Raw genomic sequence first — 278,070 nt, forward strand, 5'->3', positions numbered from 1 at the left:
GCCTGAGGACATTTATGCTAGGTGAAACAATCCTGTCATGAAAAGACAGATGCTGTATGATTCCACCTACACAAGGTACCTCGAGTAGTCAAATTCATAGGGAATTTCCCAGACAGTGGAACGTGCTTCCCAGGGGTTGGGAAGAGAAGGGAGTGGTAGTTGCTTAATTGGAACAAAGTTTCAATTCTACAAGAGGAAAGAGTGGAAATGAGTAGGGGTGATGATTGCACAACAATGCAACTGTACACTTAAAATTGGCTAAGTCCTGGGGAGGTGACTCATGCCTGTAATCTCAGCTACTCTGGAGGCTGAGGCAGGAGAATTGCTTGAATCTGGGAAGCGGAGGTTGCAGTGAGCCAAGATCACACCAGTGCACTCCAGCCTGGCATCACAGTGAGACTCCGTCGCAAAAAAAAAAAAAAAAAAAAAAAATTTGGCTAAGATGGTAAAGTTTGTGTTATGTGTATTTTGCAACAATGTACAAGAATTTAAATGAACCAATTTTAGGTGCAAAGAATTTTGACAAATGCATTCAATTGTGTGATCACTTCCATCATCCGGAAATATTCCCTGTGTCCACTAGTAATCAATCTCTCCATAACCACTGCCACTGCCTCTAGTCAACCACTAATCCACTTTCTGCCCTTACATATTAGCCCCTTCCCTTCCCCTTCCCCTTCCCCTTCCCCTCCCCTCCCCCCTTTTCTTTTCTTTCCTTTTTTTCTTTTTTTTTCTTTTGCTTTGTCACCCAGGCTGGAGTTCAGTGGCATGATGTCAGCTCACTGCAACCTCCGCCTCCCAGGTTCAAGCTATTCTCCTGCCTCAGCCTCCAGAGTAGCTGGGATTACAAGCGCTCGCTAACACAACCGGCTAATGTTTGTATTTTTAGTAGAGATGGGGTTTCACCATGTTGGAGGCTGGTCTTGAACTCCTGACCTCATGATCCACCTGCCTCAGCCTCCCAAAGTGCTGGGATTACAGGCATGAACCACCATGCCTGGCCTCTTTCTTTCTCTTTCTTTCTTTTTGAGACGGAGTCTCACTCTGTTGCCCAGGATGGAGTGCAGTGGTGTGATCTCGGCTCACTGAAACCTCCGTCTCCTGGGTTCAAGCGATTCTCCTACCTCAGCCTTCCAAGTGGCTGGGATTACAGATGCCAGGCTGGTTTTGAACTCCTGATCTCAAGTAATCCGCCTGCCTCAACCTCCCAAAGTGCTAGGATTACAGGCATGAGCCACGATGCCCGGCCCATATTAGTGTTTTCTTTCTACAATTTCACGTAACTGGAATCCTACAGTATGTACCCTTGTGTCTGGCTTATATCACGTGACATCATGTTTTTGAGATTTATCCATGGTGCTATGCCTGTTGGCAGGTGGTTTGTGTTATGGCCGAGTCGTATTCCATCCTGTGGGCATACCACAGTTTGATCATCCACCCTCCCACTGAGGAACAGTCATGTCATTTCTGCTTTTCCAGATCGGGACTATTATGAATAAAACCGTTGTGAATACTTGTGTGAACATGTTTTTATTTCTCACGGGTAAATACTTAGGAACAGGATTGCTGAGTCATATGGTAAGTTTGTATTAATTTTATAAGAAACTGATCAACTGTTTTTCAAGGCGGTTACAGTGGGTTGAAAGGTGGCGCCCAAAAGATATACCCATGTCCCGTGCCCTGGAACCTGTGAGTGTGACCTTATTTAGAGGAAAGGTCTCTGGGATGTAATTAAGGATCTCCAAATGGCATCATCCTGGATTTGGAGTGGTTTCTTACATCCAGTGACAGGTGTCCTTATAGGGGAAAGGCAGAGGGAGATTTGAGACACAGAGACACACAGGGGAAGAGGCAATGCAAAGACAGAAGCAGAGACTGGAGCGATGCCTCCATGAACCAAGGAAGGCCAAGGATCGCCAGCAGCCACCAGGAGGTAGGTGGGAGGTGGGAAACAGATTCTCCATCAGAGCCTCAGAAGGAAGCAACCTCACCAATGCCTCTGCCCAGGCCACAGTGCAGGCCTACTGGCTTCCAGGAGATGAATTCATCGCTCCAGCAAAAAGGGATGAGGTCCTGAAGGGCTTTGGACCAATCCCCGGCAAGATGGTCAGGGGAGGAGGAGGAGGAGTCAGCAAACGCAGGAGGCGGGCCCAAGAGTCTGCCCAAACCGGACCCAATGATTGGCCCGGGGTGTCTCCAAGGTCTGAGCTGGACCAATCAGAATCCTGTTCCTGAATGACACAGCAGCTGAGAGACAGCTGATTCTCACATTGTTTCCTCTGAAGTGATCTGCTCTGAAGGCAATTACAACAAGTCTTGTTAATTTCTTGCAATGGCAGCAGATCCTGTTAATTTCCTACCCAACTATAGTTCCCCTCCCCATACTTCCTCTAGGCAAAGTCCGCACCCCACCATGGGGACTGGAAATGACAGATGTTCACTAGCCAGACCGCTCTGCAACTCGGGGTAGCCACACAGCCGGGTTCTGGCAAGAGAGAAATAAGGAGAATTATTCTGTGGAGGAAAAAAGGGGAACACAGAAGGGGAGGCCCGTGTCTACACTGCCTGCTTTAGATGCCAGTGTATGAGAACACCATGCTGCTATAGACAGTTTGTACTCAGGAGAGGAATGAACACCAATCTCAGAGATGCCAACCAGAGCCTAATGTTGTTGAGCAGCCGAACCAACCCTGGGACTGTCTTTGAAAAATCTGATTTGCAAACATGGAAAAAAATCTTTTCACTTAAGCTCTTTCGGTGGAGAAGTTTTTGTTTGTTTGTTTGTTTGTTTTGCAGCCAAAGGTATCATAACAGATACAGCATTATACACCTAGAGCTCCAAGTGGCCATCTCATTGCCACTGCAAACACCTACCTGAGAGAGAAGTCAACAGCCAGGTGCGGTGGCTCACACCTGTAATCCCAGCACTTTGGCAGGCCAAGGCGGGCAGATCACAGGAGGTCAGGAGTTTGAGTCCAGCCTGGCCAATGGGGTGAAACCCCGTCTCTACTAAAAATACAAAAACTTAGCCAGGTATGGTAGCAAACGGCTGTAATCCCCGCTACTCAGGAGGCTGAGACAAGAGAATCGCTTGAAACCAGGAGGTTGCAGTGAGCCCAGATCACACCACTGCACTCCAGCCTGGGGAACAAGAGTGAAACTCCAAAAAGAAACGAGGAAAGCAGAAGTGAAAAAGTCCCTTGAACACCTGGATCTAACCATGCCTGAAGTCCCTCTGTGTTCATAGGCTTTCCATGGACAGAGGTCTTTCAATTCTGTTTATGGTTTTGGGTTGAATTTTGTGTTCTATACTCACAATGATCCTGGCTAACACCATTTTTATAAACTGAGGCTCAGCGAGATCATTAAGTTGCCCAGTCATAGAGAGAAACACAAATTTGTCTGTTGCAGGGCCAGCATGTTCCAATCCAGCTTCCTAGTCTCAGAGAGGACAGGAGGCCCAGGTGGAGTGAGACCCACGGAGTGTGTTTATTCTGGCGTTGATAGCAGCAGCAGTGGGGGGACCGGCCAGACGCGGGGTGTGGCGAACAGAAGGGGTGGACACAGGTGTGTGTGTGTCTGAAAGGACAGAGAGGATCGGCTCATTGACATTCACAGCAAGAACAAGGGTCGGGACACCAAGTCTTGGACGAACAGCAAAGTGACAGAGACAGACAGAGGGTTTTGGGGGGCAGGGGTCCCCCAGACATGCATGGCCCCTCGCCTCAAGGGGGAGCCCCAGGGAAGAAAAGACAGACACAGTGGAGGCTGAATGCCCCCCACCCTGAAAGAAGGAGCTGGGCTGGCCTCCTCCCATCCTTTCGCTTCCAGGGGTAGGAAGCCTAGGGCCAGGGCTGCCCTGCACCAGCAGCTCAGACGTTATGGCTTCAAGGAGATGAATTCACGGTCCGGGCAGGAAAGGATGGGGTCCTGAGGGAGCCTGGTCCGATCCCGGGCCTAGGCCAGACCTGCACGATGGAGCAGGAGAGGAAGGGTCAGCAATGGCAGAGAACTGCGTCACGACCTCCTGCAGCTCCATCACCACCCAGAGACCCAGGAGTCCCAGGCCCAGCCTCTCCTCCCTCTGTCCCAGGAGTCCAGGCCCCCAGCCCCTCCTCCCTCTGACCCAAGAGTCCAGGCCCCCAGCCCCTCCTCCCTCAGACCCAGGAGTCCAGGCCCCCAGCCCCTCCTCCCTCAGACCCAGGAGTCCAGGCCCCCAGACCCTCCTCCCTCAGACTCAGGAGTCCAGGCCCCCAGCCCTTCCTCCCTCAGACTCAGGCATCTCCACCCCCAGCCCTTTCCTCCCTCAGACCCAGGATTCCAGGCCCCCAGACCCTCCTCCCTCAGACTCAGAAGTCCAGGCCCCCAGCCCTTCCTCCCTCAGACTCAGGCATCTCCACCCCCAGCCCATTCCCTGTGGCCAGGCTCCTTACCCCTCACTCAGAGTTCTCTTTCTCTGATAGTCCTTTGCTGCCTTTTGTGAAGCTGGTCAAAGTCTTTTCCTAAAGGAGAAAGTCCAGAGGTTCAGGAGTGAGGGACAGAGATTTGAAACAGATGCTAATCATCAACAGGAGAAGACGTCAATCCTGTTTCATTATTTAGGATGCGCTTTCTCACTTGGCCCTGAAATGATGGACAGATGGTATTACGATTCCATTCTACAGATGGAGAAATGGAGGCACAAAAAAGAGGAGTCTCTGCAAATGCGAGGAGAGATGAGTCTGTAGGGATGAGTGCGGCAGGTCCTGCATGGCATCAGAGGGGCTGAGGCTCTGTCCTGGGGCCACTGGGGAGCCACGGGAGGGCTGTGAGCAAGGAAGGGGAGGAGAAGCTCTGGGTGTAGAAGGATCTTCTGAGGCCATAGAGAGCACGAGGGGCTGAAATTCATGGGCAGCGTCAGGACTGGGCCCAGACTCTGTGCCGCCAGCGTTGCCCAACATGGGCGGTGGCTCACCAGAAACTCCTCAGAAGGTTTGTGGGATGAATTAATGAATGGATGAATGAGTGAATGACAGAAGGAGGGAGTAGTCGCCATCCTATCCACCTTAGTAGAGTCCTCGTCTTTTCCAATCTCAAATCTGAGCTCTGTGCCCAGCTGCTCGGTCCCTCATCATCACCGGAAAAAACCCCACAGCAGAGCCGGACTCAATCTGGTGATGTGGTGAAAGTTTCACCCGGTACTAAATGTAAATGTGTGCCCCAAATGCAGCAATCAAGATAAATAATATTTAATGCAATATTGGCCAGGTGCAGTGGTTCACGCCTATAATCCCAGCACTTTGGGGGTCCGAGTTGGGTGGATCACTTGGAAGTTTGAGACCAGCCTGGCCAACATGGTGAAACCCTGTCTCTACAAAATAAATAAATAAATAAATAAAATAAAATAAAATAAAATAAAATAAAATAAAATAAAATAAAAATTTAGCAGGGTGAGGTGGCACACGCCTGTAATCCCAGCTACTTGGTAGACTGAGGCAGAAGAATCACTTGAACTCAGGGAGGGGAAGGTTGCAGTGAGCCAAGATTGCAGCACTGCACTCCAGGCTGGGTGACAGAGTGAGACTCTGTCTCAATAATAATAATAATAATAATAATAATAATAATAATAATAATGCAATCTTTTTTAAAAATCAAAATTAATGTAAAACAAATCCATGATGAACAAAATATCAAATTTTTAAAAAGGGCCAGTCTCATGCCACATTAGACTGCTATTCCAGAGGAAATGTATGTGCCCCTATATACTTGTTTTTTTTGTTTAAGGAGAGGGGTTCTTGCTCCATTGCCCAGGCTGGAGTGTGGTGGTGAGATCATAGCTCACTGCAGTAACGAACTCCTGGGCTCAAGGGATCCTCCTGCCTCAGCCTCCTGAGTAGCTGGGACTACAAGTACGCACCACCATGCCTAGCTAATTCCTAAATTATTTTTGTAGAGACAGGCTCTCTCATGTTGCCCAGGTTAGTCTCAAACTCCCAGGCTCAAGTGATCCACCCGCCTTGGCCTCCCAAGGCCTGTGCTGGGATTACAGGTATGAGCCACTATGCTCTGCCCAAGTTTTTATATATTTTTTCTAAATTTATTTTTCCCGGAATGCTAAACTAGCTGAAAAATACTGAAAAATGAAGAGTAAATGTGTTGAAATTCACAACGTTATTTTACATTTAAATCTTTCATATATACCCTAGACGAAATTTGAATAATTTGACTTTCTTGGCTTTTAATGGAGGCAAATCTATCAATAACACTTTTCTAAATCTACTTGTTTGCTCTTCTTGTTTTCTACTGAGAGAATGGCCATGTTTGATTATTTCTCCTGATCAAGTGATGATCTTAAATGACTTTTTTTTTTTTTTTTTTTTTTTGACCGAGTCTTGCTCTGTCGCCCAGGCTGGAGTGCAATGGCACGATCTTGGCTCACTGCAACCTCCACTTCCTGGGTTCAAGCGATTCTCCTGCCTCAGCCTCCCAAGTAGCTGGGATTACGGGCGCCCGCCACCACACCCAGCTGCTTTTTGTATTTTTAGTAGAGACAGGGTTTCGCCATGTTGGCCAGGCTGGCCTCGAACTCCTGGAGTCAAGTGATCCTCCCACTTCAGCCTCCCAAAGTGCTGGGATTACAGGTGTGAGTCACCTCACCTGGCCCCATTAAAAAAAAAAATGTCCACTCAGTATGCTATGACCAAGTAATTTTCACAGCCTGCTCTTAACACAACACAAACCCAAAACATAAAAACCCACCAAAAACGAGAAAAAACAGGTTCAGATCGGGTGGTAGTGGATGGATGAGGGCGGGGAGAGTGGGGGAGGGATTCGTCGCGGTGCTTGTCTTGGTAGGGAGTGATGATGGGTAGGGAGTGATTATGGAGGTTTGAGGAAGGGTAGAGGTTGGCGGTAAAAGAAGAAGGGAAGCGAAGGGGAAGGAAGGAAGATTAATGAAGGAAGGAATGAAGGAGAAAGAAGAAAGAAAGAAGAAGAAAGAACTGACCGGAAGAAAGAAATTAACCAAAGAACACTCCTCAATTTCCTCATCTTTCACTTCCTTCCCTCCCGCCCCCCCCTTCCTTCCCTCCTTCCTTCCTTCCTTCCTTCCTTCCTTCCTTCCTTCCTTCCTTCCTTCCTTCCTTCCCTCCTTCCTTCTTTTTCTCTCTTTCTTTTGTCGTCGTCTTCTTCTTCTTTTTTTTTTTGTTGTTATTGTTGAGATAGAGTTTCACTCTTGTTGCCCAGGCTGGAGTGCAATGGTGCCATCTCGGCTCACCACAACCTCCACCTACCTCCCAGGTTCAAGTGATTTTCCTGCCTTAGCCTCCCAAGTAGCTGGGATTACAGGCACGTGCCACCACACCCAGCTAATTTTGTATTTTTAGTAGAGACAGGGGTTTCTCCATGTTGGTCAGGCTGGTCTCGAACTCCTGACCTCAGGGGATCCGCCCGCCTCGGCCTCCCAAAGTGCTGGGATTACAGGCGTGAGCCACTGCACCCGGTCCCCTCTATTTTCAACTTAGCCTCATGGGTAACAACAGCAGCGACCACTTACAGAACGTTTAACTCAGCACATCTCACCTCTATCCTAACCGAAGATGCTATCAACAGTCCCATTTCCTAGTGGGTAAACTGAGGTACGGAGCGCTTGGGTAACTGGCTCTAAGCCACACGGCTGAAGTTGGCACAGCAGGGATTGAAACAGAGGATGCCTGGTATGCGGCTTATAAACATGCAGGGCGTTCATTGCATGGATGAAGGGGCCGAGGGCGCACGGGTGCTTGTCAGGGGTCGGTGTGGGACCCCACTCACCTCCACTAGCTGATGCCAGTGCTCCACGGGCTTGCGGGGGTTGGCCAGCATCTCCGCCCAGTGCTCGCGGCCGTGTGGGTCGGCAGCGTCGGGGCCCACGCGGCAGACGCCGATCACCTCGTTGTGCCCGATGCTGGGGGGTGGGTTCGGTAAAGACCAGAGGAGGGCGGTAGGAGGGCCTGTCCCCACCCCAGCCCTCCTGCCTGACCCCGCCCGGGCCGCGCCCCTCACCAGTCGTAGTCCACCACGGCGATGCTGAGCCCCACGTTCTCCACGCTCTCGGGGGCCACGTCGAACACCAGCGCCTCATTATAGGTGGGGTTCAGCGTGTTCTTCTTGATGGAGGTTTTCCGCTTCTTCAGACGCCGCCCCTCGCTGATCAGAGAGGCCTTCACGTAGGGGTCTGGGAACAGCAATGAAGCAAGGAGCAGAGATTCCCTCCCTCAGACCTAGGGGTCCAAGACCCCAGACCCCCAGCCCCTCCTCCCTCAGGCCCAGGAGTCCAGACGCCAGGTCCTCCTCCCTCAGACCCAGGAATCCAGGCCCCCGGCCCCTCCTCCCTCAGACCCAGGATCCTCACCTGAGAAGCCAGTGAGGTCCATCGCTTTGAGGTTAGAGGCTTTGATGATGGTCACGGTGAGGCGCCCGGCCGTGGGGAGGTAGCAGAGTGAGAAGTTGAGCTCCCCAAGATCTGCCTTTTCCTGCAGTTGGGGAAAAAGGTCAGTGATATCTTGCCTCAGTCCCTCTTCAACTCTCCCTGATTTTCTCTCCCTTTGGAGCCTCCGCTCTCCACCCTGACATCCAGGCTCAGGCTTCCCATCCACTTAACAATCTGACTCTGGGCCAAGACCCAGTAACTCCCTGGCCACAGCTGCCCATGACCGTCAAAGCCTATTTGTTCTGTAGGGAAGACTGGAAGAAGCATGAGTGAGGGGAGAGAGAGAGGTGAGAGAGAGAGAAAACACAGAGAGAAATAGACTGAGACAGAAGCCAAAACACTGAGGGATGCAGCTGGAAAGATAGACCCACAGGCAAAGTTCTAAAGTCAGAAGGGGCCGGGCGCGGTGGCTCAAGCCTGTAATCCCAGCACTTTGGGAGGCCGAGACGGGCAGATCACGAGGTCAGGAGATCGAGACCATCCTGGCTAACACGGTGAAACCCCGTCTCTACTAAAAAATACAAAAACACTAGCCGGGCGAGGTGGCGGGCGCCTGTAGTCCCAGCTACTCGGGAGGCTGAGGCAGGAGAATGGCGTGAACCTGGGAGGCGGAGTTTGCAGTGAGCTGAGATCCGGCCACTGCACTCCAGCCTGGGCAACACAGCCAGACTCCGTCTCAAAAAAAAAAAATTAATAAATAAAGTCAGAGGGACAGAGGCCCAGAGGCAGACAGACAGAGACCCAGAGAGAGGGGGACAGAGACCCAGAGACAGAGAGATAGAGACCTAGAGAGAGGGAGTACAGAGACCTAGAGAGAGAAAGAGAGACATATATATAGAGAGAAAGACCCAGAGAGAGACAGAGGTCCAGAGAGAGAGGGACAGAGACAGTGGGTTGGGGTGTATAAAGACCCAGAGACAGTGATAGGTACCTAGAATTAAAGTGGAGGGACAGAGACCAGAGTGAGAGAGAAACCTAGACTTAGACACCCTCGTCCCTGCACTGAAAGAGAAAGAGAAAGAGAGAGACTGACTCAGACAGAGTGGGACAAAGACCAAGCAGAGACACACATACAAACCAGCCTGAGAGAGGGCAGATTCATCAACCTCCACCGAAGTTTCCAGGACCACCCCCAACCCTGACACACAGGCTGGAGCCATGCTGGAGCTAGCTGGGAGCTTTGACCAACCCGGCCCAGCCCTGCAGCCTCCCAACTGCGCCAGCCCAGGGCCCTGGACTCCCCACTCACTCCCATCAGGGCCTCTGTCCAGGCTGCCCCTCTGCCAGAACATTCTTCCCTCTATCTCCTCCTTGGCCTTTGAGCCTCCCCTCGTTCCACAAGCTCCCAGCTCCCCTGCAGCCCTGCAGAGCTCCTCCTGTGCCTCCCCATAACCCTAGTCCCTGACACAAGGCCCAGCCACCTAGACCTGGAGCTGCCGAGGGCTGTCTGGGGTCCCCAGGCCCTGCTCCTGAAAAAACAGTGGTTGAAGAAATGAATGAAGGCTGGGTGCGGTGGCTGATGCCTGTAATCCCAGCACTTTGGGAGGCTGAGGTGGGCGGATAATGAGCTCAGGAGTTGGAGACCAGGCTGGCCAACATGGCAAAACCCTGTTTCTACTAAAAATACAAAAATTAGCTGGGTGTGGTGGTGCATGCCTGTAATCCCAGCTACTTGGGAGGCTGATGCAGGAGAATCACTTGAACCCAGGAGGTGGAGGTTGCAGTGAGCTAAGATTGCACCACTGTACTCCAGCCTGGGTGACAGAGGGAGACTCTGTCTTGAGAGAGAGAGAGAGAGAGAGAGAGAGAGAGAGAGAGAGAGAAAATATACGAATCAGTGGAATGAGTGAGGAAAACTTCAAGTGATGATGATGGAGAGAGAAAATGAGAAGGGTGAGCACAAGAATGAGGCCACCATGGATACAGAGAGAAGGCCCTGGCATGGGGCTGTCACGGCTGATGACTGGGAGTAGGAGCTGCTGGAACCCACGGGGCCCTGGGAACAGGGACCTTGGAACTGGGCACTTCAATCCCAAAGGCTGGGCTTGGGGGGCCAAGCAGGAAGACTGGGGGGAGCACCATGAAGAAGCCTACAGGAAGAGCTATAGGCACCCAGCTCAACTGGACATCTGTCATTGGACAGATGGGGAAACTGAGGCTCAGAGAAGGAAAGGACCTTGAGGAGATCTAGTCGTCTCCTGATATGAAGGCCACGCTCCCCATAACACACACACAGTTACCCCAGATTGGCAGAGAACTGGAATGTTGTAGAATCCACAGGTCAGATTGGAGTGGGGGCGGTGTAGAGTTGAGGAGCTGAGATTCGTTGAGGCAGAAGAGCTCAGGACACACACACAACAAGAAACTAAGAGTGGGGCTGGGGAGGGATTGGAGGTACAGGGACAACGAGGTGTCAGAGGGCAGGGGTCATAAGGAATAAGGAAGAGGCCATTGGGCCCTGTCATCTGGATGCTGGGAGAATTGGGGCGTGTCTGGATATTGGGGATCCCAGGATGGTGGAGGCCTGGGGGATCAGGCTATCAGGATTTGGGCAGGGACCATGAAAAAACAGAGGGTCAGAATATGAAAGAGTTCCCATGTCAGGGGTTGGGAAAATTCAGAAGTTCAGAGATTAGAGAGGGACTGGGGCTTCTAGAAGTCCAGAACTTGCAAAGTCAGGAAGTTGGAAGGTCAGAAGTCTGGGGTGAGAGGGGAGAAGTCATGGGGTTGAGGCAGGAAGGCATCCGATGGCGAAGGGGGTGGGAGGCTGGAAAATGGGATCCAGGCCTGATGCTAATATTCGGCGACGTCGAGGAGAGGAAGGGTGTCTATCGTATCATTCTCTGTTGTTTTTTGTTTTGTTTTGTTTTTGAGACAGAGTTTCACTCTTGTTGCCCAGGCTAGAGTGCAATGGCATGATCTCTGCTCACAGCAACCTCCACTTCCTGGGTTCAAGCGATTCTCCCTCCCGAGTGTCTGGGATTACAGGCATGTGCCAACACGCCTGGCTAATTTTTGTATTTTTAGTAGAGATGGGGCTCTCCATGTTGGCCAGGCTGCTCTTGAACTCCCAACCTCAAGTGATCTGCCCGCCTCAGCCTCCCAAAGTGCTGGGATTATAGGCACGAGCCATGACGCCCAGCCCATTCTCTATTCTTGCCTGTAAGTTTGCAATCTTCCCCAGTGTGATACATTTTAACAGAAAAATGCAGGGACAAGAAGTGAGGAAGTTATGAAGTCTGAAGGCAGGGGACTTGCAACCTGGGGGCGCTCAGGGCCCTGGAAAGGGGAAGGTCAGGGGAGGGGGCCACTGACCGAGCCGCCCTCCACGATGTCCCTCCAGAGCGGGCGGTCAGGGGGCTGCTCGGCCAGCTCCAGGAGGTTGTCCAGCACCACCTGGCCGATGAGGTCGTGCCGCGAGAAGCGGTCAAAGTCATAGACGCTGAAGTGCAGTTTGCGTTGGGCCAGCTCGGCCAGGGGCACCGAGAATTGAAACGTCTCATTGAAGACGGGGTTCAGGGTCTTCCTGTGCACCTGGTGGTGGTGGGTGACAGGAGACAGACACCGTGCCCATGAGCCCCTCCTCCACAGGATCCAGGAGTCCAGGACCCCAGCCCCTCCTCCCTCAGACCCAGGAGTCCAGGCCCAGCCCCTCCTCCCTCAGACCCAGGAGTCCAGGCCCAGCCCCTCCTCCCTCAGACCCAGGAGTCCAGGCCCAGCACCTCCTCCCTCAGACCCAGGAGTCCAGGCCCAGCCCCTCCTCCCTCAGACCCAGGAGTCCAGGCCCAGTACCTCCTCCCTCAGACCCAGGAGTCCAGGCCCAGCCCCTCCTCCCTCAGACCCAGGAGTCCAGGCCCCCAGCTGCTGCTTCCTCAGACCCAGGAGTCCAGGACCCCAGCCCCTCCTCCCTCAGACCCAGTAGTCCAGACCCCAGCCCCTCCTCCCTCAGACCCAGGAGTCCAGACCCCAGCCCCTCCTCCCTCAGACCCAGGAGTCCAGACTCCTAGCTCCCTCTCTGTGGGACCCCAGTGTCCAGCCTGCTGCTCCGGACCTTGGTCTGAAATTTTTTCTTGCGGTCAGGCAGCAGGTAGATCTTGACGTAGGGATCTGAGAAGCCGTTGGAGTCCTTGGCAGGGAGGTCCAGGGCCTGCAGGATCCTCACCACCAGCTGGTCTGAGCCATAGAGGTACCGCAGGGCGAAGCTGATGCGGCCACAGGGTGCCCCTGTGCCTGCTTCTCCGGAGCCTGGGGCGCCCCCGCCCCGCCGGCCACCAGGGCCAGTCCCCTGGTACAGCTCGGGCTTAATCTGCCCAATGAGTTTGGCTTTTTCCTCGCCGCCAGGCAGGGGTAAGGGCAGGGCGGGTGGCCGCTCCTCACTGTTGGGGTCCGGCTGGGAGGTCAGAGTCTGCTGGGTGAGGGGTCGGGGCAGGGCTGGGTACCTGTAGGGGGTGGGGGAGACCAAGGTGAGGTCAGTGACTCTGATCTTTGCATGCAGAGACCTGAGAGATTCCTTCCTGCCTTTCCCTCTGTCCCCCAGCCAGGTGGCCACAAGTCCCCTCCTTTGATCACTGTGTGAGCTTGAGGGAGCCACTGGGCTCTCTGAGCCTCAGTTTCCCCATTGATATCTGGGGGCATTCCCTCCCTCCCTCCCTTTCTTCTTTCTTTCCTTCTTTCCTTCTTTTTTGAGACAGAGTTTTGCTCTTCTCGCCCAGGCTGGAGTGCAAAGGCATGATCTCAGCTCACTGCAATCTCTGCCTCCCAGGTTCAAGCAGTTCTCCTGCCTCAGCCTCCAGAGTAACTGGGAGTACAGGTGTGTGCCACCATACCTGGCTAATTTTTATATTTTTAGCAGAGACGGAGTTCCACCATGTTGGTCAGGCTGGTCTCAAACTCCTGACCTCAGATGATCCGCCTGCCTCGGCCTCCCAAAGTGCTGGGATTACAGGCATGAGCCACCGCACCCAGTCTCATTCTCCCCATTTCAAAGCTAGCTCCAGCCCATACCTGTGAATGCACCAGCTTTCAGTAACCTCCTTTGGACCTCAAGCTGGTGACCAAGGATGCTTCTCCATGGACCCCCGACGCCCCACATAACACAGACCTTCCTTGAACCCTCTTCTGCCCTTCTCTTAATCTCCCCAGCCGTCTCTCCTCTCTATGCCCACTGTCCTGGTCACAGTCAGGCCTTGTGCTCTCCTGAACTCTCAGCCTCCAGTGTCCCCCTCCAGCCCACCCCATGTGGCCCCACAGGGTTCCTTCTACACCCAGAGCTGACTCTGCCCCTCCCCTGCTCACAGCCCTCCCATGGCTCTTCAGTGCCCTCAGGACAAAGTCCCAGAGCCTCAGCCTGGCACTCAAAGCCCCGTGTGGTCTGGTGTGCGTAGCCACATCTCTCAAGTTTTCTTTTTTTCTTTTCTTTTCTTTTTTTTTTTTTTTTTGAGATGGAGTCTCGCTCTGCCGCCCAGGCTGGAGTAGAGTGTGCAATCTTGGCTCCCGGGTTCAAGAGATTCTCCTGTCTCAGCCTCCTGAGTAGCTGGGATTCCAGACACATACCACCACGCCCAGCTATTATTATTTTTTGTATTTTTAGTAGAGACGGGGTTTCACCATATTGGCCAGGCTGGTGTCAAACTCCTGACCTCAAGTGATCTAGCCACCTTGGCCTCCCCAAGTGCTGGGATTACAGGCATGAGCCACCGTGCCCGGCCTGAAGTTTTCTTTTTTTCAAACTTATTCTCATGCCTTGGTGACTAAGGCATGGTGCCCTGGCTGTCCCCTTGGTGTGGGCTGTCCCCACAATGCACTATGATCTCGTTCTCCTCTTGTCTTTGCCTGGGCCGCTCCCTTCACCTGGAATGCCCAGGTCACAGCCCTGCCTCTTTGCCTGACTAACTCTCCCTCAGCCTGCTGGTCTCAGCTGAGACACCTCCACCTCCAGGAAGCTTCCAGCCTTCTCCCAGCTGTGGTCCCCTGAGCCGCTTTCCTGCCTCACCAGCCCAGCTACACCAGGACAGCCAGTCTGGGGGCCGCCTCCCCTGCACTGTGAGGAACAGGAGGGCAGAGTCCGGTGTTTTCCTAACACCCCGCTCAGGCCTAGTTTATGTTAGTGCTCAATATACATTGACAGGTATATTGAGGAATAATGAATGACGGAACTCCAGGTCCCACTACCAGTCCTGGCTTAGAGTGAAAGGGAGTGAATTGCCTTGTGCCACAGGGACTTGGGGATCCAACCTCATTCTCCTCTACTTTCCTGTCCTGAAGTCCTGTCCCCAGTCTCTTCCCTCTGGACCGAAGAATTCAGGCCCCCAGTCCCCTACTCCTTCGGGTCCAAGGGGTCTAGACCCCATAGCTCCAACCTCCCTCAGACCCAGGAGTCTAGGGCCCCACCCTCCTCTTTCCCTAAGATCCAAGAGTCAATACCCCGATTCCCCTCCAAATCCCGAACTCATAAGAACCATAGATGGGAAAGAGACACAGAGGAGGAGCAGAAGTTCAGAGTGGACCCCCAGCCCAGTATCCTCTCTCACCTGGTGGTGGGTGCCAGGCTTGTGACCTGCTGATGTGACTGGGCACTGGGCAAGCCCCCACCACTGGGGGGCAGCAGGAGCAACCCAGAGCCTGCTCCCCCCTCGGAGGGCAGCTCAGGGGATGTTTGGCTCGGTTTGACACCAGCGGCCACTGCAGCTGCTGCAGCCTCTGGATACGAGTCCATGTCCAAGTAGGAGGGCTCAGGGGTGTCAGAACCCCCCAGGCTGCCTGGCTCCAGCAGCTCAGCAAAGGGTGGATGGTGGGTGGTGTGGGCATGGTGGTGTGGGCCGCCCAGCAGAGGATGGCCACCCAGGCCAGCACCCAGGTGGTGCCCGCCGCCGCCTACCAGGCCTGCCAGCCCGACACCAGGGCCCAGGTCTTTGCGCAGGGGGCCACCACCTACTGCCGAGCCTCCCTTGTCTCGCCAGGGCACCCAGCACAACTTCCAGGACACGAAGAGAGAGACACCCAGAAGGACAATGCCACAGAAAGTCACGATGACCGACAGCAGGCTCACGGAGATGTCTGGAGAGAATGAGGACAGAGGTAGGGGTCAGGATGGGGTCACAGTACCTCCTCCCTCTGCTGTCCCCGAAGAGTTAACCCTTCATATTTGCCATGCAATCGTCCATGCAATCGCAAGTGCCAGGCACTTTGCACGTATTACTTAATATATGTTCTACAACTCTACAAGGTAAGTATTGTATTTTTTTTTTTTTTTTTAAGAGATGGAATCTCTGTTACTCAGGCTGGAGTGCAGTGGCATGATCATAGCTCACTGCAGCCTCGAACTCCTGGGCTCAAGCAATCCTCTCACCTCAGCCTCCCAAGAGGCTGGGACTACAGGTACTTGCTATCACACCTGGCTAACTTTTAAATTTTTTTTGTAGAGATGAGGTCTTGCTATGTTGCCCAGGCTGGTCTCGAACTCCTGGCCTCAAGCAATCTTCCCACCTCGGCCTCCCAAAGTGCTGTGATTACAGATGTGGCCACTGTACCCAGCCCAGTATTTCTACATAATCATTTTAAAGATGAGGAAACTGAGACACAGAGAGATTCAGTGATTTGTTTAAAGTTTTACAAGTAACAAATGACAGATCTGAGATTTGAATCCAGCAGTCTGTCTCCAGATTTTATTCTCTTAATCACTAGACTTTGCTGCCTCTCTATAAGAGAACACAACATGTGAGGTAGCACCAAGGTCCTGCACTGATTTGCTAGAATCATTGACTCACAGAACTCAGGAAACTGTTTTTGTTTGTCTGTTTGTTTGTTTTTGAGATAGAGTTTCATGACACAGTTAGGCAGGTCAGGGTTTAAATCACGCTTGCTGTGTGGCCTTGGGAACGTATCTTAACCACTCTGAACCTTACACTTCCCATTTCCCAAGTAGGAAAAATCAGTTCTTCTCTCTTATAGTAGTCTGAAGGAATGCAGAAGGTAAATCACATGTGGAAGATAATAACAAACATATCTTGAGGGATGATTACATACCAGATATCTCAGTACTTTATAGGGGTCAGGTTATTTAAGCCTGCCAGGCACTACATGAGGTTAGCAACATATTTATCCCTGTTTTCCACAAAAGAAAACTGAGATTAGTGTAACTGTAATCATCTGCTCAAAGTTCATAGCTGGTAGGTGGTAGAGTCAGGATTTAAGCCTCGGAAGCCTGGCTTCAAAGCCCATGGTCTTCACCATGATGCTGTCACACCTCAATGCTTCCCAATAAATGGTAGTTCAAATGTGAATTTTTATTAGAATAATAAATCCTATTGCTGCCACCATGTGTGTCCAACACCATCAACACCATAGCTAACACAATCTGAATGCCACATATGTGCTGATATGCCTTGCAGAGAAATCCAAGTACAGAATTGTTCTTACAACCAAAGCTTTTGGGCTTCCTCAGTAATTGGTACAAGAAGTGGGGTTTTTCAGAAATGACCTTCAAGGAATGGGAATTCGTTTTGAAATGGACTTCTGGGTGTTGGCAAAGTGAAAGGGAAAATCCCTACTCCAAACAGACAGTGGGTTATGGTGGGGAAGCAGGTAGGAAGGCCATTGCCAGCAAGGACAGCTGAGTGGAACGGCTGTGTCCAGTTACATTAGAGGACACACAGCAGGAAGGGGATGCCTTCTTGTCCTGTACTGCTCAGTGAATCTATAGTGGTGTGTGACATTAAACCTTATGACATTATATAACTTTGAAATGACGTATCCCATTTTACATATAAGAAAACAGGCTCTGAGAGAGAGGAAGTGGCCCTGCAGGGACATATACCAGCCACTGGCAGAACTCTGGGTTTCCTTCTCCCCTCCCTCTTAGGGTGCTTTATTTATGTATGTATTTATTTTATTTTTTTGGAGGCAGAGTCTTGCTCTGTCGTCCAGGCTGGAGTGCGGTGGTGTGATCTCGGTTCACTGCAGCCTCCACTTCCGAGGTTCAAGCACTTCTTGTGCCTCAGCCTCCTGAGTAGCTGGGACAACAGGTGGGCACCACCATGCCTGGCTAATTTTTGTATTTTTGGAATAGACGGGGTTTTGTTATGTTGGCCAGGCTGGTCTCGAACTCCTGGCCTCAGATCCATCCACCTCAGCTTCCCAAAGTACTGGGATTACAGGCATGCACCACCATGCCTGGCCAGACTGCTCCTTTTTTTTTTTTTTTTTGAGACAGAGTCTCGCTGTGTCACCCAGGCTGGAGTGCAGTGGTGCGATCTCGGCTCACTGCAAGCTCCACCCCCTGGGTTCCTGCCATTCTCCTCCCTCAGCCTCCCGAGTAGCTGGGACTAAGGTGCCCGCCACCATGCCCGGCTAATTTTTTGTTTTTGTGTTTTTAGTAGAGATGGGGTTTCACCCGTGTTAGCCAGGATGGTCTCAATCTCCTGACCTTGTGATCCACCCACCTCAGCCCCCCAAAGTGCTGAGATTACAGGTGTGAGCCACCGCACCCGGCCCAGAGTGCTCCTTTTTAAGTGACCAACACTCACTGAGCATTCTGGGAGGCCTGTTAGAAACCAGAGGCAAGGACTTTACCAGCCTCCTGAACACAGGGTGAGTTGAGAAAACAGGGTCACTATGGAGAAAAATTAAACAGATGCTTTCCCCTATTGCCAGCCTGATTCAGACCCTGTTCAACTGAGAACATGGATCCCACACACCCTGACAGGTTCGCCATTCCTGTCTGCACAGACTGGGGAGCTATTTGGGCGTGGAGAGGTGGTGTAGTTGTGCAGCAGAAGATTCACCTTGTCCAAAGAAAGGTTTGGCCCTTGATCAGCTCCTGGGAGGGAACCTCTAAGTCCAGGGAATGTCCTGCCTGATTAGAGTGTCTTTGTTTACCTGGAGCCTTGGATCATGCGGCATAGTCTATGCTAACACTGTGATGTATGCTGGAGGCCTCCGGCTCAACCTCTGGAGGAGCTGGAGACTGAAGTCAGCCACACCAGCAATCAGCCATGTATATGGGACTGGCCCCCAATAAAAACCTTGCACATCAAGGCCCAGGTGAGTTTCCCTGGTTCGTAATAGACTGTGCATGCTGTCACACGTCATTGCAGGGAAAATTAAGCACTGTCCATGTCACTCCACTGGGAGAGGATGACTGGAAGCTCACACCTGCTCTGTCCTGGATTCTGCCCTGGGTGCCTCTTCCCTTACTGACTTCAGTCTGTATCGTTTCACTGTAATAAATCATAACCATGAGTATAACAGTTTCTGGCCAGGCACAGTGGCTTATGCCTGTAATCCCAGCACTTTGGGAGGCTGAGGCAGGTGGATTACTTGAGGTCAGGAGTTCGAGACCAGCCTGGCCAACATGATGAAACCCTGTCTCTACCAAAAATACAAAAAAAAAAATTAGATGGGTGTGGTGGCAGGCACCTGTAATCCCAGCTACTCGGGAGGCTGAGGCAGAAGAATCAGTTGAATCTGGGAGGCGGAGGATGCAGTGAGCCGAGATCCCACCATTACACTCCAGCCTGGGCAACAAGAGTGAAACTCTATCTCAAAAACAGACAAACAAAAACAGCTTCCTGAGTTCTGTGAGTCAATGATTCTAGCAAATCATTGAAGCTGACGGTGGTCATGAGGACCCCCAAACTACAGTGCTGTACTAGACGACGCAGGATTCAATTCTGCCTCTGCTACCATCGAGCCTCTGGGCAAGTGACTGCTGCTCTCTCGGCCTTATCCCTCATGACTGTCACCTGGACATCCTGCACGTGAGGAGCCAGGCCCTGCCCTGGGGCTCAGCAGGTGCAACCGTGGTTGTAATCACTCAGCACATGCCCCCTCTCGTCAGCGTTTCCTCATCCAGGCAACGGCACTCATAATGTTCCCTCGTTCCCAGAACCCTGCTGCTTTCTAGCTGTGTGACCTTGGACAGGTCACTTCACCCTTCTCAGCCTCAGTTTCCTCTGTTGAAAATGGGGATTATATGTTCCACAAAGGGTCACTGTGAGTAATCATTGAGATGTGCAAAGGGCCTCAAGTGCTGCCTAGACCACAATGGGTGCCCAGTAAGCGAATCCCAGCATTGAGTGAATGACCACTGCGTGCCCAGCATTGTTCTAAGTGCTTCCTGGGTGTTGCATCATTTAAGCCTTTCATCTGTTCGATGAAGCATCCCTTTTATTATCCCCATTTTCCAGATGAGGAGACTGAGGTCCAGAAGTAGAGTCACTTACCTACAGCCATGCAGTTATTAAGAAAGTAAGGGAGGGCCGGGCGCGGTGGCTCAAGCCTGTAATCCCAGCACTTTGGGAGGCCGAGACGGGCGGATCATGAGGTCAGGAGATCGAGACCATCCTGGCTAATACGGTGAAACCCCGTCTCTACTAAAAAATACAAAAAACTAGCCAGGCGACGAGGCGGGTGCCTGTAGTCCCAGCTACTCGGGAGGCTGAGACAGGAGAATGGCATGAACCCGGGAGGCGGAGCTTGCAGTGAGCTGAGATCCGGCCACTGCACTCCAGCCTGGGCGGCAGAGCAAGACTCCGTCTCAAAAAAAAAAAAAAAAAAAAAAAAAAAGAAAGTAAGGGAGATGGAACTTGAACCCAAACAAGTCAGTCTGACTCAAGAGCCTGAGATTTACACAAGATGCACAGAGATATCTGAAGGGGGCATTTGGTGGTGGTAGTCAGAGGGAGGCCCACAGGGTAAAACTCAAAAAGTGGACCATACAGCTCCTTCTCCTTGGATCAGAGATTTGGGAGAGGGGCAGCAGCAGGCAGGATGGGGGCAAGACTCTGCGAGGGACTGACCCCGCAAGTGATGGAAAGCTGAGCATTTCTGCTCCGAGTCGCCTGGTCATAGTGCAGGCAGGGGGTTGGGCAAGACAGGCAGGGATGCTGACCTGCATCTGGACCCCGGGGATAGCCTCGGATTCGGTCACTGAACTCCTGGCACCTGTTGTTGGTGTCAGCATCTCGGACCAGCTCACAGAGGTCTGAGACCAGGACGAGTGCCCGCCGGCAGAGGTCATCCTCGTAGTCTCCTGACATGGTGGCCGTCTGGTCCTATGTGTGGGAGGGATGGGGCAAGGGTGCAGATGGGAAACAGAATGGGAGAGCAGGGTGGGCAGGTGTGGAGATAAGGGTGGAAGGAGACACCGAGCAAAGGAAGGATGGGCAAAGGGGACAGAGATTAGGGGCAGATGGATTAGGGATGGAGATTTGAGGAAGAAGGACAAGGTGACAGGTATTAGAGAGGGATGGACAAGGAAAAGGAATTAGGAGTGGACAGACAAGAGGGCAGAAATTAGGGATGGAGATAGTAACAGGGACTGGGTAAGTCAAGGGGACAGAGATGGGCGTGAATGGAGTAGAGGACAGAGAACAGGGACAAATGAACAAGGAGGAAGAGATGGAGAAGGGCAGTGAAGGGACTAAGAATGAGAATGCACAAATAAAGGGATGGACAGATGAGGAAACAAAGATTAGGGCTGCACAGATGAAGGAACAGGAGTTAGGGATGAGCAGACAAGGTGCCAGCCATTCATCATTCATTCATTCAACAAACATCCCTCCAGCACCAACTGCACCCTACGTGCTGTGCTGGTTGCTACGAATCCAGCAGAGAACAAGGTCCTGGAGTTCCCTGACCTCCTGGTGTCACAATCCAACGAGAGGAGACATAGAGTAAACAAGCAAACAAAAACACATACACAAACCTGTCATTCTCAGACTGACTGTGATAAGCACTCCACAGGACACAGCCGGAGGATGTGTCACAAGGGAACTCGGAGGGGGACGCTCAGGGAGGGCTCTCCCAGACTTGAAGGATGACATGGAGCCCGCCACAGGCGGGGGACAGTGGCGCCGGGGTGGGGAAAAGCTTTCAGAGAAAGGCATTTTAGACGGCAGGAACAGGATGAGCAGGGACTTAGGGTAGGAAAGCACTTGGAGGGTCCAGGGACCAAGGAGGCCAGAGTGGGATAGACGCAGGGAGGGCCGGGAGAGAAGGATGGATGCCGGTAGAGAGATGGGAGGTGAATAGGTACGGTGGGAGCTAGGGGTGGAAAGGTGGAGATGCAGAGATGGGGACCAAGTTGAGGGAGGGAGAGATACAGGGAGGGGAGACAGAGATAATGTGAAGGGCCGACTGAGGCTCCGAAGAGATGAAGAGGTGAACAGGCAGGCAGAAGGAAAGTCAAGGATTGAGACTTGGGATGGACAGTGACAAGGAATGAACTGAGGTGTGATTAATTCACAGGGGCTCGAGAGACAAGGGGACAAGAGACGGTGAAGAGGGGCAGGCAGGAGTGTGGGCAGAAATATCTTTGAAAGAGAAACGGTCGAATGGGAGCATGGATGGGTGCGGAAATAAAGGACAGTAGATGAAGGCTAGAGATCACAGACAGACAAAAGCAGAGAGGCGGGCTGGGCAGGCAGACATGGGTTCATAAGGGAAGGTTCAGTGAGCACATAAATGAGAGGAGGCTAGGAAGGAGAGGTGGATGTGAGGAGAGGGGGAATTAGTGACACATGGCTCGGAGCCAGGCATCAAGATGGGTTGAAGGGGATGCAGGGGAATTAGGAACAGACAGACCAGGGCTCACAGATGGACAGGTGTCGTGGGGGTGCTGCAGAAGGCCAGGACTCTAAGACAGGCATGGTCACACTCACCTGCGCTTATCTCTGCCGTGTCCTGGGTGGCAGCCGAGGCGGCGGCGGGCGGCAGCCCATGGGGGTTGTAGGGCGGACAAGGGACTGTGGACTCGTTCCCACGCGCCAAGTAATGACAGGGGAAGTCTGATCTGGGGGCTGAGGCCAAGAGAAAAAGCCCAGCTTAAGAGTCACATCTTGTCCTGCTCGAGCCAGCTGCCCTACCCCAGGCGACCCACTGGGAGCCGGGCCACCCCCTCCCACCTCAGGGCCCCCAGCTCCCGTTAAGGGCTTAGAGACTACAATTCCCGGCACGCCTCGCGCTCGCGCTGCTGCGGCTTCATAGACCCGGCGCTGCAGGAGCTGCTGGGAGTTGAAGTCCTTAATGCCTCTCCCGGCTGCAGAGAGGATGGGATTTTTTTTTTTTTTTTTTTTTTTTTTTTTAAGGTTGTGGGGGGGTTAAGATGCTGGGGTCCCAAGACGCTCAGGGGAGGGGAACAATGTCCAGGACGTCGAAAAGCCACGGAGCCCTAAGTCCTTAGGGGCCACGGAATGGGGAAACGATTTCCCCGAGCTGGAGATCGGTGGGCGACGGGTGGGGTACACCCAGGTGTTCGGGACCCCCTTCCAGGGCCACGTGCCCCTCCCCCGGGGTGGCCAGAGAGGGCTGCAGCGCTCCCACTCCCCGGCCCAAGATCCACGCGCCTCTGCATCTACCCCGCCCCCATGCGCCGGGGCCGACCCCCGGGATCTGGCTGGGGCTGAGGCTTTGGCAGGGGGAGGGGGAGGAGCGGACTCACCCGGAGCCGCCGCTGCCGCCGCCGCCGCCGCCGCCGCAGCCCCGCGCGCCCGCCGCGGTGCTGGCTCGGCTCCTCCCCTCGCCACTGTCGCAGGTCCGCGGCTCCTCCCCCTGCACTCCCTCCTTTCCCCACTCCGAACCCGCGGCAAGAAAGCCGAAATCACTTGGCCTCAGCAAGGAAGCAGGGAGATTTCCCGGGACCAAGGCAGCAGAGACCCAGTGGGTTTCCACACTGGGGACCCACAGATCTGGGATCGTGACGTGCTGCTTCTCCAGGGTCTCCGTCCCGCTATCTCACAGAGATGGAAGTCCAGGGACCCCAGGGCTCTCTTCCCAGGAACCCAGGACTTCAGGCCCTCCCACCTGAGCCGCTCTGAAGGCCGGTGGTGGGAGCGGAAGCTGAGACTCAAAGGTACAGTGCCAGAGCCAGGATAGAGGTATTAGCAGGAACCTGGGTTTGAATCCCACCTGGGCCAACTCCTGCCTGTGTGCGCCTCTTGCTCTGAGGCCCCGTTTCCTCGTCAGCAAAATACACACCATAAACTTATTTCCTAAGGGATCCACAGTTTGAAAAACCAGTCAGTGTAGACAAAACATTGCTACCGACTAGGTACTTAAAGCAGCGAGTAACAGTTTCTGATATATTAATAGCAGTTAATGGCAATTGTCACTTCCTATAAGTGGTGAAGTGCTACGTGCTTTGAAAGCATTTTCTCATTTAATTTTCACTTGGGTGCAATTATGACATTCCCATTTCACAGAGGAGACAACTGAGGCCATGGAGGTTAAATCCCTTGGGTAAGGTCTAGATCAGGGGTGTCCAATCTTTTGGCTTCCCTAGGCTGCATTGTTGTCTTGGCCTACACATAAAATACACTAACACTAACAATAGCTGATAAGAAAAAAAATTACAAAAAAAATCATAATGTTTTAAGAAAGTTTACAAATTTGTGTTGTGCCGCATTCAGAGTCTCCTGGGCTGTATGCGGGCCTCAGGCCCTTGGTTTGACAAGCTCGATCTAGATCTACATAGCCTGGAGAGGTGGCTCGGAGGCCCCCTCAGTGCTCTCAATCAGTGACATCCAAATAAATACAATCTCTAAGTAAAAATCAAAGGCTGGGCTGACACCTGTAAATCCCAACACTTTGGGAGGCCGAAGTGGGAGGATCGCTTGAAACCAGGAGTTTGAGAGGTCTTGGACAACACAGCGAGACTCCATCTCTACAAAACAAAAAACCAAAACAAAACCAAACTGGTGGGTGTGGTGGTGTGTGCCTACGCAGGAGGCGGAGGTGGGGGGACTGCTGGAGCCCAGGATTTTGAGACTGCAGTGACCTGTGATTGCACCACTGCACTCCATCCAGCCTGGGCAACAAAGCATGATCCTGTCTCAAGAATAAACAGGCCAGGTGCGGTGGCTCATTCTTGTAACTGTAGCACTTTGGGAGGCCAAGGGAGGTGGATCACTTGAGCTCAGGAGTTCAAGACCAGCCTGGGCAACATGACAAAACCCTGTCTCTACAAAGAATACAAAAATTAGCTGGGTGTGGTGATGCACGCCTGTAGTCCTAGCTACTTGGGGGGCTGAGGCAGGAGGATCACTTGAACCCAGAAGGTGGAGGTTGCAGTGAGCCAAGATTGCACCACTGGGCTCCAGCCTGGGTGACAAAGCGAGACCCTGTCTCAAAAATAAAAATAAATATGAATAATTAAATAAATATTTAGAGCAAGAAATAAAAATGTCAAAATAAATAAGTAACTAAAAGTAAAAATTGCTTGCTGCTTCTGCAAATACAACTTCAAGCAAGCATCCTGGGCCCTCCCTCTAATTAGGTTACACCCTACCCCTACTGCTGCCTATGTGTGCATTTTGCAGTCATTATCCTACCACAGCACCCCCAGAAATGCCTCCCAGGTTTGCCCAGAGTCCCTTCCTCATGGATTCTTGCATCCCCCCCGATGGATGTGCGTTTATATCCAGGGAAGCATGCGTTGAGTGTAAACCTACAGACCACTAGTGCAGGTCTGGATGCCAACTCTCACGGCCCGACTCTTGAACCCTACTGGGCCTGCCCAGGGTCCACAGGTAGCCCTGTTCCACAAGGAGAGACATGCTGTGATGCACGCACTCAGAGATGGGCACACAGATGGGCTTGCCAGGCTGCCATGACACGTTTCCAAAGAGATGCTCAGATTCCAAGGCTGCCCAGGCATTGAGAGGGAGCCGTAGTGCACTGGTTGTGTGACTTTGGGGGCAGAGCGCTGGGATTCAAATCCCAGCGCTGCCCCCATCTCCATGCAACCTTGGAGGGGTTACTTATATTCTCCATGCCTCAGTTTCCCTCTCTGTAAGTGCAGATAACACTACTTTTAAAAATCATATTCTGGCTGGCTGCGGTGGCTTATGCCTGTAATCCCAGCACTTTGGGAGGCCGAGGCTGGCAGATCACCTGAGGTCGGTCGGGAGTTTGAGACCAGCCTGACCAACATGGAGAAACCCCGTCTCTATTAAAAATACAAAAATTAGCCAGGCATGGTGGCACATGCCTGTAACCTCAGCTACTTGGGGTGCTGAGGCAGGAGAATCACTTGAACCCAGGAGGTGGAGGTTGCAGTGAGCTGAGATCACACCATTGCACTCCAGCCTGGGCAACAAGAGCAAAAGTCTGTCTAAAAAAAAAAAAAAAAGAAAGAAAGAAAGAAAGAGAGAAAGAAAGAATCATATTCTATCTCATTGAGTTATTTTGAGGGTTAAATTAAATTCATGGAAGGTGCTTAGGAAAAATGGCTAGTGTTCAGTGTTGTCATAACTAAAAATGAAATGCATTTGCTCATTTCAACTTTAGCTGGACTTGACAAGTGAGGAAATTGAGGCTCAGCAAGAGAAGTGCCCTGCCCAAGATCACACATCTGGAAAGTGTGAGTGGAAATTAAAAACTATATGGGTCTGGACCAGGTGCAGTGACTCACACCTGTAGTCCCAGCACTTTGGGAGGCTGAAGGTGGGAGGATCCTGTGAGCTCAGGAGTCGAGACTTGCCTGGACAACATAGTGAGGCCTCATCTCTACGAAAATTACAAAATTTAGCCGGGCGTGGTGGCACACACCTGTAGTCCCACCTGCTTGGGGGGAAGGCTGAGGTGGGAGGATTGCTTGAGCCCCAGAAGTTGAGGCTGTGGGGAAATGGAGGCTGCCCAGAGTCCCATCCTTGTGCTTTCTTGCATCCCCCCAGATGGATGTGCCTTTACATCCAGGCTGGAGTGCAGTGAGACATGATTGTGCCATTGCACTCCAGTCAGAGTGAGACCTTGTCTCAAAAAACAAAAAGAAAAAACAAAAAACGGAGTGGATCTGAATCCAGAGCCCTTGCCTTTAGCCACCATGCTGTTTGCATCTAGGACCCATTTGAGGACTTGTTTGCTACTGCTGCTAGGAGTATAGAACAGTATAAAGAGCACCGGACACGGAGCCAGGAGACAGAGATAGAATCTTCCATATTCATTCAACTCAATTCATGCAGTCATTTGAGAAATACTTTCTGAGTACCTAATGTGTGCCAGGCATTTTTTTTTTTTTTTTTTTGGCACCAGGGATTCAGCTGGGAACAAAACAGACTAAAATTCCAGGGTTGGAAGAGCTCATGGTCTAGTGGAAGAGACAGAAAATAATCAAAATAACTACACATACTAGGATCCTCATACTAGGATCAATGCTAGGAAGGAACATCCATTGAGTTGTGTGTTTGAGAGAGGTCAGGGAAGCTCCTGAGCAAGTGACTTTTCAGCTAAGCTCAGAAGGATGAGTGGGCATACGCCAGGTGGTGAAGATGAGGGAGGGAAGGGGAAATGCTCCAGGGAGAAGGAACAGCCCATGTAAGACCTGGAGGCAGGAGGGAGTTTGGCACCTTGAGGACTGCCGAGCACACAAGCTCTGTAGGAGTAGCACTTTGTTTTGTTCATAGCTGTCTTCCAGCTGCCTGGCACAGTAGCTGGCACATGGTAGGCACTCAATACATATTGGTTGGTTGAATGAATCAATGAACATGTGGATGGGTAAGTGGAGGAATGTATGAATCTATGATGTATTGATAGATGGGTGCATGACTGGATAGATGCTAGAAGGATAGATGAAGGGATGGATGGATAGGTGGATGAGTGAATGGCTGGATGGATAAGACGGATGTTGGAGGAATAGATGAAGGAATGGATAGATGAAAGAGTGGATGGTTGGGTGGACACATGGATGATTGGATGGATAGATGAAGAGTTAGAGTGGGAGTGGATAGATGGATGCTGCAGAAATAGATGAAGGGATAGATTAGTGAATGGCTGGATGGATAGAGGATAGATAGACTGGTGGATAGATGGATGGATATTGGAGAAATAGATGAAGGGATGGATGAGTGGATGAGTGGATGGTTGGATGGGATGGATGGAAGCTGCAGAAATGGATGAAGGGGTGAATGAGTAAGTGGCTGAACGGATAGAAGATGGATGGATTGCTGGATGGATGGATGGATGGATGTTGGAGAAATAGATGAAGGAATGGATGGATGAGTAGATGATAGGATGATGGATGGATGCTGCAAGAATAGATAAAGGGATGGATGAATGGAGAGTTGGGTGGATGGATGGATGATTGTATGCACAGATGGAGAATTAGATAAAGGATGGATGGATTTTGAAGAAATAGATGAAGGGAGGGATGAGTGGATGGTTAGGCAGATGGAGGGATGATTGAATGGATGATTGGATAGATGAAGAGTTAGACAGAGGATGGATGGGTGGATGATGGAGAAATAGATGAAGGGATGGATGGATGGATGACTGATTGAGTGAGTTTTCACAAATATCTACAGATTCACACCCAAATGTGCCTGGAGATAGATGCAGATACACTCAGAGGCATGCACACGTGTGTAAACACAGACTCACTTGTTCTTCTGGTGCTCCCCCTGGAGAGGGCAAACACAGAGAATGGGGAGGTGGGAGACAAACCCTTTGGCCAGGGCTACTGCCATCTGCTGCCACTGCGGTACTGACAGTATTTCTGGAATTGGAGGAAAATGCTGATTCAGGGATGTGTGTCTTAGACTGGGCACCAGGCCAGGAAGTGGGACAGGGATGGTCCAGAGAGATGGAGTGAGTGGCAGAGAGAAGTCAGTCGAGGTAAGGCAGAAAGACAGGCAAGGAGATAGAGAGGTGGAGACACAGAGAAGCAGAGAGATAGGGAAACAGGCAAAGTGATGGAGGCAGAGACAGAGATATAGAGAGAAAGGGAAGGAAAGAGAGATGCAGACAGAGAAACAGAGATGGGGAAATAGAGTGATGGAGACAGAGGCAGATGTACAGAGAGAAAGACAGGGAGAGAAAGATGGAGATACAGAGACATACAGAAATCTATAAAGATGCAGACAGTGAGAGACAGAGATACAGGAATACAGAAACATGTGATACAGGAATTCAAATTCAGACACACTGTAGTCTCAGCACTTTGGGAGGCTGAGGCAGGTAGGTAGCTTGAGCTCAAGAGTTCAAGACCAACCTGGACAACATGGTGAAATTTCAGCTTTACCAAAAAAATACAAAAATTAGCCAGGTGTGGTGTGTGCGCCTGTAGTCCCGCCTACTTGGAAGGCTAAGGCGGAAGATCGCTTGAGCCTAGGAGGTTGAGGCTGCAGTGAGCTATGATTGCACCATTGCACTCCAGCCTGGGCCCTTGTCTCAACACCCCCCACCCCCACAAAACCCAAACCCCCTCAAAATTCAAATTCACACACACACAGAGATGAGGTAGGGTTCCAGAGACAGGCAGAGAGAAGGGAAGAAAGATAAAGACACGGAGAGCAATGGAGGCACAGAGAGATGGAGACACAGAGTCCCAAGCCCCAGAGGGAAGAAGAGAGACACACAGAGGAGCAGAGAGAGATGCAGAGGAGGAGAGACAAAGACATTCAGCCAAAGCTGGATGCAGACTCAGAGGACTCGAAAGGAAATGACCTCCTTTTGGGTGCCTCCTTGGTGCCTGGCTCAGATTTGGGGGTGCTGCTGTACCTTGCTTCATTTCAGCACCAACAGCCCTTGAAGGTAGCATTGGTAGAATGATGGAGGAAGGCAAGATATAAGGAAGACGAGGCTCAGAGAGGGGAAGACATTTGCCTGACATTGCACAGCCTGGGAGCAGCATTTGATGCTGGTCTGTTTGATGCCAGAGCCCATGTTCTCTTCTTCACCTTATGTTGGCTCGTGAAGACCAGGAAGGACAGGGCAGATGGGGTTAAGGGGCTACTGAGTGTGGGTCCCAGAAATAGAGGGAAATAATCATGTATTCATTCAACTCATGTGTCCTGGACTTCCCAGAAGCCTGGCCCTGTGTGGGGTGATGCTGGAGAGCCAGAGATGAGTCAGGAAACAAATTTCTGAGCAAGATGCATGGGGTGGGGGGGCAGTGTTCAGAGGTCTGGAGAAGGAGCAGATAAAAAACAGGCAGAGGGAGGAGACAGAAAACACAACTGGTAGGAGGATGAGTCAGAGAGGGCTTCCTGGAGGAGGGGGCACTTGAGCTTCTTATTAAAAGATGAGGGCATTTGGGGACATGGGGAAAGATTGGAAGAGCATTCCAGGCAGAAGACACAGCGTATGGAAAGAGTGGAGACAGAATAAGGTGGGATGTGCAGGAGGGATTATTTATGTAAAATAATTAATAAAGGGTAGCTGGAGGATGTTTGGAGGGGTGAGGTCGGGAGAGGGAGGTGAGGCTAGATTATGCAGCTCTTTCAGTCCAGGTGAGGGGCTGAAAGTTTGTCCAAGGCACTGGGGAGCCCTGGGAGGGCTGTGAGCAGGGCAGGGGCAGGTCAGTGCCGGGCACAGAAAGACCCCTCTGGAGCCTTACCTGTGGGAAGAGGAGTGAGGACGAGAGAATGGAGGATGGGGTGGCAAGGAGGCTGGGCCAGGCATGGTGGCTCACACCTGTAATCCCAGGACTTTGGGAGGCTGAGGTGGGAGGATTTCTTGAGCCCCAGAGTTTGAGACCAGCTGGGGCAACATGGTGAGACTCCATCTTAAAAATAAATAGCTGGGTGAAGTGGTGTGGGCCTGTGGTCCCCGTTACTCAGGAGACAGGCCAAAGGATTGCTTGACCCTGGGAGGTCAAGGCTGTTATCATACCGCTGCACTCCAGACTGGGAGACACAGTGAGACCCTGTCTCAAAAACAAGCGAACAAAAAAGGAGGCTGGGGCAAGAGTCCCAGCAGGAGAGGATGAGGTCTGAATGGCTGCTAGAGCTATGGTAGTAGAGGGGAGAGGAAGCAGCAGAGAGAGGTGAGAGGCAAAAGGAATGGAACTTGGAGACAGATAGGCTGTGAGGGTCAGATGTGCCTGTGGCCAAGACAATCAAAAATGTCCTCCATCCCGCTGAGATAAAATTGCTGGCTGGAAATGGAAGACAGGTTGATGGCACAGAAAGAGATGTGAAGATGCCAGGAGGGGGTCTTCTAGCAGTTCAGGGGCCCCAGAACTGAGTAAGACTATTCAGTCTGGACTGTTTTGATCACCAATAACAGAATCTCAAATCAAATTTATCTAAGCGTAAAAGGAAGTTTATTGGGTGGATGAGGGCTTCAGGCATTGCTGGATCCAGGTGTTCCAATCATCTCCAGGAATCCAACTGTCTGTATCTTTGGGCTATGCTTCCCTTGTGTTGTCTTTGCTCTCAGGCAAGTTATCTCCCTGCATGGTGATGTAGTGGCGCTGGGAGCTCCAACCCCGGTTCTGACCAGCCCCAAAACCACAGTGGAAAAAGCCTGTTTTCTAACAGGTCCAGCAAAAGTCCAAAGGTTGACTTTGTAGCCTAGATTGGTTCTTTTTTTTGAGATGGAGTTTCGCTCTGTTGCCCAGGCTGCAGTGCAGTGGTGCAATCTTGGCTCACTGCAAGCTCCACCTCCTGGGTTTACGCCATTCTCCTGCCTCAGCCTACCGAGTAGCTGGGACTACAGGCGCCCGCCACCTCGCCCGGCTAGTGTTTTTGTATTTTTTAGTAGAGACGGGGTTTCACGGTGTTAGCCAGGATGGTCTTGATCTCCTGACCTCGTGATCTGCCCGTCTCGGCCTCCCAAAGTGCTGGGATTACAGGCTTGAGCCACCACGCCTGGCCTAGATTGGTTCTTTTTTTTTTTTTTTTTTTTTTTGAGACGGAGTCTCGCTCTGTCGCCCGGGCTGGAGTGCAGTGGCCGGATCTCAGCTCACTGCAAGCTCCGCCTCCTGGGTTTACGCCATTCTCCTGCCTCAGCCTCCCGAGCAGCTGGGACTACAGGCGCCAGCCACCTCGCCCGGCTAGCTTTTTGTATTTTTTAGTAGAGACGGGGTTTCACCATATTAGCCAGGATGGTCTCGATCTCCTGACCTCGTGATCCACCCGTCTCGGCCTCCCAAAGTGCTGGGATTACAGGCTTGAGCCACCGCGCCCGGCCTAGATTGGTTCTTAAGCTCGCCACTGAACAAATCACTGAGGAAATCAAGGTGCCACTACCTAGAACGAATACTTAGTAAGCATGAACAACAAATAGTCCAGAGACCATCTAGATATGGAGAGGGAGAGAAACAGAGATACAAGTAACAGAGACAGAGACTGCAAGGACAGACAAAATAAATAAGGGAAGGTCCAGCTTCTTTCCCACAATTCCTGCTGAGAGCTCTGCAAACCCAGAGAAAGGGATGCTGAACGGGCACCTACATGGCTAGACCCCTTCTGTCTAGCATGAGAGGTCCCAGGAGCCCTCAGACCCAGAAGTCCAGGCCCCCATCCTCTCCTCCCTCAGACCCAGGTGTCCAGATCCCAGGCCGTCCTCCATCAGACCCAGGAGTCCAGGCCCCCAGCCCCTCCTCCTTCAGACCCAGGAGTCCAGAACTCCAGTCCCTCCTCCCTCAGACCCAGGAGTCCAGGCACCAGGCCCTCCTCCCTCAGACCCAGGAGTCCAGAACTCCTGCCCCCTCCTCCTCAGACACAGGAGTCCAGATCCCAGGCCCTCCTCCCCCAGCCCCAGGTGTCCAGGCCCCAGACCCTCCTCCCTCAGACCCAGGAGTCCAGGCCCCAGGCCCTCCTCCCTCAGACCCAGGTGTCCAGGCCCCAGGCTCTCCTCCTTCAGACCCAGGAGTCCAGGCCCCAGGTCCTCCTCCCTCAGACGTAGGTGTCCAGGTCCCAGGCCCTCCTCCCTCAGACCCAGCAGTCCAGGCCCCCGCCCCTCCCCCTCTGGAGGCACCATGGCAACCAGGCCCCCTGCCCACCATCCCCTCCCCCCTAGAGAACCCAGTTTCTGTTGGAATCTCGTCTGTTTCTAACCAGTTCCTGGCTTGGGCAGGGATGAGCAGAGGGCAAGTGGGAACAGAAAGGGGATGACAGAGGGGAGGGGGGCTCAAGGGGGCAGTGGAGGCAGCTAGGAGAGGAGAGATATGGGGCAAGGGGACTGGGGAGAGGTGGGAAGACAGAGAGAGGGTGACGGGGTTAGGGAGAGGCAGAAAACCATGAAGACGAGGAGGGACAGGGGCCTGGGGAGATGCCAGGGAAACTGATGGAGGAGACTGAAGAGATGGAGCCCAGGAGAGGAGGAAGGAGGAGGGCAGAGAAATCAAGCAAAAGGGTGGTGGAGACGTGGGGACAGAGGGGAGGAGGCACGGGGGCAGAGAGATGGAGAGAGAATGAGGAAGGGAGGAGGAGAGAAAGGGGTGGGGAAAGGGACTCTAGGAGACAGACAGAGATAGGAGGGAAAACAGGGAAATGGGAAAGAAGGGATTGGGGCACACAGGGAGTCCCTGAGGTCAGGGGAACCCAGCTCTCCGGATGGTCTCAGCCTTCCAGTTCCTCTGTAATTCTGCCCCTGGGCTTCAAAGAGGAGGTAGAGGAGGCAGCGGTGGGGAGAAGGAGCTGGGGCGGGTGGCCCAGTCAGAGCTTCTCTTGCCACCTTCCTGAGACATCCCTCACCCACCTTCCCAGGATGCAGCCAGAGGTGGAGCCCATGTGCTCCTCCACCATGGGCAGCCTCACCATGCACAGGGAGGCAGGTACTGAGCTGTGTCTTTGGGGAAGGGGTGGACTTCCTCCATCCAGGCAGTGTATAGTAGCCCTGGCTCACAGTGTGGCCTTAGGTGAGTCACTGGCACTCCAAAGTGAAAGCCACCCCTAACATTCACCAGATTCCTGGAGAGCGGCCCCCTTGGACCTCAAACGATATTTCCCACGAGCCTCTGCAGTTCCTTGGCCAATGCCCTGGACTCAGAACTACATTTCCCATGAGCCTCTGCTGGGACCTAAGCAACACCTCTGAGGGCATTCTTCTCCTAGGTACCCTCACTGTCATGTCTCCCACCCTGAGCTCAGCATCTTCCCCCAAAGCTGCTCTCCTCCTTCCTGGTTTCCATTTTCAAATGGCCCCACCGCCAACCCAGTCACTGGTCCCATCCTTCCACCTCCCATAATTCCCTCCCACAGCCCATCAGGCCCCATCTTCCTGCCCTCTGAGTCTCCCTTCCCCATTCCTTCCTCTCTGTCCCCGCAGCCATGTACCAGGTCTCATCCTCTTCCATGTGAACCGTCTCCTCACTTCCTCCCTGGTCTCCAGTTTCTCTCCTCCTGCCTATCCTTCCATGGCTCCAGAGAGATCTCTCTGACTTCCAGCAGCGACCCTGGCTGTCCCCTGCTCATAACACTTCCTAGCTTCCTGTCACCTCTAGGACAGAGTCCCAAAGCTCCAGCCTGGCTTTTGAGGCCCTGTGTAGTCTGACCCCTGCTGACAACTTCAGGCTCCTAGGCCAGCACTTCCTGCTAGCATTCTGTGCTGTAACACAGCTCATGCATTTACACTCATTCAACATTTATGGAGTAGTATCTCAGTGAGGATGCATGTAACTGCAGGTAATAGAAAACCAAACTCAGGACTGGGTGTGGTGGCTCACGTCTATAATTCCAGCACTTTGGCCGGGTGCGGTGGCTCAAGCCTGTAATCCCAGCACTTTGGGAGGCCGAGACGGGCAGATCACGGGGTCAGGAGATCGAGACCATCCTGGCTAACACGGTGAAACCCCGTCTCTACTAAAAAATACAAAAAACTAGCCGGGCGAGGTGGCAGGCGCCTGTAGTCCCAGCTACTCAGGAGGCTGAGGCAGGAGAATGGCGTGAACCCGGGAGGCGGACCTTGCAGTGAGCTGAGATCTGGCCACTGCACTCCAGCCTGGGCGACAGAGCGAGACTCCGTCTCAAAAAATAAAATAAAATAAAATAAAATAATAATAATTCCAGCACTTTGGAGGCCAAGGTGAGTGGATCACCTGAGGTCAGGAGTTCGAGGCCAGCCTGGCCAACATGGTGAAACCCCATCTCTAAAAATACAAAAATTAGCTAGGCGTGGGGGTGGGTGCCTGTAATCCCAGCTACTAGAGAGGCTGAGGCAGGAGAATCGCTTGAACCCAGGAGGCAGAGGCTGCAGCGAGCCAAGATTGTGCCACTGCACTCCAGCCTGGGTGATGGAGGGATATTCTGTCTCCAAACAATCAAACAGACAAACACACCCAAAAACAAAACTCACCGCAGCCTTGAGCTCCTGGGCTCAAGTGATCCTTCCACCTCAGCCTTCGAGGCAGAACAAATGCCCTGATGGCAATACAGACGTTGTTTCTCTGCCTTTAGGTCTCTTTTAGTGCTTTTGAAGGCATCTTTCTTTTTTAGGCCCCACGCTGCACCATCTCTAGACTAGACTGAGGCCCCCACGTGACAAGTAATTTATATGTAGCTCCAGAAAAGTCAAGTGGAGTTGAGTCGACCAGTTGGCTAGTTTTGTTGATCAACGTTTGTTTATTTCGATTTTGCTGTTTTGTTTGCAGCGTTGTGGAACCAATAACATATTTTAGTTGATCGGGTTGCAAGCTTCAGCATAGGCCATTAGAAAGCCCCTGGGCCCCAAGCATTTTGCCTGTAGTGCCTAATGGATGAAATGGCCTGGCTTGTTCTCATGCTGGGAGAGGAGACGTGAACCACGCCATCTCACAGATCATACATAGCCTCCAATGGCAATAAGCACTCTTTAGTCTTGGGGCTCAAGGGAATTCTGGGACGTTCTTGCAGGTGACTGTCTTCTCTTTTGCTCAAAAACCTTGACCCACGCTAGGGCCTTCATGTGAAACATCCTTCTCTCTGTCATCTCTTTATTTGGTAAATGCCTTCTTATTCTTTGGGTCTCACTGTGGACAACACCTCCTCTAGGGAGCCTTCCCTGACTGCCCCCAGACTGGGCTTTCCCTCCACCTCGTAACACTTTCATTGAAACACACATTGCCCTTTACCTGAGAGTTCTGAAAGGGCAGAGGTGTGTCTCATTCATCTCTTGGTCCCCAGCATCCTCCAAGGCATGCAGGGGCCCTCTGAGATGCCTGTTTAAAAAATTCAACCAGCTACTTGGGAGGCTGAGACAGGAAGATCCCTTAAGCCCAGGAGTACCCTGGCTGCAGTGAGCTATGATTGCACCATGGTACCCCAGCCTGGGCAACAGAGCGAGACTCTGTCACCAAAGGGGGAAAAAAAAAGCTTGAAATTGTTGCATTTACTGAATTATTCAATAAGTACTTATTTTTAAGTTTGTGCTTTTGTTAATTTAATTACACATATACATTTAAATGCATATATTAAAATCACTGTTATAACTAGAAATAGTTCTTATTTCTAATGTCATATTTCATGAGAAACTCTTGTATTCAGATTTTTTCACATGCATCTTTGATGTTGCTGGAGTTACTTTTTGACTCATTTAACACTTTTACAGGACTTTTTTTTGTTTTTTTTCCTGAGACGGCGTCTCACTCTGTCACCCAGGCTGGAGTGCAGTGGCGTAATCTCAGCTCACTGCAAGCTCCGCCTCCTGGGTTCCCGCCATTCTCCTGTCTCAGCCTCCCGTGTAGCTGGGATTACAGGCGCCGCCACCTCGCTCGGCTAGTTTTTTGTATTTTTTAGTAGAGACGGGGTTTCACTGTGTTAGCCAGGATGGTCTCGATCTCCTGACCTCGTGATCCGCCCATCTCGGCCACCCAAAGTGCTGGGATTACAGGCTTGAGCCACTGCGCCCGGCCTACAGGACTTTTTAAAAATTAATTTATTTTTTTGAGACAGGGACTCACTTGGTAACCCAGGCTGGCATGAATTGACACCATCATAGCTCACTGCAGCCTCGAAATCCTGGGCTCAAGCGATCCTCCTGCCTCAGCCTCCCAAAGTGCCGGGATTATATTATAATTATTTTTGAATATCATCTCATACCTAGTACATATTTAAATTTCCCTCATTATCTCAAAATTGTACTTTTTATAGTTGGCTTGTTTAAATTAGGGCCCAAACAAAGTGCACACATTTCAGGCTTTATTCAATAAATACTAAGGACAAATATAAGTCTGGCACTTTGCTAGATGCTGGGGGCACAAAGACAAGTCCCTGCCCTCACATTGCTCAGAAGACGTAGGTAAGACAGAGTGTAATTAGGGAATCATAGAAATAAAGGTAAAATTGCAACCACTGTGAATGCAAACGTACTGTGCTATGAGGAAGGGTGTCAGCGGTCCCTCAGGGTAGACTTGATTAGTCAGATGAGGGGGAAGAGAGGTCCATGCAGAGTTACAGTATTAGTCAAGATCCTGCAGCAGGAGGCGTCAGAGAGTGTCCAAGTCGCAGAAAAACAGCATTTCTGGACTGCAGCAGGTGAAAAGGACGATTGTGCTTGATCAGGCTTAAGACATTCGCAGGGTCTGATCATGTGTGGTCTTATGGTCACTGGAAGGACTTTGGACTTTATTCATCCCAAAGACAATGCAAGGTTCTGGGAGAATTTTGAGGAAGGGGGCCATAGGGTCAGATATACATTTCAAAATTCTACTTTGCTGGGGTAACTGGAGAGGGAGAGGAGTTTGGAGACTAGATGAGAGTGAGGTGAGAGGAAGCCACCTGGAGAGACTGAGATCTGGATCCAGATGCTTACATTTTTATCCTTATTCTGTCATTTTGTGCTGTGTGACCTTAGGCAAGTCACTTAACCTCTCTGTGCTTCTGTTTCATCATGTGTTAAACGACACTACCTCAGAAGGTTGTTGTGAGGCTGCAATGGAAAGTATTTTATTCTATTCCATTCTATTTTATTTTATTTTGGCAGCAGAGTCTTGCTTTGTCACCCAGGATGCAGTGCAGTGGCATGATCCCGGCTCACTCACTACAACCTCTGCCTCCTGGGTTCAAATAATTCTCCTGCCTCAGCCTCCGGAGTAGCTGGGACTACAGGTGAGCGCTACCATGCCCGCCTAATTTTTTGTATTTTTAGTAGAGACGGGATCTCACCATGTTGGCCAGGCTGGTCTCGAACTCCTGAGTTCAGGCAATCTGCCCACTTTGGCCTCCCAAAGTGCTGGGATTACAGGCATGAGCCACCACGCCCAGCCACAGTGGAAAATATTTTTAAAAGTGTTTGGCATATAAAAGGGACAGTAAGCACATAGTTATATTGTTATGTGGACAGACTTGAGGAGGAGATGGCTGCGTTTGAGGGATGGAGGGAGGCCGGTATGACTGGAAGAAAAGAATGAGGGTAGGTGTTTCTGGAATGGGATCCTGTGAAAATGTAGATTTGAATCCAGTAGGTCTGGGGGTGGGCCCTGGAGTAAGTGTCTACCGTATGTGTGTGTGACAGTGTGCGAGACAGCCTGTTGTGAAACATGTACCAACACACCACTGACTATAGTTAAACCCAGTTGAATGTGTTGACTTATTGTAATGAGAGAGCACACACACACACACGGGTTGTCTCAGTAGAAGGGTGTTAGCAAGGACTTATTGCAAGAGCCGGGCTGTGTCAGGTGACTTTGGGGAGGGTTCATGGGAGTGATGCTTTGCTCTGGATGGGAGGCTGATGGAAAGCACGGGCAAGCTCATGACTGGGAATCTTCATCTCACCGGGAACCAGGAGGGGTACATGGAGCTAATGCTGGGGTTAATGAAAAAGCAGCTGTCAGCTCTGAGCTGGGACGGGGGGATTTTGGTCATTTTTGTGGTTTGGACAATGTTCATGCTTTGTTGTGTTGAGACATGATTCAGGAGCGGTCTTGTTTTGTCTTAGTCCATCACAGTCACAGAGTGGCCTTGCTTGATGTTGGGAAATGTTTGATGTTCGGCAGGAGAGCACCAGAGCCTGGCTGTCGGGGTCTGCTTTCCTCTCTTTCAGCAGCTATAACAAAGATACCCCAAAACACAACATCATAAAGAAGACAGAAGTGTATTCCTTTTCTTTTCTCCCTTCCTCCCTTCCTCTCTTTCTCCTTCTTCCCTCACTCCCTCTCTCTCTTTTCTCTCTCTCTCTCTCTGTTTTTGAGACGGAGTCTCGCTCTGTTGCCCAGGCTGGAGTGCAGTGGTGCAATCTCGGCTCACTGCAACCTCTGCCTCCTGGGTTCAAGCGATTCTTCTGCCTCAGCCTCCCGAGTAGCTGGGACTACAGGCACACACCAACACACCTGGCTAATTTTGGTATTTTTAGTATAGATGGGGTTTCACCATATTGGCCAAGTTGGTCTCGAACTCCTGACCTCATGATCTGCCCACCTCGGCTTCCCAAAGTGCTGGGATTACAGGCGTGAGCCATCACACCTGACTCCCTCCCTCCCTCCCTCCCTCCCTTCCTTCCTTCTCTCTTTCTGTCTCTCTTTCTCTCTTTATCTGTCACCCAGGCTGAAGTGCAGTGGTACAACCACGGCTCACTGCAACCTCTAACTCCTGACTTCAAGCAATCCTCCCACCCTAGCCTCCTTAGTAGCTGGGACTACAGGCACACAACATCATGCCCAGATAATTAAAAAATTTTTTTTTTGTGGAGCTAGGGTGTTGCTATGTCACCTGCCTCAGCTGGTCAAGAACCAGAAGTATATTTCTCTCTTGTGTAATGGAAGGCAGGATTGGTGGGACATCTTGGCTTGGTGAGAAGATTTAGAGATAAGAGTTCCTCCCATATTGTTGCTTGCCATATCCAAACATGGTGGAAGAAGGGTTATTGCTAATCCACATTCCAGTCCAAGAGAAAGGGCAAAGAGTCCAAGAAAAGCAGTAATCTTTAAAGCAAATGACTCCAAAGTTACACCTCTCACTCCAGCTAACACTTCATTGGTGAGAGCTTGGTCACATGGCCACAGTTAGCTGCAAGGGAGTCTGGGAAGTGTTGTCTCCAGCTGGGAAGCCATGTGCTGGGTAAAACTCTAGGACTGTAGGGGAAGGGGAAAATGGAGTGCATGGAACAACCAGCACTTGGCCATAAGAGAGAGACCAGTTAACTGATGGTGGGGTGGTCAAAAAGGGTCTATATTTGAGAACTGTTATCAGTCAAGTTCCAATCAGGAGACTGATTCTGAGAGTGTTGGAAAAACTGAAAGCGGGGCCGGACACGGTGGCTCACACCTGGAATCCCAGCACTTTGGGAGGCCAAGGCAGGCGGATCACAAGGTCAGGAGATCGAGACCATCCTGGCTAACACAGTGAAACCCCGTCTCTACTAAAAATACAAAAATTAGCCAGGTGGCCAGGTGTGGTGGTGGGCACCTGTAGTCCCAGCTACTCGGGAGGCTGAGGCAGAAGAATGGCGTGAACCTGGGAGGAGGAGCTTGCAGCGAGCCAAGATCGCACCACTGCACTCCAGCCTGGGCAACAGAACAAGACTCCGTTTCAAAAACAAAAACAAAAACAAAAAACAAAAAAAACCCTGAAAACTGGATTCAAGTGTTGTTACTGAAGTGATGCTGCCACAGTGAAGAAGGAAGGCTGGGGTGACCAGAAGAGGAAGCAAAAAGGAGCAAGTTCCTCCTGCTTCCTCCTGCCTTGCAGCCTCCCTCTGGCGCCCCCTTTAGGCAGAGCCTAATAGGAACCCAGATGTTGAAGGAGAAATGTGGTTAGTAGAGTCTCAACCCAGGTATCACAGAGCCAGTGTGGAGCTAAGAGAGTTTGGAGCTAAGAGACAGTAGCTCAATATCTGGCATACAAGCTATTCTGGGTGTGGCATGGGCAGGCAATTGGTGATGGCCATTTAAGCAGAATCATGGCTGAGGAGGGCTCAGGGCAGCTGATAGTGGGTTCTCTGTCCTCAGGAGCCCTCCTTATGGACCTGGAGACCCCAGAGGAGATGCAGGCTCGGAGCCTGGGCAGGCCCATCAAATCCTCGTGAGTTGTCCCTGGCCCCCATAACCTCTGTCTTCCACTTCCCCAAATGCGATGGCAGCAAATCCTGACCTCAGAGGTCCCTGCCTGCTCGCTGTCTCCCTAGGAAGCAGTACCTGCGGCAGGTCATTGCAGAGTACGAGGCACTGGACCGAGAACTCCCGTGCATCCGGAAGTTCCCCACACCACCAGCTGCCCAGCCCCTCTGCCTCTGCATGGAGACCTTGGTGAGTGGATCTGGGCCCTTATTTTCTGCACAGTTTTGGTGGGGTGGTGGGAAGGGCACAGGCTGAGAAGCAGTGTAGCCAGAGTTTAAATTCAGGCTCTGTGGCTTAAGAGCTGTGGGCTTGGCACCAGGACAGTTTGCTGAAAATTGATTGTGAATTTGTCAAAGCATCAGTCACGAAATCTATGGCTCATGTCAGAGGGAAGACCAAGGGGCAAAGAAAGGGGAGGCTGAGGGGAGCAGGGAGGGAGAACAAAAGTAATCCTCCTAATCCACGTACTATAAAATTCTGTAAAGTTTACAAATATAACAAAAACTCAAGAAAAAGCCAATGTGTGTCAGGCGCGGTGGCTCACGCCTGTAATCCCAACACTTTGGGAGGCCGAAGTGGGTGGATCACCTGAGGTCAGGAGTTTGAGACTAGCCTGGCCAACATGGTGAAACCCCATCTCTACAAACATGAGGCAGGTGTGGGGGCAGGTGCCTGTAATCCCAGCTACTGGGGAGGCTGAGGCAGGAGAATTGCTTGAACCCGGGAGGTGGAGGTTGCAGTGAGCTGAGGTCGTGCCACTGCACTCCAGCCTGGGCGACAGAGTGAGACTCTGTCAAAAAAAGAAAGAGGCCGGGCGCGGTGGCTCAAGCCTGTAATCCCAGCACTTTGGGAGGCCGAGACGGGCAGATCACAAGGTCAGGAGATTGAGACCATCCTGGCTAACATGGTGAAACCCCGTCTCTACTAAAAAAAATACAAAAAACTAGCCAGGCGAGGTGGCGGGCGCCTGTAGTCCCAGCTACTCAGGAGGCAGAGGCAGGAGAATGGTGTAAACCCGGGAGGCAGAGCTTGCAGTGAGCTGAGATCTGGCCACTGCACTCCAGCCTGGGCGACAGAGCAAGACTCCGTCTCAAAAAAAAAAAAAAAAAAGAGAGAGAGGGAGGGAGGGAGGGAGGGAGGGAGGAAGGAAGGAAGGGGCTCATGTTTTTGACAGATTCAGCAAACTGGTCATCCCTGCCTTCAATCAGAAGAGGTATATATTAGGGTCCCAGGAACTCAATAATTGAATGAGAAGAACTAATGTCAATGGGTGCTTACTGTGTGCCAGGCACAGGCCTCCAAGGTACCTTCTCAGCTAATCCATGTGACTCTCTACCCTGCATACAGGGATTGCGGTCCTTCTCTTAGGGATCAGTCTCCACCCTATCACTCCACTTCTTTGTGGCTTTGAGCAAGGGACCCTCCAGCCTCCCCTCTCACCCCAGTCAAGGAATGCCTTTCTGGATGTGACATTATTTTTCAGTGAAATCATGAAAATTTTCATTTCATTTTAGTTCCTCAGCAATTTTATGTGCTATGACAACTGTTATCACCCTTGAAATGCTAATCACGTGTTGTAAATGTGTTTAGTGATCAGTACATGTTTCTGAATGTTAAATAGATTGACAAGACATCAAAACCCCCTATGACTGTTATCTTTTGACTACTGAACATTCTTAAAATGCTAATACGAATATAAAAGGAAAGGTGTGCAATTTAAATCCTGGCAGAAATCTTCAAGAGCTTTCAGTCGCATCCATTGCAAATTGCTAGGAAAGTTTTTGGTAGATTCGTAAAGTTGGCTAAGTTGGTGAATCATTCAGCCAACTGTTCATTGACTTTTGGGCAAATCGGCTTGGTGAGAACTGATTTTTTTGGAGAATGACCTAGAGTGACAGTAGATGCTTTCCCATCTGAGAGATAATCTGTCGTCTCCTTTGACAATAGCGACAGTACCCTGGGATCAAGAGCGATCCTTGCCCCTCAAATGCCACCTGGAACTCTGTGGCAGGTTCTGCAGGTGGGGTCTAGGGTGATGACTTCTGAACCCAAAATGAACCAGGAGGTCACGGGCTGAGGTTCTCTCTCCGACACCCGCAGCCCGAGGAGGATTTTACCCACCTGGAGGTGCTGCAAGCGCTGGAGGCCCAGTTACCGGGGGCCATGGAGAGCGGGCGCGTGAGCAGCATCCGCTTCGAGAACATGAATGTCATCTGTGGGACTGCTGGCCGCCGGAACCGGTGTGTAAGCGGAGGGGGCGGGGCCTGGAGCGCGCAGGGGGGCGGGGCCAGGAGCGACTGGGTAAGAGCGTGGTTGGTTTTAGGGCGCTGAGGGGCGTGGCCAAGAATGAAAGCGTGAGGGGGCGGGGCCCGGAGCCACTAGATAAGAGCGTGGTTGGTGTAAGGGCGCTGAAGGGCAGGCCCCGGAGCCACTAGATAGGAGCGTAGTTGGTGTAAAGCCGTTGTAAGGCGGGGCGACAGTGGAGTGAAAGCGTGGTAGGGCAGGGCTTGGAGCGACTAGATAAGAGCAAGATTGGCGCAGTCACTGAGGGGTGGGGTCAAGAGTGAGCGCGGTTGGAGGCAGGGTCGGGTGAGATCAGAGAGAAGGAGGGATCTGGAGTGAGTAGGGGCCCGAGTTTGAGTGACCCAGTAGTGACCGGGATAGGAGTCTGAGCCTGGAAAGGCAGCTGTGAGGGGGTGGAAGGGACTGAGCACATGGTAGAGGTGGGGCCAGGGGTGATAGGGTGGGGACAGGCCTGGAGTGCCTAGGGTAGAGCGGAGCCTGCAGTCGCCAGTTGAGGGTCGGGTCTTGGAGCGGTTTGAGATGGAGTCTCGAGAGACAGTGATTAGGACGCAGAACCAGGCTAAGAGAGCGTAAGGAGCCTAGAGCGACCCAGGCGAGAGGGCAGGGCTGGAGGGGAGTTTAGGGACGGAGCGACTGTCTGCTGGACCAGGGGTTGTGAAAGACTCCAGGGACCAGGCAGGCACTCTTCGACGATCAAAGCCGGGGCTGAAACCACCTGCGAGTTCCTTTTCCGTTCCCACCCCCTTGCAGGTGGCTCATCGCGGTCACGGACTTCCAGACGCGCTCGCGCTTGCTGCGTTCTGGGCTCAGTCCCCGCGGGCTCGCGCACCAGCTCGTGCGCCACGACGATCTCCTGCTGGGTGACTACCGCCTGCACCTGCGCCGCTCCCTGGTCCGGCGGCGCATGCTCGAGGCCCTGGGGGCGGAGCCGAACGAGGAGGCCTGACGCCCGGGCCGGCCCGGGCTGCGCTTGCGCACCGCCCAGCGGGCTGGGGCCACCCACCCGGAGCCCAGGAGGATAGGGGTCGTGGCCTTCCCAGGAAGGAGGCGGGGCCGGCTCGAGGGGGTGGATACTGTGAGTTTAATTATAAAGAATGACCTGGTACAAAAGCCATTTCTCTCTGCAAAATCTTGGTGGGGAGTCAGGGGAAGGGAGGTGATGGGGGGTAGGAATGAACCCCTTTGTTATAATCCCGCCTCCCTAATCTTCCTCCAGTCCCTGTACGTGGACGCCTGGGTCCCAATCCCTTGAGAGATGAACTGAGGCCCGCGGAAGGGAAGACCTGGGCACCGGGGCTTTCAACGCGTGCCGAGCCCTGTCTCAGCGAGAATCAGACGTCCTCATCCGCCCCCCTCCTCTTCCCCTCCCACCCCCCTTGGAAGACAATTCTCGGGCTTTTATTTCAGGTTTTTTTTCTGGATTTTTTTGTGTGTTCTAGGGGTTTTGTGGGTTTTTTTTTTTGTTTTTTATATTTTCTTCTTTTGTTATTGTTCCTCTTTTTGCTTTTTCTCTCCTCTCCATCCCGCGCTGTCCCCACATTCGGTCCCTCCCCACTTCCCACCCCGACCTCTCCTCCCCCCTCCCCACCCCGACCTCTCCTCCCCCCTCCCCACCCCCTACACCCTCCCCAACCCCGCGGCACCCATCCAGAATGAACAAGCCCTTGATAGACGGGCGCCGCGCAGGCCCCCTGCGGACTGGGGGCATCCGACAAGGGGGAGGGGGCGGGTAGGGGTCCAGCGCGGCCTCTGCCCCTCTCCTCAACACCCCTCCCCCCTCCCACGACCCTCCCACGAGGTTCCCCGCAGATCCCTGACATGGTGAGGGGAGGGGGCTGCAAGCCCCCTCCCCTCATGGACGGAGCGCCCCCCCTCTCGGGGGTAGGGGGCAGCAGAGAGGGAATGGGCTTGGGGAAGGAGGGGGAGCTCCCTTCTTTGGCAGCTGAACATGGGGGGGGTCCTGAGGGCAATGCCCTCCCCCCTTTACCCACAGCAGGGGAGGGGGCTTCTCAGGGGGAGGGGTGGCTTAAAATTCCCAAGCCCCGGGAAAAAAGGGGAGAGAGGAAGCGTGCGGGAAGGAACAGCCATGCTGGAGGGAGAGGGAGCTTCTTGGAGTGGGCAGGTTAGGAGAGAGGAATCTTCGTGCAAAAGGGATGGACAGATGGCCCAGGAAGGCCAGGAAAGACAGAAGAGGGAGGAAGTGAGGGAGGGTGAGGCCTGGAGGCAGGGACAGGCTTGAGTGTGGAAGCATGGTGAGCTGGAAGCCAGTGTGCATAGCGTCTTCTCTCACCAGGAAGAGAAAGAGCTTAAGGAGGTAAGAGAATCCGAATGAGAATGGACGCAAGACCTGCTTGTCAACAGGCAAAAAAAATAAGGGTGTCAGGAAAAGAAATGTTACAGCCCAAGAGCGCATGGAATGAGATGAGTTTGCAAAAGGAAAGAAGTGGTAGAGCTCTCATTCAGGTAGAAAAGACAAGATGCAGTGTGCAGCCACGTCACGGTGTGCAAGAACATTATTAAAAGGGGAGAAACAAGGCTTCCAGAGAGCATTGAAAATGCTGGGGGGAGGGGCGGAGGCGCATGTGCAAAAGCAAGTGTGCGAGAGGGTTCACAAAAGAATAAAAAATGCAGAGGGGCAAAGATTTCAAACAGAAAGGGGCAAGGGAGTGGGAGCCTGGCAAAGAAGAAGAGAATGAGCATTAGTGAGAGAAACACAGTTCCTGGGAGGCAAGTGTGCAAAAGGTGTGACCAAAAGTGACGGTGCAAAAGGAGCAAGGGGAGGGGGAGGAGTGGAGGGCTAGGAGTGTCATGGTGAGAGGGAAGAGGTGGGGAGTAGAAGAATCTGGGGTTTTTAAGAATAAGAAGGGAAAGTGCTTCAACGTAAGAAAATGGAGGTAAGAGTGTGTCAGGAGGGGTGCATAAGATAGCAAGTGTGCAAGGGCTGAGCAAAGAGCAGGGCACTCCAGAGAATGAATGATGTGCATGGAGTCTGTGAGTAGGGGAGGGAAAATGTGTCCCAAGTGTGTCTGCAACAAGGGTCCAGAGTGAGCGGGGAGGAGGAGATGTGAAATGGAGTGTGTAAAGGAGGGCCCTGGTAGGGGAAAAGTGTGTAAGCAGCGAGAATCAGAGCAGGAGGCATGGAGCATGAGAAAGGAAATGCAGCGGTGCGAGGAGAACAGAGTGTGTTTGAGCGGGCCTCGCCAGCCGGAAGCAAAGGCAGAATGTGCAAGACAGCGAGAGGGCAAATTTGTGCAAAATTGCAGCCCAGGGAGGGGAGGGGAGAGAGGTGAGCAGGCGTGCAACGGAGCGTGCAAGAGGCTGAGGGGGGCAGCTGTGTGTGCTGGGGAGAGGGGAAGGGGGAAGAGCTGAGGGGCCTGGAGAGAGTGGGAAGGGTTGTTAGAGAGGTGGCAGGTGGTGGAATCTGAGGGCACCCCCTTCCCCTGCAGCCTGGGGGACAGTCCCCATCCAATCAGGCTCAGTCAGGGCTGACCCTCTATGGCTCTGTCTGTCCCCTCCCCCCAGAACAGGCCCTTCCCTCCTTCTCAATCCCCCTCCGTAATTTCTCCTATCCCCCCTCCGCTCCCCGCTTCACACACACACAGTCTTGTGTCAGCTGCCCCCCTTCAGTGAGGTGCAAATGTCCGGCCTGGATTGGGCCACCTAGTGACCTCTGGCCTTGGGAGACGAGGGCAGGGCGCAGTTTGAACAGAGTCCCTGGCCCGGGGGAGAGAATGACAGTCAGGGGTCAGAGGTCAAGAGGCCAGCAGGCTCAAGAGTTCTGTGGACGGGGCTGGTCCGTCCAGGCCAGCCATCACCTCTCCAGGAAGAATTTGAGAGCCCGGTCGATGTTCATGCGGTGGCCCACCCTGGTCACACCTAGATCGACATAGTCCTCCTTGGTCAAGGCGGGCAGGTGGGAGCCATCGATCTCATGGTCCAGGAACTGGGCTCGGTGCTCCGCCAAACCCAGCCACTCTAGCCAATCAGCCACGTCGAACTTGGTCCAGAACCCCAGAGGTTTAGCGCCAAACGGCTTGTCCGGGGGCAGCGAGAGCAGGCGGGTCGGTGAGAGGGAGCGCGAGGCCCCTGACAAGGCTCCCCCGAGCCCCCCGGATATACCCGGGTGTGGCGGCACAAAGACTGGGGCGAAGGGGTCAGCGGAGCCTCCTGCCCCTCCAGTTGGGGAGCCACGGATGTCAAAGAGGCCTGGGTAGAGGGGTCCAGAAGGCAGGATGGGCAGGGACGAGGGCCTGGGCGCAGGGCTGACCTTGTGCTCCGAGGCGGGCAGCAGCGAGGGGCTGGGGGCCCGGCGGAGCAGAGGGGGCCGCATCTCGAACTCCACGCCCTGGAGGTGGCGGGTGGACGTGGAGGAGGAGGAGGCCGAGGGTGAGGTGGCCCCTGGGGCCGCAGCGGCTGTAGGGGAGACCCCTGTTCCGGTGGGGAGCGGTGGCAGAGGTGGTTTGGGCCAGTTCTGAAACAGGCTGCTGACAGGCTTGGAGAGGAGTGAGGACTGGGAGTCGTCGGAGAGTCTGGAATGTGACAAGGGGGCAGTGGGGGAGGACAGGGATTTAGGGGGCAAGGGCAGGGGTGAGAAAGGCAGAGGTCCAGATATAGGGAGAGAGGAGGAGAGACATAAGGGTAGGGGGAGAAATGGAGGAGAGAGACGGGAAGAAATGGAGGGAGCAAAGGGTAAGATGGCCGTGGAGGAAAGAAATGAAGGGAGAGAAAGATGAGAGGACAGGGAGAGGGCGACAGTTAAGAGAGATGAAAGAAAAAGAGACATTAAGTGATAATAATAATAATCGTCACCGCTCACTGATGCTCACGTGTGCCAGGCATGTTCTAAGTGCTTTACATGATTGCATCTCAGTTTAATCCCCACGACAGCCCTGATGCAGGTTACTATTATTATCAGCACAGAGAGGTTAAATAACTTGCCTAAGGACACACAGGAAGTGGCAGAGCCCGGTTATATGGCACCAAAGTCTGAGCTCTTCACCACTATTCTATACTGCCTTTCAGGTTATGGCCAGTCATAGCAGAGTGAAAGATGGGGAGACAGTGAGAGAGAGACAAAAAGAGGGTGAGTATCCAGGGGAGAGAGATGGAAGGGGCGGGGGACACAGAGAGAGAGAGATGAAGAGAGGGAGATGAAAGAGAGAAGAAACAAGGGGAGAAAAAGGTTCCCCTCATCCCTTTCGTTCCCTCTCCTCCAGCACTGTCCCACCTCAGGGCCTTTGAACTGGCTGCTCCCCCTGCCTGGCTCACTCTTGCCCCGGGCAGCTGCTTCCTCTCCACTTCCATTACTCTGCCCATCTTGCCTGTTACATGAGAGACCTTCTCCAACCATCCCATTGTGGTAGCTTTTTTTTTTTTTTTTGGATGGTTGCAATTATTTTGTTTACTGCCCCACCCCCACTCCTATGTCCCTAGACATATGGGGAACCGCACAGTCTTTGCCTGTTCTGTCCAGCAGGGGATCCCATCACCCAGAAGGGCACTCTGCACACACAGGTCATGAATCAATAATTAATGCATTTGTTGACTGAATTAAGCATCCTTTCTATTGCTGCTACAAGCAGTGGGAAAACAAACAAACAAACAAACAAAAAAACAAGAAAAAAAAATTCTCTACCCAGAATACTTAAGAATACTCAATGAACTTCATTCAGATCTTAAAGGCCCACCCACATTTGTTTGTTTGTTTGTTTATTTTTACAACCTAGGAGCATTGATTCAAGTTGCTCTGATAATATACACTTCCTTTTTTTCTTTTCTTTTTTTTTTTTTTTTGAGACAGGGTCTCATTTGTTCCCCAGGCTGTAGTGCCTTGGTGTGATATCAGCTCACTGCAGCCTCAACCTTCTAGGCTCAAGTGATCCACCCACCTCAGCCTCCTGAGTAGCTGGGACTACAGATGCAGGTCACTGTGCCCAGCCTCCTTTTTCTTTTCTTTTGCCCCAAATATACCCTCCCTGAACCCACATTTGAAGGTCACATTTGGATAGCAGACCTTCAAACAGAATTCGAGTGAACTCTGTAGATGAACTAGGATATTTAAAAACTGCTCCCAATCCTCTGTGTATCTGAACCAGAAATGTAACTCTACTTTCTCTAGGACTAGAAGGTCTTGAATGGGCTCGAATTCTGTGGCGATGCGGCTAACTGGCTGCTCTGGGAAACATCTGCATCATCCTGTATTTCCCCATGTAGAAGTTGTTGGGCTCTTTTTCAAGGCCCCCCTCTTCCCCCATCTCATGTTACAACAATGACCCATATTAAATCCTCTCAAAAACTCTTTGGGCTGGCACTAGGCCATCCCCGTTCTACAGAGAGGTGGATTCATTTGCCTAAGATCACCCAGGTGGAAAGTGGAGGGCTGGGACTGGAAGCCGAGAAAGTGGGCTCTAGAACCACACCTATAACTGCATCCTGTCTTGAACCACACTGGCTTCAAGGGACTTACAGATTTCAGGGACTGTCAGAAAGAAGTGACAGCTCACCAAGGAAACAAATATAAGCAGGTCTCACTCCAGTCTCCTTTGTTAATAACTTTTTCTTTTTTGAGACGGAGCTCACTCTGTCACCCAGGCTGGAACACAGTGGCGCGATCTCGGCTCACTGCTACCTCTGCCTCCCAGGTTCAAGTTATTCTCCTGCCTCAGCCTCCTGAGGAGCTAGGACTACAGGTACCCACCACCACATCCGACTAATTTTTTGTATTTTTTTAAGTAGAGATGGGGTTTCACCGTGTTAGCCAGGATGGTCTCTCTTCTGACCTCATGATCCGCCCACCTCAGCCTCCCAAAGTGCTGGGATTACAGGCATAAGCCACCATGCCCAGCCTGTTAATAACTTTTTGTTCATCATGGGATGTAGGTTGTGATGGTGATAGGAGGAGACAACAGAAGCTACTGAAATAAATGAAAATGTAAAGGCTGGACTAGGTGGCTTACACCTGTAATCACACTTTGGGAGGTCAAAGCAGGAGGATCACTTGAGCCCAGGAGTTTGAAACTAGCCTGGGCAACATAGCTGGTCTCTACAAAAAGCTTAAGAAAAACTGGCCAGGGCCAGGCATGGTGGCTCATGCCTGTAATCCCAGCACTTTGGGAGACCGAGGTGGGATGAATCACCTTAGGTCAGGAGTTCAAGACCAGCCTGGCCGACATGGCAAAACCCCTGGTCTCTACTAAAAATACAAAAATTTGCCAGGCGTGGTGGTGGGCACCTGTAATCCCAGCTACTCAGGAAGCTGAGGCTCGAGAATTGTTTGAACCTGGGAGGTGGAAGTTGCAGTGAGCCGAGATTGCACCACTGCACTCCAGCCTGGGCAATAGAGCGAGACTCCGTCTCAAAAAAAAGAACAGAAAAGAAGAAAAATTGGCCAGGCATAGTGGCATGCACCTATAGTCCCAGAGGACTGCTTGAGCCCAAGAGTTTGAGGCTTCAAGTGAGCTATGATTATACCACTGCACTCCAGCCAGGTGACAGAGTGAGACCCTGTTTCTAAAAAAAAAGAAAAAGAAAAAGAGCCAGGCATGTTGGCTCATGCCTGTAATCCCAGCACTTTGGGAGGCCAAGGTGGATGGATCACCTGAGGTCGGGAGTTCGAGACCAGCCTGACCAACATGGAGAAACCCCGTCTCTACTAAAAATACAAAATTAGCTGGGTGTGGTGGTGTAAGAGGCTGAGGCAAGAGAATCGCTTGAACCCAGGAGGCAGAGGCTGTGGTGAGCTGAGATCGTGCCATTGCACTCCAGCCTGGGCAACAAGAGTGAAACTCCATCTCAAGGAAAAAAAAAAAAGGAGAAAAAAAAGAAAAAAGAAAGTATCTGTGAAAGCATGCTTCTGTGAGAGCAAACTCCTGCCAACCTGGTTTCTGTTTCCTTTCTGCCACCCTGAGACCCTAAAGGGACACAGCTATGCCATCAACCCCTCTGGCCTCCCTTGTTGGCCACCAGCCCCCCCGCTTACCTCTGCCGCTGCAGGGAGGAGGTCCTCTCCGGGACGTAGCTGGCTCCCCCATGGTGGCTGTCTCCACTTCCCCCGCTGCCTCCTCGGGCCCAGGGCAGAGCGCCACCAGCTGCCGAGGAGCCCCCAAACTGCTGAAGCTTGGAGCTGAGTTCACTGATGATGCTGGCTTTTACTGTGGCCAAGGCTGAGGCCTGAGGCTGGGCCAGGGGACCGGGCAGAGGTGGTGGCGGTGGGCCTGGGCCCTCTTCCCAGGGCAGCAGCTTCCGAGGCAGAGAGGAGGCCGTCGGCAAGGGCACCGGTGGGACTTCTGGCTCTACAGCCACTGGACCCCCAGCCACGCCTGCCGTGGGGGGTCCTGAACAAGCACGCAAGGCCAGCAGCCCATCGGTTCCAGCCCCTGTCACCGAGACGGTGGGGCTGGTGGGGGTGACAGGGTCTCGGAGTCCCCCACTGGGGCCAGGCCTCAGGCCTCCGCTGGCTCCTAGTGCCCGACCCCGGAGCTTAGAGGGAGTCATGAGCTGAGGAGGGTATGGCGGGCCGGGAGTGCCGCTGCCCCCAAAGGCCTGGCCGTCCAGGTAGGCCACATAGGTGTCCAGAAGCTCCGGCCCACTGGCCACACCGGCCCCACCCCCTGCGCTGCCACCACCTTCAGCAGATAGACTGCTCAGCGTGGAGGCACTGCTGATGGTCTCCAGCGGGTGGTCACTGCTGCTCCGACTGTCCACCTCCTCAATGCCAGAATCCGTGCCAGGCGGAGGGTCCGGGCCGGGCTGTGGGGCAGGGGGAGCCGGTGCTGCTGGGGCAGGCGGGCCTGGTGGAGGGGGGTCCCCAGGGGCGGCGGAGGCCCCCTGGGTCAGGGTGGCCACCTCGCTGTCATAGGATGTCAGGCTGGATGCGGTGGAGTCCAGGGTGGGAGGGGCTGCGGCCACAGCCGGGGGTGGCACAGGGGGTAACGGGGTGGCCGGGGCAGGTGGGTCGGGCAACGGGTGGGGAGGCCCAGGCGTGAGGGGCGACTCCGGCTTTTCGAAGCTGTTGGAGAATTCCAGGGGCGGAGGCAGCGGTTCCACGAAAAGGAATTCGCCATCTTCCACATCCACCGAGGGGGCGGGCGGCGGCAGAACCAGCAGTGGCAGCCCGTTCTCTTCGCTGGCCCTCGGGGAGGTCGGGGAGGGGGGCACGGACCGGCGTGGGCTGGGCGGCGGGACCCCGGGTCCGTCCTCCGAGGGGGGGCCCCTTCCGCTCGTCGCAGGGGCCCGGGGCTGGCAGTTTTCAAGGAACCGCACGTGCAGCGGCAGCCGCTCGGGCTCTTCGGGGGCTGCGGACCTCCAGGGCTTGCTCACTCCAGGATGCGGGGCCGGGGGCTCCGTCCCCAGCTGCAGCAGGAGGGGCCCCACCCCGGGAGCGGTGGGCGGCAGGCGGTGTAGCAGGGAACGCCGGGCGGCGGGCGGGCTGGCGGGAAGGGACTTCTCCTGGCTGCCCAGCCCGGCCCTGTACCCCAGCTCCCGGCGCGCGGGATCCGGCGGGGAGGCCCCCCAGAGACGCAGCACTGGCTCGTGGTGGGCGTGGGGCGAGTGGTGGTGCGGAGGGGGCGGCGGGGCCTCGTAGCGGGGCGATGGGGGCCTAGGAGGGGGCTGGGGGGGCCCACCGCCCTCCGAGGACTCCTTCAGCGCTCGCTCGCGGGCGGCCAAGGCCAGCCCCAGCGGGGAGGCGGGATCCAGGGCCTTGCCGGTCAGCGGGTGCACCAGGGGTCGCGGGGGCAGGAAGCTGGTGAAGGCGCTGCTGCCCCCGCCACCCCCGTAGGCTCGGCTCCCGGCCCCGTAGCCGCCGTAGCCCGCGCCGCTGCCCGCAGACTCCAGTCGGAGGTAGGGCTCGGCGGAGAACATGCCCTCGTCGATGGATTTGGAGTGGCGCAGCCGCGGGCCCGGGGCCGCCCCTGTGCCCAGCCCGCCGTCTCCGCCGTCCTCGTCCCCCGCGTCGGTGGAAAGGAACAGCGTGGAGCGCCGGCGCGCCTCATTCTGCCAGCCCCCCTCCCTCCGGGCCGCCCCCACCAGGGCGGCCCCGAACTGGCTGGTGAAGTCCAGCGTGGCCGGGCCGCTGGGCGAGGCGGGGGTGGGCACGGGCGAGGGGGACGGCGGCACGGGCGACATGGCCGGGGCGGGGCTGGGAGAGGAGCCGCCGCCGCCGCCGCCGCCGCCTCCCGCAGGCTCGGGCTGGGTGGGGGGCTCCGCCTCGGTGCTGCTGCCCTGGCTGCTGCGGCCGCTGCTACTGGTGGACGGGGCCTTGATGATGATGGTGGGGATGGGGATGGAGTTCTTCTCCGAGGGCGCGGCCACTGCGGGCGGCGGCTGCGGGGAGGCCGGGGACGTGGGCGACGGCGCAGGCGGGAGGCCGCCGCCCTTCTGGGGCTCGCCTTCCACCTTGGTCTGCTTGACCAGCGGGCCCTTGCGGCCGCGGCCCGAGCGGGCGGGCACGTACATGGCTGCGCTGGCCGCCCGCGGGGGCAGCTGGAAATAGCGCAGAGCCGGGCCCTGGGAGGAGCCGCCGCCCCCGCCTGCGCTGCCGTGATGGGACGGGGACGGAGCCCCCGGGGTCGGGCTGGGCCCGCCGCCCCTCCAGCCTCGCAGGCTGGGCTGGGGCCCCAGAGCTAGGCGGGGTGGAGGGTCGTCGGGAGAGCCACCTGTCTCCATCTCCGGAGGATGAGGAGGGTGGGCGTGGTGGTGGTGGGGCTGGGGGGGCGGGGCGTGGTGGTGGTGGTGGTGGGGCGGGTGGTGGTGGGCAGGGGGCAGGGGCCCGCTGTGGTACAGGCTCTTCTCGCGGCTCCCCACGCGGGTGTCGGGAAGGGAGGGCCCGTCAAAGGATGCAGGGGAGGAGGCGGGGAGGGGGCCACCAGAGCCGGGGTTGAAGGGCCCTCCCCGAGGGGAGGGGGTGAGGCGCCCTGAGGAGGAGGGGGCTGGAGGTGTGCTATAGGGGGGCTCCGGTGGGGACGTGGTGGGTGGCGGGGGAATGTCCTCCGAACCAGGCACAGACAGGCTGCGGCTGAATTTCATGGCTGGGGGTGCTAGGTAAGGTCTCTCATCTTCTGCCGCCCCTGGGGAGATACAGAGGATCAGGGAGGGGGACCCTGGTGGAGAGGGTCTCCCTGCTCCACTATCCCATAGAACTGCAACAATACTAATAACAAGAATGGCACCCCGTATATGCCAGGAACTTCACGTGGACTCGCCCAGCTCTTCCCTATTTGGGGTAAACCCAAATCTGCTTCATACAGAGGTACAGGTTGTGCACTGCACAACTGCAAACCGCAAGGTGAGGAAACTGAAATTCGGCGGAACTTCCTCCCCATGCCAGGAGGGGGCGCCGTTTTCTAACTCTTCAAAGGCTCGGTGAATGGTTTGGGGCCAGCAAAAGCGGCTGGAGCTGGGAAGGGATAGTCCCTCGTGTTTATGCATAGATGCGTGTTTCTTTTCACTTATATGCAGGAAAAAAGTGCAACCAGCACGTCAAAGCTGTGATTCTACAGAGAGAACCACTTATGATGAGGCTAAAGTTTAAAAGGGAGCGGATCTATAGAAAAAACAATCAGGTAAACGATGAGAGCCAGGTGGACCCCACACTCAGTGGGAGTGCAAGACTCACACTGGTGGACTTTGAACGCCAGGAGTTGGGGAAAAGCTGGATCCAATCAGGGAAAAACAACTCCAGGAGGCGTGCAGGAGTTAAGTCTTTGCTTACTTCACTGCCAAGGCTCCGTCTTTGACCCTCTTCTCGCCTCTGACTACTCCCTCTCAACCAGTGACCAGCTTCATTCACTGCCTCTCTGCTGTGGACGCCCACGTTTATGCTTGGGGCCCCATCCTCAGCCCCGAGCTCCAGGCTCCTATATTCAAATACTCACACCCAACTGGCTGTCTCACAGGCATCTCAGACTCGAAACTCTCCAACCCAATCTCCTGGTCTCCTCCCCAACAGACTCCGCCCAGCCCACCGTCTCCCCCTACCACCGCAGCAAACAGCAGCTCTGCCCTTTCAGGCGCTAAGACTGAAAACCTTGCAGCCACCCTTAGTAGCTTTCTTCTTCACGTCCCCCACATCCAATCCACCAGCAAATCCTGTTGTTTCCAAACATATCCGGAATCCAGTCCCTTCTCACCCCTCCAGAGTCACCACCCTGGGCCAGCCACTATCATTTCCTATCTGGATAGCAATAGCTGTCACCTCTCCTCTTTGGTCCCCGGGCTTCCCAGCTCATCCCCTTCAATCTAGTCCCTTCACAGCAGCCAGAGGGTTTCTGTTAAAACTGAAGTCTGCTCATGTCCTTCCTCTGCTCAGAGTCTTGGCCATGCACCCACTTCACTCAGGGCAAAGGTTCAAGTCCTCACCATGACTCCCCAGACCCTGCAGGATGGGGACCCTGTCCCCCTCTGCCCTCAATGTCCAGTGCTCACTCGGCCCCTGCTACACGGACCTCCTCCCTGTTCTGTAAACGCACCAGACTCAGCCCGACCTCAGGACCTTTGCAGAAGTGGTTCGCTCTGCCTGGGAATGCCTTACCCCCAGACAGCCTCATGATACCCCAATTCATCTCTAGATGTTGTTTGGTTTGGTTTGGTTTGGTTTGGTTTTTGAGACGGAATCTCGCTGTGTCGCCCAGTCTGGAGTGCAATGGCGCGATCTCTTTCCTTACTCTACTATTTTTTTCACTTTTTTTTTTTTTTTTTTTTGAGACGGAGTCTCCCACTGTCACCCAGGCTGGAGTGCAGTGGCACGTGCTCAGCTCACTGCAAGCTCCGCCTCCTGGGTTCACACCATTCTCCTGCCTCAGCCTCCCGAGTAGCTGGGACTACAGGCGCCCGCCACCACGCCCGGCTAATTTTTTGTAGTTTTAGTAGAGACAGGATTTCACTGTGTTAGCCAGGATGGTCTCGATCTCCTGACCTTGTGATCCGCCCGCGTCGGCCTCCCAAAGTGCTGGGATTACAGGTGTGAGCCACCACACCTGGCCTACTCTTTTTTTTTCCATAGCACATACAACTGCTAACATACTAGATAATTTTCTTGCTTATCATCCTTATAATCCATTATCTGTCTTCCCTGCTATAAGGCAAGCCCCATGAGGGAAGGAACCTTTAGTCTGTTTTATTTGCTGACATATCCCTATTCTAGAACAATTCCTGGCATGTGGGGAGCGCTCAGTAAACACTTGTAAAATGAATGGATGGATGGAATCTGGTATAAGAGAAAGAACCAGAAAGCTGTAGCAGGCGCTTTAGCTCACTGCATCCCCATTCTCTAGATGTAGAGCCAGAGGCCCAGAGAAGTGAAGCCACCTGCCCCGTCACACAGCTGGGAAGGAGGGGAGCCAGGATCATGGTCAAGTTCACCCATCTCCAAAGCCTGAACTCTTAACCCAATTTGATGAAACTATGGTCTCTCTGGAAGCAGAAAACATTTCCAAGTCCGCTTGCTTTTCCTAAACTGTCACATTCCTGGCCTCCCCCAGCCCCCACATCTCTTCTTTTGGGTGGCATACCGATAGATTTTTGCCGGAGCATCAGCCCAGGTCCTGGAGGCAGGAAAGAAGGACGCTCGTAACTTGGCTGGGCACGGTGGTGGGGATCGAAGCTCGACTTTGGGGTGGCAGTCAGAGGGGGGGAGAGAGAAAAGATAGAGAGAGATCAGTGAGCACAGAAAGGCTTGTGGCTTCACCACACAGCTGCCCACTATTCCTTCCCTAAGCCCCTGCAGGAAGGGAGAGCAGTGTGAAGATGGTGGAAGGAGGCTGGGCGACGTGGCTCACCCCTGTAATCCCAGCACTTTGGGAGGCTGAGGCAGGACCATCACCTGAGGTCAGGGGTTCAAGACCCAGCCTGGCCAACATGGCAAAACCTCGTCTCTACTAAAAATACAAAAATTAGCCAGGCATTTGTCGGGCACCTGTAATCCCAGCTACTTGGGAGTCTGAGGCTTGAGAATCGCTTGAACCCGGGAGGTGGAGGCTACAGTGAGCCAAGATCGCACCACTGCACTCTAGCCTGGGTGACAAAGCGAGACTTTGTCTCAAAATAAAATAAAATAAAATAAAATAAAATAAAATAAAAATGAAGAAGAAGAAGAAGGCAAAAAGGAATTCTGGGGGAATGAAAAGCCTTGAGTCTGGGCAGGAGGGAGAAAGAAAGGAGAAGAAAGCAGATTTTCCATCGACTCTTGCTCTGCTTCCTTCCTCCAGCCACTGCCCATGTCCAGGTCCCCACCAGTGTTCTCCAGGACGGAGCAGCCTCTTCCCTCATCTCCCTGCTGCCATCCTCGACCCCCCACCCTGTTCCGGTCTGTTTTCCACACAAGAGGAAGAGGCATCTTTCAAAAAGCATGCTATTGCCCCTGCTTGAAATCCCATGTCAGTTAGGAGATCGGAGGGAACCAAACTCCCAGCTCTGGTCTACAAGACCCTCCATGGCAGGCACTGCTGGTACCCCTGCAGCTGCCCTCCCCCTCCCCCTGGATGCAGCATCCCATCCCTCTCCCACTGCTGGGAGTGTCACCTGCCTGTGGCCCTTACGAATCACCCTCCTTCAGAGTCCTGGACTCGCCCAGTCCATTATGTGTCCCTGCTTCCCGGAGCAGCCCACAGCCCATGATTGACTGATATGGAGGTCCCAGGCAGCACTAAAGCTGGGGTGCCCAGCCTGACCCCACGGGTTCCCACTCCAGCGAGAACCACGTCTGCCTGACCTCCTTCCACAGCCCCAGCCAGTCTCCTGCACTCCCTGAAGGTTCCCCCTTAGCAAACACTTAGTACAGGAATCCCCACCTCAGGCTCCCATTCTAGGGAAGCCCACACAAAGAAACCTTGCAGGACCCAGCCTCTGCCCACGTTTCCCACTTGTTCCCTTGGTCCCTTTCCACTCCCACCTCTTCCTTCTCCTCTGTCAGCCCCAGGTCTACCCTCATTTGAGAACACCTGCAAGCCCTGGTTCTCTCGGCAACCGCTTTCCCTCTTATTGTCACAGTTCCTTTTCAGTGCTAAGTTCTCCTGGTGAGACCTTCCCCAGCCCCCTGCCCAGACTGCACTTCCCTCTGTCCATTTCTTCACAGCATCTCTCTTCCCTAGAAACCGTCTTGTTTACTTGCTGTCTGTTTCCTCCACTAGCCTAGAAACTCCCTGAAGGCAGGGCCGATGTATCCCAGGCATCCCACCTACAGTGTCTAGGGCCCATGATGCTTTTAGGGGAAATGTTTTAATTTCTTTTCAAAGTAGAAGTGAAAGAAAAAAAAAGAAAAAATTCTACCCTGGATAATATTGGTCTTTGCAGCAACAAAATAATAAAATTTAAACTTTTTTTTTTTCTTTTTAGACGGGGCTGGAATGCAGTGGCGTTAACACGGCTCACTGCAGCCTTGACCTCCCGGGTCCAAGCGCTGCCAACCTCAACCTTCTGAGTAGCTGGGACTATAGGCAGGCACCATCACATCTAGTTAATTTTTTTTTTTTTTTTTTTTTTTTTTTGAGACGGAGTCTCGCTCTATCGCCCAGGCTGGAGTGCAGTGGCCGGATCTCAGCTCACTGCAAGCTCCGCCTCCCGGGTTTACGCCATTCTCCTGCCTCAGCCTCCCGAGTAGCTGGGACTACAGGCGCCCGCCACCTCGCCCGGCTAGTTTTTTGTATTTTTTAGTAGAGACGGGGTTTCACGGTGTTAGCCAGGATGGTCTCGATCTCCTGACCTCGTGATCCACCCGTCTCGGCCTCCCAAAGTGCTGGGATTACAGGCTTGAGCCACCGCGCCCGGCCATCTAGTTAATTTTTAAATTTTTTTTTGCAGAGGCGAGGTCTTGCTATGTTGCCCAGGCTCATCTCAAATTCGTGGGCTCAAGCTGTCCTCCCACTTTGGCCTCCCCAAAAGTGCTCAGATTACAGGCATGAGAGACCTTGCTGGCCAATGTTTTTGTTTTTGTTTTTGTTTTTAATGCAGAAGAGCAAAAGTGCCTAAGGTTCACGGAAGTCATTATGAAACCTGTTGAGGGTAGGGTATAGTAGTGACTTTATCAGTCTCGTTTCCCACTGAGTTCCCAGTCCCCGCATAGGGCCTGCTGTTCTACAAGCGTCAGATAAGTAACAGGGAGAATCAGCCAAGGTCAGGCACTTAGGGGCCCGGAGTCCCTAGCTTCTGCCAGGTCTCCCATGTGTCTCCCTTCTCCATCTTTGAGACCAGAAGTGCAGAGAAAGGAAACCCTCTCGGAATGAAGTTCCCACCTTTGGGATGAACCCTCACTTCCTGTACTTCCCACCGTACCCCCTCCTGCCTCTTTCCTCCAGCCATTCACAACCATGCCCAGTTCCCTCAAGTCTCACCTCCGAAACTCTGCTTGGAACATCCTTTCACTGGGCTCTGTGCTCTGCTTGGAAAAGCTCTGTCATCTTAGCCCTGTACCCTGGCCCAGCTACCCCCTTCCTTTAGGCCTGCAGTGCCCCTTAGAGTAGCCACTAGCCATTCAACTGTGCATTTCCGGCCAATATGGTGGCTCATGCCTGAAATCTCAACATTAGGGAGCATTGCTTGACCCCAGGAGTTTGAGACCAGCCTGGGCAGCATAGGGAGACTCTGTCTCTAAAAAAATAAAAATTACAAAAATTGTTGGGTGCGGTGGCTCACGCCTGTAATCCCAGCACTTTGGGAGGCCAGGGTGGGCAGATCACCTGAGGTCAGGAGTTCGAGACCAGCCTGGCCAACATGGTGAAATTCCATCTCTACTAAAAATTCAAAAATTAGCTGGGAATGGCTGTGTGTACCTGTAATCCCAGCTATACAGGAGGCTGAGGCAGGAGAATCACTTGAACCCGGGAGATGGAGGTTGCAGTGAGCCGAGATCACACCTATGCACTTCAGCCTGGGTGACAGAGTGACATTCAGTCTCAAAAAAAAAAAAAAAAATTAGCTAGGTGTAGTGACACACGCCTGTCATCTTAGTTATTTGGGAGGCTGAGGTGGGAGGATCACCTGAGTTCAAGGCTTCACTGTGCTATGATCGTACCACTGCACTCCAGCCTGGATGACAGAGTGAGACTGTGTCTCTAAAGAAACAGACAAACCAGGCCGGGCGCGGTGGCTCAAGCCTGTAATCCCAGCACTTTGGGAGGCCAAGATGGGCGGATCACGAGGTCAGGAGATCGAGACCATCCTGGCGAACACGGTGAAACCCCGTCTCTACTAAAAAAATACAAAAAACTAGCCGGGTGAGGTGGCGGGCGCCTGTAGTCCCAGCTACTCGGGAGGCTGAGGCAGGAGAATGGCGTAAACCCGGGAGGCGGAGCTTGCAGTGAGCTGAGATCCGGCCACTGCACTCCAGCCTGGGCGACAGAGCGAGACTCCGTCTCAAAAAAAGAAAAAAAAAAGAAAAGAAACAGACAAACCAAAAAGGCAATTAATTAAAATTAATTTGTAAAATTCAATTTCTCTGTTGTGCTGGCCATATTTAAATATTCAACAGTTACCTGTGGCTGGTGGCTACCAAATTGGACAGTATAGATGTGTAACATTTCATCATCACAGAGAGTTCTATTGGTTCTAGTCCAGACTTTCCTGGGGTCTGTAATACACGCCTCTCACTATAATTCCCTCCCTGGATTGGGACTGTCTGTTGCTATGTTTGTCTCATTGATTCATTCATTCCAGAAATATTTATTGAGGACTTCCTTTATGCCAGGGACTGTGACAGATACTGAAGATACAACAAATTAGACAAATGTCCCGGCCCACAGGAAGGCCAAGCAGGCCATAAACAACATAAATTCATAAAATATAACACGGGTCAGATGGAGGTAAGGGGGATGAGAGAGGGAGAATGTAATTTAAAATACAGGCTGGTGCCAGGCGCAGTGGCTCACGTCTTTAATCCCAACATTTTGGGAGTGCAAGGTGGGTGGATCATTTGAGGTCAGGAGTTTGAGACCAGCCTGACCAACATGGTGAAACCCATCTCTACTAAAAATACAAAAAATTAGCTAGGCGTGGTGGCGCATGCCTGTAGTCCCAGGGAGGCTGAGGTAGGAGAATCGCTCGAATCTGAAGGCAGAGGTTGTGGTTAGCCAAGATCGTGCCACTGCACTCCAGTCTGGGTAATAGAGCAAGACTCTAAAAAAATAAAATAAAATAAAATAAAATAAAATTAAATTAAATTAAATTAAATTAAATTAAAAGGCTGGCCAGGCACAGTGGCTCCTCTCTGTAATCTCAGCACTCCAGGAGGCAGGAGGATTGCTTGAGCCCAGGAGTTCGAGACTAGCCTGGGCAACATAGCAAGACCCTGTCTCTAACCCCCAATTTTTTTTTTTAAATTAGTGGTGCATGGTGGCATGTGCCTGTTATCCCAGCTACTTGGGAGGCTGAGATGGGAGGATTCCTTGAGCCCATGAGTTTGAGGCTGCAGTGAGCTATGATCGTGCCACTGCACTCCTGCCTGGGTAACAGAACAAGACCCTGTCTCAAAGTAAATAAAATAAGGTGGTCAAGGAAGGCCTCACTGAGAAGGTATTATTTGAGCAAACTCCTGGAGGAGGTGAAGGAGGGGGCATAATGATGTGTAGAGGAAGAGTGTTCCAGGCAGGTGGAACAGCAGGTGCAAAGGCCCTGAGGTGAGGGTGAGCCAGGCAGGCTCAGGTGGACTAGGAAGGAGGCCAGAAGCTAAAGGGCAGGAGTTGAGGTCAGACAGGTGATAGAAGGGTGGGATTGGGTAGGACCTGCAAATTTCCTTCAGGTTTCCTTCAGATTTTGGCTTCAAGGTCTCCTCTCTGGAGAGGCTTCCTCCTATTACTCTGTTCATAACTCCCTTAACTTATGCCAGTTTGGAGTCATCATAATCACTTGCTTGCTTGTTTACTGTCTGTCTCCCTGGGCATGCAGCCCACCCCAATACTCTTTCTACTCTATTTGCTTGGTAAGAAAATGCCAATCTTATTTGGCACCTTTGGAGAGACTACACTTCCCAGACTCCTTTGCAGCTAGGTGTGGACATATGACAAAGGAAGGCCAACCCGGATGCACAAGTGGGAGTGTTGTGTGTTACATCTTGGATGTCTTGGAGGTAACTCAAGAGGCAGCAAGATGCCCTCTTTTGCCCTTCTGCCTTTCTGCCCTTCCTTGTTCTTGCTACCTGGAATGCTGGTGCAATAGCTGGAGCTCCAGCAGCCATTTTGGATTATGAGGCCAGTCTGCAGTTGGAAACATGGCGAGGATGGTGGAGCAGAAATTGAGAAGGATTCTGGGTCTTTAAGACCATGGAGGCTGCTAACCTGCCTGAGACTCCCTATCTCATACTTTTTTTTTTTTTTTTTTTTTTTTTGAGATGGGAGTCTCACTCTGTCACCCAGGCTGAAGTGCAATGGCATGATCTTGGCTCACTGCAACCTCCACCTCCTGGGTTCAAGTGATTCTCCTGCCTCAGCCTCTTGAGTAGCTGGGACTATAGGTGCCCACCACCACACCCAGCTAATTTTTGTATTTTTACTAGAGACAGGGGTTCACCATGTTGCCCACTCACCTTGGCCTCCCAAAGTGCTGGGATTACAGGTATGAGCCACCATGCCTGGCCCCCATACTTGTTTAACAAGAGAGAGATAAAAGCATTTTTCTTGGTCAAGTCACTATTATTTGCTTTTTCCCCCTCAGGTACAGCAGAACCTAATTCTGCTAGTTTCCTCTTTCAAATGTAAATTCTGTAAAGGAAGTTACTTTGTTTGACTGAAAAAAGAGAGAGACCTTGAGAGCCCAGCAGCGGGTCCAGGATATAGTAGGTGCTCAATAAATATTTGCAGAAGGAAGAATTCATTGGAAACAATACAAGAAGCCCTGACAAGATGTGGGGAGCAACTCCAGGACAAAATCCCAGCCTGTTCCTCTGAACATTCCCATCAAACAGCACAGAGCCAGTTCCAAGCAGGTGTCAGGAGCTGTCGCCTGAAGGCATCCCTGCTTTGACGGATTTCCTGCCATGCTGCTCTTCTCTAAGCGCGTCTCAGCCTGCTCAATCCTTCTCTGCTTTGCTGAATATTTTTCTGACCCCCTCCCCCATCTCCTTCAGCCACAGCCCAGTACTCTGCTTGGCTTTCTGTCCTGTCCTGCAGCTGTGTGGTATCAGACAGCAGGACCTTCCAGAAGATAAAAGCAGTAGAGAAGTGGCAAGTGGAGAGAGACACTCTTGTGTGAGCCATTTTGCCTGCTGTTTTTCTTATGTGCCCTCATTGGATCCTCACACCTGTGAGTTAGGGTGGATTATACCCATTCGGGTGATAATGAAAGAGGCTGTGGATCAGAGAGAAAAGGGCCTTATCCTAGAGCAGCCAGCGAGTAAGGAGGAGATTAAAGACACATCGGAGAAAAGATATCAGAGTGGCTCAAAAACCCTAAGATAAAATGGGAGGGGTGGGAAGAGCCAGGAGAAGGGGATGTGACCAGTCAGGAAGCACATGGGGACTGCTGAAGGGCAGAGCTGGAGAGGACACCAAGAACAGAGTCCAGGCAGGAGAGGACAGCTGGGAGGAGGGAAGGCGAGGGAAACACCTGCACAGGGTATGGGTGCAGGTGATGGGGGCCAGAGGGACAGGCGAGGATAAGGTGACAGGTGAGGGTGAAGGTGATGAGGCAGGGATCAGAGTGACAGTGGAGGGGTCGATGTGACAGGGGAAGGGTCAGAGTGACAGAAGGGACCAGGGTGATGGGGGAGAGGTCAGGATGACAGGGAAGGGTTGGGGGACAGTGGAGGGGTCAATGTGACAGAGAATGGGTCAGGTGACAAAGGAGGAGTCAGAGTGATGGGGAAGGGTGAGGGTGATAGGGTGGGGGTCAGGGTGAGAGAAGAGGTAAATGAGAGACAGTGGAGGAGTCAAAGGGACAACAGAGGAGTCAGGTGATGGGGAAAGGTCAGGGTGATGGGGAGGGGTCAGAATGATGGGGAGGGGTCAGGGTGATGAGGAGGAGTTAGGATAATGGGGAGGAGTTAGGGTGATGGGGAGGGGTCAGGATGATGGGGAGAGGTCAGCGTGATAGGGAGGGGTCAGGATTACAAGCATTACAGGTAAGGGGTCAGGGTGATGGGGGGTATCAGTGTGATGGGTCAGAGTTACAGGCAAGAGGTCAGGGTGACGGAAGAGGGCTTAGAGTGGCAAGGAACTGGTTAGAGTGAGGGGGGAGCCGTGTCCCCGACAGAGGAGGGTGCAGAGTGACAGAGGAGGCGTCAGATTTGCAAGCTGACAGACACTTCCGTGCCATGTGGAAGAAGGGACAAAAATGGGTTAGCTTGACATAAGAAGGGTCAGTGTGACAGGAGAGATGTCAGACTGACGGAAGAACCATAACAGTCTGATGGGGCATCGCACTGATCCCCGAGGGAGCACCTGAACTCCACCAACCAACGGGAGCATTCGCTCCCGCGCAGAAGGGGCAGCCAATCAGAGTGCGCAGCCTTGCATGACGTCACCGGCCGCCGGGCAGATTCCCCCTCAGTGAGTCGCCCAAAGGCCCAGTTCTCCGTCACCTCGTGGCCTGGTGCCTCAATGGCAGCGCATGTCCTGCGGCTGACCAGTGGCTGGGGAACTCCTGCTAGGAAGGCAGCCCTGAGACGGGATAGGGGAGAGACAACTGAAGAGACAGAGATGGGGGGACAGAGAGAGAGACAGAGACAGAGAGAGGGAGACAAGGAAATACAGAGACAGAGGTAGAGAGACAGAGATAGAGAGACAGACAGAGAGACAAAGGCAGAGATGGGGATAGAGAGAGACAGAGATGGAGAGACAGAGACTAAGGCAGAGATGGAGAGACAGAGATAGAGAGACAAAGTCAGAGATGGGGAGACAGAGATAGACAGAGGCAAAGGCAGAGATGAGGAGACAGAGAGACAGAGAGACAACTAGGGAGACAAAGAGACACAGAGACAGAGATGGAGAGAAAGAGACAAAGAGACGAAGACAGAGATGCAGGAGAGAGGGAGGTGGGCAAACAGGGAGGGATGGGAAGATGGGGAGAGTGAGAGAGGAGAGGAGGGACAGACAGAGATGGGGCCTAGAAGGGGGAGAGACACGGACTGAGAGATGAGAGGGGAAATGAGAGGGCGATGGGAAGCAGGAAGAGCCTAGAGAGGCAGGAGGGAGGGCAGCTTTGACTCGGAGAGGGCCTGTGCAGCCCCAGGAGGGAACCCCAGAAGCGAGGAGTGCAACTGAGAGGGAACAATGACGTCTCAGACTGAGAGACGAGGGGGCACGAGGGAGCCCTCAGTCATCAGTGGTGGATGACAAAGACAGTAGCCGAGAAAGCCAAAGCCATACCAAGGGGCAGAGGGACAGCAGAGCCCTAGGAGGAGACAGCCCAAGAGGCGCCCTGACCTAGGGTGGATCTGCCAGGCTCTGCGCCCCCACTCTCCCCACCTCCTCTAGGTTGTATGCAAAAGTGCATCTTTGGAGAGGGTTGAAATCTCCCAGTTTCCAAGTCCTTAGACAGTGGTATCTTTTTTTTTTTTTCCAAGAGGGAATCTCACCCTGTCACCCAGGCTGGAGAGCAGCGGCACAATCTCGGCTCACTGCAACCTCTGCCTCCCAGGTTCAAGCGATTCCCCTGTCTCATCCTCCCTAGTAGCTGGAATTACAGGCGTGTGCCACCACACCCAGCTAATTTCTGTAGGCTTAGTAGCGATGAGGTTTCGTCATGTTGGCCAGGCTGGTCTCAAATTCCTGACCTCAGGTGATCCACCTGCCTTGGCCTCCCAAAGTGCGGGGATTACAGACGTGAGCCACCATGCCTGGCTGATAGTGGCATCTTATGCAATGCTTTGCTCTTGCTCACTTTTGTGCAGACCTGACCCACGAAGCCTCGGGGGGATAGTGCACCCCCCCCCCCACTGCATCTAAACCGGAGGGAAGATGCAGAGTGAAGAGGGGAGAGGAGCTGAAATGAATGGGAAATCGAGACACTGAGAACAAGACCAGACATCAAGAGAGGCCACCAAGACGCAGAAACCTCATGAAGGGGCATCTGCATTGACTCAGAGAGTGGGAAAGATAAAAATGGCAGGTGGGAAGGAGCAGAGAAGGTGGCAGAAAGAGCCTCCAACATGAGAGGGGGGCCTGGGGAAGGCCTAGGGACAGATCCAAGAGGTGAGAGAAGAAAAGGCAAGGGGGATGCACAGGACAAATGACTATGGGTCCTCTGGACACAGAGGGAAAGGAGGTCTCGCAGAACTCAGGTGAGTGCCTGTGAGTTTCATTTCTAGGAGGCAGGGGCAGGTGGGCAGCTGGTTTTATTACTGGTTGGTGTCTGGGCTCCTTTGGGGCTGGGGGTCTTTGGAGCTCAGAGAGTGAGTTCCCTGAGGGTTAGGCTCTTGACTGTCCTGTACCTGGGTTCATGCAGGGCAGACCTAGCACTGTGACTGCCTGGCACTTCACAGGAGCTCTGTGCATGTGTTGAATTAATGAAAACAGGACTTGCTCTAATTAGTTTATCAGAGATTTACACTCAGTCTGATATGCTATTGTGGGGTCTCTGATGTTGCAGGGTCTCTGGAGGCATACACAGAGATCACTGGTGAGTCATGGTGGACTTTCTAGTTTACTTTATTTCAATTAATTAATTTATGTATTTGTTGAGACAGGGTCTCAGTCTGTTGCCCAGGCTGGAGCGCAGTGGCGCAATCATGGCTCACTGCAGCCTTGACCTCCCTTGCTCAAGTGATCCTCCCACCTCAGCACACACCATGACTGGCTAATTTTTAAATATTTTGTAGAGACAGGGTCTCACTGTGTTGCCCAGGCTGGTCTCGAACCCCTGGCCTCAAGGGATATTCCTGCCTTGGCCTCCCAAAGTGTTGGGATTACAGGTGAGAGCCACTGTACCTGACCTATTTTCTTTTTTTTTTTGAGATGGAGTCTTGCTCTGTCACCCAGGCTGGAGTGCAGTGGCATGATCTTGGCTCACTGCAAGCTCCGCCTCCCAGGTTTGCGCCATTCTCCTGCCTCAGCCTCCTGAGTAGCTGGGACTACAGGCGCCCGCCACCACGCCCAATTAATTTTTTTTTTTTTTTTGTATTTTTAGTACAGATGGGGTTTCACCATGTTTGCCAGGATGGTCTCGATCTCTTGACCTTGTGATCTGCCTGCCTTGGCCTCCCAAAGTGCTGGGATTGTAGGTGTGAGCCACCGTGCCCCGCCCAGCCTGGCCTATTTTCTATCCTGAGGGGTTCACCATCTGTTGGGAGTTTGCTGTGTTACAGTTAATCTCATGGAATCGTCATAAGAACTAGGCAAGGCTGGCTTTAGCCCCATTTTACAGAACAGAAAACTGAGATGCAGAGAAATTAAGTAATGTGGTCCAAGGTGGCAAATTAAGTTAAAGGAAGTCAGAATTTGAATCCCCATTTGTCTGTTAATATAGAGTTTCTGGGGGATCAGGAACAAACAGAAACACCTGGGGTGTGTTTAGAGCCCCAGAGAGGGAAATTCAGAAGGAGGAGAGTGTAAAATACAGACTGGGGGAGGCATGAAGTAATGGGATTAGTGGGAGTACCTCCCAGGCTTCCAATAAATACTGAATAATTTAATGAGTGAATATGGATGGTAGTATCCTGAATCTAAGTCCCCATAGGATAATCCTGGGGCTGAAAATCTTTTAATCTTTTTTGTTTGTTTTTTAGAGACAGGGTGGTCTCTCTCTGTTGCCTAGGCAGGAGTGCAGTGGCACAATCATGGCTTACTGCAGCCTCAACCCCAGAGGCTCAGGTCATCCTCCCTCTTCAGCCCCCCAAGTAGCTAGGACTACAGGGGTGTGCCACCACATCTGCCCAACTAATTTTTGTATGTTTAGTAGCGATGGGTTTTCTGCCATGTTGCCCATGCTGGTCTGGAACTACTGAGCTCCAGGGATCAGCGAGCCTCAGCCTTCCAAAGTGCTGGGATTATAGGTGTGAGCCGCTGTGCCCGGCCCTGAAAATCTTTTAACCTTAGAATGATATAGGGCAGTGGTTCTCAATTAGAGGTGGTTTTGCTCCCCAGAGGACATTGGGCAGTATTTGCTGCTGGCATCCAGACGGTAGAGGCCAGGGATGCTGCTAAAATCCTACAATGCACAGGACAGGCTTCCACAACAAAGAATTACGCAGCCCCAAATACAGGCAATTGTGGCTACTTGCGGTAGTTACGTTAATATGGGGTTGCCACACATTTCCCTCAACCAATCAATACATAATCTTGTTTTATGCATGTTTCTGTTGAAGGATGCCTTATTTAATATACATTGTTGATTCATTCACATCCAACTCCTGGCTAACAGTGCTCTAACTCATGCCTGAATGAAGCTTCTCTAACATACGTATTTTCTCCATAAGGCACATCACGGCCTTCTCGCACTTAGGAACACTAGACAGCTCTTCAGCACCATGCTTGGGGGACCTTTGAAACACTGATATCACCACTAAAAGGCCCAAAGATGCAAAGCACGTGGCACTAAATAGACCGAGAAAAGACACTTGTTCACAGTATAAGAGCTGAAATGAGAAGGCAGCCTCGTTCAGCCTCGTCTGGGAGCCCGCATGTACTCAAGATTTTCTCTGCTTTGCGCCTTTCCAAGAATAACCACAAAAACCCTTCGCATATTGATCCTGGGGTTCTAATAAATTTCAGAGAGTAGGTGAATTTGGACTTTGGTTCTGTCTGATTAGATACACACTCGATGGGAGGTCTCCGGCAAGTGAATGCAAATCTCTAAAACCGTTTCATCTTTTTTTTTTTTTTGAGACGGAGTCTGGCTCTGTCGCCCAGGCTGGAGCGCAGTGACCGGATCTCAGCTCACTGCAAGCTCCGCCTCCCCAGGTTCACGCCATTCTCCTGCCTCAGCCTCCCAAGTAGCTGGGACTACAGGCGCCCGCCACCTCGCCCGGCTAGTTTTTTGTATTTTTTAGTAGAGACGGGGTTTCTCCGTGTTAGCCAGGATGGTCTCGATCTCCTGACCTCGTGATCCGCCTGTCTCGGCCTCCCAAAGTGCTGGGATTACAGGCTTGAGCAACCGCGCCCGGCCTACTCTTGATTTTTTGAAAGTACGAAACCCTCCAGAGCACGAGGGACTGTGGATAGACTTCAGGGGCCTGTGCACTTGTACAGGAAAAGAAGTCCTATGTTTTCATTTTCATCATCCTCCAACAAAAACTCAACCTTTTCTCAATTAAATATGTAAGCAGCAAACCATGCTAGTTTCAGCAAGACCCATGCCTGTATCCCCAGTAGGAATCACAGATATTTCCATATCCCATCACAGTGGTGCAGATTTCCCAAAATAGTGTTTATGCTCCTCGTGATTTTGAAATTAGAGTTGTTAAGATCCACCGCCAGTGTCTAACATGTTGACAAAAAAAGATGATATTATGATATCACAAATTTTGCTTTTGAAAAATATTTTGAGAACTATATTTTAGTGTAACCGGCCTCTTTTGTTATCTTATTTTATGTTATGCATTTATGAGCATTATTTTGAGGACTATGGCAGCCTGCCAAAGAGATCCATGACCCCCTAAAGCCAAAGAACCCAGTTTTAGAGTGAATGGACTCCTGACCACTAGGTGGTGGATGTGGCCAGAGGATGGGGACTGGGCAGAGAAGAAGGAAGCGGGAAGGGAAGAGTAAGGCAGAGCGTGGCCTCTGGAGGAGACAGGTGGAGGGCAAGGGGTGGCACTGGTAGGCCTAGTGGGGGATGTGTTGGAGGGAAGGCACACAGTCCAGTGGAGTAGGGGCAACATCCAGGAAGGGACCAGCAGGACCCCACCAGGATAGCCAGAGCTGTGGCAGGACCATGGGTTCAGAGGGCTGCCCCTGGGTTAAAATCCCTCTTCCTTCCTTGAGCCTCAGTTTCCCCTTCTGTAAATGGGCTAACAACCTCGTGTACCTCCCAGGATGAATCTAAGGAATGAATGAGATAATCCATATAAAATTTGGTGTCTGGCCAGGCAAGATGGCTTACGCCTGTAATCCCAGCACTTTGGGGAGCTGAGGTGGGCGGATCACTTGAGGCCAGGAGTTCGAGACCAGCCTGGCCATCATGGCAAAACCCTATCTCTATTAAAAATACAAAAATTAGCCAGGCAAGGTGGCACACACCTGTAATCCCAGCTACTCAGGAGGCTGAGGAAGGAAAACCGCTTGAACCCCTGGGGCAGAGGTTGCAGTGAGCTGAGGTTGCCCCACTGCACTCCAGCCTGGGCGGCAGAGTGAGACTCAGTCTCAAAATAAATAAATAAATAAAAATTAAAAAATAAAATGCAGTGTCCCCCAAATTATCAACACTCCCCACAGATTGGCCTCTGGTTGTGGGGAGAGGCAGACAGAGTGGCGACAGACGTGACCATTCATATTTTAATAAGTACTACGTGTTGGGTATCTATTATTATGTCGGGGAATCTCCATCCATGACATCATTTTGCCTTCCCGGAAACCCTTAAGATGGGACGCAGAGGGACAGAAAGAGGTGGGGCAAGAGCGCAAGTATAAGAGCAGGGGTGGAAAGTGGAGAGAGAAAAGGACAGAGATGGGATTTGGGGGAAAGGGGATAAGGAGGAAAGGAGGTCCCCAAAGTTGGGAGAAAGGAGGAAACTCCAGGATGCGTGTCGCCCCTCCAGGACCAGCCTAAAGCACACAGGGGCATCAGGAGGGTTTTGGAAAGAGAAAGGCTCCAGGTTGGTGTGTGAACCGCCTTCCCCCTGCCAGTTCCTCCCCACACCAGGCCGCCTACCTCAGTGGCAAAGAAGCCTTTGGGTCGGTGTTTGCCCAGGGACGCGAGGCCACCGGGCCCAGGGCTCTCGCTTGCACTGATGGTCTGTTGAGCCGCGGCCAGGATTTCGTCCAGTTTGTCTAGGGGGAGATGAACAGATGGGAAGACAATGAAATGAAGTTTGCTTTGACCCAGGCCGCAGAGACCAGAGCTGCCGCCCGCAGCTCATCCAGCACCTGGATCAACCAGGAAAGGGCAGCCCTGCCTGGGTCCAGGGGGACGGGCAGTCCCGCTTGGAGACACAATCACCAAGCCCGGTGGGCAGCACCCAGGGTGGGAAGGGGTGCGGGCAGGGAACGGGGCAGCCGTTGGGAGAGGGCGGGCGGAGGGAGGGAAGGTGGGATCGCGGCCTCTCTGGGGCAGGAAGGTGAGGGGCGCCGTGGGGCTCATGGTGGGACGGGGATGCAGCGGATGCCGGGGCTGGGGCCCGGCAGCCCGAGGAGCAGGGCTGGGCCGTCTTACTGAGAGCCATCTGATACACGGTCCGCTTTTTCTCCATGCTGGGCACCGGCGCCGGCTGCTGCTCGTACTCTGTGGGCAAAGAACACGGATGAAGCCCAGGGAGTCCCCGGGGGCGGGGTGCAGCGGGCTCGGCCCGTGGGCGTGGCCAGCAGGTGCGGGCCGGTGGGCGTGGCCAGCGGGCGCGCGCATGCGCGAGAGGGGCAGTGAGGGGCCGGGGTCGGGGAGGGGCGAGTCCGCCGGCGGGGTCGGGAGACGGGGACCCTCCCGCCAGTCCTGTGCCCACTCACCACTCTTCTTCTTCCAAGGGGAGACTAGCCCGGGGGAGAGGCAGTAGAGGAGCCAAGAGTTAGGACGTCAAGGGAAGGAGAGGGGCCCCCTCTCTGGAAGCCCACCTCCCTCGGGGCCCCGGGGCGGTCAGCTGTCCGACCAGCCCCCTGTCAGGGGAAATGGGACCCCCAGGTCCACTCGGCCTCGTCTGGAGGGAGGGGCTTGCTTTTCTCTGTTATTGGGGGTTGGGGGGAGCTGGTGGAGGGAGAGATGTTGAATGGGGCTTGAGGGTGAGGTGGGACAGAAGGAAGGAGACAGCGAGACCCGCAGAGAGGGTACATACAGACCCTGAGAGAGACCCCAACAGAGAAACAGATACAAGAGCACAGAGGAGAGTTGTCTCTCAGACACCCCTTCCCAGAGACACACACACAGGCCAGAGTCCGACCCATGGACTGGGGACAGGATGAGGACAAGGACCCCTGGTCACTAACAACACTAACGAACTCGAGGGATCGTCCAGCCCTCCTTCCCCTCTCCCCACCCCCCGGCCCCCTGGCCTCAGCATCCCCGCAGGCTCACCCATCTCCTCCAGCTCTGAGGTCATAGATTTGGAACGCAGGGAGATGGTTGGGGGTGGCAGCCGCTTGGCCTGCTGGGGTGCTGGAAATGTGATGAGGGGAGGCATCAGTATCATGGGGGAGACGCCCCCACCACCCTCTGCCACCACAGGGCTCCCAGGGCTCAGAGAATAGCCGATGCCAGCGTGCTGAGCCCTCCCTGCCTCAGTTTCTCCCCACAAGGGTCATGGAGAAGTAATGCTAGGGAACAGAAGGCCTTGGGCAGGAGCAACCAGCCCTGGGGCTCCCGGCGGGGCTGAGCCTGGTGGCAGTGGGGTGGCTGCGAGAGCGGCCGCAGGAGCACCTTTCTTGTGCACTGCCTCATCCATGTCCGGGTGCCTGGTGACCATCACCACCTTCACCATCAGCGTGTTGCCCCCTTGGCGGATCATGTTCACCACCTGTCGGTGGCCGACCTTCACCACATTCTGCCCGTTCACCTGTGGCACAGACACCCCCAGATCACACAGAGTAGACGAGGGGAGGGGTGCTTGCAGCTTCAGAGACCCCAACAAGGATGGCTCCTGCGCTGCCCTGTCCATGGCCCTCTGGGCCACGTTCCCCTCCCTCTGACCCTTCATACTACCGCCTCCCTGGGCAAGCCCCCTTTCCCACCCTCCCTGGCCCCAGGGTTGGGGATGAGGCTCAGCCTACCCTATTCACTTCCCTCTCCCTCCTTGTCCCCAGTATTTATTTATTTATTTATTTATTTATTTATTTATTTTTAAAAGATAAGGTCTCTCTCTGTCACCCAGGTTGGGGTGCAGTGGCACAATCATGGCTCACTGCAGCCTCGACTTCCTAGGTTCAAGCAATCCTCCCACCTCAGCCTCCTGAGTCAGGAAGCCGAGGCCTCAGGTACACAGCACCAGCTAATTTTTTTTTTTTTTAAGAGCCAGGGTCTTGCTATGTTGCCCAGGCAGGTCTCAAACCCCTGAGTACAAGCAATCCACCTGCTTCAGCCTCCCAAAGCACTGGGATTATAGGCGTGAGCCACTGTGCCTGGCCATCCCCTGGTACTGTGTATGTGTTGGGGACAGCTCTGTGTCACTCTTTTGAGATGCCTCAGAGGCCTTTGGATGGAATCACTGGGGAAAGTGGAGGCTGGCTGGAGGGTGGGCAGGGGGCTGGGAATCCTGGTGCTAAAGGAGAATAAAACTGGGCAGCCAGATCCTGGTGTGGATCATGAGGGGGTCTGGAAACTTGTCACAGGGTCCCAGGGAAGAGAGGGGGCCTGGACTGACCTCGATGAGGAAATCTCCCATTCGTAGTCCAGCTCGCCATGCCACGCCACCCTCGTCCACCGACTCCAGATACTGCAGCGCCGGGAAGGCCGGGGTGGGGGTGAACTCCTCGATGGGGGTCTGCGCTGCAGACAGGGAGGAGCCGGCGGGGTCGGAGGGGAGGGGGTGGAGAGGCCGAGCAGGGGATGGGGCTCAGACCCAAGTCACGGAGGCCTCACCGCAGCTGAGGGACCAGCACCCCGGGGTGGGGTGGTGGGCGGGCTGGGGTCCCTTTCCCTTTCCAGCCCCCCTTTCCAGCCCTGCTTCTGGGGTCACAGAGCCCTTCTCCCATCCCCTCCCCGGCTGGCACTCACCCTTGGCCCCCCGGAGCACGAACCCAAACCCCTCACTGTCCTTCTTCTGCAGCAAGACTGTCTTTTCCTTAATGATGTAATCGCTGGCAGGGAGGCAGGAGAAATGGGGGGGTTGTGGTGGGGAATAGAGAAGAGATCATGAGACACAGAGCCTGTCCCCCACCCGGCAACCCAGAGACCTGAACCCCTGCTCCAGGGCTATTAATTTGCACCTCCTAGGATCTCTGTCACCCACTCTGTGTGCGTATGCTAGCAGCGGCCCTGACGGGCTTCCCCCTTGGAGCCGGCATGCTCTCTCTCCCACTCCCTCCTCATTCATCCATCCATGTATCCATCCACCCATCCATTCAGCGCCAGGCACCGTGGGGAGGATGGGGAGAAAAGCTTCCAGATTACCAGACAGCCCGGCTTGGGCCCCTGCTAGTCACTTCCTGCCTATGAACTTGAGCCCACAACTTTAACCTTTTGTGCCTCAGTTCCCCCATCTATAATGGAGGGCGATCACAGACCCTACCTGATGGGGTTGCAGTGGGAGTCCAGTGGGGGTAATACACATTTAGTATTTTGCACAGTGCCTGGCACACAGTAGGTGCTCAATACGATCTGCTTGATGTCCTTAGGTCAGGGTGTTAAGTCAAGAGGATTCATGTATTTTGATGATACCCCTCAAAATTCCTTTATACATACGTCACCTCCCAAGGACCCTACACAGGGTAAAATTGCTAATTCTGCACTGCCCAATATGGTGACCACTAGGGTCATGTGGCTGTTTTTATGAAAGCTAATCAAAATCAAATGGAAAAATTCAATTCCTCAGTCACAGTGGCCATATTTCCAAGTGTGCAGAAGCTGCACGTGGCTGGTGGCCACCACATTGGACAGTACAGATATAAAACATTTCCACTGCTGCAAAGCTCGCTGTGGACAGCACTGTCTTCTGTATTCCCTGGTGCACCTCAAATGGAGCTCCTGCATGCAGTCAGCATATTCTATTATAGTAAAATGCAAAGCACCCATGAATATGGGTGGTAGTTTCCAGTAAAGCCACCAAATGTACCCAGGAAATGTCAATGAAACTCAGATACAGTTCATGGATCTCAACGCTCACTTAAACAGCCCCAAACCCCTGATATGACCACTGTACACCTCAGGAATACACATCCATTCCACTCCTAGAGGATCCAACACCCCCAGTCTACAGCAGGAATACTCAGACACCCTGGCTGCATCCCCACTGCCTTCAGAATACCCAAGAACACCCAGGAGTCACCGGAACATGCACTCTGCTGTGCCCTGCTTCCTTCAGCACTGTCTAAAGCCCATCCCACCTCCCACCCTCACAATCCCAGTGTATTCCAATAATACCCAGATCCCAGTAACATCCATGTGGCCCTAATACACTCCAATCATAGCCAAGCATGCTCCCAATTACCTGCCCCCACAAATTCAGCAAAACAGCCCTCCTCGAATACTCCAGTATGTTTCGGCAACCCCCACACATCCCAGTATGTTCCAATAATAACTCCCCCTCACTCGGATCTCAGTGTATTCCCAAAACACGCCCTCTGAACACATACATCCCAGCAAACGCCAATAATACTTACTGTGCTCCACTGTATTTGGGTGCCACCCCCACAAGCACCCCTGTATGCTCCCAGGACCCCCATGGCTCCCCTTATAAAAATCCATGCATTTGCACCATGGCAACAGGGTTCTGGACGTGCACGTGTCCTCCCTTCCTGCCACCACCCTCCTTGTGGCGCCTCAGTGCACCTAACACCACACATGTTCACATGTACATACTCCAGCAACAGTCCTTGCTCAAAGTTCATCACAGTCCAGTAAACTCATCCAACCATACCCGCCATGTCTTCCTCCCCTGGATGGAGAGGTGTTGACAGAGAAGGAGGGAAGGGGCTCAAAGGGGTGAATGAAGGGAGGAAAAGGGAGAGGGGAAGGTAGGAAAGGGGCCGAGAAGGCTGGAACAGCGAGTGGACAAGGAAACTGGACCCGGAAATTGGCTCAGAGATCAGAGCTGCCTGTTTCTATGCATGCATTCTGTAATGTCCTCATTCTCACCTTCCTGCTCCTCCTCTTGTATCTCTTCCAGGTCTCCAGGCTCCCCTAGCAGCCAGCAGCACCCTTCCTCACTGGAGGTAACCTCACTTTTCTTTCACTCATACCACAAACCCCTCCCTTCCTCCATCTTTCTCCCTGCCCTCTGGAATCTCTCTCTTGCCCCCTCATCAGCCTCATACCCCATACATAAGCCTTCCCCAAATGTCAGCCAATATAGTCAATAAAACTCCCATGTCAATATGCCAAGAAGGAGTACTTGCCATGGGCTGGGCAGTATCTGAAGCCCTCCACAGATAGATCATTAAATTGTCTTTTCATAACCAGCCTCTGGGGTAGGGATAAGTGCCAATTCCACATTATCTATGTATTTATTTATATTTTTTGAGACAGAGTCTCACTCTCTTGCCCAGGCTGGAGTGCAGTGGCACAATCATAGCTCACTGCAGCCTCAAACTCCTGAGCTCAAAGGATCCTCCAACTTCAGTCTCCCAAGTACCTGGGACTATAGGTGCTTACCACCATGCCCAGCTAATTAAAAAAAAATTTTTTTTTTTTAATAGAGATGGGATCTCACTATCTTTCCCATGCTGGTCTTGAACTCCTAGACTCAAACAGTCCTCCCACCTCAGTCTCCCAAAGTGTTGGGATTACAGGCATGAGTCACCACATCCAGCCCTAGTTTCACTTTATAGGTGAGGAAACAGAGGCACAGAAAGGTTAAGTAACTTGTCCAAGGTCACACAGTGAGTATCATTCTTCAACAATACCCAAGAGAATACTCAGGTAACTGCAGTGGTAATACCCTCCACTCCACAGCACCGAAATACCTTGAGCACATATATCCGTCTGCTCAGAATCCACCCTGAGCTCGGCCCTGCAGCACCTGGAGTTTATCCCAGGGTGTGGCAGTAACACCGTGGCGAGGAACGCTTATTGAATTATTGCTGAATGCCAGCCATGATTCCAAGCACTTTGCATTTATATATTTCCATTTATGTATTCAGTTAGTCTTCACAACAATCCAGGGAAGGTTTGACTGTTATTCTTCCCATTTTATAGATGGGGAAACTGAGGCACAGAGAAATAACTTGCTCAAGATGACATTAGTTAAAAAAACGTCAAAGCCAAGATCTGAATTCACCAGAGGTAACCTGTATATATGCCAGTGGTGATCTAGGGCGGGGAGGGGGTCCAACAACATCCAGACCCACCCTGTTCCTGCTTCTCATCCAACCCCTATCCTACACATGCTCCATTCCCCTCTCTGCCCCATGACTCCCTCACCCAATCCCCAGCTAGGACATAGGTGGTGTTGCCCTCATCCCACCACAGTCTCCTTGGACTTTCCAACTGCTCTTTTGCTCCCACAGCTCCATGTACCTCTAAACTCCCTCTCCCCAACTCCTGTGTACCCCTCCTCTCTGCACCTCACTCCCTACTCCTGCATGCCATCTTGAGGTTCCACATCGCCCTAACCCACCCTCCTCATCCCTGACTCCCACAAGCCCTCCTCACACCCCATGGAACCATCCCCCCATTTCCCATATCACCTGACACACCCTACCCCCCTTTCCCCCAAAGCATCCTCCTCAGACCTCTGTGACCTCCTCACCCTCGTCCTGCGACCTCTCCCTCATCCTTTATCCTCATCCTTCCTGCACCCTCTGGCACCTCCGTAAGTAACCTCACTGGCTCCCCTAAAGCATCTCCGGTCCCTTTCATGCTTCCCAGGTACCCACTTTTGCATCAGTGGAAACCTAAACCTATTTCTGCCCCCTCGACTCACTTCACCACAGCCCTCCCGCCTGCGTTTACTGGCAGCTGCGTTTCATTTACATTCCCTGCGTCCTCTTGGTATTCTCACCCTACTGTCCAAATCCCCACTCCCAAATCCTCCCCACATTCCCCGAATTCCCTCCCCACTCCATTTCTCTGCTCCGAACCCTCCGTGCTCCAGCCTCCACCCCTCCCCCACTTCAGCATCTCCACTCTCCCCTGTTCCGTTCTCAACCCTGCACCTCCTACCCAGACCCCTCTAGCCCCTCCCCCTCGCCCCCCATCTTGGCTGCCCCCGCAGCACCCCATTCAGGCTCCCTCTGGCTGACTACCTGCCCTGCAGGAGCTCACACAATGCTTTTCCCCAGGCCATCCCTCAGCAACCCTGAGCGGCCTCCGGAGCTCAGCAGCCAGCTCTTGTTCACTGGATCCCACACACAGGGGCACTGCAGCGGCCAGCACTCCCCTCCCCACCCCACGTCCTTCTCACACACCCAGGGTCCGCCAGCCCAGAGCCTGCTGCTGTGCACGGCGCACCCCCAACCCCGCACTCAAGCCCTTCCCCATGTACCCGTGTCCACGGCCTGCCCAGAGGCCCCACACAGGGACGCCAGCCCCCGTCCCCATGCTCAGAAGTGGCACACACAAGCGGATGCGACTCCCCATGCAGCTCAGACGGGGCTCAGCACACGTGCCCCACATGGGCAGAGGGCAGAGCCAGTGACTCAAGTGCCCCTGACATGCACAGACCCCCGGGGACAAAGGGGCAAGGGGGAGGAGCACATGGGGAGGAGACACAGGATGGACCCTTGAAGTAGGGACCTGTGGGGGAGGGGCAGGCCAGGCCCAGGAAGGTGGGTGTTGGGAAGCACAGCCGCAGTCCCTGGGACAGACCCACTCCAGCACACACCACACCACACACACACACACACACACAGTCCCAGACAGCCTCGCTGTCGCTCCAAGTCATACAGAGACAGACGCTGTCACACAGGGACACACAGATGGACACAGTTGGGGGGTGGGCTGGGAGCCCACCATCTCTCCATCTCTCTCTCACTCTCACACACACGCACACACACGCACGCGGCTGCAGGCAGTCACACACGCACATCGACACAGCCACACTGACACACGAACCGTCGCACAGTGACACGCAGCGGAAAAAGAGGAGGGGAGGGGAAGCCGGGGGCGGGATGCGTGTGTGATGGAGGGGGGATGACTGTGAATGGGAGAGAGGGGTATGAATGGGGGGACTTGCCAACAACGTGAAGAGGTGTGGGGATGTGGGGATCAGAGGGACAGGGGCCTGGGATGTAGGCGGATGCGGGTAAGCCACCGTGGCTCCACACAGGGAGGGCTCCGGGGAGTGGGGGCGCTAAGGGCGGCAGAAAGGCGAGTGGGCTCCAAATCCTGGAGGGGGATCAGTTTGGGGGGCCTGCTGGGAGGAAGGTCTTGGGGGAAGAGCAGAGGGGGGCCTGGAAGGGCCTGTGAGGGGGTGGAGGAAAAGATTCCCAGGGCTGACGAGTGCGTATTAGGGGGGAGGGTCAGGGAGAGGGGTCGAGGGAGGGAGATGGAGCGGGGCTGAAAGGGATTTGGGACTGAGAGAAGGTTAAGGGAAGAGGAGCGGAGGGTAAGGGGCGGGTTGGGGGAAGGAGAAGGGCCCTGGGGCTGGGGGTACGCGGCGGGGGAGGGTCCCCACCGCGGGCCGGGGCCTGCCGGCCGGGCGGCAAAACAGGGGGCGGCGCGCTCCGTTACCTGTAGATGTACCAGACGCTGCGCCGCCGGGGCCCCAGGGCTGGCCAGCTGGAGGACAGCGCGGGGGGCGGCTGCGGCAGGGAGCTCCCACCGGGGCCGCCCCCGAGACCCCCGCCGCCGACCGCAGACAAAGCCATCGCCGCCGCGGCCCCAGCCCCGGCCCGGGTCCCGGTACCGGCCGCCCCCGCCGCCGCCGCCGCCGCCGCGTCCCCGTCCCCGCTCGGCCGAACCCCCGTGTCCGGGCCCCCAGGCCCCGCCTCATGCTGACCCGCGCCGGGAGGGGGGAGGGGGAGGGGGCGCGCACCCCCCCCCGCGGGAGGGAGGGCAGGGCCGGGGGCTCACATGCCGGGGGGCGCGGGGGCGCGGGGCGCGGGGTCGGGCCGCGGCGGTAGCGCGAGGACCGCGGACGGCGCCGGCTTCAGCACCGCGGACAGCTCCGGAGGCGGGCGGCGGGCGCGAGGCTTAACCCCTTGGCGTCCTGCGCCGGGCGGCGGAGGGGGCCGGGCAGGGGGGAGGGGGCCGGGAGGGGAACGCGGGGGCCCCTTTGGCGGGAGAAGGGGGAGGGGCGAGGCTTGGAGGGGGGAGGAGAAGGGGAGGCACTTCCGGTCTGAGCCCCCCCTTAACCCCCCTCCCCCCTCCAGAGCCCTCCCGCGCAGGTGCAGAGCGAGAGAGCGCGGGGAGAGGGAGGCACAACATCACACAAGATGCCTCGCAGCCGCGTGCACGGACGCGCGGACGGAGCCCCGCTTCCCCGGCAGGGACACCACGGGTGAGAGAGGCCCCAGGCGGGGACACGCAGCCCACCACTACAGACCAACACGCAACGCACCTCGACACGGTCGGCAAGAAAGGCCAGGACATTCAGACTGGGCCCCAAGGCCATGAGCAACACCCCTCCCCCACCAGAGAAGCCCAGGCGGGGGGGCGAACACACCACCATAGCTCCCCGAGAGAGCGTGGACCCCGAGCCAGCGCGAGGAGGGGGCGGCACACGCCAGGAGGGGAGACACACGAAGGACCGCCCAGCTCCGGGAGGGAGGCCGGGGTTGGGCCCTGGCTGCAGGGCCAGGCCAGCGCAGACAGGGCCGGGAACAGCGGGGAGGCAGGAGGAGGGGAAGCTCCGACGCACCACACACAGAGAGCACGTGGGAGCCAGCGAGAGGCAGGGAGGAGTAGGGGAGGAAGCCCATTGACAAGACAGAGTAGAAGGAGGAAGGAAGCTGAGGGTGATGGGGACCACCCCCATTCAGCTGGTAGGGCAAGTGACCCCCACGGACGGAGGCCAAGGAGAGACCCAGAGAGACGCTGGTAGACAAGAAGCAGAGGTTGACATAGAAGCTCGGGGTGGGGGGGTGTACCCCAATACTCACCCGGTGCCCAGAGCCGGAGACGTGCCAGGCAAACACGCACAACGGTCAAGCGCCTCAGACACTAGGGGCGCAGGGTGGCACCCCAGCCCCACCCTCTATCCCCATGTTGCCATTTCTCTGTCCCCCCCATCCCCGACCCATCCCCACTGGCCAGAACACAGACACGTAGGTTTGGACACATTTAATGGAAGGATGCTACGCACAAGGGGACCCTTCCCTGGATTGGGGGGAGCAGTGGAGGAGAGTGTCATATTTTAGACACCAAATTATGACCCTCCCTCCCCCACAACCCTGTCCTTCTGGAGGCCCAAGCCCTGGAATCCTCCCCTCCTCTGCCCTTCCCTCCCCCAACATCCCAGGTCCTGAATCTCAGATCAATCAGACAGACGCACATGCATGCACACACGTTAATGTGCGAGCGCACACGCACAGTGACATGCACAGAGAGGGACAGATGTGTGCAGAGACCCACCTGTCCATGTGTGTGAGCAGACTCACTGACATGCCCTGCAGTGCTTGCCCACAGATTCAGAGAAGCACAGATGTGCAGAGCCAGCCCCACATAATCATAGCCACAAAGGCACCAGTATATACAGAGCAGGGCAGACCCTCCAGCCCTGGGCATAGGTACAGGTACATCCAGGCCACACATGCACACAGATGCGTGTCATGCACACCTACAGAGACACACGTTCACACACCAGGAAACCTCAGCTCTGGTCGTGCACACACACGTTCATACACCCCCCAGGCAGCCCGTCCTTCCCCTCCTGACCCCATCCCCTCCCTGCCCCTCCCCTCTCACCTCCCTGGGCCAATCCCATCCATTAAGCTTCCGAAGCAAGTCAGCCAGCAGCCAGGGAGGGGAAAGGTGTCAGTGCACCTCTCTCCTCACCCCCATCCCACCCGGCCCTGACAGTACCCTCCCCACACTGGTGCATGGGACACACACATTCCCACTGCACGTGACTGCACAGAGATGGGGCACATGAAGGAGACAAGGGCCTCCAGCCAGCCAGACATAAGAGCACCCCGGCCCCCCTAGACATCCCCGCCCTGCCCTGACCACTCCGTTGTCTCTGGCTGCCCCAGAGCTGGGCAGTCTTAGTGGCTGCCGAAGATGGTTTGGGGTTGGGCTGTGCTGTCTGAAGCTAATTCTGGCTTCTCCCACCCCTGGATCAAACTTTAGAAGGAATAGATTAGAAAGGGGGCTTAGAGGTGATGGAAATATTTAAAGGCATACATTGTGAAGGGAACTTGGGGTGAGGGGGTTGCCCGAGGGTGTAAGGACATTTACCTTGGGGCATCAAAGCTGTCGTAGGAGCCCACGGTATAATGCCGGAAGAGTCTCTTTGCCTTGTCACTGCGGCTTTCTGCAGGGGGACAACAGACAACCTTGGACTCTTGTTTTGGAAACCACAAGCCCAACCCTAGAGCTCCTGGCCCAAGTCTTCCCATCTACCTCCCAGTACCCCACCCCCATTAGGAAGGGAAAGGAATGGACATGGGAATCCTAGGGCCCACTGAACACGGCTGGGGGTTCCACATTACCTTGCTTACTCTCCTGAGAGCGATTGGCCACCTCTTCCAGGCAGTCAGACGGGAACCAGCCAACACGACCTTTGACCTGGCCTTCCCAGAAGCCTCCTTCCCCGATGCTAAGTACTGGATGGGGAACGGGGACATAGAGACATTTTGGTGTCTCTATACCTCTCAACTGCCAACACACTCAACTTACAGCCTTCCCACAGTTAACAGTTCCCGGCCCAACGGCATCCTTAATAAACGTCTGAGGAAGGAGCAAGGAGCTTGGGGGAGACCCAAATCATATCACTCTTGCATTCTAGCTTCTGGATCCCATGAGGACCAGAGGCACTGGGGAAGAGGACTGTGTTCCATAACATGGTCTTCCTAGGTTAGGGGCAGGTCCACAATTGGTCCTTGTCTCCCCTGGTAACTGCTCAGTTGTGTAATTCCTTCTCATCCTCCTAGGCTCTGTGGACTTAGATCACAGATGGGGGGACAAGCTCTACTTCACCCTCCCATCACTGTCCCTGCCACCTCCCAAAGTCTCCTTGCTACTTAATCTTTAGTCCTGTGTAGTCCTGTGTCCCCAGACCCCTCTTTCTGTCTCTCTTTGCCTCTCCTGGCTCTAGAATGGAGAAGAGATTAGAATCACTTCTTTCCTTCTCTCCCTCTCCCCTAACGGAAGCCACTTCCCCCTGCCCACCCTCCCAGGCCCCACCGCTTCCCCATTTAGCGAACATCACAGACTGCCTGTTACATGCCTGCTGCTGAAAAACAGAGATGCATGACAAGAACAGCTAATGTTTATCCAACTCTCACCTGGGCCAGAACCCTAAGAGGGGCCACTTCCTTTATCCCCCTTTTACTGATGGGAACTCTGAGGCTTGGAGAGCCAAGATCATTTGCTGAAGGTTACAAGGCTAGTAATTGACAGATGTGGATTTGAACCAGCTCAGTCTGCTTCCAGAGGGCATGCTTTCAGTCACTCATGTGCTGCTACCTCTCCATGCAAGGGCTTCAGGGCATGACAAGGGCACCAGTGGCAAACACATGGTCTTCAATTTCTCTGGCAATTTTCATGACTCTGCCCCTATTTAGCCCTTCACATAGTTTCCTTCCTCGTTCAACCCTTATGCCTACCCAGCTAGGTAACAACTGTTTTTCCATTTTATAGACAAAGAAGCTGAAGTGAATGTGGACAATACCCTTGCGTGGAGATGACTCTAGCTATGCTAGGGGTTGAGTTGGGGCCATCAGATGTATTCCTCTCCATAAACTGACTCCCTTGAGAGCATCTGGGGAGACTAAATGAGGGGAAGCTGAAAGTCATGGAAGAGAGCAGGAGATGGGTTGTCAAGGGGACTGGGTTCTTGGCTGGTGCTGCCATGCCTGGCTTGGTGGTCTCGTAATCAATCATTTGTTCACTTAAAAAATACTTATTTAGTGCCAGTCATGAGTCAGGTACCAGGGTAGACAGTTGAATATAATCAATGTTTTTCCTTCCTTTGAGGAGCTTCCAGAACAGCCGCCAATAGAGGCATAACTGTACAAGTGACTACAAGATTGGAAGTTGGGGTCAGAGCTCAAGGGACAATAAGAGAATGTTTGGAGAGAAGCCAGATGGGAGTATATAACTTATAGATGGCAAAGGGGTCCAAGGAGGTATCCCTGAGGTGTGACATATAGACTGAGACCTGAAGGATCCTAGGAGCTGGGGAGGCAAAGAGAGCATGGAAGAGTTTTCCAGGCAGAAGGAACACCATGTTTGAAGAGTTTGGCATATAAGAAGGCTTGGGACATTGGAGGAATGGAGGAGTTGGTAGATTGGAGGATTGGAGGGCTTGGAGCATTTGGATGACTTGGGGGCTCGGGGCATTGGAGGATTGGAAGGCTTGGGGCATTGGAGGAATGGAGGGGTTGGGGCACTGGGGAATTGGAGGGCTCGGGTACTGGAGGATTGGATGGCTCAGGCACTGGAGGATTGGATGACTCAGGCACTGGAGGATGGGATGGCTTGGGCCGTTGAGGGAATGGAGGGCTTGGGGCTTTGGGATATTGGAGGGATTGGGGCATTAGAAGATTAGAGGGTTTGGGGCATTGGAGAATTGGAGGGTTCAGGGCACTGGGGGATTGGAGGGCTCGGGGCATTGGGGGATGGGAGGGCTCGGGGCATTGGGGAATGGGAGGGCTCGGGGCATTGGGGGATGGGAGGGCTCAGGGCAATGGGGGATGGGAGGGCTCGGGGTATTGGGGGATGGGAGGGTTCGGGGCATTGGGGGATGGGAGGGCTCGGGGCATTGGGGGATGGGAGGGCTTGGGGCACTGGAAGATTGGAGAGAAGGATGAGGTCCCTGGAACCTTGTGGGTGAAGGGAAGAGTCGCATGAGATGAGGTTGGCAAGGGGGGCAGACAGGCAGCTTGGAGGCCAGGTTAAGACTTTGGGCTTTGATTCTGAGAGTAGCAGGAGTCGGCTACCTCATCGGGTTGTGTGAAGCTCAGTGACATAGTGGATGTGGGCGTGCTTTGAGGCAATTAAGTCCGTCTTAATGGAAGATGAGGATATAAAAACAGAAGGCAGTGTATTCTCTTCCTGCATAGAAGCATTGAGCTTGTAGCTCAGCAAGATACTGCCCATGGTCCTTGCCTGCCCAGAAGGTCCTTTACTTCTGGCCTCAGCTCACCCTTCTTTTCTCCCATCTCCTCCCACCCCACGTGCCTATGTCCCAGGCAGCTTGCCCTGAAGGAGCTGCACCTGGCCTCCACAGTACCTCCTGAATTTGATTATTCATTCACTCACTCATTCATTCAACATATGTGCATTAAAGCCTCCTGTGTGCTGGGTCATTAAACTGAGCCCTAGAGACCCAGAGACCAATGACTTATGACCTCACCTACAGGAACTCAGGCTATGGGAAGAGAGACTTTGTAACACATGCAGTTACACAGCCCACCTGACGCTCTGACCCCTGAATACCCTTCAAGGCCTCACTCAAGTTGACCTTCTGTGGTAGGATCTTCCCTACTTATCCAGGGGCCCAGGTCTCTCTCCTCTAAGTGCCTAAAGTAGGGGCCACTTAAGAAAATGGGCCGGGCGCGGTGGCTCAAGCCTGTAATCCCAGCACTTTGGGAGGCCGAGGCGGGCGGATCACGAGGTCAGGAGATCGAGACCATCCTGGCTAACACGGTGAAACCCCGTCTCTACTAAAAAATACAAAAAACTAGCCGGGCGAGGTGGCGGGCGCCTGTAGTCCCAGCTACTCGGGAGGCTGAGGCAGGAGAATGGCGGGAACCCGGGAGGCGGAGCTTGCAGTGAGCTGAGATCCGGCCACTGTACTCCAGCCCGGGCCACAGAGCGAGACTCCGTCTCAAAAAAAAAAAAAAAAAAAAAAACAAGAAAATGACGGCTTTTTTTTTTTCTTTTTTTTTTTGAGATGGAGTTTCACTCTTGTCAGTCAGGCAGGAGTGCAGTGGCGTGATCTCGGCTCACTGCAGCCTCCACCTCCTGGGGTCAAGCAATTCTGCCTTGGCCTCCCAAGTAGCTGGGATTACAGGTGTGCGCCACCACACCCAGCTAATTTTTTATTTTTTGTGTTTTTAGTAGAGATGGGGATTCACCATGTTGGCCAGGCTGGTCTAGAACTCCTGATCTCAGGTGATCCATCTGCCTCGGCCTCCCAAAGTGCTGGGATTACAGGCGTGAGCCACCGTGCCTGGCCAAGTGATGGGTCTTAAGTGGCACTTGTTATGTAGGAAACATTGGTCTAAGTGCTTTACATGCTCTGACTCCTCTAATCCTCATGAGGGTCTCATTTTACAGATGAAGAAACTGAGGCCCAGAGAAGTCACTTGGCTGAGGTCACCCTGCTAGGAAGTGGTGGGGCCAGGATTTGAACCCAGGCCGCCAGGCTCTCAACCGCTATGCCACTCGGCTCCTGAGCAGCCTAGAGTCTGGCAAAGAATTTTTCCAATGCCTCATATTAACGGCCACACCTGCGGCAAATGGTCGTCTCTAAAGCATCCTTCTATCCAAGAACACGTCAGCAGCCCTGCAAAGCCTACAAGCAGGGGAGACTGGCTCCACTTTCCAAACGAAGGTGGAGAAACCAAAGGGAGGTGAACCCTGATAACGGCAACCACTGTTTTGGGAGCCCTCCCCATGACCAAGCATCTTACATGTGCCAACTCATCGGGGCCCTAGAAGTAGGATCCTGCCCGTCTCTCAGTTGAGGACCCCTGGGCAGATGCAGGAGGCAAAGTTAAGGCTGCTCGGCCTCACGCTCTGCACCAGGTGGCAGGAAGGACTGTGGGCTTGGACTGGGGACCTTGGGCAAGTTGCTTCACCTGTGTGAGGCTCTGTTCCTTCAACCATGCAATGGGGCCCATGACCTCCCTCCCCAGAAAGGGCCATGAGGAGTCTAAAGAGACGATTTGGTGAGATGTTCCAACCATGCCCTGCACACGGCATCAGTGTCCCACAATGGGACACGGCTCACTTCACTGCTTTTGCCTCAGCACTGCCTCCTGACAGGGTCAACTCAGCTACACTCTATGCTCCTTCAAGGCTCAAGGGGCGCCGCAGGGCTCTCTGAGGTCTGAGATACTCCAGGTGTCTGAGAATGGTCTGCTCTCTGCTCCACGTTTTCCCTGATTGCCCCCACAGCCCAGCCCAGCCCAGGCCCTGCTTCCACCCTGGGTACCTTTGATCTTCTCGCCCTTGCTCAGGGAGATCTCCCCCTCGGCTTGGGCCTGGTACGACTTCACAGCCATGAAGGAGCGCCCGGGTACTGCTGAGTAGAGCTTCCTCCGCCTCCCGCGGCTGCCCAGGGAGCCCCCGGGGCCCCCTGAGCCCCCCGTGCCCCCGGCTGGCCCTTCCCGGGGTGTCCCGCTGGAGCTGTGTACACAGAGAGCATGAGAGGCAGGGGAGGGTGGAGGGAGGGAACACCTCTGGGAGGACAGGGGTCCTTGGGTGGGGGAAGAGGACGGAGCATCAGGGTGGGGGAGGGGGGAGGGACTTTCCCAGCACTGGTGTCCTCCAGGAAAGAGGGCATTTGGGGGCTCCTCTGCCTCCCCGCAGCTGCCCCCCAGCCCCCTCTCCTGCCTCCTGGCTTCCGGCTCTGCCCCCTCCCACGGTCCTGTGCGCACCGCCTGATTCAGCTTCCTGAGGCTGAGCTGGGACTGTGTCATCCCTCCGCTCACGAGCCTTCCGCGACTCCCAGCTTCCTCCTGGGTCAGGTCCAACTCCTCTGCCCGCCGTTGCCAGCCTCTCCCCCACTTCCTCGGGACACGCCTGGCTGGCCTCCACCTCCTTCTCACCCTCCTCTAGCCACGTGGGCCTCCTGACCCCGGAATGCCCCCGCCCACTCCTCATCCTCCCTCCAGAATGACCTCTCTGTCCCCCACCCAAGTCCCTGCCACCACCCCCATCCTCTTCCTGCTCGGCTTCCCTCCACCTCACCCTGTCATTCTCTGTCCTCAGGGGTTGGGACACATGTTTCTTTGGGGTATCCTCTGCCTGGGGCCCCTGTCGTAGAGCAGATGTCCAGCTAACATGTGGTGCACTGGGGGTGGAGTCGGGACAGTAGCTCCCAAGGCCCTTACTTTACCCCATGGTGACACTAGGGACTTGGATGGATGAGGGCCTACAGAGGAAGGCAGCTGAGCTGGCCTCGGGGGAAGCCACCTCTCTGGGGAGGGGATTTGACGGGGCTGGGGACTATGGAGCCAGGGCTGCCTCCCCTACCTGGGCCGGCCTCGGGGCTGCCTCTTGGCGTCCTCAGGGTGCCTCCCTCGGGATGGAGAGCGGGCCCTGGCACCCCGGGGGCTGCTGGCACTTCGGAGGGTCCCGCTGCTGAGCTTGGCGGTGGGGGCCGAGGGCTGCGACTGGCCCTGGGACCCTGAGGTAGGGCCAGGGGCCCCAGAGGACGAGGCCCCCGGGGCGGAGAACACCATCCAGTCGGGCAGCGCCATGCTGGTGTCACTGTTGGCCCGCAGCAGCGCTGGGGGCACTGTCAGCCCTGTGCCCGGGGGCCCCCGTCGCCGGGCCGCATACTTGGGGGACTCCTGGAAGGGCACTGAGAGGGCACAGTGGCGGCGGGGGGCAGATGTTAGGGGAGAAAAGGCAAGCAGGGGGCCATGCGGGGGCAAGAGATGGTGGGAGAGAGGCATGAGGGAGAAAGACAGAGATGAGAAAGGGCGGGGGGCCTGGAATTGCTCCCCCAACCACCACCCAGACATTTTTGGTCCTCTAGGGTTTTCTCCATCCTATCCTGGCCCTCAAGTCAGGTACCCCGACTCTCCCATCCCACCATGAAACCCCAGCCGCCCCAGGTTCTCTGTGCAGCCCCAGCTCCCTGTCACTCACCCACATCCTGTTCTCGATGGTTTCGGATCAGCTCCCCCAGCTCAAAATTCCCAGCAATCACTGCCACCTGGAGGGAGTGGGTAGAGGTGGGTTGGCGGGGGGCGGGGTGGCCCAGGGAGCAGAGAGAGGGCAGGAAACACACTGAGGTCCCCAGCCCGACCCAAACCTTCCACCCTGACAATGCCACCCTCCCTCTTCTTCCCGCTCCCCCTCCACGGCCTGTCTCCTTGCTTTCCTCATTGTCCCCTTCCTTATCCACTGGGTGTCACTGTCACCCTTTCCTTAGCCCCGGAGACTTCAGTACATCCACTGCAGCCCCAGACCTGGAACGGCGTCTGTCCGTTGTTATTCTTCACATCCTTGTCGGCACCTCGATACAGGAGGATCCTGGCACAGGTCTCCTGTGGGTGATGGCCAGTGGCGCAGGACAAAGAGAGAGAAAAACATTAAGGGCACCATGAGTGGATACAGGTACTGTGCTAAGAGCCTCAGGAATAAATACTCCACCCTAAACCTGCACCACTCAGGACAGCAGCCACCTGCCAGGTACAGACCAGGAGCACTTGAGTTTAAACGTGGACGGCCCAAATGGAGATGCACCATGCATGTGAAATACACACTGGATTTCAAGGATGCCATATGAAAACAAGAGAGAATTTAAATGTCTATAGCCAGGTGTGGTGGCTCAAGCCTGTAATCCTAAGACTTTGGGAGGCCAAGGCAGAAGTTCCAGACCAGCTTGGGCGACATAGTGAGCCACTCCCCATTTCTATAAAAAAATAAACAGAAGTTAGCCAGGCATGGTGGTGGGTGCCTGGAGTCCCAAATACTTGGGAGGCTGAGGTGGGAGGATCTCTTGAGCTCAGGAGTTTGAGGCTGCAGTGAGCTGAGATCAAGCCTGGGTGACAGAGCACGGACCTGTCTCCCCTCCGCCCTGAAAAAAAAAAAAAATGCCAGGCGTGGTGACACACACCTGTAATCCCAGCACTTTGGGAGGTCAAGGCGAGCGGATCACTTGAGGTCAGGTATTTGAGACCAGCCTGGACAACATGGTGAAACCCCGTCACTACCAAAAACTACAAAAATTAGCCAGGTGTGGTGGTGAGCGCTTGTAATCCCAGCTACTCAGGAGGCTGAGGTGGGAGAATCACTTGAACCCAGGAGGTGCAGGTTGCAGTGAGCCGAGATCCCGCCACTGCACTCCAGCCTGGGTGACAGAGGGAGACTCTGTCTCAAAACAACAACAACAACAACAACAACAACAAAAAACCTAATAATTTCTGTATTGATTCTATGTTGAAATGATAACATTTTGGATACACTGTTATAAGTAAAGTATGTTGTTACAATAAATGTCACCTAATTATTTTCCCCTTCTCCTTAACATGGCCACTAGGATATTTGAGGGCATTTAGGATACGTGCTCATGCTATGTTCCACTGAACGTTGGGGCCAGATAATTCTTTGGTGATTCATTGGTTTGTGGGGGGTGTTCTGAGCGCCGTGGGATGTTGAGTAGCATCCCCCGTCTCTACCACTAGATGCCAGTAGCACTCCCCTCCCCAGTCATGACAACCAAAAATGTCTTTAGACGTTGACAAGTGTGCCCTGGGGGACAGAAGCTCCCCGGTTGAGAACCACGGGTCTAGACCTTACTGAGGCTTACCATTACATGCCAGGCACTTGGCACTTTAGAGGCAGAAGATCCTTCAATTACCCAACAATTCCAGGACATGGAAATTGTCTCTATTTTACAGAAGAGGAAACTAAGGCTTTCAAAAGAGCGCAAGGTGGGCCAGGCACCATGGCTCACTCCTGTGATCCCAGCACTTTGGGAGGCCGAGGCGGGGGCTGGGGGGGATCGCTTGAGCCCAGGAGTTTGACACTAGCCTGGGCAACATGGCGAAATCCCGTCTCTACAAAAAATTTTTTAAAAATTGGCCTGGTGTGGCTGGCTACAGGTGGCTCACGCCTGTAATCCCAGCACTTTGGGAGGCCGAGGGGGGGCAGATAATCTGAGGTCGGGAGTTCAAGACCAGCCTGACCAACATGGAGAAACTCCATCTCTACTAAAAATACAAAAATTAGCCAGGCGTGGTGGTGCGTGTCTGTGATTCTAGCTACTCGTGAGGCTGAGGTAGGAGAATTGCTTGAATGCGGGACGTGGAGGTGGCCGGGAGCCGAAATCGCGCCATTGCGCTCCAACCTGGGCAACGAGAACGAAACTCTGTCTCAAAAAATAAAATAAAATAAAAATAAAAATTAGCCTGGCGTGGTGGCACGCGCCTGTAGTCCCAGCTACTTGTGGGACTGAGGTGAGAGGATCACTTGAGCGCAAGAGGTCGAGGCAGCAGAGAGCCTTGTTCATGCCACTGCACTCCAGTCTGGGTGACAAAGAGACACCCTGTCTCAAAAAAAAAAAAAGGGGGGGGAGCTCAAGATCACACAGCTGGTGATTATCAGCCTTGGATTCGAACCCAGGTCTCTGTGACTCCAAAGCCTTCTATCTTAATCACACTTTCTGCCAGACCCAGAAGGAAGGGGACACACATTGTTGGGGAAAGGGTGGGGACAGGACTGGGCCAGCGGGGACAGGGACACCTTCTACATTCAGATCAATTTCTCACCAATGTCAATCATACGGCACCCCTCATCACTGTTTGGGCTAAGCACAAAGTCCATGCCACAGCCTAGGAGGGTTAGGGTTAGCTGAGCTAACCTGAGCTGCCTGCCCTGCCACTCCCCACCCTGACCCTCACCAACTTCATCTTCTACCACCCGCCCTTGCTCCCAGGCTCCAGTTACACTGGCCTCCTCCTTCCTCTGACAGCACACTCATGCCCCAGGACCCTTGCACGGCTGCTCCCTCTGCTTAGAAACCTCTCCTGCTAGATCTCAGCATAGCTTGCTTCCTCACTTCATTCAGGCTTTTGCACAAATGCCACCTCTTCAGAGAGGTCTTCTCTGGCCATCCTGTCTGAAAAAAAAACCTTCTCCTCTTGCTTGCTTCATTTATTTTTATTTATTTATTTATTTATTTAATTTTTTTGAGATGGAGTTTTGCTCTCGTCACCCAGGAGGTTGGGAGTTCAAGACCAGCCTGACCAACATGGAGAAACCCCATCTCTACTAAAAATACAAAAATTAGCCAGGCGTGGTGGTGTGTCCAGGTTGGAGTGCAGTAACATGATCTCAGCTCACTACAACCTCCACCTCCTGGGTTCAAGCGATTCTCCTGCCTCAGCCTCCCAAGTAGCTGAGACTACAGGCACCCGCCCATCACATCTGGCTAATTTTTGTAGTTTTAGTAGAAATGGGATTTCCCCAAGTTGGCCAGGCTGGTTTTGAACTCCCAACCTCAGGTGATCAGCCCGCCTTGGCCCCCCAAAGTGCTGGGATAACAGGCATGAGCCACTGTGCCTGGCCCCTTGCTTTGTTTTTTAATATGAGACTGGTGTATGTGCCAGGTGCTCTAAGCCAATGTTAACTCATTTTCTTCATAACCCCATCTCCCTGGAATTCCATTTCCTGTTATTTGTCTGATTAGTGTCTCTTCTCCTCTACGTCATAAGTTGTACAGGGGCATGATTTTGCCTATGGCACCTGCCACCTGGATTAATGCTGGAACCACAGGAACTGTTCGGTAGGAGGAGTGTCCTCTCCCTTTTTTCTTGGCCTGGCTAAACCCAACTTGGCCCCCAGCTTAACTCTACCCCAGAGTCCTCTGATGCTAATTTAACCATCATTCTCCAAGCACCTCCTTGATCTTACCCCTTCCACATGACAAGCATACACCAAGGGGTTTGTATGAGCCCATGTTACAGGACAGGTTCAGAGAGGGCAGATGCTATACCCAAGGCCACACAACCAGTTAGTGGAGCAGTGAGGATTCCAACCTGGCCTCCCTCTTTTTTTTTTTTTTTTTTTTTTTTTTTTTTTTTTTTTTTTTGAGATGGAGTCTCGCTCTGTTGCCAGGCTGGAGTGCAGTGGCGCAATATCAGCTCACTGTAACCTCCACTTTCTGGAGTGCAGTGGCACGATCTCAGTTCACTGCAGCCTCCACCTCTTAGGCTCAAGCGATCCTCCTGTGCACGTGGCTTTCTGATCCTATGGTTCACCTGTCTCCTATGAATGGACGACTCTGACTGCCAAAGACACATCAGGCAGCAGAGTTAGCCCAGTGTGTGTTCTGGGTATGTTTGTGAGTGTGTGTGTGTATGTGAGTCTGTGTATGCCAGTGCTGCTGGCCAACTAGACTGTTAACACCTGCCATGTGTACTTTTGCATGTTTTTCTTTTTCTTTTTTTTTTTTTTTTTTTTGAGATGGAGTCTTGCTCTGTTACCCAGGCTGGTGTGCAGTGGTGCGATCTCAGCTCACTGCAACCTCTGCCTCTTGGGTTCAAGCAATTCTCTACTTCAGCCTCCCAAGTAGCTGGGTTACAGGTGCCAGCCACCATGCCTGGCTAATTTTTGTCTTTTTAGTAGCAACAGGGTTTCACCATCTTGGCCAGGTTTGTCTTGAACTCCTGACCTCATGATCCACCCGCCCCGGCCTCCTAAAGTGCTGGGATTGCAGGCATGAGGCACCGCTCCTGACCTTTTGCGTGTTTTCACACCCCCTACCCCCACACTGGGGGCACAGAGCCAGAGCACAGCCCCTAAGCTCACCTGCTCCTCATCCTACTCTTACAAAGCTGAGAAGGTATGCAAGTCAGAGTTGATGGCACCAAGAGAAACTCGCATTTAATGGCATCCTAGCACTTATTTCATGCCATTGCCGTGATGTGTTTACACGTCTGCCTCCTCACCAGACTGTGAACTCCCACCCCGCCCCCCATCACACCCTCACCCTCCCCAGGCCAGATGTTGCATCTGATTCATCTCACATCCCCAAGGCCTGGTGCTGTGCACATAGTAGGTGCTCAAGGAACTTGCATGGAAAGGATGAGGATGGAGGATATGAAGTTAAGTCAGTCAAAATTCATTTGTTCAAATCATTCATTCGTTTGTTGAGTCACTCAGTCTGTTGAAACAAGCAAACACCTGTTGAATGCTCTGAGCCAGGCACTGTGCAGAGTCTTGGTGGAAATCCAAGAGGGCTGACCTATCATTCATTCACTCATTTTCATTCATTCATTTACTCACTCAACAAAGATGCAGTTAGGCCTGCTGTGTGCTGGGGTCCTGGAACAGAGCAAGTAATCAGACTCAACCCCCACCCTTGAGGTGCTCACAGCCTAGACACGGATCTGACCTTCACCACCAAAGGCTAGACGGGCATGTCAGGAGGCCAAGGTGGCAGGTGCTGGGGAAGAACTGTCAGACTTAGCCCTGGCTCTTGGAAAGCTTAAAGCCTGGGAGGAAGACAAGGGCGGAAATGGAGGAATCAAGTTCGTATGTGTTATGCATCGATTTGTTAAGCCCATGGCAAAGGCAAGCAAAACTACTAACCCACCTGATCCTTTTGCATGGTGGATATTAACTATTGACCCATCACAGCTGAGAAAGGAGAAGATCAAGGAGGGGAAATGACTTGTTCATCTGTGCCACTAAGAAAACTCTGCCTGCTGTCTAATTCTCTCTCTTTTTTTTTTTTGAGACGGAGTCTCACTGTGTCGCCCAGGCTGGAATGCAGTGGCGCGATCTCGGCTCACTGCAAGCTCTGCCTCCCGGGTTCCCGCCATTCTCCTGCCTCAGCCTCCCGAGTAGCTGGGACTACAGGCGCCCGCCACCTCGCCCGGCTAGTTTTTTGTATTTTTTTAGTAGAGACGGGGTTTCACCGTCTTAGCCAGGATGGTCTCGATCTCCTGACCTCGTGATCCGCCCGCCTCGGCCTCCCAAAGTGCTGGGATTACAGGCTTGAGCCACCGCGCCCGGCCTTTTTTTTTTTTTTTTAAGGCAGGGTCTCACTCTGTCACCCAGGCTGGAGTGCAGTGGCATGATCATAGCTCAGTGCAGCCTCCACCTCCCAGGCTCAAGCGATCCTTCTGCCTCAGCCTCCTGAGTTGCTGGGACTTCAGGTGCATGCCACTGTGCCCAGTTGATTTTTGCATTTTTCATAGAGACTAAGTTTTCCCATGTTGCCCAGGTTGGTCTCGAACTCCTGGGCTCAAGCCATCCTCCCGCCTTGGCCTCCCAAAGTGTTGGGATTACAGGCATAAGCCACCGTGCCTGGTCCAGTTCTCTATACTGAAATTTATCTGTTTATCTGAATGGTACAGTTTCTGTCTCCCGACTGGACCCTGACTGACACTGGTGATGGTAACAATGACAATTATTATTCTGATGGCTGCCTTCCAGGGATGAGTACTTAATATACACGATGGCTCATCCTCTTCAATAAAAGCTGGTGTTATTCCCGTTTCAGGAAGAAGGATGGCGCCTCAAAGAGTCAGGGGGACTCTTTTGCTCCCCCACCCCCATCTGCCCGTGGGGCCGGGGCTTCTTCCCCATCAGCTGCACAAGGGCCTCGGAGTCAGAGGATTGGTTGCGAGGCCTGTGTGTCGCAGAGCAGGAGGCAGAAGCACACAGGGAGAGAAGTGCCGGCACCATGTTGGTTCGGTTTGAAAAGCACTGAGTCTTCCCCAGGCTCCAGGCATACTGCTGGCTGCCACCAGGCAGCATGTGGCCACCCGCCAAATCCCCAGCACTGTAAGTTCTGCTGAGGCAGAGGGGGCTGAGGGCTGTTTTGGAAGACTTCCTGGAGGAAGGGGGCTGATAGACTAGCTCTGTCATGCTAGCGTCTGTCCCTCTAAGTACCCCCACAGCTGCCCTTCAAGGGCAGGGAGCATCAAGAAACAGGTGGGGAGATTGAGGCTTTCCATAGGGCTGACCTGCCCAGGATCATCTGCAGCGCAGGTGGCTAAAGTACCAGAGGTCATGATACTGAAAGCTCTGGCTCTTGCCAACCAGCTGCCATGAGACCCCCTGCCTGCTCTGTCCCTCTCCTCTCCTAGGAACTCTGGAAGTGGGGATGTCCTTCCGGTCTTCCTTCAGCACTCCCTTCCTGCTCAGGGACCCAGGCTGTCAGGACCCCCAAGGTCCTGAATTGCTAAAACTCCCATATCACTCATTCCCTTCAGGGGCCACAGTGGCTGCACGTTGAACTTTCCCCTGTGCCCTGCCGTGCCACCACGTGGCACCTGAACACACCACTGGCTGAATGGAGACACAGGAGCACTGAGGACCCATAGCCCCCTTTCCTCTGGTTTTCTGCACAGGCTGTGCCCCCACCCTGGAGCACCCCTTTCTCGCCTTTTCTACTCCTGCTCATCTCAATACTGGGGGCACCTCCTCCGGGAAGCCACCTCCACCCCCAGCCACTCCATCTCAAGCCCAGTCCCAGATGTGGGCCCCCACAGGGATCTGGATTCCCTGTGACTTTGCTCTGAGTACTCTGGATTGTAGCAGCAAACTATGTTGCCTGCCCTCTGCCATGAGCTCAACACTTTGTCCCCAGCACCCAGCTCCGGGCCTGATACAGAGAAGGAGCTCAGTAAATATCTGTTGGATGGATGGATGGATGGATGGATGGATGGATGGATGGATAGATGGATGGATGAATGGATGACTGGATGAGAGGGTGAAAGAGTGAAGAAGTGAAGCGTGCAGAGATGCAGTCAAGAGGAGTATCCGAGCTTGGCCCTGGGGGAGGCAGCTATGAGGGATGCGAGGGGCCTGGGGCGGCCGCTGCTAGGCAGACCTTGTTGTAGAGGGCGCAGATGTGCAGAGCTGTATTCCCTGAGGCGTTCTGGGCTCCAGGCTCAGCCCCATAGAAGAGCAGATGCTCCAGGTGCTGAGAGTGACCCCGCTGGCAGGCCTGGGCAGGACAGGGAGCATGGATCAGACCCAGGCTGTTCTCCCTCTGGGCCAAGAGTCTGCACACAACCTGTGCACTGGCCTTCTCATCCTATCGTTCACCACATCCACCTCCCCATCACCTTTTTGTCCCTCTTCCTGCTCTGGGACCCAGGCTGTCAGCCTCACAATCCAAATGTTCAGTCATTCCAAACCAGGCGTCTGGTCTGCCTCCTTAAGAGGGCCAAGAGGCCAGCCCATCCCTCTCAGGGATCAAGGCATCTGGTTCCCCTGCCTATGCCCCCTTAGGGTCTTTGTGTCTTCACCCCCATCATTTCCTCTTTGGGGACCATGTTATTCTTACCCCCATGCTCTGTGAGGACCCTGGCATCTGGTTCCCAGCCCCAGTCCCTTGGATGCCTCAGAGACTAGGTCCCCCACCCCAGCCCTTCATGGCCTGAATCAGGAGCACCTGGTGGATTTCCTGCCAGCCGTTCTCATCAGCTATGCCCAGCTGGGCCCTGTTGTACAGGAGCAGCTCACAGCATCGGGGGTCACCACCCACCATAGCCGTATGGAACAGAGGGGTCAGCCCCCGACGGTCCTTGTAGTTGGGGGAACCCCCAAGGTCCAGGAGCGCCTAGGAACGGAGAGAGAACCCAGTAGAGAAACACAGATGACAGTCACACATTAACCAGCTCATTCTGAAGGGCCAGGGGGACTGGACCATCCTGGGTGACCCACAGTGGCCAATGACAGTGACAGTCTTAGTTCTGCCATAATGTCCTTGTGTGACCTTGAGCCCGGCCCTTTTCCTCCCTGGGCCACTCTGATCCCCTGTGAACAATGTGGCACTTGGGTAGATGCCTCCAGAGGACGCTGGCACTCTTGACATCCCACCCAGCCTTTCCCCTGGGGGTGACCTTGGATGAGCCATTGAAGGACATTCGGGGCCACAGTACCCACCCATTCCACCTCCTACAGGTAGGTTGTTGGGGACAAATGAGAGGCCAGAGTCTGGATGCTGGAGGGTCTCTGGCCAAGCGGGAGGCGTTATTAGGTCCAGGATCTCAAAGAAGGGGCATAGCAGGAAGCCAGGGGATAGACAAGTAAGCTTGGATAAGGGCAAGGATCGGGCCGGCCTCACTGGGGCTGCAGGCCACTTCCTGCTCCCACTTGAAAGACAACTCTGGGTGTGGAAGGCTGGCAATAATGAGCATTAATAGGAGAAAGTGTTGGCAGCAACCTTGTATGAGGACAGCCTGTAGCAGTGCCATCCAACAGGACGTTCCACCACCGTGGGGATGGTCTGCAACTGCACCACCCTATATGGCAGGCACGTGTGGTCCCCTGAGCACTTGAACGTGGCTAGTGAGCCTGAGGAACTGAAATTTTAATTTTACTTCATTCTAATTAATTTAAATTTAAACAGCCCCAGGTGGCCACTGGCTACTGGCTTGCATAGCACAGGTCTGGAGGCTGGGAGGGGCATGCATGAGCAGGATGTGGGTTTGGGGGTGAGTGTGCATGGGAGATACATGAACAGGGTCTGTTAACTCCAGGGGTATACTGCAGATCTTTGTGGCTGGTGTCTGACTGCATTAGGGGCTCTTCAAGAAAGAATCTGAGGGAGAGAAGGGAGGGGCCATTTAGCTGGAGCATCTATGCATTGGGGTGCTTCTCAATGGCTGTCTTTGAGGGCAGCCCATCTTGACCCGCATATGAAGAGGAATCAAGTGTCCTGGCGGGGGCAGGGGGAGAAGAGTATTTTAAAATTAGACTGTGCAGCTGATGCCGTGTATGTATTTTGTGGGTGTATGGGTTTGTCTATTTGAGAAAGTGCATTTGAGGCTGTGTACGTGGGGAAGGGGCTGTATTTGCATGTGAGAGAGGAGGGAGTGGAGCTGGTGCAGTGCTGGGTTTGGAAGGGTAGCTGGGGGACTGTTTTCAGGGTGTGTGAGGAGGGGCTCTGTCTGGGGGCATAGCAGGGAACTCACTTTGCATTTTAAGGAATGAGAAGGGTTGACACCTTGGGGAGACAGAGGCAGGTTTGGTATTGAGCTGGGTCACAGGGGATGGAGATGTTCCGGGTGTTTAGGGCAGGAGGCTGCACCCGAATCTGCATGATGTCAGCTGTAGCCCAGGTGGGTGCACCTGGAGGGCCTGACAAGGGTGACAACAGGGGCTGTGTGTCAGTCTATGGAAAGGGGCTTTGAACTGGGGACATGAGAGGGCCTATTTTTACAGAAACCAAAGAACTGAGGTTTGAGAAAGAACAAAGGGAAAAGGAGAGAGGGCCCCACGGTGGGGGTAGGGGGTCCCCGCAGCCTCACCGTGAGTGCCAGGCAGTGTCGGGCGCATGCGGCCTTATGCAGTGCTGTCATGCCATCCCGGGCCCGGAAGTCGATGTGGGCCCCGCCCAGGCACAGGGTTCGAATCACCTCTACAGAGCCTTCAGTCTGGGCCGCCAGTGTCAAGGGGGTCTCTGAAAGGCAGGAAAAGCTGGTCACCTGAAACCCCTTCTCCTCTCCTCCATCCCTTCCCATTTTCCAGGCTCTGTAGCTCTCCACCCCACAGCCTCTGGCCCCACGGCCTCCCTCTTGGACAGCGACGTGTTTGAGAGACACCAGTCAGGAATGGATCTGAATGCAGATGGCACCCCTGCTCCCCAGCCCTGTCCTGGCCCCGAGGTCCTCCTGATGTTCACCCCTCCCTACCTCCCGAATCCGAGTCATGGTAATTGGGGTCCAGCCCCTTGTCCAGCAGTCGCGCCACCTTGTCAGATGTCCCGAGCTGCACATACTCCAGGAACTTCTTCAACCCCGTCTGAGTCATGGGCAAAGACACAGAAGACAGGACAGTCAGGAGCAAGGCAGAGAAGCGGGGTCCTCAAGCAGCGCCGTCCAGTGAAAATATACATAGAGTCACATATGCCATTGAAAAGTTTCTAGCGGCCTCCTTTACAGAGAAAGTACCCAGCCCTTTGGGAGGCCGAGGTGGGAGGATCACTTGGGCCCAGGGGTTCGAGACCAGTCTGAGCAACAGTGAAACTCTTATCTCTACAAAAAATGCAAAAAACCAGCCAGGCGTGGTGGCCACATGCCTGTAGTCCCAGTTACTCAGGAGGCTGAGCTGGAAGGATCCTTTGAACCCTGAAAGGTCGAGGCTGCAGTGAGCCATGATTGCACCACTGCAGCCTGGGTGACAGAGCAAGACCCTGTCTCAAAAAAAAAAAAAAAAAAAAAAAGGCCGGGCGTGGTAGCTCATGCCTGTGATCCCAGCACTTTGGGAGGCTGAGGCAGGTGGATCACGAGGTCAGGAGATCAAGACCATCCTGGCTAACACAGTGAAACCCCATCTCTACTAAAAATACAAAAAATTAGCCGGGCGAGGTGGTGGGCGCCTGTAGTCCCAGCTACTCGGGAGGCTGAGGCAGGAGAATGAGGTGAACCCAGGAGGCGGAGCTTGCAGTGAGCCAAGATTGCGCCACTGCACTCCAGCCTGGGTGACAGAGCAAGACTCTGTCTCAAAAAAAAAAAAAAAAAAAAAAAGCAGGGTCAGGGGTGAAGTGTTAGTTGTGTTGAAATTCATTTTAATGATATATGTTCTTTAACTGACATAGCCACAATGTTACTGTTTCAACAGGTACTCGAGATGAAACTTATTAATGAGGTTATTTAACTTTTTTTGGTACTAAGTCTTTGAAGCTCAGTGTGTATTTCACATCCACAGCGAGTCTTAGTTGGGAGTAACCATATTGCAAGTACTCAGGAGCCACACTTGGCCAGTGGTTCCCAAAGTGGACCGTGAAGGCCTGGAGGGATGGAACATTTAGGGCAGGAAAGAGTTCAATGCATGCTGTGGTCGGGAGAGGGTAGACAAGGAGGGGTTGGGAGTTTTTCCCTCTCAAGGATCAAGAATCCTTCATTTCTGACCAAAGCAGTTCCCCAATTTCCTCCCAGCTCTCACCATTAGAGACACAGCAGAGACGGGGCTGAGGATTGGTCGGCAAGATACCAGGAGTACAGATATGGCTGGAAAGGGGGGTGTAATGGTCGAATTTTTGCAGGGATTCAGGCTATGAGGTTGGGAGAAATGCAGCCTGTCTTTGAAATAGTCTCCAGGCAGAAGGACTTTCAATGTCAGGGTCCTAGGCCAAGGTGGGGAAGTAAAGAGGCCTTGGGTGGATATGCGGGGAGGCAGGGGAAGAGAGGGGAGACTCAAAGGAGGCCAGGTGGGAATGATGGGGGCTCAGGCAGAAGGATGAGGGGCAAAAGAGGAAAGTAAGAAGGGGTTGTGATGGAGATAATGGGGGTATTTGTGGTCGTCTCAAATGTGGTACAGCACCCTGAGTTAAGGGGTGGAAGTGGCCAGAGGGATTGTGGGCTTGGGGAATGTGCAGATCTGTTGGGAAGAGGTGGGGAGAGAAAGTGGTTGGGCAGGGGGCTCTGGTGGTAGTGGGCTATAGGGGACAGATGCCAGCAGGATTCTCTCACCTTAGTGTGCAACTTGGCCAGCTGCTTCTCATCCAGGTTGGTCTGTTTGTAAACTCGGGTCTTGTATCGGAACTGAGGTCAGGGGTAGGGCAGTGAGAGAGACACAGAGACTTGGAATCAGGGGCCTGGGGAGAAGGCTTGGGGTAGGGGGAAGGTCTGATCCCCTTCTAATTCTCAAGGGTAGCTCAGGGTAGGAGTGGAAACAGCCCTGGAACCTTGGTCTATGGGGTAGAGGGGTGGCAGTGGCTTTTCTGAGTGCTGGATATCATGGTATATGCGCACTGCAACCCCTGCTTTGAAGGAGGAGGAGTCTGGACCCCACAGGAAATGTTCTAGAGTACCTACTGTAATTGGGAATCCTCCCCCGTTTTGATGGGCGAGGAGAAGCTTGGGACAGGAAAGTGACTTGGCCAAGGTCACTTAGCTGGTCAGAAGCAGAACAGACAGCCGTTTGAACTCAGGACTCTCTGACTTCCCTGTGATGCTTAGATCAGGACTAGTATAATGGGTACCCCCTCATTAAGGCTTTGAGTGTGTTAAAAAGTGGGTGAGGGACAGATATGTTTAGGGCATGCCTTCTCTTGTCAGTGAATGGGTTGGGGAAGCTTCACCTCCAGGTAGGGCACCCCCTTCTCGAAGGACTGGGGGTACTCCCGCAGCAACCTCTCCTCCTCCAGGAAGTTGGCGTCACGGCCCGAGGTGGCCGGCTGGAACAGGCCATAGTTGAGCACATCCTGCAGGCTCTCGCTCAGGGCACAGAGCACCTGCTGCTTGGCCGTCCAGATGGTGGCATCTGGGTTGAAGCGCAGGCATTTCTGGTGGGGGAGGAGATAGGGGCTAGGGTGGGCCAGGGGCCGGAGAGGAGCCTGAGGTGGGTTGGGAAGTGAGCCAGGAGCTGGGTGTGGGGGTGATCCCTGGAAGGATCCCCAGCACCAGTGGAACTCCCCATGTCAGTTGGAGCCCTGTCCCCCCAGCTTCCCCTGTCCCTCTCCTGCCGCTGGCCAGTGGGCAGGTACTCACTGTCTGGTGCAGGTCCGGGATGCCAATCCTGAAGACCATCATGCTGAAGTGGGCGTCGTCTGGGACGGACATTGAGCGGCCCTGGAGGCCTCTAACAGAGGCCAGGCTACCAGGTGCCCCACTGCCCCGGCCCCGGGTCCCCCGGGGGCCTCGACCTGGCCCGTCTGGGGAGCTGTCGGACTCTGAGCCCCCCTCGGGACACTCGCTGGCACTGTGGCGTTCCTCGTCCTCGCTTGTCGCGGGGCTGTGGGTCATTGTGGGGCCACGGGGCGACGGGGGACGGCAGCATCACAGGCGGCTATGGGGGTCAAGGGCGGCCATCAGACTAGGGGCCCGGGGCCCCTCAGAGGCCGCTAGTGCTACTTGGTGGTCAAGCGGTCAAGGGCAGCCTACTCCCACTGCCCAAGATAGGCAGGAAGGAGGCTGGGCACACCCTCGGCCTGCATGGCCTCCCCTGCTGTCTCCTCCCATGCTGGCACGCACACACCCCTGTCCCTGACATGCTTCTGGCATGTGTCTCCTTCCCTGCCCTTGGCCCCGCTTGCAGCCCGCCCCCTGCGCCCCACTTTGCCGGTGACCCAGCGTGGCCGTGTCCCAGAAACCGCAGAATCACCGCGGGAGCTACTGGCCCACTTTGCCAGGCCACAGAAAATGCAGCTAAAATTAGCTAAGGACAGACAGATGGACAAACTGACAGGCATCCTGCCCTCCTGGCCCCAGCCTGGCCTGTCACCCCAGGGCCGGGGGGTGGGGTTGGGGAGAAGCTGAGGCTGAGACTGAGATGTAGTAAGGGGGAGAGGGAGGCGTGGTGAGCCTGGAGCGGGTGGAACTGGTGACTTCACTCAAGTGTGGCTGACAACGCGTGGCATGCAGAGTAGTGCTGGGGAATCGGCCGTCCCAGGGGAGCAAGGGGCACTGAGATGGCGGTGTCATGGGCAGAGCATTTGGCCTAGGGTGTCCCCAAGGGAACCACAAGAAGTGGCTTTTAGAGACTGGGGCATCTTGAGAGGGTGTGTGGGTGGGTGGGGAGGTTGGCCCGGGGAGTGCTGTACTGGTGATAGTGGTGTGGTGGCCCGGGTAGATGTGGGTGGCTGCAGATGACCTGTAGCTCTTTTCTAGGACTGCAGGGTGGGTGGGCTGGCTTTGCTGGGTACTAGGGGCTCCACTCTGAGGACTGGGGGTGTTAGGAGGGAGGCTAAGAAGTGAGAGGAAGGTCTGGGGAACTGAGGTAGGGGATCATCTCTGGATCCTCCCTGCTCTCCCTTGAGGTGGACTTATGAGGGTGGAGCCCCTTCCAAAAGGGGTCCGCCTCCCTTCTGTTCTCCCCCAACTCCCACCCCAGCACCGGAAACCAGAATGTCTGGTCTGGTCCCTCCCCCCCACACCAGGCCCGGTTCCTGCACCGTTGCCATGGAGATGGGAAGCAGTGGAGGGTACTGCTGACTTTGGGGGAGTGGGGATGGGCTGGGGGGTTGGGAAAGGGAAGACTAAATGTGTGTGGTGGGAGGAGAGTTCCAGGAGCTGTGGGCGAGCGAGCCTCTAACCCAGGGCCAGCAGACCCCTCCCCCACGCGCGACAGCGCTGCGAAGCCCCCTCCCCCTCCAGGTACCCAGCCACGCCGCCCCACCTCGTCTCTGCGGAGACCCCGGCCTCCTCCTCCCCGCCCCGCCTCACAGCCCACCTAGCGATTTGGGGCCTGCAGCCAGCCACTCCCCCTCGGCTGACCCTGGCTGACCCCTAGCCTTAACCCCGCTCGGAGGGGGTGGCCGGTGGAATGAAAGAAAAACTGGTCAGGGCCCCCAGCGTGTACGGCTGCCCCAGCCCCCCGGGCCGGCTCCGGCCCCTCCCCCTCAGGGCTCGCGGGAGGGAGCGGGCACGCTCCGCCGGGGCGGCATGAATCAAACGCTCCGCGGCTAAGAATAGCTGGCACGCAGCTGGTACCGAGACGGGCTGAGGAATCGGCGGGGGGGGGGGGGGGGTGGAGGACGCGCGAGAGGGGGTGCCCTGAGAGGCTGCGGGGGACAGGGGGCGGCTGGCGTGGCCGAGAGCGGGGCCTGGGAGAATGAATGGAGGCGGAGGGAGGCGGGGAGGGGCGGGGAGAGAGAGCCGGGGCTGAGGCTGGGAAACTGGTGGGGGAGAGCCCGACCGGGGAGAGGGGCGGGGGGCACCGGGGAGCAGGAGTCGAGGGCGGGAGCCGAGAGGGCGCGCCGGCCGGCGGTGTAGGGACTGGAGACCTGGTGGGGACGCGGGGAGCTTGGGCAGGGGGTGGGAAGGGGCTGGAGGAACCTGGAAGGAGAAGCGGGAGCTGGAGGGGTCGAAGGGGGCGGAGGAAGCCCGGGCCTAGACCCTCGCTGGAGGGGAGTGGGGACCAGGGTGACCTGGCGGAGGGGCCCAGGTGCGCCAGGGTGGGCGAGGCGGGGGAGTGGCCGGGCTGGGCGGGGAGGCGGGTACCGGGACCGAGCCCTGGGCCCCAGAGAGCCGGGAGGCGGGTTCGGGATAGGGGCTCTGCTGGCGGGGGATGGGGGGCGCGCCCTCCCATCAAGGATGCGATCTGGGACGGGGCACCGGGGACCGGGGCGTAACCCAATTTGGCGTCGCCCAGGGCAACGCTCCCCACCTTACCCGGGCAACGCTCCCCACCTTACCCGCACCCCCAGCCGCACACCCAGGCCAGGAGCCCGGCGCCGGGCCAAGGACATCCGGGGCGCCCTCGCCCCCTCCCACAGCCCGGGCCCCGCAGCTTCCCCAAACCCCCAGGTTCTCGACCCCCTTACCTGCCTGGCGGGGCTGCTGAGTCCCGGTCGGCGGCGCCCGCGGCCCCTCCCCCCTCCCCCCACCCCCCACCCCCCCGGAGACGGGGGACCCTCAGGCCATGCCCCACCGCCCCGGAGGGCGAGCGGGCCCGGGGAGGGGGCGGGCGGGGGCCGGGGGGGAGGGCGGGAGGGCCGAGGACCTCACCCCCCCCGCGGGCCAGGCCTGGCCATCCGCAGAGCGCCCCCCCCTTCCGCCGCGGCCGCCGCGCCCCTCCTCGCCCGCCCCCGGCTGGGTCCGGCCGGCTCCGGGCGCCGCGTCTCCGCCTGCTCTTCCTCCTCCTCTTCCTCGGGCCGCCGCCGCCGCCGCCCGCTCCGCGCCTCCTCTGCCACCCTTCTCGCTCTCTCGCTCTCGCTGTCTCTCCCTCACCCTGTCTCTCTCCCTCCCTCTCTCCCTCCCTCCCCTCCCTCCGCCCTCTCCCCTCCCTCCGGGAGCCGGCGGAGGAGACATCGCCCCTCCCCGCGCCCCCAAACCTCGCCCATCCCCCACCACCGCCGGCTCCGCCCCCTACCCTTGCCCTCCCCCACCACTCCTCGCCACCTCCGAGTCCCCAAATCCTGACTCCGCCCCTGCTTGCTCCCATACCCCGACGAAGGGGTCCTGCCCCCGTAAGGGTGCCCCCCCACACGCCTCAGGACCACCCCCTCCCAGAGAGCTCCCCTTCCCCCTACACACAGTGGGGCAGAATAAATATTTGTTGCCAGACTCTACACCCCCAAATTGAAGTGTGAAGGCTATAGATTCCCACCCTGTCCCCCCCCACACACACACACACCCTTTCCATCTCAGTACTGGGTCAGGGCACACGTGGACATACCTGGGCCAGGCCACATTCCCCCAAGGCACAGGTGCACAGTCACCAGCTGTAACGGCACCTGCAGAGTCCCCATATACACACACTCTCCAGCGCATGCATGCCCAGACACAATGCACCTGGGGTACACAGCTACAAACACACCCAGCTACATGCAGTTGTCACACCCCTGTGCCCGGGCACACACGCAGCACATGCACACAACTGCCCACCACACACGCGCGTGCGCGGGTGCACACACACACACACACACACACACACAGGCGTTCACCCCGGTATGCATGCCCAGATCTCAACACCAAAACGGAGTTACAGCACTGTAGAGACGTGTGCACGCCTTCCCATCACGCCCACCCACCGTGCTGTCCATTGCACTGGTTCGCACTCACCCGTTTACATGCCCAACACCGTGCCATCCTTCCCCTCCAGGATAGTTACTGCTGATATTCCTACAGCACTTTCTGTGTGCCAGGCTCAGGGACTTTCACCATCCCCATTTTCTAGAGGGGGAAACTGAGGCACAGAAAGGCTAAGTAACTTGCCCAAGGTCATCCAGCTATAAGGAGGTGGTAACAAGAATCAAGAACAGGTAGGCTGGCTCCAAAGTCCTCACTTGACCACTGTTGTGCACTACCAGGCATATCCCCTCATAGTTGCAGATCCTTGTTCATCACACACAGACACACCCAACCATCTCCTCAGAGCTTGCACATGTGTGTGTAGGCACGCATATGCAGCCAGCTGCAGGCAGACAGCTCATTCATGCCTGGGATGCACCCACAGAGAGGGCAGATCCCACAGAGCAGCAGTGAGTGGTGAGTGTCCCCTTAGCCCAGGCTTCCTCATTCTCCCAGCTCCAACAGCAGCTCCCGGGCCTGCAGGTGGCAGTTCTAGGCAACCTCTGGGTTCCCCTCCAGCTGCAGGCTCTCCCTGGTACCCGAGTATGAGCTGGAGGAGGTGCCTGCTCAGCCTGGGGAGGCTCTATCTTGATGCATATCCACTAGCCCAGGTGGTGAGCAGCTGGGCCCGGGGAAAGAACAGCTGCCCATGTTGGCTTCAGCAGCCAGAGAGGCTGTGCACCCCTGCACAGTTTACAAGGCCTTTCCCCATATATGCATTATTTCTTGAGGTCTGTAGCTCCTGGTGAGGGGTCCCAGGTCCCTGACCCGTACCTGAGAGGCCCAGGCTCTGAGGCAGGGAGCAGTCTGCCCAAGGTCACAGTGCCCTCGATGTACCAGGCTTTCTTGGAAAACGGAAGGCTGGAGGCATTGATTTCCAAGGCCCCTCCTGGGGCTCCCGGCAGCCGAGGGCAGATGCCCTGCTCTTGGAGCCAGAAACCTTGGCTAGCTGCCGCCACACTGGTGACCTCCAGCAGGCCATGCTGTTTCAGAGCCTCGGTCTCCTCTTTTGAAGAGCAGGCCCAGTGATCCCCGGCTGGTGTGCCCCATGCTTGTTGGCACCACCAGCCAGGCCTGGGCTGGAAAAGCCCTGCATGACTCATGGGCCTGACATAGAGGAGCATGGCATGGCATCGTGCTTCCTCGCCTCCAAGCTTCTCTCCCACTGCTCTCACCGCCTCCACCCACGCTGCCACCACCACCCTGGGAACTTGGGTGCCAGCAAACCAAAAAGGTGAAGCCTCCAGGCCTTTGACCCCACCAGGAACGGCTACCCTCTCGCCCACTCAACAGGTTGATTGAGCACCTACTATGCGCTAGGTAGGCCTTGTGCTAGGAGATGCAGCAGTGCATAGAAATCCCTGCTTTCATTGGCAGGGAACAGACATAAACAAACAAGATCATGCCAGTCTTGATTATACCAAAAAGATGAAATGGGGCATTTTAATAAAGTAACTTGTGGAACAGATAAGGTGGTCGGGGAAGGCCTCTTGGAGCTGAGACCTCAATGATGAGAAGGCGCTGGGGAAAGAACCTTCTCGAAGGAGGAAAGGGCTAGTGCAAATGCTCTGAGGTTGTAATCAGCTTAGTATTTGGGGGCAAGCCAAGAGGCCAGGGAAGGTGGAGCCTGGGGGCGGGTGAGGGGAGTGGGGGTGATGAGGCTGCAGAGGTGTAAAGGGTTCTTCCTTCCCAGCCCTCAGCATGGTAGGCTGTGCTAAGGACTGAGGCCCAGGCTTGGCTTCCCTCCTGCTTATGATGGGAAGGTGGGGGAGCAGGGGAGTGGGGAGTGATGTGATCTGATTTATGGTTTGGAAGGATTGCTTTGGCTGCGGCAAGCAGCCGGGATTGGAGGGGCTCAGGAGGAAGGAGGGGGAGGGCAGGGAGACTGCAGTGGTCCAGGCTGAAATGAGGTGGCTCACTGAATGCGCAGAGCTCCTTGAGCACACAGCCTAGCGTCTGTTGATTTCACCTCCTGGAGAAACCTTCCCTGACTGCTCCTCCAGACTCCTCACCCTCTCCCATCTCCAGCCTCCTCATCCCAGGAACTATCTGGCTGCTGGTCTGCAAGCAGCTGGAGTCCTCAGCATCACCCAGCCCAGGGCCTGGCCTGCAGGAGGCTTCTAGTAAAGTGGTCAATTAATCCCCGAGCCCCATCTTCCAGGGCTGTGCACACAGTCACACGCGTGCTCTTTGCATGTGTCGCCCCGCCCCCACACCCACTCACTTGGATCTCCAGAAAAGGGCTTGGAGGGGGGGATGGGCAATCTAGGGGGCAGGAGAGGCCCTGGAGTCTCCTCTACTGAGCATGTGGGCGATGGTGGCCACAGGGTAATAACAGCCTCAGCGAGACCCTGAGGTCTGCCCCCTCCTCAGGAATGGCCAGGCAGGGAAGAAGGGAGCAGTGCTCAGTCCCAGCATCCCACCACTGCCCCCATGATTCTGAGCGGGTTCCTGGGCTGAAGCCGGGGCCTGTGTTTTCCAAGACTCCTTGGAGAGCCAGCTCCATCCTCTTCCTGATTATCTAAGCTTTGGGCCACGGCAGAAGGAAGGAGCAGGGCGGAAGCGAGCTCTGGAAAGTGGAAAGAGGAGGGTGTGCGAGGAGACCCAAGGCAGGATCCAGGCTTTGGAACGTTGGAGGTTTCCGGCCACAGAGGCAGGGCCTCGGGGGAGCCAAGAGGGGCGGGGAGAGACACACACAGAGGAGCAGAGGAGACCAACGGACCGGACAGAGACGAGGAGAGAAACAGGAAGAGAGAAGCTGGGAGAGTCGGGAACCTGGGGGCTAGTGACCTGCACACAGGGCAGGGGCACTCAGCAGTTCCCAGAGGCCACCCCTCCCATCCCAGACATCCAGACATCTGGAACTTTGGGTGCCAAGAGTCCAGCTTAATGCAGGCAGCCTGGCTTTTGGGGGCTTTGGTGGTCCCCCAGCTCTTGGGCTTTGGCCATGGGGCTCGGGGAGCCGAGAGGGAGTGGGAGGGAGGCTGGGGAGGTGCCCAGGAGGAGGAGCGGGAGAGGGAGGCCCTGATGCTGAAGGTGAGCTCTGGAGTGTCAGGGAGCTATGGGTGGTGAACTGTGAGCCTGGGAGGGGGTATTGCAAGGTTAGGGAAATGGACAAAAAACAGCAGTTAGGATAGTCTGGAGGGGGGGTTTGGTAATGGGCTCAGAGACAGGACTCAGGCGGCAGAGAATGAGTTAAGAGTTGGAAAGTGGCGCGTGGGGCATCTTGGTGGCAGGCTGGGGCTCACCGCCCCTCCCCTGCCCCAGCATCTGCAGGAAGCCCTGGGACTGCCTGCTGGGAGGGGGGATGAGAATCCTGCCAGAACTGTTGAGGGCAAAGAGGACTGGGAGATGGAGGAGGACCAGGGGGAGGAAGAGGAGGAGGAAGCAACGCCAACCCCATCCTCCGGCCCCAGCCCCTCGCCCACCCCCGAGGACATCGTCACTTACATCCGTAAGTAACCAGAAGCCCTCACCCCCGAAAGCCCCGGGCCGCCGCGGTCACTTTCACAAAAATGAAGGGTCGGTTCCCTGCCAGGTGGTCTTTCAGTTGTCCATTGCCTAGCCCAGAGCCCCCACACCCCTAGGAGCCCCAGGTCCACGACCATGCCTTCTAAGAGCCTGGCGCCACTCGACCCTACCTTCCAGGAGTCCGGGGTCCTCCCCACCGCCACCCCGCCCTCAGGACCCCTAGGTTCCAGTTCTCCAGGTCCTCAGTCCCCCCGCTGCATCTCCAGGCTCCCCCTCCAGCACGATCCCTGTCTGTCCGCAGTGGGACGCCTGGCCGGCCTGGACGCAGGCCTGCACCAGTTGCACGTCCGTTTGCATGCGTTGGACACCCGCGTGGTCGAGCTGACCCAGGGGCTGCGGCAGCTGCGGGACGCGGCGGGCGACACCCGCGATGCCGTGCAAGCCCTGCAGGTGGCGCAGGGTCGCGCCGAGCGCGAGCACGGCCGCTTGGAGGGTGAGTCCGCGGTACGCGGGGTGGAAAAAAATGAGACTCTTTGGCCAGGTATGGGACTGGTTGAGAAAGTGACCCTAGGTGTCCGAGGCGGGAGAGCTGCTGTGTGCTAGCGTACGGGGTTAGAGAGCTGGGAGGCAGAATGCAGGGAGCAGGGCGGGCACTCCAGAGCCGCGCTGACCCGACTGGGGCAGCACCACGCCCCCTATAGTCCCGCCCCCACCGCCTGGCCCCGCCCCTGGCGGACCCGACTCTCTACCTTCTGGCTCCCGCGGTTCTGACCACGCCTCCTCCCAGCCCGCCCTACGAGGTCCTGACCCCGCCTCCCTCCACTCCCGGATGATTTGTTCCCGCCCCCTTCCAGTCTCCGAATGCATAACCCTGCCTCCTTCTCTACCCGGCCCTGCCCACAGGCTGCCTGAAGGGGCTGCGCCTGGGTCACAAGTGCTTCCTGCTCTCGCGCGACTTCGAAACTCAGGCGGCGGCGCAGGCGCGGTGCACGGCGCGGGGCGGGAGCCTGGCGCAGCCGGCTGATCGCCAGCAGATGGAGGCGCTTACACGCTACCTGCGCGCGGCGCTCGCCCCCTACAACTGGCCGGTGTGGCTGGGCGTACACGATCGGCGCGCTGAGGGTCTCTACCTCTTCGAAAACGGCCAGCGCGTGTCCTTCTTCGCTTGGCATCGCGCACCCCGCCCCGAGCTCGGCGCCCAGCCCAGCGCCGCGCCGCACCCGCTCAGCCCGGACCAGCCCAACGGCGGCACGCTGGAGAACTGCGTGGCGCAGGCCTCTGACGACGGCTCCTGGTGGGACCACGACTGCCAGCGGCGCCTCTACTACGTCTGCGAGTTCCCCTTCTAGCGGGGCCGGTTCCCCGCCTCCCTGCCCATCCCACCAGCCGGCCTTTCCCTGCGCCGTGCCCACCCTCCTGCGAGATCGCCCTTCCCTTCCTGTCCACGGATGGCAGCATCTCCCCCACCCCCCTCCAGGCTGGGCGCTCCTGGGAGGGCTCTTGCGGTGCCGGGACCCCTCCTTGTTAGTGTCCTTCCTTGAAGGGGCGGACACCAGGCTAGGTCCGGTGCCAATAAATCCTTGTGGAATCTGACTTGAGGGGCATTGAAGGCACTCTTGGATTTTAACTTCTGCAGGGAAAGCCGGGAAGGGCCAGACCCTGGTCTTTGGGCGCGTGTTCTGGCCTTCGGACGCCTGTTCTGCTTTTTAAAGATGTAATTTGAGCCCCAGATAGAGTGATGGAGAAACACTGGTGCATATGTACGTACACACGTTCATCTGTTCTGTGCACAGATGCCCGGAGTACACGCGTGCAAATGCTGTAGACACCTTCACCTCCATCGTGCCCTCTCTCGGCCTTTGGAACCCAGGGACTGCCAATACGTCCCAGGCCTTGGTCTTGGTCCTGGTCAAAGAGATTTGGGAAACATGAAGGAGCTAAAGGCTCTGACAAGTCCTGCAGGAAAGCCTGTTTCATTGGTTTAAGTGGTGTGTCTCCGGTTGGTTTCCCCAGATGATACGGTTTTATGGACTTGTTGAGCTGATATATTGAGACATGGACTTAAGGACCCACCCAACCCTGAAGCTTAGACTTCCAGTTTTCCCTCCTCTGCTTCCTGCCACTGAGGCCAGGAGCCAGGCCCTTCCCCTCTGCGAGCCTCGGGTTTTTCATCTGAACATGGGCACAATCCCTCCTACTTTGTGCAGCTCTTGGGATGTTCAGGTGAGACCAGGACAGTGTGCATTTAGTAATGGCTGAACCTGAGCCACACGCTACCTTCCTTCCTCACCCTTTTTTTTTTTTTCTTTTTTTGAGACCGGGTCTTGCTCTGTCGCCCAGGCGGAGTGCAGTGGTACAATCATGGCTTACTGCAGCCTCAATCTTCTGGGCTCAAGCAGTCCTCCCACCTTAGCCCCCCCAAGTAGCTGGGACTACAGGTGCACCCCACCACACCTGGCTAATTTTTGTATTTTTTTATAGAGGTTGGGTTTTGCCATGTTGCACAGGCTGGTCTTGAACTCCTGAGCTCAATCAATCTGCCTGCCTGGGCCTCCCAAAGTGCTGGGGATACAGGCGTGAGCCACAGCGCCTGGCTCTCCCTCACCGTTTTCATATCTTTACTCCCTGGGGGCAGTGAAGACACCCAGGAGTCAGCCAGCCTGGGCCTCAGCATAGTGGACAGCTGTTTGGAGGACAGGCACTTTGGAAATCACCCTAGTACCTCCCCCAAGGTTGGCATCATGGGCATGACCCTGACATCAGGGAGCCCAGGAATGGGAATGTGACCCTGTCTGTCCTTACCACTCTACCCCTTCCCTTCCTTCAGCCATGGCACCACTGCCTAAAGGGTCACCATTGGATCCACAAGGGAGGAGCAAGCCATCAGGGTCAGCTTGGATAGAGGGCAGATCACCCACCCTTCTCTCTTCAGGAGTCGTTTCTCAGCCCCACAGCCCCAGAGGAATGCAGAATAGGAGAGATAGGAGAGTGGGGGTGTGGCCTGGAGTCAGCCTTCAATCAGAAATTCTTCCCATGCTGAGCTTCAGTTTCCCCAGGGAGGAATAGGCAGCTCTAGATCTTTTTTTTTTTTTTTTTTTTTTTTTTTTTGAGACAGAGTCTCGCTCTGCCGCCCAGGCTGGAGTGCAGTGGCCGGGTCTCAGCTCACTGCAAGCTCCGCCTCCTGGGTTTATGCCATTCTCCTGCCTCAGCCTCCCAAGCAGCTGGGACTACAGGCGCCCGCCACCTCGCCCGGCTGGTTTTTTGTATTTTTTAGTAGAGACGGGGTTTCACCATGTTAGCCAGGATGGTCTCGATCTCCTGACCTCGTGATCCGCCTGTCTCGGCCTCCCAAAGTGCTGGGATTACAGGCTTGAGCCACCGCGCCCGGCCAGGCAGCTCTAGATCTTATAGGCAGCCAGAGATCAGATTAGGCAGACAATGATGAGTACCTGTTATTTCCCACAAGGGTCTCTACCCTAGCAGAGCTTCCATTCTGGAAAGTATTTGGGCATGGTACACCATGGCTGCCCGCCTGGATTCTGGAGCCAGATGACCCAGGTTCTAGTCCTGTCTCCTATCAGCCACTTATCTCCTGGGAAAACCTGAGTGAGACATTACCTTGCTGCTTCTCAATGTCTCCATCTGTACTGTGGGGATAATAACAGTATTGATCTAGAATAATACCAGACACAGAGGGGTCTTTGCAATTCCCAGATCTGATCTTCACCTCTGTGTGCTCTCTCCTGACACTGTGCATTTGTATATGCAAAGATCTCCATCCTCCCTCCTCTGTAGGGTAAACACCCACTTCCAAGAATTGGTTAACACATCATCCCAAACATCCAGCCTTTCCCCCGAGTCCCGTGCGGGGTTAGGGATCCCCTTTGGTATCCACAAATCCCTTGTTCCTCTCTTGACCCAGCCCTGATCAGACAGGCTGAGGGACACTCCAGGTGCGTAGGGGGAGGGCAGGACAAGGTATGACTATCTCTGTCCCCAGCATTGCCTGGCACATGGGAGCCCTTTGAATGAAGATTCTTGTGTGGCATCATGCAGGGGACCCTGAGATGAGTTGGATCTCTGCTGCTTTTCTTCCCTGGCCTCTCCAAGGCTGGGTGAGGCACCTCCTCTAGTTTCCCACAGGGTCTAGGGCTTTCCACATCACTTTGGGTGCCACAGTCTGGTCTGACAATGTCTGTCTCCCTGGCAGGGCCTGGAGCTACCATACCAAGCACAGGGCCAGCTGCGGGCATGCGGAGAGAGAGGTCTGAAGGGAGTGGCGTGCCTGCAAGGACTGTTTATGCATCAGAACAGCACGCCTATATGTGGCATTTGGTGCTGATTCCTGACTCTGGTCTGTGTGGGAAACCTACTCTCTCCTCCAGGAAGCCCCACCAGACTTCCCACGGGCCAGTTTGCCAGTGTCCTCTCCCTGGCTCTCTGCGGAGCGCTGGTAGTTTGCAAGGCCAGAGCCATGGACCAGGGGGCGCCTCGGCAGCTGATTAGAAGAGATGCATTAAGGGATCCCAGGGAAGTAGAACAAGGGCAGGAGGCCTGGGATGATTCAGCAGAGGAGGAGGAACCAGAGAAGAAAGAAGAACCAGCGGCCGCACGGGCTTGCAGGGCGATAAAGCCCAAGAGGCCGAGCAGCAGGCCTATTACCGCCTTCCCAAAACCACGTTTTTCCGCAGTAACCGGGTGACTCCAACGGGTCACCTCTCAAGCCCCGCCCCTCCTCCCACGTGAGGTTCACCTCCATTTCCCAGCAAGCCTGAGGGCCACGCCTTGGCGGTGAGGTCGGAGCTCAGACCCCTCTCCACCCAGGCCTCGCCCCGAGGTACTCTGGGAAATGTAGTCCGGTCACGCGCCCACGGGTAGGAAAACCCCAATTCGCGAAGCCTTAACGTTCAACTCGCGTTTGGATCTCTCGGATGAGAGTTTTTCAGAACAGGTGCATTTCCTTGGGTAGATCATAACCATTTTTTAAAAAGTGAAATAAATTCATATGAAATATTAGTGTCATAGAAAATGATAAGAAGCTTTTCAAAATTTAAACGTCGATGTGCTGAATTAACAATATAAAATTCAATATAAAATTTCTTTCTTTGTGGCTAAACACTGGTCCAAACCAACTTAGTTTCTTTCTTTTCTACTTATTTTCGGGTTCTGGTTTTTTTGTTTGTTTGTTTTGTTTTTGTTTTTGTTTTTTTGAGACAGAGTCTCACTCTGTCACCCAGGCTGGAGTGCAGTAGTGGCGCAATCATAGCTCACAGCAGCCTCGACCTCCTAAGCTAAAGCAATCCTCCCACCTCAGTTTCCTGAGTAGCCGGGACTACAGGCGTGCACCTTAAAACAAAACAAAACAAAAAAAACAGACAAAATTTTAATTTGGAAATAAGTTTAAACTTATAGATAACCTACACAAATATAAACACTGTAGGACAAATAAATACTCTACTCTGATTTGTTTATTAACAGTTTACCCCATTGCTTTGGCTTCATCATTACATTTATCCATCCATCCACCCACCCACCCATCCATCCATCCTAGCCCAATCATCAGAGACAAGCAAGACAGTCAAGTTTGTTGACCCACTGAAATAAGAGCGATCACCCCTCAGAGGAGAAGCTGCAATCGAGTTATAGGATTTGGAGGAAGAGAGAAATTCGGATGAAATTTAAGTGAAACAATGTTTAGATAGGTTTAGAACAAGGTAGGAATGTGTATAAGTGAGTTAGCATCAGGCCTGGGCCGCGTGCAGTAAGCTCATGTCTGTAATTCCAACACTTTGGGAGACCAAGACAAGAGGATTGCTTGAGCCCAGGGGTTCAAGACCAGCCTGGGTGACATAGTGAAATCCCACCTCTATGGAAGGAAGGGAGGGAAAGGAGGAAGGGGAGAAAAGGAGAGGGGAGGAGAGGGGGAGGAAGGGGGAGGAAAGGAGAGTGGAAGGGGAAGGGGAGGGGAGGGGAGGGGAGGAGAAAATTATCTGGTGTGGTGGCACATGCCTGTAGTCCCAGCCACTTGGGAGGGTGAGGTGGGAGGATTGCTTGAATCCAGGAGTTTGAAGTTGCAGTGAGCTATGATTGTATCACTGTATTCCAGTCTGGGTGACAGAACGAGATCCTGTCTCAAAAAAAAAAAAAAAGGAAAAATCAGATTTGGACTGCAAAGTGGACCTAAGGTCTTGTTTCCCTGGAAACTACAATGTTAATATAAATGTGGCATGCTGTGCCCAGAAACTTTTTATTTAAAACTCTGCACCAGGGCTGGAAATGGAGGCTTCTTATCTTGGTCAAAGTGACAGATCTTCCAGGAAGGAAAGATTAGGCTGTTTCATTCTTACCGATAGACTTTCATACTGCAAAGTTTCCAACAGTCTATGATTTTAGAGAACAAAGTTTCTCAGTGAGTAAGATAACAGTAGTCACTCATAAAGGGGGCTGTTAGAACACTTTTACTGCTGCAGCTCCCCCCTGGGTGAAATGTATCCTGTTAACTTTGCAGTTTTATCTGGGTCTATAGATGAAGGGCAGGCCAGATTTTTACAGTATTAGCTAGCTTTAGCTCATATATATATATTATTTTTCTTTTCTTTTCCTGCCTTTCTTTTTCTTTCTTTCTCTCCCCTGTCTTTCTTTCTTTCCTTTTTATTTTGTCTTTTTTTTTGGGGGGATGGAGTTTCACCCTGTTGTTCAGGCTGGAGTACCATGGTACAATCTTGGCTCACTGCAATCTCCACTTCCTGAGTTCAAACAATTCTCCTGCCTCAGCCTCCTGAATAGCTGGGACTACAGGGACCCATCACCATGCCAGGCTAATTTTTGTATTTTTAGTAGAGATGGGGTTTCACCATGTTGGCCAGGCTGGTCTTGAACTCCTGACTTCAAGTCATCCACCCGCCTCAGTCTTCCAAAGTTCTGAGATTATAGGCATGAGCCACTGAGCCCAGGCCATTTTTCTTCCTCCTCCTCCTCCTCCTCCTCCTCCTCCTCCTCCTTCTTCTTCTTCTTCTTCCTTTTTGGTTTGAGACAGAGTCTCGCTCCTTTGCTTTGGAGTGCAATGGTGCAATCACAGCTCACTGCAGCTTAACTGCCTGGGCTTCAGCAGTGCCCCCCAAGTGCAGCCTCCCAAGTAGCTGGGACCATAGACATGCACCGCCACACCTGGCCAATTTTATTATTATTATTTTTTGGTAGACAAGATCTCTCCCAGGCTGGTCTGAAACTCGTGGGCTCAAGCGATCCTCCTGCCTTGGCCTCCTGAAGTGCTGGGATTATAGGCATGAATCACCGTGCTGGGCCTTACATATATGTTTTCAAAAGCATTTAAGGGTTAGTTACACACATCATGGCCCTTTACCCCTAAATTCTTCAGTGTATATTTCCTCAGAATAGAAATATTATCCTCCATAACCAAAATACTCAACTTCTATAAATGTAACATTTATGCATACTTTTATCTAATCCACTGGTGATATTCAAAATTATGTCAGTTTACCTAATGATGTCCTTCATTGCACTTCCCCCTCCAGTTCAGGATCCCATCTGGGGTCAGGCATTGCATTTAGTTGTCATGTCTTTTTTTTTTTTCCTTTGAAACAGAGTCTCGCTCTTTGGCCTAGGCTGGAGTGCAGTGGTGCCATCTCGGCTCAGTGCAACCTCCGCCTCCCAGGTTCAAGCAATTCTTCTGCCTCAGTGTCGCAAGTAGCCGGAATTACAGGCGTGCACCACCATGCCCGGCTAATTTTTATATTTTTAGTAGAGATGAGGTTTCGCCGTGTTGGCCAGGCTGATCTTGAACTCCTGACCTCAGGTGATCCACCAGCCTCAGCCTCCCAAAATGCTGGGATTGCAGTCGTGAGCCACTGTACCCAGCCAGTTGTCATGTCTCTTTAGCCTCCTTGAATCTGGAACATTTCCATATTTATAATATTGACATTTTGGGGGCCGGGCGCGGTGGCTCATGCCTGTAATCCCAGCACTTTGGGAGGCCGAGACAGGCGATCACGAGGTCAGGAGATTGAGACCATCCTGGCTAACACAGTGAAACCCCGTCTCTACTAAAAATAGAAAAAATTAGCCAGGAGTGGTTGCAGGCGCCTGTAGTCCCAGCTACTTGGGAGGCTGAGGCAGGAGAATGGCGGGAACCCGGGAGGTGGAGCTTACAGTGAGCCAAGATTACACTACTGCACTCCAGCCTGGGCAACAGAGCAAGACTCTGTCTTAAAAAAAAAAAAAAAGCATATATATATATATATATATATATATATATATATATATATATATGAGAGAAAGAGAGAGACATTTTGGAAGAACAGCTCCTTGCCCTTCTAAAAATAGAAGTTCCACATTTTTAGTTGGTCTAATGTTTCCTCATGAAGATTAGATTCAAATTATACATTCTCCACCAGAATAATGAGGTGAGGTGTGTACTTCTTTGAAGGTATCTCATCTGGACATAGTCAGTATCCTACGGTCCCTCATTAGTGAAGTGAGTTTTGATCACCCAGCGAGCTGATGTCCAGTTTCTCAGCTATATAATACTCCTTTGCAGCTAATAAGCAGTCCAGGGGCAGATACTTTAAGACAGGTAGGTATCTGCCTTTCATCAAAATTTCCCGCTTGATTTTGCACCCATTGATGATTCAGCAGATGTGAGCTTATTATGAGTAACAAAAGATGCTCCTGGCCTGGGACGGTGGTTCACGTCTGTCATCTTTGTACTTTGGGAAGCTGAGGAGGGAAGATCATTTGAATTCAGGAGTTTGAGACCAGCCTGGGCAATATAGAGGGATCTTGTCTCTAAAGAAAATACAAAAATTAGCCTGGTGTGGTCGCAAGAGCCTGAAGTCCCAGCTACTTGTAAGGCTGAGGTGGGAGGATTGCTTGAGCCCAGGAGGTCGAGGCTGCAGTGAGCAGTGATCATGCCACTGCATCCAACCTGGGCAACAGAGGGAGGGCCTGTCTCAAAAAAAAAAAAAAAAAAAAAAAGAGAGAGAAGAAAAAGAATAGGAAGTTACTGTTAAACACCTTCTCCCATCTCCCTCACCAGTACCTACCATTCTGAATTGTGTTTCGCCGTTGCTTGATTTTCATTATTATTTTAGCATGTGTGTGTGTTTCCTGAAACGACATCTTATTTAATTATGCTTGTTTTGGGGGCTTTGGAGTAATAATACATGTATTCGTTGGCTCTAACTGCCCTTATAAAGTACCACAGGCTGAGGGACTGAAACAGCAGAATTGATTGTCTCCCAGTTCTGGAGGCTGGAAGTCTGAGATCAAGATGTTGGCATGGTTGGTTTCTTCTGAGGCCTCCTTCTTTGGCTTGCAGACAGCCGCCTTCTTGCTGTGCCCTCACGTGGTCCTCTCTGTGTGCACATCCCTGGTGAGTCTCTGTGTGGCCATATATCCTCTTCCCATAAGGATAAAGTCCAGTTGGATTAGGGCCCACCCTAATGGCCCCATTTAACCTTCCCTACCTCTTTAGAGATCCTATGTCCAAATACAGTCATGTTCTGACGTACTGGGGGTTAGGGCTCCAAAATATGAATTTTGGGGGCTGCATTTCAGCCTACAACTGTATCTTACTGTATGCAGCTTGCTTTTTTTTTTTTTTTTTTTTTTTTTTGAAACAGAGTCTTACTCTGTTTTCCTGGCTGGAGTGAAGTGGTGCAATCTCGGCTCACTACAACCTGCCTCCTAGGTTCAAGCCATTCTTCTTGCCTCAGATTCCCAAGTAGTTGGGACTACAGGCACATGCCACCATGCCTGGCTAATTTTCGTATTTGTACAGATGAGGTTTCACCATGTTGACCAGGCTGGTCTCGAACTCCTGACCTCAAGTGATCCACCTGCCTCGGCCTTCCAGTGTGTTGGGATTACAAGTGTGATCCACTGCGCCTGGCCAATGCAACTTGCTTTTTAAAGACAAACTTCTATTACTAAGATGCGTTCGTGATGGTGCCTGCAGCCATTGTTCACACATTTTTCAGGGGTATGGTATGAAAATGATTAAAAATAATATGGGGAGAAATCGATGAAATGCATGGGGGAAGAAAAGATTAACAAAACCAAAATCTATTTTAAGTTTTGAAAAAGCAAGTAAGACAGACTTACTTTTGGCAAACCAATTAAGAACAAAGAGACAGGCTGCAAATAAAATACAAATTGTAAAATGGTGAATAATTATAGCCAGGACAGAGATATAAAAAGTAATGAAAATATATTATGGCTATGTGCTAACATTAAAAACCTGAATGAACTGGTTCAATTACTAGAAAAATATACAATGCTAAAATGACACAAAATCAGAGAACTTGAATAAACCAGTGACTATTAAAGAATTTGAAATTATATTCAGAGATCTCCCCTCTCCCCCCAAAACCCCCCGGCACAGATGGGTTTCTAAGCAAGTGATACCAAACATTCAAAGAATGTTTAATTCCTATCTTGTATGAATTATTCCAGAAAATCGCTGGAAAATTATGTAATAACTGCCTGATTCATTTTTAGAGGCTAATGCAATGTTGAATCCAAAATCGGATAAGGACCAGATGCAAGAAAATTATAGATTCATTTCACTTGTGAATGAAGATGTAAAAATTCCAAATCAAATAATTGCCTCTTAAATCCAGCGTACCATAATTCTTCATGATCAAATAAGATTTCTCCTCCTAATGCAAAGATGATTCAAAAATTTAAAAAAAAAAATTCTTTCAATATAATTCACCATATCAATAGGCCAAGGAAGAAAATATAATGATTTCAACTGATGTGCGAAAATAATTTCATAAGGCTGTACATGTATTATGGTTAAAAATTAAAACACTTAATGACGAGTTGATGGGTGCAGCACACCAACATGGCACAAGTATACATATGTGACAAACCTGCACATTATGCACATGTACCCTAGAACTTAAAGTATAATAATAGTAAAAAAAAAATTAAAACACTTCACTTTGGGAGGCTAAGGCGGAAGGATCACTTGAGCCCAGGAGTTTGAGACCAGCCTGGGCAGCACGGTGAGACCATGACATGGTGGTGTGCACTGGTGGTCCCAGCTACTTGGGAGGCAGAGGTGGGAGGATCACTTGGGCCTGGGAGGCTGCATGGTTTTGAATTGCATTTCTGTGATAATTAATAGTGTTAATATTTTCCTGGACATCTAGCCCATTTATATTTATATATCTTCTCTGGGAAATGTCTATTCAGATCATTCACTCTTTTTTTTGTTTGTTTGTTTTATTTTTTGAGACGGAGTCTCGCTCTGTTGCCCAGGCTGGAGTGCAGTGGTGGAATCTCAGCTCACTGCAAGCTCCGCCCCTGGGTTCCAGCAATTCTCCTGCCTTAGCCTCTCAAGTAGCTGGGATTACAGGCACCCACCATCACACCCAGATAATTTTTGTATTTTTCTAGTAGATATAGGGTTTCGCTGTGTTGGCCAGGTTGGTCTCAAACTGCTGACCTCAAGTGATCTTCCCGCCTTGGCCTCCCAAAGTGTTGGGATTACAGCTGTGAGCTACCATGCCTGACCTTGCCCATTTTAAAACTGGGTTACTTGAGTTCTTTGTACATTTTATTTTTTGTTTTTGTTTTTTGGAGGGTTACCATATACATCTTAGTTTATCAGAATCTGTTTCAGATTTATGCTAGCTTTATTACAGTGAGATATAAAAGGTTATTCCTAGATAGTTCTATTCCATTTCCCCTTGTTGTGGTATCATTGTTAGAAACTTTTTTTTTTTTTTTTTTTTTTTTTGAGACAGAGCCTTGCTCTGTTGCCCAGGCTGGAGTGCAGTGGTGCAGTCTTGGCTCACTGCAACCTCCACCTCCTGGGTTCAAGCTATTCTCCTGCCTCAGCCTCCTGAGTAGCTGGGATTACAGGCACCTGCCACCACGCCCAGGTAATTTTTGTATTTTTAGTACAGATGGGGTTTGGCCATGTTGGCCTGGCTGGTCTCTAACTCCTGACCTCAGGTGATCTGCCTGCCTCAGCCTCCTGAAGTGCTGGGATTACGGGCATGAGCCACTGCGCCAGACTGTAATGCATTAAGCTTTGAATACCTAAGCTCAAGAGTTGACATCAACCTTTCCCTACAGATAATTCTGGTGCTTGTGAACTTGTGGTCCCCGAAGACTTTTGCCACCAAGAAGGTCCTGGGGACTCGCAAAAGCAGTCTGTGGGAGATGGATATGTAAGTCTGCTTCTAAGAAGCTCTTTGACTGCCTCTGGCACACGGGGCCATCTCTCTTCTGCTTGCCCTCTGCCCTCTTCTTCTCCCTCCACTTTCCATAATTTCATCAAAATCAGTTAATGTTTACAAAGCACTGAGAACAGCGCTGGGGACTCAGTAAGTGCTAAAAAAATGGTCAGCTGCCTTTTTTTTTTTTTTTTTTTTTTTTTTTTTTTTTGACGGAGTCTTACTCTGTTGCCCAGGCTGGAGTGCAGTGATAGGATCTCAGCTCACTGCAAACTCTGCCTCCTGGGTTCAAGCAATTTTCCTGCCTTGGCCTCCCGAGTCGCTGGGATTACAGGTGCCTGCCACCACATGAGCTAATTTTTGTATTTTTAGTAGAAACGGCATTTCACCATGTTGGCCAGGCTGGTCTCAATCTCCTGACCTCAGGTAATCTACCTGCCTTGGCCTCCCTAAGTGCTGGGATTACAGGCGTGAACCACTGTGCCTGGCCCATCAGCTGCTATTATTAGCATTATTCCTTCTGGAGAATGTTTTAGCTACTGCATTCATGGACTCTAAGATACTCCACTTTTATGGTTGATATAAAGAAAGAAAAGTGTGTACTGCCTATAAGATGCAACAATGCTTCCTTACCATTTGGAATGTTTATTTCTTATTTACTGAAAGAGCTTTTATGGGTGTATTTATTGCAAACAATAATATAAAGGAAAATACAAGTAACATAAAGGATTCCTAAAATTGTTTCACAATTGAGATTTTTTTTGTTTATTATGGAAAAGTTATACAAAAATTAGCTGGACATGGTGGTGCGTACCTGTGGTCTCAGCTACTCGGGAGGCTGAAGCGAGAGAATCACCTGAGCCGGGAAGGTCGAAGCTTCAGTGAGTCATGATAGCGCCATTGCACTCCAGCCTGGATGACAGAGTGGGGGAAGGGAGACCCTGTCTCAAAGAAAAAAAAAAAGATTGCATGTAAAAACTAAAAATCATTACTGCTGGGGCTCTTGATCCAGCTTTGCAATTAGAGGAAACAGTTTATTGCTGACTTCTGTTTTCAGAGCAAACACCAAACACAACTTATTCCTCACCAATTCCCCCTGACCCACCCAGGCCCACCCCGTTGGTTCCCAGGGGCTGAGAGTGCTCCACTCTCGTCTGCTGGATTTTCTTCTTGGCTGTGGACGCCCCTCTGCAGGTTTTCATGCCTTTCAAACAGCAGTCTTACGGTGCCGTTGGAAGATGCCTCCCGGTTTCAGAGGCGTCAAGATGTGGGAAAAGTGACTTCTTAGAATTGAGCAATTACAGTGTGTTTTTCAAAGGTGGTGTCTCCTTTATTGAAGCCAGTTCCTTCTCGAAGGGCAACACCGGGGAGAGCTGGTGAGATAATGGTTGTTCTCCCCAGGCTCTACTCAGCCTGGATTTGGGCACTGCTTCTTGTCAAGCTGATATCCCAAGTAATATTTTCAAGTGGGCAGCCTGGTTTTAGATACTTAATTTCTAGAAGCATTTCCCCTGCTGCCATGCCATCTTCAGTCTTTTAAAATCATAGTACCCTGGGAAGAGCTGATGGTGTTCTTACCCAATTCCGTCTTGGTGCAAATTTAAGGGTTTTTTTTCTCCCCTTCCCTAAGTGTTTTGCTACTGCAATGTCAAACTAAATAAGAAACAGAGAGAGGCTTCCAAAAGAAAATATGCTATTTGGGAATAGATCATTGCAGTGGGAAATGCATGTCATAGTAAACTATGTGCATATGCAGGGAGGTAAAGGAAGAAGAAGATTTTTTTTTAAAGGGAAAGAAGAGGAGGATTACATAATTGTTTGGAAATAATTATCCTTGGCTGCAAAGATCGATAATAAAGGTGACACCAGTCTGAGGGTGAACAGGCAATTGCGGGGGAGATGTCCTTGCAGTATTTTTGGTGGCAGGTTGTGATGGCTTTTGTGCCAGGTTGTGGTTTTTATAGAGTCTTTTGTAATAGGTGTTGTTAGTTTTGTTTTGTTTTGTTTTGTTTTTTGTTATTTTTTGGGGTTTTTTTTTGTTGGTCTGTTTTTTGAGATGGGGTCTCGCTCTGTCACCCAGACTGGAGTGCAGTGGTGTGATCTTGGCTCACTGCAGTGCAGCCTCCAACTCCTGGGCTCAAGTGATCCTCCCACCTCAGCCTCCGGAGTAACTGTGACTACAGGGACATACCACCATGCCCGGCTAATACTTGATATTTTTCGTTGAGATGGGGATTCGCCATGTTGCCCAGGCTGGTCTCCAACTCCTGGGTTCAAAGTGAGCCTCCCTCCTCGGCTTCCCAAAGTACTGGGATTACAGGCATGAGCCATCGTACCCCACATGTGATAGTTTTTGTTATCAGGCATACAAGCATGATAACCCTGTCTTCATGGCTCTGTTTGTCAACGTTTTAAAAATATCAGTACCTAGGGACGGGCGCGGTGGCTCACACATGTAATGCCAGCACTTTGGAAGGCTGAGGCGGGCAGATCACGAGGTCAGGAGATCGAGACCATCCTGTCTAAGACGGTGAAACCCCGTCTCTACTAAAAATGCAAAAAATTAGCCGGGCATGGCGGCGGGCGCCTGTAGTCCCGGCTACTTGGGAGGCTGAGGCAGGAGAATGGTGTGAACCCAGGAGGCAGAGCTTGCAGTGAGCCGAGATCACGCCACTGCACTCCAGCCTGGGTGACAGAGCGAGACTCCGTCTCAAAAAAAAAAAAAAAAAAAATATATATATATATATATATATATATATATATATATATATATATCAGTAGCTAGGGACGGGCGCGGGGGCTCACGCCTGTAATGCCAGCACTTTAGGAGGCCAAGGCGGGCGGATCACGAGGTCAGGAGTTTGAGACCAGCCTAGACAACATGGCGAAACCCCATCTCTAATGGAAACACAAAAATTAGCTGAACATGGTGTTGTGCGCCTGTAATCCCAGCTACTTGGGAGGCTGACGCGGGAGAATCGCTTGAACCTGGGAGGTGGAGGTTGCAGTGCGCCAAGATCATACCACTGCACTCCAGCCTGGGCAGTAAGAGTGAGACTCCATCTCAAAATAAATTAAATAAATAAATAAAAGAAAGACCAAAATATTAGTACCGCTATTTTGCTTTTGGTGATTTTTACAATAAATAGTGCTGCAAATAACACCTTTGGGGATGAAAATTTTGTCTGTGTTTAGGATTATTTCTTTGGTCTCAATTCCCACAAGTGAACCCCAAGAAAGAAAAGATCTTCTCTCTGTCACCCACAAGGTCCTGACAACCCTATAACCCAGCAGGAGAGATGTGCCCCGGCCTCCCGTCCCGCCCCGGGGATTCCCATGAGATTGTTTCCTGGTTGTTGACGGACAGGGTTGGATTTTGATTTCTTGTGTGCGGGAACGTCTTCCCGCGATGACAGTTGGCCACTCCCCCTCTTTCCGATTTGCAAACGTCTTTCCGTGTCTTTTGCCCACTTGCCTACTGGAATCCAACTTTGTTCCTTCTCTGTGTGGTTTACATGATAAGATTATTGATGTTATTTCTATCACAGGGGCTATAAGTTTTTTTTCCAAGTCTATTTCTTGACTTATAATTTTAGTGTGAGTTTTGTTTTATACACAGAGATTTTAATTTAAAGGCTGTCAAATCTGTCTCCTTAATATGAGAAAAAAGAAAAAAATTAGCATTTTTAAAATACAGGCATCATTTGCATACAGCACAATTCACCCTCTTTAAGGGCAGTTCTGAGGTTTTGGCAAATGCACACATCACGTGACCACCCCGCAACCAAAACACAGAACAATTCCATCACCGCAAACCCCCTCACACCCCGTTACGGCTCAAGTGTTTAAAACATAAGAAAGCTAAAAGAATAGACGTGAATAGGCAATTCTTTTCTCCGGGTTGCTCTACGTTTTAAAAGATTGACCCCCAAGTCTTTTGTCTTTTTTTCTTGAATAAAATTGAAAATGCCAAATTGGGGGGGGGGGGGGCTGCAGATCAAACTAAAATTGGTGGTTAAAAAGTCCTCTGCCATCCTCGTTCTTCCCGCAGATAATGAGAATTGTTAACAAGTTTCTTCCTTTTCTTCCCTTTCTTCCCTTTCTTCCCTTTTTCTTCTTTCTTTCTCTCTCTTTCTTTCTCCTTCCTTCCTTCCTCTCTCTCTCTCTCTCCTTCCCTTCCCTTCCTTCCTTCCTTCCTTCCTTCCTTCCTTCCTTCCTTCCTTCCTCTCTCTCTCTCTCTCCTTCCCTTCCCTTCCCTCCCTCCCTCCCTCCCTCCCTCCCTCCCTCCCTCCCTTCCTTCCTTCCTTCCTTCCTTCCTTCCTTCCTTCCTTCCTTCCTTCCTTCCTTCCTTTCGTTCTTTCATTCTTTCTTTCTTTCATCCTGGTCTCACCATGTTGCCCAGGCTAATCTCCAACTCCTGCGCTCAAGTGATCCTCTCTCCGCCTCCCAAAGTGCTGGGATTACAGGCGTCAGCCACCACGCCCAGCCAAGTCTTTCTTTTGAGGGCTTTCTCTCTGCCTTTTATTTCTCTTCACGTATTCATTCACGTATCAGGCTCAGGTGGAGCCCTGCCGTGCATGCCTGCACCTGTGCGTGTTCCGCAGTGTGCACCATTCCTGGGTTCCCTCGTGCATTGCATCTAACAGCATTATTGTCACATTCTCCTCCACCATAGCACAGCGCATCTAAAGGGGCCACCCTCTCCCATAACTAGAGACGCATGAATGACAGCAGCAAGGAGCTGTCCCATCTGCCAGTTGTCGACACAGAAGAGCCAGACTGAGAGAGCTGGGTGCCAATCACACCACGCAGGGACGGGCTGTCTGCCCAGAGGAGGCCGGTGGTGTCCACACCTGCCTCCCTGGGGTTGTTTCAACACACATCTTCCAGCAGTTCTTAAATGACTGTCTGACCTACCGACTACACTTTTGGGAGTTTATCCTTTGGTGATATTTTCTCAGTGGGCCAATAATCATAACGGCTCCCAGAAAAGAGTACTCTGTGTTTGCCGGATATCCTGCTGAGAATTTTTCACTTTCCTCTCATTTAAACCCTGCAACAGCTTTGAGGTGGGTGCTGTTGTTATCTGCATGTTAGAGACGAAGAAAAGGAGCTCAGAGAGATGACTTTACTTATCCAAGGCCACCCAGCCAGGCGGCAGGGCTGGGAACCCAAGCATGAAGTGAAATAGCCTCGCCCTGGACTGCCTGGATGGTAGCCACAGGCCACATGTGAGTAAGACACTGAATTTAAGAAGAGAAATCACTTGGCCGGTCGCGGTGGCTCACACCTGTAATCCCAGCACTTTGGGAGGCCGAGGCAGGAGGATCACGAGGTCAGGAGATCGAGATCATCCTGGCTAACACGGTGAAACCCCGTCTCTACTAAAAATAGCAAAAAATTAGCTGGGCATGGTGGAGGGCGCCTGTCCTCCCAGCTACTCGGGAGGCTGAGGCAGGAGAATGGCGTGAACCCGGGAGGAGGAGCTTGCAGTGAACCGAGATTGCGCCACTGCACTCCAGCCTGGGTGACAGAGCGAGACTCAGTCTCAATAAAAAAAAAAAAAGAAAAAAAGAAATCACTTTATTAAGATATAATTTACATACCACGCAATTCACCCATGTAAAGAGTAAAATTCAACGGTTGTTGGTATATTGCGTTATTCATTTTTAACATTATGTTAATGTGTGACAAAATTTCACTGAACCATTTTTAAATGTATAATTCAGTGGCATTAATTACATTCATAACGTTGTATAACCATCACCACAATCTATTTAAAAATTTTTCATCCCCCCCCCCCAAACAGCAACTCTGCAACCATTAAGCGGTAAATCCCCTATCTCCCTCCCTCAATGCCTGATGAAGTAGGAGGTGGGACTAGACTCTGGAGGTGGGGCTTGGACTCAGCATCATGTTGAAGACCAGCTGAAACAGGGAAGAGGGGAAAGCACTTCTCCATAAGACACGCCCATCAGTGTCATGTCAGTTTACCGTTGCCATGACAACACCCGGAAGTTACCACCCCTCTCCATGGCAGTGACTTGATGACCTGGAAGTTACCACCCTTTTTCTAGTCATTACTAGATAATCTGTACCTTAATTTGCATATAATTAAAAGTGGGTATAAGTATTGCTGCAGACCGCCCCTGAGCTGCTGCTCTGGGCACACTGCCTATGTGGTAGCTTTCCAGGCAAGGAGCAGTACCCCCGTTGCTGCTATACACTGAGACTTCGATAAAAGTTAATGTTGGCTGGGCGTGGTGGCTCACGCCTGTAATGCCAACTGGGAGGCTGAGGCAGGAGGATCGCTTGACATCAGGAGTTCGAGACCAGCCTGGCCAACATGGTGAAACTCTGTCTCTACTGAAAATACAAAAATTAGCCAGGCATCGTGGCGGGCATCCATAATCCTAGCTACTCAGGAGGCTGAGGCAGGAAAATTGTTTGAACCCGGGAGGCGGAGGTTGCAGTGAGCCAAGATTGCAGCACTGCACTCCAGCCTGGGCAACAGAGCAAGACTCTGCCTCAAAAAAAAAAAAAAAAAAAAAAATTGCTGTCTATACTTTTTGATGACAGGTCAGAAGAAGAAGTTGCTGACTAACACCACCAGCTCACCCTTGAATTCTTTCCTGTCCAAAGCCACGAGCCCTCCCAGGCCAAGCCCCAACTTGGGGTCTCACCTGTCTAGCATCACTGGGACAACAGCAGGAGCCCCTTGAGCTTATGGCTTCTCCTCAGCAAATATGGGAAACAGAGAAAGATCTGGAAGCAGACAGAGGCTGGTGTCACTTCAGCCTGTTGTAACCTGTCACCTCGGGCAGGTCCCTCTCCTGCTGGGGCTCTCAGTCAGGTTCTGTGCAAGGTTCTCACCCTCCTCACTGAGGGAGGCTGCCAGGAGGAGCCCGCAAAGCTATTCAACTTACAGGGGCTCCAGAATAGCCTCTCCTGTGGCCTCTGTCCACTCCCTGCCCCTGCACCTTCAGCAATCCCCACCGCCTGGTGACCAGAAGATGCCCAGACACAGAGCACTATTTCTGCTCTTTCACTGCCTACCCAGTGTTAGTCCAAACTGCTAAGAAGGCTTTTGGAAGCCTTCTGCCATTTCACAGACCTTGGTCAAAGTGAAATATTCCATGAGGGTTCAGGCGGTGAGAAACATCCCTATCATACCCTGCCATGCAAAGGCCCTACTGAAGGAAAAATCCCTGTCATATCCTCCTGGGCAAAGTTCCAAGGAATATCTTATCACATCCCACTGGAAAAAGGGCCAAACTGCCTGATCGCACATCTTATCAATATCCTGCCAGGCAGCAAGCCATACCGCTCAGACCTTCCCACCCATACCTTTAAGTACCCCAGCCCATAAGCGACTGTGGGCTCGGGCCCTAAGCTGGTCCCCCATATTCACAGGTTTTTGCAATATACCTGTGTTGCTGTTGAGCCTCCGTCTCTCTCTCTCTCTCTCCCCCTCTCTCTGTTTTGTTTGTTTGTTTGTTTTTGTTTGTTTGTTTTTTTGAGACAGAGTTTTGCTCTGTCACCCAGGCTGGAGTGCAATGGCACCATCTCAGCTCACTGAAACCTCCGCCTCCCTGGTTCAAGCAATTCCCCTGCCTCAGCCTCCCGAGTAGCTGGGATTACAGGTGCGCGTCACCACGCCTGGCTGATTGATTTTTGTATTTTTAGTAGAGTTGGAGTTTCACCATGTTGGTCAGGCTGGTGTCAAACTCCTGACCTCAGGTGATCCACCCATCTAGGCCTCCCAAAGTGCTGGGATTACAGGTGTGAGCCACCGTGCCCGGCCTGTGGTGTCATTCTTTAACCCTCGCCTTCCCTTCAAAACCTAACACCCCGAGGACTGGAGTGCCCTGTCATCCTGCTCCAAATACTCAGCCATGTGGGCAGGTCTGAGCTCTGGCCTGGGCTCCCTGTGGGGAGGCTGGTTGGGAGAGGAGACAGGATGGGATTCCAGCCCTGGGACTCTCTGCCTTGTCGCTGGAGCAGGTTTCCTCAGCTCTCTAGGTCTCACTTTGTTCATTGTGCAGTGAACATTCCCTGAGTCCCTGCTGTGAGGCTCACACAGCTGTATCCAACCAGGAGCTCCATCCTAAAGGGACCCTGAGAGGTTCTTCCCCCAGTTCCCCAGTTCTCCAACACCAACCGGATGCCCAAATATTCAATTCAGTTCCAGCATCGACTGCCCAGAGTTAGTGTCAGACGCTGCAGGTTATGGACTCAGGCCACAAAACTGCCACCATCTCAGGCCGGGCGTGGTGGCTCACACCTGTAATCCCAGCAGATTGGGGAGCCGAGGCGGGCGGATCACGAGGTCAGGAGTTCAAGACCAGCCTGGTCAATAGGGTGAAACCCCATCTCTGCTAAAAATACAAAAATTAGCTGTGCGTGTGGTGTGCGCCTGTAGTCCCAGCTACTTGGGAGACTGAGGCAGAAGAATTGCTTGAACCCGGGAGGTGGAGGTAGCAGTGAGCCGAGATAGCACCTCTGCACTCCAGCCTGGGCAACAGAGTGAGACTCTGTCTCAAAACAAAACAAAAATAAAACGAAAAAACAAACAAACAGAAAAACCTGCCCCCACCTCAGATGCCAGCTACAGTAGGGTGTCCACGCGACCTGAATTTCCGCTCGGCCAATCACCAGTTCAGGGGTTCCCAAAACTCCCACTGATAGGGTGTAGATGTTTGCCTCCTCCACAAATCTCATGTTGAAATTCGACCTCCAGTGTTGGAGGTGGGGCCTGAGGGGAGGTGTTTGGGTCATGAGGGCAGATCCCTCATGAATAGCTTGGTGCTGTCCTTGCAGTAATGAGAGTTCCCAGTCTGTGAGCTTATATGAGATCTGACTGTTTAAAAGAGTCTGGATCAGGCGTGGTGGCTCACGCCTGTAATCCAGCACTTTGGGAGGCCGAGGCAGGTGGATCACCTGAGATCAGGAACTCGAGACCTGCCTGGCCAAGATGGTGAAACCCCATATCTACTAAAATGCAAAAATTAGTCTCGTGTGGTGGCACGTGCCTATAATCCCAGCTACTCAGGAGGCTGAGGCAGGAGAATTGCTTGAGCCCAGGAGGTGGAGGTTGCAGTGAACTGAGATTGTGCCACTGCACTCCAGCTGGGGCGACAGAGTGAGAATCTGTCTCCCGCCTCACACCAACCAAAAAAAAAAAAAAAAAAAAAAAAAAAAAAACTGACACCTCTTCCCTCTCTCTCTTGTTCCATCTCTCATTGTGTCAATGTGCTGGCTTCTCCTTTTGCTTCCACCATGATTGGAAGCTCCCTGAAGTCCTCACTGGAAGCTGAACAGATGCAGGTGCCATGCTTGTACAACCTGCAGAACCGTGAGCCAAAGACATCTCTTTTCTTTATGAATGATGCAGCCTCAGATATTCCTTTATAGTAATGCAAATGGAATAAAACACCTACTCAAATATACTAATTCGCTACAGGTTGGGCACAGTGGCTCACGTTTGTAATCTCAGCACTTTGAGAGGCCAAGGAGGGAGGATCACTTGAGCCCAGGAGTTGGAGACCAGCTTGGGCAACATAGCATGACCCCATCTCTACCAAAATTAAAAACAAATTAGCCAAGTGTGGGGGCATGTACCTGTAGTCCCAGCTACCCAGGAGGCTGAGGCAGGAGGGTCACTTGAGCCCAGAAGATTGAGGTAGCAGTGAGCTATGATCAGGCAACCATTCTCTAGCCTGGGTGACAGAGTGAGACGGTGTCTCAAAAAAAAAAAAAAAAAAAAATTCACTGGAACAACTCACAGAATTCAGGCAAGCATTTTACTTATTATTACTGGTTTATTATAAAGGATAGAATTCAGGAATGAAAGAGATGCATGCGGTGAGTTACGGGGAAGGGCATGGAGCTGCCAGGTCCTCTCCAGGCACCACCGTCCCAGCACCTCAATGTGCTCACCACACTCCATGGTTCAGGGTGCGTGCGTGCATGTGTGTGTGTTTGTGTGTGTGTGTGTTTGAGATGGAGCCTCCCTCTGTCGCCCAGGCTGGAGTGCAGTGGTGCGATCTTGGCTCACTGCAACCTCTGCCTCTCTGGTTCAAGTGAGGTGAAGGAGGCTGCAGTAAGCTGAGATCGCACCACTGCACTCCAGCCTGGGCGACAGAGTGAGACTCTGTCTCAAAACAAGACAAAGCAAAACAAAAACAAAACAGCCTCAGCCTTCCAAGTAGCTGGGATTAGAGGCGCACGCCACCATGCCTGGCTAATTTTTATGTATTTTTGGCAGAGATGGGGTTTTGCCACGTTGGCCAGGCTAGTCTGTAACTCCCGACCTCAGGTGATCTGCCGTCCTTGGCCTCCCAAAGTACTGGGATTACAGGTGTGAGCCACTGTGCCCAGCCTCTTTGTACTGTTGCTGTAACTTTTCTGTAACTGTGAAGTGATCTCCAGGTTAAAAAAAAAAAAGTACGCTGCACAATCTCACTTACATGTGGAATCTAAAAGAGTTGAACTCGGCTAGGCACGGTGGCTCACGCCTGTAATCCCAGCATATTGGGAGGCCAAGGCTGGAGGATCACTTGAGCCCAGAAGTTTGAGACCAGCCTGGGCAACATGGCAAGATCCCATCTCTATAAAAAGAAAAGAAAAGAAAGATATGAACTTGTTAACCATTCTCATTATCTGAGGGAAGAACGAGGATGGCAGGGGACTCTTTAACTACAAATTTTAGTTTGATCTGCAATTTCCCCCTCATTTAGCATTTTTGGTTTTATTCAAGAAAATAAAAGACAAAAATTAGGGGTCAATATCATAAAACATAGAGCAACCCGGAGAAAAGAATTGCCTATTCACATCTATTCTGTTAGCTTTCTTATGTTTTAAACACTTGAGCCATAACGGGGTGTGAGGGGGTTTGCGGTGATGGAATTGTTCTGTGTTTTGGTTGCGGGGTGGTCACTTGATGTGTGCATTTGCCAAAACCTCAGAACTGCACCTAAAAAGGGTGAATTGTGCTGTATGCAAATGATGCCTTAGTTTAAAACTGCTAACTAAGTTTTTCTCTTTTGTTCTCGTATTAAGGAGACAGATTTGACAGCCTTTAAATTAAAATCTCTGTGTATAAAACAAAACTCACACTAAAATTACAAGTCAAGAAATAGACCTGGGCCGGGCGCGGTGGCTCAAGCCTGTAATCCCAGCACTTTGGGAGGCCGAGACGGGTGGATCACGAGGTCAGGAGATCGAGACTATCCTGGCTAACACGGTGAAACCCCGTCTCTACTAAAAACTACAAAAAACTCGCCGGGCGAGGTGGCGGGTGCCTGTAGTCCGAGCTACTCGGGAGGCTGAGGCAGGAGAATGGCGTAAACCCGGGAGGCGGAGCTTGCAGTGAGCTGAGATCCGGCCACTGCACTCCAGCCCGGGCGGCAGAGCGAGACTCCATCTCAAAAAAAAAAAAAAAAAAAAGAAATAGACAAACCACACAGAGAAGGAACAAAGTTGGATTCCAGTAGGCAAGTGGGCAAAAGACACAGAGAGGCGTTTGCAAATCGGAAAGAGAGGGAGTGGCCAACTGTCATCGCGGGAAGACGTTCCCGCACACAAGAAATCAAAATCCAACCCCGTCCGTCAACAACCAGGAAACAATCTCATGGGAATCCCCGGGGCGGGACGGGAGGCCGGGGCACATCTCTCCTGCTGGGTTATAGGGTTGTCAGGACCTTGTGGGTGACAGAGAGAAGATCTTTTCTTTCTTGGGGTTCACTTGTGGGAATTGAGACCAAAGAAATAATCCTAAACACAGACAAAATTTTCATCCCCAAAGGTGTTATTTGCAGCACCATTTATAATGCAAAACAGGGAGGAAATAAACACTTAAATTTGCCATGAACTGATTGGGTAATAATGCCATGAACCGTCATGGGGTACTATGATTTAAAAAAAGGTTCAGAGCCAGCAGCGCAGCGGTGGTGAGTGGTAGGAGATGAATATAAAGCTGGAGGTTGGGCGCAGTGGCTCATGCCTGTGATCCCAGCACTTTGGGAGGCTGAGGTGGGTGGATTACTGGAGGTCAGGAGTTCGAGACCAGCCTGGCCAACATGGCGAAACCCCATCTCTTCTATAAATACAAAATGATTTGGGCATGGTTGTGCATGCCTGTAATCCCAGCTACGTGCGAGGCTGAGGCAGGAGACTCTCTTGAACCCGGGAGGCGGAGGTTGCAGTGAGCCGAGATCATGCCATTGCACTCCAGCCTGGGCAACAAAAGAGAAATGCCATCTCAAAAAAAAAAAAAAAAAAAAAAAAAAAGGATGAAATCTTGCCCTTTGCAGCAACATGCATGCGGCTGGAGGCCATTATCCTCATGGAATTAACGCAGGAACAGAAAACCAAATACCACATGTTCTCACTTATAAGTGAGAGCTTAACACTGAGTACTCATGATGTAAAGATGGAAGCAAAGGGCACTGGAGACTGCTGGAGAAGGGAAAGGGGCAGGCAGCGAGGGTTGAAAACCAACTATCGGGGACTATGCTCAGTACCTGGGTGATGGGGTCATTCATAACCCAAACTTCAGCACCATGTAATATACCCAAGTCGGCCGGGCATGGTGGCTCACTCCTGTAATCCCAACACTTTGGGAGGCCAAGGTGGGTGGATCACCTGAGGTCAGAAGTTCGAGACTAGCCTGGTCTACATGGTGAAACCCCCGTCTCTACTAAAAATACAAATATTAGCTGGGCGAGTTGTTATACACCTGTGGTCCCAGCTACTTGGAAGGCTGAGGCAGGATAATCACTTGAACCCGGGAGGTGGAGGTTGTAGTGAGCCGAGATTGCACCATTGCATTCTAGCCTGGGTGATGCCCACACAAATATATATAATATATATAAAATATATATAATACATATAAATTATAAAATATATAATGTATATGTAAATACGTGTCATATATCATATGTAAAGATATATGTGTACGTAAATACGTGTCATATATCATATGTAAAGATATATGTGTACGTAAATACGTGTCATATATCGTATGTAAAGATATATGTGTACGTAAATACGTGTCATATATCGTATGTAAAGATATATGTGTACGTAAATACGTGTCATATATCGTATGTAAAGATATATGTGTACGTAAATACGTGTCATATATCGTATGTAAAGATATATGTGTACGTAAATACGTGTCATATATCGTATGTAAAGATATATGTGTACGTAAATACGTGTCATATATCGTATGTAAAGATATATGTGTACGTAAATACGTGTCATATATCGTATGTAAAGATATATGTGTACGTAAATACGTGTCATATATCGTATGTAAAGATATATGTGTACGTAAATACGTGTCATATATCGTATGTAAAGATATATGTGTACGTAAATACGTGTCATATATCGTATGTAAAGATATATGTGTACGTAAATACGTGTCATATATCGTATGTAAAGATATATGTGTACGTAAATACGTGTCATATATCGTATGTAAAGATATATGTGTACGTAAATACGTGTCATATATCGTATGTAAAGATATATGTGTACGTAAATACGTGTCATATATCGTATGTAAAGATATATGTGTACGTAAATACGTGTCATATATCATATGTAAAGATATATGTGTACGTAAATATGTGTCATATATCATATGTAAAGATATATGTGTATGTAATATAAAAATATATTTATATATATTAAAAAAGTGTGTGTGTGTGTGTGTGTGTGTGTGTGTGTGTGTATATATAAATATCCCCAGGTCCACGTTCCCCCTGCATCTAAAATGAAAGGAGAAAAAAAATACCAGAACGGCCACCAAAACAAAGCAAAAAAGGCTGAACATTGTGGTGCAGCAGGAGAAATACATTTAGAATTTCACCATGGGGAGAGGTAATCCCCGAATCCAGGCAGAGCACAGCCTGGGAAGAACAACCATCATCTTACCAGCTCTCCCCGGTGTTGCCCTTAGAAAAGGAACTGGTTTCAGTTTTTTAATAATTATTGTTTTTGAGATGGAGTCTCACTCTGTCACCCGGGCTGGAGTGCAGAGCCACAATCTCGGCTCACTGCAACGTCCACCTCCTGGGTTCAAGTGATTTTCCTGCGTCAGCCTCTCAGGTAGCTGGGACTACAGGCATCTGCCACCACACCTGGCTAATTTTTTGTATTTTTAGTAGAGATGGGGTTCACCATGTTGGCCAGGGTAGTCTCTAACTCCTGACCTCAAGTGATCCACTGGCCTCAGCCTCCCAAAGTGCTGGGATTACAGGCATGAGTCATTGTGCCCAGCCTTCACAGGCAGTCTTTAAAGCAACACCAGGTTGACGTCTACTTGGGTTTCACAAACTATGACTCACTGCCCAGGCCAAATCTGGCTCACTGCCTGTTTTAGGGCAGTCAGTGAGCTAACTAGGCAAAATCAAAAGAAGGATAATAACATTCACGACACACGAAAATGATACGAAATTCAAAATTCAATGTCCATAAATAAAGTTTTATTGGCACACGGCCCTGCCCACTCCTTTACCTGTTTTTTGTGGATCTTCCTTCATCCCACAACAGCAGAGCTGACTGCTTGACACAGGCTCTGGGGCACGAAAAGCCCAAAATATTTCCTCTGTGTCACTTTACAGAAAGTTTGCCAATCCCCTTGATCTGATGCCACAGAGGATGGCAGTGTATAGAAATATAAAGACATTGATGCTTCTGAGTCCACAAGTGATCTGGAAGAATTAAGACACCCCCTTCCCAAAAATCTTTATAATTGTTATGGGACAATTGGGAATGTAAACATTGAGGGACTCATGTGTTTGTGTGTGTGTGTGCTAAGGAATTGGAATTATTGCTATTTTGGGGATGTGGTAATAAAATTATATTTCTTTTCATTTCTTTCTTTCCTTTTTTTTTTTCTTGAAGGAGTCTTGCTCTGTCACCCATGCTACACTGCAGTGGCATGATCTCCGCTCACTGCAACCTCCACCTCCCAGGTTCAAGCAATTCTCCTACCTCAGCCTCCCAAGTAACTGGGATTACAGGCATCCACCACCACACCTGGCTAATTTTTTTTTTTTTTTTTTTTTTTGTATTTTTAGTAGAGACAGGGTTTCACCATGTTGTCCAGGCTGGTTTTGAACTCCTGACCTCAAATGATCTGCCTGCCTTGGCCTCACAAAGTGCTAAAATCACAGGAATGCCCCACCATGCCTGGTAACTGTATTTCTTTTAAAGGAGTCCTTTCTTTTGGAAATTGATGCTGAAATATTTATTTATTTATTGAGACAGAGTTACACTTTGTTGCCCAGGCTGGAGTGCAGTGGTGCGATCTCAACTCACTGCAAACCTCTACCTCCCAGGTTCAAGCGATTCTCCTGCCTCCCCAGTAGCTGGGACTACAGGTGTGTGCCACTATGCCTGGCTAATTTTTGTAGTTTTAGTAAAGATAGGGTTTCACCATGTTGGCCAGGCTGGCCTCGAACTCCTGACCTCAAGCGATCCGCCTGCCTTGGCCTCAGGTTTAGACCATAGTACAAAAGAGAATCTAGCCCCTTCTTCAGGGCTGAGAGAATTTTAAGTGCTAGCTGTGTCTTGGTCGCCGGCTAATAAAGGACTCTATAATTTGTCTCAAAGTGTGACGTTTCTCTATAACTCGCTAACTCGCTTGGTTACAACATCTTGTCTTTTTTTTTTTTTTTTTTTTTTTTTTTGAGACGGAGTCTCGCTCTGTCACCCAAGCTGGAGTGCTGTGGCCGGATCTCAGCTCACTGCAAGCTCCGCCTCCCGGGTTCACGCCATTCTCCTGCCTCAGCCTCCCGGGTAGCTGGGACTACAGGGGCCGCCACCTCGCCCGGCTAGTTTTTTGTAGTTTTTAGTAGAGATGGGGTTTCACCGTGTTAGTTAGGATGGTCTCGATCTCCTGACCTCGTGATCCGCCCGTCTCGGCCTCCCAAAGTGCTGGGATTACAGGCTTGAGCCACCGCGCCCGGCCCATCTTGTCTTTCTGGTGACACCTGTTGACGTGATGTGTCTTAGAGTCAGTGAAATGTTACTGCTGAGGCCACAGCATTCTCCTGAGGAAATAAAGCCATGCGCAGCGTAACGAGGTTTCTGTCAATGACAGACTGCACGTCCGACAGCGCCCCACCCATTATAACGGAGCTGAAAGACCGCAATCACCTGGTGATGTTGTAGCTGTCATAATGGAGTAGCTCAAGGCGTTACTCTAATGTTTGTGCTGATGCTGGTGTACACAGACCTACTTGACCGCCAGTCATATAAAAGCATAACACATACAACTGTGTACCGTATGTCATACTCGTCCATGGCAACAGGCAGGACATGGTGGCTCGCACCTGTAATCCCAGCACTTTGGGAGGCTGAAGTAGGGCAATCGTTTGAGGCCAGAAGTTCGAGACCAGCCCAGGCAACATAGTGAGACCCTGTCTCTGCAAAAAAGAAAAAAAGTCAATAAACAACTATGTTACTGGTGTATGTATTTACTATATATAGGTTGGTTTGTTTGTTTGTTTTTTGAGATGGACTCTTGTCCTGTCACACAGGCTGGAGGGCAGCAGTGCGATCTTTGCTCACTGCAACCTCTGCCTCTCCAGTTCAAGTGATTCTTCTGCCTCAGCCTCCTGAGTAGCTGGGATTATAGGCATGCACCACCATGCCAGAATAATTTTTGTATATTTAGTAGAGATGGGGTTTCACATGTTGACCAGGCTGGTCTCGAACTCCTGACTTCAAGTGATCTGCCCACTTTGGCCTCTCAAAGTTCTGGGAAACAGGTGTGAGCCACTGTGGCCGGCCTTTATTCACTGTACTATAGTTTTTGTTGTTATTTTAGAGTATACTCCTTTTACTTATAAAGAAAAGTTAACTGCTTGAGTCTAGGAGTTCGAGACCGGCCTGGGTAATATAGTGAGACCTAGTCTCTGCAAAAAAGAGAAAAATTTAAAAATTAGCCGAGTGTGGTGGTGTGTGCCTTAGTTCCCGCTACTCAGGAGGCTGAGGTGGGAGGATCGTTTGAGCCTGACAGGCATAGGCTGCAGTGAGCTGAGACTGTGCCACTGCACTCCAGCCTGGGTGACAGAGTGAGACCTTGCCTCAACAGGGGGGAAAAAAGTAGAAAAGGAAAAAATAACTGTCAAACAGCCTCAGGCAGCTCCTTCAAGAGGTGTCCAGAAGGAAGCATTGTTATACTGGGAGATGACAGCTGCGGCGTTGTTACTGCCCCTGAAGATCTTTCAGTGGGATAAGACTTGGAGGTAGAAGACAGTCACACTGATGATCCTGACCCTGCGTAGGCCTAGGCTGATGTGTGTGTTTGTGTCTTACGTTTTTTCTTTTTCTGAGATGGAGTCTTGCTCTGTCACTCAGGCAGGAGTGTAATGGTGTGATCTCGGCTCACTGCAACCTCTGCCTCCCGGGTTCAAGAGATTCTTCTGCCTCAGCCTTCCCAGTAGCTGGGATCACAACACTTTGGGAGAACGAGGTGGGTGGATCACTGGAGGTCAGGTGTTTGAGATCAGCCTGGCCAGCATGGTGAAAAGGCATCTCTACTAAAGATACAAAAATTATCCAAGTGTGGTGGTGCATGCCTGTAGTCCCATCTACTTGGGAGGCTGAGGCAGGAGAATTGCTTGCACCTGGGAGGCAGAGGTTTCAGTGAGCTGAGACTGGACCATTGCACATCAGCATGGGTGACAGAGCGGGACTCCGTCTCAAAAAAAATAAAAATAAATAAAATAAATAGATGGTCCTATTTGGACTATGGCCTAGACCCCTGGGCTAGATAATCCGGCACAGGTGTGTGGCAGGCTCTCCCACCTAGGTTTGTGGAAGCACACTCTTTGATGTTTGCACAATGATGAAATCGCCTAAGGACGTGTCTCTCAGAATTTATTCCTGATGTTAATTGAAGCAGGACTATAGCAGTATTAATAATAGAGAGTTAACAATGCTTGAGCACCTACGATGTGCCAAGAAGTTTGTTTTTGTTTTGTTCTGTTTTTGTTTTTGATGAATCTCACTCTGTCGCCCCGGATGGAGTGCGGTAGCTCAATCTTGACTCGCTGCAACCTCTGCCTCTGAGGTTCAAGCAATTCTCCTGCCTCGGCCTCCCAAGTAGCTGGGATTACAGGCACCCACCCTGATGTCTGGCTAACTTTTGTATTTCTAGTAGAGACAGGGTTTCGCCATGTTGACCAGGCTGGTCTTGAACTCCTGACCTCGGGTAATCCATTCTACCTTGGCCTCCCAAAGTGTTGGGATCACGGGTGTGAGCCACCGACCCTGGCCGAAAGAAGTTTTAAGTATTTTGTATCTCTTAACAAATTTCATTAGCACAAGGAGGGCAGAGGAGAATTGGAATGGCCTTTCAGAAAATCTCCCTGGCACCAGCCTCCTTCTTATCCCCCAAGCCTGCAGCCCCCGGGGCCTATTAGGGCTGACATTAGGTGACAGTTCCCGGACTGATAGTGATCTCTGAGGCTCTTGCTCAAGATTCTTTCCTGGACATTTATCTGTTTCAAAACTCACAGCTAGCTTCCTGCCATTAGCCCCCTCCGCTTAACGTGGGCTCGAGGCTGGCGACCTCCTGGGACTGACAACGGAGAAGGAAGGAGTTCCCTCACCCTTGGACACAGCACAAGGTGACAGGGGACTGGGATTTGTTGGGGGGGAGAGGTCTCATGGAGCCAGGAAATAGGAGCTTGGGAACTAGGAGAGTTGAAGGGCACTCTCCAGGGTATACAAAAAGGAGGTGGTGGGCTGGACGCAGTGGCTCCCCCCTGTAATCCTAGCACTTAGGGAGGCAGAGGAGGGCGGATCACCTGAGGTCAAGAGTTCGAGACCAGGTTGGCCAAGATGGTGAATCCCCATCTCTACTAAAAATACAAAAATCAGCCGGGTGTGGTGGTGGCTGCCTGCCATCCCAGCTGCTCAGGAGGCTGAGGCAGGAGATTGCTTGAACCCGGGAGGCGGACATTGCAGTGAGCCGAGATCACACCACTACACTCCAGCCTAGGTGATAGAGTGAGACTCCGTCTCAAAAAAAAAAAAAAAAAAAAAAAAAAAGAAGTGGCAAAGAGGGGCTGAAAGTTCTGGGCCCCCTCCTCTGGGTGAGGAATGTTCTCATGCCATAGGCGTGAACGGTGCCTGGTCAGAGGTATTTGACTGTCTTCATCACTGCGGTATCCCCAGCGCTTAGTAGTGTCTGGCGTACAATTTGGGCTCAATGCATAATTTTACACTAAATGAATGAATCCATCCTCAGATGACAAAGAGGAGATTGTCCTCCTTAATGATCACTCATCAATTATTTATCAAGTGACTGCTATGTTCGCGAGGCCAGCAAGCAATCCACACACCATCCTCGCCTCTAGGGAACTCAGAGAGTGGAGCAGATGGGTGACCACCAAATGATCCAACAAACACGGTCTAATTGCTGCTGCCTGTAACCAGCTCTTTTTTTTTTTTTTTTTTTTGCAGAGGGCATGGGGGGACCAGAGGAGATCAGAGTCTTGCTCTGTCACTGAGGCTGGAGTGCAGTGGCATGATCATAGTTCACTCTAAACTCCGTCTCCCGGGTTCAAGGGATTATCTTGCCTCAGCCTGCCAAGTAGCTGGGATCACAGGCATGCGCCACCACACCCAGCTAATTTTTGTATTTTTAGTAGAGGTGGGGTTTCACCATGTTGGCCAGGCTGGTCTCAAACTCCCTACCTCATGTGATCCTCCCACCTTAGCCTCCCAAAGTGCTGGTATTACAGGCATGAGTCACCGTGCCCAGCCTGTAACCATCTCTTCATGGGAGAGAAGCTCCTGTAGGAGGGTCTGATTGAAAAGGGCCAGGAAAAGCTTCGGCGAGAAAGTGAAATTTGTTCTGAGATCTCAGGAATAAGTTAAAAAAAGAAAAAAGAAAAAAAAAGCAGAGGACAGAGAGGGTATTCCAGGCAGAGGGGTAACACAGGCAAAGGCCCTGGGGTGGGAGGGAAACGAGAATCTTGGCAATAGAGACAAAGGTAGGGAAGCCGGGATGTGGTACGCAAAGAGGGGGAAGGTGCAAGAGAAGTCTAGAGAGGCTGGCAGGTGCCCCGGCCCTCACCAGCAGTGTTGGGGAAACTCATATTTATCCCACAAGCAATGAAGAGCCACAACGTAGTTGTCCGGTTTGAACTGTATTTTTCTGAGACAGAGTCTCACTCTGTTGCCCAGGCTGGAGTGCAGTGGCACAATCATGGCTTGCTGCAGCCTCGACCTCCTGGGATCAAGTGATCCTCATGCCTCAGCCTCCCCAGTAGCTGGAACTACAATGTAAGCCACCCTGTTTGACTAATGTATTTTTATTTTGTAGAGACAGGGTTTCACCTTGCCGCCTAGACTGGTCTTGAAGCTCTAGCCTCAAGTGATTCTCCTGCCTGGGTCTCCTACAGCGCTGCGGTTACACGGTTTGGGCTTTCAAAGGATCACTCTGGCTGTAGGGTGGTGAGTGGCTGGTAGGAGATGAATATAAAGCTGGGGGCCGGGCGCGGTGGCTCACGCCTGTACTCCCCACACTTTGGGAGGCTGAGGTGCATGAATCACCTGAGGTTGGGAGTTCAAGATCAGCCTGGCCAACATGGTGAAACCCCGTCTCTACTAAAAATATAAAAATTGTGGCCGGGCGTGGTGGCTCAAGCCTGTAATCCCAGCACTTTGGGAGGCCAAGACGGGTGGATCACAGGATCAGGAGATCGAGACCATCCTGGCTAACACGGTGAAACCCCGTCTCTACTAAAAAATACAAAAAACTAGCTGGGCGTGGTGGCGGGCGCCTGTAGTCCCAGCTACTCAGGAGGCTGAGGCAGGAGAATGGCGTGAACCCGGGAGGCAGAGCTTGCAGTGAGCTGAGATCCGACCACTGCACTCCAGCCTGGGCGACAGAGCGAGACTCTGTCTCAAAAAATAAAAATAAAAAATAAAAATTAGGCCGGGCGCGGTGGCTCAAGCCTGTAATCCCAGCACTTTGGGAGGCCGAGACGGGCAGATCACGAGGTCAGGAGATCGAGACCATCCTGGCTAACACGGTGAAACCCTGTCTCTACTAAAAAAAATGCAAAAAAAACTAGCCGGGCGAGGTGGCGGGCTCCTGTAGTCCCAGCTACTCGGGAGGCTGAGGCAGGAGAATGGCGTAAACCCGGGAGGCGGAGCTTGCAGTGAGCTGAGATCCGGCCACTGCACTCCAGCCTGGGCGACAGAGCGAGACTCCGTCTCAAAAAAAAAATAAATAAATAAAAATAAAAATAAAAATTAGCTGAGCATGCCCCCAGGGTGTGTGCCTGTAGTCCCAACTACTCTACTCAAGGGGCTGAGGCAGAAGAATTGCTTGAACCTGGGAGGCAGAGGTTACAGTGAGCCAAGATTGTACCACTGCACTCCAGCTTAGGCAACACAGCGAGATCCTGCCTCAAAACAAAAAACAAAACAAAACAAACAAAAACCAAAAAACTGGGGTGCTGTGTCCTTACATGATAGGGCTATGGAGACAGGACATAGTGGACAGAGGCAAGAGGCTTTTTGGCAGCAAAATCAACACGGTTTTATGATGAACCGGGTGTGCAGGTTGGGGGAGCAGGAGAAAGAGGTATTCAAGGATTTTACACCCCTATCTCAGATGAGCATACTGAGGCTCGGGGTGCGGGGGAAACCCTGAGCCCAAGATCATGCAGTCATAATCCAGTGTTTCAACTAGAGCCTCGACCTATGCCTGTCTGCTGTGTAAACTCAAGCTTTCCTCAACCCCAGACCTCTCTTCTCTGTCTGCACCTCACCCTTGGAGGTCATTTTCAAGCTCAAAGACATAAATAGTATCTAAATTATTTTTATACTATTTTTGTAGAGACAAGGTCTCATCGTGTTATCCAGGCTGGTCTGGAACTCCTGGGCTCACACAATCTTCCCACCTCTGTCTCCCAAAGTGCTGGGACTAGAAAAGTGAGCCACTGCGCCCCGCTGGCATCTAAATTCTAATGACTCCCACATGCCTGTATCCAGCCAGGAACCCCTCTTGTCATTTTTGTTTGTTTGTTTTTGAGACAGAGCCTCACTCTGTCACCCAGGCTGGAGTGCTGTGGTGCGATCTTGCCTCACTGTAACCCCCATCTACTGGGTTTGAGCAATTCTCCTGCCTCAGTCTCCCGAGTAGCTAGGATAACAGGCACCTGCAACCACACCCAGCTAATTTTTGTATTTTTTGTAGAGACAGGATTTTACCATGTTGACCAGGCTGGTCTCAAACTCATGACCTCAGGTGATCCGCCCACCTCAGCCTTCCAAAGTGCTGGGATTACAGGTGTGAGCCACCGTGCCGGCCTCCCCTCCTGTAATCTTGCTGCCAGTATCCAGCTGCCTTAGTGAAGTCTCCCCAGGATGTCTTACAGGCATTTCAGAGGCAAAGTGACCAACCCCGAGCTCCTGGTCTCACCCCAAACCTGCTTTCCTGCATCTCCCCTATCCCAGTGCACAGCAACTCCAGCTTCCATCGGTTCAAAAGTCCTGCAGTCACCCCGACACTGCTCTCGCCCTCACCTCACACATCCGGCCCAGCAGCAAATCTAGCCAGCTCCACCTTGACCCTGGAATCTGCTTCCTACCACCTCCTCTGCCATCACCCTGGTCCCCATCCCCATCACTGCCCACCTGGGTTCCTGCAGCAACCTCCTCCTGGCCTCCTGCTTCCATCCCACCCCTCTCAGTCTAGTCTCAACCTTAAAGCCACAGTGATTGTTAAGACCTAAGTCAGATATTGTTCCTCCTCTGCTCAACAGTCTTTTGTAACTCCCATCTTACAGGAAAGGCCAGGAGAGTGCGCATTATGACTTACAGGGTCCTGCTCCATCTGCCCGCTTCCCTCTCTGCCTTCACCTCTCACCTCTCTCCCCATTGCCCACATGGCTCCAGCCACACTGGCCTCCCTGCTGTTCCTTGAGCATTCCAGGCACCGTCCTGACTCAGGACCTTTGCACAAGCTGCTGGTTCTGCCTGAAGGGTACTTCCTCCAGATACGTATGTGCCTCACTTTGTCATCTCCTCCAAATCTTTGCTCAAATGTTATATTCTTTTTTTTTTTTTTTTTTTTTGAGACAGAGTCTCACCCTGTTGCCCATGCTTAGTGCAATGGTGTGATCTTGGCTGACTGCAACCTCTGCCCCCCAGGTTAAAGTGATTCTCCTGCCCTAGCCTCCCGAGTAGCTGGGATTACATGTGTGTGCTACCACGCCCAGCTAATTTTTTGTGTGTTTTTAGTAGAGATGGGGTTTCACCATGTTGGCCAGGCTGGTCTTGAACTCTTGACCTCAGGTGATCCTCCCGCCTTGGCCTCCCAAAGTGTTGAGATTATAGGTGTGAGCCACTGAGCCCGGCCAAATGTTACATTCTCACTGTGGTCTTCCCTGACCACCCCATTTAATGTACCAGTGGCCCCTTTCTGCTTTCTCTCTCATCCCTCACATTCCCAATTCTCCTTAATTTGATTTTTTTTTTTTTTTAAGAGATGGAAACTCACTCTGTCGCCCAGGCTGGAGTGCAGTGGCCTGATCTCAGCTCACCGCAACCTCCAACGTCCCAGGTTCAAGTGATTCTCAGCCTTCCAAATATCTGGGATTACAGGAGTGAGCCACCATGCCCGGCTAATTTTTGTATTTTTAGTAGAGACAGGGTTTTGCCATGTTGAGCAGGCTGGTCTCGAACTCCTGACCTCAGGTATTCTACCTGCCTTGACCTCCCAATGTGCTGGGGTTACAGGCATGAGCCACCGCACCCAGTCAAAAATTTTTTAATTATTTATTTTTTGTAGAGACTGGGTCTCACTATGTTGGCCACCTTGGACTAGAACTCCTAACTTCAACCAGTCCTTCTGTTTCAGCCTCACAAAGTGCTGTGATTACAGGCATGAGCCTCCATACCTGCCCCCTCCACTTTATTTATTATTTTTCTATAACACTGGTAGTCTTCTAAAGCAGTATATCATGAGTTAATTTATTATATGTATTACACCTGACATCTCCCACTGGGATGTAAGTTCCATGAGGGCTCGTTTTGTTACATGAGTTATCTCTGGTACTTAAAACAATGTTATTGTGTCCAGTGAGCTGAGATCCTGCCGTTGCACTCCAGCCTGGGTAACACAGCGAGACTCTGTCTCAAAAAAAAAAAAAAAAAAAAAAAAGAAGAAGTAAAAGAAAAGAGAACAGTATTATTGGGTCATAAAAGCATTCAAGCTGGGCTGAATGGCTCACACATTCACACTTGTACTCCCAGCATTCTGGGAGGCCAAAGTGGGAGGATCACTTGAAGCCAGGAGTTGAAGACCAGCCTAGGCAACACAGCAAGACCTCTACAAAAAAGAAAATTAAGGCCGGGCACAGTGGCTCACACCTGTAATCCTAGCATTTTGGAGGTTGAGGTGGGCGGATCATGAGGTCAGGAGTTGGAGACCAGCCTGGCCAAAATCATAAAACCCCATCTCTACTGAAAACACAAAAATTAGCCAGGCGTGGTGGCGTGTGCCTGTAGTTCCAGCTACTTGGGAGGCTGAGGCAGCAGAATTGCTTAAACCTGGTAGGTGGCGGTTGCAGTGAGCTGAGATCAGGCTACTGCATTCCAGCCTGGGAGACAGAGCAAGATTGCATCCCATAAAATAAAAATAAAAATAATTAAAAAAATTAGCAGGGCATGGGGGTAAGTATCTGTAGTCCCAGCTACTCCAGGAGGCTGAGGTGGGAGGATCTCTTGAGCCTAGGAGTCAGAGGCTGCAGTGACCCGTGATCGTACCTTTGCACTCCAGCCTGGGTGACAGAACGTGACCCTGTGTCTAAAAGAATAATAATAATAATTCCATAAAAGGTATCAAATGGAGAAATAAATCATGAGAGGGGTCGCAGAGGGGACCAGGGACTGCAGTGACAGGCAATCTGGGGCCCTGACACGTGATCACTCTTGTTCCAGGAAGATGAATGCTTCCAGATGCCTGTCTGAGGAGGTGGGGTCCCTCCGCCCGCTGACCGTGGCTGTCCTGTCAGCGTCCTTTGTCGTCGGAGTGCTGGGCAATGGGCTGGTGCTGGGGATGACTGTCTTCCGCATGGCCCGCACGGTCTCCACCGTCTGCTTCTTCCACCTGGCCCTTGCTGATTTCATGCTCTCACTGTCCCTGCCCATTGCCATGTACTATATTGCTTCCAAGCAGTGGCTCCTCGGAGAGTGGGCCTGCAAACTCTACATCACCTTTGTGTTCCTCGGCTACTTTGCCAGTAACTGCCTCCTTGTCCTCATCTCTGTGGACCGTTGCATCTCTGTCCTCTACCCTGTCTGGGCCCTGAACCACCGCACCGTGCAGCGGGTGAGCTGGTTGGCCTTTGGGGTGTGGCTCCTGGCCGCTGTCTTGTGCTCTGCACACATGAAATTCCGGACAACCAGAAAATGGAATGGCTGTACGCACTGCTACTTGGAGTTCAACTCGGAGAATGAGACTGCCCAGATTTGGATTGAAGGGGTCGTGGAGAGCCACATTATAGGCAGCACTGGCCACTTCCTGCTGGGCTTCCTTGGGCCCTTAGCAATCATAGGCACCTGCGCCCACCTCATCTGGGCCAAGCTCTTGCCGGACGGCTGGGTCCAAGCCAACCGGCCCAAGAGGCTGCTGCTGGTGCTGGTGAGCGCTTCCTTTATCTGTTGGTCCCCGTTTAACGTGGTGCTGTTGGTCCATCTGTGGCGACGGGTGATGCTCAAGGAACTCTACCACCCCCGGATGCTGCTCATCCTTCAGGCTGGCTTTGCCTTGGGCTGTGTCAACAGCAGCCTCAACCCCTTCCTCTACGTCTTCATCGGCAGAGATTTCCAAGAAAAGTTTTTCCAGTCTTTGCCTTCTGCCCTGGCCAGGGCGTTTGGAGAGGAGTTTCTCAGTCATCCTGTCCCCGCAGCAAAGCCCCCCGGGAACGATGGAAGCCTTCAGCTGGAAGCTGGAAGCCGTCTTTCTTAGTTTGCTTGTGGCCTCTTACCTTGACTGGCTTCTAAAACCCTGCCAAATCCTGCCTCTTCCTTCAGGAAGTCTTCCAGCAACCCCTCAACTAAAGCTCTGTGGTAGAGACAGCTACTTATTCCCCAGTGTCCATTCTTCCCCCTCCTCCCCCTTTTTTTTGAGATAGAGTCTTGCTCTGTTGCCAGGCTGGAGGGCAGTGGTGTGATCTCGGCTCCCGGCAACCTCCGACTTTCTCGTTCAAGCAATTCTGCCCCAGCCTCCCGAGTAGCTGGAATTACAGGCACGTGCCACCACGCCCTGATAATTTTTGTGTATTTTTTTAGTAGAGACGGGGTTTAACCATGTTGGCCAGGATGGTCTTGATCTCCTGACCTTGTGATCTGCCTGCCTTGGCCTCCCAAAGGGCTAGGATTACGGGCGTGAGTCACTGTGCCTGGCCCATTCTTCCCTTTCTTTTTCTTTTTTTATTTTTTGAAGACGGGGTCTGATTTTGTCACCCAGGCTGGAGCGCAGTGGCACAATCTCGGCTCACTGTAGCCTTGACGTTCAGGGCTCAAGCCATTCTCCTGCCTCAGCACTCCCCACGCCCCACTCCGCCTAGTAGCTGGGACTATAGACATGTGCTACCTGGGTAATTTGTAGACGTGGAGTTTCATCATGTTGCCCAGGTTGGTCTCAAACTCCTGAGTTCAAGTGATCCTCCAGCCTCCGCTCCCCAAACTGCTGGGATTACAGGTGTGAGCCACAGCACCTGGCCTCCTCTTTCTAAGTAGTAAAACTCCTGTGTTCTAATTAGGCACGTGATTAACTAGAAAAAAGGAAAGACTACATTTCCCAGTATCCTTTGCATGTGGGTCCAACCATGTGACTGCTTTCTGACCAATAGGATGTAAGTGGCAGCAATCAATGTAACTTCCTTGAAGTGCCTTTAAATGGAAGGGGCCTGCCCTCCATTTCCACATTTCCCCCATTCTATTGTCCAGAGTGCAGATGTACCAGTTAGCTCTTGCTGTGTAACAAAACCCCTCCACATTTAGAGGCTTAAAAACATAACCTGTTTTATTTTTCTAGTAGGGTCTTGCTCTGTTGCCCAGGCTGGAGTGCAGTGGCGTGATCACAGCTCACTGCCACCTCAGTCTCCCAGTCTCAAGTGATCCTCTTACCTCAGCCTCCTGAGTAGCTGGCAATGTGCTGCCATGCCAGGCTAATTATGTATTTTTAGTAGAGATGGGGTTTCTGCATGTTGGCCAGGCTGGTCTCAAAATCCTGACCTTGAGTGATCCGCCTACCTCGGCTTCCCAAAGTGCTGGAATTATAGGCATGAGCCACCGTACCTGGACAGAACTACTTCTTTGAATCATGAGCAAGTGGTGTGACAGCTTCTGGATTGCATGACATTTGCCTTTTGCCTCAACCTAGAGCCAAAGGAATGGCCTGTTGTGACCAGGGACCACTACGACTTCAATCCCCAGAAAGGAGTATTCTTCACATGCATCAGTTTGGTTTTGGGGTGTTTTAAGTAACAGAAAACCTAACTCCAACTGGCTTCAACAATAAGGAAATTTATTAAGTCATTTTACACAAGTTCCAGAGGTTGGCAGCATAATGAATAGTTAAGGGGTAGATTCAGCTGTTGCAGGAGAGACATGAAATAACAGTGGCTTCAATGAGCTAGGATTTGAAACCTCCCTTTTCACAACCTGGGTGTAAGCATCTCAGGGCCGGCCTAGAGACTCCCTGGGGACACGGTAGCTTTCCATCAGGGCTGCTGTGGCAGATTACACAAATGGCCCCCGTTCTGCATATGTGCTCCTTGGCAATGTCACTTTTCAGATTTTCCCGTCAAGGAGTGGGGTCTCTTTCCTCACACCTTGAATCTAGGCCAGGCTCGTGACTTGCTTTTTGACCGGTAGCTTGAGTGGTAGTCACCTTGTGCAAAGTTCTGAGCCTCTGCCTCATACTTCCCTCACTCTTGGAATCCTCTCCAACCGTCACATGAAAAAACCAGCCTGCAGGATGATACGAGCTATGTCTCTAGTAAATATACACAAACTAGCCGGGCGTGGTGGAAGACACCTGTAATCCCAGCTACTCGGGAGACTGAGGCAGGAGAATCGCTTGAACCCGGGAGACAGAGGTTGCAGTGAGGCAAGATCTTGTCACTGCACTCCAGGCTGGGTGACTGAGACTGTCTCAAAAAAAAAAGCAGCAGCTCTGCCTTGCCCTGAGAACTCTACCTCTCAGAGCCTCGGTTGCCCCAAGTCTATAAAATAGAAGCAAGTGTTTCCATCTTCTGGGTGAAGAGAGGATTAAGTGACACAGTGACTGAGTGCCAGGAAACACAGAGGCACCTTAAAAAAAAATTAACACCTTTGGGAGGCTGAGCAGGGAGGATTGCTTGAGCCCAGGAATTCGAGAACAGCCTGGGCAACATGGTGATACCCTGTCTTTACAAGAGATTGGCATGGTGACACATGCCTGTAGTACTGGCTACTTGGGAGGCTGAGATAGGAGGATCACTTAAGCCTGGGCTGTGGAGGTTGCAATGAGCTGAGATCGTGCCACTGCACTCCAGCCTGGTGACATAGTGAGTCTCCCTCTCTCTCATTCTCTCTCTCTCTGTGTGTGTGTGTGTGTGTGTGTATGTGTGTGTGAGAGAGAGAGAGAGAGAGAGAGACCTACCTATTCTGTTGACTAGTGGATCTGATTAAAAATAAATAAACTGGGAAAAGTAGTATATATTTTTTTAAAAAACTTGGGCTGGGCGTGGTGGCTTATGCTTGTGATCCCAACACTATGGGAGGCTGAGATGGGCGGATCATGAGGTCAGGAGATCGAGACCATCCTGGCTAACACGGTGAAACCCCATCTCTACTAAAAATACGAAAAAATTAGCCAGGCGTGGTGGCAGGTTCCTGTAGTCCCAGCTACTCGGGAGGCTGAAGCAGGAGAATGGCATGAACCTGGAAGATGGAGCTTGCAGTGAGCCAAGATCATGCCACTGCACTCCAGCCTGGGTGACAGAGTGAGACTCTGTCTCAAAAATAAATAAATAAATAAATAAAATATTTTTTAAAAATCCTATGAGATGGGGCCAAAGCTGTGCTCAGAAGAAAATCTATAGCTTATTTATTTGTTTGTTTATTTGTTTTTTTGAGACAGGGTCTCACTCTGTCACCCAGGCTGGAGTCTGGTGGCACCATCGCTCACTGTAGCCTCAACCTCCCAGGCTCAAGTGATCCTCCCACCTCAGCCTCCCCAGTATCTCCACCATGCCCAGCTATTTGTTTTATTTATTTATTTATTGGTAGAGATGGGGTCTTGCTATGTTACCAAGGCTATCTCAAACACCTAAGCTCAAGCCATCCTCCCACCTTGGCCTCCCAAAGTGTTGAAATTACAGGCGTGAGTGAAATTACAGTGAAATTACACTGCACCCAACCTTTAAATTTTAATTAGGAGAGAGAGAGAGAGAGAGAGAGAGAGAGAGAGAAGTCCGAGAGGAAATTAGCAAAGCAAACAATTCAGGAAGAAGAAAAAAAAATACTATAAAATAGTGCACTAAAAGTTGAAAGAAAACATTCATAGAGATTAGACGGAATTAATTTAAAGTAAAAAATTGTGGACAATGGTAAGAAGCTGGTTCTTTGAAAGGAAAAATTCTCTTTTCCATGCTCTCTGTCTCATGTGCGCACACAGGTACACACACACACAACCAACAATAATATCCTTTTACATTTTGTGTTTGTGTACTTTTGTGAATGCTTCAAGAAGGCAGAAGAGCACAATGGGACACAAGTTGCTTCCCACTCCCCGTGCCTCAGTTTCCACCAATGTAAAATGGGGATAATGGCAGTAGCTCCCTGAGAGGGTCGCTGTGAGGATTACTTGCGTTGCCGTGGGTGGGGCGCTTGGCTCCGTGCCTGGCACGGAGGAGGTGCGATGTGTTTGCTGTGATCAGTATCATCCTCTGTTGCATAAATTCCTCCTGAGGAACTGCCGGGTCAGAGGGCGTGTTGGATGTCGCAGACGCCGCCACGAGCGCTCTGCAAGCCTGTTTCCCACGCTTCGCCAACGCAGCAACCACCAAGTCAGCCTCTTTGATCTTTGCCTTCTCAGAGGAGAAAAGTGGGATCCCGGGGAGGTTTTTAATTTGCATTGATTTTCTAATGAATGCAGTTCAGCATTCTTCCAAGGAGGCTCTGCGGTTTTTACAGCCGGCTACAGGATTCTCCCTGGGGAGACGTGGTCTGGGGCAGAGCCAGGTGCGGTGGTAGAGGTGGGTTTGAGTCTCAGGGAGCGCGTGGGAGCTGGGCACGGCTCCGTGCTTGAGAGGATCTGGCATTTTCCTGGGCAGCCTTGGCGAGAGAGAGTCGTGGAAGGTGAGTTAAGCCTCTGGATTATACTCTGCCAAACAGGGACTAAAAATCCATATCCAATAGAATTGCTAAGACAGCCGAAGACTGCGATTCACGCCTTCATCCCTTAACTAATGACAGCTCACAGGTATTGATCGTGACCTAAGTACCAGGCGCTGTCCAGAGCTTTCTAAACGTGTGAACTCCCAAAGTCAGCATCACAACCCTGAGGGCGGTGCTGCGATTATTCCCGTTGTACAGAGGAGGAAACTCGAGGCTCAGAGAGGTAAAGTCATTTCCCGAAGGTCACACAGCTGACCGGACACGGTGGCTCACGCCTGTAATTCCAGTTCTTTGGAAGGCTGAGGAGGGCGGATCACCTGAGGTCAGGAGTTCGAGACCCAGCCTGGCCAACACGATGAAACCCCCGTCTCTGCTAAAAATACAAACATTGGCTGGGTGTAGTGGTGCATGCCTGTAATGCCAGCTATGCTGGAGGCCGAGGCATGAGAATCGCTTGAACCCAGAAGGCTGAGGCTGCAGTGAGTCGAGATAGCGCCATTGCACTCCAGCCTGGGCGACAGAGCGAGACTCTGTCTTAAAAAAAAGAGGAAGAAGAAGAAGAAGAAGAAGAGGAGGAGGAGGAGGAGGAGGAGGAAGAAGAAGAAGAAGGTGGTCACAAAGCAAGTAAGTGTAGGATGGGAACTTGACCCGTCTGACTCCATTAACCCATCCAGTTATGTTTACCGAGCACCTGCCTGGTGAAGGTCACTGTTTTTGGCGTGGGAGAAAGGCAGAGAAGACAAAGATACCTACATTTGAAGGACTGGCATTCTAGTGGGTAGCACTGACATGCCAGGGGGAGGGGCTAACATTTAAGGGAGAGGGGCTAGTATTTAGGGGGAGTGGATAACTTCAGGAGAAGGGGCTAAAATTCCAAGGGGAGAAACTGATATTCCAGGGAAAGAAATTGACATTCAGAGGGGAGGGACTAACATCCCAGGGGGAGGAGCTAACATTTCAGGAGGAGGGGCTAATATTTTTAGTACAATTACACACTGTTAATCACTACCTCTGTTTCTAACATTTTAGGGTAATTGCTTGCTGTTAATCACTACCTCTGTTTCAGGCAATAAAGAAGGGGCCAACCTTTATGAGGGAGGAGGTAACATGCCAAGGGGAGGAACTGACAATCCATGGGGAGAAATGGGCATTCTAGGGGGAGGAGCTAACAATAAGGAGGGGCTAACATCGCAGGAGAGAAATTGACATTTCAGAGAGGAGGAGCTAAATCGCAGGAGAGAAATTGACATTTCAGAGGGGAGGAGCTAACATCGCAGGAGAGAAATTGACATTTCAGAGGGGAGGAGCTAACATCGCAGGAGAGAAATTGACATTTCAGAGGGGAAGAGCTAACTGCACGGGAGAAATGGACATTTCGTGGGGAGGAGCTAACATCTCAGGGGAGAAATGGACATTTCGTGGGGGGAGCTAACATTGCAGGGGAGAAATTGACCTTCAGGGGGAGGGGCTAACATTCAAATAAGGGTGCTAACATTCAGTGGGAGAGGCTAACATTGCAGGGGAGAAACTGACATTTCAGGGCAGGCTGACACTCTCTGTCCTTAAGAGCCTACAGTAGCCTCTGCCTCCTTGCTATACCTTGTCCCTAACAAGTGTTGGCTGAGCTCATAGTCGGTGCAAATCTCTGCCACCCTGGGGATTTGAACGTGCCTGAAAAGAATGGAGTCTCTGCCCTCAGAGAGCTCGCAACCTGGGGGCAGACAATTCTGAACGGAATGATTTCACAGAAAGACATTCACCTCCCAGGCAGGAGAGGTAATTACGCGCTCTTAATCACTACCTCTGTTTCTCTCAGGCAATACGGGAGGGGAGGCGGCGCCCCCATCGTGGCCTGGTTTGAGATATTCCCAGCCGTAGGAGACAGACAGACTGTCATCAAGTGTCGGAAAATAGCTGTCATGGGAATCCTCACCTCCCGACACCTTCCCAGCCCCGTGAGCCCGAAACCTTCCCGCGTGGCTGCAAAGTTGTAGGTTCTGCTCCTGTTGACGGGCAACCCTGTCATCTCCAATGCTCACGGCGGCTCTGCTGGGACACAGCAGCTCCTGGGGGCCAAGGTTCCAGCCAGGACGGGGATGTCAGGACCGAGACTGGAATGTAGAACCGCGGGAGTCCAGAGCCCGGGTCTTTCCCCACGCACCACCAGATGTGCTGTGGGTTTCCTGGTTTCCGTTCTTGTTCACGTGGAATAAAAGGAAAAGGCGGGGGAGTGACAGCCGCACCTGCTGTCTCCCCACCATGGTGGGGGATTTTTGTCTGTTCGCTTTGCTGCTGTGTTCCTCGCGTCTGGGATGAGCCCAGTGCTGAACGATGCCCCCTTGCACATATACACTCTCACGCTGACTGATCTGGGTTTACTAAGTGTCAGTGATTCACTCCTTTGAAAATGGGGGTCCCTGTGTGACTCCCATTGTGGTCGTGGGTCCTGGGGACCCCCAGAGGAGTCAGACCCAGAGCCTGATCTCAAAAACACCTCAGTGGCCCAGTGCGGTGGCTCACGCCTGTAATCCCAGCACTTTGGGAGGCCAAGGTGGATAGATCACTTGAGGTCAGGAGTTCGAGACCAGCCTGGCCAACACGGTGAAACTCTATCTCTTATACTAAAAATACAAAAATTAGCCAGGTGTGGTGGCGCGCGCCTCAGTCCCAGCTACTCGGGAGACTGAGGCAGGAGAATCGCTTGAACCTGGGAGACTGAGGTTGCAGTGAGCTATGATTGTGCCACTGTACTCCAGCCTGGCTGATGGAGCGAGACTCTGTCTCAAAAAAATAAATAAATAAAATAAGAGCAGGGATTTTCCATCCAGTTTGTACCTGAAACAGTTTCCGGTTGAGAGCTGTGCTCAGTAAACATCACTGACTCAATGAATGGGTGGGACTGAGGGAGGGTCCCCATGCCCATTGTGGTAGGTGGATTAACGGCCACAAAAATGTCCACATCCTAATCCCCAGAACCTGTGACTGTGTCATATCACGTGGCAAAGGGAAATTAAAGTTGCCAATGGAATTAAGATTGCTTTCTTCACATAGGGAGATTAGCCTGGGTTATCCAAGTAGGCCTAATATAATCACAGGGCTTAAGTCAGGGGTGTCCAATCTTTTGGCTTCCCTGTGCCACACTGGAAGAAGAAATGTCTTGGGCCACACAAAATACACTAACACAATAGCTGATGAGCTAAAAAAAAATTACAAAAAAACTCATGTTTTAAGAAGCCTTACTAATGTTTTCCTGGACCACATGCAGCCTGTGGGCCACAGATCGGACAAAGTTGTTTTAAGTGGAAGAGGGAGGCACACGAGTGAGAGTGAGGGAGAGATGTGAAGATCCTACCTAGATGGCTTTGAAGATGCAGGAAGAGGCCAGGTGTGGTGGCTCACGCCTGTAATCCCAGCACTTTGGGAGGCCAAGGTGGGTGGATCACCTGAGGTCAGGAGTTCGAGACCAGCTTGGCCAGCATGATGAAACCCTGTCTCCACTAAAAATACAAAAATAAGCCGGGCGTGGTGGTACAGACCTGTAATCCCACCTACTTGGGAGGCTGAGGCAGGAGAATCACTTGAACCCAGGAAGTGGAGGTTGCAATGAGCCAAGATCATGCCACTGACTACAGCCTGGGCAACAGAGCGAGATTCCATCACAAATAAAAAGAAGATACAGGAAGGGACTTTGAGCCTTGGAAATGTGGGTGGGGCCTTGAGCCAGGAAATGTGGATATCCTCTAGGACCTAGGAAAAGAAAGGAAACAGATTCTCCTTTAAAGCCCAGAAAGACCTACTTAGGACTTCTGACCACTACTAAATTTAAGGTAATTCGTTACAGCAGGAAGAGGAAACTAATTGTACCTTTTATTTATTTATTTATTTATTTATTTATTTATTTATTTATATTATTATTTTTGAGACAGAGTCTCTCTCTGTTGCCCAGGCTGGAGTGCAGTGGCATAATCTTGGCTTACTACAACCTCTATCTCCTGGGTTCAAGTGATTCTCCTGTGTCAGGCTCCCGAGTAGCTGGGATTACAGGTGTGCGCCACCATGCCCGGCTAATTTCTGTATTTTTCGTAGAAATGGGGGTTTCACTGTATTGGCCAGGCTGGTCTTGAACTCCTGACCTCAGGTGATCCACCTGCCTCCCAAAGTGTTGGGATTACAGGTGTGAGCCCCTGCGCCCGGCCTGCTCTCACAAAGTCTCTATGTTAAAGCATCGGGAGGAGGCAGGGATGCAGACAGACAACACCATACAGAAATGTCAAACAATGCAGGATCAGAAGTGCTCTGAAGGGGAGAAAAGGAGGGTTAAAGGGCCAGCAGGTACTGAGGAGCTGCCACTTTACACAGGGTGGTCATGGAAGGTTTCTCAGAGAAGGCCGCCTTTGGCCGAATGCAGTGGCTCACGCCTGTAATCCCAACACTTTGGGAGGCCGAGGCGGGTGGATCACCTGAGGCCAGGCGTTTAAGACCAGCCTGGCCAACATGGTGAAACCCCATCCCTACTAAAAATAAAAAAAATAATAATAATTTTTAAAAAATTAGCTGGGCGTGGTGGTGCACGCCTGTAATCCCAGCTACTCGGGAGGCTGACACAGGAGAATCGCTTGAACCCGGGAAGTAGAGGCTGCAGTGAGCCGAGATCGTGCCATTGCACTCCGGCCTGGGCGAGAGAGCGAGACTCTGTCTCAAAAACAAAACAAAACAAAAACAAAAACATAAAAAGCCGCCTTTGAGCAGAGACTTGAACGATGTGAGGCAGCCAGGGGGTTCCATAAGGAAGGGTACTCCAGGCAGGTGCAAGGGCTGAGAGGTGGGAGAGTGTTGGGTGTACTGAGGAACAGGGAGGAGGCCTGAGGGAGCCCTTTGGGAGGATCCAGTGTGGTGATGTCTACGGCGCGCTGTGTTCCTCACTCCCAAATTGCTGAAGGAGCCCTGGTCCTCCCCTACCTGAGAAAACTGGGCTCAGAAAGCTGCGTGAGGAATTGGGTGGCACAGGGGGCTGAAGTAAGGTAAAGGCCAGAGGGTGGGCCATCTGTGGACTCCTAGTACAGTGCTCTGTCAGCAGTCCTGGCCATCTCTACTCTGGAGCACCAGCTAAGGTTCTGCATCTTTCTCATCTTTGGGCTTTAGCCTCTTCTTCCTCCTGGTCTGTTTCCAGATCATCAGCTGGTGTTTGGCTCACGGGGTAGCTGGAGCTGCTGGGCGTGCCGGCGGTATCGGGGCCCATGCTGTTTTTCTGCTGGTTTCCTTTCTACCTGCTGGTGCCGCTGAGGCTGCTGGGCGCAGGGGAGGCCGGGCTGGAACTGGGGGACCTGTGGGTGTTGCTCAGACCTCTGGGTTCACCCTGGCGGGGGCCTGCAACTGCCTCAACCCTCTACTCTACATGGGTGGGGACCAGGCCCTCTGGTCCCGCCAAGGGGGAGGGTCTGAAGATCCACAGGTGGCAGTGGGCACAGGGGATGGGGCCCTCGCCGACCTGTGAGGACCTGAAGGAAAATTCCTGGGGAGTCAGGAAGGGTGGGTGGGGAGGGGGCAGCCCCCCATGTCAACCTCCGGATGCGAGACTCTGAGCTGAGGGAAGACAGAGATGATGGGTAGGGTAGGGAGGCAGAGAGAGATGGAGGAGCAGGGAGGAGGACAGAGACCCATAGAGAGAGGGGGACAGAGACACAGAGAGAGGGGGACAGAGCCACAGAGACAGGGGGACAGAGACCCAGAGACAGGAGGATAGAGACCCAGAGAGAGGGGGACAAAGACCCAGAGAGAGGGGGACAAAAACAGAGAGAGGGGGACAGAGACCCAGAGAGAGGGGGACAAAGACACAGAGAGAGGGGGACAGAGACCCAGAGAGAGAGGAACAGAGCCCCAGAGAGGCAGGGAGAGACCCGGAGAGAAAGCAGTAAGACGGAAGAGGCGACGCTGGGAGCAGGAGCGATGTGGCTGGAAGGGAGACACACAGAGGCACAGCGGGGAGGGGAGAGACCGGCCAGGCTGCTGTGAGGGGCAAGTGGGACACAGAAAGGCCAAAGAGGCCAAGACTCTGTGAGAGACAGAAACACGGAGCACTCTAGTGAGAGGCGGACATAGAACCCGTGCTGGAGGAACAGGAGAAGAGGGGAATCACCACTGAACAGGACAGACACAGTGACACACAGACAGAACGACAGAGACTGAGAGAGGAGAGAGCCAGCCTTGAGAGAGCGAGAGGCAGGGAAAACCTGCAACGCAGACGTGGCCTAGGAATTTGGCAAGTGGAACAAGGGTGACCACCCGCTGTGGCTGTCCCAGGACTGAGCAGTTCCTGAGATGTGGAACAGCCAGTGCTGAAGTCAGAAGTTGTGTGCAAACAGAGCTTGCTGGTCCCCGCACGTGAGACAGAATGAGGGACAGGAGCGGGCCGCCAGCTTTTCTGGCTCCGGAAGGAGTCCGTTGTGAAATATGCAAGTGCCTTCTGACCGTGCGCCCCAGGCCCTCTGCCCTGGGGAACAATGTGCTTCACCTTCCTTCAGTGTCAAGCTCCTGAATGTTTCCAAACTGAAAGGTAAATTTGGCCCCATGTTTTGAATCTTTGATGTATCCACGGAGCTCCCTCTGAAATGCGCTCAGCTGCAGGAAGAGGAAAATCGACCTCTTCGTCTTCTGGGAACGCATTACAGGGAGGGCTGTTGACCCTGGCTGCACAGCAGAATCTCCAGGGAGAGCTTTTAACATAAAATCGATGTCCGGGCCCCATCCCCAGACCTTGCAGTTTAAGTGGTCCAGGGTGGAGCTTGGCTCTGGGAATTTCAAAACCTCCCCAGGGACTTCTGCGGGCAGCTGGGCTGAGACCCATCTATCTGTGGTTGTGAAAATACAACCTTGGGCTGGGCACAGTGGCTCACGTCTATAATCCCAGCCCTTTGGGAGGCTGAGGTGGGTGGATCACTTGAGGTCAGGAGTTCGAGACCAGCCTGGCCAACATGATGAAACCCCGTCTCTACCAGAAATACAAAAGAAAAAAAAAAAAAATGTGAGCACGGTGGCTCACGCCTGTAATCCCAGCACTTTTGGGGGGCCGAGGCAGGTGGATCACCTGAGTTAAGGAGTTCAAGACCATCCCGGCCAACATGGTGAAACCCCGTCTCTACTAAAAATAGGAAAATCAGCCAAGTGTGGTGGCACGCACCTGTAATCCCAGCTACTCGGGAGACTGAGGCAGGAGAATCACTTGAACCCGGGAGGTGGAGGTTGCAGTGATCCAAGATCTCACCACTGCACTCCAGCCTGGGTGACAAAGCAAGACTCCATCTCAAAATAAATAAATAAATAAATAAAAATAAAAATAAAAGAAAGAAAAAGAAAAGAAAAAAGAAATAAAAAAAAAATTATCCAGGTGTGACAGCACCTGTCATCCCAGCTACTTAGGAGGCTGAGGCAGAAGAATCGCTTGAACCCGGGAAGTGGAGGTTGCAGTGAGCTGAGATTGTGCCACTGCACTCCAGCCTGGGCGACAGAGCAAGATTCCATCTTTTAAAAAAAAAAAGAAAAAGAAAAAGAAAAGAAAAGAAAATACAACCTTGATAGCTCCCAGAGGACTGAGAAAGGCAGCACTGAGTGGTTCAAACCCTGGGGTGCAGAAGAGAAACCGAGGGGGCGGGGGGCGGCGAAATGCAAAGACCAGCTTTGCTGTCAGTATTTGTTAGTGGTGATGGGGGTGCTGTGACTTATGCCTGTAATCCCAACACTTTGGGAGACCATGGTGGGAGGAGTGTTTGAGGCCAAGAGTTCAAGACCAGCCTGGGCAACATAGAAAGACCTCATCTCTACTGAAAAAAAAAAAAAATTAGCCAAGCATAGTGGCGTGCACCTGTGGTCCCTGCTGCTAGGGAGGCTGAGGTGAAAAAAAAAAAAGGAGGGCGCGGTGGCTCACGCCTGTAATCCCAGCACTTTGGGAGGCCAAGGTGGGCAGATCATGAGGTCAAGAGATGGAGACCATCCTGGTTAACACAGTGAAACCGCATCTCTACTAAAAATACAAAAACATTAGCTGGGCGTGGTGGCAGGCGCCTGTAGTCCCAGCTCCTGGGGAGGCTGAGGCAGGAGAATGGCGTGAACCCGGGAGGCGGAGCTTGCAGTGAGCCGAGATTGCGCCACTGCACTCCAGCCTGGGCGACAGAGTGAAACTCGGTCTCTAACAAACAAAGACATGGGAAAGGGCATTCCAGGCTGGGCCCCAGCAGTGCAAACATGGGACTATCTTCGAGTTCACTGTGGCCAAGAATACACCAGGGTGGGCATGGAAGGTGGGTGAGATTTTTTTTTTTTTAAAGCCTGGAGGGGGTCAGGTTACTTGCAGCCTCCAATGCTCAGTGGAGGGCCTGGAATTCAGGGCCACTGGAGGGCCATGAGGAGAAAGGGACAGGGTCAGCTCTGGGTACAGGAGGACCCCTCTGAGGACTGGAGGAGAGAGAGAGAAGGCTGGGGTGAGGGTCCAGCGGGGGAGGAAGCCCAGGCAGGGAGGAGGAAGGAAGCAGCCAGGAACCCCCCAGGTCTCAAAAAATTGTCGTTTTGAGCGAGACTCTGTCTCAAAAACAGACAGAAAAACAATTGTGGTTTTGCCAAAACCGACGTTTATTGCTTGCGCTCAACCCTTAAGGCAACCAATTTCTGGCTGAGCAAATAATGCAGACACAGACAAACAGACAAACAGACAGACAGGCAAACAATTGTGGTTTTGCCAAAACTAACGTTTATTTCTTGCGCTCAACCCTTAAGGCAGCCAATTTCTGGTTGAGAACATAGTGCAACACCGCCGCTGTGTGGCTATTCGGAGTTTTGCAGCCAATAACTCGAAAGTAAAGCCCGCCTCCAAATCGGAAGCTTTTGAGGACTTCAGGAGGGCGCTGTTGCCACTGATGCTAAAACATTGGCCCAAAATGTTGGTGATCCACAAAAATTCTATTAATTTGAGATAAAATTATAGTGCGACTATGAATCTGTTTATTACTGAAATTTGTGGCCAAGCGCTGTGGCTCACACCTGTAATCCCAGCACTTTGGGAGGCTGAGGCGGGCGGATCACTAAGTCAGGAGTTCAAGACCAGCCTGGCCAACATACTGAAACCCTGTCTCCACTAAAAATACAAAACTTAGCCAGGCGTGGTGGCAGGTGCCTGTAGTCCCAGCTACTTGGAAGGCTGAGGCAGGATAATTGCTTGAATCTGGGAGGTGGAAGTTGCAGTGGGCTGAGATCGCGCTATTGCACTCCAGCCTGGGTTTAACAGAGCAAGACTCCATCTCAAATAAAATGAAATGAAATTTGTGAGGCTGGGCGCGGTGGTTCACGCCTGTAATTCCAGTACTTTGGGAGGCCGAGGCGGGTGGATCACCTGATGTTGGGAGTTCGAGACCAGCCTGACCAACATGGAGAAACCCCCATCTCTACTAAAAACACAAAATTAGCCGGGCGTGGTGGTGCATGCCTGTAATCCCAGCTACTCGGGAGGCTGAGGCAGGAGAATTGCTTGAACCTGGGAGGCGGAGGTTGCGGTGAGCTGAGATTACACCATTGCACTCCAGCCTGGGAGACAAGAGCAAAACTCTGTCTCAGAAGGAAGGAAGGAGGGAAGGAAGGGAGGGAAGGAGAGGGGGGGAGGGGAAGGGGAGGGGAGGGAGGAAGAGAGGGAGGGAGGAAGGAATAAAGGAAAGAAGGAAATTTGTTGAGCTTTTCCAGGAAAACCTAGCATGCACAGTCAACCCTACTCCAAAGCTGTCTTTTCAGATATTGAGCTGAAATGAAATTGCTTTTGCCTACATGAGAAGGTAGGTGAAATGCAGCTGAAGGATGAAGTGTCCCCCAGGGCATTGACCTGAGGATGCTGGAGATAGAGGCAGGGGGTTGCGGAAGGGCACTATGCAAGGGGACTGCTAAGGAACTGGCTATGGGGGTGAGTCTGCACACTTTTATAGGAAGGGACATTGCTGGTGGGTGTTGAAGGTTAAATAGGAGCTTGTTAAGAAAAGAGACTGAGCACAGTGGCTCACACCTATGATTCCAACACTTTGGGAGGCTGAGGTAGAAGGATTGCTTGAGGTCAGGAGTTAGAGGCCAGCTTGGGCAACATGGTGAGACCCTGTCTCTAAAAAAATTAATAAAAGTTAGCTGGGCATGGTGGTGAACACCTACAGTCTCAGCTACTCAGGAGGCCGAGGCAGGAGGATCGCTCGAGCCCGGGAGTTCAGGGTTGCAGTGAGCTATGATCATACCACTGCACTCCAGCCTGGGCAACAGAGTGAGATTTCATCTCAAAAAGAAAAAAAAAAAGAGGAAGATGTGTTGATACAGTATGACAGTGATGGAGATAATGATAACTAAAGCCTGCTGCAGCTGATGTGACAAGTGCATTCACATCTTGGATCGCAGGCTGCCCTGGCTGTGGTTTTCTGGGGCCCATTGGACAAAGCTTTTTGCCTTTGTCTGATGGAGAAGAAATCGGGGGATCAGAGGGAAATAACAAATCTGAAGTACACAGCAGCCTGTGTTGGTGCCAGGCGCTGAATCTGCCCTGCTCTTTCTTCCCTCTGTGCCCTTACACCCAGAGTTGAAATGTTCTTCCTCTTCTTGGAATGCCCCAGACAGACTCCTACTCATCCCTCAAAACCCAACTCAGACTCCCAGCTCCTAGCCTCAAACCTGAGAGGGTGGGCCCTCACCACTCTCCTATCTCAGACTCTGAAGTCCGGACCTCTACCCCGTCCCTCCTGAAACACGGAGTCCCCAAGTGTGATGCAGGCCCGAGGCTGGCCGCAGGGGCAGTGGGCGGGGGAGCAGGATGTGCAGATTCAGTTACATTTATTCGGCCTCAGAGCGATGGTCCCGGCAGAGGCAGGGCTTTTGGGTAGGGAGGTCCTGCGTCTTCTCACTGCTGAGCCTGAGAGAGGAAAACAGGGAGATATACAGAGACGTGGGAGAGAAAGAGAGACCAAGATGACAAAACAGACCAGGGAGACAGAGACTCAGCCCCCACCTCCACCCTCCTCCTGCTCACCTTGTTGAAGAAGTAGAGGGAGGTCAGGATGGTGAACACGGCCATGGCCAGGGTCACATTCTGGGGGGAGGAGATCAGAGGTCAGGACCCTTCCCCTCCCTGCCCTCTGCCCCGGCCCAGGCCTCCCTTCCCTGCCAGACCCCTCCTCACTTCCTGAAAGTTCATGGCCTTGGGATTCCAGCCACCCCTTGCTTGGTCTTCTCTCCCTTTCCTGGGCCTCTAAGCCAGAGAGGGGAGAAGCCACTGGAACCCCAAGAGGGGGTTGTCAGAGCAACAAGAATGGTGGCCAGGGCAATGGGGGAAGGGCATTCCGGCAGAGGCACAGGGCAGAGACAGACCCTGGTGTGGCCCGCCACACACGGCATCTGAACGTGACATCGGGACACGTGAGACTGGAGAGCCTGAACCTGGAACACCATACTGAGGCGTCTGGGTTTTTCCCCGGAGGGTGCTGGGGAGCCATGGGAGGGTTGAGAGCAGGGGAGGGACCGGGTCAGTTCTGCGCATAGAAATATCTCACAGCAGGAGCCTGCAGGCCAGGAGAACAGTTGAGGACACCCAGGCAAAATTTCCTCCTCCAGATGGGAGGATCACCTGGGCTTAGGAGGTCGAGGTTGCCATGAGCCAAGATCACACCACTGCACTCCAGCCTGGGCAATAGAGTGAGATCCTGTCTCCACAACTACAACTAAAAAATAAAATAAAATAAAATACATGCGATACATGCATGTGTGAGGTATCTATTTACCTATCACTACCACCAAAAAAAGGAGACTATACAATCTGGCTATTCAGGTAGCTATTTGCATTATTTCTGGCAGATAGAGTCTTGCTATTTTTGGTAGTTATGCTGTACAACTGTGAACACTTATTGGGGAAATACGTGCGTGTGTGTGTACATATATATGTACTATATATATACACACATATATAGGGTTGGGTGCGGTGTCTCATGTCTGTAATCCCAACACTTTGGGCAAGTGAGACAGGAGAATCGCTTGAGCCCAGGAGTTCGAGACCAGCCTGGGCAACATAGTAAGACCCCATCTCTTTAAATATATATAAATATAGGCCAGGTGCGGTGGCTCACGCCTGTAATCCCAGCACTTTGGGAGGCCAGGGTGGGAGGATCACTTGAGGTCAGGAGTTTGAGACCAGCCTCGCCAACACGGTGAAACCCCATCTCTACTAAAAAAACAAAAGAATTAGCCGGGTGTGGTGGTGTGCACCTGTAGTCCCAGCTACTTAGGAGGCTGAGGCATGGGCAACACTTGAACCCCGGGCGGAGGAGGTTACACTGAGCCGAGATCACGCCACTGCACTCCAGCCTGGGCAACAGAGTGAGACTCCATCACAAAAAAAAATAATAAATAAATAAAAATAAATACATAGAAAAATACATACTTGTATTCATGAAGCAGTGGGTCCTTATTTGCTGATTCAGTGGTCACGGTTGTACAACACTGCTCCTATGAATAACACGGATTGTAAAACAATACCTCAGGGCACTACCCAGAAAATTCCAGAAGGCAACACATTCTGCAGAGCAAGGGGCACCGTCTCTCCAACAAATCCACGCCACAATGCAAAACAAAAGCAAGTGGCCTTGCTATATTTGAAAAAATCCGTTAAGAGACACAGGACGAGCTTTGATGGGTGATCCTGGACCAGGTTTTGGTTTAGACAAACAAGTTATAAAGGCTCTTCGGGTGGGAGACTGAGGCAGGAGGATGGCTTGAAGCCAGAAGTTTGAGACCAGCCTGGGCAGCGTGGCGAAACCCTGTCTCTACTAAAAATACACAAATTAGCCAGGTGTGGTGGTGTGCACCTATAGTCCCAGCTACTCAGGAGGCTCAGGCACAAAAATCACCAGAACTCAGGAGGCAGAGGCTGCAGTGAGCCGAGATCATACCACTGCCCTCCAGCCCGTGTGACAGAGTGAGACCCTGTCTCAAAAAACAAAACAAAACAAAGTCTCTTTGGGGAGAAATGGAGGGACATTTGAACAGGGAGTGGGTATCAGACAAGACCAAAGCACTATTGCCAAGGAGAAGAAAAGGTTAACTGAAGACGCAGGTTACAAAATTGTAGGTTCTGTATGATCTCATTTTGGTAAGAATTACATATATGAAAAACTGCATTTAAACATCAGGTTTCACTCTGTCGCCTAGGATGGAGTGGAGTGACAGAATCAGGGCTCACTGCAGCCTCAACTTCGGGCTCAAGCGACAAGTGGCTGGGACTACAGGCGTGTGCCACTATACCTGGTTAGTTTTTTGGTATTTTTAGTAGAGACGGGGTTTCACCATGTTGCCCAAGCTGGTCTGAAACTCCTGGACCCAATTGATCTGCCCACTTTGGCCTCAGAAAGTGACAGAATTACAGGTGTCAGCCACCATGCCTGGCCCAGTTACATTGATTGCAGACTTCCGACCTCCCGAACTGTAAGGGAATGTGTGTCGTTTTAAGCCACTGAGTGGTAACCTGTCACAGCAGCCAATACATCAGTAGATATTAAAGTGCTGACATCTCCAGGGGCTAGAACATGGTTTCTAGTTTCTTAATTTTGCTTCAGGGTTTTTTTTTTTCTCTTTTCTATTTTTTTTTTTTTTTTTTTGAGACGGAGTCTCGCTCTGTTGCCCAGGCTGGAGTGCAGTGACCGGATCTCAGCTCACTGCAAGCTCCGCCTCCCAGGTTCCCGCCATTTTCCTGCCTCAGCCTCCCGAGTAGCTGGGACTACAGGCGCCCGCCACCTTGCCCGGCTAGTTTTTTGTATTTTTAGTAGAGTCGGGGTTTCACCGTGTTCGCCAGGATGGTCTCGATCTCCTGACCTCGTGATTCGCCCGTCTCGGCCTCCCAAAGTGCTGGGATTACAGGCTTGAGCCACTGCGCCCGGCCTCTTTTCTATTTTTTTAGAGACAGGGTCTTACTCTGTTGTCCAGGCTGGAGTGCAAAGGTGTGATTATAGCTCACTGAAAGCCTCAAATTCCTGGACTCACATGATCCTCCCATCTCAGTCTCTCGAGTAGTTGGGACTACAGGCACACGCCACCATACCATGCCTGGCTAATTTTTGTTTATTTTTTATAGAGATGGAGTCAGGGTGGGGCGGGGGGGGGGTCTCTCCATGTTGGCCAGGCTGGTCTTGAACTCCTGGCCTCAAGCAATCCTCCCACCTTGGCCTCCCAAAGTTCTGGTATTACAGGTGTGAGCTGCCAGCTCCTGGTCTGGCTTAAGCCTCCAGCTCTTCTACTTCTTTATTCCAGGGGCCTCTACCGTATTTCAAGTACGGGAGAGAGAGAGATTCACAAAACTTTCGTAACTGGTGCAGGAGCTCACACCTGTAATCCCAGCACTTTGAGAGGCTAAGGTGGGAGAACTGCTTGAGCCCAGGAGTTTAAGACCAGTCTGGGCAATACAAACTCTGTCTCAAAAACAAAAAAAACAGGACAGGACTGGAGGCTGACTGTGCACAGTGAGGCAGGAGAGCCAGCCAGCCCCAGATGGTGCTGAGAAGTGTAGATTTTATCAGCATTGTGGGACGGTAAGGCCGCCTGAGCAGCAGACGATTGCCACTGAAAGACGACTTGTTGGCTGGGCACGGTGGCTCACGCCTGTAATCCCAGCACTTTGGGAAGCCGAGGTGACTGGATCACCTGAGGTCAGGAGTTCGAGACCAGCCTGGTCAACATGGTGAAAACCCATCTCCACTAAAAAAAAAACAAAAACAAAAATTGGCTGGCCATGGTGGCACATGCCTGTAATTCCAGCCACTAGGGGGGCTGAGGCAGGAGGATCTCTTGAACCTGGGAGGTGGAGGTTGCAGCAAGCTGAGATCGTGTCACTGCACTCCAGCCTGGGCAACAGAGTAAGACTACGTCTCAAAAAAATAAAATAAAATAAATAAAATAAAATAAAAAGAAAGAAAGAAAAGAGAAAGAAAGAAAGATGACTTGTTATACTCACAGTTTCTCCAGAGGAGGGAGCATGCCACGGGGGCCACATGGGGAGGCACTAGGGGTGCCCGGGAGACAGACCTGAAGCAAGCAGCTTCTTTGTGTTTTCTGTGGGATAAGGTAGGGTAAAGAGTGGCTGGTTCAGCCATTTAAGCAGGCTCTGGGGCACAGGGGCTGTCCTGAGTTGTCCAGTACCCTGCCCCAGGTGATCAGGGCAGGTGGATGGTGGCCCGGGTGGTTGGGGTGTGGGCTCTGGGTTGGCTGGTTTGTACAGAAGAGGCATGCGCCTGGGCCAGTCCGTGACTATTTCCAGGAACTGGTAACCCCGGGAGGGGCAGTCCTTCTAATGAATAGCATGGCCCCTGGTGTCAAAGCATCAAAGCACAGAAAATCAAGCACATGGTTACTACCGTCGACCTCTCTGACTCAGGAGGTCAAGGCTGTGGCTGAGATGAACAATGCGGGGTGAGGGTCTCTTTCCAAGTCTGCATCCAGGTTAAAGGCACCTGGGTTCAAATCGCAGCTTTGTCTGAGAAACCTCAGTGTTTTCTTGGGCAAGTTACAGAACCCTTCTGTGCCTCAGTTTCCCCATCGGCACAATGGGGATGATGACAAGCACATCAAGCGTCTGCTGGGGCAGCAGTGAAGATGAAACGAAGATGAAACGGGTTAATCAAAGACTGGCAGAGGCGCTGGGGGATGGGATCTGTGGCCCCTGGGGAAGCGTGCCAGGGCCTGCTATAATGGGGGTGCTGAGTGCAGGGCTGGGACAGGCGGGACTGCGGCCCAGACAGTGGGCTGAGCTCAGCGTCTGGGCTGGGTGGAAATGGCCGGGCTGGGGTTTTGGGGCCACCCTGCTGGACCTCTCCTGCTCCTGCTGCTGCTGCTGCTGCCACCCCGGGCCCTGCCAGAAGGACCTCTGGTGTTCGTGGCTCTGGTGAGGCGCCCCCGCCCCGGCCTGCCCTCAGCTCCCTCAGGGCTAGCCCTGACCAGTCCTGTCCCCAGGTATTCCGCCATGGCGACCGGGCCCCGCTGGCCTCCTACCCCACGGACCCACACAAGCAGGTGGCCTCCACCCTGTGGCCACGAGGCCTGGGCCAGCTGACCAGGGTGAGAAGTGAGTGGGAGGTGAGGGCAAGGGTAGGAGGGGTGGAGAGGGGTAGACTAAGGCTGTTCTGTCCCCAGGAGGGGGTCCGCCAGCAGCTGGAGCTGGGCCGATTCCTGAGGAGCCGCTATGAGGCCTTCCTGAGTCCCGAGTACCGGCGGGAGGAGGTACTGCCATAGTGACCCCCACCTGGTCCCCTGACCTTCCACCTTTGACCTCCACTGACTACAACACTCTCTTTGGGCCTCCACCTCTGGCCTTTGACCTCCATCAACCTGACTTGCCCTCTACCTCTAATCTCTGACCCCCCATACACTGACTAACCCACACTGACTTCTGACTCCATCTCAACCTGTCACATCTCAACCTCTGACCTCCATCAACTCTGACTTTATTATTTGGCCTCCATCTCTGTTTTCTTTTTTCTTTTTTTGAGACGGAGTCTGGCTCTGTTGCCCAGGCTGGAGTGCGGTGGCCGGATCTCAGCTCACTGCAAGCTCCGCCTCCCAGGTTCACGCCATTCTCCTGCCTCCGCCTCCCAAGTAGCTGGGACTACAGGCGCCCGCCTCGTCGCCCGGCTAGTTTTTTATATTCTTTAGTAGAGACGGGGTTTCACCGTATTAGCCAGGATGGTCTCGATCTCCTGACCTTGTGATCCGCCCGTCTCGGCCTCCCAAAGTGCTGGGATTACAGGCTTGAGCCACCGCGCCCGGCCGCATCTCTGTTTTCTAGTCCCGTTGACTCCAATCAGACCTCTGGCCTCTGACATTTGACCCCAAACTTGATTTCGATCTTTGACCCTTATTGACGTAACTTGCCCTCCTGACCTCTAACCTTTAACCTCTACACTTTGTCAATTCTGACCTACCTCTTTTGTCTCCTCCTATGTCTTCTGACATCCCCCAGTTACAGACAGTCCTCCTGACCTCTGATGAACACGTATTGAACTCTGACACCAAGCCTCCACGCTGCCCTCCTAAACTTGACCTCTAACCTCCAGCCTCCACCGATTCTGATCTTCCTTTTTGACCCTCATTGACTCAATTGACCCCCTAAATCCAACATGGCTGTCCAGTTTAGGACGTCCAGCCCAACGGCTCCTGACATTAACCTCTGGACCCTTGATCCCAACTTCCAACATTGAAGGCCACATAATTCTCAGTGTCTGACCCCTACTCCAAACTGAATCTGAGGCTTCTGATTTGCCACCACAGCTGACCTCTGACCCCAACCACGACCCCCCACCTGCCCTCTCTCCACCCCGTTCCAGGTGTACATCCGCAGCACGGACTTTGACCGCACACTGGAGAGCGCGCAGGCCAACCTTGCCGGGCTGTTTCCCGAGGCTGCTCCAGGGAGCCCCGAGGCCTACTGGAGGCCGATCCCCGTGCACACGGTGCCTGTGGCTGAGGACAAGGTCAGGGCGCTGGACCCAGGTGTGGTGAGGGAGGGAGCGGGTGGAGAGAGAGGCAGCTCTGGGTCTGGCCACCTGAGCTAGCTCTGAGAAGCAAGGCTGTCCTCGAGCCGGTCTGTCCAGACCAGCGTGAGCCCGGGCCCACGCTGCTCTTCTGGATCTGGAAGAAACTGCGACAGATGCAGGGCCAGAGAGTCCGGGTTCCCCCAACCCGCTGTGAGACCCAAGGCACGTGGCTGTCCTCTCTGAGCCTCAGTTCTCCCCAGCTGCTAAGGTTCCCCATGCGCAGCTGTCCCAGATACCACGAGCTGCTGCGGGAGGCCACCGAGGCCACCGAGTACCAGGAGGCCCTGGAGGGCTGGACGGTGAGCAGGGCGGTGGCGGGGTGGGGCGAGGCACAGGGGACCGGCCAGGGCTCACCCAGCCCTGTGCATCCAGGGCTTCCTGACTCGCCTGGAGAACTTCACGGGGCTGTCGCTGGTTGGAGAGCCACTGCGCAGGGCATGGAAGGTTCTGGACACACTCATGTGCCAGGTGAGCCCCGCCCCTTCCCAGCCAACGGTTTAAGGACAACTGTTCCCCATCTCAGCTTGCTACTCACTAGCCCTGTTCTCTCATGCATTTAGTTAACTCTGTGCCTCAGTTTTCCCATCTGCACAGTGGGGATGGCAACACGGGTATCAACACCTCCCCAGGACGCCGTGAGGATTCAAATGGTTAAACGCCTGGCACACAGTGAAGGCCTCGCCAGGGTTTGAGGCTACACATTTGGCAATTCCTCCCCACAGTCCTGTAATCAGAAAACCCAAAACCTGGGCAGCGGGAGCTGACCTGAAATAGGGTCTCGCTGTCACTCAGGCTAGAGTGCATTATCATAACTCACTGCAGCCTCCATCTCCCTGGCTATAGGAATCCTCCTGCCTCAGCCTTCCAAGTAGCTGAGGCAGGTGCACACCACCATGCCTGGCTAATTAAAAAAAAAAAAAAAAAATTTTTTTTTTTTTTGTTTTTTTTGTTTTTTTTTTTTTTTTGCAGAGATGGGGTCTCACTATGTTGCCCAGGAACTCCTGGGCTCAAACAATCCTTTTGCCTCCCCAAGCGCTGGGATTACAGGCGCGAGCCACCACACCTAGCTAGTACTCTTGCTAGTCTTTGCTTGCTCCAGCTCACGGAATGTTCAAAATCACAGGGTGGGAGCAGCGATGTGTGTGACTAAGGGGGCTGCCCCAGCCCTTGCTGTGTGTTCCCTGCTGTGTGGTGTCAGCACCATCAGATCTTTCTGAAGTCCAGAATGTCTGAGCTGTGAAACCCCTCTGGTCCCAGGGGTTTCAGATAAAGCCTTCTGGGCTGTAGAATGACAATGTCTATTACTAATTAATGATCGCTGTTGGCCGGATGCAGTGGCTCACGCCTGTAATCCCACCACTTTGGGAGGCCGAGGCAGGTGGATCACCTGAGGTCAGGAGTTCGAGACCAGCCTGGCCAACATGGTAAAACCCCATCTCTACTAAAAATACAAAAATTAGCTGGGCATGGTGGCACACACTTGTAATCACAGCTACTCGCGAGGCTGAGGCAGGAGAATCACTTGAACCCGGGAGGCGAGGATTGCAGTGAGCCGAGATCGTGCCACTGCACTCTAGCCTGGGTGATGGAGCAAGGCTCCGTCTCAAAAAAAAACCCCACACTGCTGTCCACATTCATGATTTCCCAGCCTGATCCAGATCCAGCCCATGGGGGACTCAAAAGAGCAGGGGGCAGCACAGGCCCACGGGGCCAAAGGCAAACTCGAGGGCTCAGGATGGTCCGTCAGTCTTCTCTTCCCGTCTCCCCACAGCAAGCCCATGGTCTTCCACTACCAGCCTGGGCCTCTCCAGATGTCCTGCGGACCCTTGCCCAGATCTCAGCTTTGGATATTGGAGCCCACGTGGGCCCACCCCGGGCAGCAGAGAAGGCCCAGTTGACAGGGGGTGAGGCGTGGGGCCGGGAGGCTGGGGTGCCTACCTCTGGGAGATTCTAAGCTCTTTTTTCCCATCCTCAGGGATCCTGCTGAATGCTATCCTTGCAAACTTCTCCCGGGTCCAGCGCCTGGGGCTGCCCCTCAAGATGGTCATGTACTCAGCTGTGAGTCCTTGGGAAGCAGTGCCATATGACACTGAGGCACAGGGATGAGGGTGACAGCGATCTGGGTGAGGAAGAGCCTGTGGTCCCAATGGACCCCAGTCCATTGCCTTGGGTAGCCTGTATCTCCAAAGCCTGTATACTCTTGGGCTATATCATTAGTCTGGAAAGAGGGAGGTGATGGTGTTACGGGAGGAAGAATTTATGAATTAAAGATAATTCCTTGTTTTCATTAATAAAATATTGGCCGGGCACGGTGGCTCAAGCCTGTAATCCCAGCACTTTGGGAGGCCGAGACGGGCGGATCACGAGGTCAGGAGATCGAGACCATCCTGGCTAACATGGTGAAACCCCCGTCTCTACTAAAAAATACAAAAAACTAGCCAGGCGAGGTGGCGGGCGCCTGTAATCCCAGCTACTTGGGAGGCTGAGGCAGGAGAATGGCGTAAACCCGGGAGGTGGAGCTTGCAGTGAGCCGAGATCCGGCCACTGCACTCCAGCCTGGGGGACAGAGTGAGACTCCATCTCAAAAAATAGAAAAAGAAAATATTGGACTAAGCAGTCTGTCCTTCCAGAGGAGACAGGCTGCTTAGTCCAATCATATTTTGCACCTATTTGAGCAATCTTTATTAAATGGCCACTGTAACTGTTGGTACTGCCTTCAGGGTGAGAGGGAGGGAGGAGCAAGTTTGGGGGGGTTGGTTCCATGAAGGCTGGGGGACATCTGGATGCACAAGTCTAGTGTTCAGGAGAAAGGAGGCCTCCAGAGAGAAGTGTCATCTCACCCCTCGGGTCCACCTGCAGCATGACAGCACCCTGCTGGCCCTCCAGGGGGCCCTGGGCCTCTATGATGGACACACCCCGCCATATGCTGCCTGCCTCGGCTTTGAGTTCCGGAGGCACCTGAGGGATCCTGACAAAGATGGAGGGTGAGGATGGGATGGTGCCCAGGGAGATGGGCGGGACACAACTCTCAAAGCAAGGTGTGATGTGCTAGGCAGAAGGCATGGCGGGGCAGGGAACTGCATGGCATGGTGCTGGGAGGATAACAGGTGGGAGTCAAAAGCCCGTTTCTCCAGGTTTTAAGATCAATGACGGGAGGGAGGAGGTGCCACTGTGTCCTCTCTCTCCAGGAATGTCACCATCTCCCTCTTCTACCGCAATGACTCCGCCCACCTGCCCCTGCCTCTCAGTCTCCCCGGGTGCCCAGGGCCCTGTCCACTACGCCGCTTTTACCAGCTGACTGCCTCGGCCCGGCCTCCGGCCCATGGGGTCTCCTGCCACGGCCCCTATGAGGCTGCCATCCCCCAAGGTGACAGTCCTCTGTGCTGGGGTGGGAGTGGAGGGTTCTAAGCCCTGAAACTCACATCCCGCATGTTCTCTCTGCAGCTCCAGTGGTGCCCCTGCTGGCCGGAGCTGTAGCTGTGTTGGTGGCACTCAGCCTGGGGCTGGGCCTGCTGGCCTGGAGACCAGGGTGCCTGCGGGCCTTGGGGGACCCCGTGTGAGCCAGAAACCAGGGTTTCCCTACCCCCAGCTGACACTGGACCCCAACACGTATGCTCACTAGCTGCTCTGGCTTCCGTGACTTACTGTGCGCCTTTGTGCGTGGGGAATGAGGGCTGGGTGGTGTCTGGCCTGGAAACCAGTTTGCGTGCTTATATGCGCGTCTGTGACAGTGGCATGAGTGTGCATGCATGCATGTCACGTGACCACTTTTTGCGCTTATGCGCATGCACAGTCTGTACGTACTTGCTGATAAAAATGTGCCCGTGTCTGAACAAGCAGGCATGCCTGCATGGCACTTTTTTTGGTAGAGACAGGGTCTTACTTTGTGGCCCAGGCTGGAGTAGTGCCATGAGCATAGCTCACTGCAGCTTTGAACTCCTGTTTCAGCTTCTACAGGCATGCACCATGCCTGGTTTTGTTTTCCTGGTATGTTGGCCAGGCTGGTCTCAAATTCCTGGCCTTAAGCAATCCTCCTGCCCTGGCCTCCCAAAGCACTGGGATTATAGTTGTGAGCCACCACGCCCGGCTGGCATGTTTTTGCACGTTTCTATGCCAGCATTGGAAGCATGTGGGCTGGTTGAGGACCTAGTGGACCCTGTATGTACCTCCACATGCAGCTTGTGTGACAGGAGCTTGCTCAGTGAGCCTCGATGTGGGCCATGTGCTCTGTGGAGACCGGACTCGCAGGAGTTGGACCCTCAAGTCTGGTTTTCTAGTGACCCACACCAGCTCTCAAAGCAACCATGAACTCGGGTGGGGTCAGGGGGATCCGGCAGCAAAGACTTCAGAAAGGTGCACGATTCAAAGCGTAGTTTCCGAGGCTGTGTGCCTCTGGGCAAGTAATAGGCCCTTCTGTGTCTCACTTGGCAGAACCACGACTCTCACCCAGCAGACTCCTCAACTCCCAAACGTCCTTCCTGGGGGCAGGCAGAGCAGGGAAAGATGACAGCGCTCTCTGGGTTGTGCACTGCAATGCGGCAAGAGCGATGTGGACGTGCTGGCCAATACAGTAGTCACGACCACGCATGGCTATTTAAAATGAGGTTAAATAAAACGGAGTGCTGGGGTCCCAACCATCGCACGGGCCATGCATCCACCACTCAAACACTTATCACATGCTCATGAGAGCTACTCCGCCCCCACTCATGCAGCAGCAGGCACTGTGGAGCACCTGCATGGCTGCCGTTTGAGTCCCTGGCCCAAGGGGAGGCTGCCTCTTAGTGTGGCCTAGCGCAGAGCACCAGTCCCTCCCAGGCCTTATCCCACACCCATGGTTGTGTGGCAGCATCTAACCAGAACACTTGTGGGGAGCCTGGGTGCAGTGGACGCTTAGTAACAGCCACTTGGCCCCCATTACATGGGGCAGTTGGAGCGAAGTTCAAAGCCACTCCCAGTGACCAGAACCTAAAAAAGGAACAGGGTCCAGAAACGCCAGTGAGTGGAAGCCAGGACAACCCCTCCCCCACACCAGGGCCACCTGCATACCGCCCCAGCCCATTTCTTCCCAGGGTCCTGAGGGCAGCCTCTCATGCAGACTCATCCCTGGGGAGTCCCCAGACCTGCCTCACTGCCCTTCTCGGCATTCCCTAGAGGTGTTGGGTGGCCATGGGGCACCCCAAATGGATGCCAGGAGCCATGACCCTGGGAAGGCTGAGGAATGAATGCCCCTCATACTTTCTGGCCCTGGGAGAGAGCCTAGCTGCTGCTTCCTTGCAGGTTCATGGAGACCGCAAGTGCCAGGTGGGGTTACCTGTGGCTGTGACCAACTCTCACCTGGTGGTGACAGCCCACCCTTTTCCAGCAGCCTGCTGGAAGGGCCTGTGCAGAGCCGGGAGCCTGCTAGTGGGCAGAGGCCTGGGTGGATCCCCCTGGACCCAGCTCAGCAGCTGAGCCCACAGAGGGCTAAGCGGTGTGTCCGTGGTTTAACAGGGGCTCCTATGCCCAAGACCTCAGCTGTGAAGCCAGAACCGCCAGGGCTCAGTGAGTCCTCACAGAGCGGTCACCTGTGACCCTGGCCCCAACATACCCTAAATCCAGACCCAGAACTCAGACCAGACAGAAGCCACACACAGCAAAACCAGACCCATCAAAAGGGACTGGCTGACAACAGCACACAGCCAATGCATACTTTCAGAGAAAAGGCATAGCAACAGAGGTCTTAAGAGAAAACCCATGACAGGCCTGGCATGGTGGTGGCAGCTCACATCTGTAATCCGAGCACTCTGGGAGGCCGAGGCGGGTGGATCACCTGAGGTCAAAAGTTCGAGACCAGCATGGGCAACATGGTGAAACCTCATCTCTACTGAAAATACAGAGCCAGGCGTGGTGGCAGGCGCCTGTAATCCCAGCTACTTGGGAGGCTGAGGCAGAAGAATCACCTGGACCCAGGAGGTGGAGGTTGCAGTGAGCCAAGATTGCACCACTGTACTGCAGCCTGGGCATCAAGAGCGAAAACCATCTCAAAAAACAACAAAACAAACCAATCCTTACAAACACTAAGTAAAAGCTTCAAGATGGTTTTATGTCATGGGTGTGGGGTCTCCCTGCTTGGCCTGCAGTGCTTTGGGGCTCCATGTGGCGGAGGGGTGGGCACCCATGGTACCCACCTACCCCACTGCCCGGGCAGAAATGTAATATGGCACGCAATGCCAGGGGCTCACTTCCCCCAGGGACTCATGTAAGTGTCCACTCACGCAGCCTGCTCCCCTCATGACATCTGGCCAGTGACACCCACGGGGGAGAGGTTGGAGGCAGACACCCCTCTCTTCCGGAGCCCTTGAACACAGTGTCAGGGTGTGGCTAGCTCGAGGGACGCCGAATGGCTCCACAGGGAGGGTAGTGCCCAAGGCTTTTTGCCTCCCCTACCATGTCCCGCACTTCCTGACTGCAGCTCAAACCAGGAGCAGCTCCCCAAGGATTCTGGCCTGCTTCACCCCTGGAGCACCAGGCCAGGCGGTATCTGTTCTCGGGAGCCAGGCCCAGGTCTCATGGTGGCATATGGGCAGCTCCTCTGCACAGGAGGCTCCTCCCCTAGCCTGCAGGAAGCCCTTGGTAGCCCACTTATCCACCTTCTCCTGGGTGTGAGGCTCAGCAGCCAGGTCCTTGTGCACTGGGTTGGGTCCTGGTGTGAGCCTGGCAGCCTCTGGCACCATGGAAAGCAGCCTGCTGTCAGCAATGGCCTGGATGTCCAGGACGGCCTACAACAACGTCATGCCCTTGACCAGCTGGTGCTGGTACAGGCCCTGGGTAACATAACAGACATGTACTTGGGCGTCACTGGCTCAGGGGCAGACGAGGTTGAAGAGGAAGCTGGATACCCCTCTCCATGGTGGGCCAGGGCTGGAAGGGCGGCTCAGTGGCCTCGAAGTGCTGGGAGGACTCCCAGCTGGCACCAGGCCACCAGCAGCCAGGTGGGCAGTGCCGCGCTGCTGTTGCCCTCAGGACCTTGCAGTGGTAGCTGAAGATGGCACCCTGTCAGGTTGGATCAGGTCGCCCAGCAGCAGCAGTTCTCGAGAGATGAGGCACAAGGCAGGGGCCCGGCCGTACACCTGCAGGGCCCAGGAGAGCTTGTTGCGGTTCTTGCCCAAAGCGCCGAGATAGCCAGGAGCTCAGTGTCCCAGTAGCAGGAGCAGAACCAGCTCCGGCCCAGGTGGGTGGGTGCAGCACTTTCCTAGCCATGGCTGCAGCCACGCCTAGGCAGTAAACAGCAGAGAGCCTGGAGGGTCGCTGTCAGGGAAAGGACATAGAAAAGGCACTGAATGGGGGAAATGGCCACACCCTCACCCATCACCTCCTGGAGTGGGGCCCCTCAGACTCCCGGGTGTCAAAGGTCCCGGGGTGCACCGTGTCCTCAGGGGCAGTCGGAGCCCAGTGCTGGACATCATGGGGTCCCCAAGTGTAGCCCTTTCAAGCCCTGACACTGGACATCTTGCTGCAACCCAGTCCCAGCCCCCATCCCACCTCCGCCCGCCAACAGGGTTACTAAGGTTAATGAGCCCAGTGCCTACGGCAGCGACTGGCTTGGCACTTGCTGGGCACCTGTCTACGTCCACCTTCTCACCATCACCATGAGTCACAGGCAGCCTCCTCTGTTCTTACCAAGTGATGGTCAAGCCCTTCAGCACCTGGAGGCAGGAGGGCACAGGGGAGGGAAGGTCAGTAGGGTGCAGGGCAGCCCAGACACCCCATCAGCCCTCCTCAGAGTCAGGGCCCCTCAGACCCCCGGGTGTCAAAGGTCCCGGGGGGGCACTGTGTCCTCAGAGGCGGTCGGAGCCCAGTGCTGGTCATCATGGTGCCCTCACACCCTCCTGACGTTGGTCCCAGGGCCACCTGCTGTCCTGAGGGGGACATCACAGAAGGGTGCTGAGAGATCGGGCAACAAACCGAATGACACTTGGTCCCTGGGGATGCCAGGCCGCCCCCTCCCCCATCCAGCTCCGTCTGGGTGTGGCTCCTTGTATAATCTAGGCCCACTGACCTCACCCCCACCACAGTGGTGTTTCTCTGGAAAACGGCACATCTGTGGGGTTCAGTGAGAGGACGGGACCAAACCCTTCTGCCTGGACCTCCCGTGCCCTAACGGGATACCCCTCAATCGCCTCTGCCTGCGTCTCAGGTCTGCTGCCCCAACCCAGCTCTTCCAAGCTGCGCTGACTTCACCAGAACCTTCTGCGACATGGGGAAGGGGCAGCTGCCTCCCATTGGGACCCTGGCAGGGTAAGTTCAGTTTATTCTCTGCAAAAGCACTAACACTGCGGGCACTCATTCAGTGTGAGCTGCTGTTTAACCACCACAGAAACACCAAAAGCTCCATTTTGCACAGAAATGTGCTTTGTCCAAAGAGGGGGCCCTTGTTTAAACCAACCAAGCAAAATTAAAAACCCAGCTCCCAGCCACAAACTAGCCACATTCCAGGTGTCCAAGAGCCACCTGTGGCCAGTGGCTGCCACGCGGGACAAGGCGAGGAACATTTCTATCTGGACGGTTGTAGAATCCAGATGCTACATGTCCCTTCTGTCTTCCCTGTCCCGCACCAGCTGTCTTCTCACCTCTCACACATCCCTACCAACTGGCACCGACCCCACTCCTTCTGTCCCCGGGAATCCCCTCTGAGCCAGCCATGACGAACACTTAGCTCCATTCACTGCCCACAGAGGTTCTTGGATTAAGAGCACAGGACCCTTGGCCGGGCGCGGCAGCTCAAGCCTGTAATCCCAGCACTTTGGGAGGCCGAGGCGGGCGGATCACAAGGTCAGGAGATCGAGACCATCCTGGCTAACACAGTGAAACTCCGTCTCTACTAAAAAAATAAAAAAACTAGCCGGGCGAGGTGGCGGGCGCTTGTAGTCCCAGCTACTCTGGAGGCTGAGGCAGGAGAATGGCGTGAACCCAGGAGGCGGAGCTTGCAGTGAGCTGAGATCCCGCCACTGCACTCCAGCCCGGGCGACAGAGCGAGACTCCGTCTCAAAAAAATAAAAATAAAAAATAAAAAAAGCACAGGACCCTCAAAAGATACTCAGGGGAGCTGCAGTCCCAGCCAACCCTCCCCAGAAGCCAGCTTCCTGGCCAGAAACAGCTGAAACCTTCAAGAACCTAGAGAACAGACTTTCAGTTCTATTTCACTGCAGCCACCGTTCCAGCTCCTGACATCTAAGGGACAAATGAAAACACTCCCAGAGCTGAGAACACCTGTCTCTTTTCTGATAACACACTCATACGCTTGTCTGATGATTTTGCTCTTTGAAAGAAATCTCCTGATAAAGCCTGTTATTTTTATTGTGAAAATAGGGATTCCTTGAATTGTATCAGTCTATATATAAATGGTTCACTGGAGGCTAAGCTGTGCTTAAAGACACATTGCTTTCGGCCTACAAAACCCATGAAGAAACGTGACAGGATCACTTGGGAGTCACTGTTTCTTTTCCACTGCTGAGTTTTGACATGATTGATTAGTTCTTTCCCCTGAAACACAAATGCTTGTTCTCTCCAGTCCACACATTCCTCTTCTTATTCAAGCCCTACCTTTGGACGGCAGGAAGCGCTACTGTCCCGGGCCATCTGCTCGGTGCCTGCTCCACAGACATAGCAGTGAGGTGCATTAAGAGCGACGGCCTGGTGAATGTCTCAAAGGCTGTAAACAGCACAGCTGGGATTTGGACCCAGGCTTGCTGCAGAGTTTCACTCTTCTTGCCCAGGCTGCTTCCTGGGTTCAAGTGATTCTCTTGCCTCAGCTTCCCAAGTAGCTGGGATTACAGGCATGTGCCACCACGCCTGGCTAATTTTTTGTACTTTTAGTAGAGACAGGGTTTCACCATGTTGGCCGGGTTGGTCTCAAACTCCAGACCTCAGGTAACCTACCCACCTCAGCCTCCCAAAGTGCTGGGATTACAGGCGTGAGCCACCACGCCTGGCCTGAGATGGTTTTTGTATGTCAACACTGAGTACAATGGTTGACACATAAATTAGTTGCCAGAGATACGGTATGAAGTCAACTTAGACAGTGAGATATTTTAAAGCCAGGTGAGTCAAGGAGCAGGAGCAAGGGTTCTTACCTGGATGGGCATGGTGGGTGGTCCTAAGCTTGAAGCTGTACCTGTAACACAGAAAGACATAGTGAGGGTGGGGGAAGAAATAGTCTGCAAGTCCACGAGCCATTAAAACTGGGGCCCCTCAGACTCCCAGGTGTCAAAGGTCCTGGGGTGCACTGTGTCCTCAGGGGTGATCGGAGCCCAGTGCTAGACATCATGGGAGCCCCAGCCCCTCTGCAACCGGTCCTGAGGCCACTTACCTTCAGGAACAAAGGCCAAGCTAACAAAGCTTAAAGAGCAGGAAACGTGGCCGGGCACAGTGCCTCATGCCTGTAACCCCAGCACTTTGGGAAGCCGAGGTGGGCGGATCACAAGGTTAGGAGTTCGAGACCAGCCTGACCAATATGATGATACCCCATCTGTACTAAATTAGCCAGGCTTGGTGGCGCATGCCTGTAATCTCAGCTACTCAGGAGGCTGAGGCAGAATTGCTTGAACCCAGGAGGCGGAGGTTGCAGTGAGCTGAGTCGTGCCACTGCACTCCAACCTGGGCGACAGAGCAAGACTCTGTCTCAAAAAAAAAAAGGGGGGGGGTGGTGGGTAGGAAACTCAAAACCCATCCAGAAGGTAGGAATGACCAGTTTTGCTCATGGAAACACCAAAATGCCCCAACCTCCCCAGTGCCACAGGTCCTTGGGGGACTGTCCCCACGGGATGAGCAGGATACCAAATGCACTACATGAAGATGTCCCCGGTGTTCATCCCCAACCCTTTGCAGGTTTCTTTAGCACTGTTCATAAGCCATAAACAGAAAGCTGCCAAGACATAAATCCCCTGGAAGAACTTATTGAGAGAAGGGAGGAGGAAGAGGGCTATTCTAGGAAAAAAACCAAGCCAACTTCTAAATAATAAGTAATGAGCAGAGACCCTCGACTGAGTCAGGTTTGAACATCTCAGCTGTAAAAGGCATTTCGAAGGGCCGGACGCGGTGGCTCACGCCTGTAATCCCAGCACTTTGGGAGGCCGAGGCGGGTGGATCACGAGGTCAGGAGATCGAGACCATCCTGGCTAATACGGTGACACCCTGTCTCTACGAAAAATACAAAAAAAGTAGCCAGGCGTGGTGGCGGAAGCCTGTAGTACCAGCTACTTGGGAGGCTGAGGCAGGAGAATGGCGTGAACCCGGGAGGTGGAGCCTGCAGTGAGCCGAGATCCACTGCACTCCAGTCTGGGCGAGAGTGAGACTCCGTCTCAAAAAAAAAAAAAACAAAAACCCATTTCGAAGATGACTGAGGATCAGGCACAAAGCAGATTGTTAACTGCAGTATTAACGAATTAACGTCATTAAGGGTGACAATGCTAATAATATTAAGTAGAAAAATGTTACTTTAGATATACAAATACACCACTTCTTTCAGGGCAAAGAGTCTGTTCTGTTGCCCAGGCTGGAGTGCAGTGGCGCGATCTTGGCTAAAGACAACCTCCGCCTCCTAGGCTTGGGCGATCCTCCCACTTCCTCCATAAGTAGCTGGAACTACAGGCTCACACTACCACGCCTGGCTCACTTTCTATTTTTTGTAAAGATGGGGTTTTGCCATGTTGCTCAGGCGGGTCTCGAACTCCTAGGGTCAAGCGACCCACCCACCTCCCAAAGTGCTGGGATAATAGGCGTGAGCCACGGCGCCAGGCCATGAAACTTACTTTCAAAACACTAAGCGCAAAGTTCTTGAATATGGCAAGATGGTGCAAATGTTACTTTCCCATTTGTTAGATTTTAATATTGCCAAAGGAGGACGTGCCAATGATGAATGCATGAGAAAAATACTTTCACTTGTGACATGGACAAACCCAATGATTTTCTAGGTGGTTGCCTGAAGGAGCAAAGTCAAGTAGATAGAGATCCTCGCAGGGTCGTGGTGGGGGAGATAGGAAATCGGCTAGCTGCTTCCAGGGTGAGCCTCCTCGGCAGGGGCATGGGCCCCGCTCAAGTCAGGAAACCGATATTCAAGACCTTAAAGGACCTAAGCCAAAAACTAACGTTAACAAAACCCTCTCACGTGGCATGAACGGTCAGAATGACTCCTGCAGGTAAGCAAAGGCCTCTTCTGCTTTCTTCTACATCCATTCCTACATGGTTCTCAAAAAACCCCAGCAATTCACCTAGAAACCTCACTCCCACTTCTCGGTAACTCGATACCCTGTCTCTGCCCCTATGGAACCCCCCACAAAGTCCCCTCCTCTTCCGTCCCCTTCTTTGTTCTAGGTTGCACAAAAACGCCAGCCGTCCAGAATTGTGAAAACAAGAGCGAAATCCTAAGGAAGCATCTGAAACCCTCGGAAAGAACTCAATGTCGCCTCCCAACCCGCCCACCCCTCTCCAATAACCGAACGGACAAGATGGCGGAGGCCCGCGGCTTGCGGACAGCACAAGCGGCGAGCTCCGCCGCGGGGCAGACGGAGGAGGGTCCGCCCCGGCATTCCTGCTCGCGCCAGCTGTAGAAGTCGCCACCTCCCAAGTGCTCCAAACAGCCACCACCATCCCCGTAGAAAACTCCCAGACTCGCCCCAGAGCGCGCTCTCTGGGTCTCTGCAAACGCCCTGACTCTGTCCACGCGACTACATGGCCGCTCCCGTTGCAACCTAGAGACCTTCAGGACACGTGCGTCCATCATCTCAAAGCCCCGCCACACAGCCAGGAAAAAGCCACAATTAAGAACCTTACCCCAGCATTTCTCTCTACAAGGCGGACGCGGCGGACAGCACGCGCCACTTTATAGTGCGCTCCGCTCGCAAGGCCGGGCCTCGGCGCCCGCCTGCTCTCCGCCAGAGGCGTCCAATACACACGCCTGTTTGGGAAACCCCATTTCATGCTTAGGCAAAGGAATACTGCCTGTTTCCGCTAGAATGTTCCTGAACAAGAGAGGAGACGTTGTCTCTGGGGCTGACAAAAAAGGGCAAGGACATGATGGAAACGATTGTCTTGTCACCTGCGTCCGGCAACTCTGAAGACAGCACCAAAGACGGGCCGTGAAGTGAAAGGCCCCCAAGGGCGGCCTGACTCTTTCTTGTTGGGTGTTAGAGATGTGATGTTTGCCAGAAACAAAGCAGACAAGGTCTTAGCCTATTTGGCTAAAACAATTTTGCACTGTTGAAAAGTAGAAAAGGGGCCAAAAGGAGGAGATGTAGCAGCTCAGAAACAGGTGAAACTCTCTTCTGCTGGAAATCTAAGTTGGATGAATGTCCACTGTAAACTGGAACTAAGCTTTTGGGCACATTGGTTTTAGAGTATTTGACTTGAAAGTTTTTCTTGTGTGCAAATCTATGTGTGTTTTGTGGGGCCTCTGAGGTGTCAAAAAGAGATGGCATTAGGATGTCTGAGGAGGTTCTCGGCATGTGAATGGGGCCACTAGGGGACCTTGGGGGATGACAAGCAGAGACTAGAGCAGAAGTAGGGTGACTTTGGAGATGACTGGGGTGACCGAGGTGTCTTGGATAACTTTGAGGGTGCTGTTGAGGGTGTCTGGGAGTGATACTAAGGATTCTAACATGAGTTTTTTTTTTTTATTTTTTTGAGATGGAATCTCCCTCTGTCGCCCAGACTGGAATGCAGTGGTGTGATCTCAGCTCACTGCAAGCTCCGCCTCCCGGGTTCACGCCATTCTCCTGCCTCAGCCTCCCAAGTAGCTGGGACTGCAGGCGCCTGCCACCATGCCCGGCTAATTTTTTTCTTTTTGTATTTTTAGCAGAGATGGGGTTTCACCATGTTAGCCAGGATGGTCTCGATCTCCTGACCTCTTGATCTGCCCGCCTCAGCCTCCCAAAGTGCTGGAATTACAGGCCTGAGCCACCATGCCCAGCCCTAACATGAGTTGTTATGAGACACCTTTTAGGAATTCAAGTAGGGTGACCAGGGGTGTCTGTGGGGGTGACTCTAGAAATGATTGAGGCCAGGTGCAGTGGCTCACGCCTGTAATCCCAGCACTTTGGGAAGCCAGTCACCTGAGGTCAGGAGTTTGAGACCAGCCTGGCCAACACGGTGAAACCATGTCTCTATTAAAAATACAAAAATTAGCCGGGCGTGGCAGCAGGTACCTGTAGTATCAGCTAATCGGGAGGCTGGCACAGGAGCATTGCTTGAGCCCAGAGGCAGAGGTTAGAGTGAGCCGAGATTGCACCACTGCACCCCAGCCTGGGCCACAGAGCGAGACTCCATCTCAAAAAAAAAAAAAAAAAAAAAAAAAGAAGAAGAATAAAGAAAGAAATGATTGAGATGATTCTGCGGGGCAACCTTGAGGATGTGAGTGGGGTGACCTTTGGGGGGGGTCATCTGTGGGGTGACCTTGGGGGGTGTGTGGGATGGATTATGAGAGTGTCTGAGAATTGGGTTTGAGGTTAAGCAGGAGTGATTTGGGACAACTCTAAGGGTGTGACAGGGGGTTACTTTAGGGGTCCCTGGGGGTGACCTTGTGAGAGTGGAGTTACTTTGGGGTTTCTAGGGGGTGACTTTGGGGAGGTTAGTAGGGGTGATTTTGAGGATGTGCCAGACTTTGGGGGTGTCTGTTGGGCTGCTTGTGGGTATCAGCAGGGATGACTTTGGAGGGTGACCAAGAAGGGTGTCTGAGGATGACTCTGGGGACCCTGTCCCCCTCTCCCCAGTTCTCATCCATATGAATGAGGGCGTCATGTTATCGGCTGTGGCCCTGTGCTGAGTCCTCCTCCTGCCCACGGCCGTCTCCTCCCGGTCTGTGGTCAGCCACCTGAACATGGCCGACTTTGTCTTCAGTTTCCTCTGCGTCGGCATTGGTAGGTGTTGGCTCCGGGACGGGGGCCCTCCCTAACCCCAGCACTGCTCTCTGGCTTTCTGAGGTGTATTTAGACTTCTGTACTGCTCCCCTCGGGACCTCTGTCTTAGCATGTCTCTGGGGAGCTCTGACTCAGTTCTACTCTATCTGTGGGATGTCTCTCTCTCCCGCACTGTTTCCCTTTCTTTTTTGTCCCCTCTCCAGGTATCTTTCTGTCTGTTGTAAGGGTGCGTATGTGTGTGCGTGTGTGTGTGTGTGTGTGTGTGTGTGTGTGTCTGCTTGTCACGGAGGGTGGGAGAGGATGTCTCAGTCCCTCTTTTCTTACTGGGGGTCACAGGGCTCACTGTCCAGCCTTCTTGTCTGTCTCTGGTCACACCCCATTGCAGGGCTCCTGATTTGTCTTCAGCCTGACGCTCTTTTCAGTTAACTGGAAGGTGGTGCACCCAAGCCCGGTGGTGTCCTGCCTGGTGACCTCCTACCTGTGCTGGGAAGCCAGCGACTTGATGCTGCACCCCGGTGAGGGCGAGGCCTCGGGAGGAGGGTGGGGCCTCGGGAAGTGGGTGGGGCCTAGAGTGGGACTCGTAGTCCAGCGGCCCACCTAGCCATCTCCCAGGAGCTGTGTCCTACCTAAGCCCAGTGGGCATGTGGAGCAGAGGGCAGCCCTTGAATGCGCGGCGGCTGAGCTATCGTGGGTGAGCCTTGCAGCAGCGCACAGCAAGGCGGACATCCAAACAGCGGAACTCAGACACAGACTCCGAGCACACCCTGGGCCTTCCTATTTCGTGCACCCTCAAGGAGGAGAACCAAGCACTTCCCAGGAATAGCACTCGAGCTCTTCAGGACACTGACCGGTAGCATTGGCCAGGTGCCATGCCAACCCCTTCAGCATGGCCACGCCCCGGATATTAGACCTCCCATCAGGCCCCATCCCCTTAGATCAGGCCACGCCCTCCAAGAGGACTGGTGGCAAACTCCAAACCTCGCTCTAGGGCCTGGCCTTTGTGGCTTTGTCCCTGCCCACTGGGTCCTCATAGTACCGCCACCCCCGAAGTCCAACATCCCTTCACGTTCTGCAGACATTTGTCCAGCGTCCCGCTAAGCTCGCAGTGTGGCTAGTTTGTGTGGCCCTGCCCCTGGTGCCCAACCTTCGCAGGCCACACCCTGAAGCCACTCTCCACACCCTCAGTCAGGGTGGCCTGCATGGAACTTCTTTCCTGGAGTTCCAGCCTCAGCTCCGATGTCCACCCTTGTCCCCAGGGGGACACAGCACCGCTCAGCATTTGGTGCAAACTCCGCCCTTCTGCGGAACGGGCCCCTCCCTGGGAAGGCATGGCTTGCAATAACATCCCTCTGTACCTTTCCTGGCTTCCCCGCCACAATAAAACATGAGCACTTACTAACCTCTCAGCCTCTGACCCTCCACTGCCCCCCACCTCCCCACCAGGGCACTGTCCATCCTAGCGTGAGTGAACTGGTCTGGCATCCCTGACTTACCCTTTGGGATCTGAGCCTTTCCCTGACTGTCTGTCTGCACCTGTCACAGCCCCTTCCTTTCCCCACCTGCTGGTGACCTCAGACCTCCAGGCATAAGATTAACACAGCTGGGTTGGCCACAGCCTCAGCTGAGTGGGTCCAGGTGCACCAGACCTGGAAAGACAGGTGACACACATTTGATGCACATTCGATTTTACTGGGGGTAGGGGACAGGGCTGGGCGTTCAGGAGTTCTCCGCTATGGTGTCCTCAATCCACTTCACATATGACAGCACTCTGACGACGACAGCAGGCTTATTGGGGGTGCCACAAGGGATGTAGCCCCATGATGTGACACCTTGGAGCACACCATCACACATCAGCGGGCCCCCTGAATCACCCTGGGAGCACAAGGTGGGAGGGGAGAGTGAGAAAGGTGGACGGGGCTCAAGTTCTGCCTGGGGAGCCCTAGCTCTCAGACAGGGCCTCCAGTGCCTACTCCCAGAGGAAGGTGGGCAGGGATTCCCACAGAGGGGACTGGGGCTCCAGTCCTGGCCAAGGGGGAAGGGACCTCAGGGTCCAGCTCCTGCACATGGACCAGGATCTAGGAGGACAGTGCCTGCAGACAGGTCAGGGGGAGGAGGCGCACGACCATCTGCAGGATGCTGCCTCTGCGGGCGCATTGCAGAGGCTACCTCTCCGGGGAGCTTTCTCTGATAGTAACTACCCGTTGCTGGGAGGAACGGTGAACTCTGGTGTGTGCAGTGAGATGCAGTTGTCCCCAGATGGGCGGGGAAAGGAGGGGGACCTGGGGCACTGACGGGGCGGCTGGCTACAGCTAGCTGGGAAGCAGTGAAGCAGACGCCTGGTTAGCTCTCAGAAGCCAGTTCAGAGGCTGAGTCCCCTCCCCCAGCCCTTCCAGACCCTGGCGGCAGGGCTGCCTCACCACACAAGTGTCTTTGCCACCTTCCAGGTGTCCGGCACACAGCATGAACTCTGTCACCTTCTGGGTGTGGGCTTTTGCGCACTCATCATTAGGCAGGATTTTGAGGTCCACACACTGGAGATCATCTGGAAATGAGACTACGAACCCGGGAGAAGAAGGGCTGCAGCCCGACCTCACCTGCTTCCCTGGCCCTTTCTCCCTCGGCCGCAGGAGTCCCCATCCCCGCCTTGGGCTGCACAGCCTGCCCCCACATACAATTCTCTGGTTCGATGCTGCCCCAGCCGGAGGCCAAACAGGTGCTCCCCACTTCGGGTTCCTGGGTGGGCAACTCCACGACCTGCACAGCGTCTGTGATCTGGGCAGGCTGCGTCAGGCGGAGCAGCATGAGGTCGTGGCTGTAGTCCTCGTCTGCTTGGCGGGTGTGGTTCTTCAGGAGGCTCATGTTGAAGCCAGGGTGTGGGAAGCTCTCACTGACATGAACAAACTGGGCTGTGTCTTCGTCCTCAAACAAGTTGTGGCGACCCAGCCAGAGCTGGTAATTGCTGAGGAAAGATGGGAATGGAGGGATGAGAAGACGGGAAGGGGAAAGGACGATGGGGCAGGGGAGCATGGGGGAGGGCCCCCAAAGAGGGAAAGGGAAAGAGAAAAACGTGGGTGGGTGGAGACAGAGGAAGAGAGATATAGTTATGGAGAAATACAGACAGCGAATGGGAAGATGAAATAGTTTGAAAGTGCAAAGGGTAAATGAAGAGACAGAGCGAAAAAGAGCTCAAAAGGACAGAGGGGTGAGAAAGGCGGAAGGGAGGGCAATGAGAAAAAGGATGAGGAAAAAGAGGCCGGTGAGAAGGAGAAAAGACAGGGACAGCGAGAAACAGGCCCAGGGAAGCGGGAGGAAGAGGGAACAGAACCCAGAAGGGAGCGAGAAGCAGACAAACGAGAAAGGACGCGGGAAGTCAGAGCGAGAACTAGAAACAGAGGCAGAGAGGAAGAAGGAGTGACCGAGTGTGGGAGAGAAAAGGGAGGGAGGCCCTGGGGAGGGTGGGGGCAGGTAGGGAGGAGGGGAGGCCTGAGAGCGGCTCAGCTGCAGCTGGGGCTGTGGTGCGGGCTCCCCAGGGGCAGGTGGCCTGGCCTGAAGTCCAAGGTCGAGGCCCCCTTCCCTCCCCAGCACCCTCCTCCGCATTTCTCCCCCGCCCCCCCCCCCCCCGCCTCCTTCCTCCTCCCTCAGTTGCCCCACCCATCTCCCGCTGAAACCAGCCCTTCCCCGTGTCTCTCCAGAGTGGAGGGATATCCTGTGGGGGGCTGGGCAGAGGGAGAGGCGCCCCCTCCCAAGCACACGCGTTGGGCATAAAGCCCTTCCTTTACTCTGGGGCCTCCCTTAGGCCCATCTGGGTGTGTTTTTAGTAGGGATGGGGGAGGGTGAAGTAGAGACTCAGAGAGAGAGAGATGGGTAGAGAGATGGAGGGTGAGACACAGTGACAGAGATGCCACAGAGAGACCCAGAGACAGACAGAGACAGGGAGATGCAGATACAAGGAGACAGGGAAGAGATAGAAAGATAGAGACCAAAACACAGTCACACAGAGGCACAAGCAGAACCAGATCCCAAGAGACCCGGGGAGCCTTGGGGAGGGGTGTCCAGCCCAGCTCTGCCCTGCCATGCGACCTGCGCCAGAGCCTTCCTCTCTGCCTCAGCCCCCCAGTTTTGCTTGAGGTTATCCAAGGGGAATGCCACTGGCCTCTCAATCCTGTGGCAGCAGAGATGCCCTCCTCCCAGGCCCCAGGCCCCTACTCACTCGCTGATGCAATGGGCAGCTGTGAGCACCCACTGGGGATTCACCAGGATGCCCCCACACTGGAAAGTGCTGAAATGGTACAGAGCCGCCTGCCAGGGCTGGGAACACTCCCAGCCTCCCACAATCCGGGACTGAATCAGGGGCGCAGCACCTGCAGAGGCGGTGCTGGGTCAGGGAGGGCAGGGTTGGCAGGAGAGGCCAGGGACAAGGCTAGCAGAGGGAGCTGGGCTGTGGGTCTGAAGGGACATTGCGGGTAGAGGACCAAGGCTGGAGGTCTGGGGACATGGGCAAGGGGTGTTGGGAAGGGCTGGGACTCTGGACTGTTCCCTGGGCTTTTGGAGTGCTGGCTGGACCTGGTGGGGAGATTTCATGCTCTGACAGTAGAGCAGCCTCCAGGGATCAGGGTAGGAGACATGAGACAGTGTCTGGAGCAGACACTGCATCTGGGTGTCAGGTCATTTGGGGTCTGGGGCTGGGGAATGGGAGGTGGTGGGTTAGGAGAGTGGAAAGGGATTCTGGAAACCAGGGATCAAGGCGCCAAGGGTGAGACAGGATCAGAGGCTCACTAAGGAAGAATCTGGAGGGCTAAGGGGCTCCCAGGCTAGGGAAACAGGATCTGGGTTGGGCTTTGGGGGTTCAGGAGAGGATGCAGCTTTAGTGAACCGGGTCTGAGAGGTCAAGAAGAGCATCTGGACTGAGGAGTTTGGGGGTGACTTGGGGTCCCTACATTGGGGTTGGAAGGGGCCAGCTTGGCTGGGACAGTTAGATTTCAGGGCTTCCTGGTTAAAGGGTAAAATAAAGGGCTATGGTTAAGGGTAGGGGTGGGCTTCCGAGAGGTTTTGGGGTCCTTCCTGTGAACTGGGAATGGCAATCTGAGGGGAGGTTGGGGCCCTGAGAACAGAGTTGGGGTCAGGACGGGGACGGGGCTCAGGAGGAGGGAGGTGTGAGTGGCTGTCCTTCTCGGACAGGGTGAAGGATGGATCTTTGTTTCTCAAGGGGATGGGGTTCATGGTCTGAGGGTACTGGAGGAATGTGGGGCCCTCAATCCCAGGAAGAGGATTGGAGAAGTGGTCAAAACAGGCACCAAGCAGGTGTGGGAATGCAATGCAGGACCCGCTCGATGTGAGGTTGTAGAATCACATACTGGTGGACTTGGGGGAGGCCAGGGTGGAAGGGCTGGCTGAGAAGGCATTCAGGATCCTTGGGGTGGGGTTCCAGAAAACCAGAGCTGTGCAGGAACAATTCAGGTGGAGAAGGGCTGGGGACTGGGGCGGGATGGAAGTTTCCCAAGGAAAGGAGCATGTGGTGGGAGGGTGTGTGTGTTTTTCCTGGGAGAGCTGGGGGTGCTGGGTGGGAAGGGACAGTTGCAGACCCCCCATACCAGATGGGGGATCCCACATGCCAGTTTGGGAAGCAGGGTTGTCTGGTGAAATTTGGGGGACCCTGGAAAGATTGGGGAGACCAGATGTCAGGGTCTGGAAGACACAGTTGAGAGTGGATAGCTGGATGGAAAAAGTCACTGGAGTGTGGTGGGATTTGTAGACTCAGGAGTCAAATAGGTGGCTGCAGGGAACCTAGGGGGCAGGAGGGGATGTTCAGGGTCCTGTGGGGTTGGGGAAGCCCATGGGAGAGTTGGGGTCCTCCAGAGAGAGACAGAGATGGCCCAGAATCTGCCCCTTTGGTAAGCGGTGGGACAGGGCGTTGGCTAGGGAAAAGAAGAAAGTACTGAGGCTTCCTGGGAGAAGCAGGGATCTGGTGTGGGAGTGAGGACTGTGACAACATGGAGGAGCTGGGGTGGAAGTTTAGGGTGGGGCCATGCAAGATAGATAAGAGCTCGGGCACCCCGGACCAGGATAGACTGTGGGCCGGAGGGACGAGGCTGGGGTGTTGGAGGGGAAGGGCTTATTGGCGGGGTGAGGGCAGCAAGAGAGTCAGGGCCCGTTCCCCCTCCCACATCCCCCCACTGTCTCACCAGTCCCCCCCAGGGACAGGGCGAGGCACAGAACCAGGAACCACATGGTGACAGAGGTGTCCAGGGGCCGGCAGGTGGAGGAGCTGGGGAACCTCCCTGGGGAGCCTTTTAAAAGCTCTTATCCCCTCAGAGCCCCACCCCTGCCCTGCTGGCTCCCAGATGTTGGCCAAGGCCCTTCCCCTGTTGCCTGGGGGCTGAACAATCGCCCCCCCCCCCCATTCCCAGAGCTGTGGACGCAGAGGGAGAGCCAGCACCTGCTCTGCAGGCCCTGGATCACGCTGGACGCATTCCTGGGGTTGAAGCCAAATGGGGCAGGGCCTGTGGCTCTGGGGCTTTGCTCTGGGGAACAGCCAGTGAGGCAAGGGGGGACTGAGGGGAAGCAGAAACAGGAGGGCAGAGGAATCAGTGACCCCCGGTGCAAAGCCCCATATACCTAAGTCCCAATTAAGGCCCTACACCCCAAGACCTGGTGCCCTCAAATATCGGCAGTTAGGGCTCTGATTCCCTGCACCACTCAGAGCCAAGATACTAGCATCTCAGCTGCCAGTTCCCCCTGAAATATAAGCCTTGGCCTTCAGAATGCCCGGGTTCTTGGGGACCTAGGTCCCCAAAGCTACTGTTCCTTTTATAATAAAATTTTGGGGTACACATCACCACATTCCTAGTGCCTCCAGATCCAGGAATGTGAAGTTTCAGGGGTCTCCCAGAGTAAGTTTTTTTTTTTTTTTGAGATGGAGTCTCGCTCTGTCGCCCAGGCTGGAGTGCAGTGGCCTGATCTCAGCTCACTGCAAGCTCCGCCTCCCGGGTTTACGCCATTCTCCTGCCTCAGCCTCCCAAGTAGCTGGGACTACAGGCGCCCGCCACCTCGCCCAGCTAGTTTTTTGTATTTTTTAGTAGAGACGGGGTTTCACCATGTTAGCCAGGATGGTCTCGATCTCCTGACTTCGTGATCCGCCCGTCTCGGCCTCCCAAAGTGCTGGGATTACAGGCTTGAGCCACCGCACCTGGCCAAGGGTTCTTTAGCATTACAAAATCCAATGTCCCTCCCAAACAATGTTGGGGTCCCAATGAGCCTCCCACTTCTTACTCCCAGTTATGGGTGCTCAACGTCCTGTCCTCCAAAGTCCTAGAGATCTGGACAACCTTCTCTCACAGGTCAAGATCAGGCTAACCACAGATTCCAATGACCCCTCCCCCCCACCCCCATTCCATCAGTACAATATTTAGGTCTCACGAGCCAGTTTCATGTACTTCCAACGTTCAGCTACCTTGATCATCATGTTTGATAGTCTCCGAAGATAATTAGGAACTAGATTCCTGCAGCCTCAATGGTAAACCCATAGGCTTCCAACATGTTGTATTGGCTTTTTGGTAAAATCAAAGCAGCTCAGAGTTCCAGCCCCTTCTGTATATCAGGGACCTGGCTAAGAAAAGGACAGTATTTGCCTTTTTGCCATGGCTACCAGGAAGCCCAGAACCTAAATCTTTTTTTTTTTTTCTGAGATGGAGTCTTGCTCTATCACCAGGCTGGAGTACAGTGGTGCAATCTCAGCTCACTGAAACTCCTGCCTCCTAAGTTCAAGTGATCCTCCCACATCACCCTCCCAAGTAGCTAGAATTACAATCGTGTGCCGCCATGCCCGGCTAAATTTTTTTGTATTTTTAGTAGAGATGGGGTTTCACCATGTTGGCCAGGCCGGTCTTGAACTCCTGACCTCAAGTGTTCAAGGCCCGCCTTGGCCTCCCAAAGTGCTGGGATTACAGGTGTGAGCCACCGTGCCCAGCCCAGAACTAAATCTTAAAGAAAAAGCCATTGTTGGTAATCTAGTGTCTGCTAGGTCCTATAAGTGGGATCCAGAGATAGAGGGTATTTACTCAGTGCCAGACACTATTTTAATCAGTTCAGAGGAATCATCTCATTTAATCCTCAAAATAGCCCTTTGAAGTCAGCAATAAGATGGTCTCATTTTACAGATGGGGAAACCAAGGCCAAGTGAGATTGGGCCTCTTGTTCAAGACCACACGGGTGGTCATGTGTGTTGAATGAATGGAGCCCTGCTTCAAGCCGCTTCTCCTCACCTAGGGATCGGGGTGGTGGGTGAAAAGGAACAGTGTACAGTGTCTCTGGGTTTCCCTTTGACCCCAGAAAAAAGTCACAGAAATTCCTACAGAGAAGCTTGGATCAGTGCTTTGTTATCTTGGCGTTAAACAGGTGACCTTGAGCGCCAGCTCTGTCCTCAGGTGGGACAATCCTTGGCTAACATCTGGGCCTTGGACAGGGTCTTGGGGGATGGCTCCATTCTGTTCCATGTCAGGTGGGGCTGCTGGCCAGCTGTGGAGGCCTCTGCTCAGTCAGGGGCACAGGTAATAGGCCAGAACCATCAGTTCCTCTTCATGGTTTCCCTGATCCACTTCAAGTAGTGGCAGACTTTGGTATAGACACCAGGCTTGGTGGTGTTGTCACAAGGGACGTCACCCCAGGACACAATGCCCTGCAGGATGCCCCCACAGACCAGGGGTCCCCCGGAGTCACCCTGTGGGGAAAAGATGGGGTCTCAGGTTGAGTGAAACCTCCTGGATTCAGTGCATTCATCCTCATCCTAATCACCATTTGCAATCTCACCCCAAACCCAATCCATCCCCATCCCAGGGAATCCCAACCCAACTCATTGGGATTGTCCCAGTTTATCCCAGTTTATCCCAAACGAAGCCAACCCAACCCCAACCCCAGTTCAACACAGCTCAATACAACTCACCCAACCTATGTCCAATCTCACCCTCATGCAACCCCAGTGCAACTGAACTAAGTTAAATCCAACTCAGCCCACATCCTCAGCATTCAGAATCAAACCAAACCCATGCTAATCTCAAAATCCAATCTCGGCCGGGCGCGGTGGCTCAAGCCTGTAATCCCAGCACTTTGGGAGGCCGAGACGGGCGAATCACGAGGTCAGGAGATCGAGACCATCCTGGCTAACACGGTGAAACCCCGTCTCTACTAAAAATACAAAAAAACTAGCTGGGCGAGGTGGCGGTCGCCTGTAGTCCCAGCTACTTGGGAGGCTGAGGCAGGAGAATGGCGTAAACCCGGGAGGCGGAGCTTGCAGTGAGCTGAGATCTGGCCACCGCACTCCAGTCCGGGCGACAGAGCGAGACTCCGCCTCAAAAAAAAAAAAAAAAAAAAAAAAAAAAAAAAAAATCCAATCTCAATCTTCGTGTCTTCTGCATTCCAAATAAAATCTACCTCATCCCAATTCAATCCTAACATATTTCCCACCCAAAATCAAACCAAACTATTTCCATTCTCAGCCCCAACCCATGCCATCTCAAACCAACTATCACATTATCCACCTCAAACATCGCAATCCCCACCTATAACCCCAACTCCAACCTCACCCCTATTCTAACTTCTCTTCCTACTCCATCTCCAAGCCTAACACTAGCATCTTCTTTGGCCCAAAGCAAAGAAAATACAACCCCATCCAGACTCCCACACCTGTCTCCATCCCTCTTTTTCCGCCTGAGGGCCCCTCTGGGCTCTGACCTCACAGGATTCTGCGCCTCTGCCCTCCGCGCCTGCACACACCATGGTGTTCGTCAGGCGCCCTGGGTAGCTCTTGTCACAAGACGTGTCCGAGATAATGCTGATGTTGGCACAATGCAACGTATCTGGGAGACTCACTGGGGAGGACAGTGGACTTGGAGCAGATCCATAAATTCTGGCCCTTGTCCCCTCCGCCCAAGAGCCCTGGAGCATAGGATTCCTTGAGGCCTCGCATCCAGCTCCATCCTTTCACGCACCTTGTGACTGGGGGCTCCGGGTGGTCCCAGGCTCCATGTGGGACACCAGGCCCCAACCAGACACCACACAGGCCTCCCCCGGGTGGGGGCAACGCGTGGGTAGCACCACGGGGCGCACCTGGGGGGTCAGGCGTGCGGGCTGGACTAGACGCAGCAACATGATGTCGTGGCGGTGGCTGCGCGCTTCGTAGCGCGGGTGTGGGATGACCCGAGACGCGGTCCGTAGTTGCTCTGGGCCATCGCGCTTGCGCAGGTTGTGCTCGCCCAGACGCACTCTCATGAAGCTGTGCGGGCGAGTGGTTTACCCGCCAGTGGTTACCCGCAAGTAGAGGACAGAAGGATCAAAGAGTGGGCAGCCCGAGGTCCCCCGACCCTTTAGGAATCTCGACATCGCATTACCTTTTCCCAAGACCCTGAAGCCAAAATGCTCTGAAGTCAGGCACACTCCTAGAACTCTATCCCCTCCAACTACTCCCAGCCCCCTGCTGGCCTCTCCCTGATTCCAGGATTCTCACATCCCTAGAACTGAGGCTCAAAAGCTGGAACTAGTCTTCTCCTTACTCTTTCAGAGATCTAAGGCTTTGAAACACACACTGCCCCTCACCCAGAGGCTTGACATCCAGCCTCCTCGTCTTTCAGAACCTAGGAGTTCTGGCGTCTGCCTCTGTCTTCCCCCAAACCTACGAGTCTTCCCCGCCACCAGGCTCCCTCAGGACCCTGAGCCCTGCCTTCATACCGGGTTTGGCAGTGGGCCGCAGACAGCACCCAGTGTGGGGAGATGAGGGAAGCGCCACAGTTAAAGCGTCCACGCTCGTAGAGGGCCACTTGCCATGGCTGGGAGTGGGGTGCACACTCGTCACCTTCCAGCGACTTGTCACCGTCCTGGGTTGCTAGGAGAAGGGGTAGAGGATGCCTGAGGACAGGGACCTTTGCATCGCCTCCTACACCTTCCTTGCACCCTACCCTAACTGCTATGTGCCTATGCCTTTCCCCTAACTTCTCAAGATACCTTGCTCTGGTTTTTGTTTTGTTTTGTTTTTAACGGAGTGTCACTCTTTTGCCCAGGCTGAAGTGCAGTGGCATGATCTCGGCTCACTGCAACTTCCGCCTCCTGGGTTCAAGTGATTCTCCCGCCTCAGCCTCCCAAGAGTAGCTGAGGTGCCCGCCACCACACCTGGCTAATTTTTGTATTTTTAGTAGAGACGAGGTCTCACCATGTCAGCCAGGGTGGTCTCAAACTTCTGACCTCAAATGCTCTGCTCGCCTCAGCATCCCAAAGCGCTGGGATTACAGGTGTGAGCCACCACGTCCCGCCTGCCCTGTTATTTACAACCGCTGCCTGTTTTCTCCAAAACTCTAGGCCCCACTCCATTTGCTATAAGACTCGGGGAGAGACAGGAAGGGGAACAGACCAGAGGGCAAGAAGTCCTCTGTGGTTGGGGGTGGAGACAGGGGTACTGGATGCAGGTTCAGACAGTGGGTCACTTGAAACCAATCCTTCAAGTTCACCAAATTGTCACTGACATCAAACGGATGTGGCCACTCAGTATGTGTGACACAGCCTTGGCCCCAGAGTCTGGACGTGTCAGCCAAGTTCAGTGTGCAGTGTGAGTCCCAGATGTGGCCATACAAGGTCATGGACATGCATACATGCACATCCAGCTTCCAAACTTAGATACAGCTATGGACAGGACTGAAAGCTGAAATTCACTTGCAGGCACATGGGTTGCAGCTTCAAGAATCACAGCACAGGCTGGGCACGGTGGCTCAAGCCTGTAATTCCAACACTTTGGGAGACTGAGGCAGGTAGACCACCTGAGGTCAGGAGTTCGAGACCAGCCTGGCCAATATGGTGAAACCCCGTCTCTAATAAAAATACAAAAAAATAGCTGGCATGGTGGCGGGTGCCTGTTATCCCAGCTACTCTGGAGGCTGAGGCAGGAAAATTGCTTGAACCCGGGAGGTGGAGGTTGCAGTGAGCTGAGGTTGCTCCATTGCACTCCAGCCTGGGTGACAAGAGTGAAACTTCATCTCAAAAAAAAGAAAAGAATCACAGCACAGATCTTCATATGTGTATATGAATATGGATGGTTAAGACACGAATGCACACACACACATGCATGCACGAATACACACACACACGCATGCACAAACACACACACAACTGGATATGGTTCAGACCTAAATTCAACATATCTAGTGTGAGTCTTGGCATCCAGTGTCACAGAGACTTGCATATAGGGTCTGGATAAAGAAGGAGTCCTTAAGCCTGGGTTCGAATGTACTAGCTGTGAAACTTTGAGTAAGTTATTTGACCTCTCTGTGCCTCTGTTTCCTCATCTGTAAAATGAGGATTGCTGTAAGGATGAGGTAGGAATGTGTATGTGTGTGTGTGCATGTGTGAATGTATGGTGAGTGATACCTGGCCCATTGTAGCTACTTAATAAATATTAGTTGTTTTTATGCCGGGCACGGTGACTCACGCCTGTAATCCCAGCACTATGGGAGGCCGAGACGGGCAGATCACAAGGTCAGGAGATCGAGACCATCCTGGCTAACACGGTGAAACCCCGTCTCTACTAAAAATACAAAAAATTAGCCGGGTGCGGTGGCGGACGCCTGTAGTTCCAGCTACATGGGAGGCTGAGGCAGGAGAATGGCATGAACCCAGGAGGTGGAGCTTGCAGTGAGCCGAGATTGTGCCACTGCACTCCAGCCTGGGTGACAGAGCGAGACTCCGTCTCAGAAAAAAAAAAAAATAATAAAAATAAATAAATAAATATTAGTTGTTTTTTACAAATGACACCTGGATTTAGTCATAGGGACATACATGTGAAAGTTCAGGTCCATCCTGAAGATGGCCAAAGTAAGACATCTGCACAGACCTACATATAATAAATAGTTAAGGTTGGCCAGGTGCGGTGGCTCACGCCTATAATCTCAACTTTTTGGGAGGCCAAGGCCGAGGTGGGTGGATCACCTGAGGTCAGGAGTTTGAGACCAGCCCGGCCAACATCGTGGAAAACCCTGTCTCTACTAAAAAAAAAAAAAAAAAAAAAAAAAAAAAAAAAAAAAAAAAAAAAAAAAATTAGCCGGGCATGGTGGTGCGTGCCTATAATCCCAGCTACTCGGGAGGTGGAGACAGAATTGCCTGAACCTGGGAGGAAGAGGTTGCAGTGAGCTGAGATTGCACCACTGAACTCCAGCTTGGGAGACAGAGTGAGACTGTCTCCAAAAAAAAAAAAAAAGTTAAGGTTAAAACCGTGATTCACCCACAAGCCGTTTTCTACAGTTAGAGCTGCAGACACTAATCCAGAAGGCCAACTCTCAGATGTGGACTTGCTGTCTGGGGCAGCACCCGGACATGGGGCTGGGCATTCAAGGTCAAAGACATGCAGCCGCAGCCAGAGGCAGCCAGGACAGGACATATTTATCCATCTCTGGATCAGCCCCCAAGCCAGATCTGTGGCGTTCAAGGTCACTGATTGGGTTTCACATATGGGGATCTGGTTCATGCATGTGGAGAGGATGTGAACATACAGGGCCTTGTATACCCACTGCGCACGTGCATGTACACACACACACACACACACACACACACGCACAGAATGGCATTATGCTTAAGGACATAATTAGAGACATTCAAGGTCACAGGACCAGGACCCTCTCCACTGGTCAATGGGGTTGTGTTGCCTCGAGGTTGAAGCCATGCACACCCCCACCCACACAGGGGCAGGATTTGCACAGCCAGACCAAATGCCCACACTCTGCCCATCACAGTCAGGAACTGGGCCAAAGGCCCCCGTGAGACCAGGGGAATGCGGATGTGGTAGACAAAGGGCTTAACAAAGGAAGGGTGAGGTTGCCCTCCGAAGGGCGGAGGGTATGGACTGAACAGCTGGGCACCGAGGCTGCACCTGACCAGTCCAAGCCAGAGGAAGGTGGAGGCCCCAGCTGGGCGCAGCAGGCAGGCAGGAGACAGGTAGGCAAGTGCACAGAGACAGCCAGAGGGGAGGCTGGAGGGTGGGGGTCTGAGGGGCCCTCAGGAGTGAGGGTCATTTGTGGCAGAACGTTAATGAAAGTCTATCCCTCTCAATTTCTCCAGAGGAGAGGCATCAGGTTACAATTAATTTCTTGGTGTGTGGCAGCTGCGTTCAGTCTGGAGTTTGCCTGCCACCCAGGGTGACCTTGATGTGGCTGTCCCTCTCTGAGCCAGAGCCCCTTCCCTTGTCCAGTGAGGTCGGTGGTGCCCACCACATATAGACATTGTGTGGAAGCTCTAAGCACCATGCCTGGCTTGCACACCTGAAGGGGCACTACCTGGGCCAGGCTTGGGCTCCTCTCTCACACACAATCACATTTAATCCCCTCAAAGACCCTTGTGAGAGACAGGGAGTGGCAAGTGTGGGACTCAAGCTGGAGTCTGTCTATGCTCTTGGCCTCTTAGCGCTTGTGTATTGCTTACTATGTATATTACCTCTGTTATGCTATTGAGACCTCACAGTTATTGTCTCAAGCGGTGCTGTCTGATAGAGAAGACACTCAAAGCCCAGAGAGGTGAAGCAGTTCCCTCAAGGACACAGAGCAAGGAAGCCGCCGCCCCAGGACTCAGCTTAGGTTTGTGTAACCCCAGGACCGTGTTCCTTGTCATGGGCAGCGAGAGGCCCCAGGCAGCATAGCGACTCCAGAGCAGCAGCACCAGCGCCTGACGGTAAGGGCTTAGGGACATTGGTGCAGGTGGAGGTGGAGGGTGAAGGGAGGATCTTTAGTGGTCTCTGGGTGAGGTAGGGGCTGGCAGATCACGGGCCCAGACATGCATGGGAAGGGGGTACCTGCTCCCACAGACCTGGCCCCCTCCTGGGGCCACCTCACCTGAGGATGCCAGCAGGAAGGAGAGAGTGAGGAGAAGCCACATTGTGGAGGAGGGACCAGGGTTCGGCTGCAGTCTGGGGAGGGAGGGAGAGAATCCAGGTGAGGCAGGACCCTTCTGCCTCCACCAGGATCCCTCCAGACACAGACTTATCCCACCCACTGTTAATAAATTTCTTCTGACCACCAGTAACCCCTCCTGCCAACCCCACTCTGCGCTTCCTTCTTGGTCCCCCATCTCTGGAAGGTTTACTCTTCCTCTAGGCACTGGGACAGACCCCATCCCCCCTCCTCCACCTGTCAGCCCCCAGCACCATGCTACCAGCCCCTGGATCTCTCTCCATCACCAAGGACACCTATTCCAACCTCTTTTTTTTTTTGAGACGGAGTCTCACTCTGTCGCCCAGGCTGGAGTGCAGTGGCACGATGTCGGCTCACTGCAAGCTCCGCCTCCCAGGTTCATGCCATTCTCCTGCCTCGGCCTCCCGAGTAGCTGGGACTACAGGTGCCCAACACCACTCCTGGCTAATTTTTTGTATTTTATTTATTTATTTATTTATTTATTTATTTATTTATTTATTAGTAGAGACGGGGTTTCACCATGTTAGCCAGGATGATCTCAATCTCCTGACCTCGTGATCCACCCACCAAAGTGCTGGGATTACAGGTGTGAGCCACATGCCTGGCCTATCCCAACCTCTTATCTGGCCTTTTGGGTCCCCATCCAGTCCAGTCCCCTCCACCAGCCTGCCCTCCACCAGCCTGCCCTCCACCCATGACCCCAAACATCTTTCCACATCTGGAGCTGATTGTGCCCCTCCCCTCCCCTGCTCACCACCCTCCGTGGATCCTCAGCACCACCAGGATAAAGTCCAGCCCTTCAGCCTCAATATCTTTTTTTTTTCTCTCTCTCTCTCTTTTTCTTCTTCTTCTTTTTTTTTTTTTTCTTTTTTTTCTTTTTTTCTGAGATGGAGTCAGGCTCTGTCGCCCAGGTTGGAGTGGAGTGACATGATCTCTGCTCACTGCAACCTCTGTTTCCTGGGTTCAAGCAGTTCTCCTGCTTCAGCCTCCCAAGTAGCTGGGATTATAGGCATGTGCCACCACGCTCAGCTAATTTTTGTAATTTTAGTGGAGACGAAGTTTCATCATGTTGGCCAGGCTGGTCTTGAACTCCTGACCTCAAGTGATCCACCCGCCTCAGCCTCCCAAAGTGCTGGGATTACAGGCGTGAGTTGCCTGGCCCCAGCCTCACTCTCAAGGACAAAAGTGGCTTCTTCCCTTCCAGCCCCTCTGCCCGGGTCTCCCATGACCTTGTCCTAGATGCAGCCAGTGCTGCCATTTTTCCTCCTGCTATTTCATGCTCAGGCTGTTCCTCCCACCACATATCCAATGCCATTCCCTTCCAGCCCTGCTTCCTCCTTGAGGCCTTTTCCGACCTCCCCTGAAACTCAGTGGTGTCTGCCTCCCCCTCTAGACTGGCAGCTCCTGAGGAGCTGGTCTGACTCCACTCTGGGTCTCCAGTACTGCAGGGCCCTGCCCACGAGAGGCCTCAAGAAGCTTTGGGAGTGAATTAAAGTCCTTCTTCCCCATCTCTTCCAAATTCATCTTTGTCCTCTGAGACTCTGCCCCCACCTCTTCTGGGAGGCCCCAACACCAAACAGATGTCTCCCCTGAATCCCACAGCACCCATTCTGCCTCCATTACAGCACAGATGCCCCATACTTGCTGAGGTCTGGCCTGTTCTTCTCCCCATCTGGGGGCCTTGAAGATGGGGCTCAGGTCAGATTCTTTCTGTGTCCTCAGCACTGCCCCGCCTGGGGCCTGGTACACAGGAGGCCTCCGGGAGGTTGTGCTGAACTGACTTGAACCCGTGATCACTCCTGACCATGTTCTTGGCTCTGGTACAAGCGCTTCAGGGACGTCCTCCTGATCCACTCCATCCCCCTCCCTCCCCACCACTGCAGCTCCTTCTGGCCATTCCAGGACATTTTCTTGGTTCAGGTTCAATTTGGGGAGTTGGTAAAGGACACGTGGATCTACCCATGCCCTTGACACTCAGTTCTCCCAGGGTGGCTGACGTTTCCCCTTGAGACCAGGGCACAGTGAATCTCCCCTTTGCCCCTCCCTCCAGTCTTGTCTCAAAGCTCTCACCTCCTCCAGGTCCTCCAGCAGCATCTAGGGTAGCTTGGGTGCCAGAAGAAAGGGAGCAGGCACCAGGATACCTGAATTTATAAGCTCTCAGTCCCAGCTGGGTCTGGGGGTGTGGTGGTGTAGGGTGGGGTGGGAGGTGGCTGAGAGTCAGGTTTACAGGCAGAGACGCCTTGGTGGCTGGTGGGGTGGGAGACTTGGCCTAATGAGCATTTATTAGGTTGAAGCTGTTGTCTGAGTCTACAAGGAGGAATTCTCCACCAGGGGCAGTTCCTCCAGGGGGAGGGGACAGGAGGACAAAAACAGAAATTAGGAGGAGATCAAAAGACAGGGTCTGGAATTTGGGGTCTGGAGTGTGGAAACTGGATCCTAGAGTCACTGTTCTTGGGCTTGGGGCAGAGTTCTGGATCCCGGGTTCTGGATCCAGATCTTTGGTTCTGGATCTGGGTCTTGGATTCCAGATTTGGGGATCTTGAGTTGGAGATTAATGACCTGCAGTTTGGAATGTGGCTTTCAAAGTCTGAGTTCTTGGGCTTGGGGTCTGGAATCTGGATCCTGGAGTCGGGCCTTTGAGTGACAGATCTTGAACCTGGATTCTGGATCGTGGGGCATTCGAATCTAGAGCCCAGAGTAGGAGCCTGGAATCTGGTGTTTGGAATCTGGCACTCGAGGCTGGAAAACTTTGCACCTGCTATGAGAAGCCTGGGGCCTAGACTACAAATGGTAGATTTGGGATTTTGAATTATGGGGTCTGGATTTTTTTGTTTGTTTGTTTTTGAGATGGAGTTTCACTTTTGTCACCCAGGCTGGAGTGCAGTAGCGTGATCTCAGATCACTGCAACGTCCGCTTCCTGGGTTCAATCGATTCTTTTGCCTCAGCCTCCTGAGTAGCTGGGATTACAGGCGCCCGCCATCACACCCAGCTAATTTTTGTATTTTTAGTAGAGAGAGGGTTTCACCATGTTGGCCAGGCTGGTGTTGAACTCCTCATCTCAAGTGATATGCCATCCTTGGCCTCCCAAAGTGCTGGGATTACAGGCATGAGCCACCGTGCCCGCCTTGGGGTCTGGATTCTACAGGGTGGATCTAGGCTCTGAGCTTTCAGGGGTAGACTTTGGAGCAGAAAGTCTGGAGTTTCAAATCTGTGTTTTGCACTTAAAAGCTGGACTGTGGCTGCCCAGTGACTCATGCTTTTGAGAGGCCAAGGTGGGAGGATTACTGGAACTGAAGGGTTTGAGACCAGCCTGAGCAACATAGCAAGACCTCGTCTCTACTAAAAATCAAAATACATACATACATACATACATACATACATACATACATACATACATACATAAAATTTAAAAAGGCTGGATTGAGAGACAGGGACCTGGTTTTCACAATTCTGAGACTGTTAGAATCTTGACTGTAGAGTCTGAATTTAGAGTCTGGGAAACTAGGGTCTCTATTCTGGTCTTGTAGTCTTATTTCTGGGTTCTAGAGCTTGAAATCTGGATTCTGCATTCCAGAGGTTGGAGATCGTCACTGAGATGACCCAAGGCTTTGGGTATTTGAGGCTGGCTTCCAACGTCTCAGAACCCCAGAGGGCCCCAAGCAATTGTCTAGAGTCTATTTTGGCTTAATTAATGAGGAGGTCCCGAGACAGGAGGGACTGACCTCAGGTCGCCAGTGAAGGATGGGACCTCCCCATGTGTGGAGCCATCATCTTTATGGGAAGGAGTCATCACATGGGATTCAGCCATTCTAGAATTATAGGCCCCTGGAATTTCTAGAATATCAGACTTTCAGATTCTAAAATCACAGGCCCTAAGACATTCTGGCAGTCTAGGACACTCTGGAACGTAAGATTTTAGAATAGCCTAAAACCACAGAGCTCTAAACACTCTTGAACCTTAGAACACTGGGCGCTCTGGAGTCCCCAGAAACCTCATGCATTCTAGAATGTCGGGTCTCCAGATATTCTACAAGCCCAGACCGGCAGACATAATAGATTCCCAGGTTGGAAGCTATTCTAGAACTCCTATGTCCCTTTGCCTCCCTCCCCACAAATTCATGCTGAAAGTCTGTGGCCTCACCCTGGGCCACCGCTTCGGCTAAGCAGCCCTGTTTATGGAATGCGGCTGCAGGCCACTCCCCCGTGCCAAGTGCTCGCTTTGTAGGATCTCACTCAGGCTCCGGGCAGCCCCGTGAGGTGGTTGTATTAGTAACCTTATGGCTTCCTGCTGAATATGGAGGAAACTGAGGCCCAGACAGGGGACAGCACAAGCAAGGCTCCTGCAGAAGCGAGAGACCACGCGGGAGAGGAATCAGTGTTCCGACTGCGGAACGCCGGGTGGGCCAGTTCGCCGCCACCCCTGCAGCCGCCTCCCTCTGTTGGGGAGCAGTGGTGACAAGGGGAAGGAGCAGAGCCCCTGGGGCTTCCTCGGTGCCAGGTCTGTGTTAAGCGCTTTCCGTCACGATCTCACGTGCTTCTCCTCCTAATGAAGTACCCCGATACAGACGGGGACACTGAGGGCGCTCCCGCTGCGCGGAACCCAGGCGCGCACCCAGTCTGCGCGCGGCTCCCTAGAGGGCGTGCAGCCAGCGGCTCACGCAGCCCCGCCCCCACGCAGTGACGTCAGCGCCCCGCCCCCGCCCATGGTGGCCCGCTCAGGCTGGCGCGATCGATGTCCTCCTGGACGTGTCCCCGGACGTCCTTCACCTCCACCGCGGCCTGGGTCCCGCCCACCACGGCCTGAGTCCCGCCTTTGCCCCACTCCTCCTGAGAACATTCTCTAGGAGTCTTTCATCGACTCCCGTGGTTCATCCACCAACCACGCAGGTCTCCTCCATCTGACCCTGAACTCCGGCTTGGGCAGCCACCTGCTCCTGTGCGCCCCCTGCACCAATGTCGCTAGGCCCCTCTCACTCACCGTGTCCCAACTCATTGCTCTATTTCCCCAAACTCTCCTTCCCTGTTCTTCCATGTTCTCCATCTCAGGGGAGCGTCATCGACCACCCAGTTATTCGGCCAGACGCCCTTGGCACTGACCTTGCCCCATCTCTCCCCTGATCCCCTACAGCCCATCAGTCCCCAGCCTTGTCCCTTCGGCCCCTGCCTCTCTCTGCCCCGTCCCCTCCTCTCTGTCCCCTTGGACTGGCTCCAGCCCAGACGTCCTCCTCTCTCTCTGGACCCTCGCCCCTCCTGTCCGGGAGGACAGCCTCCTGTCGGTCACCACGTGGCCCCAGAGGGTCTCTCTGCACTTGGAGCTCGCCCCGCCCCTCCCCTGCTCACAGCCTTCCCTTGCAGCTCCCCGTCACCCCTGTGCAAGGTCCCGGCTTCTCAGCCTGCAGTTTGAAGCCCTTTGAGATTCCCCCGCTGGAACAAGCCTCCCCTCAGACCCCCTTCTCAGGGGGACTGCAGACTGCCCACCTTGGGAGCGGGACTGGACTCGTGGTGCCTGAAGGGGCTCCCCATGAGGTGCTAGCCCTCCTCTAACTTAGTTTCACGGACAAGCTGCTGTTTCAGGACGCTGGGTCTGGATCCAGACAGCATGGGCGCAGATCTCTGTTCTACTACTTACTATTTTGGGAGACCCTGGTAAGTGTCTTTTCTTCTCTGTGTCTCAGTTTCTTATCCTTAAAATCAGAGGATCCTCTCGTAGAGTTTTTCGAGGAGTAACGACTTAGTTTGTGTTAGGAGCTCAGAGCATACAGTAAATTACGACGATTCATTCATTCTACATATGAACAGATGGGAGTGCGGGGGCTATTGGTGAAGGTCACCCAGGCTGCAGAAGTGGGATCAAGAGAACGGCTCTCGGGGTCCTGGTGCCCCTTGTGGGAAGCGTCAGCTCTATGGGTGTCAGGTGCTCATCTGTGAAGTCTTCAGTTGGGGTGGGGTGGAAATGGGAGGGACCTCACAGGGGTTGGGTGAGGTCATATCCATGGAACAGGTGTGCAAATCATAAAATCAGGCTGACGCTTGCAAGACCGGTTAACAGGGCACGTGATTCAGATGTGGCCGCTGGAGCCAGGTGGCCCGGGTTTGAGTTCTGCCTCTGTCCCATAATACTGGGCACCCTCAGGCAAGTCACTTAGCCTCTCTGTGCCTCAGCTGCCTCACTATAAAGTGGGGGTAATAATTGCTCCTCCTTCTTCTGTAGGAGCGTTTTGTGGTGTTCATGCTTGAAATCTGTGCCTAGCACTGAGTGAGTGCTGGGCCATTATCAGTCTGTCCTATGGCCCTTGGAAACTGAACGCTGGGGAGAAGTGGTTGTGTGGGGTGTTTCTCAGATGACACAGTTGGGCAGCAGCATATTCGGGACTGGAAGAAACCACTGTGGTTTTATCTTTTTTTTTTTATTTTTAGACAGAGTCTCCCTCTTTTTGCCCAGGCTGGAGTGCAGTGGCGCAATCTCGGCTCACTGCAACCTCCGCCTCCCGGGTTCAAGTGATGCTCCTGCCTCAGCCTCCTGAGTGCTGGGATTACAGGCACCCACCATCACACCCAGCTAATTTTTGTATTTTTAGTAGAGATGGGATTTCACGGTGTTGGCCAGGCTGGTCTTGAACTCCTGACCTCAAGTGATCCACCCGCCTTGGCCTCCCAAAGTGTTAGGATTACAGGTATGAGCCACCACGCCTGGCCAGAAGCCACTGTTTTGATCTGCCAGATGTGGTATCTTTTTCTGAATCCCTGTGACCCCTTTATCAAGACCCCTGTTTTAAAGATGGGGGAGCTGAGGCCCAGGGAGAGGAAATGGATGTGTGAGATGCTGGTATGAGAGTGTGACATCAAGCAAAGAGAATGCCACACACAGACCAGTTCTTCTCTGAGACTTTGTTTCCTGGGCTGTGCTGGGGGAAGCTGGAGGGTAGGAGGCAGAAAAACCTGCATCATTTCTTCTTTTGTCCTACCAATAGGTGGCACCAACTGTATATTTGTTCATAGGAGGTTTGCTTCTGGGTCTGAAGCAAACCCAGAAGGGAGGAGGGGCTGGGGGCCTGGACTCCTGGGTCTGTGGGCCAGCCCTGGACTCCTGGGTCTGTGGGAGGAGGGGCTGGGGGCCTGGACTCCTGGGTCTGTGGGAGGAGGGGCTGGGGGCCTGGACTCCTGGGTCTGTGGGAGGAGGGACTGGGGGATCTTAGGGAGGTGGGGCTGGGGCCCGGACTCCTGGATCCCGCACTCTGGGGCTGGGAGAGAAAGGCCTGCCCTGCCTGCTTCTTCCTCTGTGTGTTCCACCCCCACCCATAGACCTCTTCTCCAGAGTCCTGAGCCCCCAGCCCACTTTCCAGCTCCGTCCTCCTCCCTTTCTGGAAGCTTCCCTTCTGCATTTGTTCATAGGAGGTTTGCTCCTGGATCTGAGGGAGGAGGGGATGGGGTCTTGAACCCCTGAGTTTAAAGGAGGAGGGCCTGGGGAGTCTGAGGGAGGAGGGGGCTGGGGGCCCAGACTCCTGGGTCTGAGGGAGGAGAGGCTGGTGCCTGAACTCCTGGGTCTGAGAGAGGAGAGTCTGGGAGCTGGAATTCCTGGTCTGATGGAGGAGGGGCTGGGGTCCTGGACTCCTGGGTCTGAAGGAGAGGGGCTGGGGGGTCTGAGGGAGGAGAGAGCTGGGCAAATGTGTGTCTTCTCCCTGCCGTGACTGCTGCTCACTCTCCCCATGTCTGTGTTTCTGCTCCCCTTTCCCCGTGATCCTGTCAGCTTCTTTTAGTTTTTATTTTTTAGAGTTGGGGTCTTGCTGTGTTGCCCAGACTGGAGTGTCATGGTGCAATCACAGCTCACTGCTACCTCAAACTCCTGGGCTTTAAGTGATCCTCTGGTATCAGCCTCCCAAGTAGTTGGGACTACAGGTGTGTGCCACCATGCCTGGCTAATTTTTAATTTTTTTTTTTTTTTTTGGTAGAGATAGGGTCTTGATATGTTGCCCAGGCTGAGATTGTTTGTAAAATGTCATGGAACACCCCACCTCCCAGTGGGGGAATGCTGGCTGTGGTATTGACAAGAATGATGTTTATTGCGGCACTATTCCCAATAGCTAAGATCTGGAAACAACCTAAGTGTCCATCAACAGATGAATGGATACAGAAAATGTGGTGCATATACACAACGGAGCACTATTCAGCCATCAACAAGAATGACAGCCTGTCATCTGCAACATGGATGGAACTGGAGGTTATGATGTTAAGTGCAATAAGTCAGGCACAGAAGATAAACTTCACAGGTTCTCATTTATTTGTGGGAGCTAAAAATTAGAACAATTGAGTTGCCGGGTGCAGTGGCTCACGCTGGTAATCCCAGCACTTTGGGAGGCTGAGGCGAGTGGATCACCTGAGGTCGGGAGTTCAAGACCAGCCTGGCCAACATGGCGAAACCCCGTCTGCACTAAAAATACAAAAATTAGCCAGGCGCAGTGGCGCGTGCCTGTAATCCCAGCTACTCGGAAGGCTGAGGCACAGAACTGCTTGAACCTGGGAGGAGGAGGTTGTGGTGAGCCGAGACCTCGCCAGTACACTCCAGCGACCTGGGAGACAGAGCGAGACTCCATCTCAAAAACAAACAAAAAAAAAAAAACAAAAAACAAAAAGAAAACCAACTGAGTTAACGGAGATAGAAAGTAGAAGGATGGGGCCGGGCGCGGTGGCTCAAGCCTGTAATCCCAGCACTTTGGGAGGCCGAGACGGGCGGATCACGAGGTCAGGAGATCGAGACCATCCTGGCTAACATGGTGAAACCCCGTCTCTACTAAAAATACAAAAAAAAAAAAAAAAAAAAACTAGCCGGGGGAAGTGGCGGGCGCCTGTAGTCCCAGCTACTTGGGAGGCTGAGGCAGGAGAATGGCGTAAACTCGGGAGGCGGAACTTGCAGTGAGCTGAGATCCGGCCACTGCACTCCAGCCCGGGCGACAGAGCAAGACTCCGTCTCAAAAAAAAAAAAAAAAAAAAGAAAGAAAGTAGAAGGATGATTATCAGAGGCTGGGAAGGGTGGGGGTGTGTGGGTAGTGGGAAAGTGCGAACAAGGAAATAGAGTAAGATCTAGTAATAACACAACAGGGTGACTATGGTCAATAATAATTTAGTTGTGCATTTAAAAATAACGAAAAGAATGCAATTAGATTGTTTGTAACACAAAGGGTGAATGCTTGAGGTAATGGATACCCCATTTACCCTGATGTGATTATTCCACATTACATGCCTGTATTAAAATATCTCACGTACCCCATAAATACATCCACCTACGATGTACCCACAAAAATTACAAATTAACAAAAAAGAATAATGTGGCTCTTGCCAAGTTTCAGCTCCACCCTTGCTGTGTGTGTGGTACGTTGTGTCCCCAGCTCCCTCTCAGTGGTCCCTGGAGAGCATTACCATGTGTCACTGTCCACTCTCCCAGGGTGGACCCCACTCTTCCTCCATCTCTGCACCCCACAAATAACATGCCCCGTCTTATGTGTGTCTTTGCAGAACCAGAATGAGATGATATTACCGGAAAATGCCAGTGTGCCCCTGGGTGGATGGAGGAGGGTGGGGCGGGTGGAGGGGACGAGTTTGCCCCACTGGGGAACCACTGGTCTATACCTGTCACTGAAGCTTCCTTTCTCCCCTGCACCTGACTCCACACCTCAGGACGCAGGTCAGGAGGGCTGGTGGGGGCTCTAGCCTTGGCCAGATGGGTCTCAAGATGATTGTTTACTGCAGGAGCATTCACCTTTCTAGACGGGTGCTTCCTGTGTAGAGAAGGAGACATGGGGGAGCTGGAAAGAGAAGCCTGGAGGAATAGGAACCGGGCAAAAACAAAGGAGGGCGGAGTCAGGGAGTGTAGAAGAGATAAAGTAAGGACTGGAGTGAGGAAGAGGCATCAAAGAGGGAGGGAATGGTGAAGGCAGAAAACGGTGAGAAACAGGGAGTGAGAAGATAGCATGAGACAGACAGGGTCAGGCCAGGCGTGGTGGCTCGCGCCCGGCAATCCCAGCACTTTGGGAGGCTGAGGCGGGCAGATCACTTGAGCTCAGGAGTTCAAGACCAGCCTGGCCAACGTGGTGAAACCCTATCTCTACTAAAAATACAAAAATTAGCCATGAATGGTGGCGCGCACCTGTAATCCCAGCTAGTTGGGAGACTGAGGCAGAAGAATCACTTGAACCTGGGAGATGTAAGTTGGAGAGAGCGGATTCTGGCACCACTGCACTCCGGCCTGGATGACACAGTGAGACTCAGAAAAAAAAAAGAGAGAGAGAGAGAAAGGAAGGAAGGAAGGAAGGAAGGAAGAGAGAAAGAGAAAGAAAGAGAGAAAGAGAAAGAGAGAAAGAGAGAGAGAGAGAGTGAGAAACAGACATGGGAAAGAGGAAGGGAAGGAGAACAGAACCAGGAAGTGAGTGAGAAATAGACAAATGAGGCTGAGTGTGGTGGCACACGCCTGTGGTCCCAGATACTCTAAAGGGGTGAGGTGAGAGAATTGCTTGAGCCCAGGAGTTCGAGACCAGCCTGAGCAGCATAGTGAGACTCTGTCTCTACAAACAAACAAACAAAAATTAGCTGGGCATGGTGGCACGTGCCTGTAACCCCAGTTACTGAGGAAGCTGAGACAGGAGGATTGCTTGAACCCAAGAGTTCAAGGTTACAGTGAGCTATTGTTGTGCCACTGTATCCAGCCTGGGCAATGGAGTGAGACTGTCTCTAAAATGAATGAAAAAAAAGCAAACGGGTTGGGCGTGGTGGCTCATGCCTGTAATCCCAGCACTTTGGGAGGCTGAGGCAGGTGAATCACTTGAGGTCAGGAGTCTGAGACCAGCCTGGCCAACATGGTCTCTACTAAAAATACAAAACTTAGCCAGGTGTGGTGGTGTGTGCCTGTAATCCCAGCTACTCAAGAGGCTGAGGCAGGAGAATCGCTTAACCTGCGGCGGGCTGGAGGTTACAGTGAGCCAAGATCACACCACTGTACTCCAGCCTGGGTGATAGAGTGAGACTCTGTCTCCAAAAAAAAAAAAAAAAAAAAAAAAAAAAAAATACAAACTGGGGCTGGGTTTTGTATCCCAGACCAGATGCCTGCACTTTGAATGCCTGGTTGAGAAGCCTGAGATTATCCTGTGGGGAAGCATCGAGAGTGTGAACTGAATGGTGTTAGGAGACAATTATCCATGGCTGTCTTACCTTTCTGCCTGTCTCCTGAAAAAGGTATTAGCCACTTTTTAGTTCCGGACTGTCTTTTTACGGATGTTTCTCTAGAGCATCAGAACATGTTTGTTTACTGTCTTAGACAATAAAGATAATGTCCTTCTATAATGATTTATTTATTGGCTAGGATAGTAAATACAGTATGTCCTTCCAGGGCAGGTGGATCAGCAGTCCAAGATAACAAAGATAATATCTCCCTGAGGTCCAAAGTCAGGCAGATTTCCTTGCATCTCCCTTATAAGATTGAAGATCTGTAAACACATGTAAACAGAGGTTCCCCAGCATTGACACGAACCACCGTGAGCACAGCATATGCCTGAGCCACTCCAATCATCCCTATAGGACCTGGGGGGCAACGTGAGCCCATTTGAACATGAACCTCAAGCTACCTGCTGTGCCATAAGTAATAAAGTCCTTTGTCTCTGACCCGGAGTCTTTGTGTGCTCTGCCAATAGTTTCACTGGATACAAAATTCTTGGCTGATAATTGTTTCGTATGAGGAGGCTAAAGGCAGGACCCCAATCCTTTCTAGGTTGTAGGGTTTTTGCTGAGAAATCTGCTGTCAATCTAATAGGTTTTCTTTATAAGTTACCTGATGCTCCTTCATCTTGACTTTGGATAACCTGATGACTATGTGCCTAGGTGGTCATCTTTTTGTTTGGTTTTGAGATGGAGTCTCACTCTGTCGCCCAGGCTGGAGTGCAGTGGCACGATCTCGGCTCACTGCAACCTCCACCTTCCGGGTTCAAGCGACTCTTCCGCCTCAGCCTCCTGAATAGCTGGGATTACAGGCACGCTCTGCCACACCCGGCTAATGTTTTGTATTTTTAATAGAGACGGGGTTTCACTGTGTTAGCCAGGATGGCCTCGATCTCCCGACCTCGTGATCCCCCTGCCTCAGCCTCCCAAAGTGCTGGGATTACAGGCATGAGCCACCACGCCCGACCAGTGGTCATCTTTTTGTAATGAATTTCACAGGCGTTCTTTGAGCTTCTTGTATTTGGATATCTAGATCTCTAGCAAGGCCAAAGAAGTTTTTCCTCGATTATTCCCCTCAAATATGTTTTCCGAATTTTTAGATTTCTGTTCTTCCTTGGGAACGTGAATTATTCTTAGGTTCGTCGTTTAACATAATCCCAAACTTCTTGGAGGTCTTGTTCCTTTTTTAAAATTCTTTTTTCTTTGTCTTTGTTGAATTGGGTTTATCCAAAAGTCTTGTCTTTGGGCTCTGAAGTTCTTTCTTCTACTAGTTTGATTCTATTGCTGAGATTTTCCAGTGTATTTTGCATTTCTCTCAGTGTGTCCTTCATTTCCAGAAGTTGTTGTTGTTTTTGATTTATGCTATTTCTCTGGAGATTTTTCTGTCCGTATCCTGTCACACTTTTTAAATTTCTTTAAGTTGGTATTTGCCTTTCTCTGGTGCCTCCTTGAGTAGCTTAATAATCGATCTTCTGAATTTTTTTTTCTGGCAATTTCAAAGATTTCTTTTTGGTTTGGATCCATTGTTGGTGAGCTAGTCCTTGGTCATATTATTTTTTAGTGTGCAGGTTTTGTGTTGGTTAGCCTCCAGCCAGGAGGTGACACTTTCAAGACAGCATCAGCTGCAGTAGTACAGGGAGGAAAACGGCTTGCCCTAAGGTCACCTGGATAAGCATTCGGGTTTCTCAGATGGTGGATGGGGCTAGAGAACTTCCAAGAGATTATGTCCTTTGTCTTTGGCTACCAGGGCAGGTAGAGAAAGACCGTCAGGTGGGGGCAGGGTTAGGCGTGTCTAAGCTCAGACTCTCCTTGGGTGGGGGTCGCTGTGGCTGCTGTGGGGGTCTACTGTGGAATATATCAATAGATATAGTTAATTGTTGGGAGCAGGCCCCCCAAAATCTGGCCATAAACTGGCCATAAACAAAATCTATGCAGCACTGTAACGTGTTCATAATGGCCCTAAGGCCCAAGCTGGAAAGTTGTGGGTTTACAGGAATGAGGGCAAGGAACACCTGGCCTGCCCAGGGCAGAAAACCACTTAAAGGCATTCTTAAGCCACAAACAATAGCATGAGTGATCTGTGCCTTAAGGACATGCTCCTGCTGCAGTTAACTAGCCCAACCTATTCCTTTAATTCAGCCCATCCCTTTGTTTCCCATAAGGAATACTTTTAGTTAATTCAGTATCTATAGATGACTAGTTTGCTGTTAATAAATACGTGGGTAAATCTCTGTTTGGGGCTCTCAGCTCTGAAGGCTGTGAGACCCCTGATTTCCCACTTCACACCTCTATATTTCTGTGTGTGTGTCTTTAATTCCTCTAGTGCTGCTGGGTTAGGGTCTCCCCAACTGAGCTGGTCTTGGCAGTTAATATAAACAAAAATCCAAGGAAGGCCCTCAGTAATTTTTTTTTTTTCCAATGGAGTTTTGTTCTTGTTACCCAGGCTAGAGTGCAGTGGCATAATGTTGGCTCACTGCAACCTTTGCCTTCTGGGTTAAGGTGATTCTCCTTCCTCAGCCTCCCGAGTAGCTGAGATTACAGGTGCCTGCCACCATGCCCAACTAATTTTTGTATTTTTAGTAGAGATGGGGTTTCACCGTGTTGGCCAGGCTGGTCTCAAACTCCTGACCTCAGGTGACCCACCTGCTTTGGCCTCCCAAAGTGCTGGGATTGCAGGCATGAGCCACCGTGCCTGGCCCAATAATTCTTTTTTTTTTTTTTTTTTTTTTTTTTGAGATGGAGTCTTGCTCTGTCACCAGGCAGGAGTGCAGTGGCACAATTTCGGTTCACTGCAATCTCCGCCTCCCATGTTCAAGTGCTTCTCCTGCCTCATCCTCCTGAGTAGCTGGGATTACTGGTGTGTGCCACCACACCCAGCTATTTTTTTTTTTTTTTTTTTTTTTTTGTATTTTTAGTAGAGAGGATTTCACCATGTTGGCCAGAATGGTCTTGATCTCCTGACCTCATGATCTGCCCACATCAGTCTCCCAAAGTACTAGGATTACAGGTGTGAGCCATAGCGCCTGGCCCCAGCTCAATAATTCTTAAGAGTGTAAACATGTCCTGAGATGGAAAATGTTTGAGAACCACCATTCTAGACATTTGCCTAAATTCTAGAGTGTGGGAGTACAGAACCTGGAGCTGGGTTTCTGGAGCCTAGATTCTGGGATTTGGAGTTGAAATCTGAGGCTTGGCTGTAGCAGTGTGGGGCTGGCTTCTGGAACACAGATTTGACATGCTCATCTGCTGCTTGGGGTTTACTATCTGCCCTGAATCCTAAAGTCCGCCCTTGAGGGTTCTGGAATCTATTATCTTTAGTTGAACACCTCCAGTCTGGGTTCTGCTTTGCAGAGCTGGATTTTCTTTACCAGTGATCTGTTCTGACATTTCAACTTCACATAGAGTAGGCCACCTCATGGTACTGTTTTCAACCAATCAAACAAATGAATCATTAGAGCCCTTTCTAATTTCCCTAGCTGCAGTGTTAAACCCAATATTTCTGTTTAGTGGGTCCACATTAATAAATTCAGCCTGATCTAACTTTATATTCCTTCCACCATTATTCTACACCCACCCTTAGCATGCATTCCCACATATATTTCTTGGATTTCTCTCTATATAGTGGGTAATCCTGGCTTTGCCAATTTCTAGTGACCTAACATCTCTGCGACTCACGTTATTCTACTTTAAAGTGGAAATCATAACAGTTCCTATACAGAGTTCAAGGCTTCCCAAGATGACCCTCCATTGTGACATCAGTTGAGATTCCAGGAGAGTCTGAAAGATCATCCTCAAGGTTCAGTCGTTTGCTAGGATGCTCGTGGTTGTGGTTGATGATAGCAAAAGGATACAGATGAAAATCTGGCCAGGGAAGAGGTGAATGAGGCAAAGGAGAACTCAAAGTGCAAAGCTTCCAGTTTTCTTTTCCTAATGACATCGTGGAAAGCACTAACGTCTCTGAGCAATGATCTGTGACAATATTCACAGTGTATTATCATCCAGGGAACTCAACTGAGCCTTGATGTCCAGAGATTTTTTTGGGGGGCTCCCTCACACAGACATGTTGACCATCTTCATGGTTGACTTTTAGTATCCAGCCCCTCTAGAAATCTAGCTGATATGGTGTGGCTCAAAACCTTCAGCATAAATCACTATGTTAGACTATCTGGTGTGGCCCAAACCTTCAGGTGAACAAAGGCACTCTAATATGGCGGGATATTCCAAAGCGTTATAGATGACCTCTTGCAAAGAAAGAAGAAATGGAAAAGAAAAAGAAAGAAAGGAGAGAAAAAAAAAATAAGAGATGACGTCTCAGGCTCTGAGGGCAAAGGCCTGAGGTCTTTGGGCGAGGTCAGTCCTCTGTTGCACAGTCTCCCTCATAGGGTCATTGTGAGGATCAAATGTGGTGACGTGCATGAGACACCAGCACATGCCTGGCTTTAGGGAGTCCATGTAAGTGTATGCTTGCACTGCTGAATGGTTGGGATGTGTCAGGCGTTATCTTCAGCACTTACAGATGCTCATCTAATCCTCATAGCATCACTATGGGGTGGGTATTACTGGTCTCATTTGACAGAGAAAGCAGCTGTGGCTCAGAAAAGGGGGACCACTAGACCAGGGACACTCTGGATGCTGGAGACTGGGAGACCACGACCACTCACCAACTGCAGAGAAATTAACTGTGACCTGATGTCCCTGTCCTGGAGAGGGTGGAGGTGGACCTTCACTAACCTCCTACCTTGACCCTCTCTTTTAGGCCTCTTTCTGACCTCCACTATGATACTAGGATCCCACTGTATTCTGTACTCTTTTGCCTCTATGACCCCCACTGCGCACTGCATCCAGCTGGGTCCCCTCCTATCTCCATTCCCAGCTGGCCAGTGCAGTCTCAGTGCCCAACTGTTTGTCAGTAACTCTGAAGGGGTTGACATTTTACCCACCTGCAAACAAATAAGCTAACCTGCCAGAGTTTTGTGAATGCTGGCAGACTCCATGAGACTCCTGAGTCAGAGACAAAGGATTTTACTGCTCACAGCTCAGCAGACAGCATGAAGTTCATGTTCACATTAGTTCTCCTTGCCCCCCCAAACCTTGTAGGGTGACCAGAGCAGTCCAGGTGGATGCTGTGCACACAGGGTTTGTGCCACCGGTGAGAAACCTGAGATGAGGAATCCTCAATCTTTTACTGGGACAACTTGCAAACCTGCTCAGCCTTTGTCCCTGATGAAGATATTATCTTTATGATCTTGGATTGAAAACAGACGTACTCTGGAGGAACATATTGTATTTATTGCTCTTGACAGTAAACAAATCTGTTGTAAGAGACATTATCTTTATTATCTAGGACAGTACGCAATCCTGGATCTGAGAGAGATATCATCTTGCAAGGATGCCTGCTATACAAACATTCTTGAAAAGACAATCCAGAAAAAAAAGTGTTGCTGTCTTTGCTCAGAAGACACACAGATACGTGACAGAACCATGGAGAATTGCCTCCCAACACTGTTCAGCCAGAGTCTTCCACCCTTGTCTGCAGGACAATCTCAACGTTCCACCATTAAATACTTTTTCTATCATATCCCGCTTCTTTATGCCTAACCAAGGTTCTGAGTCCCGATCCTGACTCTGTCTGGCAGCACTCCACGGCCAAATCCAGAATAAGGCAGTGCTCAGGATCCTGAAGGGGCGTGGCTGGGGATCAGAACTTCTGGGTTTGAGTGAGAAGTGGGTCCAGCCTCTCGAATTTCAAAGGAGGAAGAGGCTGGAGGTGAAGGTCCTGGGGGAGGGATAGTGTCAGTTCTGAACTCTTAGGTCAATGAGGGAGGAGACTGGTAAGATCCCAGCTCCCGAGGTACTGATGTGGGAATGGCCTAAGAATCTCATATCCTCAGGAAGAAGGGGCTGGAATCCTGAGGGGTAGAGTTCTGGGGTATATTTGTGGCTTGAGTCCCTCCTTGGCCCCTGAAGGGCAGAGGCTGGAACGACTGGGTCCAGGGTTTGGGGTGATAGTAATGGGATCTCTTGATTCCCCAAGAGTCCGAGGATCGAGGGTTGCCCATTCTTCCATCTTGCCACCTAATCCTTACTCCACTTGAGGGTATCACCAGTCCTTCTAGCTCCAAGAAGGTGCCCTGGGGCGAGCACAATCTGCGTATGAACGATGTCCCAGAGTCCTTGAGTGTCATCCACTCATCATCCAGCATCCACACTACGAGGGTGTGGCCAGCGCCATGACATCATGTTACTGCGACTATCTCTGCAGCTTGCCTCTCCAGCCACCTGCCAACCGTACAGCTGCCGACATCCTCCTCTGGTGGGAGTGGCCTGTATGGTGCCAGGCTAGGGCCTGGTGTCAGACAGGGAGCCTGGAACCATAGGGGTCTAGGACTTGATCCAGGACTCAAAAGTGCTAGAGAATGGCTGTATGTCACCATCCATGAAATCCCAAGGGCTTCTGGGTGGAGGGCACAGGGACCTGAACTTATGGGTCTTCCCCAAGTCCACTGCTCTCCCAAGTGAGTCTCCCAAATACGAGGCACTGTGCCAGCATCAGCCTTATCTCCACCACATTGTGTAAAAGGGACTACCAAGGACCCTGATGAACACCATGGTGTGTGCAGGAGTAGGGGGTGAAGGCATGGACTCCTGTGAGGTCACAGCCAAGGGAGCATCATCACGGGTGGAGAGGAGGCTCTGGATAGGCTCGAGAACTGGGATGCGGTTGTATTTGGTTTTCTTTGGTTAGATGTGCTGGGTATAGGAGTGGAGCATGAAGACCAGTTAGAATGGAGGGTCAGATTGGAGTTGGGTTGGAGCTGGGGTAAAATTGTGCTTGGGATGAGTTTGGGATTGGCACTGTGGAGGTGGTTTAGGACGCCATGGCTTTGGGATGGAAATAGATTTGTTTTGACGTTGGCTTAGAAATCCGTGGGGATTGAATTGGGGATGAGGCTGGGTTTGATTTTGGAGGTAGAAGACATGGAAGTAGCTATCAGATTTGACAGTGGCCATGAGTTTTGTTTGATGGGGAATCAAACAACGAGGGAAGACATAAGGGTTGGCTTGTTAGGTTAAGTTGCATTGGGTTGATGGGGTTGGGGCTGTGTATGATGCAGTGGATTGGTTTGTATTAAGTTGGGTTGGGTCAGGTTTTGATTGAGGATGAGTTGAGGATATGCTTAGGGACACTCGATCCATGAGGTTCTCACTGGAGTGGAGACAAACTTCCTTTCCAGGATGAATCCAGGGAAGCCTTAATTCACGTGAGAGGAAGTCAGGCCACTGGCTGAGTATATCCTTCCACTCCAGCTGTAAGATGGTCTTAAATTGTGATTATGTATATTCACTTCTGTCTCCCTCACTGTATTTGTAGTTTATCTGATCACTCAGCTAGAAACAGGGGAAGATTTTGTCAAATTCTTCTTCTTTTTTTTTTGAGACAGAGTCTCACTCTATTGATTGCCCAGGCTGGAGTGCAATGGTGGCCGATCTCAACTCACTGCAAACTCACTGCAACCTGGGAGAGGCTCACTGCAACCTCTGCCTCCTGGGTTCAAGTGATTCTCCTGCGTCAGCCTCCCAAAGTAGCTGGGATTACAGGTGTGCACCACTGCACCTGGCTAATTTTTGTATTTTTAGTAGAGACGAGGTTTCACCAATGTTTACCAGGCTAGTCTCGAACTCTTGACCTCGTGATCCACCACTTCAGCCTCCCAAAGTGCTGGGATTACAGGCGTGAGCCACCGCGCCCGGCCACTTTTGTCAAATTCTTGAGTCACAGTTCGGGCTGGATCAGGTGAGCTACTCTGGTTTTATTGAACAGCTGAAATAACTAACTTTTTGGAAATTAACGAAATCTTATGGAGTTAACAGCAGAGGTACCAGGGCTCTTAAGAGTTCCCGATTCTCTTCTGAGACTATAAATTGTGATTTTGCGTGCCACCTTAATTTTTTTTTTAAATCAAGGTTTTGTTCTTCCTCTATTTCAATGGGGTGATCACAGCTCACTGTAGCCTTGAAATCCTGGCCTTAAGAGATTTTCCTAGGCCAGGCGCGGTGGCTCAAGCCTGTAATCCCAGCACTTTGGGAGGCCGAGACAGGCGGATCACGAGGTCAGGAGATCGAGACCATCCTGGCTAACATGGTGAAACCCCGTCTCTACTAAAAAAATACAAAAAACTAGCCGGGCGAGGTGGCGGCACCTGTAGTCCCAGCTACTCGGGAGGCTGAGGCAGGAGAATGGTGTAAACCCCGGAGGCGGAGCTTGCAGTGAGCTGAGATCCGGCCACTGCACTCCAGCCTGGGTGACAGAGCGAGACTCCGTCTCGAAAAAAAAAAAAAAAAGAGATTCTCCTGCCTCAGTCTCCCAATAGCTAAGACTACAATGGTCCATCACCATATCTAGGTAATTTTTAAAGTTTTTTTGGGCTGGGCGCAGTGGCTCATGCCTCTAATCTCAATACTATGGGAGGCCGAGGTGGGTGGATCATGAGGTCAGGGGTTCCAGACCAGCCTGACCAACATGGTGAAACTCTGTCTCTACTGAAAAGAAAAATACAAAAGTTAGCCAGGCATGTTGGCACACACCTGTAATCCCAGCTACTCAGGAGGCTGAGGCAAGAGAATCACTTGAACCTGGGAGGCAGAGGTTGCAGTGAGCCAAGATGGTTCCACTGTACTCCAGCCTGGGCAACAGAGTGAGACTCTGTCTCAAAAAGAAAAAAATTTTTTTTTTTTTTTTTTTTTTTTTTTTGTAGAAATGGATCTTGCCTTGTTCCTCTGGTTGGCCTTCAACCCCTGGCTTCAAGCGATCCTTCTACCTTGGCCTCGGAATGTGTTGGGATTACTGGTGTGAGCCACTATGCCTGACCTGTCATTTAATCTTGAGGTACATAAACTGGCTCCTGAAGGCTAAGTATCTTATTGGAGAAGGGGCATTGGATTTTGCATGAGGGTGATTCTGACCTGGGAGGGCAGGTCAGCAGGCATCTCTCTGTTGCACAGATAGAGTGCACAGGCCTGGAGAACAAGGAGTGGGGGGTTATTGGAATTTCACATTGTTTGACTGACATTAGATTTTGAAATGCTAGGGAACTTCGGGAGACTCGTATTTCTGGGTTAGAGTATCTGTGGACCACAAGATCTTTTTATGATGACAGTAGCAATGTATGTGTGGAACTGAATTCTGGGTTGGAAGTGCAAGGAAAAGAGAGTACTGAACGCCAAGACATCTATTTCAGGAGCATGAGAAATAAAAGTTCTAGTTTCTGGGCTCAGAGTGGTACAGGGATCAGGGAGTCTCACAGTCCCCTGGGTGCTGGTATTTTAGGGCACATTGGGTCTTGGAGTGCAAAGGATCTAGGCATGTGAGGCTTGTATGAAGAATCGGGGACTGTACCCACCCCCTGTTTCTATTTCATCCCGGGCCTGTCTCCTCTGCCTTTGTCCCCTAGACCAAGTCTCCATGAGCTACAGGGCCTGGTGCATCCAGCATGATCTAGTAATTGCAGAACAGCAAGTGCTGGCTCTCCCTCCCCTTCCACAGCTCTGGGTGTGAGAGGGGGTTGTCCAGCTTCCAGCAGCATGGGGAGGGCCTTGGTCAGCATCTGGGTGCCGGGAGGGCAGGGGCGGAGTCCTGGGGAATGAAGGTTTTATAGGGCTCCTCGGGGAGGCTCCCCAGCCCCAAGCTCACCGCCTGCACCTGGAGAGCTGTGTCACCATGTGGGTCCTGGTTGTCTTCCTCACCCTGTCCGTGACGTGGATTGGTGAGAGGGGCCAGGGTTGGGGGGATGCAGGAAGGGGAGCCAGCCCTGACTCTCAAGTTGAGGCTCTTTCCCTCCCACCCAGCACCCCAGCCCAGACAGGGTGCTGGGCTCTTTTCTGTCTCTCCCAGTCCCACTCCAAACCTATACCCCCAGCCCCTCCATATTGCAACAGTCCTCACTCCCACACCAGGTCCAAGCTCCCTCCCACTTACCCCAGAACTTTCTCCCCATTGCCCAGCCAACTCCCTGCTCACCGCTGCTTTACTAAAGGGGAAGTGCCTGGACATCTCCGTGTTTCTCTTTGTGGGGCTCAGAACCTCCAAGGACCGCTCTCGATGCCGTTGGTTCCTTGGACCCTATCACTGGTCTGCCTCCTGAGCCCCTCAGCTGACTTTTCCCATTCGGCTGTGAGTGTTCAACCCTATCCCAAAGACTTTGATGCTTGGGATCCCCATCTTGCCCTAGGACACCCAGATGCCTACCAGACACGTCCTTCTTCCTAGCCAGGCTATCTGGCCGGAGACAACAAACAGGTCCCTCAATCCGGCAATGGGAGTCGGAGAAGTCCCCATTCCCTGACTCTTAGCTCCGGACTCTTCATTCAGTGGCCCACCTTTTCCATAGGAGAAACACGAGCATCCCCAGCCACAGTGGCCAGCTCTCTGATTCCCCAAATCTGCATCCTTTTCAAAACCTAAAAACAAAAACAGAAACGGAAAAAAAACCCAAAAAAACAAAAAAACACAAAACTCACTCAGGCCAGAACTGTTTTCTCAACCTGGGACTTCCTAAACTTTCCAAAACCTTCCTCTTCCAGCAACTGGACCTTGCCATTAGGCACTTATCCCCGGTTCCTAGCATCCCTTATCCCTTCAGAATCCACAACTTGTACCAAGTTTCCCTTCTCCCAGTCCAAGACCCCAAATCACCACCAAGGACCCGATCCCCAGACTCAAGATATTGTCTGGACGCTGTCCTGTGTCTCCTACCCTGATCCCTGGGGTCACCTCTGCTCTCAGAGCATGAAGCCTCCCCACCAGCCCCAGTCACCAACCTGCAAACCCGGGGAAGAGTGACAGAATTCCCAGCCTTTCCCAGCTCCCCCTGCCCATGTCCCAGGACTCCCAGCCCTGGTTCTCTGCCCCCATGTCTTTTCAAACCCACATCCTAGATCCCTCTCCTATCCGAGTCCCCCAGGTCCTCCTGTGAACCCTGATCCCCCTGATCTAGCACCCTCTCTGCAGGCGCTGCACCCCTCATCCTGTCTCGGATTGTGGGAGGCTGGGAGTGCGAGAAGCATTCCCAACCCTGGCAGGTGCTTGTGGCCTCTCATGGCAGGGCAGTCTGCGGGGGTGTTCTGGTGCACCCCCAGTGGGTCCTCACAGCTGCCCACTGCATCAGGAGGTGAGTAGGGCCCTGGGGTCTGGGGAGGGGGTGTCTGTGTCCCAGAAGAATAACAGCTGTGCATTTCCCCCAGGATAACCTCTAAGGCCAGCCTTGGGACTGGGGGAGAGAGGGAAGGTTCTGGTTCAGGTCACATGGGGAGGCAGGATTGGGGCTGGACCACCCTCCCCATGGCTGCCTGGGTCTCTGTCTGTGTCCCTCTATGTCTCTCTGTGTCGCTTTCATTATGTCCCTTGGTATCTGGCTTGGGTTGTGTCTCTCTGTGTGACTATTTTGTTCTCTCTCTCCCTCTCTTCTCTGTCTTTAGTCTCCATACCTCCCCCTCTCTCTGTCCATCTCTGGTGCCTCTCCAGCCAGTGTGTCTCACCCTCTATCTCTCTGCCAGGCTCTCTCTGGGTCTCTGTCTCTCCTATGCCTTCTCCCTAGTGAACACACACACAGGATGGGCGTGGGGGGACCCTGAGAAAAGGAAGGGCTTTGGCCGGGCGCGGTGGTTCACACCTGTAATCCTAGCACTTTGGGAGGCCGAGGCGGGTAGATCCCCTGAGGCCAGGAGTTCGAGACCAGCCTGGCCAACATAGTGAAACCCCATCTCTACTAAAAATACAAAAAAGTAGCCAGGCGTGGTGGTGCGAGCCTGTAGTCCCAGCTACTCAGGAGGCTGAGGGAGGAGAATTGCTTGAACCTGGGTGGTGGAGGTTGCAGTGAGCTGAGACCGCGCCACTGCACTCTAGCCTGGGTGACAGAGTGACACTCCACCTCAAAAAAAAAAAAAAAAAAAAAAGAAAAAAGAAAAAGAAAACGAAAGGAAAGAAAGAAAAGAAAAGAAAAGGAAGGGTTTTATCCTTTGTGTGTGTGTGTGGGTATGAGGAGGCCTCTCTCACTCCATTCCTTCTCTAGGACATCCCTCCACTCTTGGGAGACACGGAGAAGGGCTAGCTCCAGCTGGAGCTTGGATGGGCAATTGAGGGAGGAGGAAGGAGAAGGGGGAAGGAGAACAGGGTGTGGCGGAAAGGACCCTGGGGAGGGAAGCAGCGGGGAATACAGCGTCGGGACTGCAGGCGAGGCTACCTACCCACTTGGAAACCGACGCCAAAGCCGCATCTACAGCAGAGCCACTCTGAGGCCTCCCCTCCCCGGCGGTGCCCACTCAGCTCCAGTCTCTCTCCTCTCTCCCACACTCTATCACCCCTGGCTTCCTCTCTACTTATTTCTCCTTCTTCCTTGACTTCCTGGTTCCCTTTCTTATTTGTCTGTTTCTCACTTTCTGTCTGGTTTTGTTCTCTCTCTTTCTCTGGCCCCTGTCTGTTTCTCTATGTTTCTGTCTTTTCTTTCTCATCCTGCATGTTTTTGGCTCACCTAGTTTCTCACTGTTCTCCCCTCTGCCCTTTCATTCTCTCTGTCCTTTCACACTCTGTCTCTGTTTCTGTATCTGCCTTTGGTTTCTCTGTTTCTGTATCTGCCTTTCACCCTATCATACTGCTCTTTCCCAACTCATTGTCTGTATTTTTGGCCCTCACTGTGTCTTCCCCAACCCCGTGTTTTTCTCGCAGTTTCTTTCTCTCTTTTGGAGCCTCCCCCTTGCTCCCCTGTCCCGTCTCTCTTGCCCCATCATCCTCGCTCCTCATTCCTGCATTTGCTTCCTCCCCAGCAACAGCGTGATCTTGCTGGGTCGGCACAACCTGTTTCATCCTGAAGATACGGGCCAGGTATTTCAGGTCAGCCACAGCTTCCCACACCCGCTCTACAACATGAGCCTTCTGAAGAATCAGTTCCTCAGGCCAGGTGATGACTCCAGCCACGACCTCATGCTGCTCCGCCTGTCAGAGCCTGCCGAGATCACAGATGCTGTGAAGGTCCTGGACCTGCCCGCCTGGGAGCCAGCACTGGGGACCACGTGCTACGCCTCAGGCTGGGGCAGCATCGAACCGGAGGAGTGTACGCCAGGGCCAGATGGTGCAGCTGGGAGCCCAGATACCTGGGTCTGAGGGAGGAGGGGATAGGACTTCTGAGTCTGAGGAAGGAGGGGCCAAGGAACCAGGTGGGGTACGGCCCACAACAGTGCTTTTTCCTGGCCCGTAGACTTGACTCCAAAGAAACTTCAGTGTGTGGACCTCCGTATTATTTCCAATGATGTGTGTGCGCAAGTTCACTTTCAGAAGGTGACCGAGTTCATGCTGTGTGCTGGAAGCTGGATGGGCGGTAAAAGCACCTGTTCGGTGAGTCATTCCTACTCCCAAGATCTTGAGGGGAAATGTGAGTGGGGACCTTAATTCTGGGCTGGGGTCCAGGAGCCAACCAGGCATCAGCTTTCCCTGTTCCCTAGCTGTAGCCACGCCCCCTCCCTGTGCATCTCCTTTCCTCCTTCCCCCTTCCTTGACTCCCTCAAGGCAATAGGTGATTCTTACGGCACAGCCCATGTGTCCCTGCATTCAGCACACGGTTACTAGGCACCTGCTATGCGCCCAGCACTGCCCTAGAGCCTGGGAAGCAGCAGTGAGCAGCCCCTCCCTTCTGCAGCCCCTGTGCCAGTGAGGGGCACAGGCAGGAACAGGGACCACAACACAGAAATGCTGGAGGGTGTCAGGAGGTGGAAGGGTTCTGGGGCAGGGAGAAGGGGTAGGGAGTGTGACTGCGAGGGGACATCCTGCAGAAGACGGGAGTGAGCAAACACCTGCCGCAGGGGAGCAGAGGGAGCAGCGGCACCTGGGGCACCTGGGGCAGCACCTGGGGCAGCAGAGGGAGCAGCACCTGCCCAGGTCTGGGAGGAGGGCCCTGGAGGGCGTGAGGAGCAGCGAGGGGGCTGCGTGGCTGGAGTGAGGGATCAGGGACAGGGGGCGAGATGGCCTCGCACAGGGAAGAAAGGACCCCTCCTGCAGGGCCTCACCTGGGCCACAGAAGGACGCTGCTTTTTCTCTGAGGAGTCAGGAGCTGGGGATGGTGCTGGACAGAAGCGGGAAAGGGCCTGGCTCAGGTGTCCAGAGGCTGCTACTGGCCTCCCTATGGGATCAGACTGCAGGGAGGAAGGGTGGCAGGGCTGTGGGCGGAGTGATGATGGGGCTGACCTGAGGGTGGTTCCAGGCCTTGTCCCCACCTGGGCCCTCACGCAGCCTCCCTCACAGGTTCCTGGCCCTTAGTCTCTCCCCTCCGCTCCATTCTCCACCTGGCCCCAGTGGGTCATTCTGATCACTGAACTGACCATGCCAGCCCTGCTCACGGCCCTCCATGACTCCCCAGTGCCCTGGAGAGGAGGTGTCTAGTCAGAGAGTAGTCCTGGAGAGGTGGCCTCTGTGATGAGCCACGGGGGCAGCATCCTGCAGACGGTCCTGGCCCTCGTCCCGCTGACCTGTCTGCAAGGACTGTCCTCCTGGACCCTCCCCCCTGCACAGGAGCTGGACCCTGAAGTTCCTTCCCCATCGGCCAGGATTGGAGCCCCTGTCCCCTCTGTTGGAATCCTTGCCCACCTTCTTCTGGGAGTTGGCTCTGGAGACCTTTCTCTCTTTTCCCAAAGCTGGGAACTGCTCTCTGTGATGTGCCTGTCCAGGTCTGAAAGACAGGATTGCCCAGGCAGAAATTGGGGCTGACCTATCTCACTCTCTCCCCGCTTTTACCCTTAGGGTGATTCTGGGGGCCCACTGATCTGTAACGGTGTGCTTCAAGGTATCACGTCATGGGGCAGTCAACCATGTGCCCTGCCCCAAAAGCCTTCCCTGTACACCAAGGTGGTGCATTACCGGAAGTGGATCAAGGACACCATCATGGCAAACCCCTGAGCACCCCATCGACTCCCTACTTGTAGCAAAAAAAAAATCCACCTCAAGTTCTGGCATCACTTGGCCATTCTAGACACCAGGCACTTGGAACCTTGGAAATGACCGGGCCAAGGCTCAAGCCTCCCCAGTTCTACTGACCTTTGTCCTCAGGTGTGGGGTCCAGGGTTGCTAGGAAAAGAAATCAGCAGACACAGGTGTAGACCAGAGTGTTTCTTAAATGGGTGTAATTTTGTCCTCTCCATGTCCTGGGGGACACTGGCCATGCCTGGAGACATCTCACTCAGTTTCTTTGAGGACCCAGATAGGATGGGGTGTCTGTGTTATTTGTGGGTACAGAGATGAAGGAGGGGTGGGGTCCACACTGAGAGAGTAGACAGTGACACGTGCTGGATGCTGTCCCTGAAGCACTGAGCAGAAGCTGGAGGCACAACGCACCAGACACTCACAGCAAGGATGGAGCTGAAAACATAATCCACTCTGTCTTGGAGGCACTGGGAAGCCTAGAGAAGGCTGTGAACCGAGAGGGAGGGTCTTCCTGTGGCATGGGATGGGGATGAAGTAAGGAGAGGGACTGGACCCCCTGGAAGCTGATTCACCATGGGGAGAGGTGTGTCGAGGTCCCCCAGACAACCCTCAGATTTGATGATTTCCTGGTAGAACTCACAGAAATAAAGAGCTGTTATACTGTGGTTTGTTCTGGTTTGTTACATTGACAGGAGACACACTGAAATCAGCAAAGGAAACAGGCATCTAGGTGCGGGTGTGGAGAAAACAGGGAAAAGGTTTCAGTTGTTTTCTCCTAGTGGGGTGTTGTGGACAGCACCTAAATCACACAGAAGTGATGTGTGACCGTGTGTATAAAGTATTTCCAACTAAGGAAGCTCACCTGAGCCTTAGTGTCCAGAGTTTTTATTGGGGGTCTGTAGGATAGCCACGGAGTACTGGAATAGCTGACCTTAACTTCTCAGACCTGAGGTTCCCCAGAGTTCAAACAGATACAGCATGGCCCAGAGCCTCAGATGTACAAGAACAGGCATTCATCATGAATCATACGGTTAGCATGAATCATCTGGCACGGCCTGAGGCCCCAGGTATACCAAGGCACTTGGGCCGAATATTCCAAGCGATTAAATGTCGTCTCCCAGGAGTTATCCAAGGGTGAGCCCTGTACTTGGAAGGTTCAGGCTTTGAGCAGTGCAGGGCTTCTGAGTCAACCTTTTACTGTACGGGGAGTAAGGGAAAGGGAGAAGATGAGGAAGCCGCCTGGGGATCTGGTTCTGTCTTGTTGTCAAGTGGACGGACCATGGGGCTATCCCAAGAAGGAGGAATTCAGAAATAGGGGAAGGTCGAGGAAGGACACTGAACTCAAAGGGGATACAGTGATTGGTTTATTTGTCTTCTCTTCACGTCATTGGTGCTGAGGAATTCCCACCCTGAGGTTATGAAGATGTCTGAACACCTAACACATAGCACTGGAGATATGAGATCGACAAGAGTGTCTTAGCCACAGAGCTTCACAGCCTAGGGCAGGAGGACACTGTACACCAGGCAGGATGACATGGGAATTGCACTCAGGATTGGCTTGAAGAAGCAAGGACTGTGTGGGAGGTGGGCTTTGTTGTAACAAGAGGGCACGGTGAACTCTGGTTCCTGTGGGGGAATGTGATGGTCTTGTTACAAATTTTTCAAGCTGGCAGGGAATAAAACCCATCAGGGTGAGGACCTTGTGGAGGGCGGCTGCCCCAACTAGTAAAGGAAGTAGCCAGGTGGGGGCCTTTCCCATTGTGGGGGTGGGGGATATATCTGGCAACAGAAACCTTTGAGACCTTTTCAGTTACAAGTACTGAGGCAGCAAATAAAATGGAATCTTATTTTCTGACTTTATACTGCATGAGTGTGAAGCTATATTTGATTCTGCACAGGGGGTGAGAGAAAGGAGGGGAGGAGGAAAGTTTCTTTAGGTCTGGTTTGGTCTTGTGATCCAGGGGGCCTTGGAGCTCTTCCTGCAACATGGGATTGTTTTTTATTTTATTTTATTTTACATTTTATTTTATTTTATCTTAAGTTCTGGGCTACAGGATGTGCAGCTTTGTTACATAGGTAAACGTGTGCCATTGTGATTTGCTGCACCTATCAACCCATCACCTAGGTATTAAGCCCAGCATGCATTAGCTATTTTTCCTGACACTCTCCCTCTCCCTGACTCCCACAACAGGCCTCAGTGTGTGATGTTCCCCTCCCTGTGTCCATGTGTTCTCATTGTTCAGCTCCCACTTATAAGTGAGAACATGCGGTGTTTGGTTTTCTGTTCCTGTGTTAGTTTGCTGAGGATAATGGCTTCCAGCTTCATCCATGTTCCTGCAAAGGACCTGATCTCATTCTTTTTTATGCTTGCATAGGAGTTGTTTTTACAAATCCAATTGCTATCATATTTAACTACAAGTTAATCTAATTACCATACTAAAAGAGATTAGAGAAGACATTAGGTACATTGAATGAGATAATATATAAAATAGGACCAAGGTGAAATATTAGGTAGGAAAAGTATAATAGTTGAAAAAAGTTAAAAAAAAAAAATTCGGCCGGGCGCGGTGGCTCAAGCCTGTAATCCCAGCACTTTGGGAGGCCGAGACGGGCGGATCACGAGGTCAGGAGATCGAGACCATCCTGGCTAACATGGTGAAACCCCGTCTCTACTAAAAAAATACAAAAATCTAGCCGGGCGAGGTGGTGGGCGCCTGTAGTCCCAGCTACTCGGGAGGCTGAGGCAGGAGAATGGCGTAAACCCGGGAGGCGGAGCTTGCAGTGAGCTGAGATCCGGCCACTGCACTCCAGCCCGGGCGACAGAGCGAGACTCCGTCTCAAAAAAAAAAAAAAAAAAAAAAAAAAAAAAAAAAAAAAAAAAATTCATGCATGAGTAGCAGAATGGAAAAGAGGTGAAGAACATAATAGGGACTTTTTAGACCAGATTGAAGGACAGAGACAGAAAAATTTTAAGAAACTGCTAAACCATGTGAGTGCTAGAAGTACAGTCAATGACATTGAAGTCTCAGGAGGAGAAAACGATAGGAAAGGAGGAAATATGTGAGTAAATTAGTAGAGACATGTCTGATGGATTTTAAAATATTTGAAATACCTCAGATCAAAGGACACATACTGTGCCACTGAAGAGGAAGATGGAAAAGCCAAGAAGCCAGAAGACAGTTAGAAATTTCATTGGCAAATCTTAAATGTTAAAAGTCCTAGAGAGAAAGGATGGCAGAAATATTGGAAGGAAAGAAGGTGGAACCTAGAATATAAATTCATCCCAACAGTTTGGTAGTGTGCTACTATACATATTGAATGGACATGTCTATTTTGAGGTCTCTGACATATCAATGCAACCCTCTGTCTAAACCTGTATCCAGTGAACCTGTCTCCATCTCCTATCACAAAGGGAATTGTGCCCTCTGGTCCTTCACTTCCCTTTCTCTCTCTCTCCCTCCCTCTCTCTCTCTCTCTCTCTCTCTCTCTCTCTCTCCCCTCTCTCAGGAGGAAACTATCACGTGTGGGGTAGGAGATGAAGCAGGAAGTTCTGGAAAAACAGGCTGCAGCTGTAAAACCTAAAGAGAGGAGAGTACTTTAAAAATAACAGAGGCCAGGCAGAGTGGCTCACTCCTGTATTCCCAGCATTTTGGGAGACTGAGGCAGGCGGATCACGAGGTCAGGAGATCGAGACCATCTTGGCTGAGATGGTGAAACCCTGTCTCTACTAAAAAACAAAAAACAGGCCGGGTGCGGTGGCTCAAGCCTGTAATCCCAGCACTTTGGGAGGCCGAGACGGGCGGATCACGAGGTCAGAAGATCGAGACCATCCTGGCTAATACGGTGAAACCCCGTCTCTACTAAAAAATACAAAAAACTAGCCGGGCGACAAGGCGGGCGTCTGTAGTCCCAGCTACTCGGGAGGCTGAGGCAGGAGAATGGCGTGAAGCCGGGAGGCGGAGCTTGCAGTGAGCTGAGAGCCGGCCACTGCACTCCAGCCTGGGCGGCAGAGCAAGACTCCGTCTCAAAAAAACAAAAACAAACAAACAAACAAAAACATTAGCTGGGCATAGTGGCACGTGCCTGTAGTCCCAGCTACTCGGGAGGCTGAGGCAGGAGAATCGTTTGAACCTGGGAGGCAGAGGTTGCAGTGAGCTGAGATCGCACCACTGCACTCCAGCCTGGGTGACAGAGCAAGACTCTATCTCAAAAACAAAACAAGGCCGGGCGCGGTGGCTCGAGCCTGTAATCCCAGCACTTTGGGAGGCCGAGACAGGCGGATCACAAGGTCAGGAGATCGAGACCATCCTGGCTAACACGGTGAAACCCCGTCTCCACTAAAAATACAAAAAACTAGCCGGGCCAGGTGGCGGCGCCTGTGGTCTCAGCTACTCAGGAGGCTGAGGCAGGAGAATGGTGTGAACCTGGGAGGCAGAGCTTGCAATGAGCTGAGATCCGGCCACTGCACTCCAGCCCGGGCGACAGAGCGAGACTCCGTCTCAAAACAAAACAAAACAACAAAACAAAAAAAGCAAACAAAACAAACCCCCCAAAACCAGAGATTTCTGGAGAAATTGTGGGAAAAGCATATGTGAATGGTTTTCACGTATGTAGGTACTGCAGGGCACTGGGAAGGGTGGCCACATAGGAAAAAGTCTCTATTCTCAGGGATCCTCTATTCTCTCCTGCAGAGGCTCAGGATGGCAGTGGGCAGGTGTGGGGAGGGGTGAGACAGAGACTCAAGAAAGAGAGAGAGAGATGGGCAGAGAGATGGGGACTGAGACACACAGTGACAGAGATGGCCAAGAGAGATGCAGAGAGAAACAGAGATGGGGAGACACAGAGGCAAGGAGACAGAGAAGAGAGAGGGAGATCAAGGACCAAAACACAGCCACACAGAGACACAGCAGAGCCATATACCAAGAGACACAGAGAGACAAGATGGACAGAGATAAGGTGAGAGACCGAGGCAGCCCCCAGGGGAAGGTGGTCCCCAGTGCCTGTTCATGCAACCTGAAACAGAATCTTCCCTGTCTCCCTCTGTCCCCAGCCTCATCTGAGGGGGAAATGCTCAACTGTTATCCCTGTGGGGCACAGACACCCCTGCCCAGACCCCAGGTTCCCACTCACCTGGTGATGCAGTAAGCAGCAGTGAGCACCCACTGAGGGTGCCCCAGGACATCCCTACACCGGAAGTTGCTGAAATGGTGCGACCCTGTCAGGGTTGGGAATGCTTCTCACACTCCCACCCTCCCACAGTCTGGGACTGGATGGCAATCACAGTATCTGCAGAGGGAGTGCTGGGTCAGGGAGGGCAGGCTTGGCAGGAGAGGCCAGGAACTGGGCTAAGAGAGGGAGCTGGGCTGTGGGTTTGAAGGGACCTGGGGGCAGAGGACCAGGGCTGGGGATCCAGGGACACAGAAGGGCCTGAGATTCTAGACCATTCCATGGGGTCATGGGTTGGTGGCTGTTCCTTGGGGGGAGACTCTGCTCTGAGAGCAGGGCAAACCCAGGAATTAGGGTAGGAGACATGAGACATTGTCTGGAGTAGGTGTTGGGTTGGGAGCAAAGTATGTGGGGTGATTTGGGGTCTTGAACTGGAGGGTAGGAGGCTGTGGTGGGGAGGTAAAGGATAGAGTGCTTGTGGGTTTATGAGATTCTTGAGTCTGGGATGTCTTGCTCCTATGGACAGGGGACATTTTCCCAAGTTAGCAGTTTTTTCAGCCAAACCAGCTAATCTGATGCTATACCCATATCAGGGTGGCAGGAAAAGAGTCAGGAATGGGGACCTAGGGACAGACCCCTGATCCAGTCCTGGGGGCTCCTCCCCTTCCTGATCAGCACTCTCTGAAGACCGTGTGTCTCTTCTCTACTGGTTCCATGTCTCTGCTATTAGCTCAGATTCCATCTTCTTGTCCTTGTCCTTCTGTCTCCATTTTTGTCTATCTCTTTGCATGTGTGTATTTGTGTGTGTACATCTTATTTTTTCTGTTTCTCTAAAAATCCTGTCTGAGACAAACTTTACTAGTTCTTCTAGAGGAAGGAAGTCTCAAAGATGAGCTTTCTGAATTAGTTCTGGCATTTCTAGTTTTTGGAATTGGTTCTGTAATACGAATAAATTTAAAGGCACCAGTAACTCTATTTTCAGTAATACAAAGAGAAACACAAGTCCATGGTGTGATGTGGCAATAGAGGTATGCAAAATATCACCACTGGATAGTCCTAATCAAATAAAGGGACAATGTCCAGGGTGATCATGTATATGATACTTTAGAATATTTTTTAAAGTAACAAGCGTAATGAAATTGGAATGATTGCTTCTAGTTGTGTTGGCAAAAGTGGAAAAAGAAAAGAATGAGCACAGAACTTTAAATTTCCAGATCTCAGACTGAAGAAATAATCCAAAGTTGCTATGTCTACGACTATGTTGAAAGAAACCTTTATCTCCTGTAGCCACAGAGCTGAGATTTCTGAAAATTAAACGTAGAATCTTACTATGTGAGTGGCTGAATTACAGTGCTAACTAAATCCTCAGCATACATGCTGTCTGCCACTAAAGTGAAGGCATAATTGGAAAGGGCAGGGATCCCAAAAGTTGGAAGGAAGACATAAGGGAAGATTCTGATTATGGTCAAGAGGCTGGGGGAAGGGTCTAGTTAGAGGACGTGGCCTGAGGCTTTAAAAATGAAGATCCAGGATAGAAAAGATTCTATCCATTTAAAAATGAAGATAGAATGTGGCCAGTGTCTGGCAGGATGTGGGGCACTTGGCATCTATCCTGGTGCCTGAGGAAGCAGTGAACTCTCCCAAGCGGGAGAATCCAAGAGGAAGAGCATGTTAGGGAGGAGGAGAGACAAATGGCAACAGGACATTTATTACGCCACAGGTGGGATGAATTTGTGTCTGGAAGGATGCAAGTAGGGCCAACAAGGTTCAGCTTCAGCTTGACTTACACGGGCGCCAGAAAAGTTCACCTCAGCCTTGTTCCCTCTTCTGTCATTTGGCTGCACCCAGCTGGGGCCCCTCCTAACTCCAAGGGCCAAGAAGGTTCAACTTCAGCTTGGCTTACACTGCTCTCAGAAAAGTTCAACCTAGCCTTGGTCCCTGTTCTGTCATGTGGCTGTGCCCAGCTGGGGCCCCTCCTACTTCCCACCCTTCTATCTCTAGCTGGATAGGTGCAGCCTTAGTGCCCAACTGTTTGTCAAAAACTCAGAAGGGGCTGATATTTTGCCAACTTGCAAACAAATAAATTAGCCTGCCACAGTTTTATGGATACTGGCAGAACACACTGGATTCTGGATCAAAGGCAAAGGTCTTTATTACTCACAGCACAGAAGGCAGCATGAGCTTTGTGTTCACATCAGTTCACCTTGACCCTAAGTCCCACAGGAATGATCAGAGTTTAGGATTCTGTGCACACAGTGCTTTGACCCACGGCTGAGAAACCTGAGCTTAGGAATCCTGAATCTTATAAGGGGACTATTAATGTTTGTCCAAGAGGAAGACACATTCTTCGTTATCCCGACCACAAACAGACCTGCTCTGGAGGAACGTATTATATTTATTGTACTGAACACTAAACAAATCTGCTTGAAGGGACGCATTATCTTTATTACACTGGTCGGTAATCAAAGCTGTTTTGTTGAAAAGACCGTTTGCAAGATTGCTTGCTAGCCAAACATCCTTGACAGTCCAAAGCAATTTTTTTTTTTTTTTTGCTTTGAAGACATGTAGAAACATGAAAGGCCCATGGAGAATTTTCTCTCAGAATCATAATGTAAACGCTCTAACCTTCCCTGCAAAACAAGCTTATACTTTCTTCCTTATACCCCTCGTCTGCCACATCTGTTACCCTAGCCTCACCAGTGTTCCAGGCCCGGTTCCCCATGATGGCAGGAAAAATATGGGGATCTGATCTGGATATCCCCTATTGTTGCTGCCCCATTGTTTCTGTCTGTTTATGTGTGGATTTGATGTTGAGGGGACATACCCACGTTTCCCAGCGTAGAGGCTCATGGTCTTCTGACTGTGAACAGTCCATGTTTGGTACTTGTGAGTAGTGCAGTGCTGTGCGCGTGTGTATGTGCATGCACATGTGTATGTGGTGGGTGTGCAAGGCCCTACTGTCCACTATCTGCCCACACATGTGAGCCATGTCCCCATATGGGAAAACTGATGAGTAGCCTTCAACACCGAGTGTCTGACTTGGGGGACGATCTAGAGACATATAAATCTTTCTTGTCCCAACTGCCTGTGTCTCCAGAATATGTCTTTCCCCATAAATGCCCAACTCTGTGTCTGGGAGTTGCCTGGAATCTAATCTATGAGCCTGTATTTGAATATCTGGCCCTTGGTTTCTGTAACTTTGAATCACCACTAAGTGGCTTTATGGATGAATCACAGTATTAACCTCGACTAACTTTATCTGGGTCTACACATATGTCAGATTTTGGTTGTGTTTGTTTTCACAGTCTGAACAGCCACATGTATGTACTATAACTAAGTCATGTGTCCTTGATTAAAATAACCGATATTTATTACTATGCATTACAGTTACTGTGTGCCAGCCATTATCATGCACACCCATACATGTGCTTATACACAGAGACACATTTTTCTATTGAAGTCTTAAGGAAACCCCCATGAACAAATGAGGAAATGGAAAGACATTGAGGTCAAATAATTTTCTCAAAGATTCAGAACCAATATGTTTGACCCCAGGTGGTCATACTTTTGGATACAACCACCATACTATAGACCCATGTCTGTGAATTGGTTTTGGGGGACTACTCAGGATATGTCCCCTCAAAGTCAAACCTGACACTGCATATCAGTGTCTCTCTCCTGTGTACCTTTACTAAGGCCCCTACCTTATATGTTCAGACCTTGTGTGCAAGTGTGTGCATCTGGAACATTGGGTCCAAAAGCTCAAGTGTGTGTGTGTGTGTGTGTGCGCGCGCATGTGCATGCACACGTACACCCATGTCTATCTTTTTTTTTTTTTTTTTGAGACAGAGTTTTGCTCTTGTTGCCCAGGCTGGAGTGCAATGGCACGATCTTGGCTCACGTCAACCTCTGCCTCCCGAGTTTAAGCGATTCTCCTGAGTCAGCCTCCCAAGTAGCTGAGATTACGGGCATGTGCCACCACGCCCTGCTAATTTTGTATTTTTAGTAGAGACAGGGTTTCTCCATGTTGGTCAGGCTGGTCTTGAACTCCCAACCTCAGGTGATCCACCCGCGTTGGCCTCCCAAGGTACTGGGATTACAGGCATGAGCCTGTAGATAGGAATAGAGACACAGAGACACTGATACAGAGACACCAAGACGAGGGCTGGGGGAGACAGAGTCAGAAAGCTAGGATGGGGAAGATGGAAACGCAGGCACAAAGAGTTCTCAGGGTCAGTGAGTCTGAAAGGTACGGAGATGGAAAGGTGTTGACAGCAAACACAGCGTCCAGCCTATGTGCCCAGGCATTGTTCTAGGCACTTGACATGCACTAATTCACTTTCATAGGAACCTTGCCTGGAAGATTTGTTATTAGCCCCATTTCAGAGTTAAGTAACAGAGAGGTTAAGTAACTTGCCAAAGGTCACACAGCTATCAGTGGTTTATTCCATTTTCACTGCTGAATAGGATTCCATTGTATGGATACACCACAGTTTATTTGTCTGCTCACCAGTTTATGGAACATCTGTCACTGCTTTAACACTGCAAATGTCCCTCCCCCCAATCTTCCTTATTACTTAACTTATTGTATATGATTTGTACGAATTTACAATATTATATTAACACATATAAATGTATATCTAATTCGTGATTTATTTTATTGGGTCTATTTTCTATTGTTTGTACCTCTCAGCTACAACAAGGACAAGGATCTTTGCCAGTTTTGTTCACTGGTTTGTCCAAAGCCCCTGAAACAGTGCCTGGCACATAGTAGGTACATGATAAGTACTTACTGAGTAAATGAGAATGAACGGATGGCCACAAACTATTTCTGTCACTGTATTTCTCAATTGAGCTTCTCGATCAGGGTACTGCCTGTCTGACTGTTTCCGTCTGCCATTGAGACAGACAACTAACACACACACACATTCTTACTCTCTCTATCTGTCTCCCTGTGGTTGACACTCTCTCCATCACTCTTTCCTGTCTCTTTCAGTAGGTCTCTTACTGGAGAGATCTCTGGGTCTCTGGAGGGTGGTTGGGGTCTTGTCAGGGTTCTGGAGTTGGGAATCTAGAGCAGAGGAATGGAGTTTGGAGCCTGGGTCTGAGGTCTGGAGTCAACCTTCAGAATCTCCAGTTTGTGCTGTGGAATCTAGAGCTTGGAATCTGAATTCTGGGATTTTGGGGTTTGGAGTGAAGCATCTGGAATTTAGACCAGACATCAGTAAACTATTTCTGTAAAAGTTCAGAAAGTAATTATGTTAGGCTTTGTGGGCCAGACAGTCTGTGCTGTAATTGCTCGTTTCTGCTGTCCCAGCATAAGGGCGGTCATAGACAACACATGAAGGAATTAATCTATGTTCCAACCAAATGTTATTCACAAAAAGACACAGCAGCTGGATTTGGCCTGCAGGCGTAATTTATTTACTTTTGAGGAAACTAAAACCTGGAAAATGGAATCCAGAAATGGAAGTCTTGGTTCTAGAGTCCAAAGACTGGTCTGATGTCTAGAGTTTGGACCACCAGTCTGATTTCCAGGAAGATGAAGCTCAAAGTCTAGAATCTGAATTTGGTGACTGAGATCTTCATTTTGGAGTTAAGATTCTTTGTATGTAGATCACAAAAGACTGTCACTTCATTGCAGGACAGTTTAGCCCTGAAATTGGGGTTTAGCCCGGGAGGGTTCTTGGCTTCACCCAGGAAAGGATTCAAGGGATCACGCAACTGCACTCCAGCCTGGGCAACAAGAGCGAAACTCCGTCTCAAAAAAAAAAAACATATATATATATATATATATATATATATATATATATATATATATGTATATATGTATATGCATATATTTACCATTTCTACTTGAAGTCATGAAAATGTCCTCCTAAATGATGTCCTAAGAGTTTCATTGTCTTGCCTTAATTAGGTCTAATTTACATGGAACTGATTTTTGTGTGTGGTATAAGGTAGGATTTCAATGCCATTTTTTTCCATACGGATACCCAATTTTCCCAGCAATACTTACTGAAAAGACATTTTCTCCACTGCTTTGCAGCGTGATTTCTGTTTCATATAAAGTGCTTATAAATGCATAGATCTGCTTCTGGCTCTGGGTTCTATTCTATTGGTATGTTTGCCTATGCCTGTGCTAATATCACACTTTTCATAGTAAGTTACAAGTAGAAAAGGTTTCCTACCTTGCTTTTCTTCGAAAGTGTGCTGGCTGACCTTTGCCCTTGCCCTTTGCTCTTCTTTATAAATTTTAGAAACAGTCTGTCAGGCTCAAGAAAAAACCTACTGAGATTTTGATTTGGATTGCATTGAATTTTAAAATAAATTTGGAGATAATTCTCATCTTTAAAACATTGAGTTTTCTCCTCTGTGCACACGGAACAATGTATCTCTCCATTTATTTTGGTCTTTCTTTTCTTTCTCCCCTCCCCTCCCCTCCCCTCTCCTCCTCTCCCCTCCCCTCCCCTTCCCTCTCCTTCCCTTCCCTTCTTTCGAGATGGAGTCTTGCTCTGTTGCCCAGGCTGGAGTGCAGTGGCGCGATCTCAGCTTACTAGTGTTGCCTCCCGGGTTCAAGGGATTTTCCTGTCTCAGCCTCCCGAGTAGCTGGGATTACAGGCATGAGCCACTGCGCCCGGCCTTTGGTCTTCTTTAGTATCTCCCTATGGTATTGGATATCTTTGAAGGCTTATTTTTAGGGTCTTCATGGATTTTACATTTTTAGAGTTTTTTAAAAATCTGTGGCAATTACATAGAAATGCAGTTGATTTTTTATTGATTTGCTGCCAACAATCTTGCTAACTTACATGATTATTTCTTTTTTCTTTTCTCTTTTTTTTTTTTTTTGAGACAGAGTTTTGCTCTTGTTGCCCAGGCTGGAGTGCAATGTCATGATCTTGGCTCACCGCAACCTGTGCCTCCCAGGTTCAAGCAATTATCCTGCCTCAGCCTCCCGAGTAGCTGGGATTACAGGCATGACCCCCACACCCGGCTAATTTTGTATTTTTAGTAGAGATGGGGTTTCTCCATGCTGAGGCTGGTCTCGAACTCCTGACCTCAGGTGATTCGCCCGCCTCGGCCTCCCAAAGTGCTTGGATTATAGGCGTGAACCACCGTGCCCAGTCAATTATATGTTTATTTCTATAATTACGTGTTGATTATTTGGGGCTTTCTGCATTCACAATAATATCAGTTAAAAACAATAATGGTTTTATTGCTCTTCTTTAACCATTATATAGTTTATTTCATTTTCTTGCCTTATTTTGCTGACTAAGATATGCTGTAGCATGCTGAACATAAGTAGTCACAACTGATTCATATGTCTTTGTTTGCTGGGTCAAAGGGAAAACTTTAAACATCTTTTTCATTAAGTATACAGTTTGTGCTAGGTCTTTTGAGATATTATTTACCATATTAAAGAAGTTCCCTCCTATTCTTAGTTTGCTAGGTTTTTAAAAAATAAATGAGTATTCAATTGTATTTTATTTATTTAATTTTTGAAACGGAGTCTCACTCTTTTGCCCAGGCTGGAGTGCAGTGGTGTGATCTCGGCTCACTACAAACTCTGCCTTCTGGTTTCAAGCAATTCTCCTGCCTCAGCCTCCCAAGTAGCTGGGATTACAGGCACCTGCCACCATGCCTGGCTAATTTTTGTATTTTTCATAGAGACAGGGTTTCACCATGTTGGCCAGGCTGGTCTTGAACTCCTAACCTAGTGATCCACCTGCCTTGGCCTCCCAAAGTGCTGGGATTACAGGCGTGAGCCACCACACCCAGCCTCAGTTTTATTAAATGTGTTTTTGGCAAAATCATATTATTTTTCCCTTTAGTTTTTTAGTGTAGTAAGTTGCATTAGTTGATATTCTGATGTTAAAAAATCCTGCATGCCTCATGTAAACTCAACTCCATTCTAATATACCATTGTTTCATATATTGCCAGCTACAGATTTTATTTAGAATACTCGTATTTACATTCAGGAGTCATAATGGTTTGTAATTTTTCTTTCCCAGCTGTTCTTGTTGGGTTTTGGTATCCAAGTTATTTTATCCTTATGAATAGAGTTGGGAAGTGTTCCCTTTTTTTTAATTTTTGGAAGATTTTGTGGAATTTTATAATTGTTTTATTCTTGAATGATTGAGCATTCTGGAGAAAACTTGGAACTACAGCTTTGTTTGTGAGAAGACTTTTTTTTTTTTTTTTGAGACAGTCTCATTCTGTCACCCAAGCTGGATTGCAGTGGCGTGATCTTGGCTCACTGCAACCTCTGCCTCCCGGGTTCAAGTGATTTCCTTGCTTCGGCCTCCCAAGTAGCTGGGACTATAGGCACCCGCCACCATGCCCAACTAATTTTTGTATTTTAGTAGAGATGTTGTTTCACCATATTGGCCAGGCTGGTCTTCAACTCCTGGCCTCAAGCCATCCACCCACCTCAGCCTCCCAAAGTGCTGAGATTACAGGCGTGAGCCACCACGCCTGGCTGGTGAGATTTTTGAATTACTGCTTCAATGTCTTTAATGGTCAAACATGGCTATTTAGATTTTCTTCTTCTTCTTGAGTCAGTTTTAGTAAGTTACACTTTTAAATAAATTGCGCATTTCTTAAAAATCTTAAAAGATACTGGCATAAAGTTGTTTATATGTTAATATCTTTTTCATGCTCACAGGAGCTAAAGTATATCTCCTTTTTCATTTTTAATTCTGGTTGTGTCTTTACTTTGTTCTTCATAATTCTCATTGGGGCTTATCAGTTTGTTAATCTGTTAGAAAACTTGTTAACCTTCTTCAGTGCATATCTGTTTACTCTGCCACTAAGCTTTGCTCTATATTTAGTATTTCCTTCCTTCTACTTCTCTGGAGTTTATTTTGCTGTTTTCCTTCCTACTTCTGGCGATGATTATATCATGAATTGATTCTCTGCTCTTTTTCTTTTTCTTTCTTTACTTTTTTTTTTTTTTTTTGAGATGGAGTCTTGCTGTGTTGCCCAGGCTGGAGTGCAATGGCGTGATCTCGGCTCACTGCAACCTCTGCCTCCCAGGTTCATGCGATTCTCCTGCCTCAACCTCCAGAGTAGCTGGGATTACAGGCATGTACCACTACACCCAGCTAATTTTTTTATTTTTAGTAGAGACGGGGTTTCACCATGTTGGTCAGGCTGGTCTCAAACTCCTGACCTCAGGTGATCTGCCCGCCTCGGCCTCCCAAAGTGCTGGGATTGCAGGCATGGGCCACCGCACCCGGCCAGCTCTTTTTCTTTTATAATTATGTGTTTATGGCTATATGTTTCTCTCCGAGCACTGTAGTAGGCACATACAATACATGTGCATACATCTTGTATTTTCCTTAGCATTTAACTCAAAATATTTTCTAATTTCCATTATATTTCTTGTTTTGAATTGTGGGTTCTTTAGGGATGTTCCTTTAAAATCAAAACACACAGTCCTAGATGAGATAACTCAGAAACAGCCAGTCAAATACCACATGTTCTGTCTTATCAATGGGAGCTAAACAGTGGGTACAAACAGGCATAGAGTGAACTAATAGACACTGGAGACTCTAGAAGGTGGAAGCATGGGGGGGGTGAGGTGAAGGAGGAGAAAACGACCTATTGGGTACAGCGCACACTACTTGGGTGATGGATACAGTAAAAAGCCCAGAGTTCACCACCACACAACATATCCCTGTCAGAAACCTGCACTTAGGCCGGGCGCGGTGGCTCAAGCCTGTAATCCCAGCACTTTGGGAGGCCGAGACGGGCGGATCACGAGGTCAGGAGATCGAGACCATCCTGGCTAACACGGTGAAACCCCCTCTGTACTAAAAAATACAAAAAAAAAAAAAAAAAAAAAAAAAAACTAGCCGGGCAAGGTGGCGGGCGCCTGTAGTCCCAGCTACTCCGGAGGCTGAGGCAGGAGAATGGCGTGAACCTGGGAGGCGGAGCTTGCAGTGAGCTGAGATCCGGCCACTGCACTCCAGCCTGGGCGACAGAGCGAGACTCCGTCTCAAAAAAAAAAGAAAAAAAAAAAAGAAAAAAAAAAAAAGAAACCTGCACTTGCGCTCCCTAAGACCATTTTGAAAACACATGAAGATTTTCTGGCTATTATGATTTCTAGCTTAATTACATTGTGGTCAGACAACATACTCTATATATTCCAACTTGGAAATGTGTTGAGACTTGCTTTGTACCTCAATAACGGGTTCATGTTTGTAAATGCTGTGTGTGGTTTTTAAATTGAGGTAAAGTTTTTATTGAGGTATGCACAGTGTGGCATTACAATTCAATGAGTTTTGGCAAATGCATACGCTCATGTAATCCTCACTCCTGTAAAGTTATGGAAAATTTCCATCACCCGAGAAAGTTCTTTTATGCTTCTTCCCAATCTGTTTTGTTTTTGTTTTTGTTTTTGAGACAGAGTCTCACTCTTTTGCCCGGACTGCAGTGCAGTGGTGTGATCTCGGCTCACTGCAACCTCTGCCTCCTGGGTTCAAGCAAGTCTCCTGCCTCAGCCTCCAGAGCAGCTGGAATTACAGGCACTCACCAACACATCCATCTAAATTTTTTTTTTTTTTTTTTTTTTTTTTGAGATAGAGTCTTGCTCTGTCACCCAGGCTGGAGTGCAGTGGTGTGATCTTGGCTCACTGCAATCTCCACCTCCTAGGTTCAAGTGATTCTCCTGCCTCAGCCTCCTGAGTAGCTGGGATTACAGGCACCTGCATCCATGCCTGGCTAATTTTTGTATTTTTAGTAGAGACAGGGTTTCACCATGTTGGCCAGGCTGGTCTTGAACTCCTGACCTCAAGTGATCTGCCCACCTTGTCCTCCCAAAGTGCTGGGATTGCAGGTGAGCCACCGCACCTGACCCCAATCTGTTTCTATACCTACTCCCCTCTCCCATCCCAGCAGCCAGGCAACATTGATTAATTTTGCCTGTTCTAGAATTTCATATAAATGTAATCATATAGTGTATCATATTTTGTGTCTAGCTTCTTTCACTCAGAATAATGATTTTTTTTTTGAGATGGAGTCTCACTCTCTCACCCAGGCTGGAGTGCAGTGGCGTGATCTTGGCTCACTGCAGGCTCTGCCTCCGGGTTTACACCATTTTCCTGCCTCAGCCTCCCGAGTAGCTGGGACTACAGGTGCCGCCACCTCGCCTGGCTAGTTTTTTTGGTATTTTTTAGTAGAGACGGGGTTTCACCGTGTTAGCCAGGATGGTCTCGATCTCCTGACCTCGTGATCCACCCGTCTCGGCCTCCCAAAGTGCTGGGATTACAGGCTTGAGCCACCGCGCCCGGCCAGAATAATGATTTTGAGATGCGTGTATGGTGTTGCTTATATCAATAGTTTATTTCTTTCTGGTGCAGAGTAGCAATCCATGGTATGGATATATCACAGTTTGCTTATCCACTCACTTACTGATAGACATTTGCTTCATTTCCAATTTCATTATTGTGAATAAAACTACTATAAACATTCTTAGGGAAGTCTTTTTATGGCTGTTACATAAATACTATGAGTAGAATTGCTAGCCATCATGTGGATGTATGCCTACCTTTCTAAGAATTTACCAAGCTGTTTTCCAAAGTGGTTGTACCATTTTACCCCCTACCCCCAGCATTGTAGGAGAGTTACAGCTGCCGTAGATATAACTGAGACTTGATGCTGTTATTCTCTTCAATTTTAGCCATTCTGGCAGCTGTATGTCTTTTGAAATGATTCTATATTTTTCAGGTACTGGATGCAACTTTCCATATCTGACCATTAAATAGAATGTGTTAATTGTATTGTTCAAATTATCTATACACTTATTCAGTCTCCCATCTCCTTGTCCCTCAGTTGCCCCATTCTGGCCCTCAACCTCCCCTCTTTCTGCTCCTTGGTCTCTGTAGCTGTCACTCACAGTAGCCCTCTCCACAATTCTTCCCACCAGACTCCAGCTGCAGCAGCCAAGTCCTGAGACAGATGCAAGTTAAAAATTCTTGAAATGCAGTTAAGAAGACAAAAACAAATATAGATCAACTAAAGCTGAAAAGTTAAACGAAGCAAGAGAATCTCTACAGTTACCATTTGCTGACTTGACTTTTCAGAAACTGGACAACAGCCATGGCACTGGTTTCTCTTAACTACCCAGGGAATGGCCCCTCCCTCTGAAACCCCGTGGCCCTCCTGGTCGAAGCTCCCATTTCCCAGATAGGGAAACTGAGACCGATGGAGGAAAAGCCATTTGCTGGAATCTCTTGAATGGAAGGGGAAGCAAGGAGGACACTACAAACAGAACCTGCGCTTCTCTTAGACTTTATTTCTGGATCTGGGGAAAGGGACACAAAATGAAAAACCAACTCTAACACTGGTAAGGTTGGGTCAACATCTTGCCACAAGGGGGCACTGTGTACAGGGAGAGTCTAGGTGGCTTTGGAAGACTGGGTCTGAGGGAGGAGGGCCTGGAGCCTGGACCTCTGGGTCTGGGGAAGGAGGGGTTGGGTGCCTGGACCTCTGAGTCTGAGGCAGGGGGGGTTGCGGGTCTGGAGCCCTGGGTCTGAGGGAGAAGGGGCTGGACTCCTGGGTCTGAAGGAGGAGGGGCTGGGGGCCTGGACTTCTTCTGGCTCTGAGGGAGGAAGGGCTGGACTCCTGGGTCTGAAGGAGGAGGGGATGGTGGCCTGGATCCCTGGGTCTGAGGGAGGAGGGACTGGAGGCCTGGACTCCTGGGCCTGAGGGAGGAGGGGCTGGGAACAGAGATTCCTGAATTTCTTCAGCAGGATGTATTTGGGGGTCAATTTCATGGGTTCCCAGTACCCATAGTTAACTGGCCTGGACGGTTTTCTCTATCCACTCAGTGAATTTGCAGAGGTTGGTGTAGACGCTTGGCACGCCAACTTGGCCACACTGGCCTTGTCCGAAAGACACAAGGCCCTGCAAGTACCCGTTGCAGATCAGGGGCCCCCCAGAGTCACCCTGTTGTGAAGAGAGGGAGAGTCAGAATCCGAAATACAGAGAGATGGAAATGGATGTGGGATCAGAGAGGAACTAAATGAGACTGAGAAACAAAGACAGAACCATCATTAACCACAACATAGCCCAGCAACATATCTGTTGGAAATCCCATTCCAGATCCCTGACCTCATCTAATCCTGCTTCCCGATGTCCTATGTCCTGAATGCTGGCTGCTTCTCTTGGGCTTGTTGTCTGTCTGTTTCTGTCTTTCCTTCTTTGTCTCCTTCATGGCTTGTTTGTCTGTCTCAGTGTCTCTGCATCTCTTTGTAAAGTCTTTTTTTTTTTTTTTTTTTTTTTTTTTTTTTGAGACGGAGTCTTGCTCTGCCACCCAGGCTGGAGTGCAGTGGCCGGATCTCAGCTCACTGCAAACTCCGCCTCCCGGGTTTACGCCATTCTCCTGCCTCAGCCTCCCGAGTAGCTGGGACTACAGGCGCCCGCCTCGTCGCCCGGCTAGTTTTTTGTATTTTTAAGTAGAGACAGGGTTTCACCGTATTAGCCAGGATGGTCTCGATCTCCTGACCTCGTGATCCGCCCGTCTCGGCCTCCCAAAGTGCTGGGATTACAGGCTTGAGCCACCGCGCCCGGCCAAGTCTTTTTTTTTTTGAGACACAGTCTCACTCTGTTGCTCAGGCTGGAGTGTAGTGGTGCGATCTTGACTCACTGCAACCTCTACCTCCCATATTCAAGCGATTCTCCTGCCTCAGCCTCCCAAGTAGCTGGAATTACAGGTGCCTGCCACCACACCCAGCTAACTTTTGTATTTTTAGTAGAGACAGGATATCACCATTTTGGCCAGGCTGGTCTTGAACTCCTTACCTCAAGTGATCTGCCTGCCTCGCCTCCCAAAGTGCTGGGATTACAGGCGTGAGCCACCCCGCCCAGCCTCTTTGTGCAGTCTTGATTTTTCCTATTTCTCTTCGTGTTTCATCTCTATGAGTCTGTGTCACTGTTTGCCTCTGGGTACACAGTTGGCCCTTGAACAACTCTGGTTTGAACTGCACAAGTCCACTTGGATATTTTTCAATAAATATATTAGAAAAATTTTAGGAGGGTTGCAACAATTTAAAAAAATTCACAGATGAACTGTGCAGCTTGGAAATATAAAAAATTCCAACAAAGGTATAATCATGAATGCATAAAACATATGCATAAATTGACTATTTATGTTATTGGTAAGGCTCCCCGTAAACAGTAGGCTATTTCTTTTTTTTTTTTTTTTTTTTGAGACGGAGTCTCACTCTGTCCCCCAGGCTGGAGTGCAGTGGTGCGATCTTGGCTCACAGCATGCTCCGCCTCCCGGGTTCACGCCATTCTCCTGCCTCAGCCTCCGGAATAGCTGGGACTACAGGCACCCGCCGCCACGCCCGGCTAATTTTTTGCATTTTTAGTAGAGACGGGGTTTCACTGTGTTGGCCAGGATGGTCTTGATCTCCTGACCTTGTGATCCGCCCGCCTCGGCCTCCCAAAGTGCTGGGATTACAGGCGTGATCCACCGCGCCCGGCCCTCAGTAGGCTATTTCTAGTCACGTTTTTGGGGAGTCAAAAGTTATACAAGGATTTTCTGTTGGGTGGAGGTCAGCGCCCCCAGGCCCTATGCTGTTGGGAGGTCAACCGCATTTCTATGTGTGTGTGTTTCTGCCGCCCCCAGTGTCTATTTCTGTTTTTCTCTTCCTTTGCTTCTCTTTATTCCTATGTTTATTTCTCTGTTTCTCCCAGTTTCTCTCTCCAGTTGTCACTGTCTCCCTGTGTGTCTCTCCATCTCTGCATCTCTCCATGCAGCCCTGTGTATCTCTGTCTCCCCCTTCTGCACCCTTCCCTGAGTCGCCTGCCCTCCCCTTTCCCCCTCTCTCACGTAGCAGGAGTCCTTCCGGTCTTGCCCTCCACCGGCGCAGAACATGCTGGGGTGGTACAGCGGGTCATAGAGCTCACTGCAGACCTCCTCAGACACCACCGACAAGTTCACGCACTGCAGCACGGTGGGCATTCTGCCTGGGACGCAGAGCTCTGGGTCAGCCCCCGCGACTGGGCAGAGGACCCCTTGAAGAAGGCAGACATACATACACCCGTGAGCTCACCGTTCGCCAGCAGACCCCAGCCAGAAACGAGGCAAGAGTCCCCCGCGGTAGGGCACCGCGAAGCAAGGCTGATGTTCCGGATGGTGGCAGACTCGGACACAAGTTCGTCCAACTTGATGAGCATGAGGTCGTTGGCGAGCAAGGGTCTGTTGTACTCTGGGTGCTGCACCGAGTAGCTGGCCTCCACCATCCGGCTGCCTGGCTCTTGGTCGGCCTCAAGACTGTGCAGGCCCAGCCCGATGGTGTAGGACCTGAGGGCCACGGAGGGCAGGTCAGTTTTGTGGCAACTGCATCCTTATCTCCATTCTCATCTTCAACCCCATTCCCATCCCCATTCCCTAACCCCAACCCCACCCTCTTCGCTAAACACCCTAAGGGCTACTTAACCATGGTCTCAAATCCTCATTCACAAAAATTCAGGGACAGGAACTTGCCTTAGTTCACTAGAGACTCAGCACTGGGCTGAGATTTCAACCCAGGGCTCTCTGAGTCCTTCCAAAGCAAGGTTCCCGCCTCCCAGCCCTTCCCTCTGGGCTCCCCGGATCCAGGCTAATTCCGTCCTCCTCCCAGAGCCTTCACCGCTGATTCCCCCTGAGCACCCCAGGAGGAACCTGATACTAGGCCCCTGCCTTCAGCCAAAGTAACACCCAGGCCCTGCCCCCGGACCCAGGCCCTGCCCACTCGCCCTACCTCTGCACTCACTTCTGGAAACAGTGTGCGGCTGACAGCACCCACTGCGGATGCACCAGGACGCCCGAGCAGAACAATTCGTTTTCCATGACCAGTGCCGCCTGCCAGGGCTGCGAGTGCGGGATGCAGTCCTCGCCGTTTATGATTCGACTGCTGCTACCAGAGACGAGCGATCCTGAGGACGGAGTCAGGGCTGGGGACGGGCCTAGGAGGCGGGCCCGGGGTTCCTGGGGGTGGGCTTACCGATCAGGGGCGTGGTCAGAGGTTCAGGAGCAGTCAGGGCTCCTCGGGGTGGAGTCAGGGCTGGGAACGGGCTCAGGAGGTGGGCCCAGGGCTTTTGGGGGTGGGGTTACCGAGCAGGGGCGCGGTTAGGGCTTCAGGAGCAGTCAGGACTCTTGGGGGCCGAGTCAGGGCTGGGGACGAGCCCAGGGGGCGGACCCAGGGCTTCTGGGGGTGGGGTTATGGTGCAGGGGGCATGATCAGAGCTTCATGGGCTAGTCCAGGGTATTGGCCTAGGGTTCCCAGGGGCGGTGATCACGGTGCGGGAGCCTGGTCAGGGTTTCAGGGTAGTCAGGGCTTCTGGGAGGTGAGTCAGGGCATGGGGATGGGCTGAGAAGTCGGGATTAGTGCTCCTAGGGTTGCGGTTACAGCACAGGGGCTCCGTCAAGGCTTCAATAGCCGGATTATGGATAGGAGCAGTCCCAGAAGGTGGGATCAGGGCTCCTGGGGCGCACTCAGGGCTCTGGGGTGGGCTCTGGAGGTGATACTGGTGCCATCGCTGTGCAAAGCCACGGTCAGGGGTTCAACAGGGGAGTCTAGGCTCATAGCGGTAGGATCGGGTCCTTTGGCGTGGATTAAAGCTCAGCGGGTGGAGTTATTGCTGGGAGCAAAGATCGGGTCACTTGTCTGCACAGACTGATGCTCAAAGAGTCCTGCACCGAGTCAGTCCTATCCTCTCCCAGCCTTACCCACAGTCACACCCAGCCACAAGCCCATTCACACCAAAACACCATTATATAGTCCTGTGAGGTGAGTTCCTTGGGGATGGGAGAGGGGGATCTCAGGACTGAAGACCGAGGAAGTAGGCACAGATTCCCAGCAATGGATTATTCCCCAGGAAGCACAATCTCCTGCACCCTCGGCTTCCCCTGTCCCGACATCATCATTACACTGTTGTCACTCCACCAGATATTCAGAGGCACAAACTGTCAGTGTCTCACAGGTACAACCACACACCCAGGCACACTGCCACACACAATTCAGGGGGACAGCCATGGGGGGCGGATCACATGGTACCATCTCACAGCCAGCTTTGCAGTCACGAGCAGGAGGACACTGAATCACGCCCGAACATTAACAAACACTGTGCCCCCAAGCACAGTCACACATGCATACTCAGATACCTGTGGCACCAAGGATGAGGTACCCCAGGAACCAGCCCCAGGGGTTTCCTGCTGTGGTCATCACGTCAGCACCTGGGGATGAGGACTGAGACTTAGCCCTATCTGGGGGTCTTCAGTCCAAGTCTCTCCATCCCTCTCTTTCTCCCTCCCTTTCTTCCCCCTGGGATGTTATTAGGTAGGCTAGAGTCTAGACCATCTACCCCCACTCCCATCCATGGACCCAGAACCTAGAGATACAGATTTAGAGACCGAAAGAGAAAAAGAGAGGGAGAGATGGGAAAAGAGAGAGAGAGAGAACTGGGTAGAAAGGAAAGTTTAGAGAGAGCATCTAGCCATCTCCGAGTGGGGAGAGATGGTGTCTAGCCATCCATGAACAAGCACAGAGGGAAGACGCAGAGAATCAGAGCTGGAGAGACAGTGTTTGAGAGATACCCTCAGAGACAGTCTGAGAGTTAGACACGGAGATAGAGATTCAGAGAGACAGAGAGGCTGAGGGAGACCCAGAGAGAGAGAGAGAAAAAGATAGACTCCTAACTAGAGACAGTGAGGGATCTATCTGGAGAGATGTAGAGATAGGAGGCACAGAGGCTGAGAATCCAGCGACATGGAGCTGTAGGGAGACTCGGATCACAAAGACTGCAGGCTTTTAGTGGGGAACCACCAGGCCTCTTACCTGGCCACCTCTGGGTTCCTGGATTCCGCTGCTGGGCTGAGCTCCAGCCTGCTGCCTCCCGCAGGGGCCTCCTTGGGGCTTATAAGCATCCTCAGTCTGGGCTGGCCTGCCCCCCAGGGGATGCATTCCAGGGGTCAGGTGCTGTGAGCTTCCAGCTCAACTCTCTCAGGCTGCCTCAGCTCTGACCAGGCAGTGGCTGGGGGCCCAGATGGGGCTGGTGGTAGGGGCCAGGGGCCCGGGGCCCGGGGCCCAGGGAGGAGACCCCTGCCCAGATCCTAGACTCCACTCTCTCTTTTCTTTCTCTCTCTCTCATTCTATCTCTTTTCATGTTCTTATTCTCTCTCATGAGATACTTCTCTCTCACCTGTATCTCTCATTGTCTCTTTCTCTTATTTCTTTCTCTCATTCTTTCTCCCTTGTGTTTTCTTTCATTTCCTCTCATTCTTTTCTGTTCTCTCTCATGTTCTTTCTCTTTCTAAATTAAATCTCTCTCTCTCCCCTCCTTTATCCCTCTCTTGCTGTGCTTCTCCAGCAAATTACCCCAGGTTCGAATCCAGCCTACATCACACACTACTTTTGGAACCTTGGGCAAGTGACTGCACCCCTGTGAGCCTGTTTTCCAACCATAAAACTAGAGTGACCATTATGCCCCATTTCCCAGGTGGATTCAAAGAGGTCATTCAGGGAAAGGCACACGGTGCCAGGTGCATCATAGGCTTGCGGTGAGTGGGAGAAGTAAAAAGCCTTCGCTCAGTGAAAAGCAGCTGAGCGCCTACCGCACTCTGAGCTCTGCCGCAGGTGCTGGGGCCACAGGAGGAACCATCAAAGCCCTCGCCACTGGCGATCGCGTCCTACGGGGCGGCACAGACAATAAAGGAAAACTGCAGGGACCGGCATATAAGGTGGTGAGTCTTTATGCTGTGTCGGGGAGTCTCAGAGAAGGGGAACATTTAAGCTGAGAACCCAGTGGAGAGGAGGAGGAGGGTCCACGCAGCAGGGGAGGTTGTGGGGTGCACAGAAGAACTTGACTCCAGCCAGAGGAGGGCGGGGCGGGCAGGAGGGCAGACCAGGAACCCGGTAGGCCTGCAGGCCTCTGTCTCTCCTTGGCTGTCTCTGTCTCTCTGTCTGTGGCCCTGTTTACCTATCAGGGTTAAGGAGTTTGGGTTTTACTTAAGTGCAATGGATTTTAAGCACGAGGATGGAGTGACATCATCTTACTTACTTTTTAAAAACTTCCAGGGTGGAGAGTGATGGTGGGGGTGGGGCGGGGGACGGTGGCAACGGCCCAGGTGGGAGGTGACCCGGACAAGGGAGAAGAGAGGTGAATGGACGCGGGGTCCCCTCTGCATGTGGAGTCAAGTTACTGCCTGATGGATGAAAAGTGGGGGGTCAGGAGCAGAGGAGCCAAGGACGGCGTGGAGGCTTGGTCCCTTGGCTTGCGCTCACGGATCTTGTGGAGACGCGTAGGTGCGGGAAGCGGGTAGGGCGTGCGAGGGTGCGGTAGACCGCGGAGGGTGCACGGAGGGGCAGACCGAGGTCAGGACTGCCAAGAAACAGTGGGGACTCATTAGGGGAGAGGTGGCGTTTACAGCCACGAGGCCAGATGAGATCACCAAGGAGTGGGTGGGTGTAGACCGCAGAGCCGGCACGAGTGAGGGGCGGTGCCCGCAGATGACTGCGATGAGACAGGAATGTCTCTGTGTCTCTCCCTCTCTCCTAGGTCTCGTCTCTGTCTCTCTAACATTCATTCTTTCTCCTTCCTTCCTTCTTTCCCGCACACCCCACCCCGTGTCTCTGTCTCTCTTTCTCTGTGGCTCTCTTTTCCTCTGTCTCTCTGGTCCCATCTCTGTCTCTCTCTCCCCCTTGTCTCTGTGTCTCTCACCTGCCAGGCTGGAAACATCTCAAGGGAGACCCTCCCCCAACTCTGTCCTGGGCCTGTGCGCCCCCAAATAACTCTGGGCAGGACAGGACATAGGCTGGGGCCACAGAATAGGAAGCCCTGGCAGGTCTCTGTCTCTCTTTTCCCGTCCCTGTCCCTTTCTCTCTCTGACCCCGTCTCTCTTGCTCTCCCTCTGACCTCTGTCTGTGACCCTCCGATCTCTGTCTGTGTCTCTCTGCCCCTGTGCGTCTCTCTTTCCTCCTGTCTCTGTCTCACCTTGCCTTCTCTCTCTGTCTGTGGCTCCACACCTGCGTCTCTGTCCATCTTTCTCTATGTCTCTCTCTCCTCCCATCTCTGTCTCCCCTTGGCTGTCTCTGTCTCTCTGTCTGTGGCTCTGCACCTGTGTCTCTGTCCAACCTTCTCTGTCTCACCTTTCCTCCTGTCTTCTCTCATGTTGCTCCGTCTTTGTTTTCCATGCGCTTCCAACACTTTTCCCTTTGCTGTCTTCAGTCTGTCTCAACTCAAACGTTACTTCTTCAGAGGCCTTCCCTGAGCCCTTCCCCAGTCTGATTCAGGGTCTTCAGTCCCCTATTTGTTTTTTCATCTTATAGCATCCTACATGCTCCTTTAGAGCATTTGCTACAATGTATACACGTATTATTGTGTGTTTCTTTTTCTTTTTTGTTTGTTTGTTTGAGATGGAGTCTCACTGTGCTACCCAGGCTGGAGTACAGTGGTGCGTGCGATCTCAGCTCACTGCAACCTCCGCCCCCCCCGGGTTCAAGCGATTCTCCTGCCTCAGCCTCCTGAGTAACTGGGATTATAGGTGCCCGCCACCAAGTCTGGCTAATTTCTGTATTTTTAGTAGAGATGGGATTTCACCGTGTTGGCCAGGCTGGTCTCAAACGTCTGACTTCAGGTGATCTGCCCACCTTGGCCTCCCAAAGTGCTGGGATTACAGGTGAGAGCCACCGCACCCGGCTTGTGTGTTTTGTTTTTCTAGTAGCTGTTTCTTTCAGTAGTGTGGGAGCCCCTTGGGGACAGGGCTGGTGTCTGCTGTGTTCACTGATGAAAGCTATTCACTGCAGATGTGTTGAGTGGATGGATAAAGGGAGATACAAAGACAGAGAGACAGACAGAAGAGGGAGAGACAAAGGCTGATAGAGAAAATAACAACAGACAATAATGGTAGCTTACTATTAATTAACCTTTAGAATATGTTAAATTAATTGTAAGGAGGTCAAGAACTTACCATATGTCTGGCCCTCTTTTAAGTATGTTAAATGCAATAACACATGTATTCCTCAAAAAAAATATAAGTAGATGCTGCTACGAACTTTGTTGGACAGATGAGGAAACTGAGGCACAGAGAGGGTAAGTAGTTTACCAAAGTCACAGAAAGACTGAGGCCAAAAGAGAAGAACAGACAGAGGTGGGTAGATGGAGAATAGGAGAGAGCTGGGAACACATTGAGAGATGTGGCCAAAAAGAGAGGAAGACACTGAAAGAGAGACACATTTCAGGAACTAGGAATAATCATCATTTTAAAATAAAATATCAAAACGGGCGTGGTGGCTCATGCCTGCAATCCCAGCACTGTGGGAGGTCGAGGCAGGTGGATCACCTGAGGTCAGGAGTTTGAGACCAGCCTGGCCAACATGGCAAAACCCCGTCTCTACTAAAAATACGAAAATTACCTGGGTGTGGTGGCGGGCCCTTGTAATCCCAGTTACTTTGGAGGCTGAGGCAGGAGAATTAATAGAACCTGGGAGGCAGAGGTTGCAGTGAGCGGAGATCGTGCCATTGCGCTCCAGCCTAGGCAACAAGAGTGAAACTCCAGCTCAGAAAAGAAATAAACAAATAATAATAATAATGATAAAATATCTAACATTTATATATCACCTCTCTTCTAGTTGTCATGGTAATAGTTTTATACAAGTTAACTCGTTTTAATTTTCATAACTCCCTGAAGTACTCATCTTTATTCCCAGTGTGATGAAAGAGGAAATGAAGGCACAGAGAGGTCAAGCTACTTATTGGAAGTCACACAGCAAAGCAGCCATGTGCCTAGGCTGCCTGATCCCAGAGCCCATATCTTGAGCTCTCTGTATGCCACCTGTCTCTGTAAGTCAGGAAACAGAAGCTGAAGCCGAAGGACCGGTGGGCCTTCCTGAAGATACACAGGTCATGGGGGCCCACCCTGGCCCACTGTTTGTCGCCTGAGTCATCTGAGTTCACCCCCACCTGCAGATGAGGTGCAGTCTCAGCCAGAGAAGCCAGGGAGAATTGCTGGGGAGGGGAGGGAATGCGGCCGCAGACGGGGCCACCGGCCCTCCCAGAGAGCCCACTCTTACTGTGTGACTGGAAGAACAAGCCGCTTCTGCCTCCTGTTCCCCTGAGGGCTGGCTGAGCCAGAAGAGGCATGAATCTCTGGCTGCAGTGGAGTTGCTGCACTAAGCCCCTAAGGCAGCCCCTGCGTCTCTGCTGGGGTGCCCAGTGCAGCCCTTAGGGACCTGACCCCTGAGTTTTCCTCGGTAACTTCAGGGAACTCCTGTAGGTTGGTTCTGAACAAACCTCAAGGGTGGAAGGAAGGCATCACCCTTGCTTTTTTTTTTTTTTGAGACGGAGTCTAGCTCTGTCGCACAGGCTGGAGTGTAGTGGCGCGACCTCGGCTCACTGCAACCTCCACCTCCTTGGTTCAAGCAATTCCCCTGCCTCAACCTCCCAAATAGTGGGGATTACAGGCACACGCCACCACGCCCGGCCCATCCTTGCCTTTTATTCAATAACATAAGGCTACCTTGGGGTAGATTATATTACACAAGAAAAGTCTTTTCCTTCCTTAGTATGGACAATGGGACATTCAGTAGGAAGAGAACTCACAGGTCCTAGTGTGAGGGGCTCCTTTTCCTGCTCCTGTTTCGGAAGAGAGAGGCTGGGACTGAGTGGTGCAATCCTGGGGTCCCCTCCAAAAGTGGGGAGGATGGAGAGAGGGACTTTGGGAGAAGGAGAGATGGAGCTCACTCCAGCGTGAGGGAGGTGCGGGGAGGCAGAGAGAACACAGCCCGTTTGCCAGCAAGATGGGAGGATGGCTGTGGGCTGGGGGGACCACTCTGGGGAGGATCTCCCAGCCTCTCTGCAGCAGCAAGTAGAAGAACCCCAGTAAATAATAAAGGAGGGCTGGGCACAGTGGTTCACGCCTGTAATCCCAGCACTTTGGGAGGCTGAGGCAGACGGATCACTTGAGCTCAGGAGTTCGAGGCTAGCCTAGGCAACATAGCAAGACCCCGTCACTACTAAAAATAAAAAGAATTAGCCAGGCATAGTGGGACACACCTGTCGTACCAGCTACCCGAGAGGCTGAGGCAGGAGGAGGATCACTTGAGCCTAGGAGTTCAAGGCTGCAGTGAGCCAAGATCACACCACTGCACTCCAGCCTGTGAGATCAAAAACAGACAAACAAGGCTGGGAGTGGTGGCTCACGCCTGTAACCCCAGCACTTTGGGAGGCCGAGGCATATGGATCACCTGAGGTCAGGAGTTCGAGACCAGCCTGGCCAACATGTCGAAACCCTGTCTCCATTAAAAACACAAAAAATTAGCCAGACGTGGTGGCACACACCTGTAATCTCAGCTACTTGGGAGGCTGAGGCAGGGGAATCACTTAAACCTGGGAGGTGGAGATTGCAGTGAACCGAGATCGTGCCACTGCACTCCAGCCTGGCGACAGAGTGAAACTCTGTCTCTCACATACACACTCACCAAAAAAAGAAAATCACGCCAAAACCCCACAGAAGCCAAAGGAGCAGAAGTTATTATAGTGACCTCATTGACCAAAGGCCTAGGCGTCCCCCATCTTTCTAGCACCAACCAAGCTGAGTCATCAGACATCACTCTATGGAGGGTGGAGGATGGTGGGACCCCAAAGTAGCTGTGACATTTCTTGCCAGGCAGATGGGGATGGGGTAGTGGGCCTGGAGCAGACTGAAATCAATTAAGATCTGATTGTGCAGGCCATCGTGGGCAGGTGTGGTCAAAGGACTGGCTTTTAAATTTTATTTAGGTTTTTGTTTTGTTTTGTTTTGTTTTTTTGAGATGGAGTCTTGCTCTGTCGCCCAGGCTAGAGTGCAGTGGTGTGATCTCAGCTCACTGCAACCTCCACCTGCTGGGTTCAAGAGATTCTCCTGCCTCAGCCTCCCGCGTAGCTGGGATTGCAGGCACATGCCAACCATGCCCGGCTAATATTTTTTGTACTTTTAGTAGAGACAGGGTTTCACCATGTTGGCCAGGCTGATCTCGAACTCCTGGCCTCAAATGATCTGCCCACCTTGGCCTCCCACAGTGCTGGGATTACAGGCATGAGCCACCGTGCCTGGCCTTATTTAGTTTTAATTAATTTAAATGTAAACACTGACACTTGTTGCAGTTATTGGGAGAGTTTTAATTAAGTACGTTTGGAACAACCTGGGTGCATGAATCATCTTTTTCAAGTCTAAACTTTCTGGGCTCTGAATGCAGATCAGAACTCCTGAGCTTAAGTGATGTGCCTGCCTCAGCCTCCCAAAGTGCTGGGATTACAGGCGTGAAGCACTGCACCTGGTGCAGATTTCTTCTTAAATGTTCCCTCCTGACCCCCTGTCTAGAATGGCTCCGCCTTTTTACCCTGATTTTGTTGTGATCAAGTATATAAGTCTGTATTCATTTCCCACTGCTGCTGTAGTAATTGTCACACACTTAGTGGCTTAAAACAAAAGAGATGCGTTCTCTTACAATTCCAGAGGTCATAAGTCCGAAGTGTCTAAAGTGGGCTAAAGTCAAAGTGTCAGTAGAACTGATTCCTTCTGGAGGCTTTAGAGGAGGCTCTGTTTCCCCCTTGTTTGCAGCTTTAAGATGTCACCTGCATGCCTTGGCTGGCGGCCGCATCCTCCATCTTCAAAGCCAACGGTCACATGCATCATCCTGACCTCTGCTTCGTGTACTCACCCTCCTTCTCTGACTGACTCTTCTGTCTCCCTCTTATGGGTGATCAAGGTGATCTTTGTGATCACCTGGAGCCCCCTCAGGTAACCCAGGGTCATCTCTCCATCTCCAGATCCTCCACTTAATCACATCTGCAAAGTCTCTTCTGCCACGTGAGGTCACATATGCACAGGTTCTGGGGATTGGGACATGGATATCCTTGGAGAGGGGGCAGTATTCTGTGTACTCAGAAATTGTGGTGTATTCAGTGATTTGCTCGTTTATTGTGCCTGCCTCTCCTAGACCGTAAGCTCCATGAGGAACAAAACATGACCCTGTCAAGGTCACCATTGTATCCCCAATGCCAAGGACGACGCCTGGCACATAGTAGTTGATCAGTAAACATTCACTGAGGACTGGTCGTGTGCAGTGGCTCACGCCTGTAATCCCAGCACTTTGGGAGGCCGAGTCGGGCAGATCACGAGGTCGGGAGATTGAGACCAGCCTGGCTGACATGGTGAAACCCCATCTCTACTAAAAATACAAAAAATTAGTTGGGTGTGGTGGCGAGTGCCTGTAGTCCCAGCTACTTGGGAGGCTGAGGCAGGAGAATGATGTGAACCCAGGAGGCGGAGCTTGCAGTGAGCTGAGATCACGCCACTGCACTCCAGCCTGGGCGACAGAGCAAGACTCTGTCTCAAAAAACAAAACAAAACAAAACAAGACCATTCACTGAGGACAAATGCTCCAAGGACAGAAAAGTTCATGCTCTTAATGAACAACTTATTTACAGTAACAGAAACCATTTTGACACTGGCATTGCGTTTTACACTGATTAAGAGACAGACTCTGGAAGGCAAACTGTCATAGTTCAAATCTCTGCTCTGCCATTCATGAGCTGGGCAACCTTAGGCAAATTGTACTGTCTCTGTGCCTCAATTTCTCATCTGTGAAATGGAGGTAATTACAGTACTTGTCTCACAGAATGTTAGAAGGATTAAATGAATTAGTACATACAAGGCAGTTAGAACTCTGCCAGGTGCAAAGGAAGTGCTTCAGAAGCGTTAGCTTTCATTGTCATTATTAATATTATTCTGCAAATATCTGAAATGATATTTAACAAAACGTGTTGCAGACCCAAGCATAGGAGATGCGTATGTAGTTCCAAAGAGATTGAAAATCTCAGCAACACTTTGGAAGATTCTTATTGTCTCCACCTTGAGCTCAGCACAAACTCAAGGAGCGAGAAAATACAGTCCAGAGAACTTGTGAAGCCTGAAACAATGAGACAGGTCTTGGATTTTTTAGAAAGTTTATTTTGCCAAGGTTGATGACGTGCACCCGTGACACAGCCTCAGGAGGTTCTGACGACGTGTTCCCAAGGTCAGCAGAGCACAGTTTGGTTTTGTACATTTTAGGAAGACGTGAGACGTCAATCAACATATGTAAAATGAACATTGGTTTGGTCTGGAAAGGTGGGACAACTCGAGTGGGGAGGGGCCTTCCAGGTCAAAGGTAGATAAGAGACAAATGGTTGCATTCTTTTGAGTTTCTGATTAGCCTCTCCAAAGGAGGCAATCGGAAATGCATTTATTTATTATTATTATTATTGGAGACGGAAACTTGCTCTGTCAACCAGGCTGGAGTGCAGTGGCATGATCTCGGCTTACTGCAACTTCCACCTCCCAGGTTCAAGCGATTCTCCTGCCTCAGCCTCCTGAGTAGCTGGGACTACAGGCGCCTGCCACCACGTCCGGCTAATTTTTTTTTTATTTTTAGTAGAGACAGGGTTTCACCATATTAGCCGGGATGGTCTCGATCTCCTGACCTCATGATCTGCCCGCCTTGGCCTCCCAAAGTGCTGGGATTACAGGCGTGAGCCCCCGCGCCCCGGCCAGATATGCATTTATCTCAGTGAGTAGAGAGTGGATTTGAATAGAATGGGAATCTGGCTGGCTCTAAGCAGTTCCCAGTTGGACTTTTCCCTTTAGCTTAGTCATTTTGGGGGCCCCAAGATTTGTTTTTCTTTCAAAACTCATTTCAAAACAGCCTGGGCCAGGCACGGTGGCTCAAGCCTGTAATCCCAGCACTTTGGGAGGCCGAGACGGGCGGATCACGAGGTCAGGAGATCGAGACCATCCTGGCTAACACGGTGAAACCCCGTCTCTAATAAAAAATACAAAAAACTAGCCAGACGAGGTGTTGGGAGCCTGTAGTCCGAGCTACTTGGGAGGCTGAGGCAGGAGAATGGCGTGAACCCGGGAGGCGGAGCTTGCAGTGAGCTGAGATCCGGCCACTGCACTCCAGCCTGGGCGACAGAGCGAGACTCCGTCTCAAAAAAAAAAAAACAAAAAAACAACAACAACAGCAAAAAGCTGAGCCTGGACTTCATTCTCCTAGCTTGACAAATTCAGCTGCCAAATTGCTGATTAAAAGCAGATTTCCTTCTTAAAGAGGAAAGCTGTGGTTTCTTTCTGAAAGGAGAGAACCTTATCATTTTTGTTTCATAAAAGGAAACTTTCATGAACTGCTTCCTGGCTCCTCTGGTTACGAAGTGAAATTCATTGCAGTTTCTTAGGATCTCTGCCCCGGCCACCCACAGAGGGTTCTTGAACAACATGCAGGCTGCAGACACATCTGGCCTGTCTTGTAGAGTTTGGACTTTTTTGTTTGCTTGTTTGTTTGAATGGATTACGAGCATTAAAAGGTTGGGAGATTGCAAGTTTCTCTGGAAAAGGCTACGGTATTAGTCAACATCATGCCTGCATTCCCACGTGGCCATAAGCCAGCATCAGCAGGTGCTGAGTGGCCAGCCCGGGGGCACCCTGCAGTTTTCCTTGGCCCACACACAGTCAGCTTCCCTCATTTATACTTCCTGCCTGGCCCCAGGTGGTGGCTGAGTTTGTGACCTCGGTGGAGAAAAAAGTGGAGGCAGGGATACACAGAGACATGGATATAAAGAGATCAGAGGGAAAGAAAGTCACAAATAACAAAACACCACAACAAAAGTAGTCATCCATCATCCCGATCATCAATGTCTTTGTAAATGTGAACTCATTTAATCTCCTCAACATCCTATGAGGTAGAAACTATTAACTCTGCCAGGTGCAAAGGAAGTGCTTCAGAAGCGTTAGCTTTCATTGTCATTATTAATATTATTCTGCAAATATCTGAAATGGTATTTAACAAAACGTGTTGCAGACCCAAGCATAGGAGATTCGTATGTAGTTCCAAAGAGATTGAAAATCTCAGCAACACTTTGGAAGATTCTCATTGTCTCCACCTTGAGCTCAGCACAAACTCAAGGAGCGAGAAAATACAGTCCAGAGAACTTGTGAATCCTGAAACGATGACAGGTCTCGGATTTTTTAGAAAGTTTATTTTTTATAGATTCTTTGTAGATTTAACAAAAGAGTCACAGAGAAGCTCCGGGGTCGTTTGCAGAAAACTGAGGGGACAGGTGAGAGCGCTGGGCTCTGCGGTCCCCAAGCGCGGAGCAAGTGCGCCTACCACTGTGCGATACTGCCACCTAGTGGAGCCAGAGCGACATACCGGGGAAGGACTAAAGGTTGTGGGTCCCGCGTTCTCTTGCGCCGGTCACCCTGGGCCACAGCATCCGGCTCTGGCTCCAGAAACGGGAGCAGAGGCGGCAGGAAGCAGGGCTGGCCGCCACCAGAGCTTTCTATCTGGGGACACCAAGTCCTGGTCCTGACTTTGGGTCTCTCAGATGTAAAGGGAGGGGCTCAAGCGTGACATCAGGCAAGGGCTGTGTGTGTCTGGCCTCAGGGTCGGCCTTCCTCAGCTGAGGGTAGCGACATCGCGTGGGTTTATGTGAGGTTTCAATGCGGACGTCCACACAACATGTTGGACACACAACAGCCCAGCAAATGGTATCTTCAATTATTGCTATGAGTATAATGAAGTCACATGGTGACCCTGGGTGTCCTTCGCCATCTCCCGCTCCTTTGTGCGCCCATATACTCAAATAACGACCACGCAGATAGTAATAATAATTAACCACTCACATATATTGAGTGGCTATAGTCATTTTTTAAAAATAGAGACAGGGTCTCACTACGTTGCCCAGGCTGGTCTTGAACTCCAGGTCTCAAGCAATCCTCCCATCTCCGCCTCCCAAAGTGCTGGGATCACCGGCATGAGTCACCGCATCCAGCAGATTCTTTAACTTGAGTTATTGTACTTAATCTTCTAGGGTAAAATCATAAGCCTGTCTTTAAGCAAAGCAAAACAAAACAACAAAAGCCTAGCACGCTCACCTGCCACACAGTTGTCTGCAAACGTTTCTGAATTGATTTCTTTCCCCATTTGAAAAGGAAATCAGCTTTTCTCAGTAAAATTCTCAGTAGCTAGATTTGTTAGATTGGGGAAAGGTGAGAAGAAAGCAAATCTTTCTTTGGTTCCACACTTACTCAAGGGGGAGAACACTGCCTCTAATTGCTAACACATGCTAAGTGTGTGTTCTGTACAACAGTTTTAAGGGATTTGCAGGAATTAACTTGTTGATATTCCTAGCCACCCTGGGAGGTTGCTACTGTTTCTATCGCCACTATAAATAGGGGTAAACGGAGGCAAAGGGAGATTAAAGTCATTTTCTAAGCCGAGGTGCCATGGCTCACACCTTTAATCCCACCTTTAATCCTAGGAGGCCGAGGAGGGAGGTTTGCTTTAGTCCAGGAGTTCGAGGCCAGCTTGGGCAATATAGTGAGACTACTTCTCTATTTAAAAAAAATTGTTTAGGACGGGCATGGTGGCTCACACCTGTAATCCCAGCACTTTGGGAGGCCAAGTCGGGCGGATCACAAGGTCAGGAGATCGAGACCAGCCTGGCAAACATGGTGAAACCGCGTCTCTACTAAAAATACAAAAAGTTAGCCAAGCACGGTGGCAGGTGCCTGTAGTCCCAGCTACTCGGGAGGCTGAGGCAGGAGAATGGCGTGAACCCGGGAGGCGGAGCTTGCAGTGAGCCTAGATGGCGGCACTGCACTCCAGCCTGGGCGACAGAGCGAGACTCCGCCTCAAAAAAAAAAAAAAGTTTAAATCATTTTCCAAGGTCACACAGTAAGAAGCAACCAGGTTTGGGACTCTGGCACGTGTGTGTGTGTGTGTGTGTGTGTGTGTAACATCATTTCTATTTAATTTTTTGAATAGAAAATATTTTTGGCTGGGCATGGCGGCTCACACCTGTAATCCCAGCAATATGGGAGGCCGAGGTGGGCGGATCACTTGAGGCCAGGACTTTGAAACCAGCCTGGCCAACATGGCAGAACCCTGTGTCTACTAAAAATGCAAAAGTTAGCTAGGCGTGGTGGTGCATGCCTGTAATCCCAGCTACTTGGGAGGCTGAGGCAAGAGAATTACTTGAACCTGGGAGGCGGAAGTTGCAGTGAGCTGAGATCGCGCCATTGCACTCCAGCCTGGGTGACAAGAGTGAAACTCCATCTCAAAAAAAAAAACAAAAAACAAAAGAAAATATTTTTACGTGGTAAAAAACCAAAATATCTTTATAAAAAATACAGAGTGAAAAACCTCCATCTTTTGTTCCCTACCTATCCTGTCTTTACCCCTCTTCAAAACACAAAAACTAGAATATGTTTTTTTGGGTCATCTTCCAGGGTTTTGTGGCACATGAACAAACGCACACAAAGATGTGTTTTTATTTTTTTTTTCTCTTGCCTTTAGCCACTTGGCTGGGTTCGGCACCAAGAAAGGCGTCTCCCGGAGCTTAGAACACTTGGTGAATTCTCTTTCCTGTTATGAGCATTGAAGACCTGTAATGCCTGGTTAGTGTCAAGGTTTGTGAAACACTGTTTGGATAACTACACAAGTTATAAAACAATAGCTGGTGTGAAAATGACAGATGATTCATAATTATACATATGGCTGTCAAGCTTTCTGCTAGAGAGTCTTCCAGCCTGGGAAGACTTGGTGGGAGGGACGTTTCTTTTTTAAAGGGATCTCATTGCTCCTTCTGCAATGATTAGAGCTGGCCAGAAAATAGACACTGGCAATAAAGCAAATAAAATAGAAGGGAAAATGCAGTCAGAGAGATCTAGGCGGATGATAACATTTTTTTACTGAGCACTTCCAATATGCCAGACACATTTTTATTATGACATTTTATTTTGAAATAGTTCAAAACTCACAAAAGTTGCAAAAGACTGCAGAGAATGCCGGTGTACCCTTCATCCAGATTCTCCCAATGGTAACACTTTTTATAAGGATCGTACACTGTCAGAACTAGGAAAATGACGTTGATACCATGCTGTTAACTCACATAGAGACCTTACTTGGATTTCATCATTTTTTACATCTCTCTCTGTCTGTCTCTCTCTCCACCCCTATCCCCACCATCTGTTTGTCTCTGTTTATCTCTGTCTCTTTTTTTATGTATATAGTTCTCGTAGCTCTATAGATAAAGGTAATCATCACCACAGTTGGGATACAGAACTATTTCATCACCATAAAGAAATTTTCAGGCTGGGTGTGGTGGCTCATGCCCGTAATCCCAGCACTTTGGGGGGCTGAGTTGGGTGGATCACTTGAGGTCAGGAGTTCAAGACCAGCCTGGCCAGCATGGTGAAATCCTTTCTCTATTAAAAATACAAAAAATAGCCGGGTGTGGTGGCATGCACCAGTAATCCCAGCTACTTGGGAGGCTGAAGCACAGGAATTATATGAGGTACCTAAAATAATCAAGTTCATAGAGACAGAAAGTAGAATGGTGGTTGCCAGGGGCTGCTGGGAGAAGGAAATGGGGAATTATTGAGTGAATACAGATTTTCAGTTTTGCAAGATGAAAAGGTCCTGGAGATTGGTTGCATAACAATGTGAATACACTTAACAATACTGAAGTATACACTTAAAAATGAATAAGGCTGGGTGTGGTAGCTCACGCCTGTAATCCCAGCACTTTGGGAAGCTGAGGCAGGCAGATCATCTGAGGTCAGGAGTTCGAGACCAGCCTGGCCAACATGGTGAAACCCCGTCTCTACTAAAAATACAAAAATTAGCCGGGTGTGGTGGCACACACCTGTGATCCCAGCTACTCAGGAGGCTGAGGCAGGAGAATTGCTTGAACCCGGGAGGTGGAGGTTGCAGTGAGCTGAGGTCATGTCACTGTAGTCCAGCCTGGGCAACAGAGCAAGACTCCAACTCTAAAAAATAAAATATAATAAAATAAAATAAGGTAAATGTTTTTCAATTACAATTTTAAAGATATTTTAAGTTATGTGGACTCTATGGTTTCTGTTATCAACCAGTCAACTCTGCTTCATTGAACAACTCATACTCAATACGTAAATGAATAAGCATGACTATGTTCTGATAAATCCTTATCTACAAAAGCAAAACAAAACAAAAGACTGCCTCTGAGTTGGTTACAAACTTTGTGAAACATCATTTAGTCAGTTGCGTGAGTTATACAACAGTGACTAAGTGTGAAAACTAGCAATGACTCCCTTAATTGTTATCAGTGGAGATAAATGATGCAGCCCTGGCTTATTTCTTAAGGTGCACTGTTTTAAAAAGCTACAAAAACTCAGGACAAATTCCTAATTGTGAAGATGAACAATTTCACTCATCTTCCTCTACTGCCTTGCAGGGGTGTTTTGGTAGAGCAGTTTCTCGACAGTCTTTCTTGAAACCCAAATCCAAATCCAAAGCTTTGCTGAGTAACCCATTATCCTTGAAACAACTCCGTGAGGTTGTACTATTATTCTTGCATTTTGGCTTGGAAGGCTGTGTGCCTAGCTGCTCTGCTATTCTGTCTCTGTGCAGCACACACACACACACACACACACACACACACACACACACACACAAATGTCAACATTGGTTTCCTTTGGTTGGTGAGATCATGGGGTGTTTTTTCATTTTTGTTTTTTGAGACAGAGTCTTGCTCTGTCGCTCAGGCTGGAGTGCAGTGATGCGATCTTGGCTCACTACAAACTTCACCTCCGGAGTTCAAGTGATTGTCCTGCCTCAGCCTCCCCGGGAGCTGAAATTACAGTCTCCCGCCACCACACCTGGCTAATTTTTGCATTTTTAGTAGAGATGGGGTTTCACCATGTTGGCCAGGCTGGTTTCGAACTCCTGGCCTCAAGAGATCCACCTGCCTCGGCCTCCCAAAGTGCTGGGATTACAGGCGTGAGCCACAGCGCCTGGCCCAGGCTGGGGTTTTTATTATCAGAAATGCTTTCCTGGAATTTAAACTCAGCTTTTACATGTAGAGGGAAGCCGGAGGGGCGGTCAGCTACCCCATAAAGGGGAGGACCCTGTCCAGGCTAGAATTCAGCCTCTGACCATGGTGCTGAATGTGGGGCTTCTCTAACACAAGCTCACAGACACACACACAAGCACACACTCACGTACTCTGCCATGCTCACTCACGCACGTCTCACGCTCACATACAAAATCACAGACCTACATAAAACACATGCCTACAAGTACACACACTCTCACAGCACACTCAGACACGACCTCACACTCATACCCACGTACACACATTCACACTACCTCACCATGAAGACCCACAGCTTTCGGGGCCAAGATCAGAATCAACCTGACTCTTTCTTCTGTACTATTTCCAGAGGTTCCTGGATGATCCCTGGGCTGAACTTTCTATTTTATTTTGGTCCTGAGGAAATACAACACTATAAGGTCCAACTGCTGCTTTAATCCAGGCTTAGTTGCAATGAAAGCAAACCTCAGGCCACATGCTAGGATGGGACATAATGAGGAAGTTTAGGAGGGAAAAGGTTGATTAAGCGCCTTGAGAATATGGAGCGTGGGCGTCCTCCTTTGTTAAAAAGATAAGGTAGATGGTTGAAAAGTATATTCGAACCAGTTATTAAGATTCAAAGAGAAACAACGGCAACAATAAAACAATTTCACCAGGTGGGATGAAGATCGTGGTTAGGCTGGATGTATTTATATTCAATGTTTTGCCATCACAAAATTAATTCCTGGATTGTTCATGTGTTTGAAGCTCCCTGGTGAGCGTAGGTTTATTATTATCATCTATGAAATGTGAATGATCAATAATGATGGGGCCTGGCGTGCTGGCTCACCTCTGTAATCCTAGCACTTTGGGAGGCTGAAGTGGGCAGATCACTTGAGGCCAGGAGTTCAAGACCAGCCTGGCCAACATGGCAAAACCCCATCTCTACTAAAAATACAAAAATTAGCCAGGTGTGGTGGCACATGCCTGTAATCCGAGCTACTTGGGAGGCTGAGGCAGGAGAGTTGCTTGAACGTGGGAGGCGGAGGTTGCAGTGAGCCGAGATTGCGCCATTGCACTCTAGCCTGGGTGACAAGGGTGAAGCTCCATCTAAAAAAAAAAAAAAAAAAAAAGAACTTCAACATATCTTTTTGTGGGGGAAACACTTCAACCTATAACATTATGGATTCAGTAATTCAGTAGCCTGCCCTTTAAATAATGTTCAGGCTCTAGGCTACATATCAGATGCATCAGTGATGCCTCCCAAAAGTGGTAGTGTTACCATGCAACCAGTGGGCTCACAGCCCCATGTGCATAGAGGCCAACACTATGGCACCAGCTTTTGAGAAAAGAAAAGCTTAATTGCAAGTTGACCAGCAAAAGGCCACAGGAGGAAACACTTGAATCTGTCTTCCTGAGCTGGGGCTGGAGCAGGTTTTATAAGCATAGAGTAAGGAGGTGTGATCTGATTGGATCTTGCAATAAGGTGATGCTTGAGAAGCACGATCTGACTGGATCCTGCCATGGTGGGGTGACACCAAGGCTCAAATCTGATTGGATCCTGGATCCTGCCATACAGTGTCCGCTTCTTAATTCAGTCCCTGCTCCTCCATCTGAGCGCTTTGGTTCCCCCTGTGGTTGCACGCATGGTTCATCTGGGTGTGCTCAGGTTATATGACCTGAAATACCACAGCAACTGAAAAACAACTCACAACTTTGTTACATAAAAGTGGAACCAGGCTGGGCATGGTGGCTTACATCTGTAATCCCAGCACTTTGGGAGGCCAAGGCAGGTGGATCACCTGAGGTGAGGAGTTTGAGACCAGCCTGGCCAACATGGTGAAACCCCGTCTCTACCAAAAATACAAAAAACTTAGCTGGGCATGGTATCACGCACCTGTAATCCCAGTTACTCAGGAGGCTGAGGCAGGAGAATCGCTTAAACCTGGGAGGTGAAGGTTGCAGTGAGCCGAGATCGTGCCACTGCACTCCAGCCTGGGCAACAAAAGCGAAATTCTGTCTGGGAAAAAAAAAAAGCGAAACCGGATTGGTCTGTGACAACTCTGGAGGAGGCCCTGTGCATGAGATGGAATTGTCATCTTGGTGTTACAGGTGAGGAATGGGACCTATGCACCATGGCTCAGAGAGGTCAAGGAACTTGCCCAAAACTAGACAGCCGGGAATGGCTTGCAGGATTGTAGGACTCCAAATTTCTTTTTCTTTCTTTCTTTTTTCTTTTTCTTTTTCTTTTTCTTTTTTCTTTTCTGAGACAGAGTCTTGCTCTGTCACCCAAGCTGGAGTGCAGCAGTGTGATCCTGGCTCACTGCAACCTCTGTCTGCCGGGTTCAAGTGATTCTCATGCCTCAGCCTCACAAGTAACTAGGATTACAGGCGCCCACCACCACGCCCGGCTAATTTTTTGTATTTTTAATAGAGACAGGGTTTCGCCATGTTGGCCAGGCTGGTCTTGAACTCCTGACCTCAAGTGATCCACAGGTCTTGGCCTCCCAAAGTTCTGGGATTACAGGCGTGAGCCACTGCGCCCCGCCCTGGACTCCAAATTTCATGCCCCTCCCACAACTTTTCTATGTCCCAGCTCAGTTCTTTCAAAGGCCTCCAGGTGGCGCGATAGAGCAAATGGTGGATTCCGCTAACTTGGGTTTGCAATTTCTTCCCGGGAGGCTTGCGGGGTGGGGCCCTTGAACGTGCACACGAAACACCAGAGGATCTTATGGAAACGCCTCTTCTGGTTCAGTTGGTCTGGTTCAGTTGGTCTGGAGTGGGATTGCGGTTTTTTTTTTTTTTTTTTTTTTTTTGAGACGGAGTCTCGCTCTGTCACCCAGGCTGGAGTGCAGTGGCCGGATCTCAGCTCACTGCAAGCTCCGCCTCCCGGGTTCACGCCATTCTCCTGCCTCAGCCTCCCAAGTGGCTGGGACTACAGGCGCCCGCCACCTCGCCCGGCTAGTTTTTTGTATTTTTTAGTAGAGACGGGGTTTCACCGTGTTCGCCAGGATGGTCTCGATCTCCTGACCTCGTGATCCGCCCGTCTCGGCCTCCCAAAGTGCTGGGATTACAGGCTTGAGCCACCGCACCCGGCCGATTGTGTTTTTTAATACGCTCCCAGGGCATGTTGCTTCAGCTTTGAGCAGCAAGAGCTTCATTAAGTGGGATCAACAGCCCTCGCCACACCTGTGCAGGCAGCCAACTCCAGAACAGTAACAACGATGTTCATCACAGTCACAGAAACAACCATTTCCACATGTCTATTCTGTGCCGGCCTCTGGGTTCTTGTCTTTGCCTTTATGTACATTCTCTCCTTTAATGCTCAAGGCAGTGTTAGGAAGCAGCACTATTTTACAAAATAGGAAACAGGTAGAATTGAACCAGTCTGTGTCTGTTGCACCCCTTCCCTTTTTCCTACAGAATAGATGCCATCCCTGGGGGTCTCAGCACAAAGCATGGGGGAAGAGAGGCCCGGGCTCTGGGGGATTGGCTGCAAGGCCAAGCGGTGGGACGAGGCCGCTTAGGCAGCGGGATTGTAGGGATTAGGAGGAAGGGTGAGATCAAGAATATGCAAAGGGCCAGGTGCAGTGGCTCACGCCTGTAATCCCAGCACTTTGGGAGGCCGAGGTGGGCAGATTGCTCGAGGTCAGGAGTTCGAGACCAGCCTGGCCAACATGGTGAAACCCCGTCTCTACTAAAAATACAAAACAAATTAGCTGGGCATGGTGGTGAGCACCTGTAATCCCAGCTACTGGTGGGGGGGGGGGGGTGGTGGTGCTGAGGCAGGAGAATTGCTTGAACCCGGGAGGCGCAGGTTGCAGTGAGCTGGGATCGCGCTGCTGCACTCCAGCTTGGGCAACAGAGCCAGACTCCTCTGAAATAATAATAATAATAATAATAATAATAATAATAATAATAGATCTGCAAAGGAAGCCCAGATCCTGCACTACCTCCCTTACAACTCTCACCAAAAGAATCCTCTCTCTCTCTCTCTCTCTCTCTCTCATTTCTCCCTCTCTGTTTGCCCTTCTCTTTCCAGGTCACTTTCTGGGTCTCTTTCTCTTCATCTCCCCTCCTCTCTCCCGCCTTTCCTTCCTCAATCCCTCTTGCTCTCCCTATGTCCTTCTTCCATTACTTTCTCTATGATCAGTGTTTAGTCTCTCTCTCTCTTTGAATGTCTCCAAAGCTAGCTCTACCTCTCTTTCTGAGTCTTTCTCTCCCCTCCCCGCCCCCAGTCTCTTTAAACTTGAGTCTTGCTGGTGAGGTGGTGTGAGCCTACAGTCCCAGCTACTCCAGAGGCTGGGGTGGGAGGATCCCTTGAGTCCAGGAGTTTGAGTCCAGCCTAGGCAACATAGCAAGATTGTCTCAAAAAAAAAAAAAAAAAAAAAAAAGTCTGAGTCTGTTTGTCTCTGTCTCCCCAAATTGCTCTCTTTAAGTCTCTCTGAGTCCATCTGCCTTAAATCTATTCCAGTATATCTCTGTGTTCCTCTCTTTCTTCCTTTTCCTCCCTTCCTCTCTCCCTCCTTCCTCTCCCCTGCAAATCTGTCTGTCTCTCTCCATCTCTCTCTGAATCTGTCTTTACATCTCTTTGAGCCTTTCTTTCTTTCTCTCTCTCTTTTTCTCCTTCCTTCCTTCCTTCCTTCCTTCCTTCCTTCCTTCCTTCCTTCCTTCCTTGAGTCTCGCTCTGTTGCCTAGGCTGGAGTGCAACGGTGTAGTCTCAGCTCACTGTAACCTCTGCCTCCCGGATTCAAGTGATTCTCTGGCCTCAGCCCCCGGAGCAGCTGGGATTACAGGCACCCACCAACATGCTCGGCTAATTTTTGTATTTTTAGTAGAGACAGGGTTTCACCATGTTGGCCAGGCTGGTCTTGAACTCCTGACCTTAGGTGATCAGCTCGCCTCGGCCTCCCAAAGTGCTGGGATTACAGACATGAGTCACCGCACCTGGCGGAGTCTTTCTTTCTTTAAAGTTCTCAGTCTCCCTCCTTCCCCGCTTCCTACCCCTTCACCTCACATCCTTATGGCTTTGGCCCTATGTACCTATGTTTGCGTTCGCTGGCTCAATCTAGTGTTGTGGTTATGGGCACAGGCTCAGGACTCCTACACCCTTGACTCAGATTCCGGCTCTGCCAAGTACTAGCTGCAGAAATTGAGCCAAATTCACCAAACCTCCCTGCTCCTCAGCCTCCTGGCTGGCTGAGGGCCTCGTGCCTAAGGTTTCTGTCAGGACCAGGAGGAATAAGCATGCGATGAATGCAGTGAGGTGTCTGGCACTGGATGAATGGTAGCTGTTGTCATCATCCTTGTTATTATTATTACTAATAAAAGGTAACCCACAGCCAGCCTCTCTGTAGCCAACAATTAGATGCTTATCTGGCATGTGGAATGCATGGGGGGAGGGCCCTCCCACCAATAAAATTGGGGCCACTCCCTGACCTCGGTTTCTCGCCAGGATCAACCACCCCAAGAGCGAGGACCGGGTGGAGAATGTGCCAGCTTTCTGAGCCACACCCGCTGACACTTTTCGTCCTCAGTCAAAGCCTCTCTGAGAACCTCAGCCAATTCTGTGCATTTTATTTTTTTTTTCTTTTTAAAAAAGTTATTCATCTATTTCCCTTTGTATTTTAGAGAAAGGTCTTACTATGTTGCCCAGGTTGGCCTTGAACTACTGGGCTCAAACGATCCTGCTGCTTGACTTCCCAAAATGCTGGGATTACAGGTGTGAGCCACAGTTCTGTGCATTTCAGAGAGATATGTATTCAAGTGGGAATCAGCCACCACTAGGTTACATTAAGTGTCTGGTTTAACAAGGCAGGGATATAAAACAGCATCTGAAGGTGGCCACAGTGAGCAGGAACCACAACACACACACACGCACGCACACGCGCACACACACACACACACACACACATACACACACACTCTAGTCTCACAGGGGCCTCAACCCCAGGTCAACATCCATGCAAGCCATGGCTTGACAATTTGACAAGCTACTTTTTACTCCCTTTATAGCTTAAGTGAAGAGTTGAGTATTAAATGCATTATTATCATCACTGGTTCACATAGATTCCTTTCTTCATTTTCTTTCTTTTCTTTTTCCTTTTCTTTTCCTTTTTTCCTTTTTTTTTTTTTTTTTTTTTTTTTTTTTTTTTTTTTTTTTTTTTGAGACGGAGTCTCACTCTGTTGCCCAGGCTGGAGTGCAGTGGTGTGATCTCGGCTCACTGCAAGCTCCACCTCCTGGGTTCACGCCATTCTCCTGCCTCAGCCTCCCCAGCAGGTGAGACTACAGGCCCCCGCCACCACGCCCGGCTAATTTTTTTTTTGTATTTTTAGTAGACGGGGTTTCACTGTGTTAGCCAGGATGGTCTCAATCTCCTGACCTCGTGATCTTCCCACCTTGGCCTCCCAAAGTGCTGGGATTACAGGCGTGAGTCACTGTGCCTGGCCTTTTTTTTTTTTTTTTTTTTTTTTTAAGATGGAGTTTTGCTCTTGTTGTCCAGGCTGGAGTACAGTGGTGCAATTTCGGCTCACCGCAACCTCCGCCTCATGGGTTCAAGCGATTCTCCTACCTCAGCCTTCCTGAGTAGCTGAGATTACAGGCATGTGCCACCACGCCAGGCTAATTTTTTGTGTTTTTAGTAAAGCGGGGGGCGGTTCTCCATGTTGGTCAGGCTGGTCTCGAACTCCGGATCTCTCAGGTGATCTGCCCACCTCGGCCTCCCAAAGTGCTGGAATCACAGGCGTGCCACCGCGCCCAGTCCCTTTCTTCATGTTCTCTCTCTCTTGCCCTGCCTTCTTTTCCTCCCTCCTACTCTCCCTCAGTCTTACAAAATGTGCAGTGTGGTTCTTATGTGTGTGTGGACTTTAATTTACGTCATTGGCATTGGATGATGTTCTTACTCTATCCTAAGCCACTCTGCAAATCGCACTATGTTTTTAAGGCCCACCCGTGTTGTTACGTGTTCATACATGTGTTTGTTGCATCTGACTGTTGCATCGGAACTTCATGGTGGGGCGTCCACCACGTTTACACAATTCCCCTACTGATAGGTACTTGGTGACTTCCAGTTTCTGGCCACTGCAAAGAACACTGCAGAACACAAGCTTGTACGTGTCCTCTTGTAGGTGTGTAAGAATTGCTTTGGGATGTATAGCCGGGAGAGAAATCGCTGAGTCATTGGGTGTGTGTATACTTGTTTGATGAAATAACGTCAGCTCCGTTTTCATAACTGGAGACACCACACTCAACCCAGTTGTACTTGAACATTCTAATGTCTGCACATCCCTGACAGCCCTTGACCTTGTCCGCCCTCCTCATTTTCTCCAGACTACTTGATGTAAAGTCACATCTCACTGTTGTTTCAGTATCTAAAAAGTTTGAACATCTCCCCCTTTCTCTCTCTTTGGAGACCAGGTCTCACTCTGCGATCACGGCTCATGGCAGCCTCCCAGGGTCAAGTGATCCTCCCACCTCAGCCTCAAGAGTAGCTGGGACCACAGGCTGACACCACCATGCCTGGCTAACTTTTAATATTTTTTTGTAGAGGCCGTGTTTCACCCTGTTGCCCAGGGTGGTCTGGACCACCTGAGCTCAAGTGATCCACCCGCCTCGGCCTCCCAAAGTGCCGGGAGTACAGGCATGAGCCACCGTGCCCAGCCTTGAACATCTCTTTAAGCATGTTAGCTTTTGGAGTTCTGCTTCTGCAAATCACCTGTTTGTAGCTTTTATCCGTTTACCTATAAGGATATCCATCTTTTTTCTCATTAATTCACAGGTACTTCTTGCCTATTATAGGTTCTAGTTCTTTGTCCATTTTGAATATTACAAATAACTTCTCCCATTCTGCTAAATGTTTACCAATGGTCCTTACCTTCCCTTAAACCAAAATGTTTAATTTTTAATTAATCAAACTAATCAATGTTTTGTCATATGATGTGTGTTTTTTTAGGTCTTAAGAAATCATCCCCTATCACAGAGATTCAAAAATAGGCCAGGTGTGGTGGCTCATGCCTGTAATCCCAGCACTTTGGGATGCCAAAGTAGGTGGATCACTCAAGGTCAGTAATTCGAGATCAGCCTCTGGCCAACATGGCAAAAACCCCATCTCTACCAAAAAATAGAAAAAGCAGCTGGACGTGGTTCCATGTGCCTGTAGTTACAGCTACTTGGGAGGCTGAGGCATGAGAATCACTTGAACCTGGGAGGCGGAGGTTGCAGTGAGCCCAGATCATGCCACTGCACTGCAGCTTGGATGATAGAGTGAGATTCTGTCTTCAAACAATATAAAATAAAATAAAATAAATATATATTCACCATGATTTTTTCTATTAATTTTATAATATTATCTATCACACAGTGGTCTTTAACACAGCTGGAATCCACTTTCATGTGTAGTATTAGAAATGTAGGTTTCTTTTTCTCTGCACAGCAGACCAGTTTTTCTAATGCCACTTACTAAATAAATATACCATCATTCTCCCATTAATTTGTGTTGCTATTTTATCTTATATTAACTCCCTAATATATTGTATGATGATACATCAATTTCCTATGATTCTCTTTCTGGGACCTCTCTCCTGCCTCTCTGGTCTACTTGTCTGTTCTTGCACTGATCCCACCCTTTTTTAAAAACATCAATTTTGTTTTGTAGCATGTCTTAATATCTAGTAGGGCAAGGAGTTTATTTCTTGCACCACAGCAGCCCTATTTTTCTCACCACTTACATCACCATGCAGGAAATACACTGATCTCCTCCACCCTTAATGGGAATGATTTACAGACATCTGTCCCCTCCTGGTTCTGGATCCAGCCTCCATGTTAAAAAAAAAAGAAAAAAAGGCATCCTCATCCAGGAAAAGAAAGTCAAGGTTGCCCAGGAAAATCTGCACAATATCTTAGCTCATCTTTCAGTTTCTAGAAGCTTCATTTCCCATACCATCTTCTCTATGTTGGCACATAGAAAACCAACTACGGTAGCCCAGACACCCGAGATTGTATTCTGCCTATTCCAAGCCCAGAGGTAGGAAGTCCATGCATGGAGCTCTTAAGGAAATAATCAGAAATGTGAGCTGCTTTTTGTAATCCCGTCTTATCCTGTGGCTTTTATTCTAATCATGCAAGGTGGCTGGTCTGCCTCCAGGCACCCATATTCCAGGTGAGAAGAGGTGGAAGGTCCAAAGGTTCAAACATTACTCTTTGTCTCTTATTTATTTATTTATGTAATTATTTTTATTTTTTATTTTTTTGGAGACAGAGTCCTGCTCTGTTGCCCAGGCTGGAGTGCAGTGGTGTGATCTCGGCTCACTGCAACCTCCGCCTCCCGGGTTCAAGCAATTCTCCTGCCTCAGCCTCCCAAGTAGCTGGGATTACAGGCTCCTGCCACCACGCCTGGCTAATTTTTGTATTTTTAGTAGAGATGGGATTTCACCATGTTGGCCAGGCTGGTCTCGAACTCCTGACCTCATGATCCACCCACCTCAGCCTCCTAAAGTGCTGGGATTACAGGCGTGAGCCACTGCGCCCGGCCTACTCTCTCTCTTTTATCAGCAAAACAAAAACTTCCCCAGAAACTCCAGCTTTGTCTTATTGCTTAGAACTGGATTACATGGCCACCCGGATGTATCCAGGTCATGTGCCAATCTGAGCAATACTTGGGCTCGCCGGTAAGGCAGTGGGAAGAATGATAAGTAGATCTCACTTGCACACAGCTTGCCCTGTGCCAAGTCAGGCAAGTCACAAAACACCAACCTCTGCCTCTAAGTCCACACACGTCTCCCCTCTGTTCACCTGTTTGCCCTTGAGCCTGAACCTGATGGGAAAATGCATCCAGGCTCTGCCATTAGCAACAATCAGCGTGGGGTTAGTGCTCGCATCTTTGGTGGGCAGAGAACCAAGCACACTGCTTCTCCTAAACTCTTTGTTTATTTTTCTTGAGACGGGGTCTGGCCATGTTGCCCAGGCTGGTCTCAAGCTCCTGGGCTCAAGCAATCCTCCTGCCTCAGCCTCCGAAATAGTTGGGATTACAGGTGTGAGCCACTATGCCCGGCCTCTCTTCTTTACATCACGGTTTTAGCAATTGTTCCACTAGTGTATTACCTTTACAACTGTTAAAGAAACTAGAAACTACCCAAATGTCTCCTCGTAGTTAAAAAAATGGATCAATAAATCAGAGTACATTTACACAATGGTATACTGCGCAATGAGAATAAAATAATTGAGAATAAAACATTTACAACCATAAACAAAAACCTGGGTGAACCACACAATATGTAATATTGAGAAAAAGAAAAAAAAAAAAGGCCAAAGACAAAATAATATAGTGAGTTCTCACAAGGTCTGATTATTTTTTATTTATATAAACATATTATATTTCTATCTATATAAATACATTTATTTTTATATGTTGTTCACAAATGGGCAAAATTAATTTATGGTGATAGAAGTTACAAAAGTTGCTACACTTGGGGAAAAGTCATGAAAGTCGCTACACTTGCAGGCCAGGGAGTTAGGTAGCAGTGGAACTGGCTACACTTGGCGGGGGAGGTACGGTTTTTCTGGGGAGCTGCTGATGTTCCATGGCTCCTTCTGAACACTGGTTACAAGGGTGTGTTCTGTTTTGTGAAAATTCACTGGCATTTATGACACTTCTGTGCTTGTTTCTTTTTTTTTTTTTCTTGAAACAGTCTCATCCTGTCGTCCAGGCTGGAGTGCAATGGCAGGATCTTGGCTCACTGCAACCTCCGCCTCCCGGGTTCAAACAATTCTCTTGCCTCAGCCTCCTGAGTAGCTGGGATTACAGGCGCCCACCACCGAGCCCGGCTGATTTTTGTATTTTTAGTAGAGACAGGGTTTTGCCACATTGGCCATACTGGTTTCGAACTCCTGACCTCAGGTAATCCGCCCGCCTCGGCCTCCCAAAGTGATGGGATTACAGGCGTGAGTCGCTGTGCCCGGCCCTGTGCACGTTTCTTTGTGCTCATTGTCTTTCAATAAAAGTTAATTTAAAACATTGCTGCAAGGGCATCCATGGGGCAGACATCATTGGTGGCTCCTCCTCTTCTTTGATGACAGAATCCTGATTTCTCTCAAGGAGCAGCTCGACATGCTTTAGGGGAGGTCGTCCACTCCACCATGAAAGAATAACCCTGTTTGGTTCAAATCGACCATGTTAACCTCTCCACCTCCCTCCCCGCCCTGTCCCAGCAGTCTGTGACTGGTTTAGCAAAGGACATGTGACCCAATTCTGGCCAGTAAGAATAAGATAAAATTCTGCTGGGGTGGTTTCTGGAAAAGCATCATCCTTCTCAAAGACAGACCCACTACAGATGTTGATCTTAAGGATGATGACCCCCCACCGAGAAGAACCAAGAGAAGCAGAGAGAAACAGAGACACAGGCAGCCCTGACGCCCTGTGTCTGGAGCTGCCCTTACCTGGATTTCTTGATATGTGAAATTAAAACTTTGTTTACTATTGAAGACAGCGTGAATCTTCTCTTACTTGTTCCTCAAAGCAGCCTAACCAGAAACATCATTTTGGAAAACGTGCTCAAGACTGCTTCTTAGCTAGGATTCTGCTCCTATGTAGATTTTTTTTAACATTTTTAAAAAATTGAGGCACAGTGCGGTGGCTCACACCTGTAATCCCAGCACTTTGGGAGGCTGTGGGTGGATCACTTGAGGTCAGGAGTTCAAGACCAGCCTGGCCAACATAGTGAAACCCTGTCTCTACTAAAAATATAAAAATTAGCCAGGCGTGGTGGTGCCCACCTGTAGTCCCAGCTGCTTGGGAGGCTGAGGCACGGGAATGGCTTGAACCAGGGAGGCGGAGGTTGCAGCGAGCCGAGACTATGCCACTGTACTCCAGCCTGGGCGACAGGGTGAGACTCTGTCTAAAAAAAAACAAAAACAAACAAACAAAAATCATTGAATTACAACTGTCACCCAGTACTATCTGCCCCTATTTTCACACCACACCACACCCTGGCACCCCAGCCTTTCTGGAATGTTCCCCTAAAAAGTTGTGAGGACTTGTAAATGACTGGACACAAAGGGGAAGATAACGGTGACAATTATTGTATCATTTTGATGTATGTGTCCTTCTCTCACATCGTCGACTGTTCATCAGACAGACACTTCTTATCTCTTCTTCCTTGCTGGTAAGGAATAAAACATGACAGAGAAATGCCAGAAACTCACTCTCCCAGCTTCTCTTGAAGCTAGAGTGTCAGCATTGGGACCTTCTCCAATGAGTGGTCACTGAGCTCAACCCAAGAACAGATCCAGGGGTGTGGGGGCACTCTGGAAAAGACTTTCTTTCCTACTGAAGGGAGCTCTGCCAGCAGAGTCTCTCCTTCCTGCCTTTTGTCACGGTGTGTGAGAATGTGATGCCTGGAGCTGTGGCAGTCATTTTACAGCTACGAGATTACAAGCCTGAAGGAGAAAGCTGACATATTTTCTTCTTCCTGCTAGAACATAAGCTTAAGGAAGGCAGGGGTTTGGTGTCTGCTTTATTAATCAGTCTATCCCAAGTGTCTATAATATTGCTTGGCTCTCACAGGTGCTCATGAGCTGAATAAATGGATGAATGAACGAATGCAGAGGGCAGTAGAGAAGAAAGATGGGTCCCTAAGGACATAATGTAGGAATCACCAAACCATAGTACTTCCGTCTTTTGGGGCTACTTCTTATGTGAAATAATACACACCCGTATTTCTTCTTCTTTTTTTTTTTTTTTAATTTTTTTTTTTTTTTTTTTTTTTTTTTTTTTGAGACAGAGTCTCGCTCGTCGCCCAGGCTGGAGTGCAATGGCGCCATCTCGGCTCACTGCAAGCTCTGCCTCCCGGATTCACGCCATTCTCCTTCCTCAGCCTCGCGAGTTGCTGGGACTACAGGCGCCCGCCACCTCGCCCGGCTAATTTTTTTGTATTTTTAGTACAGACGGGGTTTCACCGTGTTAACCAGGATGGTCTCAATCTCCTGACTTCGTGATCTGCCCGCCTCGGCCTCCCAAAGTGCTGGGATTACAGGCTTGAGCCACCGTGCCCAGCCCACATCCTTATTTCTTAATCCACTTTGAGTTGGGCATTTTGTTACTGACAAAATTTTCTAGTGTAATTCCTTTTCTAGAGTGTTCAATTTCCAAAGTATTCCCTGGGGTGACTTTCTATAACCACCTCTGAGCATCTTCAGGAATCTTAGAGCTGGATTGGCACGTGGAGATCATTACGTTTCAATCGTCCCATTTTACAGGTAGAAAAACTGAGGTCCAGTAAAAGTACAAATGACCTTTACACAGGTCACTCAGAAAGTGCTGAAGACTAAATACCTGTCTGTTGATGTGTTGTCCATTTCAATGACTACTATGCCCACAACCTTCTTAGGGGCCTTGCCCTGCCCACTGCTATGGATGAAGGGGTGGCTGGGGGATCCATGTTGCACTCTGGACCCGCTTTTCAGACTGGAGACAGAATCTGCATCTGACCCTAGGACAGCCAACCAATTTTTTTTTTTTTTTTTCTCTAGGGGCTATGAACTAAGAAAAACCCAATAACTGGAGCCAGTTATGGGGAAGACAGGAGATGCTTTGATAGGCAACAAGCAGTCAATGTAATGAGAAAACAGAGGCGGGATGAGAAGAAAGAGACTGTAAAAGACACATAACTAGGGAAGAAGAGATAGAGATCACACAGGCAGCTGCTTCTGCCCTGACATTTTCCAATTTAATTCGTGAATATTCTTTCGATAACTGATATGGCCTGGCCCCTGTCCCCACCCAAATCTCATCTTGGATTTTAACCTGAATCGTAATCCCCACATGCTGGGAGTGGGATCTCATGGGAGGTGATTAGATCATGGGGACGGTCCCCCCATGCTATTCTCGTGATAGTAGTGAGTTCTCTCAAGATCTGATGGTTTTATAATTTTCCCCCTTCACACTGCCCTTCTCCTTTCTGCCGCCCTGTGAAGAAGGACATGTTTGGTTCCCCTTCTGCTACGATCGTAAGTTTTCTGAGGCCTCCCCAGCCATGCTGAACTACAAGTCAATCAAACCTCTTTCCTTTATTAATTACCCAGTCTTGGGTAGTATCTTTGCAGCAACTTGAGAATGGACTAATACAATAACCCACCTCCCGTTTCTACCCTGGCCAACAAGCAGCTCCAGTTAGTTCTCCACAAAGAGCCAGAATGATCTCCTTTGTGCATGAACCAGATTTGGCTGAAAAATCTCCAATGACTCCCCAACTTCTCAGAGAAAACAAACAAGCGTCCAGTTCTATGGGTCTTCTTTCAGCTCCTGGAGAATGTCCAGCATGCTCCATGCTCCCATCTCGGCACTTGGCACTTGACCTCCTTTCTGTCTGGAACACCAGTGCCCCAGATGTTCCTGGGGCTGAGCGCCCCCCCCTTTTTTTTTTTTTTTGAGATGGAGTCTCCCTCCATCGCCCAGACTGGAGTGCAGTGGCGCCATCTTGGCTCACTGCATCACTCCAACTTCCGCTTCCCAGGTTCCAGTGATTCTTCTGCCTCAGCCTCCTGAGTAGCTGGGATTACAGGTGTGTGACATCACGTCCGGCTAATTTTTGTACTTTTAGTAGAGACAGGGTTTCACCGTGTTGGCCAGGCTGGTCTTGAACTCCTGACTTCAAATGATCCACCTGCCTCAGCCTCCCAAAGTGCTGGGGTTACAGGCGTGAGCCACTGCGCCCTGCTTGAGGCTGGCCACTCTTTATCCTCTCAGTCTCAAATGCCACCTCCTCAGCAAGGCCCTTTGTGTTTGTTACAGTGGCTGCTGTAACAAATCACTGAGGGTCTAGCTGCTTAAAACAACACAGATTTATTCTCTTGTAGTTTGGGAGGTCAGAAGTCCTAAAGATATCACTGGGAAGAAATCAAGGTGGTCAGCAGGGCTGGTTCCTTCTGGAGGCTCTGGGTGG

General features: G+C 51.8%; 11 protein-coding genes, 2 long non-coding RNA genes and 3 other non-coding genes across 22 annotated transcripts; 6 read left to right on the forward strand and 10 right to left on the reverse strand.

Moving 5' to 3' along the window:
* Positions 1-3,465: 3,465 nt before the first annotated feature.
* On the reverse strand, positions 3,466-22,975 carry SYT3 (synaptotagmin 3). Of its 4 annotated transcripts, none has more exons than XM_030913830.1 (11): positions 22,890-22,975; positions 22,111-22,248; positions 20,340-20,502; positions 14,980-15,505; positions 12,501-12,888; positions 11,765-11,983; positions 8,372-8,492; positions 8,023-8,194; positions 7,792-7,924; positions 4,434-4,502; positions 3,466-3,968 (listed from the first exon to the last, which is right to left on the reverse strand). In XM_030913830.1, exons 3-10 carry the CDS (start codon positions 20,485-20,487, stop codon positions 4,437-4,439), a joined length of 1,773 nt encoding a protein of 590 aa, XP_030769690.1. In that variant the 5' UTR covers positions 20,488-20,502; positions 22,111-22,248; positions 22,890-22,975; the 3' UTR covers positions 3,466-3,968; positions 4,434-4,436. The 4 variants fall into 4 exon arrangements, with proteins under 4 accessions (XP_030769690.1, XP_030769691.1, XP_030769692.1 ...); XM_030913831.1 differs by having other exon boundaries at positions 20,340-20,870; positions 22,890-22,940; XM_030913832.1 differs by lacking the exons at positions 22,111-22,248; positions 22,890-22,975 and having other exon boundaries at positions 20,340-20,911.
* A 9,903-nt stretch (positions 22,976-32,878) lies between these two features.
* C12H19orf81 (chromosome 12 C19orf81 homolog) lies at positions 32,879-43,556 on the forward strand. Its single transcript, XM_010369561.2, has 5 exons — positions 32,879-32,945; positions 40,035-40,107; positions 40,211-40,331; positions 42,243-42,382; positions 43,197-43,556. The coding sequence occupies exons 1-5, from the start codon at positions 32,879-32,881 to the stop codon at positions 43,390-43,392; spliced, it is 597 nt and encodes a 198-aa protein (XP_010367863.1). The 3' UTR covers positions 43,393-43,556.
* Positions 43,557-46,108: 2,552 nt separating this feature from the next.
* Positions 46,109-104,498, reverse strand: SHANK1 (SH3 and multiple ankyrin repeat domains 1). Its single transcript, XM_030912901.1, has 24 exons — positions 104,119-104,498; positions 101,345-101,642; positions 100,936-101,139; positions 100,325-100,396; positions 98,546-98,654; positions 98,162-98,313; positions 96,301-96,468; positions 95,734-95,850; positions 88,355-88,432; positions 88,032-88,098; positions 87,411-87,741; positions 86,368-86,561; positions 81,695-81,808; positions 81,441-81,516; positions 80,949-80,975; positions 73,161-73,243; positions 72,808-72,932; positions 71,868-72,003; positions 71,526-71,606; positions 70,677-70,745; positions 70,176-70,294; positions 55,955-56,051; positions 50,425-53,512; positions 46,109-46,975 (listed from the first exon to the last, which is right to left on the reverse strand). Exons 2-24 carry the CDS (start codon positions 101,597-101,599, stop codon positions 46,258-46,260), a joined length of 6,480 nt encoding a protein of 2,159 aa, XP_030768761.1. The 5' UTR covers positions 101,600-101,642; positions 104,119-104,498; the 3' UTR covers positions 46,109-46,257.
* Positions 104,499-108,065: 3,567 nt separating this feature from the next.
* Positions 108,066-110,436, forward strand: CLEC11A (C-type lectin domain containing 11A). Its single transcript, XM_010369562.1, has 4 exons — positions 108,066-108,403; positions 108,635-108,821; positions 109,140-109,331; positions 109,742-110,436. Exons 1-4 carry the CDS (start codon positions 108,257-108,259, stop codon positions 110,185-110,187), a joined length of 972 nt encoding a protein of 323 aa, XP_010367864.1. The 5' UTR covers positions 108,066-108,256; the 3' UTR covers positions 110,188-110,436.
* Positions 110,437-145,825: 35,389 nt separating this feature from the next.
* Positions 145,826-147,290, forward strand: GPR32 (G protein-coupled receptor 32). The gene has a single exon (XM_010369619.2). The coding sequence runs from the start codon at positions 145,958-145,960 to the stop codon at positions 147,065-147,067; it is 1,110 nt and encodes a 369-aa protein (XP_010367921.2). The 5' UTR covers positions 145,826-145,957; the 3' UTR covers positions 147,068-147,290.
* Positions 147,291-161,807: 14,517 nt separating this feature from the next.
* LOC115892118 lies at positions 161,808-167,407 on the reverse strand. Its single transcript, XR_004052009.1, has 4 exons — positions 166,493-167,407; positions 163,931-163,995; positions 162,527-162,586; positions 161,808-162,409 (listed from the first exon to the last, which is right to left on the reverse strand). It is a non-coding gene; the product is annotated as an uncharacterized LOC115892118 (long non-coding RNA).
* Positions 167,309-172,627, forward strand: ACP4 (acid phosphatase 4). Its single transcript, XM_010369563.2, has 11 exons — positions 167,309-167,419; positions 167,488-167,592; positions 167,668-167,754; positions 168,858-169,004; positions 169,268-169,366; positions 169,440-169,535; positions 170,839-170,971; positions 171,043-171,125; positions 171,927-172,051; positions 172,256-172,434; positions 172,512-172,627. Exons 1-11 carry the CDS (start codon positions 167,309-167,311, stop codon positions 172,625-172,627), a joined length of 1,281 nt encoding a protein of 426 aa, XP_010367865.1.
* A 2,491-nt stretch (positions 172,628-175,118) lies between these two features.
* LOC104667240 lies at positions 175,119-181,989 on the reverse strand. The gene is made up of 4 exons (XM_010369565.2): positions 181,878-181,989; positions 179,180-179,220; positions 176,727-176,752; positions 175,119-176,354 (listed from the first exon to the last, which is right to left on the reverse strand). Exons 1-4 carry the CDS (start codon positions 181,883-181,885, stop codon positions 176,103-176,105), a joined length of 327 nt encoding a protein of 108 aa, XP_010367867.2. The 5' UTR covers positions 181,886-181,989; the 3' UTR covers positions 175,119-176,102.
* Positions 176,430-176,520, reverse strand: LOC115892574. The gene has a single exon (XR_004052443.1). It is a non-coding gene; the product is annotated as a small nucleolar RNA SNORD88 (small nucleolar RNA).
* On the reverse strand, positions 176,835-176,925 carry LOC115892576. The gene has a single exon (XR_004052444.1). It is a non-coding gene; the product is annotated as a small nucleolar RNA SNORD88 (small nucleolar RNA).
* LOC115892573 lies at positions 179,291-179,381 on the reverse strand. The gene has a single exon (XR_004052442.1). It is a non-coding gene; the product is annotated as a small nucleolar RNA SNORD88 (small nucleolar RNA).
* A 183-nt stretch (positions 181,990-182,172) lies between the features above and the next one.
* On the forward strand, positions 182,173-184,779 carry LOC104667241. Its single transcript, XR_748653.2, has 4 exons — positions 182,173-182,355; positions 183,398-183,452; positions 183,812-183,958; positions 184,344-184,779. It is a non-coding gene; the product is annotated as an uncharacterized LOC104667241 (long non-coding RNA).
* Positions 184,780-185,626: 847 nt separating this feature from the next.
* On the reverse strand, positions 185,627-190,235 carry KLK1 (kallikrein 1). Its single transcript, XM_010369566.2, has 5 exons — positions 190,141-190,235; positions 188,169-188,319; positions 186,631-186,917; positions 186,376-186,512; positions 185,627-185,830 (listed from the first exon to the last, which is right to left on the reverse strand). Exons 1-5 carry the CDS (start codon positions 190,184-190,186, stop codon positions 185,675-185,677), a joined length of 777 nt encoding a protein of 258 aa, XP_010367868.2. The 5' UTR covers positions 190,187-190,235; the 3' UTR covers positions 185,627-185,674.
* Positions 190,236-192,015: 1,780 nt separating this feature from the next.
* Positions 192,016-204,596, reverse strand: KLK15 (kallikrein related peptidase 15). Of its 2 annotated transcripts, XM_010369567.2 has the most exons (6): positions 204,522-204,596; positions 198,814-198,887; positions 194,678-194,831; positions 193,942-194,225; positions 193,685-193,821; positions 192,016-192,674 (listed from the first exon to the last, which is right to left on the reverse strand). In XM_010369567.2, the coding sequence occupies exons 2-6, from the start codon at positions 198,854-198,856 to the stop codon at positions 192,522-192,524; spliced, it is 771 nt and encodes a 256-aa protein (XP_010367869.1). In that variant the 5' UTR covers positions 198,857-198,887; positions 204,522-204,596; the 3' UTR covers positions 192,016-192,521. The 2 variants fall into 2 exon arrangements, with proteins under 2 accessions (XP_010367869.1, XP_030798883.1); XM_030943023.1 differs by lacking the exon at positions 193,685-193,821 and having other exon boundaries at positions 192,542-192,674.
* Positions 204,597-219,781: 15,185 nt separating this feature from the next.
* LOC104667244 (prostate-specific antigen) lies at positions 219,782-225,724 on the forward strand. 2 transcript variants are annotated; one of them, XM_010369570.2, is made up of 5 exons: positions 219,782-219,858; positions 221,103-221,262; positions 222,914-223,200; positions 223,345-223,481; positions 224,880-225,724. In XM_010369570.2, the coding sequence occupies exons 1-5, from the start codon at positions 219,813-219,815 to the stop codon at positions 225,033-225,035; spliced, it is 786 nt and encodes a 261-aa protein (XP_010367872.1). In that variant the 5' UTR covers positions 219,782-219,812; the 3' UTR covers positions 225,036-225,724. The 2 variants fall into 2 exon arrangements, with proteins under 2 accessions (XP_010367872.1, XP_010367870.1); XM_010369568.2 differs by lacking the exon at positions 224,880-225,724 and adding an exon at positions 224,436-224,637.
* A 4,490-nt stretch (positions 225,725-230,214) lies between these two features.
* Positions 230,215-246,150, reverse strand: KLK4 (kallikrein related peptidase 4). 2 transcript variants are annotated; one of them, XM_030943022.1, is made up of 5 exons: positions 245,994-246,150; positions 245,292-245,542; positions 245,069-245,205; positions 243,034-243,177; positions 230,215-230,345 (listed from the first exon to the last, which is right to left on the reverse strand). In XM_030943022.1, the coding sequence occupies exons 1-5, from the start codon at positions 246,068-246,070 to the stop codon at positions 230,337-230,339; spliced, it is 618 nt and encodes a 205-aa protein (XP_030798882.1). In that variant the 5' UTR covers positions 246,071-246,150; the 3' UTR covers positions 230,215-230,336. The 2 variants fall into 2 exon arrangements, with proteins under 2 accessions (XP_030798882.1, XP_030798881.1); XM_030943021.1 differs by lacking the exon at positions 230,215-230,345 and having other exon boundaries at positions 242,516-243,177.
* Between the last annotated feature and the right edge of the window lie 31,920 nt (positions 246,151-278,070).

Source organism: Rhinopithecus roxellana, chromosome 12 (assembly GCF_007565055.1).
Source record: "Rhinopithecus roxellana isolate Shanxi Qingling chromosome 12, ASM756505v1, whole genome shotgun sequence".
Lineage (NCBI taxonomy): Eukaryota > Metazoa > Chordata > Mammalia > Primates > Cercopithecidae > Rhinopithecus > Rhinopithecus roxellana.

What these genes read in the sequence shown, in the direction of transcription:
- SYT3 (XM_030913829.1), bottom strand. Translation starts at nt 20,487, where the DNA reads ATGTCAGGAGACTACGAGGATGACCTCTGCCGGCGGGCACTCGTCCTG. An exon ending in ACATCGTGGAGGGCGGCTCG is followed by an intron (nt 8,493 to 11,764) that starts GTCAGTGGCCCC and finishes CCCCAACTGCAG; the next exon opens with GAAAAGGCAGATCTTGGGGA. An exon ending in GGACCTCACTGGCTTCTCAG is followed by an intron (nt 8,195 to 8,371) that starts GTGAGGATCCTG and finishes TGCTGTTCCCAG; the next exon opens with ACCCCTACGTGAAGGCCTCT.
- C12H19orf81 (XM_010369561.2), top strand. Translation starts at nt 32,879, where the DNA reads ATGCAGCCAGAGGTGGAGCCCATGTGCTCCTCCACCATGGGCAGCCTC. An exon ending in CACCATGCACAGGGAGGCAG is followed by an intron (nt 32,946 to 40,034) that starts GTACTGAGCTGT and finishes CTCTGTCCTCAG; the next exon opens with GAGCCCTCCTTATGGACCTG. An exon ending in GGCAGGCCCATCAAATCCTC is followed by an intron (nt 40,108 to 40,210) that starts GTGAGTTGTCCC and finishes CTGTCTCCCTAG; the next exon opens with GAAGCAGTACCTGCGGCAGG.
- SHANK1 (XM_030912901.1), bottom strand. Translation starts at nt 101,599, where the DNA reads ATGACCCACAGCCCCGCGACAAGCGAGGACGAGGAACGCCACAGTGCC. An exon ending in CCATGACTCGGATTCGGGAG is followed by an intron (nt 98,314 to 98,545) that starts GTAGGGAGGGGT and finishes CCTGCCTTTCAG; the next exon opens with AGACCCCCTTGACACTGGCG. An exon ending in TCTGCGCCCTCTACAACAAG is followed by an intron (nt 88,433 to 95,733) that starts GTCTGCCTAGCA and finishes CATCACCCACAG; the next exon opens with GAGACCTGTGCCAGGATCCT.
- CLEC11A (XM_010369562.1), top strand. Translation starts at nt 108,257, where the DNA reads ATGCAGGCAGCCTGGCTTTTGGGGGCTTTGGTGGTCCCCCAGCTCTTG. An exon ending in GGGAGGCCCTGATGCTGAAG is followed by an intron (nt 108,404 to 108,634) that starts GTGAGCTCTGGA and finishes CCCCTGCCCCAG; the next exon opens with CATCTGCAGGAAGCCCTGGG. An exon ending in GGACATCGTCACTTACATCC is followed by an intron (nt 108,822 to 109,139) that starts GTAAGTAACCAG and finishes GTCTGTCCGCAG; the next exon opens with TGGGACGCCTGGCCGGCCTG.
- GPR32 (XM_010369619.2), top strand. Translation starts at nt 145,958, where the DNA reads ATGAGAGGGGTCGCAGAGGGGACCAGGGACTGCAGTGACAGGCAATCT.
- ACP4 (XM_010369563.2), top strand. Translation starts at nt 167,309, where the DNA reads ATGGCCGGGCTGGGGTTTTGGGGCCACCCTGCTGGACCTCTCCTGCTC. An exon ending in GCCTGGGCCAGCTGACCAGG is followed by an intron (nt 167,593 to 167,667) that starts GTGAGAAGTGAG and finishes TTCTGTCCCCAG; the next exon opens with GAGGGGGTCCGCCAGCAGCT. An exon ending in CCGAGTACCGGCGGGAGGAG is followed by an intron (nt 167,755 to 168,857) that starts GTACTGCCATAG and finishes ACCCCGTTCCAG; the next exon opens with GTGTACATCCGCAGCACGGA.
- LOC104667240 (XM_010369565.2), bottom strand. An exon ending in CACCCACCATGCCCATCCAG is followed by an intron (nt 176,753 to 179,179) that starts GTAAGAACCCTT and finishes TCCTGCCTCCAG; the next exon opens with GTGCTGAAGGGCTTGACCAT. An exon ending in AAGGGCTTGACCATCACTTG is followed by an intron (nt 176,355 to 176,726) that starts GTAAGAACAGAG and finishes TTTCCCTGACAG; the next exon opens with CGACCCTCCAGGCTCTCTGC.
- KLK1 (XM_010369566.2), bottom strand. Translation starts at nt 190,186, where the DNA reads ATGTGGTTCCTGGTTCTGTGCCTCGCCCTGTCCCTGGGGGGGACTG. An exon ending in CCTGTCCCTGGGGGGGACTG is followed by an intron (nt 188,320 to 190,140) that starts GTGAGACAGTGG and finishes CCGCCTCTGCAG; the next exon opens with GTGCTGCGCCCCTGATTCAG. An exon ending in CAGCATCGAACCAGAGAATT is followed by an intron (nt 186,513 to 186,630) that starts GTATGTGGGGGC and finishes CCGGGTTCGTAG; the next exon opens with TCTCATTTCCAGATGATCTC.
- KLK15 (XM_010369567.2), bottom strand. Translation starts at nt 198,856, where the DNA reads ATGTGGCTTCTCCTCACTCTCTCCTTCCTGCTGGCATCCTCAG. An exon ending in CTTCCTGCTGGCATCCTCAG is followed by an intron (nt 194,832 to 198,813) that starts GTGAGGTGGCCC and finishes CCCTTCTCCTAG; the next exon opens with CAACCCAGGACGGTGACAAG. An exon ending in GAGGCGCAGAATCCTGTGAG is followed by an intron (nt 192,675 to 193,684) that starts GTCAGAGCCCAG and finishes TTTTCCCCACAG; the next exon opens with GGTGACTCCGGGGGACCCCT.
- LOC104667244 (XM_010369570.2), top strand. Translation starts at nt 219,813, where the DNA reads ATGTGGGTCCTGGTTGTCTTCCTCACCCTGTCCGTGACGTGGATTG. An exon ending in CCTGTCCGTGACGTGGATTG is followed by an intron (nt 219,859 to 221,102) that starts GTGAGAGGGGCC and finishes CCCTCTCTGCAG; the next exon opens with GCGCTGCACCCCTCATCCTG. An exon ending in GCTGCCCACTGCATCAGGAG is followed by an intron (nt 221,263 to 222,913) that starts GTGAGTAGGGCC and finishes CTTCCTCCCCAG; the next exon opens with CAACAGCGTGATCTTGCTGG.
- KLK4 (XM_030943022.1), bottom strand. Translation starts at nt 246,070, where the DNA reads ATGGAAAACGAATTGTTCTGCTCGGGCGTCCTGGTGCATCCGCAGTGG. An exon ending in GCCGCACACTGTTTCCAGAA is followed by an intron (nt 245,543 to 245,993) that starts GTGAGTGCAGAG and finishes CGTGGCCCTCAG; the next exon opens with GTCCTACACCATCGGGCTGG. An exon ending in CTGGGGTCTGCTGGCGAACG is followed by an intron (nt 245,206 to 245,291) that starts GTGAGCTCACGG and finishes TCTGCGTCCCAG; the next exon opens with GCAGAATGCCCACCGTGCTG.